This window comes from Salvelinus fontinalis, chromosome 13, assembly GCF_029448725.1.
Source record: "Salvelinus fontinalis isolate EN_2023a chromosome 13, ASM2944872v1, whole genome shotgun sequence".
NCBI lineage: Eukaryota > Metazoa > Chordata > Actinopteri > Salmoniformes > Salmonidae > Salvelinus > Salvelinus fontinalis.
In genome coordinates, this window is record NC_074677.1 from 29,491,106 (window position 1) to 29,769,302 (window position 278,197).

Genomic DNA, 278,197 nt, shown 5'->3' on the forward strand with positions numbered 1-278,197 from the left:
TGAAATATAAAGAAAAGAAACAGAGAAAGAAACAGAAAACGTGTTGAAAAAGGCTTACGGCATAGAAAATTGGATGACGCACATCCCAGACCTCAAATTGAGGAAGATGTAAGAACCCAATGCAGATGGAAGAGAAAATAATGGCAGCTGTCATTGGTCAAAAGTTAATTGCTATGTTGATTCATTTTGTCGAATATTTCATAAATAAAATAATATGAGCAGAAAAAAACACAAAATATTTATAAAAGTACAAAATGTAGATTAAAGGTGTATGTGGTTACTGGATAATGCAATGCAAGTTAACTTGCAGACATACTGAATATATTTGAAATACTGTGGCTAAATTCTTAACTGAGCTATAACAACAACGAACTTCTTGATGGATGAAAAATACATGGACGAAAAGGCGGTCCCATGTAGACAAAATCTCACTCCCCCTTCTCCCTATTCCCTGTAGAGACATACACGGACCAATCAAGTATTGCCATTGTTTGGTCTACCATATGATTGACAGGTTTGTGGTTGCTCAAACAAAATAAACAAACCAATGACAGATAACAAAAACTCACAGAAACTCCCCTTTATCACACCCTGTGATGACGTGTCAAGAAAGTGCCGGAAGCGTTCAGTTGTGCCAAAATGGCTTATCAGACTGTTCAGCAGGAATATTTACAGATTCCTTTTGTGACTCGGGCATACACAACTGCCTGTGTCCTTACTACCGCTGCTGTGGTAAGATATTTTAATTTAATCTGAAACATGTTCTTGTCGGCAATGTAGATGGGGTAAGGGCTTGGCCGTGGATGTCAGTCTGCTAAGGTTAGCTAGTAGCTAACGCCGTCTCGTTGGCAAAACACTAGGAACCAAACGGGGAGGGACCTACCTGGATTTGTCCAATAGAAACTCTAGTTTTCGTTGCGAAACGAAACGTTTGGCACCTGCTTGGACTAATGATTACATCCCAACAGTGTACGTCAATTAGCTACTGTAGACAGCTGTGTTAGTGTCGCCAAATAAACGTTATTGTTTGGACTGTAGTTGGGCTGTCACCGACCTTGATAGAATTGATCAAATCTGCAAGGCTCAGTAACTAGCGCAGGTCTCCAACCGTTTTCTAGCATGAATTCTACTTTAAAAAATGAAACACGTCGTGAGCTACTCATTTTATTTTCTATCTTTCAAATAGGCATATTGTTCTCTTCTCTCCCCTGCAACTCTTCATGTATTTAGTGTACAAGAGAAAGGAGTGCACTGTTTGTCAATATACATGGTAAAATAATGGTTAATGAAACAACTATAATGGGGGCCCTATAAAATCTACTTGTTTTCCCTCATTCTGTTTTATATTTTCTCATTGTTTTCTCAGTTTTATTTTCACTGTTTTTAGATTTTTGGGGGGGGGGGTTTTACCCTCAAAATTAGAATTGTTCATAGTGAAACAATGACATTTGATTGTTTTTTGGGGGGGTCTGGAAGAAAATTAGATTTCTTTTCATTTGAGTGTAGTTACTCTTTAATTGCACATCTTGTGTGCTTTCAAATGTGCCAGTCTAGTGATGGTACTGTAATGCTTCTGCTCATTTCATGGCAAAGTTCGCAAATTATATATATATTACTCATCATAGACTAGGTAAGCCTTCTTTTGCATTTAACATTCAATTGAGAAGGTTTTTGGGAAAGTATTTCTGTCAACCCACCAGACTGTTATGCCGACCCGACAACTTGCTTCTAGTGATGAACATTCCGTCTTTTCTGTGAGGCGGATCATTTGGTTCTGTTCACATAAAGGAAACCTTCATTTGGCTCCCAAACGGCTTAGTTCAGTAAAGCTTAGAAGTTGTTATTTTTATTTAACCGGTACTTAACTAGGAAAGTCAGTTAAGAACAAATTCTTATTTACAATGACAGCCTGCCCCGGCCAATCCCGGACGACGCCTGGCCAATTGTGCGCCACCCCATGGGACTCCCAGTCACAGCCAGATGTGATACAGCCTGAATTCGAACCAGGGACTGTAGTGATGCCTCTTGCACTGAGATGCAGTGCCTTAGACCACTGCACCACTCGGGAGCCCGATTGACCTAAAACCATGAAAAAAAGAAATAGTACATTTCTAATTGAAAGCCTACAGTTGCCTACCATTATGTCAGATTGTGAAATGTGAGTAAAAATACATTAGATGATCTGTAACAAAAAAAAGGACACAATTTAACACACTGAAGAAGTGACTGGACCACTACAGTGCATTCGGGAAGTATTAAGAACCTTAACTTTTTCCACATTTTGTTCACGTTACAGCCTTATTCTAAAATGGGTTAAATGTTTTATTATCAGTCTACACACAGTACCCCATAATGACATAGCAAAAACAGGTAAGCGTATTAAAAATAAACAGAAATTGCATTTACATGGCCTCCCGAGTGGCACGGTGGTCTAAAGCACTGCATCGCAGTGCTAGCTGTGCCACTAGAGATTCTGGGTTCGAGTCCAGGCTCGGTCGCAGCCGATCACGACCGGAAGACCAATGGGGCAGCGCACAATTGGCCCAGCGTTGTCCGGGTTAGGGGAGGGTTTGGCCGGCAGGGATGTCCTTGTCCCATCGCGCACTAGCGACTCCTGTGGCGGGCCGGGTGCAGTGGACGCTGACATGGTCGCCAGGTGTACAGTGTTTCCTCCAACACATTGGTGCGGCTGGCTTCTGGGTTAGGTGGGCATTGTGTCAAGAAGCAGTGCGACTTGTCTGGGTTGTGTTTCGGAGGATGCATGGCTCTCGTGCATCCTCCGTACGGGAGTTGCAGTGATGGGACAAGACTAACTACCAATTGGATACCACGAAATTGGGGAGAAAATGGGTAAAAAAAAAATATATATAAATATATATATATATATTTTACAGCCTTGAGTCTTCTGGGGTATGACGTTACAAGCTTGGCACACCTGTATTTGGGGAGTTTCCCCCACTCTTCTCTGCAGATCCTCTTATGGTTGGATGGGAAGCGTCGCTGCACAGCTATTTTCAGGTCTCTCCAGAGATGTTCGATCGGGTTCAAGTCCGAGCTCTGGCTAGGCCAGTCAAGAATATTCAGAGTCTGGTCCTGAAGCCACTCCTGCGTTGTCTTGGCTGTGTGCTTATGGTCGTTGTCCTGTTGGAAGATGAACCTTCGCTCCAGTCTGAGGACCTGAGCGCTCTGGAGCAGGTTTTCATCAAGGATCTCTCTGTACTTTACTCCGTTCATCTTTTCCTTGATCCTGACTAGTCTCCCAGTTCCTGCCACTGAAAAATATCCCCACAGCATGATGCTGCCACCACCATGGTAGGGATAGTGCCAGGTTTCCTCCAGACGTGACACTTGGTATTCAGGCCAGAGAGTTCAATCTTGGTTTCATCAGATAAATCTTTTTCTCCTGGTCAGAGTCCTTTTAGGTGCGTTTTGGCAAGCTCCAAGCGGGCTGTCATGTGCCTTTTACTGAGGAGTGGCTCCCGTCGGGCCACTCTACCATAAAGGCCTGATTTGGTGGAGTGCTGCAGAGATGATTGTCCTTCTGGAAGGTTCTCTGATCTCCACAGAGGAACTCTGGAGCTCTGTCAGTGACGATTGGGTTCTTGGTCACCTCCCTGACTAGGGCCCTCCTCCCCCGATTGCTCAGTTTGGCCGGGCGGCCAACTCTAGGACGAGTCTTGGTGTTTCCAAACTTCTTCCATTTCAGAATGATGGAGACCACTGTTCTTGGGGACCTTCAATGCTGCAGACATTTTTTGGTCCCCTTTCCCAGATCTGTGCCTCGACACAATCCTGTCTCTGAGCTCTACGTGCAATTCCTTCAACCTCATGGCTTGGTTTTTGCTCTGAGATGCACTGTCAACTGTGGGACCTTTTTGTATAGACAGGTGAGTGCCTTTCCAAATCATGTCCAATCAATTGAATTTACCACAGGTGAACTCCAATCAAGTTGTAAAAACCTCTCAAGGATGGTCAATGGAAATGGGATGCACCTGAGCTCAATTTCGATTTGTCATTATGCTGTATTGTGTGTAGATTGAGGATTTTTTATTTATTTCATCCATTTTAGAATAAGGTTGTAACATGACTGTGGGGAAGGGGTCTGAATATTTCTGAATGCACTGAAGGTCCATTATCTTTTCTACATACTTTATAGCTGGTTTAAGTTAACACTGAAAGTGCTTTTCCATCCCCAAAATGCATTAACATAATTGTAAAAAAAAAGATACATTGTTCTTTTACATTTTTTGGCCCGCCTAAGGATTTCAGTGGCAGAAAAATCCCTGTTATTGCCTACCTTTTACCTAACTACCATTTTGTACGCCAGATATGTGTTAATTGTGCGTTACATGAAAGGTCTATACAAGGTCCCAAAAAATCTTTAAAAGTTTTGCCTGATTCAGTTTTTGCTTTCAATCACTTTTTTAATAGAAAAACTAAATTGGATATTCTAAGTCCACAACACTGCTTAAACCATGTCGGGAGGCCACTTTTGAAATTTGGGGGGGGGTGTAATTACCCTTTCAACTGAGCTGCACTGGGGTCGAAGCACCGTCATGGTTAGATTAAGACACTGCTGAGCCGGCGCAAGATATGGGTTTGAGAATGTTTCATTGAACAACAATTAAGCTGATTGGCTTACACTGCCATTTCAAAATGGCTGCGGTGTCTACTGCTAGCTAGCATGAGGATGAAAAGGGCATTTTTCCAGAAAAACTAGCTTTATTTCAATCTTCTCAATGTATCAGTTTGGATTAAGGTCAAATTTGGAGTACAGAGGCATATCCCATTGCTACGTTGAGGTACGTTTTCCGCCTCCTCCGTGGCGTCTTAATTTAACCACGATGGCGTTCTGACCCCAGTGCAGCTCAGTATAAACAAACGTAACACAAGAGTTGAAATCTGCTGGCTATTGTAAGTGCGAAGTTTGCAAAATAAATGGCTACTGGATTGATGCAAATCATCATATCATTCTACCAGGTAGGCATAGGCAACTTTGTAGTTAAGATTTAATTGAAGGTTTTTGGGAAAGCCTTTCCATCTCTACCAGAAGGTTATCATAAGCATCATCGCTAACGGCTACACGAAGTGTAGACCTACAGTACGCGCGCACCACAAACATAGACAAGGGCATTCCTGTGCCGAAAATACGAATCACTGATGCATATCAAATCAAGTTTTATTTGTCACATGAGCAGAATTCAACATGAGTATACCTTACCACAAGCCCTTAAACAATTATGCCATTTTGTTCTTGAATTATGATTAATTTGGGCAAGTTAATGCATTTTCTAATAAGTTCAATACGTGTAATTGATTTCCTACTAAATTCAATAGCAATTTTTTTATATATATATTGTTGAATTACGTGTTAATGTTTGGATTCCGTGATTCTGTCCGCGTTCTCTGCAACAGATTCTATAGGGCCCTACTATACAAAACGCCACCATCGATTTTTCTACTACCTTGTTCTTGGAAATTGACTTTATTTGTTCACGATTCGTCGAAAAAAGTGTCTTAGAAATGTCAGTGTGACAGCGCTAGCTGCGCCACCAGAGACTCTGGGTTCGCGCTCTGTCGCAGCCGGCCGAGACCGGGAAGTCCGTGGGGGCGACGCACAATTGGCCTAGCGTCGTCTGGGTTAGGGAGGGTTTGGCCGGTAGTGATATCCTTGTCTCATCGCGCAACAGCGACTCCTGTGGCGGGCCGGGCGCAGTGCGTGCTAACCAAGGGAGCCGGGTGCACAGTGTTTCCTCCGACACATTGGTGCGGCTGACTTCCAGGTTGGAGGCGCGCTGTGTTAAGAAGCAGTGCGGCTTGTTTGGGTTGTGTTTCGGAGGACGCATGGCTTTTGACCTTCGTCTCTCCCGAGCCCGTACGGGAGTTGTAGCGATGAGACAAGATAGTAATTACTAGTAATTGGATACCACGGAAAAGGGGGTAAAAAGAAGAAAAAAATAAAGAAATGTCAGTGTGCAGGTGGGTCTACAAAAATCTGAAAACTCAGAGATATTAAATCCATGTTTTGAGAGATGCCTCTTGAATCTGTGTAGATCTTTGTTTTGGTCGCACTGTGTTGCATGCTGTCATCTACTTGCAGCTAAAATGACGAGGGAACTCCTCACTCTGTGAAACTTGGATTGATTATCTTTTGAGTTTTTGTAGAGCCACTTAGAACTTGACAGACTTTTCTAAGATACTTTCTTAGTTCTAGATTCAGTAAAACATTTCTCGGCGACAACGGGTTAGTAGAAAAATCTATGGCAGTTTTTGTATAGGGCTTTCCTGTAACGCCAAGTGCTGAAACATGATTATCACATCAGGCGTACAAACTGGTAGCTACTTTTGACCTTAGTTAACCTCAGCATGCTAACCATAAAGTTGCAGTTTATCAAATCAAGTTTATTTTATATAGCCCTTTGTACATCAGCTAATATCTCGAAGTGCTGTGCAGAAACCCAGCCTAAAACCCCAAACAGCAAGCAATGCAGGTGTAGAAGCACGGTGGCTAGGAAAAACTCCCTAGAAAGGCCAAAACCTAGGAAGAAACCTAGAGGAACCAGGCTATGAGGGGTGGCCAGTCCTCTTCTGGCTGTGCCGGGTGGAGATTATAACAGAACATGGCCAAGATGTTCAAATGTTCATAAATGACCAGCATGGTCAAATAATAATCAGGAGTAAATGTCAGTTGGCTTTTTATAGCCGATCATTTAGAGTATCTCTGGAGTACCGCTCCTGCGGTCTCTAGAGAGTTGAAAACAGCAGGTCTGGGACAGGTAGCACGTCCGGTGGACAGGTCAGGGTTCCATAGCCGCAGGCAGAAATGTTGAAACTGGAATAGCAGCAAGGCCAGGTGGACTGGGGACAGCAAGGAGTCATCATGCCCGGTAGTCCTGACGCATGGTCCTAGGGCTCAGGTCCTCCGAGAAAGAAGGAGAGAATTAGAGAGAGCATACTTAAATTCACACAGGACACCAGATAAGACAGAAGTACTCCAGATATAACCAACTGACCCTATCCCCCCGACACATAAACTACTGCAGCATAAATACTGGAGGCTGAGACAGGAGGGGTCAGGAGACACTGTGGCCCCATCCGATAATACCCCCGGACAGGGCCAAACAGGAAGGATATAACCCCACCCACTTTGCCAAAGCACAGCCCCCGCACCACTAGAGGGATACCTTCAACCACCAACTTACAATCCTGAGACAAGGCCGAGTATAGCCCACAAAGATCTCCACCACAGCACAAACCAAGGGGGGGCGCCAACCCAGACAGGAAGATCACGTCAGTAACTCAACCCACTCAAGTGACGCACCCCTCCTAGGGATGGCATGGAAGAGCACCAGTAAGCCAGTGACTCAGCCCCTTTAATAGAGTTAGTCAGAGAATCCCAGTGGAGAGAGGGGAACCGGCCAGGCAGAGACAGCAACTTTATTAACTGCTATTAAATGGAATGTCAAGAATTCCAAGATTGGTGGTTCATGGTTGACTTTACTTAGAATTTTCAGACGAGGTGTATAATCAGACCAGGTGAACTACTGATTGAATTATGTTTTCTTTGCACCCACCCTCAGCAATTAGAACTCATCACACCTTTCCAACTATACTTCAATCCTGATTTGATACTAAGGAATTTTCAGGTGAGTACATGCAATCATCTGCCGTTTAGCTACTGTATCAGGTATGAAAAACAATTCGGAGTTTTTAATCTTAGGCCTTTTGTGTAAATGTAGCAGGTTTTTAAAAAACTGTGAGATGCAAGGTTGACTGATTTCTCTGTTCTGTCTTGTAGGTATGGAGACTCATAACCAACTTTTTATTTTTCGGGCCAGTTGGCTTCAACTTCCTTTTCAATATGATTTTTTTGTATCCTTTTTCCGCTGCACATGTCTTGCTCTGAGGTTACTTGTGAAATTGATGTTTGCATATTTTTTTTCTTCCCCTTTGATTGGAAGCACTATGCTACTCATAAAATGCTTGTCTTGAACAAGACTAGCCATATTTCATTCATTTGTAATCATGATGCATCTGTCTAATTATAGGCTAAGTGTTTGCTTTGCACTTGCCAGATTTCCTTAACCGTTGGCTTCCAGGTACCGATACTGTCGTATGCTGGAGGAGGGCTCTTTTAGGGGCCGCACCGCTGACTTTGTCTTTATGTTCCTCTTTGGTGGCCTTTTGATGACTGTATCCTTGTTCTACTGTTACTGTCATGGTCTTCGTTGATACTGCAGGAGTCAAGACATGTTTAATACCACATAGACTTTATATATTTGTCACATTCTTAGCAAGCTTCTGATTGAGCTCTTATTAGGGCCTACTGTTGTACAATGCTGTATGTGTGTACATTAAATACACTGCTCAAAAAAATAAAGGGAACACTTAAACAACACAATGTAACTCCAAGTCAATCACACTTCTGTGAAATCAAACTGTCCACTTAGGAAGCAACACTGATTGACAATAAATTTCACATGCTGTTGTGCAAATGGAATAGACAAAAGGTGGAAATTATAGGCAATTAGCCAGACACCCCCAATAAAGGAGTGATTCTGCAGGTGGTGACCACAGACCACTTCTCAGTTCCTATGCTTCCTGGCTGATGTTTTGGTCACTTTTGAATGCTGGCGGTGCTCTCACTCTACTGGTAGCACGAGACGGAGTCTACAACCCACACAAGTGGCTCAGGTAGTGCAGCTCATCCAGGATGGCACATCAATGCGAGCTGTGGCAAGAAGGTTTGCTGTGTCTGTCAGCGTAGTGTCCAGAGCGTGGTCTGTGGTCACCACCTGCAGAATCACTCCTTTATTGGGGGTGTCTGGCTAGTTGCATATAATTTCCACCTTTTGTCTATTCCATTTGCACAACAGCATGTGAAATTTATTGTCAATCAGTGTTGCTTCCTAAGGGGACAGTTTGATTTCACAGAAGTGTGATTGACTTGGAGTTACATTGTGTTGTTTAAGTGTTCCCTTTATTTTTTTGAGCAGTGTATATATATAGGCCTATGTTATCTACATGTGCGCTTATGAGAAGCTCTTGAGAAACAGTCACACACCTTGCCCCCTGATTTCCTTTCAGCTGTGTTTAGGCTAGTTGTCATATTTATCATTAACTGGTATGCTACAGTTAATAGCAGCATAACCTAAGTAAAGAGGAAATCAACAAAAATAATTCTGACTGTTTTTATGGACTGCAAAACACCCACTGTATGCCAATTCAATCCACCAATAACTTTTTTTTTCTCAGTAAGCACATAGATATTTGGCACCTTTGTGAGTCTGGTATTCTTGGGCCAAGCCTTCACCATCATGCTGGTGTACGTGTGGAGCAGGCGCAACCCCAACGTTCGCATGAACTTCTTTGGTCTGCTGAACTTTCAGGCGCCCTTTCTCCCGTGGGTGCTCATGGGATTCTCTCTGCTGCTGGGGAACTCCATCATTGTGGATTTACTAGGTACCAGTCACCCTAACCACCATGAATCATTTCTGTAATGCATCAACATTATTAATGGCTTTAAGATCCAAAAGGGCATTGCCTTATTGAGGAGTGGGACCGGTACGATACCAGTATTGCGATACACGTAAGTATCGTGGCAAGGAAAAAGAACACGAAGTGGTTTTAACTCCTTCAGGAAAACAGCCCTAATGTTGTCATCCAGAGTCACATTTATTTATTTCCCAAGCTATAGCACACAATATCTTACATACAGCAGTTTTTTTTAAAGCACCAAAGAGTTTGATTTGCTTTATGTTTTCATTTTTGCCATGAAAAGAATATCGCGATCCTGATGTCGTCACATCCCTAGTGAATTAACTGGTCAATGTACTCCCTTCATAAGGTATCGCTGTGGGTCATGTCTACTTCTTTCTGGAGGATGTATTCCCAAACCAGCCAGGTGGTGGCAGATGGCTCAAGACTCCTTTTTTTCTGTAAGTTTGGCCATTTATAAGTTTGATATGGTTCTAGTCCAGGAATGAATGTATTATTGTCTTAGGATTGAAACTGCAGTGTTTAGGCCATGAGTCTGCTGAGAGATGGTAATGTTGCTGGAGAGACAGGGGGCATGTTAAGTAAGTAAGCAATAGTTATTCTTATATGGATATTGCCAACATTAACAATGTTATAATAACCAACGTTTTGGCATGGTCTTCTCAAGGTAAGCTGTCCTTGGAAAAGGCCATAAAAAAATGGTTTGTTGATTGGTATGATGATTCTAGAAAAGGAAAGGCACATCAATAGCTAAAAGTAGAAATATACCATTCATTTATCAGATCAGCAATAGCGATGGGGGAAAAAATTGATAGGTACATGTCGCAATATTATTTTGGATGATATTATATTGATACTTTCACTCCAAGTATTGATTTGTAATAAAAATTATTTTTAAATAGTGAGCCAACATGTTTTCAACCCTTTTATTTCCATGACTGATCAAAACTAATTTCTCATGCTCTCTGCAGCAGACATGGTGAGCAAATGTTTGGAATATCAAAACACAACAAAATCACAGTACAGAATCGTGATACAAATCGTATCGGCACCTAAGTATCGTGATAATATCGTATCGTGAGGTCCCTGGCAATTCCCAGCCCTAATGAGCAACATACAGTGCATTTGGAAAGTATTCAGACCCCTTGACTTTTTACACATTTTGTTAGGTTACAGCCTTATTCTAAAATGTATTAAATTGTTTTACTTCCTCATCAATCTACACACAATACCCTATAATGACAAAGCAAAAACAGGTTTTTAGAAACTGAAATATATCACATTTACGTAAGTATTCAGACCCTTTACGCAGTACCTTGTTGAAGCGTCTTTGACAGTGATTACAGCTTTGAGTCTCTTTGGGTATGACACTACAAGCTTGCCACACCTGTATTTGGGGAGTTTCTCCCATTCTTCTCTGCAGATCCTCTCAAGCTCTGTCAGGTTGGATGTGGAGCGACGCTGCACAGCTATTTTCGGGTCTCTCCAGAGATGTTCGATCGGGCTCTGGCTGGGCCACTTAAGGACATTCAGAGACTTGTCCCGAAGCCACTCCTGCGTTGTCCTGTTGAAAGGTGAACCTTCATCCCATTCTGAGAACCTGCCCCAGAGTGCTCAGGACTTCAAGGCTTTCTCTGTACTTTGCTCTGTTCTATTCCTCAAGCCTGACTGCTTTACCGTAGGGATGGTGCCAGGTTTCCTCCAGACGTGACGCTTGGCTTTCAGGCCAAAGAGTGAAATCTTGGTTTCATCAGACTAGAGAATCTTGTTTCTCATGGTCTGGGAGTCCTTTGGGTGTCTTTTGTTAAACTCCAAATGGGATGTCTAATGCCTTTTACTGGGGAGTGGCTTCAGTCAGGCCACTCTACCATAAAGGCCTGATTGGTGGAGTGCTGCAGAGATGATTGTCCTTCTGGGAGGTTCTCTGATCTCTACAGAGGAACTTTGGAGCTCTGTCAGAGTGACCATTGGGTTCGTGGTCACCTCCCTGACCAAGGCCCTTCTCCACCGATTGCTCAGTTTGGCCAGGCGGCCAACTCTAGGACGAGTCTTGGTGGTTCCAAACTTCTTCCATTTCAGAATGATGGAGACCACTGTTCTTGGGGACCTTCAATGCTGCAGACATTTTTTTGGTCCCCTTTCCCAGATCTGTGCCTCGACACAATCCTGTCTCTGAGCTCTACGGGCAATTCCTTCGACCTCATGGCTTGGTTTTTGCTTTGAGATGCATTGTCAACTGTAGGACATTTTTATATTGACAGGTGAGTGCCTTTCTAAATCATGTCCAATCAATTGAATTTACCACAGGTGGACTCCAATCAAGTTGTAGAAACATCTCAAGGATGATCATTGGAAACGGGATGGACCTCGGCTCAATTTCGAGTCTCATAGCAAAGGGTCTGAATACTTATGCGACTTGTTAAACAACATTTTACTCTTGTTTAGGCTTGCCATACATAAGGGTTGAATACTTATTGAATCAAGACATTTCAGCTTTTTATTTTGGATAAATTAGCAAACATGTCTAAACTTCATAATTATGTGGTATTTTGTGTAAAATTATGTATTTATCAATTTTAGAATACGAAATGTGGAAAAAGTCAAGAGGTCTGAATTCTTTCAGAATGCAAAGTATTCAGACCCCTTGATTTTTTCCCCACATTGTCACAGACTGAATATAAAATGGATGAAATTGAGATTTTGTGGCATTATGTTTTTAGAAATGTTTACAAATTAATTAAAAATGAAAAGCTGAAATGTCTTGACTCAATGTATTCAACCCTTTTGTTATGGCAAGACAAAATAAGTTCAGGAGTGAAAATGTGCTTAAGTTGCATGGACTCACCGTGTGCAATAATGGTGTTTAACATGATTTGTAAATGAGTACCCCATCTCTGTACCCCACACATCAAATAAAATGTTATTTGTCACATGTTCCGAATACAACAGGTAGACCTTACTGTGAAATACTTACAAGCCCTTAACCAACAATGCCGTTCAAGAAAGAGTTAAGAAAAGATTTCCTAAATAAATAAAGTAACACAATAACGAGGCTATATACAGGGGGTACTGGTACCGAATCAATGTGAGGGGGTACAGGTTAGTCAAGTTATTTTGTACATATAGGTAGGGGTAAAGTGACTATGCATAGATAATAACCAGTGACTAGCAGCTGTGTAAAAACAAAGGGAGGGAGGGCATGTCAATGTAAATAGTCCGGGTGGCCATTTGATTAATTGTTCAGCAGTCTTATGGCTTGGGGGTAGAAGCTGTTGAGGAGCCTTTTGGTCCTAGACTTAACGCTCTGGTACCGCTTGCCGTGCGATAGCATAGAGAACAGCCTATGACTTGGGTAACTGTAGTCTTTGACAATTTTGGGGGGCCTTCTTCTGACACCACCTGCTATAGAGGTCTTGGATAGTAGGATTATTGGCCCCAGTGATGTACTGGGCCATACGCACTACCCTCTGTAGCGCCTTACGGTCAGATGCCGAGCAGTTGCCATACCAAGCGGTGCTGCAACCGGTCAGGATGCTCTTGATGGTGCAGCTAGGTGTAGAACCTTTTGACGATCTGGGGACCCATGCCAAATCTCCTGAGGGTGGAAAAGGTGTTGTCGTGCCCTCTTCACGACTGTCTTGGTGTCTTTGGACCATGATAGTTTGATGTGGACACCAAGGAACTTAACTCTCGACCTGCTCCACTACAGCCCCGACGATGTTAATGGGGGCCTGTTTGGCCCACCTTTTCCTGTAGTCCACGATCAGCTCCCTTTGTCTTCCTCACATTGAGGGAGAGGTTGTTGTCCTGGCACCACACTGCCGGGTCTCTGACGACCTCCCTGTAGGCTGTCTCATTATTGTTGGTGATCAGGCCTACCACTGTTGTCGTCAGCAAACTTAATGATGGTGTTGGAGTCGTGCTTGGCCACGCAGTCGTGGGTGAACAAGGAGTACAGGAGGGGACTAAGCACACACCCCTGAGGGGGCCCCAGTGTTGAGGATCAGCGTAGCAGATGTTGTTGCCTACCCTTACCACCTGGGGGCGGCCCGTCCGGAGTCCAGGATCCAGTTGCAGAGGGAGGTGTTTAGTCCCAGGATCCTTAGCTTAGTAATGAGCTTTGAGGGTACTATGTTGTTCAACGCTGAGCTGTAGTCAATGAATAGCATTCTCACATATGTTTTCCTTTTGTCCAGGTGTGAAAGGGCAGTGTGGAGTGCAATGGAGATTGTATGATCTGTTAGGGCGGTATGCGAATTGGAGTGGGTCTAGGGTTTCCGGAATAATGGTGTTGATGTGAGCCATGACCAGCCTCTCAAAGCACTTCATGGCTATTGACATGAGTGCTATGGGTCGGTAGTCATTTAGACAGGTGACCTTAGTGTTCTTGGGCACAGGGACTATGGTGGTCTGCTTGAAACATGTTGGTATTACTGACTTGGACAGGGAGAGGTTGAAAATGTCAGTGAAGACACTTGCCTGTTGGTCCACGCATGCTTTGAGTACACGTCCTGGTACTCCGTCTCGCCCCACGGCTTTGTGAATGTTGACCTGTTTAAAGGTCTTTCTCACATCGGCTTCCGAGAGCGTGATCACACAGTCGTCCGGAACGGCTGGTGCTCTCATGCGTGCTTCGGTGTTGCTTGCCGGGACGCGAGCTTAAAAGGCATGTAGTCAATTAATAGCATTCTCACATAGGTGTTCCTTTTGTCTAGGTGGTAAAGGGCAGTGTGGAGTGTTGACCTGTTTAAAGGTCTAACTCACGTCGGCTACGGAGAGCGTGATCACGCAAACCAACTCTCTTTCCACCCATATATTTCTTCCAGGGTCGTTGCTCCATCACCTCGGCGGTTTTACACCTAGGCCTATATCATTAGTATCAAGAATTGAAAAAGTAGCATAAATAGCTTGTATAGAAATATATAATATACCTTTCTCTCGCTTGTACATTTTAATCACTTTATCCCATTGTCAACCAGCCCGCCACACACTAGAGACAACCGTGACAATACCTAATCCATCCATTTTCCGGTGTGTATCGGAAGAATAATCATCCTTTTACATTTTTATATTCAGATATATTTTTTAAATGTAAAAGGTTAATAACACCAATTATTTTAGGATCATATAGGCCTGTTCCAATAGAGAACCTAGGCAGGTATTTAATTATATAATTGTTTGTCCTAGCCCCACAATAAATCTATTTGTTAAGTTTTATCTTAAAAGGTAATCGTTCCGATTCACATCGGCGAACAAGGGCCGCACTCTTAACAGCTTTTAAGTCATTACCCGACCTCTACAATTAGGCTATATCATATTAAACTAAAAAAACAACCTTGGTATTTATAATGTAATTTATAATTTTTTCTTCAAATTAAATAAAGAAAAAATCATAAAGAAAAAAGGTCAGCCTTACCTATCTTCGCCTTCCCCTAAATCAAAACCTGATATTACGTCCATATAGTCCAAAGTTCCATATTGTCTAAAAAGCATAAGTTCATCATACCCATTCTGCATTACCATAAGTCTAACCTTATTTTAAGTCCAAACGGCATGAATATAAAATTAAAAAGTTGTTAATGCAACAAAAAAAAACAAGTACAAAACAATTTTTTTCGTCAAAAACAAATGAATCCATATTTGTAGTGCGGCGCAAATATATATATATTGGGACTACTTCAACAGGAGATAGCTATCACTCACAGCCACGTTGTAATCTTCCAGTCCTTGAACATTTTGTTGTTTACCTAACATTTATCCACCACTAGACGAACGTTCTGTTTCTCTGCTCGGAGCCTTTTGAAAGTGGGGTACAGGGCACGTCGTCTTCACTTTCATGAGGAAATTGTTCATTTAATAGAGAATGGGGTGTTCAATTCCCTATCCTGTTGTAACAAGGCAATTTTCATTTTGTAGTGGGTTAGCATAACTACGATCGGACGGGGCCATCCCTCTGCTCTGCCACCGAAACGGTGAGCTCTTTGAAAATCAATTGTTTCCACCTGTTCGTCTGACACCTTGAGATTACGTTTCATGAACACCTTGACTTTTTCCCTCTGACAGATAATTTTCGTTTTTGTTCTCCTTTATTCCCATTTATAACAATTATTTTTAATAATAATGCACTTTAGATATAGTAATTCGGCTGTCATTGTTTTATCATCATACCGTAGCCTCTCTGAAGTGTCTTTAAGGGAGTCCACGGTAGTTTTCAATATCTTATTTTCCGCTCGTATTTCTCCCATAATTTTATTATTGTAATCCATTCCTGTTTTTGAAGCCTCAACCTCCCCCAGTAGCCCAGGCAATAGATCCAGTTTAACTGCTCGCTCATGCTTGTAAGCAATGCTCTATCTTCTGGAGACAGAGTTATAAAAACGTCCCCCTCCAATGTTAAAATTAAGAATTTTAGACGGCGGCTTCCCTCCGGTTTCGCTCGCAGAACTCGAGGAAAGGTCTTCCCTTGTTCGCTTCGATGTATCCGTTTCTTTTTCGAGCAAATCAAAATTCTGATCAATAAATGGTTCCAGATTCTCTATTATCCAGAATGTTTGTTTCGTAGTTATCAGCTAATCCTCATTTTTTTGTGTGATTAATTCATGGAACAAGCTGTGCTTGCTTACCACGCTGCCACGTCATCAACACCTGTTTTAGTACTTAAGCTCCCCCTCCTACCCGATAGTCTCCAGATTTCCATCTAACTAAAGGCAATTTTAAAGTATAGTTTCACCAGATCATCTAACTTGGCATTTCAACGGTGGCGCGCACAACAACAGGGAGACGTGCACTTAAATCCCATACATTAATCTGGAAATATAACCAACTTTATTCTCAATGTATTTTGTTTATTCTCAACATATTGCAACTTTATTCACGAAATGTTATTTACTTTTCTCGAAATATTGGCACTTATTTTTTGCATGATAGTACTTTAAAAAATATGTATTATTAAAAGTATCTTAAGCATATTGTACCTCGTTTTTGTTTGTGTATATATATAACCTGTCTGTTATTTTGTCTCTATCACAGTAAAATGCTTTTTGACACTCCAGAAGAAGATGCCAACTACAACCCCCTTCCCGAGGAGCGTCCAGGGGCGTTCGCCTGGGGAGAGGGACAGCGCCTCGGGGGTTAATCTAGCCCCCCACCACAGGATCACTTTATAATGGACATTCCCTCAGCGAGACAGAGGGACAATTATTATTTTCTTGACTTATTTCTCTAGTTCTGGATGGAGAACGCCAATATCCAACCAGAGCTTTTCTGGGGTTGGTGTGTGGCTTACATCTCCCTGAAACTATTCTATAAGCCAGACTGTCACTTTAAGACCACATGAGGACATAACAACAGCAAGGGACTTTTGATGGGGAACCTTTGGCTGTGTTGATGTTTGGCTTTATCTCTGGGGGAATATTGTCTATGGGAAACGGAGGCCAAAATTGAATGAATTCAGATCTTGAGGGTTTTTTCCATTTTACTTTTTAAAATATATATATATAATTAACGTGTGGCGAATGTAGATATTGCTGGATATATTTTCTTTGTCAGTTTTTTGTAAGGCGTTCCATATTTGATTTATTTCATTAATGTGATTTCAGTCCCAAAAGAGTGCTTGGATGCACTAGGCATCAACAATGTGAACTCTTGCATAACTTACATATTGAATAAAAGCACACATTTTGTTTATTGCAACTGTAGAAACAATTATTACTGTAACTGCAAACAAATCAAACTGCATATGTTATTTACCCTCCTCTGGTAGAAGGCAGTGTATGGAAGGTTTCAGAACTTTAGTTCAAAGGGGCAATTGGTACACCCATTTTTGGACTATATACTAATTGATTCTTAAAGAATATAATTTGTAAATCCCTCATGAGTGTAGTTCAACTGTCAGAACCCAAAATATAGATTGTGTATATTTATACTCTGGTCAATATTCATATTGAAACTACACAGCTTCTCCTTTTTTCTATACCTTCTAACTACAGGACAATAAGAGTTTCAATTACAAAGTATACCCTGAAACACAACTAAATTGTGTTGAATTCTTAGTTAAATGAAAGTACACATTGTAACAAGATATCTTCTCGGTAAATACCAGGCAGCTATACCAGTTGGCAGAGGACTGAAGTAAAGCATTACCAAATAAATTAGTAAACATTAAAGCTGTATCAGCTGAAGATGAGGATAGTCATAGTTGTACCAATATCTAATTTGGTCTAGCTGGAGTATACCTTATGTGCCACCACAGTGTCTTTAAAATAGGCTCTGTTGCCTCTGGCCTTATCCCACATCATCATAGTCCTCCTCACTCTGACAGTCTGCTCCAATGTCATCGTAATCCTCTGAGATGCTGTCACTTGCATGGCACACGTCCTGACACACCACTGTCTCTGTGTGATGGTATGGCAGAGGGGCCTCGTTATCTACTTTCACAATGTAGGGTAGCTCTGCAAGGTTCTCACAGTTTTCGATCTCTGGAAAGCAAAGACACATTATTGACAGTTGAAGCTGCCCAAAAGGTGTTTTCTTACTGTGTGCTTAAAGGTTCCTATTGTGAATGTTATACAAAACAGCTTTATCCTTGTGTAATATTACTCCGTTGTGTGCTCATGATTGCATTTTAAGGCTCATCCCATGAAACCTGATGCTTACTGGGGTAGGACGTGAGAAACTGTGTCATGGGTGGTAAAGGAGTCAAATCATCCTTCAGATCTTTGGGATGATATTTGCTGCTCCTGGATAAGGGAGAAACCCAAGAAATTAGGTGTCCACCTTGGAAAATACTTTTGACAAGCCCCCTCTCCCATCCCCGGACTACTGAAAATCCCTAAAACAAATGGCCCTATATTGTTGATTCAAAGGTTTGAGGGGAATAGAGGACCACAATGGTGGTTTTGTGTTAATGAATGATGAGTCAACAAAATCACTATAAATATCCATTTAAATGTTAAGTTACATCAACTGAATAGTGCAAGACACTTACTGGGCATAAGACTCAGGGATTGTGTGACTTGGCCAATTTGTATTGTATTGTTCAGCAGCTGTAAAAAAAATATGATAGTTGAGACAATGTGCACAGACTTTGAAACAGATAGTTCATATCAACAGTGTCTAGTATAGTCTCTGTTGCCTCTGGCCTTATCCCACATCATCATAGTCCTCCTCACTCTGACAGTCTGCTCCGATGTCATCATAGTCCTCTGAAATGCTGTCCTGACACACCTCTGTCTCTGTGTGATGGTATGGCGGAGGAGGGGCCTCGTTATCTACTTTCACATTGTAGGGTAGCTCTGCAAGGTTCTCATAGCTTTCGATCTCTGGAAAGCAGACACACACATTGACCGTTGAAGCTGACATTGAACAGGTGCCCAAAAGGTGTTTTCTTACTGTGGGCTTAAAGGTTCCTATTGTGAATGTTATAACACAACAGCTTTATCCTTGTGTAACATTACTCCCATTGCGTGCTTATGATTGCATTTAAATGCTCATCCCATGAAACCTGATGCTTACCGGGGTAGGATGTGAGAAACTGTGTCCTGGGTGGTAAAGGAGGCAAATCCTCCTCCAGATCTTTGGGGTGATATTTGCTGCTCCTGAATAAGGGAGAAACCAATGGGAGAAACCTGAGAAATTAGGTGTCCACCTTGGAAAATGCTTTTGACAAGCCCCCTCTCCCATCCCCGGACTACTGAAAATCCCTAAAACAAATGGCCCTATATTGATTTAAAGGTTTGAGGGGAATTGAGGACCAAAAGTGTGGTTTTAATTGTGTTAATGAACAACAAAACCAATCTCTATATAATGTCAATAAAAATGTAGGTTACATATACATCAGCTGAAAACAGAATAGTGCAAGAGACTTACTGGGCATAAGACTCAGGGATTGTGTGACTTGGCCTATTTGTATTGTATTGTTCAGCAGCTGTAAAAAAAAATATGATAGTTGTTGAGACAATGCACAGACTTTTAAATAGACTGTTCAAATAAGTAGTGATGAAAATGGACCTGAAATTCTAACAATAGTGCTTTTAGTGATGTACACTGAACAAAAATATAAACGCAACATGCAACAATTTCAAGATTTTAATGAGTTACAGTTCAATCAGTCGATTGCAATAAATTGATTAGGCCCTAATCTATGGATTTCACATGACGGGGAATACTGGTATGCATATGTTGGTCACAGATACCTTAAAGAAAAGGTAGCGGCATGGATCAGAAAATCAGTCCGTATCTGGTGTGACCATCATTTGCCTCAAGCAGCATGACACATCTCCTTCACATAGAGTTGATCAGGCTGTTGATTGTGGCCTGTGGAATGTTGTCCCACTCCTCTTCAATGGATGTGGGAAGTTGCTGGATATTGGCATGAACTGGAACACGCAGTTGTGTGCGTCGATCCAGAGCATCCCAAACAATGAGTGACATGTCTAGTGAGTATGCAGGCCATAGAAGAACTTGGACATTTTCAGCTTCCAGGAATTGTGTACAGATCCTTGCTACATGGGGCTGTGCATTATCATGCTGAAACATGAGTTGATGGCGGTGGATGAATGGCATGACACTGGGTCTTATCGCGATATCTCTGTGCATTCAAATTACCATCGATAAAATGCAGTTGTGTTCGTTGTCCGTAGCTTATGCCTGCCCAAACCATAACCCCACTGCCACCATGCTGCAATTTGTTCACATAGTTGACATCAGCAAACTCCTCACCCACATGATGCCAGACACGCTGTCTGCCATCAGCCTGGTACAGCTGAAACAGGGATTCATCCGTGAAGAGCACACCTCTCCAGCGGGCCAGTGGCCATCGAAGGTGAGCATTTGCCCACTGTAGTTGGTTACGACACCGAACTGCAGTCAGGTCAAGACCCTGAAGAGGATGACAAGCGCGCAGATGAGCTTCCCTGAGAGGGTTTCTGACAGTCTGACAGTCAGAAATTCTTCATTTGTTCAAACCCACAATTTCATCAGCTGTCCGGGTGGCTGGTCTCAGACGATCACGCAGGTGAAGAAGCCAGGTGTGGAGGTCCTGGGCTGGTGTGGTTACACGTGGTCTGCGGTTGTGAGGCCATTTGGACGTCATGCCAAATTTTCTAAAATTACTTTGGAGGAGGCTTATTGTAGTGAAATTAACATTAAATTATTGGTAACAGCTCTAGTGGACATTCCTGTAGTCAGCATGCCAATTGCACTCTCCCTCAACTTGAGACATCTGTGGTGGCATTGTGTTGTGTGACAAAACTGCACATTTTAAAGTAGCCTTTTATTGTCCACAGCACAAGTTGCACCTGTGTAATGATCATGCTGTTTAATCAGCTTATTGATATGCCATACCTGTCAGGTGGATGGATTATCTTGGCAAAGGAGAAATGCTCACTTACAGGGATGTAAACAAATGTGTACACAAAATTTGAGAGAAATAAACTTTTTGTTTGTATGGAACATTTCTGGGATCTTTTATTTCAGCTCATGGAAGATGGGACCACTTTACATGTTGCAACACTTTACATGTTGCATTTATATTTTTGTTCAGTGTAATGGCATCATTGAAAAAACCTACCTTTCTTGGAGATACACTTGTTGATAAAGACAAAGATGAGGCCTATTACCAAGGATACAAAAATCATTCCAAGAACCACCCACAGCAAGAACTCTCGTAAAAGTGCCATTGGGGATCTAGTCCACTGCAAACAAAAGTGCCAAAATATACATGTAAGTAACTGATTATGAACTTGAGATGAATTTGAGGACCTCATGAATTCCACAGAAATGGCTATTTGAAATATTTTGCAAGGAAAGTAAATGAGTTGTGGGCACACATCAACATTGTTCTGCATTTCAACTTTTCAATTCAGTGCTTCAGTGCTTTATTGGAAACATGAGGACTTTGAACATTTAAGTTTTGTTCTGAATCTCCATGGCATGTCACTTCCCCTTTTCTGACCTGACCAGGTCATGTGGTTATTTTAGACTGCACTGTATATGAGCAGACAATTGTACTACATCAAAGGTGTAAGGCAAAAAGTGATTAGATTTTTACATAATATGTTGTTGTGACATCTCTGATTCTTCAGCTTTTTTGACTGTCAAGCTCAATCCTGAGCACCCTTACATATACACTACCGTTCAAAAGTTTGGAAATGTTCTTGTTTTTGAAAGAAAAGCTATTTTTTTTGTCTATTACAATAACATCAAATTGATCAGAAATACAGTGTAGACATTGTTAATGTTGTAAATGACTATTGTAACTGAAAACGGCAAATTTTTTATGGAATATCTACATAGGCGTACAGAGGCCCATTATCAGCAACCATCACTCCTGTGTTCCAATGGCACGTTGTTAGCTAATCCAAGTTTGTCATTTTAAAAGGCTAATTGATCATTACAAAACCCTTTTGCGTCGTGCCTAAGAACAGTCCTTAGTCGTGGTATATTGGCCATATACACAATCCTCGGGCCTTATTGCTTAATTATATAATTGACAAATAATTTACATATAATACAAATTTACATTATAATGAATGTTAAGTTTTAAAATGTCTCATTAACCATGTTTACAAAGAAGCATTTTCTTGTTCTTATGACAATAGAATACACTCAAAATGATAGCATATGCCTTACCTTACAAGGAAAGCCGAACAGCTGAAAACTAGGGTTGTGTGAGTCAATGATATTCTCACTTCTAAGCTGTGTACAGAAGATAGGGAAACTCTTATGGTGGCATGATGCATTTCTGAGATCTGCAGCCAACTCATTTCCTCTCAATCATATTTAAGGAACTCCCAGCTACTTCCCCCAACCCATCACTCCGCTCTACTGGTTCAGATACTTTTATAGACCCTGTTGAGCTGTTGAGACCATGCAGTGTGTGAGGATGGGTGAGGCAGTGAGGGAGAAGGAGGGGGGGTGAGTGTGTGTGTGTGTGTATGTGGCTGTTAATATTATCTAATTTGTTAGCTAGTTGGTATGGATAGTTCAACAAGTAGTTTGAGTCAAAGTAATATTGTCTTGGGTGAAAGCACCACATACTGAATGGCATCACGACATCTAGGATGTGATCTCTCGACTGATGGTGCGTTCAAAACAACTCAGAACTCAGAAACTCAGACATTTCCGACTTGGACTCGTTGTAGAAATGTCGCATTGACGTCAATTTGGCAACTCGTAAATACGACCTTCCTACTGGGATACGTATATGTGAACAACCCCCCAATCTGTAATTATGACTAGGAAAATTGGGAATGATCTCTTGACCCCGATCTTTCCCACATGTTGAACTTTGACACCATGCACCACTGAAAATGGCAACAAACACAGTGGTCAATGATGAGAATGTTTTTTGCGTTCCTTCCAAGCTCTGAGCACGTGAATGCCCAAATCGTTCCTCTGAAGTAAGCAAGTCGTTCCTCCGATCACTCCGACACGATTTGAATGCGGAAAAAGATGAGCTTCGCGTTTCCACACTTGGAAATGATCAGAAGCAGCCAATAGGAAGCTCTACGCCAGGGGTGTCAAACACATTCGGTATTCAATGTATGGTTTATTTTATAAAATATAAGTTTCGTAAGTATTAGGTTGTTAAGAGTGTACTGATACGAGTAGGACACGTGACATCCTAGCAAAATTGAGAAAGTCATAAACCCCGCCTATTTCTACATTGTATCTTCTTAAAATGTGATTTTAAACCTAACCACACGGTTAACCTTATGCCTAACCCTAATCTTGAATTAAAACAAAAAGCACATTTTTGTTTTCAGATATTTTTACCATATAGCCAAATGTTCATTTTGTGGCTGTGGTAACTAGTGGAAACCATTGTGTGTGTCGTTCACACGCGTATCTGCCCTCATGATCCCACATGATCTTGCCTCCTACCGACTGCCTTCCATTTTTTAATAATGCAATTTCGTTGTTAGAGCGGCCACTAGAGTATCTAGTCAATATAATGGATAATCTGGGATGTAGCCATTTGTGACTGTGGTAACTAGTGGAAACCCCCGATATTTATGTGGTAGTGTTCACACCTGCGCAGTGAGCTGCTTCCCCCAATGACGTTGTCTTTCATGTAGCAAGCGCTTCAAGCAGGCTGTTTTCTTGGACACGCCTAGCTAGCTAGCTTTCCTCCAACACCGCGCCGGTTATTGCAATTCCATCCCCTGGAAACCATGGCCGACCAGGCCTCGGGATCCGCCCGGCAGCCCCAGCATGACGGTAAAGATTTGTTATTTTTTGATAGTCTTTATGTGTTATAGTCTCGAGCTAATCCAGATAATTAAACGGCCTGTGAATCATCGGGCTCAGCAAGCACCATCACCCGGCGTGTCACTCCCTCTCCCTGGACATTATTTCAATGTTCTCAATGCTGGATATATTCAAACATAGCGAGCTACACAGGCCCAAAACTAGATTTCCATACGTTGTTGGAAAATAAGTGCACCCATCATGGCGCTAGCTAGCTAGTCGAACGGTGTTGATGTTAACTAACTAGCTAGTTAGCTACCACTATACCTGTCATTGTTGTTTTGAAGCCCTTGACAGTAGGCGAGACCATCGACACAGTGGAAACTGGAAAGGGATAATACTGGCAGTCACATTTGTACAAGTATCAAACGTTTTCGAAAACGGTGTTTATTGAAACATTCATATTCTAACATTTAGCTAACGTTAGTTTTCCATCCCCATGTTTGCTAAATGTAGTTAGCTGCATAGCTTTTGTCTACTCTAACTAACAGGGGACTATCCCATTCATAGATGCTAACTGCTTTAGCTTCTATTGCCCGGGGGAGTTTTCATTAGAGCCCGACGCTTGCTCTAAACGTTATTAACGCACATCGCTTGCGGTAAGTTTTTGGAAATGCAGTGAGAAATAATTTTCAAAAAACAAAATGTTAAATTACTACACACCTTTTTGTTAGGGTTAGTGTTCCTATGTCAACAATGGACTAACGAAACAAATAGCAAAATATCGTTTTCGGGTGGAATTTTTCTTTAACAACGTTTGATTATGGAAGAAACTGGGGAGGAAGTGTGCACACACACAACTTGTTGATTTGTGCAAAACGGCTACAGTAAGTGTTTTTAATTTTTTCAATTTTAAATATTTCTCGCTGATATGAAAGATAAGGGGCATATGTTTAAAAAACAGTTTGAGGATTGACTTTTCTACATGTTAAAAGACCTTGTCTGAATTTGTAGTTAATATGGAGGCAAATGCGGGCCAATGTACACGGAGAAGGGTATTCGAGAGCTAGCAGGGGACATGGACCAATTTTGACTTTCAGACTCTAGCTAGTTTGCTAGTAGTAGCCACACAGATACATTGTTGGCCAAAATGTCTTGATAAATTCAGCCTATGACTGAATTCAATTTACAGGATTCTTGCCGATTTTGTCAAACTATCTACACCAGATCTTTCAATGGAGATAATGAGTTGTGTCAATGGTTGTTCTGTTACTGATGTCATCCCACTCTGAAATATGTCATGCTCTGCAATATGCACAAGCTGACATTTTCACACCTCTGTTCATTTTAATGGCCTCTGACTTGTATGCCATTTCTAGGAGTTGTCCAAAGTAGAGGTGCTCCATATCTGTCCTCAGTTTTGCACAATGTTTTTGGTTCAGTGTGTTTTTATAGCGACTTTGAGATTCTACTTCTAATGAAAAGTGCTATATAAAATACTATTATTATTATTAATGAGGCTACATTCACCAGGTGCTAAATGAGTGCAATAACAAACTTAATTGACTAAAGTAGAGGTCGAACGATTAATTGGAATGACCGATTTAATTAGGGCCAATTTCAAGTTTTCATAACAATCGGTCATTTTGGATGCCAATTTTGCAGATTTTTATTATTATTATATATTTTTTTCCACCTTTATTTAACTAGGCAAGTCAGTTAAGAACACATGGTGGGTTAACTGCCTTGTTCAGAGGCAGATTTTTACATTGTCAGCTCAGGGATTCAATCTTGCAACCTTAAGGTTAACTAGTCCAACGCTCTAACCACCTGCCTCACGAGGAGCCCGCCTTTTACGCGAATGCCGTAGGAAGCCAACGTAAGTTGCTAGCTAGCATAAAACTTATCTTATAAAAAAATAATCAATCATAGTCACTAGTTATAACTACACATGGTTGATGATATTACTAGTTTATCTAGCGCACTCGCGAAAAAGGACTCGTTGCTCCAACGTGTACCTAACCATAAACATCAATGCCTTTCTTAAAATCAATACACAGAAGTATATATTTTTAAACCTGCATATTTAGCTAAATGAAATCCAGGTTAGCAGGCAATGTTAACCAGGTGAAATTGTGTCACTTCTCTTGCGTTCATTGCACGCAGAGTCAGGGTATATTCAACAGTTTGGGCCGCCTGGCTCATTGCGAACTAATTTGCCAGAATTTTACGTAATTATGACATAACATTGAAGGTTGTGCAATGTAACAGGAATATTTAGACTTATGGATGCCACCCGTTAGATAAAATATGGAACGGTTCCGTATTTCACTGAAAGAATAAACGTTTTGTTTTCGAGTTTCCGGATTCGACCATATTAATGACCTAATGCTCGTATTTCTGTGTGTTATTATGTTATAATTAAGTCTAGGATTTGATAGAGCAGTCTGACTGAGCGATGGTAGGCACCAGCAGGCTCGTAAGCATTCATTCAAACAGCACTTTAGTGCGTTTTGCCAGCAGCTCTTCGCAATGCTTCAAGCATTGCGCTGTTTATGACTTCAAGCCTATCAACTCCCGAGATTAGGCTGGTGTAACCGATGTGAAATGGCTAGCTAGTTAGCGGGGTGCGCGCTAATAGCGTTTAAAACGTCACTCGCTCTGAGACAAGGAGTAGTTATTCCCCTTGCCCTGCATGGGTAACGTTGCTTCGAGGGTGGCTGTTGTCGATGTGTTCCTGGTTCGAGCCCAGGTAGCGGAGAGGAGAGGGATGGAAGCTATACTGTTACACTGGCAATACTAAAGTGCATATAAGAACATCCAATAATCAAAGGTATATGAAATACAAATCGTATAGAGAGAAATAGTCCTATAATTCCTATAATAACTACAACCTAAAACTTCTTACCTGGGAATATTGAAGACTCGTTTTAAAAGGAACCACCAGCTTTGATATGTTCTGAGCAAGGAACTTAAACATTAGCTTTCTTACATGGCACATATTGCACTTTTACTTTCTTCTCCAACACTTTGTTTTTGCATTATTTAAACCAAATTGAACATGTTTCATTATTTATTTGAGGCTAAATTGATTTTATTGATGTATTATATTAAGTTAAAATAAGTGTTCATTCAGTATTGTTGTAATTGTCATCATTACAAATAAAATAAAAAAATCTGCCGATTAATCGATATCGTCTTTTTTTGGTCCTCCAAAAATCGGTACCGGCGTTGAAATATCATAATCGGTCGACCTCTAGACTAAAGACAGGCTTTGCAAAAGGCAACACTGATCTGACGATTTTACCGCTTAGTATGGCAAATGCACCTCCCTCGACCGCAAAGCGCTACAGAGGGTTGTGCGGACGGCCCAGTACATCACTGGGGGGGCGCTCCCTGCCATCCAGGACCTCTATATCAGGCGGTGTCAGGAAGGCCTGAAATATTGCCAAAGACTTTAGCCAACCATGCCATAGACTGTTCTCTCTGCTACTGTCCGGCAAACGGTACTGGAGCATCGGCTTTCGAACCAACAGGCTCCGAGACGGCTTCTACCCCAAGCCATAAGACTACTAAATAGTTAATTAAATGGTTACCTGGACAATCTGCATTGACCTTATCTAGTACTGATTCTATGCACACTCACAAGACTATATTCTGTTTATACACATTTACATACACTACTGTACAGACACACACATTCATACACGCATGCAGACACATTCATACTCATCCTATGCTGCCACTCTATTCTTTATTTTACTCTTACTATTATCTATCCTGATGCCTAGTCACTTGACCCTGACATTATGTACATAGCTACCTCAAATACCCCAGCACAGTGTTATGGTACTGGTACTCCCTGCATATAGCTTAATTCTTGTATATTTTATTCCTCTTGTGTTTCTATTTGTCTTTTAACTCTGCACCATTGGGAAGGCCTCATAACAAGCATTTCAATGTAAAGTCTACACCCATTGTTTTCGGCGCATGTGACAAATACATTTTTATTTGAATGGGAAAAGTTGTACAGTATGTAGCCTAAAGATAGTGGAGAGAGTATCCCAGAGTAGGCCAAAAACCCCAAATCAAAGACTGGAACTGGCAACTAGTGTACTTTTTGAGCTGGAGATTGACTCTAAAAAGTAAATTATATTACTGTGCTATTTATATAACCATTATGTTGGACACAAGGGATATCAGGCAACTTATGCTGTTTTATATGTAATGAAGTTGAATATTTTACCAACTTGGAAACCCCCTGGAGTTTGTTGATGATCAGGCCTATGTCAACGTCTTTGTTTAGTTCATTTGGGCATGTCTTTCTGGTCAAACGTCTTGCTTACACAATCACTATGCTAATACAGTCTTTAAATACTAATTTGATTCTAGCCCTAGAATGCTGCTTGGTATTTTGAACGGCATAGGTATTGTCCTTTTGGATTGGCTACAATTAGCGAGATTGATTTGTTTCCGAGCTGGTCATGGGTGCACCTCAGCCATGCTCAAGGTCCTAAACAATATCATAATTGCCATCAACAAAAGACTATACTGTGCAGCCGTATTCATCGACCTGGCCAAGGCTTTCAGCTCTGTCAATCACCGCATTCTTATCGGCAGAATCAAAAGCCTTGGTTTCTCAAATGACTGCCTCACCTGGTTCACCAACTACTAGTTCAATGTGTCAAATCGGAGGGCCTGTTGTCCGTACCTCTGGCAGTCTCTATGGGGGTGCCACAGGGTTCAATTCTCGGGCCGACTTTTTTCTCTGTGTACATCAATGATGCCGCTCTTGCGGCTGGTGATTCTCTGATCCACCTTTACGCAGACGACACCATTCTGTATACTTCTGGCCCTTCTGACTATCCTACTGATCCTTGACTTCGGCGATGTCATTTACAAAATAACCTCCAACACTCTACTCAGACTGCATCCAATTTGCTATCACAGTGCCATCCGTTTTGTCACCAAAGCCCCATATACTACCCACCACTGCGACCTGTATGCTCTCGTTGGCTGGCCCTCGCTTCATATTTGTCACCAAACTCACTGGCTCCAGGTCATCTATAAGTCTTTGCTAGGTAAAGCCCCGCCTTACGTCAGCTCACTGGTCAGCATAGCAGCACCCACCCGTAGCACACGCTCCAGCAGGTACAGTTGAAGTCGGAAGTTTACATACACTTATGTTGGAGTCATTAAAACTCATTTTTAAACCACTCCACAAATATATTGTTAACAAACTATAGTTTTGGCAAGTCTGTTAGGACACCTACTGTGTTCATGACACAAGTAATGTTTCCTACAATTGTTTACAGACAGATTATTTCACTTATAATTCACTGTATCACAGTTCTAGTGGGTCAGAAGTTTATATACAGTAAGTTGACTGTGCCTTTTTAAACCGCTTGAAAAATTCCAGAAAATTATTTTATGGCTTTAGAAGCTTCTGTTTAGCTAATTGACATCATTTGAGTCAATTGGAGGTGTAAATCCTTTGGAGCAATTTCCAAACACCTGAAGGTACCATGTTCATCTGTACAAACAATTGTACGCAAGTATATACACCATGGGACCACACAGCCGTCATACCGCTCAGGAAGGAGACGCGTTCTGTCTCCTAGAGATGAATGTACTTTGGTGTGAAAAGTGCAAATCAATCCCAGAACAACAGCCAAGGACATTGTGAAGATGCTGGAGGAAACAGGTACAAAAGTATATATAGCCACAGTGAAACGAGTCATATATCGACATAACCTGAAAGGCCGCTCAGCAAGGAAGAAGCCACTGCTCCAAAACCGCCATAAAAAAGCCAGACTACGGTTTTCAACTGCACATGGGGACAAAGATTGTACTTTTTGGAGAAATGTCCTCTTGTCTGATGAAACAAAAATAGAACTGTTTGGCCATAATGAGCACCGTTATGTTTGGAGAAAAAGGGATGTTGCAAGCCAAAGAACACCATCCCAACCGTGAAGCACGGGGGTGGAAGCATCATGTTGTGGGGTGTGCTTTGCTGCAGGATGGACTGGTGTACTTCACAAAATAGATGGCATCATGAGACAGGAAAACTATGTGGATATATTGAAGCAACATCTCAAGACATCAGTCAGGAAGTTAAAGCTTGGTCGCAAATGGGTCATCCAAATGGACAATGACCCCAAGCATACTTCCAAAGTTGTGGCAAAATGGCTGAAGGACAACAAAGTCAAGGTATTGGAGTGGCCATCACAAAGCCCTGACCTCAATCCTATAGAACATTTGTGGGCAGAACTGAAAAAGCGTGTGCGAGCAAGGAGGCCTACAAACCTTACTCAGTTACACCAGCTCTGTCAGGAGGAATGGGCCAAAATTCACTCAACTTATTGTGGGAACATGTGGAAGGCTACCAAAATACGTTTGACCCAAGTTAAACAATTTAAAGGAAGTGCTACCAAATACTAATTAAGTGTATGTAAACTTCTGACCCACTCGGAATGTGATGAAAGAAATAAGAGTGATTTATTTCAGCTCTACTATTATTCTGACATTTCACATTCTTAAAATAAAGTGGTGATCCTAACTGACCTAAGACAGGGAAATTTTACTAGGATTAAATGTCAGGAATTGTGAAATTGAGTTTAAATGTATTTGGCTAAGGTGTATGTAAACTTCCGACTTCAACTGTACATTTCACTGGTCACCCCTAAAGATAATTCCTCCTTTGGCTGCCTTTCCTTCCAGTTCTCTGCTACAAATGACTGGAACGAATTGCAAAAATAACTGAAGCTAGAGACACATATCTCCCTCACTAACTTTAAGCATCAGCTATCAGAGCAACTTACAGATCATTGAATCTGTACATAGCCCATCTGTAAATAGCCCACCCAACTACCTCATTCCCATATTGTTATTTATTTTATTTATATATATATTTTTGCTTCTTTGCACCCCAGTATCTCTACTTGTGCAATCATCTTCTGCACATCTATCACTCCAGTGTTTATTTGCAAAATTGTAAATATTTCGCCACTACGGCCTATTTATACTCTTACTTCATTTGCACACACTGTATATAGACTTTTCTATTGTGTTATTGACTGTACGTTTGTTTATTCCATGTGTAACTCTGTTTGTCACACTGCTTTGCTTTATCTTGGCCAGGTCGCAGTTGTAAATGAGAACTTGTTCTCAACTGGCCTACCTGGTTAAATAAAAATCTGTCCACCAGTTAGACTTCCATTTATTGTATTATAAACAACACCAACAGGGATTGTTGAAGTGAAGACCAAGTGACCCTCCCACTCAGTCCTGCCTTGGCAATACCAAAAATGTAGTTATGGATTGCCCCTCGCAAAAGCTCTTACGAAGGCCTTGAGGCCGATACGCAAAGCTTATTAAAGAGCAGTGATACTATCAATAACAGTGCAGGTTTCTTCTTTTTTTTCTCATCTTATTCAACTGTTACCATGCACCTGCAACAAAGATAGCTCAGATGTGCGAGTGTCTTTTAAATGTTCCCTTTAAATAAATTTAAATCACTGCTTTCAGGCTGGTTGTATTGCAGTGTGAAGACAAATACCTATTATACTTTTTTTCTGGAAGTTTCTTTAGTGTTCTTGTTTTGTCCTTTCCCTTAGCGTTGCTCCAGCAGCAAGTGGCAGCCCTGGAGCAGGAGAGAGCTGAGTTTGTCAAGCGCAAACAGCAACTGGAGTCTGAGTTCAACCAGAAACGGGCCAAGTTCAAAGAGCTCTACCTGTCCAAAGAAGGTGACTGTTCAATCTGCTGTCTGCATTATGCCATGTTGCTAATGGTAAACTTGTGTAGTTAGCTTCATGAATATGGACCCTGGTCTCCTGGAACATATCCAACCTTATCATGGGTTACCTCCTATATTTTCCTCACCGTTCCTCTCTTTCCTCCCAGAGGAACTGAAGTGCCAGGCAGCGTCTCTGGAGGGGGCCCAGTCGGAGCTGAGTCGTGTACAGGCCCAGCTGGAACAGGCCCAAGCTGACATGGAGAACATCAAGGCGGTGGCCACTGTGTCAGAGAGCACCAAGCAGGAGGCCATTGACCAGGTCAAGGGACAGTGGCAGGAGGAGGTGGCCTCCCTACAGGCCATCATGAAAGGTACTGTAGCTAGGCTAATTCTATATATTGCTGCCTCCTGGCCCTAATTTTGCCATTCAGTATCTAGTTGGTGACTCTGTTGGAAGGATTCCAGTAGCTGTAAATAACCCATGTAACATTTCCTCTAGACTAGGCCTGCATGAATGGCAGTCATTTTGATCCCATGTCATTGCCATGCTTCTGTTACAGCCTGGATGATGTAGCATCTTAGCTTGACACGCAGAAATGAACATAGAATAAAAAATTATGTCAGCAGTTTATTTGATCCCTGGGGATCAATTTGTTAAATTGAGTTGAGTAGGTATACAGTAATGAGACTGATTTGAAAATCTACTGCTACTCTTTACACTGAGGATCAGTTATGAGCACATTGACTGGTACTTTGTTGTGTTATCTCCCCTCCCCCCTCAGACACAGTGCGTGAGTATGAGGTGCAGTTTCACCAGCGCCTTGAGCAGGAGCGTGCCCAATGGAACCAGTACAGGGAGGTGGTGGAGAGGGAGATGGGCGAGCTGAGACACCGCCTCTCTGAGGGCGGCCAGGAGGAGGAGAACCTGGAGAACGACATGAAGAAGGTTGGCTGGTTTCACACCGGGGGGGGGGGAGATCATCAAAGTACATTAATCCTTTCATCAGTGTTGGGGTCAACTCCATTGCAATTCAATCAATTTAATAAAAACAAAAAATCTCCATAGAGAAGCCTTGAAGAGAATTGGAATGTGACTCGATTTGAATGTGTTTTCCCCCAGGCCCAGGAAGATGCAGAGAAGCTACGGTCAGTGGTAATGCCTATGGAGCAGGAGATAGCAGCTCTGAAAGTCAAACTGACTGTGGCAGAGGACAGGGTGAAGGAGCTGGAGGCCTCGAAGGTTAGTCAAAAGAGTCTGGAAAGGAAAACAAAGACTTTTACAACACAGACAAGATCTCCATGCTTATTTTATTAACAAAACAATCTTATCCATCCAAGATGTCAATTGCAGTATGGGTTATATCTAGACTGGGGTAGGCTAGATTCAACCGCGGGTCGATTTGACGGAGTGGATGATCAGGGGGCCGGAACCTAATTATAATTTGTACACTGCAAATCGACCACAACTAAGCCTAAAAAGAGATTTGTATTTTAAAATGACAATTTCATACTTAGAATTACAATGAGACACGATCACATGTGTCTCTTGGGAACAGATTTCCTAAATTAAACACATTTTTTGCTGAATTCCTGGTGAATTATTATTTAAAAAATTTGCCCAAAACTATTTTTAAAAACATAAATCCCTTGCGGGCCGGTTTTGCTGACCCCTAATCTAGACCATTTGCAGAGGAACATGAATTTAGGATCATTATTTATGACATTTACAGACAAATAATCTAGGCAAAACTGTCTGAAGTGATACAGTGGAAGAAATACTTCCTAAAAATGTCTTTCAGTTTAACTACACTGCTCAGAAAAATAAAGGGAACACTTAAACAACACAATGTAACTCCAAGTCAATCACACTTCTGTGAAATCAAACTGTCCACTTAGGAAGCAACACTGACAATAAATTTCACATGCTGTTGTGCAAATGGAATAGACAAAAGGTGGAAATTATAGGCAATTAGCAAGACACCCCCAATAAAGGAGTGGTTCTGCAGGTGGTGACCACTTCTCAGTTCCTATGCTTCCTGGCTGATGTTTTGGTCACTTTTGAATGCTGGCGGTGCTTTCACTCTAGTGGTAGCATGAGACGGAGTCTACAACCCACACAAGTGGCTCAGGTAGTGCAGTTCATCCAGGATGGCACATCAATGCGAGCTGTGGCAAAAAGGTTTGCTGTGTCTGTCAGCGTAGTGTCCAGAGCATGGAGGCACTACCAGGAGAAAGGCCAGTACATCAGGAGACGTGGAGGAGGCCGTAGGAGGGCAACAACCCAGCAGCAGGACCGCTACCTCCGCCTTTGTGCAAGGAGGAGCAGGTGGAGCACTGCCAGAGCCCTGCAAAATGACCTCCAGCAGGCCACAAATGTGCATGTGTCTGCTCAAACGGTCAGAAACAGACTCCATGAGGGTGGTATGAGGGCCCGACGTCCACAGGTGGGGGTTGTGCTTACAGCCCAACACCGTGCAGGACGTTTGGCATTTGCCAGGGAACACCAAGATTGGCAAATTCGCCACTGGCGCCCTGTGCTCTTCAGATGAAAGCAGGTTCACACTGAGCACATGTGACAGACGTGACAGAGTCTGGAGACGCCGTGAAGAAACGTTCTGCTGCCTGCAACATCCTCCAGCATGACCGGTTTGGCGGTGGGTCAGTCATGGTGTGGGGTGGCATTTCTTTGGGGGGCCGCACAGCCCTCCGTGTGCTCGCCAGAGGTAACCTGACTGCCATTAGGTACCGAGATGAGATCCTCAGACCCCTTGTGAGACCATATGCTGGCGCGGTTGGCCCTGGGTTCCTCCTAATGCAAGACAATGCTAGACCTCATGTGGCTGGAGTGTGTCAGCAGTTCCTGCAAGAGGAAGGCATTGATGCTATGGACTGGCCCATCCGTTCCCCAGACCTGAATCGAATTGAGCACATCTAGGACATCATGTCTCGCTCCATCCACCAACGCCACGTTGCACCACAGACTGTCCAGGAGTTGGCGGATGCTTTAGTCCAGGTCTGGGAGGAGATCCCTCAGGAGACCATCTGCCACCTCATCAGGAGCATGCCCAGGCGTTGTAGGGAGGTCATACAGGCACGTGGAGGCCACACACACTACTGAGCCTCATTTTGACTTGTTTTAAGGACATTACATCAAAGTTGGATCAGCCTGTAGTGTGGTTTTCCACTTTAATTTTGAGTGTGACTCCAAATCCAGACCTCCATGGGTTGATACATTTGATTTGCATTGATCATTTGTGTAATTTTGTTGTCAGCACATTCAACTATGTAAAGAAAAAAGTATTTAATAAGAATATTTCATTCATTCAGATCTAGGATGTGTTATTTTAGTGTTCCCTTTATTTTTTTGAGCAGTGTATGTCATTTGAGTTACTGATAAATTACTTGTTTTCATTCTGAAGGTAAAGGAGCTCAATCATGTCCTGGAAGCAGAGAAATCCTGCCGCACAGACCTGGAGATGTACGTGGCGGTGCTCAACACTCAGAAGTCAGTCCTTCAGGAGGATGCAGAGAAACTACGAAAAGAGCTCCACGAAGGTGACACACTCGTAAAGCTTTCTTTTTAAGCAAGCTGTTAGCTGTTGATGCTATTCTTTAATAACACAGACCTAAAAGCAAATCAGGGGGAGGAAAATAGGTTTATTCAAATAGGACGAATCATGTTTGGAAGTTGATGGTCATTCTCCCCTGTCCTCAGTGAATCTCTCCAGTGATTCTCCCCACAGAACAAAGGGACAGCATGTAGTTTTATAACCCAGCCCTAGCCTGTGGTTGACCAATTAGAATTCCTTGCAATAAAACTGGGCCAATGGCCAAATAACAAGTATCCTATTTCAGGCTCACTGTATAGACAAATTCCTCCCCTTAATCCCCTATTACAGAAAAAACACTTTCCATTAATCGTTAGTACTCTATTGACTCTTAGTCTTCTGTTTCTCGTACTCTATTGACCTCTTGTCCTCTGTCTCTGCGTTGTGTATTTATCTTTCAAATATTCTTATACTGTCAAACATAAGGATAAGAGATGTAAGACATTTCAATACAGAAGTACAGCACAGTATTGTCCCCTTTTTTTTTTTTTCTTCTCTCTCTCTATATATTCATCTATTCATCTCTCTCTATCTGTCATGTTTCTTCTTCCATGGTCAGTGTGTCACCTCTTGGAGCTGGAGCGGCAGCAGCACAACCAGCTGAAGCACACTTGGCAGCGGGCCAACGACCAGTTCCTGGAGTCCCAGAGGCTGCTGATGAGGGACATGCAGAGGATCGAGAACGTGCTCTCCTCTGAGCAGCTCCGGCAGGTGGAGGAGATCAAGAAGAGGGACCAGGTACGCACACCTGGAGTCAGAAGGGTTGTGGGGGGGTTAGTGGCCTGGTGTGTGTCTTGCCGTGCAAGATTGAATCAGACAATATATGAGGAATAGAGTAAATACTTACAGTGTAATGACAGACAATTTGACGTGATATTGTGTGTGCATGTGCTCTTATGGGAATGCCAGTCAGTTAAAAAGGCTAGAATACCCTGTCAAAGTGTAGTCCATTTATTGACATTGTGTTTGTTTCCCCAAGGAGGAGGATGAGAAGGAAAGGATCAGCCAGGCCAAGGAGCAGAACGAGGAAGACAGGACAGAAACCGAACCTTTAGAAGACTCATTCCTTGGGCTCAGTATTGAAGAGGTATGGATATGATGTCACCAACACCTTACAGAGAGCACATGCCTCAGACACACGCGATCTTCTCTCTTTAAAACATCTCTTCAGTTCATATTGAATATGAAATAGCCATAAAATCTGGACATTGTAACTCCACATCTTTACAATGACTTTGGGTCTCGTTGAATGTATAAGGTAACCTCTCCACCTAATCCGCTGTGACAAGCATGGTCAATTGTGGTCTGAAATGCCATCTCCTTAAATGTCTTGGAGAATTTCTTTATTGACCCTAACATAAGTATTCCAGAAATTGGTCTAAAGCATGTGATTTTGTTCAAAGCACTATTCTCTGACAATGTACCTCTCATTTCCAGTTTTGACATCGTACTCACAACCAAAGCACATCCCCACCCATTTTCTTTCTTTCGTTCTCTGTCATTCTGAGTGTTTGAGGCTGTTTATACAGCCACCCAAAGAACCCAAATCTGATTTTCTTTCTATATCAATTTTTATTTTCTGACTCGCACTGTTTTACATGTGACCCATATTAGATTTGCACATTCACACAGATGCAATGCTTATTTCCTGTCACTGGTTGTCATGGTAACGCGTGGAAAAAATATATCAGACAGGTCGCATATGGAGGATTGGGTTTGTATCAGGATTCAGATCCACATGTGGAGGTGGTATAAATGGGAAGTCAAAAGATTAAATTCCATGTGGTTTTTTTGCTCTTTACACATTAATTGGCAAAAGATCTGAATGGGCTGACTGTGAACGCAGCCTGAAGTGCTACTCATCTACTTCTGATCATTACAACCATTCCCTCCCTCCCTCTTCTCTACTCCAGCCCCATAGTGCCCACGGCTCCATGCACTCCTTAGACTCTGACCTGGTGGCAGGGGGCCCTATGGACCTCTTCAAAGACGGCCTTCGGAGGGTCCAGTCCACAGACAGCCTGGGTTCCTCTCCTAGTCTCCAGGGCCTGGGGGGCTACAACCATAAGGCCAAGTCGGCCAGCCACCTAGACGAGTCCGACTTCGGACCCCTGGTGGGGGCGGACTGCGGGGCCCCCGAGGGCCTGGCGGGCTTTGGGGACACGCTATCGGTCAGCTCCATCCAGCTGACGGCCGGCCACTTCCTGCTCACCAAGGTCTTAAATCAACCTTTTTATTAGACTTTCATGTATTGTGTCTGTAAAACGATCGATCTTTTTAAATGCAGTTTTAAATAATGATTTGTTATGATCCAGGACCAGGAGAAGGCTATAAAGGCCATGACGCCGGAGCAGGAGGAGACGGCCTCGCTGATGTCCAGCATCTCCCACGCCCACGACACCACCTTCCTGACCCCGTCAGGCTACCGCCTGGTCAGTGACCAGGAGTGGAACCTGCTGCAGCAAGAGGTCAGACAGTTTCATACAGTGTTTTGGTTCATTTAAATTGTTTGATGTTTTTGTTGGGCTTTGTTTTTCAGTAAACTATTGTCCGCTATACGTTGTTTACATGGTGACCGTTGTTGGCTTGTAATCCCTTAACTACTTTGGTTCAAAAGCACCAATAAGTATAATTTAGTACCAAGTACTGTATTTGTTACTATTAGGAAAATACAATGTAGCCTAGGTGTTGAAATGGTACAGTAGAATAAAGTAAACATTCTTTACACTGCTAATTTAGAGTTTAGTTTAGTCTGCACACACAGACAGCCTGGGGTTTCTATATAAATATTTTGTATTTACCATGTGGTATTCCTCCTAACTTCATTCTTGTCTGTCTGTCACTAGGTGAAGAACGCAGGAAGGAAGTTGGGACGGCGGTGTGACATGTGCTCTAACTACGAAAAACAGCTGCAGGTCATCCAGGGCCAGGAGGCAGAGACACGCGATCAGGTAACGCCCTGTCTCTCATTCCCTGTGACACTCTATTACAGTTTACTTTTCTGTGATGTATACACCTATGTCAAGGATACTTAAAGGGAAAGTTCCTCCCAAGATCAAAGTCATCTTTAGTGATATTTAGTCTTTCTGTATTCCATGTCATATGTGTGGCTCCCACTAAGCTACATGCATTAGAAATCTGACCACAAGAATCCTAAATTAATGGGGGGAAAGAAAAAGTGCAAGTTAGCTGGTGCCAATCTTTCTCAATCATTTGTCTCTGTATCTGGTCTCTCAGGTAAAGAAGCTCCAGGTAATGCTGCGGCAGGCCAACGACCACTTGGAGAGAACCATGAGTGAAAAACAGGAATTGGAGGACTCTGTGAAACAGGGCAACGAGGAAACCACTGCAAAGGTCTGTCCTCCTTACACACATTAACACACTTCAGAGTCCAAAAACTGTCAAAGATAGTAAAGCGTCAGGTATTCTTTATGCTTAGCTCTTTTGTTGTTTGAGGAGTTATTTTTAATCTTCAAAAAATGTTTTGAGAATGACACATATTAATTTCCACAAAGTTTGCTGCTTCAGTGTCTTTAGATATTTTTGTCAGATGTTACTATGGAATACTGAAGTATAATTACAATCATTTCATAAGTGTCAAAGGCTTTTATTGACAATTACATGAAGTTGATGCAAAGAGTCAATATTTCCAGTGTTGACCCTTCCTTTTCAAGACCTCTGCAATCCGCCCTGGCATGCTGTCAATTACCTTCTGGGTCACATCCTGACTGATGGCAGCCCTTTCCTGCATAATCAATGCTTGGAGTTTGTCAGAATTTGTGGGTTTTTGTTTGTCCACCTGCCTCTTGAGGATTGGGATTAAGGTCTGGGGAGTTTCCTGGCCATGGACCCAAAATATTGATGTTTTGTTCCCCGAGCCACTTAGTTATCACTTTTGCCTTATGACAAGGTGCTCCATCATGCTGGAAAAGGCAGTGTTCGTCACCAAACTGTTCCTGGATGGTTGGGAGAAGTTGCTCTCGGGGGATGTGTTGGTACCATTCTTTTTTCATGGCTGTGTTCTTAGGCAAAATTGTGAGTGAGCCCACTCCCTTGGCTGAGAAGCAACCCCACACATGAGGTTCTCAGGATGCTTTACTGTTGGCATGATGCAGGACTGATGGTAACGCTCACCTTGTCTTCTCCGGACAAGCTTTTTTTCCGGATGCCCCAAACAATCAAAGGGGATTCATCAGAGAAAATGACTTTACCCCTGTACCTTTTGCAGAATATCAGTCTGTCCCTGATGTTTTTCCTGGAGAGAAGTGGCTTCTTTGCTGCCCTTGACACCAGGCCATCCTCCAAAAGTCTTCGCTTCACTGTGCGTGTAGATGCACTCACACCTGCCTGGTGCCATTCCTGAGCAAGCTCTGTACTGGTGGTGCCCCGATCCCGCAGCTGAATCAACTTAAGGAGACGGTCCTGGCGCTTGCTAGACTTTCTTGGGCGCCCTGAAGCCTTCACAACAATTAAACCGCTCTCCTTGAAGTTCTTGATGATCCGATAAATGGTTGATTTAGGTGCAGTCTTACTGGCAGCAATATCCTTGCCTGTGAAGCCCTTTTTGTGCAAAGCAATGTTGACGGCACATGTTTCCTTGCAGGTAACCATGGTTGACAGAGGAAGAACAATGATTCCAAGCACCACCCTCCTTTTGAAGCTTCCAGTCTGTTATTTGAACTCAATCAGCATGACAGAGTGATCTCCCGCCTTGTCCTCGTCAACACTCACACCTGTGTTAACGAGAGAATCACTGACATGATGTCAGCTGGTCCTTTTGTGGCAGGGCTGAAATGCAGTGGAAATGTTTTTTGGGGGGATTCAGTTCATTTGCATGGCAAAGAGGGACTTGGCAATTAATTGCAATTTATCTGATCACTCTTCATAACATTCTGGAGTATATGCAAATTGCCATCATACAAACTGAGGCAGCAGACTTTGAAAATGAATATTTGTGTCATTCTCAAAACTTTTGGCCACGACTGTACAATGCTTACGGTTGGAATGTGGATAAATCAGGATACGTCATTATTTTTCTGTAGATTGTATGTTCAGTTATCCTCTGGAGTATGTGTATTTCTTGCTTTGTCCCAGGTCGCTGCTCTCATGCAGAGAGTCCAGGAGTCCGAGTCACTGCTTAAAACACTACAAGAGGCCTTCAGTCAGGCCAAGCGGAACACACAGGAACAGATGGTGAGCAGCACTTCTCTGCTACAGCCTCTCAATACAGCCTCTGTTTGGGCCTCCGGTGTCTCAATAGTGTCCGTCTGTGCCAGAAGGCCTGTGTAAATAAAGTTAGCAGCAAAAGCATTTGAACATTCCATCGCTGCGTGTGCCTTTTTTGATTTAGTGATTCAACCAGCTTCTTGCTGTAATTAAGAAGGATGTTTATCTTGCTGAAGAGAGAGCTAGTGGAAATGTTATGGAATGTTCTGCCTGATAGTAGACGCTTGACCTCTAATCACACTTGTAGTCTCTGTGTCCTTCAGTCTGTGTCCGGCAGTTCCATTTTACAGTACATTGAATCACCAGGAGGAAACAGGATGGTGCCACATGATTTGACTGAGTGCTGTTTTTGCCATAATCAGGCTGTGCTGATGCAGTCCAGGGAGCAGGTTGCGGAGGAACTGAGCAGACTGCAGAGGGACAACGACAGCCTAGCAGGCAAACACAGACTCCACTTATCTCTCCAGCAGCAGGAGGACTTCAAACTACCCACCGTGGTGCAAGTACGAGACAATCATTCACAGCCACCATTTTGAGAATTGCTCTCAGGCGCATCTCAATAGTCTAAAGGAGAGCCCCCTTTTTTTCACACTAATTCATAGATTTACAGAAGAATGTCTCTTGACATCTGAATAATAAACAAGAGTTCATTGCAAGGACCATCCAGGCTCTTCATTTTTTCCCCCGTGCTTACATGGCATTGACAAAGATGAAAACATCAGTCATATTCCACATTTAAATGCAAGGGGGATAAGGTGATATGTATTTTATTCCTAGATTTAGTCAAGTCATGTTCTACGACTTTGTACCAAATGATAGTGTTTTGTCATGTTAATGTTGTAAAAACAGAACACCTGGAATTGTAAAGATCTAGTAATGTTAGCAGACCTGCACAGAATCTGTCGTTCAGAACTGAAACCATCACCTTGACTGACCAGGTACTATTTCACTGACTGGTTAATGAACTGGCAGGGAGAAAATACTAGGGCCCTTCAGGGTGTTAAAGATTCTATAGTGTACTTGTTGACTGCTTTAACATGAACAAGTCTTTAGAGTGAATCCAAAACTTGATGAAAATGCAGTATCTAAACTCTCGTAACCACCATAATGGTTATTGGCGTCTTTTCCTTCCATATAAACTCATATCTCAGTATTCATTTTTTTTTTTTTTAATTTAAATGAGGGATTGAAATAGGAATACATTGGAGTAAATGAAGAAAACAGAAATCTTGGAAGAACTGATAGTAACAGTATGAAAGGGATGGAACAACTGGGTCTGAAATGTATGAGTAAGTCACCATACACATCTCCACGTGCATGGTCCCCAGAAGCAGACGGCCGTCTGGTTCACACCATCGAGCTATTTACATGTCCATCAGGTACTTCTTTCACCATTCATATACCCATTGTGACTCACTTAAATTGGTATGTGCAACTATTTTTGCTCCCCTCTAGGAACTACAAGCCCTGGTGCTGCAGTTGCGGGAGGACATAGTTGTGGTGCGCACGGCTGCAGACCACCTGGAAGAGAAGCTGAAGGCGGAGATCCTGTTCCTGAAGGAGCAGCTCCAGGCAGAGCAGTGCCTCAAAGAGAACCTGGAGGACACACTACAGCTGGAGATAGATGGCTGCAAGGAGGAGATAGGTGAGGCTCACCTTCCCATTCCTTAGGCTTGACACATAAGGATAGATGAGAACCATAGATGTATATTTGACATACAGCTCTGGGAAAGATTAAGAGACCACTGCAAAATTATTTGTTTTTCTGTTTTTACTATTTGTAGGTATGTGTTTGGGGAAAATTTTAAATTATAGTTTTATTCTATAAACTACTGACAACATTTCTCCCAAATTCAAAATAAAAATATTGTCATTTAGAGCATTTATTTTCAGAAAATGACAACTGGTCAAAATAACGAAGATGCAGTGTTGTCAGACCTTGAATAATGCAAAGAAAATAAAGTTCATATGCATTTTTAAACAACAATACTAATGTTTTAACCTGTAGTTCAGAAATCAATATGTGGCAAAAATCTGGGTTATTCCAATCACAGTTTTCATGCGTCTTGGCACGATCTCCACGTCTTTCACATTGATGTTGGATGACTTTATGCCAACCCTGGCACAAAAAAATCATGCAGCTCGGCTTTGTTTGATGGCTCGTGACCATCCATCGTCCTCATGATCACATTCCAGAGGTTTTCAATGGGGTTCAGGTCTAGAGATTGGGCTGGCCATGACAGGGACTTGATCTGGTGGTCCTCCATCCACACCTTGATTGACCTGGCTGTGTGGCATGGAGCATTGTCCTGCTGGAAAAACCAATCCTCAGAGTTGGGGAACATTGTCAGAGCAGAAGGAAGCAGGTTTTCTTTCAGGACAACCTTGTACGTGGCTTGATTCATGTGTCCTTCACAAAGACAAATCTGCCTGATTCCAGCACCCCCAGGCTTACAGTAGTTTCAGCGCTACAAATTACAGTAGAGTTAAGGGATTAAACATGTGCTGAGCAAGTGTTCAGATTCACGGTCACATACTGAAACCCATCAGCGCAACTGAACTCGGCTTCTACACCATGAAATTGCCTGTCTTTTCCTTTGAATTTCATCAAAGCCTCGTTCTCTGAAGATTTTTCCCCTCTCCTTTGTACTCAAGACATTTTTCTCCTTTCCTTTTTTCTCGGTTGGTGACTGTTGTTCAGACATTTTGGAAGGTACGAAACACACTGTCTGACGAACCTTCTTTAGGCTGTTTGTGTGTTAATGCTGTACATGTTGGATTAATGACTGTATGACACTGAAACTCACTCACTGCAGTAATGTTTTTGAAAATGTGGCATGCCAGATTGGTATGGGAATTAGAGGATTATGGACATGACATAGCACCTGTTATATGCTAGCATAGTCCAGTCATAGCTATTCACTTCAATCTTCTAAGTTAGCATGGTTATGACTAACCATGTAATACCATTAATATGGCATAACATCATAGCTTTCTTTTTTGTTTATTTTGTCTTCAGAAATGTTAATCAAACACACTGCTTAAAGTGCGGAAAAGTTGTTGAATTCTGGCCCAAGTTATGAACACTTGATTGCTCTGTGTGTCAGTCTAATAGCATGGAGTATTTTGTTTGCATGCTTAGTAACACACACACTACACACACCACTCTCCTTGGCAGAGGAGATTCGCTCCCTTTAAGACTAGCCACACAGCGCTGATGCATTATTCATGAATTGACAACTAATTTTCCCAGACCTGCATTAGAATTCTAGAACGCATGTCTGGGGTTGATGTTCTGATTACCATCATAATGATACTTTATGTATCTGTTTTTTCTTTTCCCCAGCGTCATTATCCAGTCTGAAAACTGAGCTGCAGCGAGTGAAAGCCGAGAAAGAACAGGTACATGAACTGTAGGGGGACTGCATGAGTCACGCCTCTGAATGTGAAGTCAGATTGTCTTGAGTGGCTACCTTCAATAATGTAATCCCAGCTAAGGCCTAAACCACTGGCTTGTTAGATTAGTAGTTGCCGTTTGAAATGTATGGAACAATATGTACAAATGTAGGTGTGAATGATTTATTTACCATTACCAATGTGTTATGTGAAAGCCGTTGTAAATTAATGAGGTTATCAGTTTTCACCAACCATTGTTCCGGAGACCTACAGGGGGTGCAGGCTTTTGCTCAAGCCTCGCACGTACATACCTGAATTAACCAAGGTCTTGATGTTTAGTTGATTACTTGAATTGGGTGTTTGAGTACTGAGCTGGAACAAAGGCCTGTGCACCGAACTCTCTACCAGAACCAGGGTTGGAGACCATTGGCTTAACCTAATTGTTTTGCTCTGCATCGTAGTCTGTCTAGCCTAGCTGACGCACAGATCACGTGAAACAGCGAGAGGAGCTGTGTCCCACTGGTCTGGACAGGAGGCTGTTATAATTCCATATTCCGCTCTTATCAAGAGCTGACACATTGATAGTTTTTTCCCCCCATGGGGGATTAAGACCTCTCGTTTGGATTTGAAAATCAAACAGTTGTAATGGAAGGAGGTGACACTCCGTGTGTGGGTGTTTGAGTGAGAAAGACACAGAGAACCTACCAGTAAGGCACAGCCCCCTTCATTATCAACACATCGTCCCAACAACATCAAACAGCCTCCCCAGACTGTGAAATAATGACTTTGAGTTTGGTAGTAGACTGTTTGTGCCAGTAGTTGATAACAACTGTGATGTGCTCATTTCCCAGCTGGAGAGCAGCCTGGCAGAAAAGAGGAAGACATTAGCGAGTGTCCAGGGTCTGAAGAGCAGTCTGGAGGAGCAGCTCAGAGAGCTCACCACAACCAAGGTCAGAGGTCATTCACTGCTCAGACATACCAGACAGCCTGTATCACAGGAGGTTGGTGGCATTTTAATTGGGGAGGACGGGCTTGTGGTAATGGCTGGCGCGGAATAGGTGGAATGGTGTCAAATACACAAACACGTTTCCGTGTGTTTGATGCCATTCCATTGGCTCTGTTCCAGCAATTATGAGTCATCCTCCCCACAGCAGACTCCACTGGCCTGTATGTTAAAACTGGCCACTGCTGCTGTTCCTTTCTCAACTATCTGTGATGAGTCTCAGCATCGAGTGGTAGTGATACTCAGTGTGCTGTGTATGTGTGTGTGGTGACAGACGGCCCTGGAGGCTCAGGCGTTGGATGAGAAGGACAAAGCCCTACGGTTGCAGACGGAGCTGGATGTTAGTGAGCAGGTGCAGAGGGACTTTGTCAAGCTCTCCCAGACACTCCAGGTATGGACAGTACTGCTGCTGGGTTACCATGGTCACTAGGCTCTCTGAGATCACAAACAGTGGTTACTCTTCAGTTGGTGGTGTTTAACATTCATAGATATATTCCGGTCAATAGGGCAGAAAATGCGCCTCCAAAATATGTGTCCTAGGTTATGTACGACCGTGCCGCTTTGTCTATTGGTAGGCAATGCATGCCTTCCCCTAAAATTGGAGGAACACTTACTTGCTTGTAAAATGCATAATAGTATTCAATCAACATTTGTGATGTAGATCTTAGCCATACCTTTCTCTTTGACAAATGGATCTGTACCTTGTCTGACACACAGAATGAATTCACTCTATTTCTATTTCTATAGTCTGACCTTACACTTGATAGGTGGGTCCGCATGATAGTGGTGTTACTATGGCAACATGACTCCAACTCTTATAGTACACCTATTACCATGGCAACCATGAAGACACCTTGGTTGTCGAAACGTTGGATATTACATTTTTGCATCTGAGCTCCTAGAGTTTGCGGCTCTCCTTTTATTTTCAACCATATACAGCACCTCATCAGTGCTCATTACACTATTTTACTTATTTTACTGTATCTCTGATGTGCGTCATCTACATGGCTGTATGTGTATATCTAGATCTAGTAAATTCAATATAAATAATTCACTCTTCCCCCTCAGGTCCAGTTGGAGCAGATCAGACAGGCTGACTCTTTAGACCGTATCCGAGCCATCCTCAATGACACCAACTTGACTGACATCAGCCAGCTCCCAGAGACATGATACCCTTGGCTGAAACTCCATTCTCCCTCCTGCCCCTCATTTCCCTCTATCTCACTGGCCTAATGACATTCTCCCACCTTTCCAGGCCACTCCCCCACTTCTACCACCCAATGGAAGGATTCTGGAGGGATAAGAGGGGTGTGGGTGTTTTTAAATGAAGTCTAAATCCAAGATGGAGGACAAAAATCTAGGATTTGAAGCACACAAGGCAGGAGTGAAGGTGAACACTACTACTAAGAGGTTGTAAATAACTTAATGACTGTTTCCTGCAGTGGCAATTCTTGTCTTTCCTGTGGTTCTACTGTAGACATTGGACTGGCCATATTAGCCCAACCAAAGGAGGAGTTTGTAGTCTTCTAAGGCACTTTCATCTCCAACTTCTCTTTCAGGTAAAGGGAACAAATGGATCCATACAATTTCTGCAAGTGGTTAATAAAATGTTCTCGCTCCCACTTAGTTTCTTCATCTTGCCCCCTTATGTTTACTGTTAATCTCCTTTTCTCGCTCCATGCAAGGGTTTTTCTGTATTTTTACTATTTTTCTACACTGTAGAATAATAGTGAAGACCTCAATTTTCCAATTGACTGACCTTCATGTCTTAAAGTAATGATGGACTGTCTTTTCTTATTTGAGCTGTTCTTGCCATAGGGCTATCTTGTGTATACCACCCCTACCTTGTCACAACACAACTGATTGGCTCAAACACATTAAGGAAAGAATGAAATTCCACAAATTAACTTTTAACAAGGGAAAGGGGGATACCTAGTCAGTTGTACAACTGAAGGCACACCTGTTAATTGAAAGGCATTCCAGGTGACTATCTCAATGAAATGGATAATCCATAGAACTAACTAATTGACTAATTCTTCTTAAGGGTGGATTTTTCATGGTCTGGGATCACCGTTGACAATATTCCTTTGATTACATTTTCAGTGTGTCATGCCTGAATGTTAATGGTAACTCATTGATGAAAAGTTTCTCTGGTTTTTATCCCTCTTTTGCTGAGAAAATGCACTCTTGTCTCTACCTTTTCTATGTATTTCATATTTCACTCAGTTTTGTTTGTCTGCACCACAAATACTCTTTTGAAATGAAGGGGCTTTGACCAGGATATGTCATTTGAAAAGTCTGTCCACATTGAACACTACCTGATTCATCAACACTGTCCCTAGTGTCATGGAGTTTCTGGCACAACTTCTTGAGCACATTCTGAAGTTGCTTAAAGGCCCAGTGCTCTCAAATGTGATTTCTACCCTGTTTTTATGTCATATTGTACAACAGCTGATGAAACTAACACTGTTAAAAGTGTTATTTCCTGATAGTTGCTGGTTGAAAATACAATCTACACAGGACCTTCTAATCAGCAGGTTTGCATGGGCGGGGGTTTTGGCTTTCTGTAGTGACATCAGCATGTGTTAAATTGGTAAATAGACCAATAAGAAAGAGTTGCAAACCTCTGTCAATTACAGCTGGTATTCAGTTTTCCACTGCCAGACAGTCCTAACAAAATTCTTGCTTGAGTGTTTTTCCTAAAAAGTAATTTTTACCAATTTTAATGGAAATCTATTATAGTAAGGTACCTTATTGTTACCCAGAAATGATTTGATATTAATATAAAAATGGTTAATTTGAGCCTTTTTAAGTCTAGGTGTCATGTCTCATTGGAAATGATGAATAGTGTGAAATCTGACTCATGGTCAGGTTTTACTAGGTTTCCATGGAACTGGTTGACTACTCTTCCTGTTAAATTAGATCCGGTCATATTTTTCTGTGTTGGTTTCATGTCCCTTTTTCTTGGACAGAACTGTCAAATCATCCTGACAGATAATCACTGAACCCTAAGTGGGCACTAGGAGATGGAATTATTGAATCAGAATGAATATGGTTTTGGCTATGATCATTACTAATAGCAAGAGCTGTACAAAAGAGGTCTCTAGCATCAGAAAAGTTCACCAATATAACGCACATTTTCGATCTGGTTTGTCACTCAAGCAATCCCATCAGGCAGTTCACATGAAAGAGAATGGTTGGCTTTGGGGAGAAACTTTCCACATTAGAATTATCTACTTAATACAGACTTTTAGAAACACGTAATGCACCGTGAAGTATTTGCATTTTAATTTCTCTAAAGGAATGAACCTCTAGGCAAGGATTTTAAATGGTGATAGTGATGGACTTAACAGTTTGTGGATTTAATTGTGTGTGGTGGGTAAAATGCGTTTTCATTCATTGGCTGAGGTGACCGCGGTGCTTACAGCACTTAGGGTTGCTCTATGGAAAATGTTTAGACATGACCGCATGATTTATTGCTTTAAACTGTTGTAAAACAATCATCCTTATAGGAAAATGTTTCCTTAACACTGAACATAATACGACAATGTGATTTTTAAGGATTCATTGAATCTTTGACTTGCATGTACTACATCTGTATCAATTGGATACATCTGTAAATGTCTTGAGTTTATCAGAATCTTGCTATGTTTTGAGAGGGTATGAGTAAGGAAGCCAGATGAACTTGCGCTGAAAGAAATGAATGTTTATGGCTTGTAAAATGATTGATTCTGTGTAATATTGTGAATTCCCTTCAGACCTGGGTTCAAATACATGTGTATATTTTAAGTATCAAAGCTCTATCATTATAGTGATAATCACGAGTCACTACGACATGTTCACAGTAACCCATTCATTTCGAAGGAGTTGAATATCTGTCTATTTCAAATTGAATTCGTAACAGTCAGCATTAACAAGGCTTTTTGGTTCTATCATTTCTATAGGATAACTTGTCTACCCTTCCCTTGAATAGTACTGCTGTGTGTAATTGTCTTAAGGTCCTCAAACAACCCCTTTATTTGGGCTTTGCATAAACACATTTCTTGCGTTCCTACAGTTACTGAAATTCCAATGAAAAATGACAGTGGCTTTCATTTAAGACGTTTTAATTTAGGATTTCACTGTGGCGTAATGTTTCCTGCAGAACAGTCATTCTGATAATGGTGGGAGGAATCTTTGCAAAAAAGTTATTTTTGCATGCTTTGACTTCTGCTAGGGCCTCTTGCAAATGTATATACAGTACTGTGTACATTTCTGTATATATCTAATAAACCAAATTGTACTTTATGGAATGTGTGACTGTACCTCAAACACAATGGACCATTGGAGGGCAATCCTGTAAAAGGCTCTTAGTAGAACCCATAAAAAAACACTGGACAGCACAGCACAGTTCCAGGTACTTAGTGACTAAAATGCGAAATGCATCTTGTTCAGAAAGCTCTTCCAACCGAGGATTGAAGATGTTTGCTATGGAAAACTATTACTTGCAATAAATGAATTTACATTTTTATAAACATTTCCCAACTTTTATTGCCCAGGTACCTGACAGTCAAGATTTAATTTAGTTATTTCTCAGATGGGATTAAATATTTTCAGCATGCTTTCTGGTTTTTGTTTAAGTCGACACCGAAGCACTTTTTCCAACCTGAAAATTAAAAAAACAGCCCCAATGACTAATTTCCCTGATTTTGGCAATGAAGCCATTTACCTACTTCCCCAGTCTGAACAGGAACAGCTGGCATGCTAACCTCCTGTCGATGTCATTGCGCTAACGTTAATTAGCATTGGCTCGTGAAACTACCTCAAACTTTCTTCATACTGGACGCAGAGACAATGGTATCCACGATGGTATTGTTGCAAAAAATACCCCAAAATATTTAAATATTTTAATTGTGTAGCCCCAGTTTTAAAAGATCATGAGTAGAGTTTTCTACAGTTGATATAAACTCAATGCATCAAAGAATGTGTGGAGATTAAAAACTGCTGTCACACTTGAACCATGAGACCAACTCCCATCCAAGGTGACAGCCCTGTAAATCACAGACGGGAGCAAGTCATGCAATATGAGAAACTGAGGTAAGTGCCTATTGGTGAAGCTGAAGAAAAGATCTCTACCCAGACCAGTATGTGGGGCTAACTGTTCATGCGGAGTTAAAATAAACACATTTGAAAAATAGGTAGTACTGTACATGCATTACTTTTATTTTCCAGATACCATTAATGTATATTTGTCTGTATAAAACATTATGAAGACTCATGTATACAACATTTTCCCATTTCAATGACTGGTTCCAAAAATCTAACATGGCTGACGATGCCTTATGAGTCAATGAGTTGACATGTCATGAGACAGACTATTTTATCAAGCGTTGACTAAGTATTCACAATAGCGCTTCATTATTATTTTGGTTGTTTGGAAAGCAGTGGGATAGCTGTATATGAAGGATGGCTCCTTTTAACGGTCTCATAAACTGAAATGGTTCTTGATGTCCTTGATCTGTTTCATAATTTCTCCTATGTGCTCTCCCCTGGAAGAGAGAGGGAAACCACACTGCTAGATCATATTAAACAAGACTGAGGACCAACATTAAACAGTAGGGACAACGTAAAAAATCTGGGACCATCTCCAAACAAAACGGGTCAATGGGTATCATACAGCCAGCAGGCTGGCATAACACCCAGGGAAGAGCTGCTCATACTCACTGTTCTTTTATAACCTCCTGGACACACTTCCTCTGGTGCGCGTTGAGGGCGACAGTAGCCCTGGCTGGAGACACCCCTTTGTCAATCTGTTTCTTCTGGTACTTGTAATAAATACCATTTAAAATAACACAAGCATATTGCTATTACATTGTTATAACTAACTTCTTTCTAAGCAGGGTTTCTCACACACCCAGAGACAGATGGCTGACACAGAACATTCCTAAACACTGATAAGAAAAGGGTGCAGACACACACACATACTCAAGGACGGAGGGCTGACTACGCACACACAAAATCTCCTGCTTAGCTGAACATTTGATAACAAAGAACTTTTGCTATAAGACTCAGAAGGATGACGCCCAGCTCATCAGGACCAATCTGAGAAGACAACAACCTGTCCAGAACCAACCAAAAAACCAGAACTTCCAGACTCAACCTACTTTCTGTGTTGTATAAAATGTCTATGCATTCTGTTATCTGGGCTTTTTCTGGAGGTTCTCTATGAGCCGAAGGAACGAGACCGTATACGCTTGTACCAGATATCTTTACTCATAATTAAACTGTCGCTTGTCATACAATTTATCACCTTGTCTGAATCGATCCTTGACCGGCTCGCCCTTCTCCATATCCAATTATCAACATACTCCATCATATTTACCTGGGAGAAGATAAGACACTGGCCCAGTTATTACTATGAACCAGTACGAGGTTCCATGAGGATGACGGCGACCCCAAGAGGGCAGCTCACCTGTTTGATGCCGTTGCCCAGGTGACGCAGCTGGTCGTTGATAGTCTGGAGCTCTTTCTTCATGTCTTTCTCACTGTCAGACAGAACAGGCAGCTGACTGTGCAGACTGCCCAGAACCTGCTTCACCCTAGAATAGTTGATGTAATAGAAGCTCTGAAGCAGATAGCTTTTTTGAGAGAGAGTTAATCAGTTCTTATGTTGATTGAGTGTCTGACTGTTTTGAAGACTTTAAAAACAAAATGTTTAAACAAATGTAGACTTCTGAAACAAGCCATGAAGATTAGATTTGAAAGAGGAGCGTAGAGTGACGGGTGTAGCTAGCTACCTGTTCATGGTGGCCTCCTGGCGATACTTGACATCCTCGTACTTATCAGCCAGACGCTCTGCAGACTCTCGCAGGCTTTTCCTATTGATAGAAAAATAAATACAAGATGACGAATAGCTCCAAAGTATATGAAATGCATGGTAAAGCTCATGAAGCCTCAGTACTTCCATCACTGTAATTCAAAGAGTTCTTTTTGGCCTCTAATTGCATTATCAACCCCAGACTGCCAGTCAAACCAAATCAGTCACATCACATTCAATTACATATGAATGTGACCTCATTGAATAATCATATTATATGTACACTGGGAGCAAACAGGATAATAAATACACATGAGCACATTTCTACCACTGCTGATAACTGATGCACTGTAAGACGCATTGTCTGAAGCCTTTCCCACATCTGCAGCTACCGCTACCTATTCTTCATGCAATACATGTCCCTGTCTTTCACTTTACCTCATTCTGTAAATAGAAAAGGCATAGCATAAGTGAAATGCATTACTATTACAATGTTTTATTATTATTTTAAGTGCTTTCATTGTTATAGCACAATTCTGAGTTGCTGTAAGCCTTGGGAGTGCATAGCTATGGGCATCAAGCACTAAGTTTATTGGGAAACTCTATTTACCTTTCCTCTCTGCACAGGGCCAGGTCCTCAAGCTGTTTGTTATTCTGTCCTGTCAGCAGTTTCACCCTGAATAACAAAAACCAATCAACAACATGCTTCCTGACATGGCTGTGTCCGATTACCCATACTTGAGTTCTAAATAGTATGCTTTTTGGGTATGCCTGAAATGTTTTATAGTATGTGAAATTTTGAACGTTTTGTATGCTTTAAATGTCAGGATGTCATACTCAGCATACTTTTCATCAAGTAGAATTCGCTGAACACATTGAGGAAGAGAATAGTCTTTTCACATTCACGTGTGTTTGATACAGCTGATAATTAGAATAGGGGAAGCGCTCTACAAAAATGTACGATAGGCGGGGAACAAACACGATTGAGATTTAGATGACGCCTTCTCAGTATGGATGAGTAGTATGTTGATATGTGTTGCTTACTGCATACGTTTTTACACAAAGTACGTTATAAATAGTATGTAATAATATTAGTACACAGTATTGAGTTTTTGTAAAAAGTAAGCAAGAAAGATTTTGTACACGGCCTGTGTGTGAGTGAGTGTATGTATCAGAACTACAACTACAAGTGATCATGTGTGTTGTTGATTAAATATGTGTGTATTTATCTGTTAATGAGTGACATTTACCTTCTATGCATCTCCTCGCGGGCCTTATCCTGTTTGAGGATGTACTCCTCTCTGAACACCTGGGTGGCTCTGCTCAGCAGCTGGAGACACTCTGGAGGAGGGGGCGATGTGCCCTAAAAGCACAGGACAACACGACTGAGTCCACACAATAAACCAAGCATAATAGTGGTCTTTTTGTTTATAGCGGAAGCTGGGCATTCGGTAAAATTTGATTTAACCGTTATAAGGCAGTTCATTGAGAATAAATTGTCTTTCCAAAAACAGCCACAAGGGAGGATACTACATGTCAAAATGTCTCAGCATGATGCCAAAGCAGGGTTGCTATGGAGTCAAAATAAGCATCTGTACAAATCCAAGATCATCATACAGGGGTGTTTTCAATGTACTGTGGTGAGTGTGTTACCTCAGCATGAGAGGATTGGTGGAGCTTCGGGCCAGGATGTTTCGAATGTGCTGCTCAAAGTAGTCGTTGTGCAATCCATGCAGAGGAGAGCTAGCTGAGCCTACCCCTGGGTAGGAACACAGCAGGGGAGGAGAGGGAGGCCGGATGGAACTGCTAGGACACACATAGACATGCACCATCAGCCTGTGACACATCCTATCTATATATTTTTTTTATGTTTTTGACTGATAATGCTCCCTATATAGGGTTCCACATTTTGGGGAATATTCAGAGGTGGAAACTTTTTGTGGGAATTAACGGGAATATATGCAAATTAATATTAATACCATTTAAACATAGATGTTTTTTGCATTGGATATATTTACCATATCATATGGACAGAAACCAACCTTTTACCTTATCATAAGTAGACATAATTTCAAATTATTAAATCCTTCCAATAGAAAAACAGAAGAAGATTTAGTTATGAATTGAACTTTAATTAAATGAGTTGACTCTTCACATGGGATGATTTCATTGAACAAAAGGGAATATTGAATAATCCATCGCATCTCCCAAAAACATTTTTAACATACATCTGTAAAATTATAGTCTAGAAACAAAAGCTTTGGTTATCTTCCTCTCAGGCTTCAATGTCTTCTCCCTGGACATCCTCAATGTCCACCTCTTGAACATCAGACTCTGAGGCCTCATCTTCACTGTCACTTTCCAACCCTGTTGTGTATAGATAAATAGTTAAGTAGTTAGATTAAACAACTCTTTTGTAAGATAAATGTTTTTAAATGAAACATGTATGGAAACAGGTGAATTAACACTCCTCAGTTAGCAGGCTCAAGCAAGCTAAAACCACACGGTAGCAAAAACTAACTAGCAGAAATTGTTGAGTAGAAATGATTTAAACACACTTTGCTGTAGGTTACTATTCACTAGTTAATAAAAAAAACGTATGTCATATAAAATATACTCACCCCACCCAGTATTGTAATCAAAACTTCCCAGAAAGCATGTAATCCTTGGTTCAGACAGTGTAGTAGTGTGGGCTCAATAGCATCTCATTAGTGTGCAAGATCTTGAGAATCAGCTGTACATGTGATGGAAGAGTGCACTGCACATGTGATGGAAGAATGCACTGTACATGCAGAGGGTTGCAATTCCATTGAATTGGGGATAGTTTAACCAAAATATGCCACAAGACCTAGAATTGCCTTATGTGTATCCCACAAAAAAAGGTTAACTGTTATAAGCTAACTTTTTTGATGGATTTAAGCAAAAATTCCAGGCTTAACTTCCCATGGAAAACTTCCAGAATTTTGCGGAAAGTTCCCGACCCTTTGCAACCCTACCCCTATATAATGAAATAAAAAAGAATAGGCCATTATCATTCCAGAATTGACTATCAAAAATGTAATTGACCAAAACACCATACTGAACCGTACAGGAGAGTCAGCAGTAGACACTCGTAGGTGCTGGTAATGCAGATCATGGTGGCACCCAAAGACAGGTCAGACACAATTCAGAAGCCCAGTACTGGAGCTGACAAACTGTGGCCAAAGAGTGAGAGAGAGATGTTTTTTACATTTTATTTTTAAATACACGAGCAAACAACATTTACTGCCACGTTGACAATCTATGACAACAGTCCCAAGTTGGTACTTATGACTAAGGGGTGCCAAGCAGAATCTCAATCTATTCAATGACGTCATATTAATATCTGGTGCCTTGATAGTTGTAGTGCTACCTGCTACTAAGAGGCCTGGTACAGAGGATGTGCTCTACGATGCAGCGGTGTTCAGCAGCCAGCTCCTGAAGACTATCCTTGTCCTCCTCATCTGTGGAGAGAGCATTATGGCACATCAGGCAAATTAATGCACTAACATGCACTAACCACCTCCGATTTATGTGGTAAACAACGCAATTGAATTGACACCCCATCTGGACATGAAGGCCTCACTTGACTGGAGGAACTTGTGCAGTTTGTTGAACCAAGTGAGGCCTACATTGTGCACTCCTGCCTCATGCGTGCAGTGGTATCTGTGCTGGCACAGTGGGTCTGCAATAGGGCATGAAGCAAGTTTCAATGAAACATAAAGAATACCACAGAAGAAAAAAAATCACATTCAAAGTACATTTGACAAACATGATGATGGGGTGTGGACTTTGAGACATCGGGACCTGGTGAGAAGCATCAATGGATCCCATTTTAGCATTCAACTATATCAACCAATCAGCATGACTCACTCACCTCTGTGCAGTCTGATTGGGCAGGTGAAGTCAGACTCCACAGGAGGCTCCTCCTCCCCAGCGGCCAGTTTGAGGGTGAGCTCCAGCTCCACACACTCAAACACATAGAGAGAGGGCACCACCTCCGAGCCCCGCATCCACCTCTCCACTGCCTGTCAATCACACACAGAGAAGAAAATTCCTCCATGGACATAGCGTGAGGTGAAATGTTCAGAATTTTACAGATATATGTAACGAATAGAGCCAACACGATTCCCTGTTCTACTGGATAGACAATCATCTGTTTATCACAGAACATTTCTATCTAAATATTCTGTAACGTTGCAGTCTAGTACAGTACTTACTCCTGTTTCCTCCACTGCTTCCAGCACCACGCAGTGATACAGTGTGCCCGTTTCTGTGGCGATGACCAGGATGTTGGGCACGCAGGACAGACAGAGCACGGCACAGGCGTCGTAACCATAGTTATCCTCTGCCGCGGGGTACATGGGTAAGGGCCCACTGGGCTTACTGAGGCTACCCGAACTGAAAGACAGAAAAATAGGGTCTAGGAATGAGATTCAAATGAGATTCCTATTATGGATGATATTTATTACATTTTCCTCAAACAGTAGCATAATATACTGAACAAAAATATAAACGCAACATATAAAATCTCCCATCCGCACAAAAGGCGTATTTCTCTCAAATGTGCACAAATTTGTTTACATCCCTGTTAATGAGCATTTCTCCTTTATAATCGCTCCACCTGACAGGTGTGGCATATCAAGAAACTGATTAAACAGCATGATCATTACACAGTTGCACCTTGTGCTGGGGACAATAAAAAGCCACTAAAATGTGCAGTTTTGTCACAACACAATGCCACAGCTGTCTCAAGTTGAGGGAGTGTGCAATTGGCATGCTCACTGCAGGAATGTCCACCAGAGCTGTTGCCAGATAATTTAATGTGAATTTCTCTATCATAAGCCGCCTCCAGCTTCGTTTTAGAGAATTTAGCAGTACGTCCAAACGGCCTCACAACCGCAGACCACGTGTAACCACGCCAGCCCAGGACCTCCACATCCGGCTTCTTCACCTGCCGGATCGTCTGGGAACAGCTGATGAAACTGAGGAGTATTTATGTCTGTAATAAAGCTCTTTTGTGAGGAAAAACTAATTCTGATTGGCTGAGCCTGGCTCCCAAGTGGGTGGGCCTATGCCCTCCCAGGCCCAACCATGGCTGCGCCCCTGCCCAGTCATGTTGAAATCCATAGAATAGGGCCTAATTCATTTATTTAAATTGAATGATTTCCATATATGAACTGTAATTCAGTAAAATCGTTGAAATTGTTGCATGTTGAGTTTATATTTTTGTTCAGTATATATTTATAAGGTCGACATAATAAGCCCCACCGTGTTTTATTCATTGGAATTCAATCAGACCAAGCCAGAGAACACAACTAACTGGAAGCCGACTCTGGCTTTCCCAGCCTCATACAAATCTTGGTCAACCGAGTCATCTGTTCTTTCAACCAATTGATTGTTCGAAATTTTTAAACGTGCATATCTCCATACATACAGTGCATTCGGAAAGTATTCAGACCCCTTGACTTTTTCCACATTTTGTTACTTTACAGCCTTACTCTAAAACCGATTAAACATGATACATTTTTATCAATTTATACCCAATAACGACAAAGTGAAAACAGGTTTAGAAATTTTTGCAAACGTATATATATATATATAAAAAACTGAAATAGCTTATTTACATAAGCATTCAGACCCTTTGCTATGAGACTCGAAATTGAGCTCAGGTGCATCCTGTTTCTATTGATCATCCTTGATGTTTCTACAACTTGATTGGAGTCCACCTGTGGTCAATTCAATTGAATGGACATGATTTGGCATGTCCAGGCACACACCTGTCTAAATAAGGTCCCACAGAACAAAAACCAAGCCATAATGTCAAAGGAATTGTCCGTAGAGCTCCAAGACAGGATTGTGTTGAGGCACAGATCTGGGGAAGGGTACCAAAAAATGTCCGCATCATTGAAGGTCCCCAAGAACACAGCCTCCATCATTTTTAAATGGAAGAAGTTTGGAACCACCAAGACTCTTCCTAGAGCTTGGGGGAAAAAGGGCCTTGGGGGGAGCAGGGCTTAGGTCAGGGAGGTGACCAAGAACACAATGGTCACTGACAGAGCTCCAGAGTTCCTCTGTGGAGATGGGAGAACCATCCAGAAGGACAACCTTCTCTGTAGCACTCCACCAATTAGGCCTTTATGGTAGAGTGACCAGACGGAAGCCACTCCCCAGTAAAAGGCACATGACAGCCCGCTTGGAGTTTGCCAAAAGGCACCTAAAGGACTCTAAGACCATGATAACAAGACTCTCTGGTCTGATGAAACCAAGATTGAACTCTTTGGCCTGAATGCCAAGCGTCACATCTGGAGGAAACCTGGCACCATCCCTACAGTGAAGCACTGTGGTGGCAGCATCATGCTGTGGGGATGTTTTTCCAAACGGCAGGGACTGGGAGACTAGTCAGGATTGAAGAAAAGAACGGTGCAAAGTACAGAGAGATCCTTGATGAAAACCTGCTCCAGAGTGCTCAGGACCTCAGACTGAGGTGAACGTTCACCTTCCAACAGGACAACAACCCTAAGCACACAGCCAAGACAAAGCAGTAGTGACTTCGGGACAAGTCTCTGAATGTCCTTGAGTGGCCCAGCCAGAGCCTGGTCTTGAACCCTATCGAAGACCTGCAAATAGATGTGCAGCAACGCTCCCCATCCAACCTGACAGAGCTTGAGAGGATCTGCAGAGAAGAATGGGAGAAACTCCCCAAATATAGGTGTTCCACGCTTGTAGCGTGATACCCAAGACTCGAGACTGTAATCACTGCCAAAGGGGCTTCAACAAAGTACTGAGTAAAAGGTCTGAATACTTATGTAAATGTGATAGTTTATTTTATAAAAATGTCACAAAATTCTTAACCAGTTTTTGCTTTGCATTGTGCAGATTGATGAGGGTAAAAAAGTAAATAATAATAATTGTATCCATTTTAGAATAAGGCTTTAACGTAACAAAATGTGGAAATAGTCAAGGGATCTGAGTACTTTCCGAATGCACTGTATGTGTTTTAATAAAATCAACTATATGCACTGAGATCGTTTGATGCTTTAAGAGCACTGTTTCATTAAATAATTAAGAGACAATAACTCAAGATGGAGCCAAAGATCAAGACAACCAGAAGGAAAAAAAACCTGTTCCCGACTCCCCTCCTCCCGCTGCTACTGGCCTCGCAGATTCTGTCATTATGCTCCTGAAGTTGCCGGTAATAGGCTACAAAGGGGGTCAGAAACTTTTTTCATGTGGAGGGCCAATTTACAATTCATCTTACCATTTCTACCGAATGTCTTCGTATCTCAAAATCAATGTCATGTGGTTAATATAAATTATATCTAAATGATACAAATCTAAAAGTTTTAAATTAATCTAATGCAGGAGCGCCTGCCTCTGCCAAATGGACACATTGTCCATACACCGTTGCTGCTTTTTGACTGTAAAGCCAGTTTAACACTAGTGTACACACCCTTATGTTAAATTTGAGAATGTGTTTCCATAGCTAGGGCTAAAAGTGAGAACTTGTGAAGAGCAGAATCAACAACCTCTGTGTAATCAAAACGGATGGTCTGTGAGAAGGTGTTAAAATTCACAGTTAGCCATTGTTATGTAAACAGTGGATAAAAAGTACCAGTGGCCTTTCTTTGGCCCCAAGTGAGAGCAGGTCCGTCGAAGCCATGGCCCAGTGAGACACGGGTACCGACAGACCCATGTAGATGGAAACCGAAAAGTCTGAGCCTTTAGGGTAAAACACTGGGGTAAATCCTGTATGGAAATGCACGACGTGAGCTATTGGCAGGAAAATAACTTATCACAAAATGCAGAATAGGGCTAACTTCCATTGCTAACCAGGTAAAAATAGTCTACATAAAGCCAACAAACAAAAACATTGCAGGTAGAAAATGTCCTGATAAAAAATAAATATCCTATAAAACACATTGTCTATGCATGGCAGTTTGTTCATGTTCTTTCAATCACATTCTTCTCTCTACTTCGCCTGTCTGCAACTACTGTATATCAACTATATCCAGCCTGAAGCTTGTGCTAGCAAACTTGCAACATTGTCTCAACTATTCTGGTCTCGCAGAGTTTCCCAGCTCAGGACAGACACACCTGTATGTGCGCACAGTATAAGAATAAATCAGGTATTTTATGACGTTTGCACTGGATCAGAGCATGACATTTTTCTGTTTCACACCGAGGCTAGGTGGTTATCGAAAGGGAGAGAGCTGGAAAGATTTTTCAAATACACAAAAAGTCATTCTCAATGGATGTAAAAACAGACTTTGTTTACATGCCGTTAGAGGTGAAGAAAACATTTATTTGAGAAGCTCCACAGCTCATTAGTGGTGGTGAGATAAGACAATCAGATATATTATCAGCCATCCCCAAATGTGCACATTTATACATTTGCGCACAGGCCAGTTAGCCTAGACCTACTTCTATACGTAATCACCAGTAGTCCATTTTCATTAATCCCCAGAATTTATCATCTACAATGTTTGTTTGGATTCTGTTAATGCATTCAATATATTATTAATGTAGTCGTTTAATGTTCTCATTGTCGGAGTGGAAACATTTGCAGATCTCATAACCTATGCTACACTTGCGAGAAACAAGTTTTGGTTTATTTCATTCCATTTACGGGTTTTATCAATTTATTCATTGTCTTTTGTTTGAAGCGCTCCTGTCAATGTTGAGTAAGGACGTGTTTATCCTTAGTAAGGATGTGCTTTACCCTTACTCAACACTGACAGGATCGTGCCAAACAAAATAACGAATAAATTGACAAAACTCGTGAACGGAATTAAATAAACCAAAACTTGTTTCTCACAAGTGTAGCATAGGTTGTGCACTCTGCAAATGTGAGAACAGTAAACGACTGTAATAATAACATATTGAATGCATTAACAAAATCCAAACAAACACTGTAGATTAGAAATTATGGGGATTAAAGGAAAATGTACTAATGGTGATATATGTAATGGGGAATTGCTAGACTAACAATCAAAGGTCAAACAATTCACACAATGAAGTTATGAAACACTGAATGCGCACGAATTGGCGGGAGAAAGCTCATTCTGGAAAGAGGCTTGGCAGCCTTCAAGTTCGGAACTCAGGTAATTGTGCATCAAGACACTGCCTCTAAACCCCTTACCTGTGTGCGAGGCTAGTGTAGCTGAGATAGGTCTCTCCATTCTCATAGAGTATGTAGAGAGGGTACACCAGCACACCCTCCTTAGACCGCTGGCCTGTGAGCTGTCGAGGGGTACGTGCCACTGGTCCAAAGTAGAACGCAACAGCAATCTCCCCCAGAGAGGCTGCATAGGAGCGCCTGAGAAAGAGAATTGAGCGACAGATCTCATTAGTAAGCCAGATAGCAGGGTGTAGGTCAATTATATTTTGATTTGGTCAATTCAGAGGATGAAATAACTCACCCTCGAGTGTGTACACTGCTGTCCTCCTCTGATTGTGACACTGATAGCGCTCTAGCTGGAGTCTGAGGCTCTTTCAACCCATAGAACCTATACACACCAATACAATGTCAATGCAGTGCAGTTGTACGGCCAATACAGTGTAAAACTACTAATAGCCACATAAATCACTCGTAGGAGCTGGTGGTGCAGATCACAGTGGGGCACAATAGCTAACAAACCCATTGATTGATGAGACAAAAATATATTAGTGCTTTATAAACGGCGTTGTGCATGTTCACCTGATGGTGTTGTCAGAGGTCAGCAGCACTAGGTGGGGCTCCTCCGTCTCACTGGGGAACCAGGCAGCCTGCCGCAGGGTCACTGAGGCTGAACTAGTAAAGAATCGCTCAGCTACAGGAATAGTCCTGGTAGAGGGTAAACCACGTTTCACTGAGCAGAGAATCCTTTATTAATCTACCCCATGGAATAGAGTCAACACAGGATTTAGAGTGGTGTAAGAATGTTATTTGATATGAACCAAAATATGGGATTTTCTTTGAACTCAAGACAATAAGTGTGGAATGGGGATACTTCCTTACAGTAGGCTATATGGGCCACTTAGTTGCAGCCCATGACACGATTCTGTTCTAGTTTATTTTTCTCTATGATACAGGTGCTTCCTAACTGTTCAAGTAGGGACCCTGCAGAGTGTTCTTCAGATCCCTAAAGGGTCCAAGATATATATAAAAAAAAATGCTTTGTTGGAAATCTGAGTCAAGATAGTTATTTATGATAGAAATGGGAATTGGGATAACGTTTCATACTCACTTGCGGTTAACTTCGCTCCGTCCTCCTTCAAACTCAGACCTCTTGCCCCACCGCTGTGGTAATTCTAGAACGGTTGCACCCCGTTGTCCAATGAGTGCGACATGGCACTGTGTTGGGCTCAGCAACACCTGGCATACTTCGGACCGTGGTGGTTTGATGCACAACAGAGTCTGAGAAAAAAAAATATAAAAAAAATACACTGACTACAAAACATGACAGACTGACCAGGTGAAAGCTATGATCCCTTATTGATGTCACCTGTTAAATCCACTTCAAATCAGTGTAGATGAAGGAGAGGGGACAGGTTAAACATAGGTTTTTAAAGTCTTGAGACATGGATTGTGTATGTGTGCCATTCAGAGTGTGAATGGGCAAGACAAAATATTTAAGTGCCTTTGAACAAGGTATGGTAGTAGGTGCCAGGCGCACCAGTTTGAGTGTGTCAAGAACTGCAACACTGCTGGGTTTTTCCTGCTCAACAGTTTATCAAGAATGGTCCACCACCCAAAGGACATCCAGCCAACTTCACAACTGTGGGAAGCACTGGAGTCAACATGGGCCAGCATCTCTGAGGAAAGCTTTCGACACCTTGTAGAGTCCATGCCCCGACGAATTGAAGCTGTTCTGAGGGCAAAAAGGGGTGCAATTCAATATTGGGAAGGTGTTCCTAATGTTTTGTACACTCAGTGTAGATGCTAACATTGATTAGAAGTTGATTAAGTCAGTGGCCTTGTCCAGAAACAATCCTTAGTAGAGGTCGACCGATTATGATTTTTCAACGGCGATACCGATTATTGGAGGACCAAAAAAGACGATACCGAATAATCGGACGATTTTACATTTTTATTTGTAATAATGACAATTACAACAATACTGAATGAACACTTATTTTAACTTAATATAATACATCAATAAAATCAATTTAGCCTCAAATAATACCGAAACATGTTCAATTTGGTTTAAATAATGCAAAAACAAAGTGTTGGAGAGAAAGTAAAAGTGCAATATGTGCAATGTACGAAAGCTAACGTTTAAGTTCCTTGCTCAGAACATGAGAACATACAGTGGGGCAAAAAAGTATTTAGTCAGCCACCAATTGTGCAAGTTCTCCCACTTAAAAAGATGAGAGAGGCCTGTAATTGTCATCATAGGTACACTTCAACTATGACAGACAAAATGAGAAAAAAAAATCCTGAAAATCACATTGTAGGATTTTTAATTAATTAATTAGCAAATTATGGTGGAAAATAAGTATTTGGTCACCTACAAACAGGGTAGCCTAGTGGTTAGAGCGTTGGACTAGTAACCGAAAGGTTGCAAGTTCAAATCCCCGAGCTGACAAGGTACAAATCTGTCGTTCTGCCCCTGAACAGGCAGTTAACCCACTGTTTCTAGGCCGTCATTGAAAATAAGAATTTGTTCTTAACTGACTTGCCTAGTTAAATAAAGGTAAAATAAATAAATAAAAAACAAACAAGCAAGATTTCTGGCTCACACAGACCTGTAACTTCTTCTTTAAGAGGCTCCTCTGTCCTCCACTTGTTACCTGTATTAATGTTTGAACTTGTTTGAACTTGTTATCAGTATAAAAGACACCCGTCCACAACCTCAAACAGTCACACTCCAAGCTCCACTATGGCCAAGACCAAAGAGCTGTTAAAGGACACCAGAAACAAAATTGTAGACCTACACAAGGCTGGGAAGACTGAATCTGCAATAGGTAAGCAGCTTGGTTTGAAGAAATCAACTGTGGGAGCAATTATTAGGAAATGGAAGACATATAAGACCACTGATAATCTTTGGTCACCTATTGAATTCCCCTGAGCTGACAAGGTAAAAATCTGTCGTTCTGCCATTAAGCGAGGCAGTTAACCCACCGTTCCTAGGCCGTCATTGAAAATAAGAATGTGTTCTTAACTGACTTGCCTAGTTAAATAAAGATTAAATAAAGGTGTAAAAAAAATTTAAAAAATACTTGAAATCGGCCCTAATGAATCGGCCATTTCGATTAATCGGTCGACCTCTAATCCCTAGCCCCTTAGAGATTTGAGAAGATTTCATTAGGTTTAGGCAATATAATAGCTCCACCTTGGCCGAGCTAGGTGGAATATTTGCCATATTGCCTACACCTATCCAATCCTCTCAGATCTCCACAAGTGCTAAGGTGTAGTATATAGAGGTAATGTGTTGTTTCTGGACAAGGCTCGAACCAGTATCTGGGCAGAGGAGGAGATGATAAATATGTCTCCTCTCTAGCCCAGTTAGCTACCATTCATTTACCCATTAGACAGCTCTGCAAGTGTTATGTCAAAATACTGTATGTTCATTAATCCCCAAATATGGAGTTTACTGCTGTCACACCCGGTATGTACTTCCAAAAAAGGTACACCTTTATTTTATAAGAGCAACCGAAAAAATGAATCATTCATTACTGTCGCACACAGGTCAGCTGATCCAGCAAAGGTTGCAGTATCCTGAAAGCTTATTATTATTTCTTTATTTAACTAGGCAAATCAGTTAAGAACAAATTCTTAATTACAATGACAGTTAACCAGGGAACAGTGGGTTGAACTGCCTTGTTCAGGGGCAGAACGACCTTGTGAGCTCGGGGATTCGATCCAGCAACCTTTCGGTTACTGGCCCAACACTCTAACCGCTAGGCTACCTGCCGCCCCATTTTATCACCTACAACAGTGTATGAATGTCATATCAACCTGTTGTTTCATATGCGCTACACGGAATGCAATAATATTTAAATTAAGTACACAATATAGGGTATGTTTTTAGTGATCTTCCCGAAGAGGTGGACTTACATTATACAGATACAGTTTTATTTAGACCTTTTTTGGAAGTTCACACCGGGCGTGATGGCAGTAAATGACGATAGTTGCTAAATCTTGGCCTCCACTCCAAAAAATATTATTCAGGGTAAACTTAAACGACTAAAACCAGATAGAAAAAAATTTATTTAGAAAATATAATGGAGCTATACATTTTTTAAAATAAGATCATCTTTGAGAACTAACAACCACCAGAATGAAAACTACAGTCCAAAAATGTCTAGGCATGGGGACCCCATTGATTTTGCTATGTTTGAGTCACTCAGATAGCATAAGAACATGCATAAGCCATGGCAAAATGTGTAGAATTGCAGGAAAATAGCTTTAAAGTCACTGTCCAATGTTCCAGATTCCTATGAAATATGACCTATAATTACTTATGAAAGTTTCCCAACCAATTTTTTTTATTAAGTATGTTAAAACTTCTCTGATCTACGGATCCCGGATACGGGTTTGAATTCGACAACATACGGTGATCGCCACAAATAGTCATATTAAACATTCCTGAAAATACAAGTGTCTCACATGCTTCAAAAGCCTAGAATCTTGCTAATCCAACTGCGTTGTCAGATTTAAAAAAGGATTTACTGCGAAAGAATACGATGCGATTATCTGAGCACAGAGCCCCATACCAAACTACTTTTTCAACCAGTACAGGCGTAACAAAATCACAGATAGCAGTGAAATAAATCGTTTACCTTTGAATATCTTGCTCTGTTTGCAATCCCAAGGCTCATTGTTACACAATGAATGGTCTTTTGTTTGGTTAAATCCATTTTTATAGCCTAACACGAAACATTTTGTGAACGCTTATCTCGTTGAATTTCATGTCATTCAATTTTCGACTAAACATTCGATGGAAATACACAGACTAAACCTGACTTTATCCAGTCACGTTTGGTTTCCTTGCAACACGTTTGGTTTCCTTGTAACACAACCAAATTTGATGGGTCATTTCGCGGGACGTATTGACCCGAAAAAAACGATTGGAAGACAACAAGTAACGACCTCATTGTGCACCAATTATATGACTGCTGTTTCGTTGATTTACTGTATTTTAACCCAATGACCACCGATCGTCTTGAAATCTAGCTGGGTAGATAGCCAATGAGCAGAGGTAAACGGCAATATCTAATGTTTGTGTTTTGGAAGACCAACCCATGTAGTACACTCCGGCGTAAAGATCGTCATTCGCCATTGAAGTTCCATACTGGAAGTAGCCAAACTTGATCGTGAAAGTGAAACATATGCTTTTGGAAGACGACTCAGTTAGTGACCATGACTCAAATGGAAGCATATTTTTTGAACGGAGAGGACATTGTTTTGGACTGGTAAGTTCTTCTCATGCTAATGCCGTTGTTTGAAATTAATAATATAAAATATTATTTCTGATTGTTTTTACATTTTATTTGCAATATATAAAAATGTAATGAAATGTGTAAAGTACACATTGGCTATACTTCCTCCAGCGGCATGCTTCCTCAGTCTACATATTATGGATTAGAGGGAGCATGGTCGAGATGCGTGTGTCTGCCGCCAACGTGTCCATCCCCCTCTGAAGCTGGTTCATCCAGCTGGACCCCTGCTGTCTCTGGCTCCACACCTCCCAGGCCATCTAGAGGTAAACTGTTCATATTTACTCTTGAGGGCTATATAAATTGATTTGATAGAGGACGGAGGGTCTTCCAAATATCGAAGGGGGGGGGGGGGGGGGGGGGGGGTGTTAGAATACCATTTTGGTATTTTGTATATAGTTATTTGTTTCAAAATGTATACCTTCACCAATTTGGCCACTTGGGTACATTTGGACTACTTGTGTGGGACACCTGGGTGACTTCATGATAAATGTCATGTAGCACACTCATTTTGGAAGTTATCATTCTGAAACTTTGCACAAGTACTGTTGCCTTATGTTTTTCACTGAAATTGTCCCCATATTCATATCTAAATGTTTGTTTTATCTTGTTCATTTTAAAGATGATGATACAACAATTAAAAAGAAAAAACGTATGATTTTTTCATTGTATTATCTAAACCAAATCTATTGTGTTATATTCTCCTACATTCAATTCACATTTACACAAACTTCAGAGTGTTTTCTTTCAAATGGTACCAAGAATATGCATATCCTTGCTTCTGGGCCTGAGCTACAGGCAGTTACATTTTGGTATGTCTTCAGGTGGAAATTGAAAGGGGGGGGGTAGATCTAAAAGGTTAACGTCTTTAAAGGTTGGTTGTTAATCTAGCTAGCTACTTTCTGACAAGTTTTTTTTAAACGAATTATATTAGATAGAATAGTCTCTGCAGTGTAATTACAGTCAGTTGCCACTCCCATTAATTCCTGGCACAATATGCAATCACTTTCACGTTGGCCTTGCCTGAACCCAATGTTTCCTAGAATTTTTTTCCAGCAGCGCTGGCTAAATTAGCAGAATGCGTTTAGAATTGCAATTCTACATATTTTGTCATGGAGATTAGATTTTCTTTTTTTTAAGTAACTGTCCAGTGAAAATCTAACTTTTGAAAGTTCATATTCTGTTAACTCCTACCCAAATAATGTTGTTGACTCGTCCTGTATTCGTATTTGTGGCCAAAGCATAAATAGGGAAAAACGACTTAAACTCCACCTCAAACTATAAAATGCTTGCCATTTATTCATAGAGTATGATGCCTTACTCCTGATGAGGATGAGCTAGCCAATCAGCGGTCTAAAAGAGGATGAACTGGCTAATCAGTGGTCTACTCATATTCATATTTTTTCAGCCACACCGTTCGGTTGTTGGGGTACGCCCACTTCATTCCAACACAGAAAGCTGCTTTAACTAGTCATTTAACGTTACTCACCTGGTATTTCACACTCAAAGCTGTCCTCTGAATTGAGCTCCCTCAGGTTTGTCGTGTAAAAAACACTGTCTGCGTCATCCCACAAGAATATGTCACCATTGAGACAAAATGTAAGACTTTTTGCAGTTCTTCTGAAATTCGCTTTGGGTTCCAAATCGAGTTCCTCTCGTAATTTATAAAAAATATCATGACTTGGTAGCTCGCTTCGCCATCGCTCTCCAGCAAACGCCGCCATTTTTCCTGTCTGAAAATTACGATTTTAGAATCCTGCCAATGAAAACGAGCTTCAGGATTCATTCAACTCAATAATCCAATCAGATCCAAAGGCAAGCTGAATATGTAAAAAAAGGGTATTTGAGTTTTTAACAACCACTGACATTGAAACGAAAGTTACCTCAAGAGTTGATACATAGTAACAGCATAGTTGCTACAAAATGATGCTATGTAACAACATTTTGGGGTATTTAGGAAATACAGGACTTCAGTAGGCAATAGTAAAATACTGCCAAACAAAATTGTGGTAGAGGTTTATTACTGTTTATAATCTTTGCTTATAAACGACCATGCCTACCTGTGGTTGTCAGTGGCATTACATATTAGCTGCAAACGTGGTAAGTATGTGTCCCTGCATCTTGTATTGTCTCCGCCAACAGAAACGTTCCGTTCTCGCTACGCGGTCTGCTTCAACACTACACGCGCGTGCGGCTGTGCTATTCACTGCGAACGACATGGAACCACATGGGTTTACAAACGAAGTCGTCTGAACTGCTTGTGAATGAATACAATGTCCCATTTTAAGGACACGAACTCTATCCCAGACGGGTACAGGGCTCTGAACACCAGTGAATTGCAGGAGCTTTTACAAGATGAAGAAAAAATGGACCAGATCGTCCGACTCAATGAGAAGGTATTTGGTTTTACAATGTGATAACTATCGAATAAAACCACAGTTTTGCCAAATGTATCTCTCAGTTACATGTGGTTTATATTACATTTTCCAGACTATTAGGCTACATTCAAACTCAAATAGGTCTCAACATTATGTTCTCTGCTGATTTCTATAGAGCGCGAAATAATTGCTTTGATGCCTCATCGTATGGCACATCATGTAGGCTATAGGCAATGCATGAGCTGCTTTATTATCCTCCTATGACACTATATTATTGTGCGTGGCTTCCAATGGGAAAAGCCTTTAATGTTTCCCCCCACGTTATCCTTCAATCTGATAGAGTTTACGTGAATGTAAATAGTATGTACAATTGACATTGTTCACATTCCATAACGTTTTTTACAGAATGTTTTTCCATAACAATCGACCTGAACAGGGAATTCCTGCTTGCCATACAGGACATGTTCAGTGAGCAGCAGGATCAACCTATTCAAAATGCTATAAAGGCACTAAAATGTTCCCTTGAAAACATATAATCGGTCTCTCTGTTCTGCACACATGCACATTTAAATGCAAATGCACCTCATTCTGTCTTCCTGTCTTATTCCTCACTAGAACATATATTCCTAAATGTAATGTTAAATTACTAGGGCAGTTTGTTCTTGTTCTATTTGTCTTGCACAGTTCAAAAAATTGTGATTCATGGTACATAGCCCTCTGCTTGAACTCATCAGGTGTGGCATTCATTCTTGGACAGAGAGAAAATCGTTATTCATTTGGGACTGGATGCGCATGTGTCCAATTCAGATCAAGACATGACATTTGAAACCTGCCTCACTGCTGCAGCGAATGAATTAGAGAGATGTTTCCAAAGGGGTTGCATCTCACTGAGAGAGGCCATGGAATGCTCCCAAGGGACTGGATCAGCATTACTTAGCTAGAGGCATGTTAGGGATTTCAGTAATGGTTGTAGTAGCAGATGCATTCGACTTGACCAAGACATTTGATTGAACATACATTTATAAAGTGTTACATGCCAGTAATAAGCTAGGCAATATGATACTGTAGGTTAGTTGAGACATTCACCCACAATTCTCATTTACAGTTTGTGTAACTAAACATCAGTAGGGTGTCTGGGTATGCCCCCCTCCCATTGTTTTTCCTGCAGTTGTCATTGTTAGTTTAATAAAGCCCACATATGCATGGTTGGCTGACATGTGAGCATGTGGTAGTGGTAGTTGAACTTATTGTAGGGGCTGGCTCCACAACCACGATCCACTGGTGAGCAGCGCTGACAATTCATTAACACTTTGGGGTCTCCAAGTGCAACCGCTCTGAAAGGGTCATTAATGGCACAATAATGGCACAACAATGGAAGCTTGTGTATATAGCCCACCTCTCACTAGCTACTGGCTAGCTCCCTCTAGAGAATGTTCTCAGCCTCCTGACTGGCATAATTGCTATCCTCTACTGGCTCCATGGGATTTGACATGGGTAGTAAGCACTAACTGGGAAAATTAAATTACAGTCATCTGGACACTGTATCTGCTCCAGTTGAAGACACTCAGTCCCTGAGCACCTCAGCTTACCACAAATGGCAGTGAAGGAGCAGAGCAACACTCAAGCCCTTTTCCCCCAAGACAAATCTAGCTGGTAAATTCTTGCAGATTGTACAGACTTGATGGAAAATGAGCCAGTATCCTCACGCTGGCATATTAATTCATAACACATTCATCATGTTTGTATAATATATTTCCCAATATCAAATGTCAAACAATTATATTTTATACTAGGTTCTAGAGGTCGACGAATTAATCGGAATGGCCGATTAATTAGGGCCGATTTCAAGTTTTCATAACAATCGGTAATCGGTATTTTTGGATGCCGATTATTTAAAAAAACATTTTTACACCTTTATTTAACTAGGCAAGTCAGTTAAGAACACATTCTTATTTATTCTCATTCGTTTACTAGTCCAACGCTCTAACCACCTGCCTTACATTGCACTCCACGAGGAGCCTGTGTGGCAGGCTGACTACCTGTTACGCGAGGGCAGCAAGAAGCCAAGGTAAGTTGCTAGCTAGCATTAAACTTATCTTATAAAAAACAATCAATCTTAACTAGTGATTATGTTAACTACACATGGTTGATGATATTACTAGTTTATCTAGCGTGTCCTGCGTTGCATATAATCGGTGCGCCTACTTCGACAAACGGTGATGATTTAACAAGCGCATTTGCAAAAAAAGCACTGTCGTTGCACAAATGTACCTAACTATAAACATCAATGCCTTTCTTTAAAATCAATACACAAGTATATATTTTTAAACCTGCATATTTAGTTAATATTGCCTGCTAACAGGAATTTATTAGACTTAGGGATGCCATCCGTTAGATAAAATACGGAACGGTTCCGTATTTCACTGCAAGAATAAACGTTTTGTTTTCGAAATGATAGTTTACGGATTCGACCATTTTAATGACCAAAGGCTCGTATTTCTGTGTGTTATTATATTATAATTAAGTCTATGATTTGAGCAGTCTGACTGAGCGATGGTAGGCAGCAGCAGGCTCGTAAGCATTCATTCAAACAGCACTTATGTGCGTTTGCCAGCAGCTATTGCGCTGTTTATGACTTCAAGCCTATCAACTCTCGAGATTAGACTGGTGTAACCGATGTGAAATGGCTAGCTAGTTAGCGGGGTGCGCGCTAATAGCGTTTCAAACGTCACTAGCTCTGAGACTTGGAGTAGTTGTTCCCCTTGCTCTGCATGGGTAACGCTGCTTCGAGGGTGGCTGTTGTCGATGTGTTCCTGGTTCGAGCCCAGGTAGGGGCGAGGAGAGGGAAGGAAGCTATACTGTTACACTGGCAATACTAAGGTGCCTATAAGAACATCCAATAGTCAAAGGTTAATGAAATACAAATGGTATAGAGAGAAATAGTCCTATAATTCCTATAATAACTACAACCTAAAACTTCTTACCTGGGAATATTGAAGACTCATGTTAAAAGGAACCACCAGCTTTCATATGTTCTCATGTTCTGAGCAAAGAACTTAAACGTTAGCTTTCTTACATGGCACATATTGCACTTTTACTTTCTTCTCCAACACTTTATTTTTGCATTATTTAAACCAAATTGAACATGTTTCATTATTTATTTGAGGCTAAATGGATTTTATTGATGTATTATATTAAGTTAAAATAAGTGTTCATTCAGTATTGTTGTAATTGTCATTATTACAAATAACAACTAAAAAAACGGCCGATTAATCGGTATCGGCTTTTTTGGTCCTCCAATAATTGGTATCGGTATCGGCGTTGAAAAATCATAATCGGACAACCTCTACTAGGTTCACATACATTTTTATTGTATATCCAGTTTTTGTGTCTTCACAGAAACTGCCACATCAGTACATTTTCAGCTCGAGAAGTTCACACAACATTGTACTTTTTTCCAAATCTGAAGTGCCCTTCAAGTGTTTTTGTCAGTGCCGGTAAACACTGTCTGGTGGTTTGCTTTACAACCAGTGCATCATCACAAGCACAGTCCCAGGGGCTCCTGGACCTCCCGCTTGCTAAACAGGGGTAGGAGCAGCCACAGTAGGAAATGGAAGGTCTGATGCTATTCCTGTTTAGGGAAAAACGCTGGTGATTATGAATAGCCATGGATGACAGGGATTTGGAGTGAAATAAGCGGTACAGTGTCCTTGTAGTCGCAGGAAATTCAAGGGAGAACAGTGGAGCTGCAGTGTCTTTGTGTACACAGTGCTTATTTTGACTCTGGGCCAAATGCTCCGGATTCCACAGAACATGGGGCTCTGATTGCCTTGCAAATGATCATTATACAAACCACAAGTGTGAGAGAAATGAACAGTAAGACACTTGTGAAGGGACTGAAGTAGCCCAGTGTTGAGGGAGACTATTGAAAAACACTTGGAGCTAAATTACATTTTAGCAAAATCACAGGAACTGTTAGACACTGCTAGAATCTTTAGAGCACTTTCAAATGGGCTGCAAAGATTTGTGGTTTCTCTAAATTGCATGCGGGCCACAGTGTGGCGTCATAGAAGTAGTTTAATACCCTGTAGACTTTGCCATCTTGCCTGCTGTGACGTGACAATGCAGATATTTCAAGCTGTTTCGATGACAATAATTAAGTATGCACAAAGAGGTGTGACAAGCCTAAGAGACAGGATATTGGCCCAGATACAAAAACTAGAGGGGCTCAGTTTAGAAAGTTCAAATCCATTTGGGAATGGAAAATATACTCCATAAACCTACAATGAATAACTAGACTAAATGTTAACATTCAGATTATTTTACTACATGCAATGAGTGTTTTAAATATTTAATTCTCAATTAAAATGAATACAGAAGTGGAATGCAAGAAGCAAATACCCCACATTTGGAGGATTCGTAACACAGAAAGGAAATCCAACCTCAAAGCAAACACACACAAGTCAAAATGTGTTTTAAAATCTTTTTCATGCTTATATATTTTAATTTGAACACATTTTAAAGTTACAATATTCTTAAAAGCAATCAACAAGTAATCCAGAAAAATGTAGCCTGTTGGGCATATTCTTGTTCAGATTAAGTCGTCAATGAAAAGGTATTGAAATCATTTATCACCCCACTAGATAATCTCCATAAAGTAAATCTTGACCTGACAAAGAAAAGTTGGTCAAGAAACAGTTCCAGGGAAAAGTGTTTGCCCAATATCTTGGGTAACATCTGTGGAATAAGTCACACATTTTCCTGATGACTTTCATGTCAACATGTCAGTGTCCACCGTCATTGGTTGCTTTGAAAAGTGTCACCTGACCAGCAGTAAAACGGCAGATGAGATGTTTCTCGGGGTTGAATTCTAACCTCTCAGCATCAGATGGTCAAGGTAATCCCAGGGAGCTGTCTAAAACGAGATTACATATGCAGCCGTGATGTCCAGAGCCATGATCCAATTGAAGCCACAGTCTTTTATTCCCTGTGGCTTCCTAGTGGGCAAAAACTGGTTGAATCAACGTTGTTTCCACGTCTTTTCAATGTGATGACATTAAATCAACGTGGAAAACTGATTGGATTTGCAAAACGTCATCAACATAAGGGCATTGTGTTTTGTTCACCCAACTTTAAACCTAAATTTAATAACATGGTGAATTTGTTTGTTGATTTGACATTGAATTCACATTAGTGACAACTCAACCAAATGTAAATCAAAACTAGACGTTTAACTGACATCTATGCCCAGTTGGTTGTGACTGAGATCAGTGGAAATCATATTTCAAGCCATCACTACTTCATTAGATTATGCATTTATCATGTTGTACAGTACATCCTCCACAGCGTATTTTTTGTCATTGTAACACACAGACATACTTCTCATTTGTGTATACAGTCAGTCAGTTAGTGGTCTGAAACATCTGCATGTCCTTACATACCCAATCCTCCTGATGATGCTGAGGGAGAAGGCTGGGCCCTAAGCAGTTCTGAGAAGGCCCCTTCATTCATTTGAGAATGGGAGCCCTTGATAAAAAAAGTCCCTAAGACTTTTTGTTCTTCTCCCCTATTTGATTAATCATTTTAAAGAACACAGATTAAAGCCTTGCTTATACATTGCACACTCCCCTTTCCTTTCAGCCTATCATAGCTAAATGAAATACTTTTTTCAAAGTGATTCTTCAACTTCGAAGTCTGAGACGATTAGGGGTTTAAGTATCGAAGGGGAAATAAATGTATTTTGGACCCGCAAAGCTTCTTTGATTATTACAGTGCAAGGTTAGTAAAAAGCCTGATATGTCCAGCCAGACACTTTCCACTGAACTGGATTCCCGGGAGCGATGACATAGTTTTGTAGTTGGCCAAAGTTAGAAACAGCCTTCTTCATGCTGACTGCCGAGTGAAGCTTTTAATTAGCAATTGATTATCACCCTGAGCCAGAAGTCTTGGACTCAACCCTCTTCTCAGATAAAGTGGGCAATTTGAAATGTTCTCTCATTCCCTGTACATAGAACTGGCTCCAATTAAAGAAGTCTTATCTAGCATCTTGCTCTGCGGTTTCAGCTTGCAGGAATGGAAATATTTAATCCGAAGAAGACTATATTCCCCTCCATTTTGGGAGGTGTGAGGCATACAATGCGCCTCAGCTTGGAGACCACTATGCTTGGATCAGTGGTTTCTGACTTTCTCTGGCTGGGGGGTGGCATTCGCTTTGGTTTCCTGTTGCAAGAAACTCATGTGGTTTCAGTCGAGAAGTGAGGGTTATACGTAAACTCTGAAGTCGAAAGAAACCGCTGTTGAGGAGCCATTGACTGAGCATTTCAAAACTGCTGCAAGAAAACTCAGTGCTACCCAGCTGCATCAATGACAAAGATTACTATCAGTGATTGTGACTCAGTAACTTGGGAAACATACCAATACAAGCTGTAGATAATAATCCTCCCACTTAATTCCCTTTGGCCACTCTGCAACAGTACACCCTCTCAGTCTCATTAATTTTACCTCACTTAACCCCACTTTCTGATGTCACTGAGAAGTTCTTCCTCCTTGGCTCTTTTTCAGTCTAAAGCACTTTCAACTGACCCACTTTGTTGTGTGTTTGTTCATGATGCAATGAACATAAATTCTCACATTCCTGTAAGCAAATTAATTTCAAGTGGAGGCATGCCCCATGAGGACAGCCAAACAGTTTTTGGTCATGAGCAGAGTATTAATATTAAGTGAGGCAAAAATCTCATTATCATTTAACAAAATAAACCATTTATCCTCGGTATGCTTTGGTGAGCTCAGCCAGAGTTAACAATATCCCTGAGGTTTTAAACAGTGCAATTGGCAGCTAAATAATTCATAATTTTACTTCAGGCAGAATAGCGAATCTCAATAAAAGCCTCCACACTCTTTTGACTTCAGACAATTTGAGTTAACAGTGGGGTTTGTGGTTTGCCATCCTGTCTGTGCTATGCAAATTTCGTTTTAGGAACAAGATGGACGGAGCTACAGATGACAAGCCACAGAATCCCTTCATCGTGCAACTGTGTTTTTCTCATTGGGTCTAAAGCGATGCATAGCAAAAATGCCACTGGACGCACCATTAGTCCTGACCACTGAACCGCTGGCATACTTTGCAATACATTTTCAAATTGTCCTTTAGTTTGGGGATTATTCCCATATATTGACACTTACTTAAATGCAAAATACATTTTTGTTTAATTGAAACCTTTCACCTCGATCAAACCGACAGCGCCATTGTGTACACCAGAAGTACATACATTTCCAATGGAATGTTGCATTTGCCTTGCACCATTGCATTGCAGGCAAACACAACCACTATTTATCCAACATATGCATCAAATTGTGTGCGTAGACTTGACAGAAATAGTAGCAAAAGGTAAATGTTGAACTTTTGTTGCACATACATTACTAGTCAAATGTTTGGACACACCAACTCATTCCAGGGTTTTTCTTTGTTTTTACTATTTTCTACATTGTAGAATAATAATGAAGACATCAAAACAATGAAATAACACATATGGAATCATGTAGTAACCAAAAAAGTGTTAAACAAATCTAAATGTATTTTATATTTTATATTCTTCAAAGTAGCCACCCTTTGCCTTGATGACAGCTTTGCACATTGTTGGCATTCTCTCAACCAGATTCCTGGAATGTATTTCAATTAACAGTTGTGCCTTGTTAAAAGTTAATTAATGCGTTTGAGACAATCAATTGTGTTGTGACAAGGTAGGGTGGGTGTACAGAAGATAGCCCTATTTGGTAAAATACCAAATCCATATTATGGCAAGAACAACTCAAGTAAGCAAAGAGTGTCAGATGTGTGCGTACTGGTAGCGAAGTCAGGTGCAGGAGAGCAGAGATTTGTGAACAGGCGGACACTTTATTTAGGCAAAAGTGCAAAACGCGCAAAACAGTCACAAGAATTATGTTTAACAATAAACATCTTCGTGAAAAAAGAACACGGAAAAAACAAGCCAGTCTGGCGCGTCAACAATACACACGTAACACAAACAATCTTACACAAAGACATGATGGGGAACAGAGGAATAAATACATGTAGATTGATTGGGGAATGAAAAGCAGGTGTGCAGGGAACAAGACAAAAAAACAAATGGATACATGAAAAATGGAGTGGCGATGGCTAGAAAGCCGGTGACGTCGACCGCCGAACGCTGCCCGAACAAGGAGAGGAGCCGACTTCGGCCGGAAGTCGTGACAAAGAGAAATGACAGTCTATCATTATTTTAAGACAGTCTATCATTATTTTAAGACATTTCAATATGGAAAATTTGTGAACATTTATTCAAGTGCAGTCGCAAAAACCATCAAGCGCTATGATGAAACTGGCTCTCATGAGGACCACCACAGGAAAGGAAGACCCAGAGTTACCTCTGCTGCAGAGGATAAGTTCATTAGAGTTAACTGCACCTCAGATTGCAGCCCAAATAAATGCTTCACAGAGTTCAAGTCACAGACACATCTCAACATCAACTGTTCAGAGGAGACAGCGGGAATCAGGCCTTCATGGTCGAATTGCTGCAAAGAAACCACTACTAAAGGACACCAATAATAAGAAAATACTTGCTTGAGCCACAAGCAATGGACATTAGACCGGTGGAAATCTGTCCTTTGGTCTGATGAGTCCAAATTTGAGTTTTTTGGTTCCAACCGGCTTGTCTTTGTGAGACAGAGTAGAGGAACGGATGATCTCTGCATGTGTGGTTCCCACCGTGAAGCATGGAGGAGGAGATTGGGATGGTGCTTTGCTGGTGGCACTGTCTATGATGTATTTAGAATTCAAGGTACACTTAACCAGCATGGCTACCACAGCATTCTGCAGCAATACGCCATACCATCTGGTTTGCACTTAGTGTAATTATCATTGGTTTTTCAACAGGACAATGACACCTCCAGGCTGTGTAAGGGCTATTTCGCCAAGAAGGAGAGTGATGGAGTGCAGCATCAGATGACCTGAACTCCACAATCACCCGACCTCAACCTAAATGAGATGGTTTGGGATGAGTTGGACTGCAGAGTGAAGGAAAAGCAGCCAACAAGTGCTCAGCATATGTGGGAACTCCTTCAAGACTGTTGGAAAAGCATGAAATACATTCCAGGTGACTACCTCATGAAGCTGGTTGAGAGAATGCCAAGAGTGTGCAAAGCTGTCATCAAGGCAAAGGGTGGCTACTTTGAAGAATCTCAAATATAGAATATATTTTAATTTGTTTAACACTTTTTTGATTACTACATGATGCCATATGTGTTATTTCATAGTTTTGATGTCATCACTACTATTCTACAGTGTAGAAAATAGTGAAAATTAAGAAAAACCCTTGAATGAATAGGTGTGTCAAAACTTTTGACTGGTACAATATATCCACAAAAATGTTGGATTAGATCATGGGAAAGTTTGACTGAAGAATTTATTACGCAGTATTGATGCAATGATGCTGTCGGTCTGATCGAGGCGTTAGTCTGTGGAACTGTCACTATTAATGACTCTACATGTATACATTTTCTTGCCTGTGGTATGAAGATTCTTGAAAGTGTAAGCAATAGCCTGACTTTAGTCTTGAGTTTGGTTTTTGAACAACTTTAAAGGGCTGATATGTGAAGTAAGCAAAATGTTACTTCGCTAGTGCCAAGTCATCAACTGAATCCTCCCAGTGTGTATGCCAAGGCCACAAGCGTATCATGCGGTCCATGTGTAACATGAGCGAGGCTCTTGACCAGGAATTCAAAGTCCGCTATTTGCCAGAGGTGGAAAGTCACATTGGTTTGGGAATGTGGCCTATAAGTTATTTTTTTAACATCAATTTTTATTGATCTTGTTTAACACATCTTGACTTAACCTTCACATGAAATTAAGTATCAAGTATCAAGCCCTCAGTTTTATTAACCCTGACTGGGAAAGTCCTTTGATATATTCAATATTTAGTATAGACCTACTGGTTGAAGTTCACACCTTGGAACAGGTTTTTGTTCTTAAGTAACTCACCATCAAACATTCATGTATATACAGTACACCCTTGTTCCTTCCTGTGTTTCTGGCCCTCAATGACCCTGCTGTTTCTCACAGTTTCGTACTTTCCACATTGACTAACCCCTTTGCTGTTGCTTTCTCTGCTCAAACCCTGTGAGAAAACATTTTCCAGCTCAATACATTTCAAACTCAGTGTGTAGAGCATTTCCTGCAGAGTGAGGTTAACCTTGAAGATCTATTGTTGCTTGACACATTTTTTATTTAACTATGAATTCTGTGAAGGCTCAGTTGAGCAGATTTGTAAACATCAGTATTTAAATAGCTAAATAAATATGTACATTTCCAACTGTTATGCCAACTTTAAACTCCTATTTATCAAGATGCTATAAGGTGGTTGATACACGTACACCTGTATTACTGGAATACTATTTTAAACATGGCACCCTACCATCACAGTCTGCTATTGATTCAGTTAATCCATTTACCTTTTCTTTGTGTGTGCTGAGCTGTACATTCTCAGGGTTCTGACTCCATGCCTGTCTCCAGTTTCAGGAGCTGCAGGTGGACAGAGAGATTCTGCTGACCTCCAACCGGAGCTTGGCCGAGGAGAGCCTTGCCAGGCGACCCCGCCTCAACAACGGCAAACTCCAGCTGGCTGAGAAATATAGGGATCTGACCAATCTGGCAACCGCCTGCCGGGAAAAACAGAGCCGGCTCGGTGAGTCTACATGTGACCAAGAGAGGCAGAGGAGAAAGGAAGATTGTCTCTGTTTCTGGGTGTACATGGAATATTGCTTTCAGCCATGAGTCAGGATTAAGAATATAAAAATACATCTGGATAAGAATTTATGGAAATATAATGTCTGTGTGCGGAGTGATCATAGACCAGGGAACGAGAGTTTGATGAGCTGTTGTAGCTGACTATTTTTGAGGTAAGCCGCAAATTCTACAATGGTTTATTAATAACATCTAAACAACCCCAGGGTGTGTGCCTTTGTGTCTGTGGAAACACATCACAGAGAAACAGTGTTCCATAACAACGCCCTAATGTCGGCTGTTTAATTTATGAGGCCCGCGCTGATCAGCGTCGCAACCTCTTGTGTGGATTGTTATTACATTTGACAGGTTGGTGGGTGAAATCTGCTGGCATTGTTGGGATCCAAACTCTGGACCTGGTCCATGCCCCTCCCCTCCAGTCCCGCTCATGGGTGTGAGGGGCGGAGGTGGGGTCTTGCAGAACTATTGTGTCCCCATGGGTGAGCTCAGGCAAAGGGGTTCCCACCTGGCTGTTCTACCCCTCTTTCAACACTAGCCAAGAGTAACCACTGGAGCATGTATGAAATATGACTCCTGCTCCACATGAGCCTGTTTCATTTCCCAAACAGTTAACAGGGGCGCTCCTCTGCTAAGGGAGCTGTTTTTTAAAATGTTTATTCTATTTGGCCAAAAGGACTGAATATTGTGTTTCTCCTGGTTTCCTTCTTGGCAGTGTAAGAAGCTGACTGTTTTCTCACGGTCAGACTTCTTTGATTCTTTGACTCGCTGAATCAAAGAATATGTTATTTAAACAGACAAACAAATAAACAGAATACAAAATAACATGTGTTTTCTTGTGGTACTGTTCATGCAAAATGCTGAGCTACCCACAAGGCCAAAGTAAACTAGGCAGAAACCTCAGTACCCAAAGGAGCGCCATCACTCTAACCTCCTCGGGCTGAGTAATTGCATGGTTTAGTCCGCGGTGGCCCTCATTGCCTTACCTCGTGTTTTCTAAGAGACAAAGTGGCCCCTTTTTGGGGCAGTCCTTCCGAGACTTGAGAGAGAACTTCAGTCTCGCTGTCTTATCGTAGCCCTTTACACTCAGTTGAAAATGGCAGATTTGGGCACTAATAAGTGCTTAAATTGAAACATAGTGGCTGCACAGTAACATGCAATACATGATGCCAGAGATCTGGCTCTGCACTTCACAGCACTGTATGGGTTTTGACTGACAGAACTGCGCCCGACAAGAAGTTGGCCCCATCCCTCCCAGTAATTGGAGAACTTTAGAAATGTTTTGGGTTGGCTGAGTGAGGGAAAAGCTGTAAATTAAGATTACTCTATGTATTTGGAAAGACAAGACATTCAGGATTATAAAAAATACCGCTTGGATGTCATAAAAGGAAGCCAAACACCCGTGAGTCCAAATGTACACTTCACATTTCCAAATCAGAAAACTCATGTCATATACAGTGTCAAAGTTTATGATCACCATGTTTGATGTACAGCTACAAGATGACATAGCGTCATACCCTGGGTTGTTCTGAACAGAATGAGCCTATGTTTGTTTATTGTGAAGAAAATTTGCCGCGTCACACTTCACCTGAATGCATTTATGACCTATGTTCCCTCAAAAAATGTATCACTGAGCAAATTTCAGGTCTGCTGAGCGCAAACATGAACGTTGTGAAAACTTCCGGGACACGTTTACTGTGGACACAGGCTGTACCCGCTTTAAGTAACAGTTTTAAGTAGGCTACTATGGCTATTTGATCATAATGTAGGACTATCAGTGTGGGCCACAATCAAAAACAATGGAGAAAATGCATCCCATATCATTTTAACATGGAAATAGCCGTTCACTCTTCAGCCTACAGTAGCAGCCAATGTGTGTTCAATGTAGCTCTACATTCTATGAGACCTTTGGAAAAAAACATGCAGCGCTTGACATTAACTTGTTTATAACCACTTGTCCTTCAGACAAGGAGGTAACTGAAAATGTTGTGTTGTTTGATGCAAGAAACCACTTTGCAAAATAAAATGCATCATTATTTCCATGCCGTTATTACAGAGAATAAGGGAAATCATGCTACCCTCTGCCAATTGGCTACTTAGCTTATTCAAGCTTATTCAAGTCTCAAAATACAACACTGCACCTTTAAGACAAAGAAGCTCTTTACCTGACTTGCTTTTGAAAGATGAAATGCACACGTTTTGTAGGAAGCAATCACTCACCCATTGCTGACTACAACTTATCTGTAACTGGATTAATAACTCAGTAACTAGCAAAGGATATGAACAAATGCACAACTGTGCATACTTCACTACATGTAGCTCTGGCTTTGATCTCAAAACAAGCACATCTACCCAGGACCGCTCATGCTGTAAAGACAGTCCAGCTCAAGGTGAATGGCACAGATCCATATATGGCAATCGTCTATTTGTATATAGGCCTGCTGCAGCTCTGATTGGTTATGGCGTACCGGTCTGTGTAGAGTATGGGCCTGAGTCGTGCCTGTCAATGCAATAGAATCCTACTCGGATGCATTCTCCCTACAACAAAATCTCTTGCATAGTTAGTTTTGTATACTAAGTTTTGCATTGTTCATTTTGTTTCGGTATGTTGCATTGAAAGCGACTAATATTGTGTTAATTTGATCACAATTCCCACAGTAAAGGGAAAAGTTGATAGTGTTAACTAACGGGGAAAACTCTAGAAAGTTGAGTGAAGTTCAATCTCGTGTTTCTCTGTGCGGGCTTATATTTATTCTGCATAGTAGTCCCGGGGAGCTGCGTGCCCGTGCACAGTTTAGAGGGAACATTTCTCATGTCTCCTTTCAATGCACACCAAAATTACGATCTGTTTCTCTGATTTGCCTTGTGAAACCTAACACTGTAAGATCATATTTTATAACATAGCTAGTTATGTTGGCAATAGAACAAGCTTTCAAATCATGCCTACCTGTCCCAGATTGCCATTTATAATGGACTGTTTTCGGGATTGTGTAAACAACAGTAAATGTGTGAGGGTGGGTTGTGTTCTAAATGAAACGACTACAAGTGTGCTTGCTCTAGTTCCTCAACGGCACGGCTAGGAGAGCAAAATAAATATATATTCTTTGAGTCATAAAAGTGCATTGACATTGCTTAGGAACTGTGCACATTTGGAGACACCAGTTAGTCCTTTCACTCAAACCCTTGTAATGTTTTAGTTATATGTTGCACCTATATAGACCAATTCCCACGAGTGTAAAGGGTTAAACTGTAATCTTTGTTTGAACTCCACTCGGCTCTTCAACAACCCGGGCTCAGCGCATTGCGAATGAATTATTTAGATTATGGAAATTTAGGGGGGCACAAAACAAAGTCTAGATTAGCTATAAATCTCCCAGGTGCACCAAGTCATGCAGTAGATATGAGGACAAGCATAGGAATGAGATTGCAACACCTCCTAATCCTACTTCCATTCAATCCCACTCCCAACCTGCATTTCCCTACGGCCTCAGCCAGTGTTCTAGCATTCAAATCAAATAAGGAGATATTAATTATTTGTTGACTTTAACACCCCCCCAACTGTTGTACAGTCCAAGTGGTGCTGCAAATCTACACTACAGGTCAGTTTTAGAATACCTACTCATTCAAGGGTTTTTCTTTATTTTTACTATTTTCTACATTGTAGAATAATAGTGAAGACATCAAAACTATGAAATGAGTTATTTTATGTCAAATTCTTATTTACAATGACAGCCTACCAGAGTGGGTGGGTTAACTGCCTTGTTCAGGGGCAGAATGACAGATTTTAACTTGTCAGCTCAGGGATTTGATCCAGCAACCTTTCGGTTACTGGCCCGATGCTCTAACCACTAGGCTACCTGCCACCCCTGAAATAACACATATAGAATCATGTAGTCACCAAAAAAGTGATAAACAATTCAAAATATATTTTATATTTGAGATTCTTTGAATAGCCACCCTTTGCCTTGATGACAGCTTTGCACACTATTGGCATTCTCTCAACCAGCTTCATGAGGTAGTCACCTGGAATGCATTTCAATTAACAGGTGTGCCTTGTGAAAAGTTAATTTGTGGAATTTATTTTCTTCGTTCTTGCGTTTGAGCCAATCAGTTGTGTTGTGACGGGGGGGGGATCTGGAGATGTGTTCTTTGGTCTGCAGTCCAAATTGGAGATTTTAGGTTCCCACCGCTGTTTCTTTGTGAGACGCGGTGTGGGTGAACGGATGATTTCTGCATGTGTATTTCCCACCGTAAAGCATGTAGGAGGAAGTGTTATGGTGTGGGGGTGCTTTGCTAGTGATTTATTTAGAATTCAAGGTACACTTAACCAGCATGGCTATCACAGCATTCTGCAGCGTTACGCCATCCCATCTGGTTAGGGCTTAGTGGGACTAGGATTTGTTTTTCAACAGCACAATGACCCAACACACCGCCAGGCGTGTAAGAGCTATTTTACCAAGAAGGAGAGTGATGGAGTGCTGCATCAGATGACCTGGCCTACACAGTCCCCCGACCTCAACCAAATTGAGATGGTTTGGGATGAGTCAGACCGCAGAGTGAAGGAAAAGCAGCCAACAAGTGCTCAGCATATGTGGGAACTCCCTTGAAGACTGTTGGAAAAGCATTACAGGTGAAGCTGGTTGAGAGAATGCCAAGAGTGTGCAAAGCTGTCATCAAGGCAAAGGGTGGCTATTTGAAGAATCTCAAATATAAAATATATTTTGATTTGTTTAACACTTTCTTTGGTTACTACATGATTCCATGTGTCATTTCATAGTTTTGACATCTTCACTATTAGTCTACAATGTAGAAAATAGTAAAAAAAAAAAAACCTTTAACCGGTAGTGTATACGAAAGGCTTTTGTCTGCTGCTCTCCCACTAGCTGGTAGTTCAAAGACAATGGCACATGACTGTGTAGATAGTTGCTTCGAAAAGCCTCTTAAGGCAGACGGCTCACCCCTCAGGCTGGGTTTTTGCTGCTGTAACTGTGTGCAAACTCACCAGCTAATGGTCATGGGAAAGATTGGGCGCATAAATGCCAGCAGGAAACTGAGCAGTTGTCAGGGGATTTGGGGGTGGAAAGGGGCCTTGTCTTTGCTTAGCAGAGGCATGATGTTGACAGGACGACAGTAGAGCTGCACCAGTGGGGTATGTTAGAGCTCTTAAATGCTTTAGCAGAGCAGCAGCCGCTCGGTAGAGGAAGCCGTAAAACTCCTCTTCTTGATCCTCATGGGTGAAACTCAGAAATATGTTACTTTTTCCTCAATTGGGGATAAAGCAGGTGCTGCTCAGATCCACAGATGTTTAAATCAGCTAAATTGTTGAACACCTATTTTGATGTTTAGACGGATTTATCCATATTATTTACAGAGGAAATCTCAAAAGCATTCGATTTAAATTAACCCTCATGTACAACAGGCATGTTTTGAAGCCAATCGTTCCTCCCCTTTTATCCCCTTCTACAGCCTTAGCAGCTGTCCAATGATGGAAGGAGGGTGGAATGTTCACCTTCTTGTCACCACACACACACATACTGTCCCGACACTCCAGCTGCACCAAAAAAGCAGGATGGTTGGGAGTCCGTCCTTCCTCCACAAAACATCTGATTCTCATTTGGCCAGAGAAGAGGGGAAAAGGTGAAAAAAAGGAACAATTCCTTTTTTGAAATCGCAGAAGAGTTACACTGTGTTCTGGCTCAACGTATTGTGTGTATTGCGTAATGCAGCTTGCTTAGAGATGGAAGACATCAAGTGCGGAATGTGGTCAAGGTTGCTGTGGTCACAGGTGGACCTGCAGCCTTTGTCTGTTTGTCTGTCACTTGTCACATCAACTTGCCACCACCAGCTCACGTTCTATTCTTTTCAGCTTGTTCCCACTATTGATAATTAGTAGTGTAATAACCTTGTTAAAACCAGGTATAGAGTTTATTTGTTATAATTAATTGGTATTAGATTTAAAAGGTGATCGAATTGCTCCTGAATTGTAATGTTGTTAATGCATTTATTTTGAATAAATATTTATTTAATGTACAAGTGAATAGGTTGGTTTACTTTTAAGTTAAAATGTTGACCAATAAGGTAGCTTGTTAAGCTGTGGCCAATGGGAGAGTTGACCTCGTTAACAGGAGGCCTGGGGGAAAGAGACATTTTCAGTGTTGGTGAAGAAAAACTATAAAAGATGTTGATAAAAGTATAACAAAACCCATATCTACTGAGTTTTGAAGGGAAATACTGATTTGATTTTATAATATAGTTATTATTTTGTTAAGAAAGACTTAGTAGAGACTGAAGCTACCGACGTACCGTCTCATCGTGGAGGTATTTGACAGCTCGAGGTTAGCCTAGCATCGTGTGAGACTTGGAGAGAATTGCTTGTGGAAGATTAACGAGTTCATGTTTCTATGGGATATCTGTTGCTGCTAAGGAGTACTGTCTGCATTGATAGCTGTGCTTGCTGTGGATCTTGTGACACCTGCACGGAACTGCTATAAGCTACTTCACTGAGGAAATGTCTACGAGTAGTGAGTAGCCACAACGGTGGGGTGCTTCGGGACTTTGTGTGTAGTATTTTTGTTTTAGCTCCAATGCGCTCCAACAGGTCTAACCAAGCTTGCAAGTCATTTGGACATGGGTTGTGCCTGACTCATTGGGGTTCATTATTTTTATTTCTTTTGATGTGGCACATTGAAAATGTGGTAATATACATCTTGAACCTTATCTCTGTTGCATTGGTGGAGTCATTTACTGTTTCAGTGTCATTTAATGCATGGGAAAGCATATCCTTATATAATAACAAAAATCTATAATCAGTCTATCTGAAGTTAATACCCTAGCGCACACCTGTCACCATCGTTACTCGCACCTGCGCAACATCAGACTCACCTAGACTCCATCACCTCCCTGATTACCGTCCTTATATATATGGCACTCCCTTTGGTTCCGTCCCCAGGCGTTATTGTTTCTGTTCCAGTGTCATGTCTGTGTGCTGTTAGTGGTTCTTGTTTTGTATTATATTCTGTTTGTTTTATTAAAACACTCACTTCCTGAACTTGCTTCCCAACTGTCATCGCTCATCGTTACAACCCTAGCGAGTTTACAATAGGGATTCTTATTGGAGATGTCCTTCTCACCTAATGTCCCATGCTGTTCAGATATTCTAAGTAAGGTAATGTTGTGAGAGTCAAATTCGAGCCTGGTGAGAGGGTTACAGTAGTATTGACTTCCAAGTTTAGATATATTTCTCCCCCTCGTTTCAAATTACTGTCAGCACTGAGGCTTAGGCTTATTTGTGGGATTCAAAATACCCAGAAGGTGAATTCAGAGCTGTTTCCCTTTGAGTTGTGAATTTTGTTTGCGCAAGTTTGGGCTCTAACTTCTGACAGAAAGTAGGCAACAAATCTGATCTATGTATTTAGAGTTTCTTATTTTTCTCTATAGACGGCATGTGTTTCCGACGTCACCTCCTCTCTTCAGAACACACAGAAAGAAACCTGTGGTCGATGCTTCCGCCCACATTGAATGTACACAGAATGGGACTGCTGCAGAAAAGTATGCCCCCCTGCTCTACAACGTGGGCTCTTCCCACCCACAGATATCTTTCAGTGTGACTTGAGATACATCTGGAACTATTACAATAAATTACAATAAATCAGGTCATTATACATGCAAACGTGAAAAGAAGCACCAAGACAAACAAAGCCCACTTCTCTGAGTGACCATGAAGCGCAAGGCTTTTATTGGCCGCTTACACTCCCACGGCTTCAGACTGATTGGAAGCCAGCCACTTTAGTGCTAGGGTGTGAGATTGCACTGTGACTGGTGGGAGTCAGTAATTAAGTCAGTTTCATTTTGGTATGTGTGTTGGTGGGGGTAGTTATCAAAGTTGGATTAAGGCTACTGAACTCCCCTTACACAGACCTTCCCACATGGGGGGAGAATGGGGCCCTTTGCAGGCTTTTGTACTCAATCCCCCTGGGAATCAAACCACAACTGCCAGATAGACAAAGACAGCCCTCACGTATGTGTAACAAATGATACATAAAGTAGTTATGTAACAAATGGAAAACAGTTTTTCTCAACATTGCACATTCCAATGGGAATTGTGTACCCATAGTTTCACACAGCATTGTACGAGAGAGAGAGTAATCTCTGCAGCATGAGGAGACCTTCAGTGGCCTGAAGTCTTTTTTTTGCCCGCACCCATATTTAACTATATTCTTCCCATGACCTTGACCTTTTTGAGATCTGTTAAATCTGACGTGAGGGGGGAGGGAATTAAACATGTTAGCATTTGCCTAATTAAACATGTTAGCATTGGCCTATGTAAGGAGCTTTCCTTCCATTACCTCACACAGTGTAGGCCTGCTGTATACTGCCAAGTTGTCATAAAGAGATTGTGAAATAATTAGCTCGATGTCTAATATTTTGGGGAGCTGTAAGGAGAAAATAAAAATGCCCAACAAATGTGATATAGTGGTGAGCTGTGAAAGCACACATTGTAGGAAGATATCTAGAGACAAAATCCTTCACCTTTCAACTAGCCTGAAGGTGTAATCAATCTTGCTGGATTTGTGTTTTGAATTCTTCTCATGTTATTCTCATGTTAGCTGCTGAAGGCACTAGAAGATGCAAACGGTGTTGCTATTGTCAGACTGTAGTAAAGTAAAGATGAAGCCACTCGGCTCCAATCTGGAGTGCTAGCACTGCTCTAACCTCCTCTGCACGCACACAGTCTTCTTGGATCTGAGGAGAGCTGAGAAACCATTCTGTACAAATCTCATTACACAAGATGCTGGGGCCTCATTTATAACCGTTTCGTAAGTTTCACACTAAATATCTGCGTGCGCCATTTCTGAAAAGAATACTGACATCTAAAAATATTGAGATTTATAAACTTGGCGCATGCCATACATAGGGTATGCATGTTTTCCGTTCTAAATCAGACCTGTTGTAAAACTGCTGTGCGTGTGTGTAACATGGTGGGTTATGTGTCCACTTGACACTTCAGAAATATGTATCTGAAATACTATATTCTATTATCATATTAACATGTGTACGAGTTCACTATGTACATGTCCAGATTTATTTACAGTGCCGTCAGAAACTATTCACAACCCTTGACTTTATTCACATTATGTTGTGTTACAACCTGAATTTTAAATGTATTAAATTGAGATCGGTGACGTTTAAAATGAGGGAGGACAATTTTTATTTTATAAGCATGGCCTTATTTCTATTACAGCATATTGGATGACTGCATTCATATTCCATTAACCCAGCTCCATGTAACACCCAGATCCATGTAACATTAGGCTACTAGATGATATTCAAATTTTCCGTATACCCATCATGAGGTTGCTAAAACCTAGCTTATGAATTAAAGTTCACAACGTAGGTGCACAGGTCGAGATAAACATTTGAGTAATCAAGGTGACAAACTGTGACACATTCAATACCGCCATGCAGACTCTTTCCTGCATTTAGCTGATCTAGGGTGTACTGTAATACTTAGTCCAACAGTTGCAAACAAGAGTTTCGATTGGACAAATTCATGTATGTTTATCCTCATTTTGTTTGCTTCCGTTTAACTTTTTTCAACAGAATCGGCGGAATGAATACACCCCTTGTCACACCCTGACCGTAGAGAGCTTTTTATGTCTCTATTTTGGTTTGGTCATGGTGTGATTTGGGTGGGCATTCTATGTTAATTTTCTATGTTTTGTATTTCTTTGTTGTTTGGCCTGGTGTGGTTCTCAATCAGAGGCAGCTGTCTATCGTTGTCTCTGATTGAGAACCATACTTAGGTAGCTTTTTCCCACATGGTTTTTGTGGGTAGTTGTTTTCTGTTTTATGTCTGCACCAGACAGAACTGTTTTCGTGTTGTTCTATTTTTGGTTATTTTGTCTCAGTGTTCAGTTTTAATAAAGAAAGCATGAACACTTACCACGCTGCTCTTTGGTCCACTCCTTCTTCAGACGACGGCCGTTACAGAACTACCCACCAGAAACGGACCAAGCAGCGTGGTAACGAGGAGCAGAGGGTTCAAGACTCCTGGACTTGGGAGGAGATATTGGATGGACAGGGACCCTGGAGACAGGCTGGGGAATATCGCCGCCCGAAAAAGAGCTGGAGGCAGCTAAAGCGGAGAGGCGGCGATATGAGGCAAGGCAGCGCAGCAGGCATGAGAGGCAGCGGGGGGGGGGGCAAACGGGGGGATTGGTGGAGTCAGGCGATAGACCTGAGCCAACTCCCCGTGCTTACCGGAAGCAGCGTGGTACTGGTCAGACTCTGTGTTATGCGGTGAAGTGCACGGTGTCTCCAGTGAGCGCTCATAACCCGGAGCGCTATATACCAGCCCTCCGCAAGTGCCATGCTCCAGTGCTCCCCCACAGTCCGGTTCATCCGGTGCCTCCTCTACGCACCAGGCCTCCTGTAGGTACCAGGCTGTCTCTGCGTCTCCTCCCTCCAGAGTCGCCCTCAAGTCAGGAGCTTTCAGCGACGCCCTCCAGTCCAGAGCCTCCAGTGTTGCCCTCCAGTCAGGAGCTTCCAGCGACGCCCTCCAGTCCGGACCCTCCAGAGGCGCCCTTCAGTCCGGAGCTCCCAACGAGGGTCCCCAGTCCGGGGCCCGCTACGAGGGTCCCCAGTCCGGGGTCGGCGGCGAGGGTTCCCGCACCAGAGCCGCCACCGCGGAGAAATGCCCACCCAGACCCTCCCCTATAGGTTTAGGTTTTGCGGCCGGAGTCCGCACCTTTGGAGGGGGGGGTGGTACTGTCACGCCCTGACCGTTACACCCCTGATCACATGCAAACACAGTTCACTTTGATAACAGCCACATACAAACAGCATGATCATTTTGCTCGTTATATAATTCCTTCTCGCATCTATGAGCTCTCCTACTCTCAGCTGTCGTGCCCAACACAACAGCTGTCTGTGATCAGACGAAAAAACATTTCCAAGCCAAACCTTCATATCATTACCGCTAACCGCTACACACAGTCTACATTGATGTCACCATTTTAGCAAACGTCATAATCAACATAGCTACTAGAACTAACACGTCAGTAAACCCGCTACAATAACGCAATACAGTGTACAGTCAGCAATCAGTTTAGCAGTTACCCGGTGTCAATACATTAATAAAACCAAAAGTTTACCTTTCCTTGGAAGAGTTCTAGTGTTGGAGGGCCATAACGACCTAGCAAACATAGCATCACTCTCTGTTTGAGCTGGGTTTTTGAGTAGGCTGAACTAGCTAGCTGCATAGCTAAGTGAAAGTTAAAAAAATAACTAAATATAGCTAGCTCTCCCACTCTTGCTTCTCCTTCATTTTTAAATTAATACATTTGTTCAAACTGTTCAACTATTGTATTTCTCTCACTTTGAGTCAACTACTCCCCATATATTATGCACTGCATAAATGTACGAGATTAAATGTAAATGTACTTCAGTACTAGATTCATTCTCTGATTCTTTGATTGGGTGGACAACATTTCAGTTCATGCTGCAAGAACTCTGATAGGTTCGAGGACATCCTCCGGAAGTTGTCATAATTACTGTGTAAGTCTAAGGAAGGGGGTGAGAACCATGAGCCTCCTAGGTTTTGTATTGAAGTCAGTGTACCCAGAGGGGGACGGAAACTAGCTGTCCTCTGGCTACACCATGCTGCTACCCTACAGAGTGCTGTTGAGGCTACTGGAGACCTTAATTGCAAAACAGTGTGTTTTAATAAATTATTTGGTGACGTGAATATATTTAGTATAGTTTTATTTATAATGGATAACTTTTGAAATGTTTCACTTTAAAAAAAAAAATGAAATTCACTGAGGAGGATGGTCCTCCCCTTCCTCCTCTGAGGAGCTGTCAGAGTGTGCGCAACTGGTCAAAGGAAGTCAGGTGCAGGAGAGCAGAGATTAGTGAACAGGCACACTTTAATCAGGCAGAGGAAAACAGCCGGACGCAACTGCGTCAACACTTTGGCCCAAGGAACAAGCGATAGCGCACAAAATCACACAACATGGTACAAAATAACAAAACCACGGGTTAACAATACCCGGCGCAAAACCAGCCTGTAGCGTCACACACGTAACGAACGAACAAAACCACACACAGACATGGGGGGAACAGAGGATAATATACATGTAGAGTAATGAGGGGATGTAAACCAGGTGTGCGGGAAAACAAGACAAAACAAATGGAAAATGAAAGGTGGAGCGGCGCTGGCTAGAAGACCGGTGACGTCGACTGCCGAAAGCCACCCGAACAAGGAGAGGGACCGACTTCGGCGGGAGTAGTGACAGGAGCCTCCACTGATTTAGATTTTTTTTGTCACTGGCCTACACATAATACCCCATCATTTGTACAAATTAATTCGAAATGAAAAGCTGGAATGTCTTGAGTCAATAAGTATTCAACCCCTTTGCTATGGTAAGCCTAAACACGTTCAGGAGTAAAACATTTGCTTAACAATTCACATAATAAGTTGCATGGACTATGTGTTTAATAATAGTTTTTAACATGCTTTTTTCGAATGACTACCTCATCTCTGTACCCCACACATACAATTATCTGTAAGGTCCCTCAGTCGAGCAGTGAATTTCAAACACAGATTCAACCACAAAGACCAGGGAGGTTTTCCAATCCCTCGCAAAGAAGGGCACCTATTAGTCGATGGGTAAAATAAAAAAAAGCAGACATTGAATATCCCTTTGAGCATGGTGAAGTTATAAATTACACTTTGGATGGTGTATCAATACACCCAGTCACTGCAAAGATACAGGCGTCCTTCCTAACTCAGTTGCCGGAGAGGAAGGAAACCGCTCAGCGATTTTACCATGAGGCCAATGGTGACTAAAACAGATACAGAGTTTAATGGCTGGAAAACCTGGTTCAGTTTGCTTTCCACTGGGAGATAAATTCACCTTTCAGCGGGACAATAACCCAAAACACAAGGCCAAATCTACACTGGAGTTGGTTACCAACTGAGTGGCTGAGTTAAAGTTTTGACTTAAATCTGATTGAAAATCTATGGCAAGACCTGAAAATGGTTGTCTAGCAATGATCAACAAGCGATTTGACAGAGCTTGAAAAATTATAAAATGGGCAAATGTTGCGCAATCCAGGTGTGGAAAGCTCTTAGAGAGTTACCCAGAAAGACTTACAGCTGTAATCGCTGCCAACGGTGATTCTAACATGTATTCACCCAGGGGGTTAATCTAATCAAGATATAATAAATAACAAAAAAATGTAAATAAATGTTAGAATTTTTCTTCCACTTTGATGTTACTGAGTATTTTGTGTACATCGTTGAAGGGAAAAAAAGACAATTTAATACATTTTAATCCCACTTTGTAACACAATCAAATTTGTCCAGGTTTACTGTATATGTGTACAGTGCCTGTTAGATATTGGAGGCATCCTGGGATGTGCTTTACTATTGTATTGCTGTAAGAGCGAGTTAGCTTGCATGCTCTAATTGTAATGGCCGCAATAACTCCCTGCTAATTCACAATGATTTTCACACTACATTTTACATATAGTCATTTAACAGACACTCTTATCCAGAGCGACTTACAGGTGCAATTAGTTAAGTGCCTTGCTCAAGGGCACATTTTTCATCTACTCTGCTCTGGGATTTGAACCAACAAACTTTCGATTTTTGTCCCAACACCCTTAACCTCTAGGCTACCTGCCAAATCAAGAATCTACAGCCATCAACATACTGTTCTCCTGCACATCTAATGTGCTTCTTGTGTCCATCGTCAGAGTAAACACCAATCAACTGGGATCGCTGGCTGGACAATCCTTTCTTTAAAAATATAACGCAAGAGTTACACTGGTGCCGAGACCAGTCTTCTTGTCTTTGTTGGACATCTGTTACATGTGAACAAGCATTAAAACTTTGCCTGGAAAACACCCTCCATTCACCTTTTATGGTGACAATAACACCCTCTATTTGCTGTATAATTTGGCACTATTGGAATTAGACCACTGCAGTTTGTAAAAGAAAGTGCAATGGCATATTTGATCACATTTCTGCAGAGGTTTGGGCGAACATTTAGATATTTTACTGTGAACTTTTCAAACTAAACATGCATGCTGCCTATAGCGAGTGCCTGTACATGCACTCTGAAAGATTGGTTGCATATTGGAAAATGTGCATGTGTCAGCATATGGTCTCACAAGGGGTCTGAGGATCTCATCTCCGTACCTAATGGCAGTCAGGCTACCTCTGGCGAGCACATGGAGGGCTGTGCGGCCCCACAAAGAAATGCCACCCCACACCATGACTGACTCACCGCCAAACCGGTCATGCTGGAGGATGTTGCAGGCAGCAGAACGTTCTCCACAGCGTCTCCAGACTCTGTCACATGTGCTCAGTGTGAACCTGCTTTCATCTGTGAAGAGCACACGGCGCCAGTGGCGAATTTGCCAATCTTGGTGTTCTCTGGCAAATGCCAAACATCCTGCACGGTGTTGGGCTGTAAGCACAACCCCCACCTGTGGACGTCGGGCCCTCATACCACCCTCATGGAGTCTGTTTCTGACCGTTTGAGCAGACACATGCACATTTGTGGCCTGCTGGAGATTCTGCCTGCCTGGAGGTTCTGCCTGCGGCTATGGAACCCTGACCTGTTCACCGGACGTGCTACCTGTCCCAGACCTGCTGTTTTCAACTCTCTAGAGACAGCAGGAGCAATGTTACATAGATGGAAAAAAGCTGTCCTTGAAACAGTCTTGTTATGTTTGTGAAAAGAGAGATCAGGGTCCAGAGTGACGCCGAGGTCCTTCGCAGTTTTATTTGAGACGACTGTACAACTATCAAGATTAATTGTCAGATTCAACAGAAGATCTCTTTATTTCTTGGGACCTAGAACAAGCATCTCTGTTTTGTCCGAGTTTTGAGAGGAATGGAAGATTCGATATAGGCCGATAGTTTTTTATATTTTCTGGGTCAAGGTTAGGCTTTTTCAAGAGAGGCTTTATTACTGCCACTTTTAGTGAGTTTGGTACACATCCGGTGGATAGAGAGCCGTTTATTATGTTCAACATAGGAGGGCCAAGCACATGAAGCATCTCTTTCAGTAGTTTAGTTTGAATAGGGTCCAGTATGCAGCTTGAAGGTTTAGAGGCTGTCACGTTCTGACCTTAGTTCCTTTTTTATGTCTTTATTTTAGTTTGGTCAGGGCGTGAGTTGTGGTGGGCATTCTATGTTGTTATTGTATGTTTTGTTCTGTGTGTTATATTTCTATGTGTTTGGCCTAGTATGGTTCTCAGTCAGAGGCAGGTGTCGATCGTTGTCTCTGATTGAGAATCATACTTAGGTAGCCTGTTTTCCCACTATGGGTTGTGGGTAGTTATTTTCTGTGTCTGTGTTTCACCATACAGAACTGTTTCGGTTGTTTGTTTGTTTGTGCTTTTGTTATTTTGTTCAGTGTTCAGTTGATTTATTAAAAATCTAATTATGGACACTTACCACGCTGCACATTGGTCCGATATTTCCTACTCCTCCTCAGACGAAGAGGAGAATCGTTACAGAGGCCATGATTATTTTCATCATTGTGTCAATAGATATAATACTAAAACACTTGAGTGTCTCTCTTGATCCTAGGTCCTGGCAGAGTTGTGCAGACTCAGGACAACTGAGCTTTGGAGGAATACGCAGATTTAAAGAGGAGTCCGTAATTTGCTTTCTAATGATCATGATCTTTTCCTCAAAGAAGTTCATGAATTTATTACTGATGAAGTGAAAGCCATCCTCTCTTAGGGAATGCTGCTTTTTAGTTAGCTTTGCGACAGTATCAAAAAGACATTTCGGATAAACAGCTTGAAAAAGTGCAGAAAATGATGTCATGGCTTTAGAAGCTTCTGATAGGCTAATTGACAGAATTTGAGTCAATTGGAGGTGTACCTGTGGATGTATTTCAAGGCCTACCTTCAAACTCAGTGCCTCTTTGCTTGACATCATGGGAAAATCAAAAGAAATCAGCCAAGACCTCCACAAGTCTGGTTCATCCTTGGGAGCATTTTCCAAACACCTGAAGGTACCACGTTCATCTGTACAAACAATAGTACACAAGTATAAACACCATGGGACCACGCAGCCGTCACACCGCTCAGGAAGGAGACCTGTTCTGTCCCCTAGAGATGAACGTACTTTGGTGCGAAAAGTGCAAATCAATTCCAGAACAACAGCAAAGGACCTTGTGAAGATGCTGGAGGAAACAAGCACAAAAGTATCTATATCCACAGTAAAACAAGTCCCATATCAACATAACCTGAAAGGCCACTCAGCAAGGAAGAAGCCTCTGCTCCAAAACTGCCATAAAAAAAACAGACTATCATCCCAACCGTGAAGCATGGGGGTGGCAGCATCATGTTGTGGGGGTGCTTTGCTGCAGGAGAGTCTGGTGCACTTTACAAAATAGATGGCATCATGAGGTAGGACAATTATGTTGATGTATTGAAGCAACATCTCAAGACATCAGTCAGGAAGTTAAAGTTTGGTCGCAAATGGTTCTTCCAAATGGACAATGACCCCAAGCATACTTCCAAAGTTGTGGCAAAATGGCTGAAGGACAACAAAGTCAAGGTATTGGAGTGGCCATCACAAAGCCCTAACCTCAATCCTATAGAAAATCTGTGAACAGAACTGAAAAAGCGTGTGCGAGCAAGGAGGCCTACAAACCTGACTCAGTTACACCAGCTCTGTCAGGAGGAATGGGCCAAAATTGGCCCAACTTATTGTGGGAAGCTTGTGGAAGGCTTCCCGAAACGTTTGACACAAGTTAAACAATTTAAAGGCAATGCTATCAAAAAGTAATTGAGTGTATGTAAACTTCTGACCCACTAGGAATGTGATGAAAGAAATAAAAGCTGAAATAAATCATTCTCTCTATTACTATTCTGACATTTTACATTCTTGAAATAAAGTGGTGATCCTAACTGACCTAAGACAGGGAATTTTTACTGGGATTAAATGTCAGGAATTGTGAAAAACGTGTATTTGGAGTTCACGTGTATTTGGCTAAGGTGTATGTAAACGTCTGACTACAACTGTACGTACTGTTTATAAATGAGGCCCCAGGTATGCATTTTATCCGCCTCATCTACATCCTAAAAGATTTCTGGGAACTCTACCAAACTTGTCAGAGGGAGGCATAGCAGATGTCAGCACAGTGCCTTTATGTTATAAAAAGCTTGAAACATTGTAAAGAGACAGGGTGACACATTCAGGAAACATCACTGTGTGTCTCTTTTGTGTGAAGCCCATCAAGCTCATTTTATCATCCCCATTCAAGAGGAGCAGCAGCAGACCACAGTATTTACAGTATCTCCACATACCAAAGAGAACACCCACCGTTATGTCAGGAAGAGTGTGTGCGGGAGAGGGCTTTCATTTCGCTGAATAAAATGGTCTAGGAGATTGCGTGCTTTGTCTTTTTCATCCTGACCTAATTTGAGAGAGAAGACATGTTGTGCTATGTAGGCATCTAAACCGGGCCAGGGTCCTGCAGAGTTATAATTTACTGCTGACCCACTGGCTAATTTGGAGGGCTCTAATACACCAAACCCTGCGACACCCCACCTGTGATATTATGACCTATTTGAGTAGCATCAGTATACAACAGTATCAGCTTCCACGTTAGACGTCTTATGAATTCCCATATTAATTTGACAGGACGGTACCATTGGAAAAGGACATTCCTGTGGACACATGTCCTTTTATTTTTATTTAACCTTTATTTACCTAGGCAAGTGTCACGTCCTGACCATAGAGAGTCCTTATTTTCTATGGTGGAGTAGGTCAGGGCGTGACTGGAGGGTTAGTCTAGTTTATATTTTCTATGTGGGGTTCTAGTTCTGTGCCAGCTCCACGCACCAGGCCTCCAGTGCGCCTCCCCAGTCCGGTACATCCTGTGCCTGCTCCCCGCACTCGCCCTGAAGTGCGTGTCACCAGTCTGGCTTCACCTGTGCCGGCTCCACGCACTAGGCCTCCAGTGCGTCTTCCCAGTCAGGTGCGTCCTGTGCCTGCTCCTCGCACTCGCCCTGAGGTGTGTGTCACCAGTCCGGTGCCACCTGTGCCGGCCCCACGCATCAGGCCTCCAGTGCGTCTCCCCAGTCCAGAGCTTCCGGCGACAGTTTCCAGTCCAGAGCTTCCAGACGACGGTTCCCAGTCCAGAGCTTCCGGCGACGATCCCCAGTCCAGAGCTTCCGGTGACGGTTCCCAGTCCAGAGCTTCCGGTGACGGTTCCCAGTCCAGAGCTTCCGGTGATGAGTCCCAGTCCAGAGCTTCCGGCGACGGTTCACAGTCCAGAGCTTCTGGCGACGTTTCACAGTCCGGAACCTCCAACGACGGTCCACAGTCCGGAACCTCCTGAGACGGTCCACGGTCCGGAATCTCCTGCGACGGTCCACTGCCCGGAACCTCCTGCGACGGTCCACGGTCTAGAACCTCCAGCTCCAGGGCAGGAGCCTTCCTCTGCGCCGATGTCCAGTCCGAGCACGGCGTCCAGTCCAGCTACAATGCAGGAACCTTCCTCTGCGCCGATGTCTAGTCTAAACACGGCGTCCAGTCCAGCTCCATGGCAGGAGTCTTCCTCTGCACCGATGTCCAGGCCAGGGCCGGTGTCCAGTCCCGCTCCATGGCAGGAGCCTTCCTCGGCATCTAGGTCCAGTCCAGGCACATTGTTCAGCCTGGGTCCATGGCTGGATCCGCAGGATGAGCGGGTTCTTCGGCCCGCACCAGAGCCACCACCAAAGATAGTTGATCCGCGGGATGAGCGGGTTCTTCGTTCCGCACCAGAGCCGCCTCCGATGCTAGCGGATCCACGGGATGAGAGGGTTCTTCGTCCTGCACCAGAGCCGCCACCGACACTAGACACCCCCCCAACCCTCCCTTTTAGTTTCAGGTTTTGCGGCCGGAGTCCACACCTTTGGGGGGGGATACTGTCACGTCCTGACCATAGAGTCCTTATTTTCTATGGTAGATTAGGTCAGGGCGTGACTGTGGGGTTAGTCTAGTTTATATTTTCTATGTGGGGTTCTAGTTTTGTTTTCTATGTTGGTGTTTTCTATGTTGGTGCACTGGAGGCCTGGTGCGTGGAGCTGGCACAGGACGTACTGGGCTGTGAAGGCGCACTGGAGACCTGGTGCGTATAGCCGGCATCAATTGTACCGGAACTTTAACACACTTTGCACAGTGACTACGAGGAGTTGGCACAGGACGTACTGGGCTGTGAAGGCGTACTGGAGAGGCCTTTCTAGGGAGTTTTTCCTAGCCACCGTGCTTCTACACCTGCATCGCTTGCTGTTTGGGGTTTTAGGCTGGGTTTCTGTACAGCACTTCGAGATATTAGCTGATGTACGAAGGGCTATATAAATACATTTGATTTGATTTGGTATGATTCCCAATTAGAGGCAGCTAGCTATCGTTGTCTCTAATTGGGGATCATATTTAAGTAGCATTTTTCCACCTGTGTTTGGTGGGATATTGTTTATGGTTAGTTATATGTCAGCACTCCATTGTCATCACGTTTCGTTCTTGCTTTATTGTTTTGTGCGTTTCACTAAATAAAGATGTGGAACCCAGATCACGCTGCACGTTGGTCCGAATATGCTTCAAACGATCGTGACAGCAAGTCAGTTAAGAACACATTCATATTTACAATGACGGCCTACCCCGGCCAAACCAGGACGACGCTGGGCCAATTGTGCGCCGCACTATGGGACTCCCAATTACAGCCAAATGTGATACAGCCTGGTCCTTGCATTAGTGTCTATATGCAGTGCTGCAGGTATACCAGTCAACAGAAATGCTATCTAATAGCCATTGACAAGAGACAATGTCAGCTGCAGTTCAATCATAAAATCGGTCTTCTTTCTGTTGGCTTGCTTGGAGAACAGACCTTTTCAAATGTGCAAAATCCTAAATCCTCTGCTGTGGGTGTCAGCACGCCAACCGCCACTCCCAGAGGTTGGGGGTGGTGTTGCTCCCCCCCCACACCATTTCCCCCAGAGGTGGACCCGCTACCGCTAGTGCTATTGTGTTAGCCAGTTATCCTTCAGGCCTGCTGAATTATTTCTGCCCTCAATGTAGGTCACATGCAGCTGCTCCTGTAGTGTTTTAATGTCTCCTCCCATTACACCCCAACATCTGTAGCACAGGGTCATGCACGTGACACGCCTCGCCCCACCATTTCCCACATGCATGGTTCTCACGCATTTAAAGATACATGTTCACACAGCTCTTGCCAGAAGAGGCCTTAATGTTGGTTTGGATTATTCATGTTCAGGCAATGGAGACATGAACGGAGGCGTAGGTGCAGAGTTGTCATGGGCTTGTTATTGGAATGTTTACTATGGTTTGTTGTTTTTGTGTGAACACTGCCTGTGGTGCTCTGTATAAATCATTAGCATGCTAAAATCCATTATCACAGGTTAACTGAAGTGACATGTTAAAGGGAACATCTTGTGGAGACATGTTCAACTAAAACTATGCTGAAAACACCACTAATTGGCTGGACAAACAAGGAGATCTGTGTACAATTAGCTATTATGCATTTTCTGAATAACAGTAGGCCTGTTTGCCACAGCTGTTGGGCTGGTCTTTGCATATTCTGCATTTTTAGCTCCATCTGTCTAGATACAAGGGTGGGGGCTTCTCTCTGTGGTGCAGAAAGATAGTGTCATCACCGTGACCTTTCTTAGCTCCACGGTTACGCTGGCCAACTTGCCTGGGCCACTTACTACCCTGCGGCCGTAAACAAATGAGGGCACGTTAATATGATGACACGTTTCCATAGTAACAGCAAAGCTACACGTCAAGGGACAAGCCCCCATTTTTCATCAGCTGGGTTGAGCTAATAGATTGTGTTTGCCTTATTCCCCTGCCCTGGGGCCTACCGATGACACTGCAAACATTATTCAATGGAAGTGGAGCCTTGCTGTGTGAGGATGCCTCTTTCTCGTGTTGACAGGCTGAGAGAGAAGAGATAGAGGCTTTTCTTAATTTGAGCAAACCTCAATGTTTTTAAATGTTTACTCACAGGTAACATTTACAGTCCCCAGCCCCTCACACACCCCTAAAGGGGACTACAGACAATACGCAAACAGGGCCAACGGGACGTAGCGCAGTGTTGCAATGTCGTTTTGCGCCACAGGAGGCAGTTCCTTGTAATACCTGGAAATTGAGACCCGACGTATCATTCCTTGCGAATACTGAGGGGCAGTATTAAGTTGGTTTTGCAATGTAAGTCCCCGCCCCTGTGTCATATATTTTCCGGTATCCCTTCTGGTGTAAACACAGAACAGATGGTCTGCTACTTTGCTTCTACTACTTGCAAGCTTCCTTTTTTATTTGAGATTTGCTAAGTGCAATTTTGTCTATGTCCAGTTTGGAGGAGCGTCTGTGCGAGCCGATGAGACAATAGGAGAACCTTTACAACCCTTCGATGCGGTTATATTCGGACAAGCCAGCAAAAGTCAACAGCTGGAGGGAGATATCACGAAATTTGAACACCGATACTGATATCAAAGTAACATGTAGAAAGATTCGGAACCGGTATGTTCACAATCTGAAAAGTGAATTTGGCAAGAGGAGTGGGGCTGCTGGTGGTGTATGTCCCACCGATTCTCAGACAACTAGATTGGCTTTGTGTTCACATGAAACATCAACAGACAGACACCGATATGCCAGATACAGTATGTAGTCGTTATGCAACCGAGTCCTTTTGTACATTATGTGTGTGGGTGTTTGTGATCTTATGTTTAGCAGACCTAGTTAGAACATATGACATCAGCTCTTTTCTGGATGGGGGAAACTGTGAGTGGGAAATATTCAGTGCTTGTGTTATAATAATGATGGCAAGTTCAAACATCAGAAAACAGACGGTGTGTTGTGTGTGTTAATTAGATTGAGACGTTTATGAAATCCATTTTAACTCCATGGAGCCCATGGAGATATTTTAAGATTGCTTGCATTGTATTCTAATGTATTCGCCATGTGCTTGTACTTGTTGGATGTGGGTGATGTTTTGGACAGTCCAGAGATGGAGATGAGGGCCCATCTACAGGTGGTTCATCGCCCCTTGATTCATCATCTCCCCAGCCTGGTTCATCACCTGTCCGGCACCTCTCTCCAACACCTAGGCCCTTCTCACAAACACCCAACCCACTGTCCAGGCGCACCTGTGCCCTCTGCCATGCAACTCCATCAACCTCCACCCCATCTCCCTGATCCATCTCTCCGAGAAAGACAGCTGAGGATCCTTTGGACACTGACATTATGCAGTGGGTGGATGACTTAAATAAACTGCACCAGGAGTTACAGAAACAGCAACAGAGTCCAGCAAAGGCCGTCTACGATGTCATGGTACAATGGATGATGTCTATTCCTGATCAATGTCTCCTGTTTGTCTCACCGCAAAAACTGTTGTGTGCTTTTTTTCTTTCTCATTCATACATACATTAGGGTGGTGGGTAATTTACTGGGGATTTGTGTGCAGTACAGTAAAGTTGTACTGCTTTGTAAATGATATCAAATCCAAATAAATTTTTATTGGTCACATACACATGGTTAGCAGATGTTAATGCGAGTTTAGCGAAATGCTTGTGCTTCTAGTTCCAACCGTGCAGTAAAATCTAACAAGTAATCTAACAATTTCACAACAACTACCTTATACACACCAGTGTAAAGGAATTAATAAGAATATGTCCATATAAATATATGGATGAGCGATGGCCGAACAGCATAGGCAATAGTAGATGCAGTAGATGGTATAGAGTACAGTAGATACAGTTGAAGTTGGAAGTTTACATACACCTTACACGGAACCCAAACCGGCTGTGCGCGTGCGCCATCGTGCGCTATCGTGCATACATTTATTTGTCCCCCTACACCAAACGCGATCACTACATGTAGGTTAAAATATCAAAACCAATTACATTCATTTGGGGCCAGGTCGAAAAGCATTAAACATGTATGGCTAGTTAGCTTGCACTTGCTAGATAAATTGTCCTATTTAGCTAGCTTGCTGTTGCTAGCTAATTTGTCCTGGGATATAAACATTGAGTTGTTATTTTACCTGAAATGCACAAGGTCTTCTATCCCGACAATTAATCCACACATAAAACGGCCAACCGAATCGTTTCTAGTCATCTCTCCTCCTTCCAGGCTTTTTCATCTTTAAACTTATAATGGTGATTGGCATCTACACTTTTACCACGACAACCGGCATAAAACATTTCGTCTTTCAATCACCAGGGTACCTGATTCTATAAACCAATGAGGAGATGGGAGAGGCAGGACTTTAAGAAATAGGAATGACTTCAATTTTAGCCCTTGCAACGCAGACGCTCGTTGATGAGCACGAGCAGTGTGGGTGCAATAATTGAAAAACATAGATTTCTAAATTTATTTTGCGATGCTCGCGCTAGCAATGTGTCCGGTCTGGTCAGCCTGTTAGCCAAATACATTTAAACTCAGTTTTTCACAATTCCTGACATTTAATCCTAGTAAAAATACCCTGTCTTAGGTCAGTTAGTATCAACACTTTATTTTAAGAATGTGAAATGTCAGAAAAATAGTAGAGAGAATGATATTTCAGCTTTTATTTATTTCAACACATTCCCAGTGGGTCAGAAGTTTACATACACTCAATTAGTATATGGTAGCATTGCCTTTAAATTGTTTAACTTGGGTCAAACGTTTCGGGTAGCCTTTCACAAGCTTCCCACAATAAGTTGGGCGAATTTTGGCCCATTCATCCTGACAGAGCTGGTGTAACTGAGTCAGGTTTGTAGGCATCCTTGTAGGCCTCCTTGCTCGCACACATTTTTTCAGTTCTGCCCACAAATTTTCTATGGGATTGAGGTCAGGGCTTTGTGATGGCCACCATAATACCTTGACTTTGCTGTCCTTAAGCCATTTTGCCACAACTTTGGAAGTATGCTTGGGGTCAGTGTCCATTTGGAAGACCCATTTACGACCAAGCTTTAACTTCCTGACTGATGTCTTGAGATGTTGCTTCAATATATCCACATACTTTTCCTACCTCATGATGCCATCTATTTTGTGAAGTGCACCATACCCTCCTGCAGCAAAGCACCCTCACAACATGATGCTGCCACCCCGGTGCTTCACGGTTGGGATGGTGTTCTTTGGCTTGCAAACCTCCCCCTTTTTCCTCCAAACTTAACAATGGTCATTATGGCCAAACTGTTCTATTTTTGTTTCATCAGACCAGAGGACATTTCTCCAGAAAGTATGATCTTTGTACCCATGTGCAGTTGCAAACCGTAGTCGGGCTTTTCTTTATGGCGGTTTTGGAGCTGTGGCTTCTTCTTTGCTGAGCGGCCTTTCAGGTTATGTCGATATAGGACTCATTTTACTATGGATATAGATAGTTTTGTACCTGTTTCCTCCAGCATCTTCACAAGGTCCTTTGCTGTTGTTCTTGGATTGATTTGCACTTTTCGCACCAAAGTACGTTCATCTCTAGGAGACAGAACGCGTCTCCTTCCTGACCGGTATGACGGCTGCGTGGTCCAATGGTGTTTATACTTGCGTACTATTGTTTGTACAGATGAACGTGGTACCTTCAGGCATTTGGAAAATGCTCCCAAGGATTAACCATACTTGTGAACCATACTTGGCTGATTTCTTTTGAATTTCCCATGATGTCAAGCAAAGAGGCACTGAGTTTGAAGGTATGCCTTGAAATACATCCACATGTACACCTCCAATTGACTCAAATTATGTCAATTAGCCTATCAGAAGCTTCTAAACCCATGACATCATTTTTCTGGAAGTTTCCAAGCTGTTTACAGGCACAGTCAACTTAGTGTATGTAAATGTCTGACCCACTGGAATTGTGATACAGTGAATTATAAGTGAAATAATCTGTCTGTAAACAATTGTTGGAAAAATGACTTGTGTCATGCACAAAGTAGATGTCCTAACCGACTTGCCAAAACTATAGTTTGTTAACAAGACATTTGTGGAGTGGTTGAAAAACAAGTTTTACTGACTCCAACCTAAGTGTATGTAAACTTCCAACTTCAACTGTATGCTTTGGACATAGGCCCCCATCCTCTTATTGAGATACCAGATCACTTTCATGTGAGACATATCATTGCAACGTATATATTGGTACTATTGTCACATCATATGTGTATAGTTGCATGTATTTAGCGTATCTTAACTGGATATGGCCGATACCTTGCATCGCAGACTGCCATCAGGACCATTGAGAAAAAGCCCTTGTTGTAGTAATTGCTGCCCGAGTTTGCCAGGTCTTGGATCCGAACATGTTTTCCGTCGACAGCTCCTGCACAATACGGATAATTCCAACGATCCCCAAAATCTCTGCAGATTTCTGCCCATTGTGCTATGGAGGGATAAACAAAAAAAATCCTCTTTCAAGACATGCCAGATAGCCTGGCACACTTCCGTGACGATGGCACAAACTGTTGAGATTCCTAGCTTATAAATTATAACTTGCAGTGATACTTGTCCGTGTGCTGCCACTCGCCAAAAACCAAAGGGTCACACAGCCTTTGTGCAGCAATTACGGGCAAGCTGTGAGTTCTCTCGTACGAGATGTAAGGGGAAAGCCGCCAAAGTCGTCAAATCTGGCAACCGACATATGAAAGTATTGAACATGTCTTTCCTTGTCAATGCTTCGCATAGGTTGTACAAGAGACGTGTATTCTCCATTTTCTCAGTTTTTTCTTTCTTCTTCTTCTCCTGAGTAGTAATAGCAGTTCAATCTCTTGCTGTTCAAGCTCTAGCAAAAGCAATTCAAAAAGAGACATGTTTGCTTCTGTGGCTAAAAAGTTGTATCGTAAAGCATTGAACACCAGACTAGCCTGACATGTAGCTAGCATTTGTAAACAGGCATATAACACCGGATCCGGAAGTTCAAACGTTGTTGCTAGCTAGATTGAAAAAGAGTTCCTCGGCTCCTCTTGCTTGGTAGCTTCTCTGGTTCTCTAAGCCCCTAGTGGATATACACTACACAAGGCGGACTTCCTCTCTGGGGAACAACTCCACTCACGAACATGCATGCATGTACTGTAGATCTACGCACGTTAATCGTGTAGACCCCTTAATGGACGGATCAAAATGTACAGAATGGATACCTGGAAGAAAATGGGGAAGGATCATACTTTTTCAATTTCAGTCCAGGGGATGGGCATGTAATTTGTAATTGATGAAATTTAAATATTTCTCAGGGGTTTTAGAATTAGTTGCTAGTTGCTAAGCTATATATCGATGTGTGCCCATCACACTGATTGAAGTGGATTTAACAAGTAAGTTTTTCACACTCAGTGTATAATGTGATCTATAACATTGCTTTGGTTTGCGAAACAAGCTGTAAAATATGTGATTCCGATGCATATTGGGATATCGTTGTTTCGTATCTTAGACATTCAGAGGCTGACTTTGCTTGGGAAAAAATAAAATTATGTCACTAGCAATTGATTAAGCTATTCACTTCAGCCACCCCTCAGAGCCTGGTTCCTCTCTAGGTTTCTTCCTAGGTTCCTGCCTTTCTAGGGAGTTTTTCCTAGCCACCGTGCTTCTACATCTGCATTGCTTGCGGTTTGGGGTTTCTGTATAAGCATTTTATGACATCTGCTGATGTAAAAAGGGCTTTATAAATAAATGTGATTGATTGATTGACTCTCTGTAAAATAGAAGAGGTTTAAACCCAGATAGCTTTTAGGGAATCACTTGTGACCTTCTCTCATTGGGTTAAGGTAGGCCTAACTTGGGGCCTCCCGGGTGGCGCAGTGGTCTAGAGCACTGTATCGCAGTGCTAGCTGCGCCACCAGAGTCTCTGGGTTCGCGCCCAGGCTCTGTCGCAAACGGCCGCGACCGGGAGGTCCGTGGGGCGACGCACAATTGGCTTAGCGTCATCCGGGTTAGGGAGGGTTTGGCCGGTAGGGATATCCTTGTCTCATCACGCTCCAGCGACTCCTGTGGCGGGCCGGGCGCAGTGCGCGCTAACCGAGGGGGGCGGGTGCACGGTGTTTCCTCCGACACATTGGTGCAGCTGGCTTCCGGGTTGGAAGCGCGCTGTGTTAAGAAGCAGTGCGGCTTGGTTGGGTTGTGCTTCGGGGGACGCATGGCTTTCGACCTTCGTCTCACCAGAGCCCGTACGGGAGTTGTAGCGATGAGACAAGATAGTAATTACTAGCGATTGGATACCACGAAAATTGGGGAGAAAAGGGGATAAAATTTATTTAAAAAAAAAAAGAAAAAAAAGGTAGGCCTAACTTTTCAAAGTACCATTCCCAGATTCCTAATGATGTCTCAGATTTAATCAATCGACAGCCCATGCATCCCATGAGAAACCGGGGAGCCACAATGGAGCAGGAGTCATGTGACAGCTCTCAGTTGTCTCTCTCCAGAATGAAAGGACTCCCCCAACCCCCATAGCCTAGCCTATACTGTATGTCCACATCACATTTCATTAATAACGCTCTGTATTCCACACAGCCTGCTCAAGGATCTTTACCATGAGCCACAACCTTCTGGCCTGCAGCCCTGTGTATCATAATTCCTGCGGTGCCATGTAATGCTTACAGTACGAAGAACCGTTTCTAAATCTGCATATTTAAGGCTCTGGTCTGTCCAACAAGTGAGGGTAAACGGTAGACATGTTCTCTGCAATCCATTTTGTTGAAATTATTATTTTGGGGTATAGAGGAGGGTCACTTGTTTTATTTCCAAGCATTCAGAGAGGGTTTAGGTCAAATATATTTTGCTGGAGGCAGGGCCATCCATTTTCATTTCAGAGGTCCGATTTTGAAATAATGTTCATTCCCTGAAAGGTTATTTGTTTTTAAATGATTTAATCTCACCTGGTTTCTCAGTGACTAAACCACCCTCAGTCTTGAGCTAGTCATAAGTCACTCTTTTGGTAGGCTCTTTTTCTCAACTGTTCCCTCTGTCACTGTCATTCCCTGTGAATAAATGATGTTTCTTTGTCCTTGCAGAGGCCGACATACAGAAGCACAGCCTCCAGACAGCACAGAATCTTCTCCAGGAAGATGTGGCGCGTGCTGAGGAACAGTCTGAGGTAAATCCAAAGCCTGAATTCTAATGTTTAGTATTAGCATAAACAACTGAGTGTGTTCTTTGCATTGTCAGCACTAGTGTAGTATAATTGAAAAGCCTCCATGCCAGTCAACAGCCAGGCCACTTTTGTTCATTCTGCACTCCGGTAAAGATGGACAGATTACTGCTTGTTCTAGGAATAGTCCATGAAACTCATGCACACTTGAGTATTCAAGAATGCAGGAGTTATGATCCACACTGTACTGGTTGCCTTTTTCAAGTGAGATTTTAAAAAAAATAAAAAAATAAAAAATAAAAAATGTTTTCTGTGCACTATACTACATCTATCTGGTCACGATTTCAATAGAAATGTCTACAGTTTGAAAGAGAGCATTTGCCTAGACCTTTTGATTCCAAAAGAACAGGGTCTTTCAAATGTTAATTTGCGCATTAAACACACAATGTTATTGACAACCAGACAGTTAACAGAAATCCATACATGGGGATGATCCGCTCCATTTCCAAAAATGTCCACCTAGACTGAGCAATAGTGTAATCACTGTTCAAATCAATCGACAGCCCATGCATCCCAAGAGAAACCGGGTAGCCACAATGGAGCAGGAGTCATGTGACAGCCCTCAGTTGTCTCTCTCCAGAATGAAAGGACTCCCCCAACCCCCATAGCCTAGCCTATACTGTATGTCCAGATCACATTTCATTAATAACGCTCTGTATTCCACATAGACTGCTCAAGGGTCTTTACCATGAGCCATAGCACAGAACCCCCCCTAACGCTTCATCTTAGTACGTGTGATATTCCACAAATACCTGTGCGTGAAGGAAGACAGGGAATATTGATAATGTTTACAGTGCTGGGAAATGTAACACTCAAACACTGACATGGTTGGGTGGATTTACAGATATAGGCCTACCTTTGATGAATTATAGCATGTGCCTACATTTACATAAATGTGTATATTCAGCTACTTTTTAATGTGTACTGCAGGTTAACCGTCACGGTTTACTGAAAGATGTAAATACCTCAGTAACCTAAAGCTTCAATTTGATATATCTACACTCAACAAAAATATAAATGCAATATGTAAAGTGTTGGTCCCATGTTTCACAAGATAAAATAAAAGATCCCAGAAATATTCTCTAAAAGCTTATTTCTCTGATCAAGTCTATGTGAAGGAGATGTGTCGCGCTGCATGAGGCAAATGGTGGTCACACCAGATACTGACTGGTTTTCTGATCCACGCTCCTACCTTTAAAAAAAAAGGTAGCTGTGACCAATAGATGCATATCTGTATTCCCATTCATGTGAAATCCATAGATTAGGGACTAATGAATGGGTGGACCTGGCTCTCAAGTGGGGGGGCTATGCCCACCCATGGCTGCGACCCTGCCCAGTCCATAGATGAATGAATTGATTTCAATTGACTGATTTCCTTATATGACTGTAACTCAGTAAAGTATTTTAAATTGTTGCATTTATATTTTTGTTCAGTGTACTTTCAGCTCGATACACTACCCAGCAAACATGCCCACATTGGCACAAAGTGGGCCCAATGCGGTCTGAAATGTATAGGCTCCCTACATTGGGCTGATGCAACTTTGCTTATCGGCTCCACATTGGCTCCAATGCGCGTGCATTGCAATGATGTCCAAGGGGGAAAACGATGGCAATGTCCGAATACCCATATTTGCATCCTAAATAGGAAGCAGTTTAAGTATGCGGAAAAATAAAGTTTAATAGTATGTGACATTTCGAAAATCTAGTATACTTTAAAATGCACGGATGTCATAATACTTTTGGCTTTGACTGTTACACACGCCTCTATAAAGAGGGAACGCAACTCCCTGCTGCAACTCAAGTCTCCGTGAAGCGAAAGAGGTATGAACTGTAGGTGCAAGAAAGGACGACAAAGGCAGAATTTACCATTACTAGGATTTATTTCCTACACGGTAATATGGGGAAAAGGGGCTGGACGGAACCAAAGGAAAGAAAATAAATATCAAAGCTCCCCCTCTCCTATCTAACCTGCCTACCCACTTAACTTACCTAATTTAGCACCACCTGGTGCCCTAACCAAAATACAGGGGGTGGTCCGCCCAGGTCTTACCTAGTGTGCCTAGACATTGAATATACTACGGGTATATGTATGCCCTCGGGCCTCTTGCCTAAGCACTCCCTAAGTGCCTTCCCTTCCCCCCTGTGAACAAATGAAACAGAATAATGATTAACAATTTCACAAACACCTTACAACAAAACTGAGTAAACTAACTCAGGCCACTAAAGAAGCTTTGACAAAGCAACAAACACAGAACTCTTTCTAATGATTTCTCCAAAACATTCAATCTCCCTCTAATCTTTTCTCCAAAATATTCAATCTTCCTCTAATCTCTCCAAAACATTCAATCTCCCTCTAATCTCTCCAAAACATTCAATCTCTCTCTAATCTCTAATCATTTATTTTCTTCTGAACAGAACACTGGCTTTTATATCTTCAGGTGGCAATGGTGATTAGAGTCAGCTGCTTCTTGACGAGGGGGCGGGGTCAGCTACAATCATCAATTAGCCTGGGGTCGACCAATCAGCTGGTTGGGGAGGCTTCCAGGAAGCCATCTCCTGAAACACACACTCAAATACAACACAGAAACTGGGGAACGTAACATTGACAACAGCTGATCAATTAGATATGGGGATGCGCTACCGAAATTAACGAATAGCGGGAAACAACGCCATCGCGCATGACGTATTTTCAGTATGCGAAAATAAAAATGTTGCATATTATGTGAATTTTCTAAAAACGAGTACGCTTCAATGCCAGGATGTTATGATAATTTCGGCTCTTCATCTGGCATATCCGCATTGGAAGAGGTGGGCTGCGAGTAATAGTCCTTAGTTCTCTTCAAGTAGCCAAACAATACAACTAGTCTACTTAAATGGAGCCGAATAGCGATGTTTCTGCGGTGGTGTTCAATAGTAGGCCAAGTAGTTTTTGTTCTCCTTCAAATTAACAAGATAATTGCATCGTATGCTTTTTGTTTTCTCATTGAAAAGTGTTTCTTGTTAGCTTGGCCTTTGTCAGAGCTTTAAAACTAAATAATAAACCATATTTTGATTAATGAATGTGTTGGTAGCGGGGACTCTGGGTGTGGCTGCGTTATTGATGTTAATCAGACCTTTTGATTTTGATATTGTTTGTTTTAGTTTTGTAGGCTAGGCTACCTATTTAATTATTTAAGTATGGATCAAGCTTCAGCAGTCAGTCTGATCTCGTTCCCAATTATCAGTGCTTTACATGCTGACCAGCCCGGACACGTCGGGTGCGCTAGCGTTGCAAAATAAATTTAGAAATCCATGTTATTCAATTCATGTTATTCAACGAGCGTCTGCGATGCCAAGGGCTAAAATAGAACTCCTTTCTATTTCTGATGCAGATCGAGCTGAAAGTCCTGCCTCATCCATCTCCTCATTGGTTTATAGAAGCAGGTACCCACGTGCCATCTCCTCAATGGTTATACCCACGTGGGTGATTGAAAGGCGTACTGTTTTGCTGGTGGTCGTGGTAATACTATGAAAGTTTAGATGCGATCACCATATAAGTTCAAAGATGAAAAAGCCTGGATGGAGGAGAGATGACTAGAAACGATTCAGTTGGCCGTTTTATGTGTGGATTAATTGTCGGAGTAGAGGACCTTGTGCATTTCAGGTAAAATAACTCAATGTTTCTATCCCAGGACAAATTAGCTAGCAACAGCAAGCTAGTTAAATAGGACAAATTAGCTAGCAAATGTTAGCTAACTAGCTAAATTGCCATACATTTTTAATGTTTTTAGACCTGTCCCCGAATTAATGTAATTGGTTCAGAGTTTGTTTTGATATTTTAACCTGCGTGTCGTGATCGCGTTTGGTGTAGGGGGACAAAATAAATGTATGCACGATAGCGCACGTGCGCAGCCGGTTTGGGTTCCGTGTTAGTTTTATGTTGCTGTCCGGCGTTTCTGAAATTGCGATGCAGCAGACGGTCTACGTTTTTCTGTGCAATAGCCTTTCGATTTTAACATTAAAAGGTTTTATGTGTACTAGGATATTTGATTTAATTTATATACAGTTACAGTCAAAAGTTTGGACACACCTACTCATTCCAGGGGTTTTCTTTATTTTTACTATTGAGATAAAGCCAAGAGTGTGCAAAGCTGTCATCAAGACAAAGGGTGGCTACTTTGAAGAATCTAAAATAAAAAATATATTTTTATGATGATTCCATGTGTTATTTCATAGTTTTGATGTCCACTAGAATATAGTAAAAATAAAGAAAAACCTTGGAATGAGTTGGTGTCCAAACGTTTGACTGGTACTGTATGTTACAGGACTATGGTTTCACTAATAAATATTGAAATTGAGCCAAATTATCTGTCTCTGTCTTCAGTCCATTTTAAATAGGATAGATGGGCTACGGTATATGTTGAATGTGATAGTCTGCCTATAACTTGCCTGAGTAGGGCCTATAACTACATTCCTATTCTATTCAGAGTTTAGATAAATTAATTGAATTGGAAATGAGCCATTATCAGGCTGGTTAATGCTATGCACGTCTGGAATTTTGAAAAATCCACCCGCACTCTGCCACACACCTACTCAGCCAGTCAGGAGCCGCTACTGCGTTGGTTGCAGCCATGGCATACTGCATACTTTTTACTAAATGGTACGTGCTAAATAGTATGCGACAATGAGTACATATTATGCAGTTTAAGTATGTAGTATGCTAGTATGGGTATTCGGATATAGCCTATGTTGTTTTCAGTAACTTATTTGTTCTTGTAATATCGCAAACAGATGTGGCTAGCCCATCTTAATGTTTCCAGCTTTAAGGTATTTAGCAAAGACAACCAAGTTGTTGCTTTCATTCATACATTTTATTAGAGAAACTGTTAAGTCTAATATGTCACATGTACTTAAAGCTGGAATCCTTAAATGGTGAAACTGCCACATCCATTTGCGATATCACAACAACAAAGAAAGTTACTGCAAACAACACTTTTTTTTCACCTCGGAAATCATTGCACATGTGCCAGAAGAGCATACTGCATTTTTTTTACCATGCTGCACGACGCTCCTCAGCTTGACAAAAACAAACAATCACGGAGGTGGGGCGGCCAGTGGCACAAATTCCCCCTACTGCGGATTCCATCTTTGTCTTTATAGAGACTTCAATGTTGACAGTGTACAAGATCAAATATTTTTGGCATCACACAACAGAACACTCTCAGTAATGGTTGCACAAAAAGAACTGTGTGCAAACCACATCCCAAAATATTCTAATGAGCCTCTGCCTCTATATTATGAAGTAGCTAGGCTTGGTGTGGGCTAGCCTGTGCACACCTTGCCAACCGCACAGGGCCAATGGAAATGAAGTCACGGGGTCAAGTTTGCTGGGCACATACCGGTATGTTTTTACCCTTGTGTGAAAGGTTATTTTTTACCAAACAATTTGTGCAACCTCGACACATTTAATCCGCCCTCGTACTGTCCTAGGTGATAAAACATTTTTATTTGGCGAGGAACACATGGCGCAACACATTTATTGAGCTTGATCCATTAGCAAGTGGTCCTTGTAATCCTTCATTTCACAAACCCTTTAAGTAGGTGACCGAATGCATAACTGTGAACAGACTACCGTCCTATACAGCACATTCCCATCAAGAGAAAGGCTTACTTCCAGAGACTACCCCCCACACACAATCCTTCCAACAGTTTTGATTTATCCATGCAAGGCTGTCCAGCTCACAGACTTAAATAAACTGTGCTTCCTCCACCTCATACAACCCCGATTGATGGCTCCATGACTCAAAGTTGTTAGGGCAGCAGTCAGCCTGATTGATTGGGTGACCCTCATCATAATAGGACTGTGTTGAGTGATGGCTCTTAGCCAGCACTGAAAAAACATGGGTCTCTCAAAAATAGACGACCCTCAGCCCATTTGTTTATGAGATGGATTTCTCTAACGTATAGCATTAAGGGTGGGTCCTTTTGCGTGTTCCAGCCTTCTAACACCATTTGGTTTTATGTATCGCCGCACTATCTTTAGCGGCTCCCTGTTGAAGACGCCAGATTTCAGCCCCAGAGGCTGAAGGTAATATCATAGTGTTGATTATGTCAAGCCCTCTACAGCTGGCAACTGTGAAGAAAGAAACAGTGTCCAGGGCAATTATGGTGGTACTGTGGGGACCATTTGCACTGATCCGATATGGAAGAGACACAGTAATGACCCAAGCCTTTTTTTGTGTGCGTAGCCAGTAGCTGCCTGTTAATTGAGGAATTTCCATTGGCTGTGCTCAGACAGAGGTTAGAGTGTTTGGGGAGGTGGGCTGTGCGTGCATACTAGACTGTCATTAATTATTCACTCCCCCCATACTGGGCTAGACGGGTCTTCCACCTGCTCCCCATCACTGGGGGCACAGTTGCCAGTCAGACTGATTACAATCATTCTAGGACTGTTCCAGTGGAAGTGTGGTGAACACTGTATTAATGGAAAAACATAAGTTAATGTGAAATCTACATTTACATGTGAGGCTGTGTTTGAACTGTTCCCAGGGGTTGGGAATCCTTTTGTTTGAATTCCTGTCTTCTGATACCTGTTTATTTGTGGGCCTCTGATTTGCAGGACCTCCTGGAGAAGTTTATGGAGGGGACCGTGCCCCTGGAGGGGTTTCTGGACTCGTTCCAAAGCTCCAGGAAGAGCTACCACATCCGCCGTGCTCAGGCCGAGAAAATCCAGGAGTTCAACCGAGCCAAACGGAATTCCAGCAAACCCAAAAAGCCAGAGGAGCGAGAGGACAAGATTCGGGACGAGAACCCGGAACCCCAGCGGACCAACGGCTTCATGGCCCAGGGCCCGCCCCGGGTCTTCCAGCTCCGCTACGGCCTCACCCCCGCCATCCTGCTTCCCCACTTCCCCCTGCCACCATCCTCCACCACCTCGCCATCTGCCCCGACCCACACTAGTCTACCTCCGCTGGACTCCCAGCCGGGCCAGACCCAAATCCTGAGCCCCAGTACCCCGCTCTCTGGACATGGGCATCCTGTGAACCTACGGGTCATTGGACAGTTACCCGGAGGCTGGTCAACCAGACCGATGCGGTTACAGCAGCTCTATAGACCCGCCCCTCACCAGCCTGAGCCTCCATACCGATAACAGAGGCATGGGCCCTAGAGGTCTCTAGACATGGAACCAAACAGTGGCTACCAGACTCATGCACGCAAAGATGGCTTTTGAAGCGTTTGTGGAATTGATCTGAAACATATGTTCGCCATCCATGACACAAAACGTAAACATACCTAAAATGGGATATAACCAGAAGCCATAAAGCACAGAATAAGTTTAGTTGAAAGCAAGGGAGTAAATGAAGGAGAAACAGGGCATGGTTTTCATTTTTATTTGAATGTTACACTTCCAGGGCGTCACCGGGTTGTAAAGCACAGCTATGATAAGGAAATGTCACAGATGGACTAGTGTCTCCAGCTTGTCATAAAGGACCCCATTGTCCATCCATCCGACTGAGAATTGCAAGGTTTCTATGAAATGGCCTGGTGTCGTTTTGCTGATGATCAATAAAGTCCAAATCATGGTTTTTATTATTAACCTAAATCCTTGTTGTTACTTGTTTCATAGTTAGATCCAAGCAAAACAGTCATATTTATGCAGCTTTGGAACCATTTCCAAGCCATCTTTCTGAAATTGCAACACAAAGATGAACCAAGAACACGATATGTGGCAGTGTTTATGCAGCTTCCCTTTTCAAATGCACATTTAGGGCAGATGGTCTTCAAAAAATGGTGTTGTCACATGGATTGTTACAGTCATTGTTATCTTTGGACCGGCTCCCAAATAGGGCTACATTTTCTAAAAGGTCACCAAGATTCTCAGCCGAAGTTGATTACCGTCACAAATAAACCTTGAAGAGCGCCAAACTCTGTGTTATTTCACAAACAGTGTTGAAGCGTTCACATCGGCAAATTATTTACTTATGGAAATCCTATTTGAAATGACCAGCAACAAAGGCTGTTTATTTATTCTGATAGATGAGAAACTGCCTTTACATTTTAGTCATTTAGCAGATGTTTTATACAGAGCGACTTACAGTAGTGTGTACATACATTGTTTTTGTACTTTTGCATACTGGTTCCCCATGGGAATCGAACCCACAACCCTGGTGTTGTAAGCACCATGCTCTACCAACTGAGCCACACAGGACCTTTCAGGACTTCAGCTTTTTTCTCTCCTCCCAACTGAGTAGGAGAGCATGTACATTTTATCTCAGTGAGAAAGCCAACCTTCTGCAGGCTGATCTTAGACAGCACATACTGTTATGATTTAATATGAAACAATTAATTTCCTCAAATTTCCTTACTACCAGTCCAGCATATAAATGCACTTTGGGGAAAATAGGATAATTAAGCAATAAGGCCAGATGGGGTGTGGTGTATGGCCAATATACCACGGCTAAGGGCTGTTCCTATTCACGACACAACGCTGAGTGCCTGGATACAGCCATTAGCCTGGGTATATTGGCCATATACCACACCCCATCGGGCCTTATTGCTTAAGGCTCCAAAGTGAGGGTGAACTTTATAGCTCAGATCTTGTGCCCTCTCATAGGAGAAGCCTGCCAGGGCAAGCCAGAGCGAACAACCAAGACTTCACTGTGGTCACAAACAAGTCTTCCCCTATGTCCTCAATATGTTATTATGGCAATAAGATTGTACGGAGCTTATAAGTGACTTAAGGGCCAAGAATTAGAGGACTTTATTTAGCCCACATTAATTGTTGACCAGGCCTTTCAGCTCATGTTGGAGTACTGAAGTTACTCGTGTTTTAACATTTGTGACAGTGTGGATTTTAATTCTAACCCAGATATTAGGCCTAATGATAATAAACAGAAGCTATCACAAAAGTCTTTATGAAAGGGAATGGTGTACATATCAATGTGAGGTTTCCATTCTGTTTCAGGATCACAACTAAAGCTTTTAGCATTTTGTCCAGTATAGTATCTTTCTCTTCCCTCCTCAAGGTAACTGAATACTCCTGCATCTTTCCTGAAAATGGATGGGAATGTGAATTACAGTACATCAAATTGAATGTGGTGGTTATTCACTAGCCAAAAACAATACTATTGAGATGAAAAGCCCACAGCTTTTCATATCAGTGGATTGTGGTTGCAAGCGCTTCTACAAAATGCCCAGTGTATGTCAAAATGTATCAGTGTGTATTCCATTGAAAATGAGCACTATATAACACTCAAGTCAAGTCAATTTCTCCTTTCTGCCTGTTGTGTATTTAACTGCAATGTCTCAGTATGAATGCGTGTGGCGTATGAAAATATGAGTGGGGCAGGCCACTCCGTAAATGTCTACTTGTATGGATGTCTGGACACTGAACTGCCAGTGACCTGATTGCGTGAGGAGAAAAAAACAGAGTCGGCGCTGTGTGTGGTGAAGCAAACTAAATGAGAGACAACAATGATTCGTTACAATACTTACATCACTTACTATGAATTCATTGATCTCATTATTTAAGCTTGGCCTACATCATTCAACATTATCAAATCTTATGCTAAAGCCTACAGTATATCGTAAATTAAAGACGTTGGCCTTACTTGTATTCCCTGCAGGCGACACGCAGAAAGCCTGGCCATCTCTCGGTTGACACACCCCCCCCATGGGTCATCTGGAGTCTCATCAGCCTCATGTGCTCTCTCTAACAGGCCCCAGGGGCAACACAGTGGCTGGACAGAGGGGGCAAGGCTTGACAATGGGTAGTAGAACCACAGGCCTTGTCAAATAAAGGAATGTTTCCTGCGCTCTTTAGCAACATTTTATGTCAACAACAGCTGTTGTCACTGGTGGTTTATCTGACAAAATTGCCCTCTGTCATCAGCTAATTTCTAACCTTTAGCTCTATGTCTTTGGGCAAGGAGTTTTATTTTAAAAGTACCCATGCTCGGGGCCTCCCGAGTGGCATAGCGGTCTAAGGCATTGCATTGCAGTGCTAGGGATGTCACTACAGATCCGTGTTCAATCCCAGGATGGGTCACGACCGGGAGAATCGGCGCTCAATTGGGCCAGCGTTGTCCGGGTTAGGGGAGGGTTTGGCCGGCTAGGATGTCCTTGTACCATCGCGCTCTAACGACTCCTTGTGGCGGCTGGGCGCATGCACGCTGACATCGGTCGACAGCTGTACGGTGTTTCCTCTAACACAATGGTGTGGCTGGCTTCTGCGTTAAGCGAGCAGTGTGTCAAGAAGCACTGCGGCATGGCGGGGCCATTTTTCTGAGGACGCAACATTCGCCTCTCCCAAGTCTGACATTAAAAAAAAGAAGTACCCATGCTCACTTTCTCCCAGTGTTTTTTGTCCCTGCCAATTTAATCTAAACTCAGCAAAAAAAGAAATGTCCTCTCACTGTCAACTGTGTTTATTTTCAGCAAACGTAACGTGTAAATATTTGAATGAACATAACAGGATTCAACAACTGAGACATAAACTGAACAAGTTCCACAGACATGTGATTAACAGAAATTGAATAATGTAACAGTCAGTAACAGTCAGTATCTGGTGTGGCCACCAAAGTAACAGTCAGTATCTGGTGTGGCCACCAGCTGCATTAAGTAATGCAGTGCATCTCCTCCTCATGGACTGCACCAGATTTGCCAGTTCTTGCCGTGAGATGTTACGCCACTCTTCCACCAAGGCAACTGTAAGTTCCCTGACATTTCTGGGGGGAATGGCCCTAGCCCTCACCCTCCGATCCAACAGGTCCCAGACGTGCTCAATGGGATTGAGATCCGGGCTCTTCGCTGGCCATGGCAGAACACTGACATTCCGGTCTTGTAGGAAATAACGCACAGAACGAGCAGTATGGCTGGTGGCATTGTCATGCTGGAGGGTCATGTCAGGATGAGCCTGCAGGAAGGGTACCACTTGAGGGAGGAGGATGTCTTCCCTGTAAAGCACAGCGTTGAGATTGCCTGCAATGACAACAAGCTCAGTCTGATGAGGCTGTGACACACCGCTCCAGACCATGACGTACCCTCCACCTCCAAATCGATCCCGCTCCAGAGTACAGGCCTCGGTGTAACGCTCAGTCCTTCGATGATAAACGAGAATCTGACCATCTCCCCTGGTGAGACAAAACCGCGACTCGTCAGTGAAGAGCACTTTTTGCCAGTACTGTCTGGTCCAGCGACTGTGGGTTTGTGCCCATAGGCAACGTTGTTGCTGGTGATGTCTGGTGAGGACCTGCCTTACAACAGGCCTACAAGCCCTCAGTCCAGCCTCTCTCAGCCTATTGTGGACAGTCTGAGCACTGATGGAGGGATTGAGCCTTCCTGGTGTAACTCGGGCAGTTGTTGTTGCCATCCTGTACCTGTCCCGCAGGTTTTTTCCCCCATTTTACCCCCACATTTATTTAACCAGGTAGGCCAGTTGAGTACAAGTTCTCATTGACAACTGCGACCTGGCCAAGATAAAGCAAAGCAGTGCGACAATAAACAACAACACAGAGTTACAAGTGGGATAAACAAGCGTACAGTCAATAACACAACAGAAAAATCTATATACAATGTGTGCAAATGGAGTAAGGAGGTAAGGCAATAAATAGGCCATAGTGCGAAGTAATTACAATTCAGCAAATTAACACTGGAGTGATAGATGTGCAGATGATGATGGGCAAGTAGAAATACTGGTGTGCAAAAGAGCAACAACAACAAAAAGTAAATAAAAACAATATGGGGATAAGGTAGGTAGTTGGATGGGTTATTTACAGATGGGCTGTGTACAGCTGCAGCGATCGGTAAGCTGCTCAGATAGCTGATGCTTAAAGTTAGTGAGGGAGATATAAGTCTCCAACTTCAGTGATTTTTGCAATTCGTTCCAGTCATTGGCAGCAGAGAATTGGACGGAAAGGCGGCCAAAGGAGGTGTTGGCTTTGGGGATGACCAGTGAGATATACCTGCTGGAGTGTGTGCTACGGGTGGGTGTTGTTATAGTGACCAGTGAGCTGAGATGAGGCAGAGCTTTACCTAGCAAAGACTTATAGATGACCTGGTGCCAGTGGGTCTGACGACGAATATGTAGTGAGGGCCAGCTGATGAGAGCATACAGGTCGCAGTGGTGGGTGGTATATGGGGCTTTGGTGACAAAACGGATGGCAGTGTGATAAACTGCATCCAATTTGCTGAGTAGAGTGTTGGAGGCTATTCTGTAAATGACATCGCTGAAGTCGAGGATCGGTAGGATAGTCAGTTTTACGAGGGTATGTTTAGCAGTGTGAGTGAAGGAGGCTTTGTTGCGAAATAGGAAGCCGATTCTATATTTAATTTTGGATTGGAGATGCTTAATATGAGACTGGAAGGAGAGTTTACAGTCTAGCCACCTAGGTATTTGTAGTTGTCTACATATTCTAAGTCAGAACAGTCCAGAGTAGTGATGCTAGTCGGGCAGGCGGGTGCTGGCAGCGATCGGTTGAAGAGCATGCATTTAGTTTTACTAGCGTTTAAGAGCAGTTGGAGGCCACGGAAGGATTGTTGTATTGCATTGAAGCTCGTTTGGAGGTTTGTTAACACAGTGTCCAAAGAAGGGCCAGATGTATACAGAATGGTGTCGTCTGCGTAGAGGTGGATCAAGGAATCACCCGCAGCAAGAGCGACATCATTGATATATACAGAGCAAAGAGTCTGCCCGAGAATTGAACCCTGTGGTACATCCCATAGAGACTGCCAGAGGTCCGGACAACAGGCACTCTAATTTGGCACACTGAACTGTCTGAGAAGTAGTTGGTGAACCAGGCGAGGCTGTCATTTGAGAAACCAAGGCTATTGAGTCTGCCGATAAGAATACTGTGATTGACAGAGTCGAAAGCCTTGGCTAGGTCAATGAAGACGGCTGCACAGTACTGTCTTTATCGATGGCGGTTATGATATCGTTTAGTACCTTGAGCGTGGCTGAGGTGCACCCATGACCAGCTCGGAAACCGGATTGCACAGCGGAGAAGGTGGGATTCAAAATGGTCAGTGATCATTTTGTTAACTTGGCTTTTGAAGACTTTATAAAGGCAAGTCAGGATGGATATACAGTTGAAGTCAGAGGTTTACAGACACAGGCTGGAGTCAGTAAAACTCGTTTTTCAACCACTCCACACATTTCTTATTTACAAACTATAGTTTTGGCAAGTCGGTTAGGACATCTACTTTGTGCATGACACAAGTCATCCCCCCCCAAAAAAAATTCAAAAAAAAAAATCCCCAAAGAATTGTTCACAGACAGATTATTTAATTTATAATCACTGTATCATAATTCCAGTGGATCAAAAGTTTACATACACTAAGTTGACTGTGCCTTTAATCAGCTTGTAAAATTCCCCCAAAATTATGTCATGGCTTTAGAAGCTTCTGATAGGCTAATTGACAGAATTTAAGTCAATTGGAGGTGTACCTGTGGATGTATTTCAAGGCCTACCTTCAAACTCGGTCTCTCTTTGCTTGACATCATGGGAAAATCAAACGAAATCAGCCAAGACCTCAGAAAAATAAAAATTGTAGACCTTCACAAGTCTGGCTAATCCTTGGGAGCATTTTCCAAATTGAAGGTACCACATTCATCTGTACAAACAATAGTACGCAAGTATAAACACCATGGGACCAAGCAGCCGCCATACCGCTCAGGAAGGAGACGTGTTCTGTCTCCTAGAGATGAAAATACTTTGGTGCCAAAAGTCCAAATCAATCCCAGAACAACAGCAAAGGACCTTGTGAAGATGCTGGAGGAAACAAGCACAAAAGTATCTATATCCACAGTAAATTATTCCTATATCGACATAACCTGAAAGGCCACTCAGCAAGGAAATAGCCACTGCTCCAAAACCGTCATAAAAAAGCCAGACAACGGTTTGCAACTGCACATGGGGACAAAGATCGTACTTTTTGGAGAAATGTCTTCTGGTCTGATGAAACAAAAATAGAACTGTTTGGCCATGTTTGGAGGAAAAAGTGGGACGCTTGCAAGCCGAAGAACACCATCCCAACCGTGAAGCACGGGGGTGGCAGCATCATGTTGTGGGGGTGCTTTGCTGCACGAGGGACTGGTGAACTTCACAAAATAGATGGCATCATGAGACAGGAAAATTACGTGGATATATTGAAGCAACATCTCAAGACATCAGTGTGGAAGTTAAAGCTTGGTCGCAAATGGGTCTTCCAAATGGATAATGACCCCAAGCATACTTCCAAAGCAAAATGGCTTAAGGACAACAAAGTCAAGGTATTAGAGAGGCCATCACAAAGCCCTGACCTCAATCCTATAGAAAATTTGTGTGCAGAACTGAAAAAGCATGTGCGAGCAAGGAGGCCTACAAACCTGACTCAGTTACACCAGCTTTGTCAGGAGGAATGGGCCAAAATTCACCCAACTTATTGTGGGAAGCTTGTGGAAGGCTACCCGAAACATTTGACCCAAGTTAAACAATTTAAAGGCAATGCTACCAAATACTAATTGAGTGTATGTAAATCATGACCCACTGGGAATGTGATGAAAGAAATAAAAGCTGAAATAAATCATTAGCTCTGCTATTATTCTGACATTTCACATTCTTAAAATAAAGTGGTGATCCTAACTGACCTAAAACAGGGAATTTTTACTAGGATTAAATGTCAGGAATTGTGAAAAACTGAGTTTAAATATATTTGCTAAGGCGTATGTAAACTTCCGACTTCAACTGTAGGTCTGTAACAGTTTGGGTAGACCCCCTTTGAAGAGGGGGATGACCGCAGCAGCATTCCCATCTTTAGGAATCTCGGACAATACGAAAGAAAGGTTGTACAGACTAGTAATAGGGGTTGCAACAATGGCGGCAGATCATTTTAGAAAGAGAGGGTCCAGATTGTGTAGCCCAGCTGATTTGTACGGGTCCAGTTTTTTTTAGCTCTTTCAGAACATCTGCTATCTGGATTTGGGTGAAGGAGAAGCTGGGGAGGCTGGGCAAGTAGCTGCGGGGGGTGCAGAGCTGTTGGCCGGGGTTGGGGTAGCCAGGAGGAAAGCATGGCCAGCCGTAGAGAAATTGAAATTCTCGATTATCGTGGATTTATCGGTGGTGACACAGTTTCCTAGCCTCAGTGCAGTGGGCAGCTGGGAGGAGGTGCTCTTATTCTCCATGGACTTTACAGTGTCCCAAAACGTTTTGGAATTAGTGCTACAGGATGCCAATTTCTGTTTGAAAAAAGCTAGCCTTAGCTTTCCTAACTGACTGTGTGTATTGGTTCCTGACTTCCCTGAAAAGTTGTATATCGCGGAGACTATTCGATGCTAGGGCTGTACACCACAGAATGTTTTTGTGCTGGTCGAGGGCAGTCAGGTCTGGAGTGAACCAAAGGCTATATCTGTTCTTAGTTCTACATTTTTTTGAATAGGGCATGCTTATTTAAGATGGTGAGGAAATTACTTTTAAAGAACAACCAGGCATCCTCTACTGACGGGATGAGGTCAATATCCTTCCAGGATACCTAGGCCAGGTCGATTAGAAAGGCCTGCTCACAGAAGTGTTTTAGGGAGCGTTTGACAGTGATGAGGGGTGGTCGTTTGACCGCGGACCCATAACGGATGCAGGCAATGAGGCAGTGATTGCTGAGATCCTGATTGAAAACAGCAGAGGTGTATTTGGAGGGCAAGTTGGTCAGAATAATATCTATGAGGGTGCCCATGTTTACGGATTTAGGGTTGTACCTGGTGGGTTCCTTGATAATTTGTGTGAGATTGAGGGTATCTAGCTTAAATTGTAGGACGGCCGGGGTGTTAAGCATATCCCCTTTTAGGTCACATAACAGAATGAACTCTGAAGATAGATGGGGGGAAATCAATTCACATATGGTGTCCAGGGCACAGCTGGGAGCTGAGGGGGGTCTATAACAGGCAGCAACAGTGAGAGACTTATTTCTGGAGAGATTCATTTTTTAAATTAGAAGCTCGAACTGTTTGGGCATAGACCTGGAAAGTATGACAGAACTTTGCAGGCTAACTCCTCCCCTTTGGCAGTTCTATCTTGACAGAAAATGTTGTAGTTGGGGATGGAAATCTCAGAATCTTTGGTGGCCTTCCTAAGCCAGGATTCAGACACGGCAAGGACATCAGGGTTGGCGGAGTGCGCTAAAGCAGTGAGTAAAACAAACTTAGGCAGGAGGCTTCTGATGTTAAATTGCATGAAACCAAGGCTTTTATGGTTACAGAAGTCAACAAATGAGAGTGCCTGGGGACACACAAGGCCTGAGTTAGCCATTACATCACCCGAGGAACAGAGGAGGCTATTAAAACTGGTTGTCTAGTGCGATATGGACAGAGAATAAAAGGAGCAGATTTCTGGGCGTGGTAGGATAGATTCAGGGCATGATGTACAGACAGGGGTATGGTAGGGTGCGGGTACAGTGGAGGTAAATCTAGGCATTGAGTGACAATAAGAGAGGTTGCATCTCTGGAGGCACTAGTTATGCTAAATGAGGTCACCGCATGTGTGGGAGATGGGACAAAAGAGGTATCTGAGGCACGTTGAGTCGGACTAGGGGCTCCGCAGTAAAATGAAACAATGATAACTACCGTAAACAGCAGTATACAAGGCAAATTGACATTAGAGATATAAAGCGAGGCATAAAGCAATCACAGGTGTTGATTGGGAGAGATAGCTAAGACAACGGGTAAGACAACAACAGCTAATCAGCTAAGACAACAACAGGTAAAATGGCATTGAATGGGCAGAGAGGGTCAGTTAACTACACACAGGGCCTGAGTTTGAGGCTGGGGCCGACAGATATATAAAATAAACAAAATGGAGTAACGAACAGTCCAGCAGGCATCAGCTATGTAGCCAAGTGATCATAGTGATGTTCAGATGTACCGATGTGTGCAGGTGTTGTTACACGTGGTCTGCCACTGCGAGGACGATCAGTTGTCCGTCCTGTCTCCCTGTAGTCTCCCTGTAGCGCAGTCTTAGGCGTCTCACAGTACAGACATGGCAATTTATTGCACTGGCCACATCTGCAGTCCGCATGCCTCCTTGCAGCATGCCTAAGGCACGTTCACGCAGATGAGCAGGGACCCTGGGCATCTTTCTTTTGGTGTTTTTCAGAGTCAGTAGAAAGGCCTTTGTGTCCTAAGTTTTCATAACTGTGACCTTAATTGCCTACCGTCTATATGCTGTTAGTGTCTTAACGACCGTTCCACAGGTGCATGTTCATTAATTGTTTATGGTTCATTGAACAAGCATGCGAAACAGTGTTCAAACCCTTTACAATGAATATCTGTGAAGTTATTTGGATTTTTACAGACAGGGTCCTGAAAAAGGGACATTTCTTTTTTTGCTACATTTATTAGGAAGAAACACTCTTTTTGAATTCATGAAAGCAGCATTGATAATGTTAGAAATATGGACTGATCAGGAACAGCAAATACTTCAGGTTTGAGATATTCACTTACATTAGAGCACACTGAATGCAGCATTTTGCTCTAGTCTTAACCTACCACACCCTAACATTGATGTGATCTTATAAAACGTGGCCATGTGTGGAATAATTACCATTTTCCCCATAGTAACCCAGTCAATGCAAATTAAATGTTTTGGCACAGTGATTAGGTGGGCCTTCAATTTCCTTGAAGCTTAACTCCAACTCCAATCCTTTGCATACACACCATAAAAATCATCAGCTATATTTCATAGTTGAATGATAAATTTGATCTATGAAAGCAGATTTGCCTTTTTCCTATGTACAGTATAGAGATTTAAGTCAGGTGAATGTTTGATGTTTAATTAAGGCAGAAATATTTCATATTTATTTTCCCTTCAACTTTTCACAGTATGGGATCAGGTGAAAACAATGTGTGCGCGTGCGATTGTTTGTGTTGCTTATTAGCCCTATCAAATGCCCCTGTAGGGGTTGTTCGGGGAGGGGGGTTCAGTCAAGTGAAGGCCCAACGAAAGACAGGGTCAGTTGAAAGGCAACACAGGGAGAAGCTGTGATGTTCTGTCCAGACAGTTATCCGCCTTTGATCTTTTAGCAGGGTCTATCTGGTGAGTGGTTTGGGTTAGAACTGAATTTGAGGAGAGGAAGGGGCAGGGCCGATCAATGTCAAATTCACGAGAGCCGTATCAAATTAACATAAGCCCCTATGCCCCAAAGACAGGGGGCTGTAGCACAGCATATAGTCCATCTCACTCAGTCTCCCTTTCCCTGGCTGATGTTCTCTTGCTTGCTAATCCCCAATTTGGTGCCCATCTGCATGTTTTAAACATCCCATCGTGAGTGTGCTACATGTTACGTAACTGGCACATCCCTGCTGACATTAAGATGCTGTGGGCGTAATAGGGAAAATGAAATAATTTTGACTAGAGCCCACACAACGCCTCCAGAGAATGCCACGCAGAGCGAGTGGCATAAACAAGTCCTGTACCCTAGAGAGAAACTCTATGGGAGGTTGGGGGGACTGAGGGGTAACCGAGCAAGGGGTGAGTACAGTGTCCACTTTAGTCAGGGAGCTGTTGTGAGAGCTGCCACAGCCTATTAAGGTATGGGCTGACATTAATTGAGGGAGTCTTCGAGTGCATTCACAAACCAGCTCAGACAGAGTTTACTGGGAGAAACCATCCCTGTTGCTTCCGGACCTCCCTCAACCTGTTAAGCATATGTGCATGCACAAACGCAGGAATGAACAAACACACACACACACACACACACACACACACACACACACACACACACACACACACACACACACACACACACACACACACACACACACACACACACACACACACACACACACACACACACACACAGTAAGTATGTATGGTGTATGTGTGCCTATTGGGAGTTAAATTTAGTTTATATCTGCCTGGTTGCCTCGACATAAACATTCTCCCTACGGTTGATGTGTAAAGGGGGGAAATATCCCTATTGCTTTCTGTTTAGGATTTAACCAGTCTAATTAATTCAGATGCAATGAGTTGATGCATTTTGAGTGTGTATCATATTTGCCTTGCGTAATTGCCGCTCTCGGAGGGACTGAAAGTAAGCCTAATTGAAACTCTGTAACACTGTGGCTTTGACCATTCAGAGTATTTTGCATAAGAGTTGTTATATGTTTATTGTCATAACAGAGACCATCGATTGTGTGTTGGCTTTGGTATCAATAGGTGAGGTTAGGGTGCTCTGTACTGAGCAACATGCATGATGTTGATGTTCAAAGTCTGACTAGGAAGCCAACACTAAATATAACAAAATATTGCTATTATGGAAAGGAATGGAGTTATTTTTTTAAGGCTAACCTTACGCTCACTCCTCTCCTGGGTGATGCTAATGCATCATCTTATGCCAACATGCCCAACAAGCATTAGTTGTTGAGCAATGACCAATAAAGAAATCATGCGTCAAGTAGGGGAGTTGGTTACATTGTCACAATAAATGGGATGTCATTTTTAATGTGCAAGGGCTGTGGAATATGTTTTTCAAGGCAGGATCAAGCCAAGTCTCCCAAGCTTTTGCCTTTAAAGGGGCAAAACCGCTGTTGAAACAATAACAAAGCGTTGCCCCCACCACTGTTTCGGTAAAAAGCTGAGGGATGGGGCTGGAGTAATGCAACCACTCAAATTCATAGACAGAGCTATGGATGTAAGTACTGACCATTATATCAAAATTATAGTTTTAAGCTTGTTTTGAGTCTATACAGAATCTGTTTACATTTATTTTGTTCACAAACATTGGAGTAAAACAAGCTTAGGCTATATTTTGGGTTCTGATTGGGTATGACTGTTGAACTAAAGCTCATGAGGCATTTATAAGTTAAAATTGATATGAAATAAATTGCCATCCTTGCACCTTTCTTAAATAATTCCCAATTTCTTCTAAAAATGATTTGAAATAATAATGAATAAAACATTTGGTCACCACACCTTGTTATTGGAGTTTCTACATTGCAGAACCAATTGTATTTTTGTAAACTTAAGTTGTAATGGAGACAAATGGCATGGACAAAATTATAATTATTGGCACCCCGGAGCTAGTACTTGGTTACACAGCCTTTTCCCATGACAACTGCAAACAAACACTTATTGTAGCCATATATGAGCTTGCTACACCTTTGTGATTTGGCCCACTTTTTTTTTTTACCAGCAAACTGTTCTAATTCTTCAATGTTTGAGGGGTGCCCTCCATCAACTTCTGTTTTATGATCTCACCGTAGATAATCTGCTGACTTAGTACCAGAGAGAGCAAAGCAACCCCACAGCATTATCAAAACTCCCCATGTTTGATTGTTTGAGAATTTCAATAAATGTTTCACAAAAATATATTTATTTCTGTAATGTTGAAAATTCAATTACGAGAAAATTCAATAATCAATGAGAAATTATTTTAGAATAAATCGAAAAATGTTTATTTTTTAAGTGCACAGATGCCAATATATATGGCCGCAATTAGATATTCTTAAAAAATCAATGGGTACATATCATTAATTTATGTCCACAAATGGTAGTAGAAACTGAAGATTGGCCGATTAAACCAGGGCAGGGTTCCCCAACTGGCGGCCCACGTGCCTAATTTGGTCCGTGGGTAATTTTACTTGGTCCCCAAGTTTTCTGAGCCAACATTTATTTTTAATTGCATTTTTGTAAATTGTTGGACATAAAATACTCTAAAAACACCAGCAAATCAGCTCCAAGTGATTTTAACTTTGGAAATCTGTTCCAAAGTATCCCCATGCATAATCCTCCCCCATTTCTCCTTCTCCCAAATCCAGTCAGCTGATGTTCTGAAAGAGCTGCAAAATCTGGACCCCTACAAATCCGCCGGGCTAGACAATCTGGACCCTTTCTTTCTAAAATGATCTGCCGAAATTGTTGCAACCCCTATTACTAGCCTGTTCAACCTCTCTTTGGTGTCGTCTGATATTCCCAAAGATTGGAAAGCAGCTGCAGTCATCCCCTTCTTCAGGGGGGGGGCACTCTTGACCCTAACTGCTACAGACCTATATCTATACTACCCTGCCTTTCTAAGGTCTTCGAAAGCCAAGTCAACAAACAGATTACCGACCATTTCGAATCCCACCGCACCTTCTCCGCTATGCAATCTGGTTTCAGAGCTGGTCATGGGGGCACCTCAGCCTCTCCTTCCAGTTCTCTGCTGCCAATGACTGGAACGAACTACAAAAATCTCTGAAACTGGAAACACATATCTCCCTCACTAGCTTTAAGCACCAGCTGTCAGAGCAGCTCACAGATTACTGCACCTGTACATAGCCCATCTATAATTTAGCACAAACAACTACCTCTTCCCCTACTGTATTTATTTATTTTGCTCCTTTGCACCCCATTATTTATATTTCTACTTTACACATTCTTCCTCTGCAAATCTACCATTCCAGTGTTTTACTTGCTATATTGTATTTACTTCGCCACCATGGCCTTTTTTTGCCTTTACCTCCCTTATCACACCTCATTTGCTCACATTGTATATAGACTTATTTTTCTACTGTAATATTGACTGTATGTTTGTTTTACTCCATGTGTAACTCTGTGTTGTTGTACGTGTCGAACTGCTTTGCTTTATCTTGGCCAGGTCGCAATTGTAAATGAGAACTTGTTCTCAACTTGCCTACCTGGTTAAATAAAGGTTAAATAAAATAAAAATATGTGATTGTACACATAATATAAGCAAGGTTTGAAATGACTATGTTTTAATCAAACGTTATATCTGTTTGGGCTTCATGCGGTTAATTTTCAGTCTACAAATTATTTTTAATTATGTTCCGGCCCCCTGACCATCCGCTCAATATTTTTTTTAAATAAAAAATGTATTTGATGATCCCTGAACTAGGGGGAGGAGTGCCACCTATTGGCCTATCAAGACTTCTGCATTACAACTTTGTCAAGGAGGTGCTACTTTAGAATAACACTCTGCAAGGTAAATCAACTACCTTCATTTGAAAGAACATCGTTCATTGTGTTTTTCTACGAGTGCCTGCCTAATATACCAACAGTAAAATAATAACCAATTTAGCACAATACTTATTTATAATTTCCAGGAATGCACCCACCAGTACGCTAGGCGGAGCTAAACCTTGTTCTTACAAATCAATGTAGAAGAAGACAAACATCATATTCGAAAGATGCAGGTGATCAAGGAAAAAGATGGGAGACCAGGGAAACCGCCAGGAAAGGAATCGCAACCTTTAATTATAGCCAAAACTCCAGCAGAGGAGCAACGCCTGAAGTTGGAGAGATTGATGAGAAACCCTGTAAGTGGCTGGGGAGGTTCGGGCCTTTGAGGATATCTTCAAATGGCACATGTTTATCTCCAAAGCTAGCCAGGCTAACTAACGACGTTAGTACCAGCGAATGTGTGCTTAACGTTACGGTAGACAGTGTGTGACTATATCTACTATTTAGTTAATTTATAGTAAAAATCTATGAATACTCACATATGTTTGCAGGATAAACCTGCTCCTATCCCAGACCGACCGAAAGAATGGAACCCCCGGGCTCCTCCGGAGTTTGTGCGGGATGTGATGGGTAAGCCTGCAATTTGGCAGATGAATTTGTGAAATCTCAGGTAGCGACAGACGTGCGATTCCTTTTCTTTGCAGTCCAAGAGTAGAGCGAGCCCTTGCAAGAGAGGCGTATGGACGCATTTTTCAAAAACACTAAAGCCTAAGCAATATGTTTTAAACCCACTGATGAGATATTTAATTAATCTTCTCCAGGCTCCAGTGCAGGAGCTGGCAGTGGAGAATTCCATGTGTACAGACACCTTCGCAGACGAGAGTATCAGAGACAGGACTTCCTGGACAAGATGACTGAGAAGGTGGGCATTTTTTATTACGGGCTCCCGAAGGACACCCGACTACATCGTTTCTCATGGGACCCAATTTCATTCAAGCGGTGGGGGTAACCAATAAGATTTTAATAATAAAATGTTCTTGCAGCAAAAGATGGATTTGGACTATGTTGACAAGGTGTCAGATAACCAACAGGCAGCTGATGAAAGAACAGCCAAACGCAGGAAGAAAAGGTTGGTGCAGTAATCATGGATCCGCTAAAAAAATTAAATGTATAGAGCATACATGGCCTTTATTCTTTGAGTCTCTGCTTTAAACTGTATACTTGCTGATGGTTTATGTTACACATATGTATGTGTATTTCAGGGAAAAGCTGAAGCAGAAGAAGCTTATGGCAAAAAAAGCCAAGCAGGATGCCAACAAAGGTGAAGGTAAATGGAAAAAATGACATTTAAGTGATGGATTTTATTGAAACATGTTCCCTTCAGACGCTTGGAAGTGTGAAGAAGAGCAAGTCCACTACTCGTGTTGCTATGGCCACCCTTACAAAAAAAGATAACAGTTTTGAAAATACAGTAAAAGTTCAGTAACTGCAGTTGGCTGTGGTATTTTGGACGCAGTAATTGCAGAATTACACTGCAAAATTACGGTAGTAAAAAAACTTATTTTGGATGCAGTATTTGCAGCATACTGCACTGCAGTTATAATACACTCTGACTGCAAGATTTTTTTGTAAGTGCAGTGCAAGAGCCAAATTGTACTTGCATATTGTGCTACAGAACAGGGCTAGGTTTCCCAATAGCATGCAACGTAAGCCTATGAGTGTTTTAAGGATGCATTGTTTTCGTAACAGGCAAAGATGTAACATGCGTTTCCCAAAACACATTTTCATTTTAGTAATTTAGCAGAAGCTCTTATCCAGAGTGACTTACAGGAGCAATTCGGGTTAAGCGCCTTGCTCAAGGGCACATTGACAGATTTGTCAGCTCGTGTATTAGAACCAGCAACCGTTTGGTTACTGGCCCAATGCTCTTAACTGCTAGGCTAGCACCTAGAGAAAGCTCACTAAAGCCTTGTTCACACTGGCAGTTTGAAGTGACTCAAATTCTATTTTTGCATATTTAAATCTGATCTTTTTTCCTATAGTCTGAATAGCCAAAGAGCACTTGGAATCAGATATTTCCAGCCAAATTTCAAACAACTCATGTAAATAAATCTGATTCCTGGCCATGCAACTCTTCGGGAACAGTCAACTAGGTTGTTAAAACTTTACAAATGAGTGAATTCTCGTCAGTTATCGCCACAGCTGTGTACATTCCCCCTCAAGCAGACACCAAGACGGCCCTCAAGGAACTTCACTGGACTCGATGTAAACTGGAAACCATATATCCTGAGGCTGCATTCATTGTAGCTGGGGATTTTAACAAAGCAAATTTGAGGACAAGGCTACCTAAATTCTATCAGCATATTAATTGCACTACGCTTGGGTGTAATACACTCGATCATTGCTACTCTTAACTTCCGCGATGCATACAAAGCCCTCCACTGCCCTCCCTTTGGCAAATCCGGCCACGACTCCATCTTGCTCCTACCGTCTTATAGGCAGAAACTCAAATAGGTACCAGTGACTAGAACCATTCAACGCTGGTCTGACCAATCAGAATCCACACTTCAAGATTGTTTTGATCACGTGGACCGCGATATGTTCCGGTCAGCCTCAGATAACATCGATCTATACGCTGACTCGGTGAGTACGTTTATAAAGAAGTGCATTGGAGATGTTGTACCCACTGGGACTATTAAAACCTACCCTAACCAGAAACAAAACTGAAAGTGCGAACCACCGCATTTAACCATGGAAAGAGGTCTGGGAATATGGCTGAATATAAAAAGTGTAGTTATTCCGTCCGCAAGGCAATCAAATAAGTGAAATGTCTGTACATAGACAAAGTGAAGTCGCAATTCAACGGCTCGGACACGAGAAGTATGTGGCAGGGTTTACAGGAAATCAGACTACAAAAAGAAAACCAGCCACGTCACGGACACCGACGTCACGCTTCCAGACAAACTAACCACCGTCTTTGCCCGCTTTGAGGATAATGAATGCGCAGACCACCGTTGCGTCCCACTAACAAGGACATAAGTAAAATATTTAAACGTGTTAACCCTCGCAAGGCTGCCAGCCCAGACGGCATTCCTAGCCGCGTCCTCAGAGCATGCGCAGACCTGCTGGCTGGTGTGTTTACGGACATATTCAATCGCTCCCTGTCCCAGTCTGCTGTCCTCACATGCTTCAAGAGGGCCACCATTGTTCCTGTACCCAAGTAGGCAAAGATAACTGAACTAAATGACTATCGCCCCGTAGCACTCACTTCTGTCATCATGGAAGTGCTTTGAGAGACTTCAAGGATCATATCACCTCCACCTTACCAGCCACCCTAGACCCACTTCAGTTTGCATACCACCCCAGCAGGTCCACAGACGACGCAATCGCCATCATTCTGCACCCTGCCCTATCTCATATGGACAAGTGGAATACCTATGTAAGAATGCTGTTCATTGACTACAGCTCAACATTCAACACCATAGTACCCTCCAAGCTCATCATCAAGCTGAAGGCCCTGTGTCTCAACCCCTCCCTGTGCAATTAGGTCCTGGACTTTCTGACCGGCTGCCCCCAGGTGGTGAAGGTAGGAAACAACATCTCCACTTTGCTGACCCTCAACACACGACTACGTGGCCATGCACACCTCCAACTCAATCATCAAGTTTGCAGACGACACAACAGTAGTAGGCTTGATCCGTGGCCTCCAACTGCTCTTAAATGCAAGTAAAACTAAATGCATGCTCTTCAACCGATCGCTGCCCGCCCGTCCAGCATCACTACTCTGGACGGTTCTGACTTAGAATATGTGGACAACTACAAATACCTAGGTGTCTGGTGAGACTGTAAACTCTCCTTCCAGACTCATTAAGCATCTCCAATCCAAAGTTAAATCTAGAATCGGCTTCCTATTTCGCAACAAAGCATCCTTCACTCATGCTGCCAAACATACCCTCGTAAAACTGACCATCCTACCGATCTTTCACTTTGGCGATGTCATTTACAAAATAGCCTCCAACACTCTACTCAACAAATTGGATGCGGTCTATCACAGTGCCATCTGTTTTGTCACCAAAGCCCCATACACTACCCACCACTGCGATCTGTATGCTCTCTCGTTGGCAGGCCCTCGTTTCATACTCGTCGCCTAACCCGCTGGCTCCAAGTCATCTACAAGTCTTTGCTGGTAAAGTCCCGCCTTATCTCAGCTCACTGGTCACCATAGCAGCACCCACCCGTAGCACACGCTCCAGCAGGTATATCTCACTGGTCACCCCCAAAGCCAATTCCTCCTTTGGCCGCCTTTCCTTCCAGTTCTCTGTTGCCAATGACTGGAATGAACTGCAAAAATCGCTGGAGACTCAGATCTCCCCCACTAGCTTTAAGCACCAGCTGTCAGAGCAGCTCACAGATCACTGCACCTGTACATAGCCCATCTGTAAATAGCCCATCCAAGTACCTCATCCCCGTACTGTATTTATTTATTTTTTTTGCTCCTTGGCCAGTATCTCTACTTGCACATCTACCATTTCAGTGTTTTAATTGCTATATTGTATTTACTTTGCAACCTTGGCCTATTTATTTCCTTACCTCCCTTATCTTACCTCATTTGCACACACTGTATATATACTTTTTCCCCCTACTGTATTATTCACTGTATGTTTGTTTATTCCATGTGTAACTCTGTGTTGTATGTGTCGGACTGCTTTGCTTTAACTTGGCCAGGTCGCAGTTGTAAATGAGAACTTGTTCTCAACTAGCCTACCTGGTTAAATAAAGGTGAAATAAAACAATTACCAACAATGACGAGACAGCTTACAGGGAGGAGGTGACGACACTGTGTGGTGTCAGGAAAACAACCTCTCACTGAATGTCGTCAAAACAAAGGAGATAATCGTGGACTTCGGGAACCAGCAGAGGGAGCACCCTCCTATCCACATTGACGGGACAGTAGTGGAGAAGTTGGAAAGCTTCAAGTCCCTCGGCGTACACATCATGGACAAACTGAAATGACCCACCCACACAGACAGCGTGGTGAAGAAGGCTTAACAGCACCTTTTCAACCTCAGGAGGCTAAAGAAATGTGGCTTATCACCCAAAACCCTAACAAACTTTTAGATGCACAATCGAGAGCATCCTGTCGGGCTGTATCACAGCTTGGTACGGCAACTGCACTGCCCTCAACCGCAAGGCTCTCCAGAGGGTAGTGAGGTCTGCACAACGTATCACTGGGGGAAACTACCTGCCCTCCATGACCCCTACAGCACCCATTGTCACAGGAAGGCGAAAAAGTTCACCAAGGCCAACAACTGCTCGAGCCACTGCCTGTTCACACTGCTACCATCCAGAAAGCGAGGTCAGTACAGGTGCATCAAAGCTTGGACTGAGAAGCTGTTTCAGTCTCTATCTCAAGGCCATCAAACTGCTAAACAGCAATCACTAACTCAGATGCTGCTGCCTACATTGAGACCCAATCACTGGACACTTTTTAATGAATGGGTCACTAGTCACGTTAAACAATGCCACTTGAATAATGTTTACATATCTTTCTTTACTCGTGTCATATTTTATACCATCTATTGCACCTTGCCTATGCCGCCCGATCGTCACTCATCCATATACTTACATGTACATATTCTCATCCACCCCTTTAGATTTGTGTGTATAAGGTAGTTGTTTGGGAATTGTTAGATTACTTGTTAGATATTACTGCACTGTTGGAACTAGAAGCACAAGTATTTTGCTACACTCGCATTAACATCTGCTAACCATGTGTATGTGACCAATAAAATTTGATTTGATGTGCTAGCAAGCTAACCAGCTAGCTAGCTAGTTGACTGTTGTGGTAAGCCAAAAAGGACTTGATTCAAAACATCTTATTCTTTGAGGCTCTAAAAGTGTTCTTACACTATGATTTCGAACGTTCAAAGCAACTGGGATACTTCCAATGGCAGGCAATGACATCTTAGCTTACCACACAACTTCTGAGTGAGAGGACACATCACCACCAATTACCCTATGCCACTGCATACATACCTGTCATTACCATGACAACTAGCGTAGCAATGTCAGCAAATGACTACAGTCTGAACACACAAATCCAATGTCTTTTCTGTTTGGACAGTCAGTATTCCAAAAGGGATTTGAAAAACAACTGATTTGAGCATTAAGGCCTGCAGTGTGAACAAGGTTTAAGTGTGTTGTTGTATACTGAGTAAACAAAACATTAGGAACACCGTCCTAATATTGAGTTGCACTGCATCCCCTTTTGCCCTTAAAACTGTTGAGTGTGATAAACCCAGCAGCGTTGCAGTTCTTGACACACTCAAACTGGTGTGACGTGCACCTACCATGCCCCGTTCAAAGGCACTTAAATCTATTGTCTTGCCTGTTCACCCTCTGAATGGCACCCATACCAAATCCATGTCTCAATTGTCTACACTTACACAATCCATGTCTCAAGGCTCAAAAATCCTTCTTTAACCTGTCTCCTCCCCTTCATGTACCCTTATTTGAAGTGAATTTAACAGGTGTAATCAATAAGGGATCATAGCGTTCACCTGGTCAGTCTGTCATGGAAATAAGTGTTCCTAATTTTTTGTGCGCTCGGTGTATGTTGATACGGATAGGATCGAAAGAAGGCGACACTGCCTTCGGATCAGCTTTCTCTATTCACATTCTTACCTTCACGTGAGAATGATTACACAATGCTGACAAATATTGGAAAAATAACTAAATAAATTATTTCAATATGATTGAAATATGTAGCCTATAAAAGCTATATTGTAACATTAATGCAGTCATTGGTTTTCATTAGATCTTTATTTCTCTTTTTTTTTCTTGATTCGCTTGTTTATAACATTGCAATCTTCATATTTCTATTAAACAATGACGTTATCGACGGTCACAAAGAGACAGATATACATTTTGATCTGTGTTTGGCTGAGCTCTTGTGTGTAAAGCATAGAAAGTGAACTCCTCTTTGTATCTCTATCTGCCATTATGGTATCTGTGACAGCATGGATAGCACCATTGAGGCCATCTCAATTTTAAAGCAGTACATTTTCTTCTGTTGTATTTATTATAGAACCCCATTTTTTTCTGGTGTCCAGCAACATAAGACAGTTACATACAGTTTAAAATACTACATTACATTTCATCATTTCCACCACCACATATTTACAATACAACATCCATGTGCACATGTTTGTGTCTTATGTGTGTATTTTCACAGTCCCCACTGTTCCATAAGATGTATTATCTGTTTTTAAATCTGATTCTACTGCTTGCATCAGTTACCTGATGTGGAATAGAGTTCCATGTTGCAATGGCCCTATGTAGTACTGTGCGCCTCCCATAGTCTGTTCTTGACTTGGGGGACTGTAAAGAGATCTCTGGTGGCATGCCTTGTGGGGTATGCATGAATATCTGAGCTGTGTGCCAGTTGTTCAGACTGCTCGGTGCATTCAACATGTCAACACCTCTCACAAATACAAGTAGTGATGAAGTCAATCTCTCCTCCACTTTGAGCCAGGGGAGATTGACATGCATATTATTAATGTTAGCTCTCTATGTATATCCAAGGGCCAGCTGTGCTGCCCTGTTCTGGGCAAATTGCAATTTCCCTAAGTCCCTCTTTGTGCCACCTGACCACACGACTGAACAGTAGTCCAGGTGCAACACAACTAGGGCCTTTAGGACCTGTCTTGTTGAGAGTGCTGTTAAGAATGCAGAGCAATGCTTTATTATGGACAGACTTCTCCCCATCGTAGCTACTGTTGTATCAATATGTTTTGACCATGACAGTTTACAAGCCAGGGTTACTCCAAGCAGTTTAATCACGTCAACTTGCTCAATTTCACATGATTCATTACAAGATTTAGTTGAGGTTTAGGTTTTAGTGAATGATTTGTCCCAAATACCATGCTTTTAGTTTTTGAAATATTCATGACCAACTTCTTCCTTGCCACCATTCTGAAACTAACTGCAGCTCTTTGTTAAGTGTTGCTGTCATTTCAGTTGCTGTGGTAGCTGATGTGTATAGTCATCCGCATGCATAGACACACTGGCTTTACTCAAAGCCAGTGGTATGTCGTTAGTAAAGATTGAAAAAGTAAGGGACCTAGACAGCTTCCCAGGGGAATTCCTGATTCTACCTGGATTATGTTGGAGAGGCTTCCATTAAAGAACACCCTCTGTGTTCTGTTAGACAGGTAACTCTTTATCCATAATATAGCAAGGGGTGTAAAGCCATAACACAAGTTTTTCCATCAGCAGACTATGATCGATAATGTCAAAAGCCTCACTGAAGTCTAACAAAACAGCTCCCACATATTTTTATAAATTTCTCTCAGCCAATCATCAGTCAGTTGTGTAAGTGCTGTGCTTGTTGAATGTCTGTCAATTTGTTTACAGTAAAATATCATTGTATCTGGTCAAACACATTTTTTCCCAAAAGTTTACTACGAGTTGGTAACAGGCTGATTGGTTGGCTATTTAAGCCAGTAAACGGGGCTTTACTATTCTTGGGTAGCGGAATGGCTTTAGCTTCCCTTCAGGCCCGAGGGCACACACGTTCTAGTAGGCTTAAATTGAAGATGTGACATATCGTCCGCTATTATCCTCGGTCATTTTCCATCCAAGTTGTCAGACCCCGGTGGCTTGTCATTGTTGATAGACAACAATCATTTTTTTCACTTCCACACTCACTTTACGGAATTCAAAATAACAATGCTTTTCTTTCATAATTCTATTAGTTATACTTGGATGTGTAGTGTCCACTTTTTTTTTCTTTTTTTTTTAAATTGAACCTTTATTTAACTAGGCAAGACAAATGCTTATTTACAATGACGGCCTACCGGGGAACAGCGGGTTAACTGCCTTGCTCAGGGGCAGAATGACAGATTTTTACCTTGTCCGCTCTGGGATTCAATCCATCAACCTTTCGGTTACTGGCCCAACTCTAACCATTAGTCTACCTGCCGCCCCAAAATAGCTCACATCTACCACTTCTTAGACTTGCTTTCAATTAGTGACAGATCTATAACACATTTCTATGTGAATTTGGTCAGGTAGCCCAAAAAGTGACGTATTGCAGCTTTAAGTACAGCCAAAAGTAAAGCCTAAAGCCAGGCAGAGATCAGGTAGGAACCCCTGACCAGTGACAGGTTTGAGCTGACAGACCACAGACAGCGGGGTGTTAGTATATGTGTAACAGGATCCACCACCAGGGTTAGCCTACCGCTGACAAGTAGATCAGTCAGGTGTTAAGTAGAAAAGGAAAAGAAATGGAGAGAATTCAAGCTCAGGGAAATCTGAAATACCTCAGGGACGGGATAGATTCTCTTTCTCCTGCTAGAAGTGGTTAATGGTAACGGTTATACCTATTTGAACAAACGTTAAAAAGGGATGGCTTAATGTCATTTAATCCATGATATTGAGACAAAGCCGTACAGGCTTTGCCGAAGGACTATCTACACTTTTCATCGTACACAAAACCAAGGAGAAAAAGACAAACGTGTTGACTGTTTCTGGATATACATGAAAAACAAACATAGTAGGGAGTTAACATTAAAGTGATAATAAGGTATTTATTAATTAAACAGTAGCCCCAGTAGCAAATGTTAAAGGTGAAAGACCCTATGAACATGGGTCGTATTAATTAGGCACCAACCGGGAGAAAAACTAACTAAAACATGGAGGGACTGGGCCTCCTGGGTGGCGTAGCGGTCTAAGGTGCTGCATCGCAGTGCTGAAGGCGTCACTACAGACCTGGGTTCGATCCCAGGCTACCTCGCAGCCGGCCGCGACCGAGAGACCCATGAGGCAGCGCACAATTGGCCCAACATTGTCCGGGTTAGGAGAGGGTTTGGCCGGCCGGGTTGTCCTTGTCCGATCGCGCTCTAGCAACCCTGGCGGGCCGGGCGCATGCACGCTGACTTTGGTCGCCAGTTGTACGGTGTTTCCGCCGACGCATTGGTGAGGCTGGCTTCCGGGTTAAGCGAGCAGTGTGGCTTGGCAGGGTTGTGTTTTGGACCAATGCATGGCTCTCAACCTTCGCCTCTTCCGAGCCCGTACGGGAGTTGCAGCGATAGGACAAGACTAACTACCAATTAGATACCACAAAAAAGGGGTCTAAAATTGTCCAATAACAAACACCCACTATTCATTTTTGGTTGCAGAGCATTTTACTATGGTGTGCTCTATTGAATAGAACCCTGTAGTTGCTGGCATGTGATGCCTAAGTTGCTAATCTTACCAATGGAAAAAATCATTTAAAGTAGTTGGCAATATCAGTGGGTTTTGTGATGAACGAGCCAGCTAATTCAATGAATGATGGAGCTGTGTTTGCCTTTTTTTGCCCAAAATGTAATTTTAAGGTGCTCCAAGGCTTTTTACTATCATTTGTCATGTATCTTTATTTCATAGTGTAGATTTATTTTTATTCAGTTTAATCACATTATTTATCAAATTGCAGTACATTTGCCAATCAGTTGTGCAGACACTTATTTGCTATTTCTTTTTCCTCATCCCGCTCAGCCAAACAATTTTTCAATTCAAATGTGGATTTAAGTTTTTACAGTATTTTTCTTAATGGATGCATGCTTATTAGTAACTGGGATAAGCAATTTCGTAAATGTGTCAAGTGCAGTGTCTGGTTGCCGACCTGCCTATGCCTGACTGTGCCTCTCGCTTTTGCTCGTGCAAGATGCAAGAGTTTCTGTTATCTGAAGTAGCCTACGGCCACTATTCGGTCTCCTCCGTTGCAAAAATGCTGACTCTAAGGAGTCGTTTCCCAGTGAAATCTAAGCTTTACACCCAGAAATGGGAGTCGACACCGGGAGTCAAAGGGCAAGGAGTCGAGGAATCAATTATTTTGGAGTCGACTCTCCACTAGCAGGTAGTGGTGAATGACTCCGGCTCCTGCTCTGACTCAAATTTGACAAAACGGACCAAAATTAGCACAAGTGCTACAGTTGCAATGTCAGATGTGCACACACAATAATTAACTGGGTGATTGATTATGAATGCATATGGAGCCGTCTGACAATGTATACTAACCTAAATATTCAAGGCTAATTGGTAGACTACGTCAGCCTAGCTGCCTAGGCAAGTTGTATTTCTTTTTGGAGTCTACTCTCCCACTCTCCCGCACATACTTATTCGCTAGCCTAGCATGGCTCTCAACTTGGTTTTTATAACGTCATTGATGACTATAGCTTATAAATGTCCACACTCACCAAGATGATATTTGGTAGCTCATTTCAGCATAGTGGTAATTTTTAAGGGTGTATTTTACCATCTTTACAAACCAGAAAACGTGCAGAGTTATGCTCACTGTAGTACAGATAATGGAGGCATTTTGGAGGTGAGTGTGTGCGTTGGGAGGAAATGGAGACAGTTTGATATAAATGCATTCAGGTAGCAAAACAATTATCAATTTACACTACTGAAATTGGGATAGTATATCTACTACTTGAATCAAGTTGATAATACATTCATTTTAGCAAATATATTTTTATGACGGTTATTTTTTTCATTCAAGTCGGTTACACGATTATACAATTAGCGTGCTTGCCCTAGTGCCGATCATTGCCTGATCGCTCCCAACCCATAGAAATCTCCACCATCTTGACTACTTTTAAATGGTGGAAGCCTTCAATGACAATCTCTATGCTAAAAGGAGTTACATCCATCTAGAGCCCGCTTTATACCTCATGTTGTCAAGTGACTTGGGAATGCAAAATATAATCTAACGGCACACTTGGCTGTTCTACGAGCGGTCTGATGCATTCGTTAGATTACAAGCGCAATGTTATTAACGATGGTTTTGGGAAACAGATCAGAGATGTTAACGTTTCTAAACCCGGTCCAGTACAGTTTCTTAGTGGAAAATGGTAATGGTAAAAAGTTATGGCAGAAGAGACTGATTTTGACTATTTTTGGTGTCCCCTCTCTTTAGATTCTGAGAAGTCCTCCTCCAGCAGTGAAGAGGACGACCAGGAGAGGGAGGCTGAGGATGATGCAGAGGCGCCCAGTTTCGTCATGGGGAAGAGATGAGTGCATGGCTCCGGGTCATGAGACATGCTCCAAGACGAAATTGAACGGTGGGACAACATCTAATACCAGTTCAGAAGTCAACACAGCCTAGCTTTGATCAATGTCATGGATTCGAGACATTATCTGAGAGCGAACCAAGGGAGATAAGCCTCTGTTAGGTAACTGCTATTCTTCCCAACTTGTGGTTGTAGTTAGATTCTTTGAATTGAGGTTGACAAAGCTGGGTTGTATTCATTAGGCACCAAATGGTCTGTAACGGGGAGGGACTACCTGAACTTGAAATAAGACGTCCTCATTTTTGTTTTTCGTTGCATAAACCTTTTGCTACAGTGTCCCCTGATGAATATGATTATCAAGGTGTTAATTTCATGCATGTCTCTACTTTGAAACAGTTTCTTGTTGTGTGGTAGCGTCATTTCTCAATTTTTTATTTTATACTATGCTTGTGTATATATTTTTCATGAAGATCTGGGAAGAATTGGGCCTATATTTGCTGTATTTTACCCCTATAGAATCTTCTGGAATGTATTACTAAATGATAACCCAACTTCACTAGATATACAATTACTTTAGGTAGCACTTTCAAGCTATTTCCACAATGCTGAGCAGGACGTAATACTCATTCATAGGGGTCACTCCACTCATTCCACCCTCCATGTGAAATTAATTTGGGGAAGGATAATATAATTGGTCTAGTATTTGTAACAAGAGTAGTCTAGTACTAGTATTTGTAGTCTTTAATGGAATGAGTTTTGAACTAGTTTGCTGGTATGGCATACCTTCTGACCTTGACTTGCAAATCGGCTATTGGCGGTTCCATTGTACAACAAGATTGGTGTAATGCTTTATTTTCCTTTCTCAAATATGTGTATTGTTGGTTGCTAAGGACTATCAACCACAGTTACTCAGTTTTCATACCTGCCAGACCGGTTCGGTGGCTATTGTCAAGGGTTCTCCAGTGACCTATCACTACAGTTTTACATAGATGAGGAATCAGGTTTTGTCCTATTTTGAAAAACACATCCTAAACCGTTTAATCTCTGTATCAAGTCCTACAGTAAGTGTTTGTTTGACCTGCATAGGATAAGTTACTTTTTTCCCCTACTGAACTTATGTGAAGGTTGTGAGCATACTTTTGTATATATAGTGTATGTGGACACCCCCTTCAAATGAGTGGATTTGGCTATTTCAGCCACACCTGTGCCTGACAGGTGTATAAAATCAAGCACACAGCCATGCAATTTCTATAGACAAACATTGGCAGTAGAATGGCTTTATTGAAGAGGTTAGTGACTTTCAACGTGGCACAGTCATATGGTGCCATCTTTCTAACAAGTCAGTTTGTTAAATTACTGTCCTGCTAGAGCTGCCCCGGTCAACTGTAAGTGCTGTTATTGTGAAGTGGAAACATCTAGCCACAACGGCCCAGCCGCGAAGTGGTAGGCCACATAAGCTCACAGAACGGGACCGCTGAAGCGTGTAGCGCGTAAAAATCGTCTGTCCTCGGTTGCAACACTCCTTACCTCTGGAAGCAACGTCGGCACAAACACTGTTTGTCAGGAGCTTAATGAAATGGATTTCCATGGCCGAGCAGCCGCACACAAGCCTAAGGTACCATGCGCAGTGCCAAGCGTTGACTGGAGTGGTGTCAAGCTTGCCGCCATTGGACTCTAGAGCAGTGGAAACGCGTTCTCTGGAGTGATGAACCACGCTTCACCATCTGGCAGTCCGATGGACGAATCTGGGTTTGGCGGATGCTAGGAGAACGCTACCTGCCCCAATGCATAGTGCCAACTGTATAGTTTGGTGGAAGAGGTATAATGGTCTGGGGCTGATTTTCATTGTTTGGGCTAGGCTCCTTAGTCCTGTTGAAAAACAAATTATAGTCCCATTAAGCACAAACCAGATGGGAGGGTGTATCGCTGCAGAATGCTGTGGTAGCCATGCTGGTTACGTGTGCCTTGAATTCTAAATAAATCAGACACCAGCAAAGCATCATCACACCACCTCCTCCATGCTTCACGGTGGGAACCACACGTGGAGATAATCCGTTCACCTACTCTGCGTCTCACAAAGACATGACGGTTCGAACCAAAAATCTAAAATTTGGACTCAGACCAAAGGACAGATTTCCACCGGTCTAATGTCAATTGCTTGTGTTTCTTGGCCCAAGCAAGTCTCTTCTTCTTATTGGTGTCCTTATTTTGTGGTTTCTTTGCGGCAATTCAACCATGAAGGCCTGATTCACACAGTCTCCTCTGAACAGTTGATGTTGAGATGTGTCTGTGACAAACTCTGAAGCATTTATTTGGGCTGCAATTTCTGAGGTTGGTAACTTTAATGAACTTATCCTCTGCAGCAGAGGTAACTCTGGGTCTTCCTTTTCTGTGGCAGTCCTCATGAGATCCAGTTTAATCAGCGCTTGGTTTTTGCGACTGCACTTGAAGAAACTTTCAAAGTTTTTAATGTTCCACATTGACTGACCTTCATGTCTTAAAGTAATGATGGACTGTCGTTTCTCTTTGCTTATTTGAGCTGTTCTTGCCATAATATGGCCTTAGTCATTTACCGAATAGGGCTATCTTCTGTATACTACCCCTACCATGTCACAACACAACTGATTGACTCAAACACAGTAAGGAGGAAGGAAATTCTACAAATTAACTTTTAACAAGGCACACCTGTTAATTGAAAGGCATTCCAGGTGGCTACCTCACGGAGCTGGTTGAGAGAATGCCAAGAGTGTGCAAAGCTGCCATAAAGGCAAAGGGTGGCTACTTTGAAGAATCAAAAATATATTGTGATTTGTTTAACACTTTTTTGGTTACTACATCATTCCATGTGTGTTATGTCTTCACTGTTATTCTACAATGTAAAAAATAAAAACCCTTGAATGAGTAGATGTGTCAACTTCTGACTGGTACTGTGTGTGTGTGTGTGTGTGTGTGTGTGTGTGTGTGTGTGTATATATATATTATTTTAAAAAAAATACACATTTAACCCCTTGGGGGTTGGCACAAAACTACACTGTACTCGGAAAATATTCAGACCCCTTGACTTTTCCACTTTGTTACTTTACAGACCTTTTTCTAAAATTGATTAAATAACAAATCCTCATCAATCTACACACAATACTCTAATGGAACAGGTTTTAAATATGTTAGCAAATTGATTAAAAAAATAGTATTCAGACCCTTTTGCTAATCGAAATTGAGCTCCGGTGCATCCAGTTTCCATTGATCATCCTTGAGCTTTTTCTACAACTTGATTGGAGTCCACCTGTGGTAAATTTAATTGATTGGACATGATTTGGAAAGGCTAACACTTGTCTATATAAGTTCCTACAGTTGACTGTGCATTTCAGAGCAAAAACCAAGCCACGAGGTTGAAGGAATTGTTCGTAGAGCTCCGAGGTGGGATTGTCAAGGCACAGATCTGGGGAAGTGTACCAAAAAAATTCTGCCGCATTGAAGGTCCCCAAGAACACAGTGGCCTCCATCATTCTTAAATGGAAGAAGTTTGGAACCACAAAGACTCATCCTAGAGCTGGCCGCCTGGCCATACTGAGCAATCGGAGGAGAAGGACCTTGGTCAGGCAGGTGACCAAGAACCTGATGGTCAGTCTGATAGAGCTCCAGAGTAACTCTGTGGAGATGGGAAAACCTTCCAGAAGGACAACCATCTCTGCAGCACTCCACCAGTCAGGTTTTTATGGTCGAGGGGACAGACGGAAGCCATTCCTCAGTAAAAGGCATATGACAGCCCGCTTGGAGTTTGCCAAAAGGCAGTTAAAGGACTCTCAGTGCAGGAGAAACAAGATTCTCTGGTCTGATGAAACAAAGATTGAACTCTTTGGCCTGAATGCCAAGCGTCACATCTGGAGGAAACCTGGCACCATCCCTACGGTGAAGCATGATGGTGCCAGACGTTTTTCAACGGCAGCGACTGGGACTGACTAGTCAGTCAGGATCGTGGACAAGAATGGAGAAAAGTACAGAGATCCTTGATGAAAACCTGCTCCAGAGCGCTCAGGACCTCAGACTGGGGCGAAGGTTCACCTTCCAACAGGACAACGACCCTAACACAGCCAAGACAACGCAGGAGTGGCTTCGGGACAAGTCTCTGAATGTCTTTGAGCGGCCCAGCCAGAGTCCAGACTTGAACCCGATCTAACATTTCTGGAGAGACCTGAAAATAGCTGTGCAGCGACGCTACCCATCCAACCTGACAGAGCTTGAGAGGATCTGCAGAGAATAATGGGAGAAACTCCTCAAATACAGGTATGCCAAGCTTGTAGCGTCATACCCAAGAAGACTCGAGGCTGTAATCGCTGCAAAGGTGCTTCAGTTAAGTACTGAATAAATGGTCTGAATACTTATGTAAATGTAATATTTCAGTTCTTTATTTTTAATAAATCTGCTAGATTGAGGGGGGTGGAAATGTCATCAATTTTAGAATAAGGCTGTAACGTAACAAAATGTGGAAAAAGTCAAGGGGTCTGAATACTTTCCGAATGCACTGTACCTCCATACTGCCATTCATTTTTTTTAAACTGGTACCAGTTATCTTCAGACGAGTCCCATGACACTTGTGGGGTCGTAGAGCAAAACGGAGAACACCATCGTGTTCGTGAGGGTCTAACATATTAGTTTGGTAGTCCAAACCATACCGATTTTTTTTTTTCTCGGAATGTCTCATGGTCTGACAAACACCGCTGTAGTTCAGCAACCTTCCACACCAGATGCAGAGGCAGCCATAGGCGGATGCAGTGGATTGAGACGTTTATCTCTAGTTTAAACTGACAGGTTTAACCCCCTAAATACAGGTTGGGAAACCCACGCACACTTTGTTCATCCGACGGACGAATATGGAAAATTTTTCTACGTCACCTACAATTTTAGAGGAGAATCAATTACTACCTACTACGCACAGACGTCAATTCAACGTCTATTCCACATTCATTTCATTGAAATGACGTGGAAACAACGTTGATTCAACCAGTGTGTGGTCAGTTGGTAGGTATAGTGTTCAGATCCAATTGGCATGACTGAACATGAATAGTGTGACCTCTCATACAGTATGTTGCGCAATAACATGACCTCCCTCACTGGTTTAGCCAGTATTAAGAAATAGGGCCATTATTTAATAAGTGCAACTTGATCAAGATGACATGTGTCTCTCTATTTAAAAATATATTGCTGCGAAGTTGGATAGAAAGTCCATAACAGTGGGCCTTGCTTTTTATACAACCTTCTAGTTTCACTCGACACACCCTAAAGGTGAGTGGAATGTTTCAGGGAAAAGCAGTATCTGTAAAACAAAGATGAAACATTTCAGATAAGAACCTTTTTTTTCTATGTCATTATAATGATCAAATTAGTATTTTCTATGTATTTATCTTTGTCCTTTCACAGTTTTATCAGTCAACAACACTCCTGCAATAACACCTTCCAGCTTTGCTGGGAAACTAACCTCTAATTCAGTGATACTGATGCCTCCAAGGTGTTACTTCGACAGTCTGAAAAATGTGTCCTGCTCTTCTGCTACCTGTGAAATATGGCTGGTACCGGCAATAGATACAGGTACTGGAATTCTCATTTTTCAAAGGAAATATAAAACCATATGGCACACAGGAAGAGCAATTGAACATTCCTTACATCTTTGATTTATAAATAAAAAGACATGCAATGTTAACATTTTAGAAAGTTTGGGTGCACCGAAGTTACTACAGTATGAAGTACTTCACATACAGAAATAACAAATAAAAAGAAAGCACAGAATTTAATTTTTGTTATTTCTTATTCTACATCCTTGTTACTGTTCAACAGGAGGCAGCACTTTTGATGCCGACAACACGAATTCCAACATTGACAGCCTCTCCTGATCTGACCACCTTCTCTTCCAACGCCTCGAATAACTATTTCCTGACCCCCCCCCGATGTAACAGTATACTTCAGGGCTGGCTCTGATGGGAACTGTTCCACCTTTAACTGTAATGGAGTATTGCCTGTTGATTCCATTGCCAGATCAGAACCCCTCCTTCACCCCAATGCATTCATTGACTTTGGATCTAAGTTGAAGTACCATTTTGTGGATTCAATGCAACCAACCTTAATTATGACCTTCAAGAATATGATAATATATCTGTATCTATCTTCTCCTTTTTCAGATTTAAGTATGTTCTTATCAACCCAGCGAACTAGACAGTTGTTGCAGTTGTCTCGGGTCCAACAATATCACTCTTTACTCTTGTAAGTGCTTCCCATATATTTTCTGAATCTATACAGTCAATCGGAAATGTCCATGTACCTCTGCTTAACTTAAAAACAATATCATTGTCTATTCCTCCAGTGAAAAACCCTGACAGCATTAATGATGTTCTTGCGGGAAGGTCTGCGGCCATGACTGTCATAACATCTGTTCTGTGTGCCTTCTTGGCCTTGCTGCTGCTTATCATGATTATCTACACCCTGTGAGTTATATAACCTACCACCTTTCCCAGTTGAATTTCATAGACATCGGGACAGTTGTTGGGGAGTTCTATGTTCTGCCACATTATGCTCATAACAACAGGTCCAGCAGTTGTGCTTTTTGGTTCATAATGGTTTAAAATAGGGATGGAGATGGTCCAGCTGCTGACGTGTGTATATAAACTCAGCAAAAAAAGAAACATCCTCTCACTGTCAACTGCGTTTATTTTCAGAAAACTTAACATGTGTAAATATTTGTATGAACATAACAAGATTCAACAACTGAGCCATAAACGGAACAAGTTCCACAGACATGTGACTAACAGAAATTGAATAATGTGTCCTTGAACAAAGGGGGTGTCAAAATCAAAAGTAACAGTCAGTATCTGGTGTGGCCACCAGCTGCATTAAGTACTGCAGTGCATCTCCTCCTCATGGACTGCACCAGATTTGCCAGTTTTTGCTGTGAGATGTTACCCCACTCTTCCACCAAGGCACCTGCAAGTTCCCGGACATTTCTGGGGGGAATGGCCCTAGCCCTCACCCTCCGATCCAACAGGTCCCAGACGTGCTCAATGGGATTGAGATCCGGGCTCGTCGCTGGCCATGGCAGAACACTGACATTCCTGTCATACAGGAAATCACGCACAGAACGAGCAGTATGGCTGGTGGCATTGTCATGCTGGATGGTCATATCAGGATGAGCCTGCAGGAAGGGTACCACATGAGGGATGAGGATGTCTTCCCTGTAACGCACAGCGTTGAGATTGCCTGCAATGACCACAAGCTCAGTCCAATGATGCTGTGACACACCACTCCAGACCATGACGTACCCTCCACCTCCAAATCGATCCCACTCCAGAGTACAGGCCTCGGTGTAACGCTCAGTCCTTCGACGATAAACGCGAATTCGACCATCACCCCTGGTGAGACAAAATCGCACTTCGCCAGTAAAGAGCACTTTTTGCCAGTCCTGTCAGCGACGGTGGGTTTGTGCCCATAGGCAACGTTGTTGCTGGTGATGTCTGGTGAAAACCTGCCTTACAACAGGCCTACAAGCCCTCAGTCCACCCTCTCTCAGCCTATTGTGGACAGTCTGAGCACTGATGGAGAGATTGTGCGTTCCTAGTGTAACTCGGGCAATTGTTGCCATCCTGTACCTGTCCCGCAGGTGTGATGTTCAGATGTACTGATCCTGTGCAGGTGTTGTTACACGTGGTCTGCCACTGTGAGGATGATCAGTTGTCCATCCTGTCTCCCTGTAGCTCTGTTTCAGGTGTCTCACAGTACAGACATTGCAATTTATTACACTGGCCACGTCTGCAGTCCTCATGCCTGCTTGCAGCATGCCTAAGGTACGTTCACGCAGATGAGCAGGGACCCTGGGCATCTTTCTTTTGGTGTTTTTCAGAGTCAGTAGAAAGGCTTTTGTGTCCTAAGTTTTCATAACAGTGACCTTAATTGTCTACCGCCTGTAAACTGTTAGTGTCTTAACGACCGTTACACATGTGCATGTTCATTGATTATGGGTCATTGAACAAGCATGGGAAACAGTGTTTAAACCCTTTACAATGAAGATCTGGGAAGTTATTTGGATTTTTACGAATTATCTTTGAAAGACGGTCCTGAAAAAGGGAAGTATCTTTTTTTGCTTAGTTTATCTGGATTTGACTGTCCATTTCCATAATCTGCTATGTAGCATGTATCTAATATGCTACCTGACATTAATTGATTTCTCCAACCTTCTATATCCTCTGCAGTTGCTGTCGGAATGAGAAACAGACCATCCAAGTTCCAGGATCATTGCGCATGTATGCCGCTCGCAACTTGAAGGATCCGCCCTCCTATGTAAACCCTGCTTATGAGGATGAGCCAAAGAGAACAAGAGCTACACTGAGCTACACTGACACAAGAGCTACACTGAGCTACACTGAGCTACAAGAGCTACACTGACTATGATTTGCCAAAACCAGCCACAGAATTGTAGTGAGGGTTTGAAAGAGGAAAATGTTGCATTTAGTGGTCCATTCATGATCAATATGTTTATGATATTACGGCTGGGGGAGAATGCAAATTAATAACTAGTTTGATGGCTATTTAGAAGTCTACTTTTGTTATTTCATTAAAAATAACTTGAGTTGAGCCATGTTTAAAATACAATGCTAAAAGTGACATATTATAGGCTACATGTATTTGGAGGCAATGATTGTTTGCACCAAGTGAATCAAGCTTATTTAACCTTTATATTAGTTGTATTTTTTTATTTTTACAATAATTAAAATAGAAAGAGAAGTACATAATAATAACAACCCTTTCTCTCATGTCCCCTATATGGCGTCATCATTACTATGTAATGTATATGTAACGATTGTCGTACTCCTCCTCGGACGAGGAGAGGAGAGAGGGATCGGAAGACCAATGTGCAGCGAGGTATGTAGACATAATGAATTTATTAAACACGACGAACACTGACACGAACTATACTTGAAATATTTACAAAATAAACAAACAACGTAGACTGACCTGAACATGCAACCTACATATAACGAAGCCCGCAATGAACAGGGAAAAAACGAACGAGACGAGACAGTACCGTGTGGTGCAATAAACACAGACACAGCGACAATCACCCACAAACAAACAGTGAGAACAACCTACCTTAATATGACTCTCAATCAGAGGAAACGCCAAACACCTGCCTCTAATTGAGAGCCATACCAGGCAACCCCTAAACCCAACATAGAAACACAACACATAGAAATGCCCACCCAGCTCACATCCTGACTAACAAAACAAAGGATTAACACAATAACTAGGGTCAGAACGTGACAGTGTAAACACACCTGGTGTGTTCAGATTTGCAGCATTAATGTACAGTAAGCCCCCTAGCCTTTCTGGTGCCGTAAGCAAAATGTTGTTCCCCATAGGAGAACCCTTTGAAAAACTATTTTTGGTTTCAGGTAGAACCCCTTTGGGTTCCATGTAAAACCCTTTCCACAGAGGGTTCTACATGGAACCCAAAAGGGTTATCCCTGGAACCAAAAAGCGTTCTCCTATGGAGACAGCTGAAGAACCCTTTTTTCTAAGAGTATACAAGTTTAGATAGCTGGCTAGACTAACCTACCAACTGAAAAAATGTTAGCTGATATGGGCTACTTGAGTGACTGTCAGTGACTGACATAACAAGAGGGAAACTGCTGATGCACTAGAGGTCTTCTCTGGTCCAAAAAGTTTGTCCCAAATGGACCCAAGGACAATCAGACCCGCACCCTTACTGACTCGATCAATAAAAAAAGGAGGGGACTCAGACCCAAATGGAACAATCAGACCCAAACCCAAATGGACCCTAGGACAACCAGTCCTAGATCCCGTACCCTAACAAGTCTGGCTCTAGACCAGACCCGATTGGACCAAAGTGACAAAATTATGTTTATCAGACAAATTTGAACTTTCAGCACTTTGTGACATCGGCTGATGTAAAAAGGGCTTGATAAATACATTTGATTGGTTGATTGATTGCTTTTCTGGTTAACAATAGATCTTTAAATGTTGGCTAGGCCTTCTATAACTCAATAAATTCACCTTATTAGCATAAAATAAATATGCTATAAGCTATGTAGAGCCATGGTCGGGTCCACTCGGGTCTATCAACTGTAGTTACATAGACCCAAGACCCGATGACAATCAAACAGGACCTGATTCAGACAGCGGGACAAGTTAGAATTCTGGACCTGGACCCGCTGGGGTCTCAGGCATTCTGGTTCAGGTAGACCTTTATGATGCAGAAACACATTTTTAAACATCACCTTGTGTATTCTACTATTTTAACTCTCAACACTAAGTTTTGTATATATTTCTGGTGGCGGGACCCAAATTGGCCGCTTATATCGCTTATGCATAGGTCTGGCCCTGAGTACAAGTATGTACCGTAGCCTATGTAAACTGGCATTTATTTATTTTTGTAGGAATTTATTAATCTTATATTAACATTGGAGGCTTACGATTTTGTGGTTATAATTTAGCAAGTGTAATTATACTTTTAAAGTTTTGTCCTTGACAAACGTTTGATAGCGTTTCTCCGGGAACTGTGAACTCCCACAGACTACTAACGTAACACCTACAGTTTTAGTTCACCTGCACACACCACAGAGAAGGCACGGTAATTTACTGGAAAATATATTTTGTCGCGCGAAATACTAATAGTAGAAACATCGGGGGCACATTTTTGACAGTATCAACCCCAAAATATCTGCGATGTCTTGGACGTACATGTTATCATATACATCTTTCTTCAGTGCATTTTTGTTCGGAGTCCGACCGCAAAGTAAGTGTTACAGCCAAGCCTATATGTTTCGGGGGAGGTAGTGATGTGAGCACAGGGTTTTATTGATAACTTGGACAATGTTTGTTAATCTTTTAATATGCCACAATTTTTTGAATAGACCTAATACTTTATTTTATTCTAACCACCCTTCACGTACATACAGGCTATCATGTTGAAAGAATGCTCTTAATTTAGTTTGTATTATATTTAAGTTATTGTACATAGGCTATCACGAATAAAGATCAAAGTGTTACAAGACCCAAATCAATGTTTGATGATCGTAAACAGAATACTTAACAATACTTTATAGCTTTATGTAGCCATACTGGTTAACATGTTTTATTAACAGATTGAATGATTCGATTAGGTCTTATCAATATCAATTGATAAGCTAAAATTGATAAATGCTGTTGATGTAGAATAGGTCATAGAATCGTTTTTAGGGCTGTTTTACTCCATAAATTATGCTTTTGGACAACATTAAAAGTGGCGCGAACAGGTGAAGGATGGTTACTTGAATATAAGTGTTTGTTTTTAGTTGGATGTGAAATGTGTCCTTATTCTAAACATGCCCTTGTAACCATTCAATATTTTTCGAACGGAAAAATTCCTCGTGGATGATAAATAATAGGATAGACTGGTTTTTCAGGAAAATGGACATGGTGCTTTCTCCTGCTCAGGGTGCTTACCCCCGCATGTTTTACTGTTCAACCTTAAGAGATGTTTGCAGTGCAAATATTGTCTGTATACACCATGGCCTAGCTCCTCATTGAGCCACTACATACGTGTGGGATTTTCACTATCCAAAACAAGAAATTAGATTTGTATGCACTTTTACTGCAGCATCAGAGATCAGTACAGCTAGTTATGATATTAATAGTTACTGTAGTGAATACAATTATCCATATGAAAGTAATGACAATCTGAGAAAGCATAATTAGACCTTTCTACAGTAATTATCATTTGAGCATGTATTGTCCTCCCATTGTCTGAGACTAGGGACAGATTCAATAATTTTGTAACATGACAAGACTGGGAGGAAGAACAAGGGTCAAGTTTCTTATGCTCTCCCACAGATAGCATCCAAACCCTGGTAGATTGGTAGTGAGTGGTGTACATCTGTATAAATGTCTTGCATCAGGATCAGACAGCAAAATCAAGAGTATGTTTCTCAGAATGTAGAATCTAGTCCACTAGCTAGATAATGAGCAAGTAAACACCCCTTCCTCTTTTAAGGGCTGTTTATCATCTTCCATGGGAGGTTATTAGGGAAAGAGGCCATTAGATAAACTACTCACAAACTGATATCTTCTCCGGAAAGGTTTCTGATCTTACTTCTAAGACAGCAGTGTGGCCCAGCTTTGAGAAAAAGAGTTTGATACAGAGCCATACTGTGAGGTTTCTTGTGGCTCTGGTTTAAAATGTACAGCATAAAAAGTAGTAAATAGTTTTTCTGTTCTGTTTGTGTAGTTGTGTCTCTGGATCATATTCCTGAGATTCTCCCCTATGAGGCGAGTGGCAGGGTAACCAGCACTACCATTGTGCTGGGCCAGCCTCTGTGCTACTTCAACACACTGACCCAGCTCAAATGCAGTCAAAGCACCTGTCAAGTATGGGCTGCCATCGCCTCTGGACCAGGTAGGTCTCAACTGGATGTGGCAAAGTATTTAAAGACATCGAGGGACGTATCGTAACTTTGATACAATTATTAATAATGATTCATACATCAGATTACAATTCCAGTGCAGCTAAATCAAAATCAAATCAGATACTAGATAGATGTACGATTGTCCAGCCCATTGCTCATTTTGTCTTTTCTCGTGGCCCTGTTGCACATCAGGCATCAACAACTTTGACATTGACAAGCTGGTAGCAGTACAGATCGTCAGTGCCTCTCCATACCCTATTGCCTTCAGCAGCCAGACTGATAGAATGTACTTTGTAACCAAATTGGGTCGCCCTAAGGACTTCCCCTGTGGCCAGTTGCCTGGCATCAAGTACTTCAGAGTAGGTGCGGAGGGCAACTGCACCAACACCAACTGCAATGGGATCCTACCTCCGGGTTCCACTGTCAGGTATCATAATACCATAGCAATATACATCAAGGATGCTTTTGTCATTGTCAGTCTTGAAAGCAACTGACTTTTAACAGCTAGGAATGTCTAAATCCCAACTAATTGAAAAGTATAATTGATGGATTTGTTGTGGTCTTTTTAAGGTCAGTGCGGGTCACGTGTAAATGTGTATTTTCTTATTTTTCAGGGTGAAGTACATCCTCATTGATCCAGTGTCCAGAGGAGTGGTCTCAGAGTCTAAATGGTCATATCCCATTTCTCTAACATCAAGTAAGATAAAGCCACTAAAATAAACTATGAACATTATTATTACACAGATATAGCCTATAATCGGCACAAGATGTTTAACGGTCGTTCCACTCGGGGGAGCTAATAGCCCTGGCCTGAATTGAAAATGTTTTATTGTGTTCCCTCTTAAAGGCCAATTTTACTCAGAGGTTTAAAAAAAGAATAATTTCCGTCTGTGCAGCGAGGTCCTGGTCCTCCATAGATGAGTGGATAGGGAAGCACTCTGGGGGAATGGTGGTCATCACAGTCATCTCTTCCTGTCTGCTGGCTGTCCTGCTACTGCTGCTGGGAGCTGTGCTGCTACTGGACGGGTGAGGCACACACGTATTTTACATTTTAGTCATTTAGCAGACGCTCTTATCGAGAGCGACTTAAAATTCATGCCATACAATACAATACCATATCCAGAGTTTACCCTGAGATGTTTTTCAGCAGCGGGGGCAAAGCTAGTCGGGGGATATTTGTTTTTGTAGAATGACTGTGAGAAGGTCACTTATGGTGACTTTTTGCAAAGGACATTCTATTCCAAAATGCATGAAAAGGTAATTATGTTGACACCATCTGAAATATAATTTACCCTTTAAAAGCATTATAACCTGTAGCCCAAGTGATGCAGCATATATGTTTTAAATAATTAGGCTGCAGCATAGGGTTGCACATCTGCATTTACCTAATTGAAAACCCCCAAAGGACTCTGAATGCATCAAAAGCTTTTAAAATGTCTTTAATCGACACTGCTCACTCTGTTTGCTACAAATATACGTTGTAACTTCGTCACTCTGAACTTAAAAGCGTGTCTCGGCAGGTGTGTGTGTGTGTGTGTGTGTGTGTGTGCATACAAAAATACATACATACATACATACATACAGTTGAAGTTGGAAGTTTACATACACTTGGGTTGGAGTCATTAACTTGTTTTTCAACCACTCCACAAATTTCTTGTTAACAAACTATAGTTTTAGGGGCCTCCCGGGTGGCGCAGTGGTCTAGGGCACTGCATCGCAGTGCTAGCTGCGCCACCAGAGTCTCTGGGTTCGCGCCCAGGCTCTGTCGCAGCCGGCCGCGACCGGGAGGTCCGTGGGGCGACGCACAATTGGACTGGCGTCGTCCGGGTTAGGGAGGGTTTGGCCGGTAGGGATATCCTTGTCTCATCGCGCTCCAGCGACTCCTGTGGCGGGCCGGGCGCAGTGCGCGCTAACCAAGGGGGCCAGGTGCACAGTGTTTCCTCCGACACATGGGTGCGGCTGGCTTCCGGGTTGGCTGTGTTAAGAAGCAGTGTGGCTTGGTTGGGTTGTGCTTCGGAGGACGCGTGGCTTTCGACCTTCGTCTCTCCCGAGCCCGTACAGGAGTTGTAGCGATGAGACAATTACTAGCGATTGGATACGACGAAAATTGGGGAGAAAAGGGGATATATATATAGTTTTGGCAAGTCGGTTAGGACATCTACTTTGTGCATGACACAAGTAATTCTTCCAACAATTGTTTACAGACAGATTATTTCACTTATAATTCACTGTATCACAATTCCAGTGGGTCAGAGGTTTACATACACTAAGTTGACTGTGCTTTTTAACAGCTTGGAAAATTCCAGAAAATGATGTCATGGCTTTAGAAGCTTCTAATAGGCTAATTGACATAATTTGAATCAATAGGAGGTGTACCTGTGGATGTATTTCAAGGCCTACCTTCAAACTCAGTGCCTCTTTGCTTGACATCATGGGAAAATCAAAAGAAATCAGCCAAGACCTCCACAAGACTGGTTCATCCTTGGATGCAATTTCCAAACACCTGAAGGTACCACGTTCATCTGTACAAACAATAGTACGCAAGTATAAACACCATGGGACCACGCAGCCGTCATACCACTCAGGAAGGAGATGCGTTCTGTCTCCTAGAGATGAAAGTACTTTGGTGCGAAAAGTGCAAATAAATCCCAGAACAACAGCAAAGGACCTTGTGAAGATGCTGGAGGAAACAGGTACAAAAGTATCTATATCCACAGTAAATGAGTCCTATATCTACATAACCTGAAAGGCCACTCAGCAAGGAAGAACCCACTGCTCCAAAACTGCCATAAAAAAGCCAGACTATGGTTTGCAACTGCACATGGGGACAAAGATGGTGCTTTTGGAAAAATGTCCTCTGGTCTGATGAAACAAAAATAGAACTCTTTGGCCATAATGACCATCGTTATGTTTGGAGGAAAACGGGGGAGGCTTGCAAGCCAAAGAACACCATCCCAACCGTGAAGCACCGGGGTGGCAGCATCATGTTGTGGGGGTGCTTTGCTGCATGAAGGACTGGTGCACTTCACAAAATAGATGGCTTCATGAGGTAGGAAAATTATGTGGATATATTGAAGCAACATCTCAAGACATCAGTCAGGAAGTTAAAGCCTGGTCGCAAATGGGTCTTCCAAATGGGCAATGACCCCAAGCATACTTCCAAAGTTGTGGCAAAATGGCTTAAGGACAACAGTCAAGGTATTGGAGTGGCCATCACAAGGCCCTGACCTCAATTCCATAGAAAATTTGTGGGCAGAACTGAAAAAGCGTGTGCAAGCAAGGAGGCCTACAAACCTAACTCAGTTACACCAGCTCTGTCAGGAGGAATGGGCCGAAATTCACCCAACTTATTGTGGGAAGCTTGTGGAAGGCTACCCGAAAAGTTTGACCCAAGTTAAACAATTTAAAGGCAATGCTACCAAATACTAATTGAGTGTATGTAAACTTCTGACCCACTGGGAATGTGATGAAAGAAATAAAAGCTGAAATGAATCATTCTCTCTACTATTATTCTGACATTTCGCATTCTTAAAATAAAGTGGTGATCCTAACTGACCTAAAACACAGAATTTTTACTAGGATTAAATGTCAGGAATTGTGAAAAACTGAGTTGAAATATATTTGGCTAAGGTGTATGTAAACTTCTGACTTCAACTGTACATACACACATACATACAGTACCAGTCAAAAGTTTCCACACACCTGCTCATTCAAGGGTTTTTCTTTACTTTGACTATTTTCTACATTGTAGAATAAAAGTGAAGACATCAAAACTATGAAATAACACATGGAATCATGTAGTAAGCAAAAAAGTGTTAAACAAATCAAAATACATTTTAGAGTCTTCAAAGTCTTCACCCTTTGCCTTGATGACAGCTTTGCACACTATTGTTATTCTATCAACCAGCTTCATGAGGAATGCTTTTCTGACAATCTTGAAGGAGTTCCCACATATGCTGAGAAATTGTTGGCTGCTTTTCCTTCACTCTGTGGTCCAAGTCATCCCAAACCATCTCAATTGGGTTCAGGTCAGGTGATTGTGGAAGACATCATCTGATGCTGCACTCCATCACTCTCTTTCTCGGTCACAGAGCCCTTACACAGCCTCGAGGTGTGTTTTGGGTCATTGTCCTGTTGAAAAACAAATGATAGTCCCACTAAGCGCAAACTAGATGGGATGGCATATCGCTGCAGAATGCTGTGGTAGCCATGCTGGTTAAGTGTGCCTTGAATTCTAAATAAATCACTGACAGTGTCACCAGCAAAGCACCATCACACCTCCTCCTTCATGCTTCACATGTGGAGGTCATCCGTTCACCTATTCTGCGTCTCACAAAGACACGGCGGTTGGAACCAAAAATCTCAAATTTGGACTCATCAGACCGAAGGACAGATTTCCACTGGTCTAATGTCCATTGCTCGTGTCTCTTGGCACAAGCAAGTCTCTTCTTATTATTGGTGTCCTTTAGAAGGTCTGATTCAATCAGTCTCCTCTGAACAGTTGATGTTGAGATGTGTCTCTTACTTGAACTCTGTGAAGCATTTATTTGGGCTGTAATTTCTGAGGCGGGTAACTCTAATGAACTTATCCTCTGCAGCAGAGGTAACTCTGTGTCTTCCTTTCCTGTGGCGGTCCTCATGAGAGCCAGTTTCATCATTGCGCTTGATGGTTTTTGCGACTGCACTTGAAGAAACTTTCAAAGTTCTTGAAATGTTCCGCATTGACTTACCTTCATGTCTTAAAGTAATGATGGACTGTCGTTTCTCTGTGCTTATTTTAGCTGTTCTTGCCATAATATGGACTTGGTCTTTTACCAAATAGGGCTATCTTCTGTATACTACCCCTACCTTGTCACAGCACAACTGATTGGCTCAAACGCAGTAAGGAGGAAAGAAATTCCACAAATTAACGTTTAACAAGGCACACCTGTTAATTGAAATGCATTTCAGTTGACTACCTCATGAAGCTGGTTGAGCTGGTGCAAAGCTTTCATCAAGGCAAAGGGTGGTAACTTTGAAGAATCTTATATATATAAAATATATTTGATTTGTTTAACACTTTTTTGGTTACTACATGATTCCATATGTTATATTTCATAGTTTTTATGTCTTCACTATTATTATACAATGTAAAAAATAAAGAAAAACCCTGTAATGAGTAGGTGTGCCAAACTTTTGAATGGTAATGTATATATTTAAAATGTTTCACATTTATTCGATTTTGGGGAGGGGCGTCAACATGCTAAATTAATATTGGGGATACACTGCTATACCATAGTAGCACATATCCTTGGAAATAGAATCTTCACCCTACCTTGCTCAACACAAAAATGACTTCAAGGCACTGGCAGCATTGGGGTTAGAAATGACAAAAATGTTCTACTGACCTGATAATGTGGTTGCATATAAACATGTGAGCCTTACAAGAAACGTTGTGTTTCCTGCCTTTCCCTTAACACAGTTTGGGATCATTCCGTGGAGGCCATGACATCACCACTGGACCTGGGATACTGGGACAATACTCATACTAACTTCCTCCACTCTCAGACCAGTACAGCACTCCTCAAGACATTTCTGTGACCATTGATGTGGACACTTCACTGTGCATCTAGCAGAGACCTAGGATGGAAATATGCATATGGTTAAACCTTATGTTAATGTTCTGATGTCATTTCTACATGAACATTGCCTTGCAAAAGTATTCAGACCCCTTGGATTCCTTCACATAACTTTTGTGTTACAAAGTGGGAGTAAAATAGATGTAATTGTCATTTTTTGTCAACAATCTACACAAAATACTCTAAAGTCCAAGTTGAAGAAAAATGCAAGCATTTTTTAATCAAATATAGATAGACGTTGCATCAGTATTCACCTCCCTGAGTCCATACACATTAGAAACACCTTTGACAGTGATAACAGCTGTGAGTCTTCTTGGGTAAGTCTCTAAGAGCTTTGCACACCTGGAATGTGCAATATTTGCATATTATTATTTTCAAAATTGTTCAAGCTCTTTCAGAATAATGGTTAAACAGCAATTTTCTTTCCATAGTATTTCAAGCAGATTTAAGTCAAAACTGTAACTTGGCCACTTAGGAACATTCACTGACTTCTTAGTAAGCAACTCCAGTGTAGATTTGGCTTTGTGTTGTAGTTTATTGTCCTGCTGAAAGGTGAAATCCTCTCACAGTGTCTGGTGTAAAGCAAACTGAAGTAGGTTTTGCTCTAGGATTTTACCTGTGCTTAGCTCCATCCCGTTTCATTTTATCCTGAGAAACTCCCCAATATTTGCCGATGCAACCACCACCATGCTTGAAAATAAGGAGGCTGTTACTCAGTGATGTGTTGCATTTAGACCAGAAAGTGTATTCCTTTACCAGGGTATTTTTTTTTCAAAATTACTTTAATGCTTTGTTGTATACAATATGCATGTTTTGGAATTTTTTGTATATTTGTGTTCTTTTCACGCTGTCATTTACATCATTATTGTGGAGTCACTACAATGTTGTTGATCCATCCTCAGTTCTCTCCCATCAGAGCCATTGAACTCTGTGGCTGTTTTAAAATCACCAATGGCCTCATTGTAACATCCCTGAGCAATTTCATTCCTGTCCTACAGTTCAGTTCAGAAGGACTGTATCTTAGAGGTGTCTGGGTGGTTTAATATATAATGCACATAATTAATAACTAGACCATGCTTAAAGAGATATTCAATGACTGATTAGTCATTGTTACCCATCTACCACTGCTCTTTTCACTGCTCTTTTGTATGAGGCTTTCGAAAAGCTCTCTGGTCTTTAATAGTTTAATCTGTGCTCAATCTGTAGTTTAGTCTGTGCTTGAAATTCAATACTTGACCGAGGGACCTTACAGATGTTCTATGTATGGGGGACAGAGGAAGGGTTAGTCATTTAAAAATCATGTCAACCCCATATTATTTCACACAGTGAGTCCAGGTAACTTTTTATGTCATTTGTTATGCCAAATATTACTCCTGATCTAATTTAGGCTTGTCTAAACAAAGGGTTGAATACTAATGCGAAAACTATATTTTTGTTATTTAATTAAAACAAATAATAATCTTCCACTTTGACATTAAGGAATATTTTGTGTATATTATTGACCGAAAATGACGATTCATTTTAATCCCACTTTGTAACACTATAAAATGTGAAGAGATCCATGGGGTTTGAATACTTTTGCAAAGTACTTTTGTAATGCAAACTGCTACAATACTTAATCGAATGTCTATGGGAACCATAATTAATCAAGCCTTTCTCTCTCCCTATCTATCTGACATCACAATCTTAAACCTTTCTTGGACTGCAACAGATTATTTAAAAGATGTTTGTATATGTCTAAATGTTTGAATCTATTTGTAGTACATATCTATTTTTGTTATATATATACTGAACAAAAATATAAATGCAATATGCAACAATTTCACTGAGTTAGTTCATTTAAGGAAATCAGTAAACTGAAAAATTCATTAGGCCCTCATTTATGAATTTCACATGACTAGGCAGGGGTGCAGGGAAAAGGCCCCACCCCCTTAGGAGCCAGGCACTGCCAATCAGAGTGAGTTTTTCCCTACAAAGGGCTTCATTACAGACATAAATAAATACATTAAATTCTCTGGCAACAGTTCTGGTGGACATTTCTGCAGTCAGAATGGCAATTGCATGCTCTCTCAACTTGAGACATCTGTGGCATTGTGTTGTGTGACACAACTGCATATTTTAGAGTTACGTTTTATTGTCCCCAGCACAAGATGCACCTGTGTAATGATCATGCTATTTAATCAGCTTTTTGACATGTGTCGTGGTAATTTCCTGTATTACTAAATGAGGAGAGTTTACAAACCACACACAAGTCAGAGTTATATTTTAAAGTCCATCTTTAATTATATGATCTTCACCATAACCCTTTGACTCTCAGATCAATTCATTGTCTATAAATGAATTCTCTGAGAGTCCTTACAAAAGAATACTTAGTATCTTTTATAGCCAAGATACACCCCTCTCAACTCACATGATGAACCACAGATCTTAGGAACTTCACAAAGGGCCTTTTACTTGAGAGAGGAGTATCCCATAGCCAGATAGCAGTAGCTATAAATTATCGTTCAGTTTGGTCTCTTAGACGAGGTTCTACTTCTCGTTCTTGGTACTTCATAGTACCAAAACATTACCTCATCCAATGGCATATATCAATTGTCAATTCTAGATACTCCCATCTCAAATACACCCCTTCCTGGACAAGCTCACGGAGGGGAGTGAGCCTCTAGGTCATATACTAGGTCAAGAGAAGGGCAACATCAGAGGGGACATACAATAGTTACAGACACATTCACATATGAAGACAATGTTCAAACCTGACTTCTCCCTTTCTGATATTCTGCATATTACCAGACATGTAAAAGACAAGCCTGACCTTTCCCCTCTCTGGGTCCCAAGTGACTTTTCCCTAGAGAAGAAAGGAAAATGCAACTGCCAACAGTATAGTCCAAAAGAAGACATTCTAATGACAAGTATAAAATAAATAAAACATCTTATTTATCTATGTTACCTAACTAATTCTGATTCAGCTACGACACATGCCACAACTGGCAGGTGGATGAATTATCTTGGCAAAAGAAAAATGCTCACTAACATGGATGTAAACACATTTGTGCACAAAGTTTGAGAGAAATTACCTTTTTGTGAATATGGAACATTTCTGGGGACTTTTATTTCAGTTCATGAAACATGGGACCAACACTTTACATGTTGCGTTTATATTTTTGTTCAGTGTTTTTGGAAAAATATTTATCGTGAATGTTTTAATATATTGTTGGCTTTTGTACTTTCATATGATATGATGTTGAATGATTAAGTGGTGAATAGCCTGCTATGAATTTACCACCAATGTCATATCTGTCTAAACTGCCTCCCGAGTGGCGCAGCGGTCTAAGGCACTGCATCGCAGTGCTAGAGGCATCACTACAGATCCAGGCGGCGACTGGGAGACCCATGAGGCAGCGCACAATTGGCCACAATTGGCCCAGCGTCGTCCGAGTTAGGGGAGGGTTTGGCCGACCCGGATGTCCTTGTCCCATCGTGCTCTAGTGACTCCTGTGGCGGGCTGTGCGCATGCACACTGACACGGTAAGCAGTTGGACAGTGTTTCCTCCGACACATTGGGGCGACTGGCTTCCGGGTTAAGTGAGCAGTGTGTCAAGAAGCAGTGCGGCTTGGCAGGGTCGTGCTTCGGGAGGACGCATGGCTCTCGACCTTCGCCTTTCCCGAGTCCATACGGGAGTTGCAGCGATGGGACAAGACTGTATCTACCAATTTTGGGGTAAAAAGTAAAATAAATTAAATAATAATATCGGTCTGATCTAAGGGTAAGCTTTTCACCCACAGTAAGCACATGGATTTTATATTATCTAATCTACCTATAAAACAGATGGGTTCCAGCAGAGCTATAATGCCTAGTGAAAGTCTACACGGTGCTTGCACAGTTGTCACATTTCACGGCCTTAAAAAAAATGAATTAATTAAAAATAAAATTGATTGTCAATGTCTTCACAAACCAGAGTTATGCTGTGGTCATAACAAGTGGGAGACTTGTTATAAACTGGGAGCAATGTCAGTGTGCATTCACGTGCTTTGAACTTGCTGAGCAAGCTTACTGGCTGAAGGCAAACAAGCTGGGTCAAGCATAAACTAAAAGTAAAACTATCATGCCCGTATCAAATTATTGTGTTCAAAAACCATATGAATTGATAGATGCAATAACAAAACATGAATTTTAAAAATCTAACTGTTATCAAGGTAATTTCCTTAGTAGGCGAAGTCAGAGTTCATCATGTGGGAGCTCAGAAATGATAGACTAGTTTCCCACTAGTAATTACGAGTTGGAGGGGTGTTCATTGACTCTACGTTATGAACGCAGCATAAATATCCTCTGGAACCCTCTTCCCAAAAGGTCCGAAGCTTCTGTGCATGTGTGAGATTCTCTACTTTATGCACAGATTTGAATAAGATTCTACCTACTTTGCATAACTGTTGGGTCAACATACAGTATATCATCAATCTTTTATTGTTATGTACTTTACCCCCTTTTTTCTCCCCAATTTCGTGATATCCAATTGCCTCAAGCACTGCGCCTCTCGGGTGGCATATCCATTGTTTTTGTTTTTGTCTCAAGCTCAGTGGTTGGGAGTCATTGATGTACCGAAATATTCTAAACTTCTTTCTGATTTTCAAAGAGATTTAAATCAGGACTGAGTCTGCACCACTCAGGAACACTCAACAGCACTTGGAAAACCATTCTGGTGTGTCTTTGGCATTAAAATGTGTATTGTCCCGCTGAAAAATAAAACTCCATCCAAGGGTATATTCAGAAGTCTGGGGCAGGTTTTCCTCTAACTTTTTACTTGGGTTTTGCTTCTTTCATATTTATTTTGATCCTAACAAACTCCCTTGTCCCTGATGGTGACAAGCATACCAATAACATGATGCTGCTACCACAATAATTGAAAATACAGGGTATCAACAACATTACATTCACTCCACATTACTGGCGTGTATGAAAATATGTGAAAAGATGGAAGTTTGTGTTAAAAAAAAATCCGCTCCAAATAATCTATTATGTTTGCAACAAGGCTGTTAAGTAATACTAAAAGACAACATGGAGGAAGTGAACATTTAGGTCTAAATTAAAAACTTAAAATGTGATGGGTTAAATCCAATACAACACAGAGTGAAACCTGTATTTTCAAGTATTGTGGTGGCAGCATCATGTTATGGGTATGCTTGCCACCGGCAGGGACTGGGGAGTTTTCTGAATATCTAACCCTGTGATAGAGCGGGACAATTACACACATTTTTTTGCCAAAAACAGACCAGAATGGCTTTCCAAGTTGTGTTGCTTAGTGCTCCAGTCTCAGTCCTGACTTAAATTTGCTTGAAAATCACAGACAATGTTTGGATATTGCTGTCCATCAATGATTCCTAACCAAATTTAGCCTACTGAGCTTGAGCAATGTTGACAAAACCAATCGATATACAGTATTTTTTACCCTAAAAGTTGTGCAAAGTTGTTAGAATCTTATTCAAAATGATTCACAGCTGTAATTACATTCACAGCTGTAATGGCTGCCTGAGGTGCTTCCACCATCACAAAGTATTAATTATTGGGTGTGAGAACATACACAATCAAGACATCATAGTTAAAAAATAATAATAATAATAATTGGAAAAAGCTCTATAATTTTATTTCACTTTGAAAATGTCAAGTAGGCTGTGTAGATCGGTAGCAAAAGCTTTACCCGTTTTAGATTTAAATACCGTTTTAGATTTAAATTAAGGCAGCAAAATGTGACTGCAAAGGATGTAGACTTTCACTAGCGACTGTATATTTTGTTACACTCCAGCACGATAGGCTTTCCAAGTTGTGTTGCTTAGTGCTCCAGTCTCAGTCCTGACTTAAATTTGCTTGAAAATCACAGACAATGTTTGGATATTGCTGTCCATCAATGATTCCTAACCAAATTTAGCCTACTGAGCTTGAGCAATGTTGACAAAACCAATCGATATACAGTATTTTTTACCCTAAAAGTTGTGCAAAGTTGTTAGAATCTTATTCAAAATGATTCACAGCTGTAATGACATTCACAGCTGTAATGGCTGCCTGAGGTGCTTCCACCATCACAAAGTATTAATTATTGGGTGTGAGAACATACACAATCAAGACATCATAGTTAAAAAAAAATAATAATAATAATTGGAAAATGCTCTATAATTTTATTTCACTTTGAAAATGTCAAGTAGGCTGTGTAGATCGGTAGCAAAAGCTTTACCCGTTTTAGATTTAAATACCGTTTTAGATTTAAATTAAGGCAGCAAAATGTGACTGCAAAGGATGTAGACTTTCACTAGCGACTGTATATTTTGTTACACTCCAGCACGATAGGCGGTGATAGAGGTACCTGTCGCGTTGAACTCAAGGGAAAAACTGAGAAAGAGGAAACAAAGGAAGTACACACGAGGAATCCTCAACGTTACCTCCTCGCGTGCTCTCTCATTCAGTGATGCCAATTTAGCAATTTTGTTGCTAGATTTAGAAACTTTTCAGACTACCCTGGCAACTTTTTTTCAAACAGCACCTAGCAACAAATTTCGCTACTTTTAAAAATATATTTGGAACTTTTAGCAACTTTTGAAAAGTGACTCAAACGCTAAAATGCATTTTCCCTCTAAATGACACAAAAAGATTTTTCTCTGTCACACACTCAGTCACAACAAATGTGCCTAGCTGCAAAAGTGCATTGTGAGTGATGTCATCAGCGGGCGCTCAGCTCGTGCACAAGCAGCAGCAGGCCAGCAGCAATTTCAGCAAATTGCAAATCATTGTTGGCTGACTGCAGCAGCAGTAGTATGCGTTCGACAAGACAAACCCAATGAATATAGTTGGTCACAAATGTTTGATCTTGAACAGAACTTACAACATCAATCAACATGTCTCAATCAAAATTGTACAGACAGAAGTACAGAAAAGAGTGTCAGTCTCTACCTGAATTTAAAGGGTGGCTGAAGCCAGTAATTGGGGATGCTTGTTGGGCATACTGCAAATCAGATATGCTTGCAAAAATGTATGACATAAAAATAACATTGTTTTTACAGCAAAGCATATAAATAAATTACAACCCCACAACGCATTCTACATGACCACAGTTGGTTAAGAAAGTGGATAACTGCAAAAGAGCAGAAGCTACTATGCCAATGGCCATTGTGGGGCATTGTTCGCTGCTAGCATGCGACCATTTAGGTATGGCTTGCAAAGCTGCCTTTTCAGATTCTGTGACAGCAACAAACTTCCAAATGCACTGCACCAAGTGCACAGAAATGATTAGGGGAGTACTGGCTCCTTATTTTCTCAAAAGAGTAACATCAGATGTGGGGAATGAGAAGTTCAGTCTCCTTTTGGATGAGTCCACTGATGTCAGTGTCTCGAAATACCTGGGTGTGGTGATTCGGTATTTCAGTGCTAAAAAAGGAACCGTTGTGTCCACATTTCTTGGGCTGGTTGAATTGGAGGGGGGCGATGCCAGATCAATAGCAAAGGCAGTAGTTGAGTTTCTTGAGAACCGTAACCTTAAAAAAGAGAATCTTCAGGGTATTGGCACTGATAATGTGTCTGTGATGACTGAGGTGCACAGCGGGGTGCACAAAAAGGAAGAATGTGCATTGCCCAATTTGGTACTCATCCGCTGTGTGTGCCATTCTTTACAATTGGCTGTCAGTTCAGCATCCAAAGAAACCATCCCTAGGAGTGTTGAGTACTTAATCAAGGAAACCTACAACTGGTTTTCGATTTCCCCAAAACGGTGCGAGGCGTACAAAGCAGTGTATGCCACCATTAATTGTGGCCAGAAACCCCGGCAGATCACCAAAGTGTGTGCCACACGTTGGCTATTGATTGAGCTTGCGGTAACTCATATATTGAGCCAGTGGGAAGAACTGAAACTCCACTTTGAATTGACCAAGGCCAGTGAGCGTTGCTACATGGCGGATGTGCTCCACTCAATGTACATGGACAAGACCAACTATGTCTACCTGACATTTTTTAAATTAATCCTGTCCGATGTACAAGTTGCAGTGAAGTTATTTGAGGGAGAGCAAACAGATCCTGTCAAGCTTTTGGACAATCTGGTACACCTCTTAACATCAATTTGCAGCAGAGTAGTCAACCCTATGGCAAAAATTGATGTCCTGAAGGATGCCATTGATGGACATCTCAGTCCATCACCATACCTTGGGTACCTTTTCGAGAGCACACTGTACCAACTCAGTCTTGCGCCAGAGAACAAAAAGGTCATTCGGAGACAGGTTATCAACTACATTGTTGCTTTAAGCAAGGAGCTGCAAGCAAGGCTCCCAGACAACCTTGAAGCCTTGCGAAACATGGCCTTGTTCAGTGTTAAGGAAACGCTAAAGCACAATAAAGACACCACTGAAATTATTAAAGTAGCTGACCTAATGGGGTACCAGCACCAAACAATTTATAAAATTGTTTCCCAATGGAGAAACATCCATCTGTTTAGGTGGGACTCAACTGAAAATACAGTTGAGTTTTGGAGTGAAGTCAATGACTACACAGACTCTTCCGGGTCAAATCCATTTGAAGAATTGTGCAAAGCTACACTCGCTGCCCTCTCCTTGCCACACTCAAATGCGGAGGTGAACGGCTGCTCAGACAAATAAGTGTGGTCAAGTCAAAGTTAAGAAATAGAATGTCACTGCACACTCTCAACTCCATACTCCTGATGCAGTATGGACTGAAGCTGGCTGGGGATACCTGTTACCAGCATAAACTACCAAGTGAAGTTCTGCAACAGTTTGGCACCACAGCAGCATACAGCTTTAAGGCCACTCCATCCTCTACTGCTGGTTCCAGCTCCGTGACAATGCAGTTGGACAGTGAAGATGAAGAGTATTTCCTTGCCAATCTATGATTTATCATATTTACAGTACGTATGCAAGGTGTGGACTTTCTGGAACTGGCGGAGACACACAGCTGATGGTGGCAGTGCACTGCAGTGTGAGCGAGAACAGTGGCAATATCTGCAGGAAACCATTGAGCAGCTAGCCAGCCAAGCAGCACAGCAACATGGAGAGAGCTGGAGAGAGATGCCTAGCGCACACATCATTATTTGAGTTAAGTTGCTTGTTCAATAAGATAGCATACATACCTTGTACCTATAATTGTTGATCAGTTAGGTATCATGTTAACTAACTACCAATACACTGCTTAAAATTATATTTGTTCAGAATGTGTAGGTTTACTAGTTAAAAAGAAAATAGATCAAATGTAATTGTTCAATAATGTGTAATTGTTCAATAATTCAATGTGTTGTGTTTAAAAATAAAAATATGTGATCATATAAAATGTGTTGTGTTTATATTACTTTTACAAATAAAAATATATGATAATAAACAAACAAATCTAAACTAACAAATGTCAAATCATATTTTTCGCCAAGATGGCCAGTCAATTTGAGTATTTCTTTTTTATTTATTTATTTTATTTTATTATTATTATATATTTTTTTGTATTTGTATTTTTGTATTTTTTATTTTATCAACAACAAATCAATACATAAAGTACATGAGGGAACAGAAGTATATATAGATTATATACAATGGACAATCGAGCTAGGGTGTACAATATCACATTACAATTACACAAGGACCTTAAGAGACATACATACACTTACAATTCTAACAGCTTTTTTGTTTGTAGAGTATTTAACTGTCTTAAAATACAGTTCAATTTCTTTTTGTAGGGTAAGAAAATGTGTTTTTTTGTTTGTAAATTTACATTTGTGTATATGAAATTTGGCCAAAAGAATAATGAAATGAATTACTAAAAAATGTTTAAGCTTATTTCTATCGTATGTAAAGAATCCAAACAGTACATTTAGGGGCGGCAGGGTAGCCTAGTGGTTAGAGCGTTGGACTAGTAACCGAAAGGTTGCAAGTTCAAATCCCCGAGCTGACAAGGTACAAATCTGTCGTTCTGCCCCAGAACAGGCAGTTAACCCACTGTTCCTAGGCCGTCATTGAAAATAAGAATTTGTTCTTAACTGACTTGCCTAGTTAAATAAAGGTAAAATAAAAATAAATAAAAAAATCTCTCCACAATAGTGTAAAATCTTCATAAATGTGTTCAATTATAAACCTACTGATGTCTTGCCACAGTTTTCTTACATGCATACAATGCCAAAAAAGATGCAACACTGTTTCTGGGTTGTCATTACAAAAGGAGCAATTTGAGTTGATGTTTTCCTTAAATTTCTTCATATGGTGGTTGGCAGGATAATATTTATGAATAATTTTAAAGGAAACTTCCTTAATTTTGTTAACAAGTAGGTATGTGTGTGGCAACATCCAAACTTTTTTCCAACAGATATTATCAATAAATCCATTCCAATAAGGCATGACATAAGGTGTCCTGTACAATATATTTCCACAGCTGGTAAAGAAATTATTATAAGCCAGCTGGCTGATGATACTATACTTTTTTTGAAAGACGCTAACCAAATTCCCATATCGATCAATGTGATACAATCCTTTTCCAAAGCGTCTGGTTTATATCTTAACATTAATAACCTGCTGACCTGCTGTTTTCAACTCTCTAGAGACCGCAGGAGCGGTAGAGATACTCTCAATGATCGGCTATGAAAAGCCAACTGACATTTACTCCTGAGGTGCTGACTTGCTGCACCCTCGACAACTACTGTGATTATTATTATTTGACCATGCTGGTCATTTATGAACATTTGAACATCTTGGCCATGTTCTGTTATAATCTCCACCCGGCACAGCCAGAAGAGGACTGGCCACCCCTCATAGCCTGGTTCCTCTCTAGGTTTCTTCCTAGGTTTTGGCCTTTCTAGGGAGTTTTTCCTAGCCACCGTGCTTCTACACCTGCATTGCTTGCTGTTTGGGGTTTTAGGCTGGGTTTCTGTACAGCACTTTGAGATATCAGCTGATGTACGAAGGGCTATATAAATACATTTGATTTGATTTGATTTGAATAAATGTGAACTCATAGCTGTCAAAGATTGTGTGACACCTTCATATCATGGTATTCCAGTAAAAGAAGAACTTGCATATTTAGGCATAACCATTACAAAGGATCAGAAGTCTAGAGGCTTACTACATTTGAACCCTCTTATTAAAAAAACCCAGAAGAAGCTAAATCAATGGTTACAGAGGGACTTATCTTTAAAAGGTAGAGTCCTAATAACCAAGGCTGAAGGTATATCTAGACTAACATATGGCGCTCAATCTTTATATCTTGACAGTAAAATAAGCAAAGAGGTAGACCAGATGCTTTTCAACTTTCTTTGGAGAAACCGTACCCATTACATTAGGAAAACTGTTGTAATGAACACTTATGAGAATTGTGGACTGAATTTTCTGGACTTTACTACTTTAAATAATACTTTTAAGATCAATTGGATAAAACAATTCCTAAGAAGACCCACTTCTATCTGGAATTTTATTCCTCATCATGTCTTCTCTACTTTTGGTGGCCTTAACTTCATGTTGTTTTGCAATTATAATATTGACAAAGTTCCAGTGAAACTTTCTGCTTTTCATCGGCAGGTTTTCTTATCATGGTCCTTAATTTATAAACACAATTTTTCTCCACACAGATATTATATATGGAATAATCGGGATATATTGTATAAAAATACTTCTTTGTTTTTAGAATATTGCTTCCGAAATAATATCCTATTGGTGAGCCAACTGGTAAATGCAGAGGGTCTTTTACTCAGTTATAAGGAATTCTTATCACTTTACAAGGTCCCTGTAACACCTAAAGATTTTGCAATTGTTTTAGATACCATTCCCTCAGGTGTTGCTATGTTATTCAGGAACGTGTCAAGACCTGACCCTCAGAACCTACCTTCTATTGACCCTGTTGACTCGTCAGTAGGAAAGATTTGTTTCTCTTTTGGGGCTCATTCAACAACAGAGCGATATTATTATTTAAAGAATTTGCAAGAAGTTGGGTGATTAATAAAAACAGGTACGGAGAGATAGGACAACCTTGCCTAATTCCTCTCTTTAACTCAAATCTAGGTGAGGTGCCATATTTCAATTTGATAGAGCTGTTACTATTTGCATAGAGAGTCTTAATAGCCTTACAGAAAAAATCCCCAAAGCCAAGTCTCTCAAGGGAGTGGAAGAGAAACTGATGCTCTACTGTGTCAAATGCTTTATAAAAATCTAAAAATAATATGAAGCTATCCTCAGTTATTAGGTCTGAGTAGTCAAATATGTCTAATACTAGTCTGACATTGTTAGAAATATGTCTGTTCCTCATGAAGCCAGACTGTGTTTCATCAATGATTGCATCCAGGAATTCTTTAATTATTTTTGCAAGTAGTAAGGCTAATATCTTATAGTCATTATTAAGAACGTCCAAGGTGGCTTAGCAGTTCAGACGTCTTTTTCTGTTCCGTATTGTCGTGTCCTGTATATATATATATTTACACCTTTCTTCGCATATCTTTTATTTATTTTATTATCCAAGAACTCAACTACAAAAGCTTTCCTGCAAAAGCTTTCCTGCAACCCGCTTCACCAATTACAAAAAGTATTATTTACCTCAATCTGAAAATCCATCGTGGAAGCTAGCCAGGGGCTAATTCAGAAGCTAGCCTGAAAGCTAACCAGAAGCTACTCCGATAGCTAGCCAGAAGCTAATCTGTAGCTGCCCCGAAATTATCCGGTTTGCTGGCTAGCGTTGGTGTTTCAGCTGCCCACGTTTAGTGGTCATCAGCTATTCCTTTAGCTCGATAATCTACCGGCACTTTTGTGCAACGCGACTCGGACCGGAGCATTCCGGGACTCTTTTTCTCTCAGTTTCCCCGGATTCCAGCCGCAGGCTCTGGACACTTGCACCTTGATTTCGCAGCTAGCTAGCTGCAAACCGTGTGACTATTGGCTTACGTCGACCCCGGAGCAAACTCAAATCATTCTGGAGCTAGCCAGCTGAGGAGTTCCATCACCATCCGGACCCGTTTCTTTTGTTGCTGCTGCAGATACGGAACCCCACCGGGCCTTCACGACTGACTGCCGCGACTGACTGCCGACGTTATCTGCCCGAGGGATTTATCCAACTGGCACCTCCGTCCCGACGTTACCTGAACGCTCATCTGAGGCCCGCTAATCGTTAGCTGTCTTATCGGCTGCTATTTGAACAAGTATATCGGACAACTATTGTTATTATTATTTTATTTTTTTTTATTTTTTTTTCCTTGGGTCACTATATCTATTTTGCCAATTTGGATTGATTCCCTCTACCACACGGAACCCCACTACACGGAACCCCACTAACCTACCGACGGAAACGCACGAGGTATCTACAAACAGACCTCCATCCTATGCTGCTACCGTTAGCCATATACCCGGCCAGCTGTCTGGATCGCCACGACCCCAACCAACCTCTACTCACTGGACCCTTATTGATCACTCGATTAGCATGCCTCTCCTTAATGTAAATATGCCTTGTCCATTGCTGTTCTGGTTAGTGTTTATTGGCTTATTTCACTGTAGAGATTCTAGCCCTGCTCTCTATACCATATCCAACCTCTCAGTTCCACCACCCACATATGCGATGACATCACCTGGTTTCAATGATGTTTCTAGAGACAATATCTCTCTCATCATCACTCAATACCTAGGTTTACCTCCACTGTATTCACATCCTACCATACCTTTGTCTGTACATTATTCCTTTAAACTATTTTATCGCCCCCAGAAACCTCCTTTTACTCTCTGCTCTAGTAGCTCTAGGCGACCAATTCTCATAGCTTTTAGCCGTACCCTTATCCTACTCCTCCTCTGTTCCTCTGGTGATGTAGAGGTGAATCCAGGCCCTGCAGTACCTGGCTCCACTCCTATTCCCCAGGCGCTCTCTTTTGATGACTTCTGTAACCGTAATAGCCTTGGCTTCATGCATGTTAACATTAGAAGCCTCCTCCCTAAGTTTGTTTTGTTCACTGCTTTAGCACACTCTGCCAACCCGGATGTTTTAGCCGTGTCTGAATCCTGGCTTAGAAAGACCACCAAAAATTCAGACATTTTCATCCCCAATTACAAGATTTTCAGACAAGATAGAACGGCCAAAGGGGGCGGTGTTGCAATCTACTGCAAAGACTGCCTGCAGAGTTCTGTTATACTATCCAGGTCTGTTCCCAAACAATTTGAACTTCTACTTTTAAAGATCCACCTCTCTAAAAACAAGTCTCTCACCGTTGCCGCCTGCTATAGACCACCCTCTGCCCCCAGCTGTGCTCTGGACACTATATGTGAACTGATTGCCCCCCATCTATCTTCAGAGCTCGTGCTGCTAGGCGACCTAAATTTGAACATGCTCAACACCCCAGCCACCCTACAATCTAAGCTTGATGCCCTCAATCTCACACAAATTATCAATGAACCTACCAGGTACCACCCCAATTCCGTAAACACGGGTACCCTCATAGATATCATCCTAACAAACTTGCCCTCCAAATACACCTCTGCTGTTTTCAACCAAGATCTCAGCGATCACTGCCTCATTGCCTGCATCCGTAATGGGTCAGCGGTCAAACGACCTCCACTCATCACTGTCAAACGCTCCCTGAAACACTTCAGCGAGCAGGCCTTTCTAATCGACCTGGCCGGGGTATCCTGGAAGGATATTGATCTCATCCCGTCAGTAGAGGATGCCTGGTCATTTTTTAAAAATGCCTTCCTCACCATCTTGAATAAGCATGCCCCATTCAAGAAATTTAGAACCAGGAACAGATATAGCCCTTGGTTCTCTCCTGACCTGACTGCCCTTAACCAACAGAAAAACATCCTATGGCGTTCTGCATTAGCATCGAACAGCCCCCGTGATATGCAACTTTTCAGGGAAGCCAGAAACCAATATACACAGGCAGTTAGAACAGCCAAGGCTAGCTTTTTCAAGCAGAAATTTGCTTCCTGCAACACAAATTCAAAAAAGTTCTGGGACACCGTAAAGTCCATGGAGAATAAGAACACCTCCTCCCAGCTTCCAACCGCTCTGAAGATAGGAAACACTGTCACCACCGACAAATCCACTATAATTGAGAATTTCAATAAGCATTTTTCTACGGCTGGCCATGCTTTCCACCTGGCTACCCCTACCCCGGACAACAGCACTGCCATCCCCTCTGCTACTCGCCCAAGCCTTCCCCATTTCTCTTTCTCCCAAATACAGTCAGCTGATGTTCTAAATGAGCTGCAAAATCTGGACCCTTACAAATCAGCCGGGCTAGATAATCTGGACCCTTTCTTTCTAAAACTATCTGCTGAAATTGTTGCCACCCCTATTACTAGCCTCTTCAACCTCTCTTTCGTGTCGTCTGAGATCCCCAAAGATTGGAAAGCAGCTGCGGTTATCCCCCTCTTCAAAGGGGGGGACACCCTTGACCCTAACTGCTACAGACCTATATCTATCCTACCCTGCCTTTCTAAGGTCTTCGAAAGCCAAGTCAACAAACAGATTACCGACCATTTCGAATCCCACCACACCTTCTCCGCTATGCAATCTGGTTTCAGAGCTGGTCATGGGTGCACCTCAGCCACGCTCAAGGTCATAAACGATATCGTAACCGCCATCGATAGGAAACAATACTGTGCAGCCGTATTCATTGACCTGGCCAAGGCCTTTGACTCTGTCAATCACCACATCCTCATTGGCAGACTCGACAGCCTTGGTTTCTCTAATGATTGCCTCGCCTGGTTCACCAACTACTTCTCTGATCGAGTTCAGTGTGTCAAATCGGAGGGTCTGTTGTCCGGGCCTCTGGCAGTCTCTATGGGGGTGCCACAGGGTTCAATTCTTGGACCGACTCTCTTCTCTGTTTACATCAATGATGTCGCTCTTGCTGCTGGTGATTCTCTGATCCACCTCTACGCAGACGACACTATTCTGTATACTTCTGGCCCTTCTTTTGACACTGTGTTAACAACCCTCCAGGCGAGCTTCAATGCCATACAACTCTCCTTCCGTGGCCTCCAACTGCTCTTAAATACAAGTAAAAGCAAATGCATGCTCTACAACCGATCGCTGCCTGCTCCTGCCCGCCTGTCCAACATCACTACTTTGGACGGCTATGACTTAGAATATGTGGACAACTACAAATACCTAGGTGTCTGGTTAGACTGTAAACTCTCCTTACAGACTCACATCAAACATCTCCAATCCAAAGTCAAATCTAGAATTGGCTTCCTATTCCGCAACAAAGCATCCTTTACTCATGCTGCCAAACATACCCTTGTAAAACTGACCATCCTACCAATCCTCGACTTCGGTGATGTCATTTACAAAATAGCCTCCAAAACCCTACTCAATAAATTGGATGCAGTCTATCACAGTGCCATCCGTTTTGTCACCAAAGCCCCATATACTACCCACCACTGCGACCTGTACACTCTCGTTGGCTGGCCCTCGCTTCATACTCGTCGCCAAACCCACTGGTTCCAGGTCATCTACAAGACCCTGCTAGGTAAAGTCCCCCCTTATCTCAGCTCGCTGGTCACCATAGCAGCACCTACCTGTAGCACGCGCTCCAGCAGGTATATCTCTCTAGTCACCCCCAAAACCAATTCTTCCTTTGGACGCCTCTCCTTCCAGTTCTCTGCTGCCAAAGACTGGAACGAACTACAAAAATCTCTGAAACTGGAAACACCTATCTCCCTCACTAGCTTTAAGCACCAGCTGTCAGAGCAGCTCATAGATTACTGCACCTGTACATAACCCATCTACAATTTAGCCCAAACAACTACCTCTTTACCTACTGTATTTATTTATTAATTTATTTTGCTCCTTTGCACCCCATTATTTCTGTCTCTACTTTGCACTTTCTTCCACTGCAAACCAACCATTCCAGTGTTTTTTTAGTTTCTATTTGACTTGCTGTGTTGTACTCACTTCGCCTCCATGGCCTTTTATATTTTTATTTATTTATACATATATTTGTTTGCCTTCACCTCCCTTATCTCACCTCACTTGCTCACATTGTATATAGACTTATTTTTTTTTCACTGTATTATTGACTATATGTTTGTTTTACTCCATGTGTAACTATGTGTTGTTGTATGTGTCCAACTGCTTTGCTTTATCTTGGCCAGGTCGCAATTGTAAATGAGAACGTGTTCTCAATTTGCCTACCTGGTTAAATAAAGGTTAAATAAATAAATAAATAAAAAAGAAGACAAATTGGACGCCAGTTATCGATGAGCAGCACTTCTTTTTTAGGCTTAGTTATCAGTGTTATTAACCCCTGACTCATTGTAGGAGGGAGAACATTGTTTTTAATACTCTCTAAAAAGACTTCAAATAGGAAAGAAGCTATTTGTTCACAAAATCATTTGTAAAATTCTGATGTAATTCCATCAACACCTGGTGATTTATTGTTCTTTAGATGTTTGATAGACTCTATAATCTCTTCAACTTTGATGGGTTCATCACACTGTTTAGATTCTATATCACTGATAGAAAGTCAATTTGAGTACCTGAAACCCCACCTCTTCAAGGAATACCTAGGATAAAGCAATCCTTCTGCCCCCCCCCCCCCCCCCCCCCTTAAAAGATCTAGATGCACTATTGTAAAGTGGCTGTTCCACTGGATGTCATAAGGTGAATGCACCAATTTGTAAGTCGCTCTGGATAAGAGCGTCTGCTAAATGACTTAAATGTAATGTAAATGAGTAACGTTATTGTGTATTCTACGTATTGACGCAGTTTTACGTTATTACGCAATGACGTCATCGCGCAATGACATCACAACGTCATTTAGCAACAAATCGACCTGCCTCTAGCAACTTCCCCTGAAAAATTGTTGGCAACACCGCTCTCCTCGCCTCTTTCTCAAAACCCATTGGATGAGAAAAACAGCTGGTCCAGACCTTCTGACCTTCTCCTCCAATGGGTTTTGAGAAGGAGGAGAGAGGACGCGAGGAGAAACAATTGAGATTCTCCCACAGTTTGGTATGAGGAGGAAATCTTTGGGCGCATTTTTTTTTGGTCAGCACGGTCATCTAGCTAGCTACAGTCATACAATAAACGATGGCAACGTTTTTCGGAGAGGTTTTATCTGTTTACTCGCGTGCAGTCGAAGAAGACGACGATGATCTGGATGATGAAAACGAAGATGAGCAAATTCACAGAGAGATAGAAGAAAAGAGGTAGCTAACAGCCAGCTAGCTAACGACTAACTGCACGCGATTGAGCTTTCAGTTTCACTTGGTAACTAGTTAGCGAAGGCTATGAAATGGTTCGCGTTTGTAGCTTAGTTTAGAGCAGATGGTTCTATTGAAATATCCATCACTTGTCAATAATATAACATGTCCTCTGTTCTCAACTGTACACAGTTCCTTTTATTATTTAAATAAGTTAGGACACGGTGACTGAGTGTAAAGATGTGCATGATTTTGACTGACTGGTGTTCGTTCTGGTTTAACAGGGAGGTCCATATTGCGTGGTGCCCTGAAGTCGCACAATCACTTGAGGACTCTGGCAGCAACAAATTGCAATGCTCAGACCTCATCATTGCCGTGGGCACTAATGCTGCAGGTAAGCTCCCGAGTGGCGCAGCGGACAAAAGCACTGCATCTCAGTGCTAGATACGTCACTACAAACCATGGTTCGATTCCAAGCTGTATCACAACTGGTTGTGATTGGGAGACCCGTAGGGCGGCGCACAATTTTCCCAGCGTCGTCCGGGGTAGGCCGTCATTGTAAATAAGAATTTGTTCTTAACTGACTTGCCTAGTTAAATAAAAGCTCACCTGTGATGACTGGGGTGTATTCATTAGTCGGATTCCGTTGTAAAACGTTTTACAACAGTTTACTCAATGCTCTTCAATGTGAAAAGCTGTTGAGTCCTGTTTTGTTCTTAAACGGAAGTTGTAGTTCAGTCACGTCTCTTAAAAAAATAGTGACTGGCGGAAGGAACCCTATGGACTTCACTCCACTTTGTAGTATGGAAGATTCTGTAATTTATAGATGTGCAGCTTGTGCCAAGCCATCTGCAGACTTGGGATAAACATGGCAACGCATGAAAACCATACTTTTAAAATTAACTACAACTTCCGTTTAAGAACGAAATACAACCAAACAGCTTTTCTCAAGTTTTGCAACAGAATCCAACTAATGAATACACTCCTGGTCTAACTCGTTCTCTCAAGGAATGAACATTCTCTCCTATTGTTTTCAGGATTTCTGTCTGCATATGTGTTGAACACTGAAAGCTGGGATGCAGTGGGCCATGTGTCACTATGGAATGAGAGGAGTAGGGGCTCCAGTAGACAGAGCATTGCCCTACTGCCTGGAGAGCCAGCCTGTCTCTTCTACCGACACAGGGACAACCCAGCAGTGAGTGGCTGATCAAACACAATGCACACCAACAACTGTACACAGGATACCCTTAAAGGTCTAAGCCTTGTCCAAACCACAATGGCCCATAGTTCAGAAGCTTGTGTTTGGACACTAGTCTGTTGCAGCATTAATCCATCTGCTGAGTGCCAAGCAGAGAGGCATATGGTCCCGTTCGTTGGTATGACTCAACCAGGGATCGATCTTCCAATTTCAAGACGGACACTCTAACCACAAGTCCACTGAGTTGGTATACAAATTAAACTGAGACGTAGTGATGTGACGTTGCCACGAGCAGTAGGATGAACCGCAAATATTGCAGACAAATAAAGACACGTGCGCTTCACACTGCTACAATATTATAGCTGTGGGATAAAAACAGAAGTTAAGCCTTGCGCTTCACCACCTTCATTGTTTCTGAATTGCTGACTCTACCTTTTAAAGGTGTGTTCCAACAATATTTTCATTGCTACTGTAGTCAGTGACTCAGCGATTATAGCAGATTCTGTAAAGCAGTGCTCACCAACCTTTCATGGGCTGAGATCACTTTGTCAAAATGCAGGCCGTGATCAATTTTTTTCATGACTTCACCCTAAGCCTATGCAACATTAACCTATCAAAATCAGTTCTGTAGCAGTCAGGTTTGTGCGTAGGCTATAAGCTCAATACATTCTCACTGCATATAGACTATTCTTGAATTGCCCAGCCAATGTCGTGCTTCTCAGACCATTTTTAAAAATTATATTTCAAAACGTGATGTATATGATCCCACTGGTATTAGATCATTTGTAGCATTACTAATTGAAATCGTTTATTTTACTGGACTGATGGTGTCTGCATCTGATGGTCAGTCTCAGCAGAGGGTGGGTTTCGTGAGAGGCTACCTCTGATGGTTTTCTGACTCATGCACCAATTCATGTTACTCGTATGATCAGAGAAGGTGAAATAGGCTACTCCTCTATATTAGAAAGGCAAGCCGCTAATAGCGACGCAAGTCTATCGATAAACTTTGTAGTCCGAGTGGATCAAATAAAATGTTATTTGTCACATGCGCCGAATGCAACAGGTGTAGACCTTACAGTGAAATGCATACTTACAAGCCCTTAACCAGCAATGCAGTTTTAAGAAAAAATACCTCTGTAGTGGCTTGCGGTTGGAGGCTGAGCAGTTGCCATACCAGGCAGTGATGCAACCAGTCAGGATGCTCTTGATGGTGCAGCTGTAGAACCTTTTGAGGACCCATGCCAAATCTTTTCAGTCTCTTGGGGGGAGGGGGTTGTCGTGCCCTTTTGACGACTGTCTTGGTGTGCTTGGACCATGTTAGTTTGTTGGTGATGTGGACACCAAGGAACTTGAAGTTCTCAACCTGCTCCACTACAGCCCCGTCGATGAAAATGGTGGAGTGCTAGGCCCACTTTTTCCTGTAGTCCACCATCTCCTTTGTCTTGATCACGTTGAGGGAGAGGTTGTTGTCCTTGCATCACATGGCCAGGTCTCTGACCTCCTCCCTATAGGTTTTCTCGTTGTTGTCGGTGATCAGCAAACTTAATAATGGTGTTGGAGTCGTGCTTGGCCATGCAGTCATGAGTGAACAGGGAGTATAGGAGGGGTCTGAGCATGCACCCATGAGTGGCACCCATGTTGAAGATCAGCATGGTGGCTGTGTTGTTACCTACCCTTACCACCTGGTGCGGCCCGTCAGGAAGTCCAGGATCCAGTTGTAGTGGGGGGTGTTTAGTCCCAGGGTGCTTAGCTTAGTGATGAGCTTTGAGGGCACTATGGTGTTGAATACTGAGCTGTAGTCAATGAACAGCATTCTCACATAGGTGTTCCTTTTGTCCAGGTGTGAATGGGCAGTGTGGAGTGCAATGGAGATTGTATCATCTGTGGATCTGTTGGGGCGGTATGCAAATTTGAGTGGATCTAGGGTTTCTGGCATAATGGTGATGATGTGAACCATGACCAGCCTTTCAAAGCACTTCATGGCTACAGACGTGAGTGCTACGGGTCAGTAGTCATTTAGGCAGGTTACCTTAGTGTTCTTGGACACAGGGACTATGGCGGTCAGCTTAAAACATGTTGGTATTACAGACTCAGACAGGGAGAGGTTGAAAATGTCAGTGAAGACACTTGCAAGCTGGTCAGCGCATGCTATGAGTAAGCATGATCAGACAGTCGTCCGGAACAGCTCATGCTCTCATGCATGCTTCAGTGTTACTTGCCTCAAAGCGAGCATAGAACCATATTAGCTCGTCTGGTATGCTCATGTCACTGGGCAGTTCTCGGCTGTGCTTCCCTTTGTAGTTTGTAATAGTTTGCAAGCCCTGCCACATCCGACGAGTGTCGGAGCCGGTTTAGTACGATTCGATCTTAGTCTTGTATTGACACTTTTCCTGTTTGATGGTTCGTTGGAGGGCATAGCGGGATTTCTTATAAGCTTCTGGGTTAGAGTCCCGCTCCTTGAAAGTGGCAGCTCTACCCTTTAGCTCAGTGTGAATGTTGCCTGTAATCTATGGCTTCTGGTCGAGGTATATACGTACAGTCACTGTGGGAACGACGTCGTCAATGGCCTTATTGATGAAGCCAGTGACTGATTTGTTGTACTCCTCAATGCCATCGGAAGAATCCCGGTACATTTTCCAGTCTGTGCTAGCAAAACAGTCCTGTAGCTTAGCATATGCTTCATCTGACCACTTTCTTATTGACCGAGTCACTGGTGCTTCACTGGGAGGTTTCTTTTATGGCTTATAAATGTGACAGTGCTGATTTTAAAATCTTAAATATGAACTCACACATAAGAACAGCAGCTCTTTGCTGTTTTCTTTGACAGGTTCTAGTCATGATTGATCACGTTTTGAAATCTCACACCGAGTCACCTATCAGCTTCGCTGTGGGCTCGTGGAAGCTCCAGACACGGTGATCTGAGCTATCTGATTGGCCAGCGGTAGACCTATGGGTGCACTTAATTTGCTCCCCGGGCGAGTAGAGTTTATACCTTCAGACACATGAAATGGTTCAAAATGGGAACATTACGATACCCGGTGTGAAGGGCAGTTGAATCAAGTGCACCTACCACAAACAGTGCAAAACGAATTAAAAAAATAGTAACTCAAGGCTTTATCGTTGGGCTTTTTTTTAAATGCCAGCTATACAGTGTTAACTCTGAAACACTGGTGCTACTGGCTTCCGGGTTACGCGAGCAGTGTCAAGCAGTGCAGGTTGTGTTTCGGAGGACGCATGGCTCTCAACCTTTGCCCCCCCTGAGTCTGTACGGGAGTTGTAGCTATTGGACAAGACTGTAATTACCAATTGGATATCCTAAAAGTGGGGAGAAAAAGGGGTAAAAAGTGTTTTAAAAACAAGGAAAGCCTTGGAGGAAGGGAAAAACTAGGAAAGCCTTGCGATTGACTGGTTGGTGACGACTGCTTTAAAGTATATACTTGTGTTGCTTTTGTAGGTCCTGGTCTGCCAAAGCACTTGTTACATTGCGGAGGACCAACTGTTTCAATGGACAGAAAAGGTAATGCTCTTGTGATTTTATACATGCCTTATAGAGGGTCAGGTTGATGCCCACTGCTTGATATGACTATAAGTAGATGTGACTGTAAAAGCACTGGTCAACAATGACTACGGCCTCTTAACTTTCTCCCTCCTTCCCTCTGGTTCTAGGTGTTTGGCTGCCTCCAGAAGAGAGGGCTCAGTGTGATGGTGCTGTCGGACAGCCCTGTGGCTGAGTACAAAACGCCAGACTACCTCTACGGTAGCGCTGTCCCTTTCCTACGCTCCCTCAAGAGCAGTGCCTCCGAGAGCCAGGCCCTCTGCCCTGCACTAGAGCAGCCAAACATCCTCACTGGACTGCCAGCTGCAGGTACCACCATACTGATGTCTTTGATTCCCTGGGTTGAAGTCTTCCATATAATTCCACAGAATTAAATAATGTACTATTTTCAATTCATTAAATTGATTGACTTTGAAATGGAATTTGCCCCCAACCATGTTCAGGCATGTATTATTTGCGTAAAAGCACTTGCATTAACGAAACATGATTTAATTTGTCAAAGATTCTTGCCATATCATGCATATTTGCCAACTTGCTGAATTTGTCATTCTTTCTCCGTAGGACCTTTCTATGGATTACATTCTGGAAATTTTCAAAACATTATGATTATTTTTGGTTAATTTCTGGTTCCTTTTCACACAGAATGACCCAAATACTAAAACGGATCTCTATTCTTTCCTCAGTACTGAGCCACTGCCAAGTTCATCAGATTCCAGCTGTTCTGTACCAATGCTACACTGATGTCATCAGCCCAGACTCTATCACCATGGAAACCTACAAACCTGCCCTGTTGTGTCTAAGCAAGTTGGTCAAGGTGAGCGAATACATTGTAGAGCAGGGAGAATAACTTTTTTGCGCCCCCATCGTGACAGCAAAGAGTTTAAAAAATGTGCGTTTTAAATTTGATTTCATTAAATTCTTCCCATTTTTGCCGTGGGGTGGAGAGAAGACTTTGCAGTTTTATAACTCATTTCCTGCAGTTCTAGACATTTTGCCATAGGATAGAGGCAAATGTTAGCAGTTTTCATTATAACTGATGAACAATGTGGCCTATCCCAGTCAGTAATTCGACCATGCTTACTACAAGTCTAGCGGCCAGCTATCAAAACTAACTTACCAATCAAACAAATGTAGCTTACAACCACATTTTGAAATGGCAGCTTTTGTATTCTAACTCAACGTTAAGTTGCAACCCCGACTAAGTCATCCCAGTATCAGTATCAATGTCCTAATGGTAGCTATTCATCACTGTTCAGGGTTCTCAAAAGCTTTGTCTTCTTTTGCTGATCTCTCTCTCCCTCTCCCTCTCCCCACATTTTACCTCCAGTTGGAGCCTTGTCTGAGCGCTGACGTCCTCCGAAAGTTTGCCATAATCACTGAGGCTCAGAGTAATCTGTATACTTAAATGTGGAAGATGTATTTGTACTGAATAGGCTCTGTATTTGTCTTTTACCTAATGAACAGGTTCACTTTATTTTAACCAAATCTGTATTTTGGATGTATATGGCATTTTATAGAAGTGTCCAGACACTTTTTTGCAATTTCACTTGGTTTTGAGAAACTTACCCCACCAGCCATAGACTTCTTCATGCTCGTTCTGCAGTTGCAGGGGCACAGATAGAACATGAACAAAAGCTCCAAAAACACCCAAATATGTCCTTTTAAAAACAGCATTGCTCTCAGTATAACGATGCAGGTCTTTAGATGTCATTCCAAACTTTTCATTCTAATTTGTTGGACTCGAGCGATACGTCTCCGTGTAGGCCTTCTCTTGGCATTGCTCAAGACCTACATTGCTATACTGAGAGCGTTACCGTTTCTAAAATAATGTGTTTGGGTGTTTTTGGAGTGTTTGTTCCTGTTTTATCTGTGACCCTGCAACTGCAGAACAAGCATGATGAAGTTTATCGCCAGTGGGGTAAGTGTCAAAACCAAGTGAAAACTATAATAAAAAGTTTGGACACTTCCATAACATCCCATTTACAAAAAAATGTAACCTTTCATTTAAACTATAACATAATATGTAAGTAATGTTTTAATTTGGAAGAAGTGAAGGGCACCTTCATTGAAAATAAAAAGGCGCAACACTCTCAGCATTTAAAAACTCATTGTTTTATTTAAGCAAAGTTAAAAAGCTTGATGTTTCTGCCATCAACCTAGTTCTGATGAAGGCCATTAATGGCCGAAACATCAAGCATTTTAACTTATGATGTTAAGTCTCCTATATGGGGCACTTTGCGCGGTTCTGGAGCGATTCCGACTGACAGTTTGGTGTACGAGGCGCTGTTTGAATGTCATAGGGACCTGTGCCTCATAGTGCCAGACAGCCCCATCTGTCTGCTCCCACTCGCTCAGTGGACCCGACATTTGCAAAGGGAGCGACGTGTCACATTTTCTGCCCTATCCAGACAAACAATCGATTTGCTGAGTGACGGATACATATATAAGAGGAGACAGCGAATCCAACAGCTGTGGTTTCATCTCTGTGATATTCTCAGCCGAATTTAGAGCTCTTAACATGAAAGAATACTAATTAAGTTCTTAAAAATGAAACAAGACCTACATTGGTATACTGAGAGCGTTACCGTTTCTAAAATTGGTAGGTCTTGAGACCACTTCTTCTTGGTCACAGATTGATGAAATCACTTTGTGCTTAAAGGTGAAGTAACGGGTCTGCACACATTTTAATTGTCTCTGTGCTGCTCAGTGGACATTTAGGAGAAAGTTCTGTCAGTTATATGAAATGGTGCCAATATTGATTGTACTGTAACGAAGTATGATCATATTTATTTTAGTTACTATAAAATTGCACCTTTCTTATAAGTCATTTCTAATTTGATTGTTACTATATTTACAAAGCATCAGTCATTTCAAGCCCTATTGCTCCACTTTTGTTGAATAGAAAGAAAAAAATCCAGATTTTTTTTCTTATTTTCACGTTTTTACTATGTACTTGAGCTTGTGTCCTCAAAAGTGAGTACACCTCAGCAATTTCGACAACAATTTTTTTTTCAGAAAGGTGAGTTCCAGACATTTCTAAAACTATGCAACATTACCTGTTGTTTATGGCCGTCATTCAATTTTTTTGGGGGGGGTATGTCTATTTAGGCTGAAATCTACAGTTTGCCCTATCATTCAAGAGGTAATTAAAAACAACTTTCAAGTAATGTTACATTTAAAATGTAAATAAACACCCTGAAATTCTGTATTTATTTTCATTCATCTTAACACTTTGAAAATTAACTGGTATTATAACTTATTAAACGTTTCTAAATAAATACCATCCCCAAATCTTTGTCTCAAATATGCCTTAAAAGGTCAGACTGTACACTGACTATACAAAACATTAAGAACACTTGCTCTTTCCACGAGACTGACCAGGTGAGCGCTATGATCCCTTATTGATGTCACTTTGTAAATTCACATAAATCAGTGTAGATGAAAGTGAGAAGAGGATCAAGAAGGATTTTTAAACCTTGAGACAATTGAAACATTGATTGTGTATATGTGCCATTCAGAGGGTGAATGGGCAAGACAAAAATATTTAAGTGCCTTTGAATGGGGTATGGTAGTAGGTGCCAGGCACACCGGTTTGTGTCAAGAACTGCACCGCTGCTTGGTTTTTCATGCTCAACAGTTTCCCATGTCTATCAAGAATGGTCCACCACCCAAATGACATCCAGTCAACTTGACACAACTGTGGGAAGCATTGGAATCAGCATGGGCCAGCATATCTGTGGAATGCTTTCAATACCTTTGAGTCCATGCCCTGGCGAATTTAGGCTGTTCTGAGTGTGAAAGGGGTTGCAACTCCATATTAGGAAGGTGCGCCTAATGTTTGGTACTGTATACTCCGTGTGTATGGCCCTGCCCGGTCCCAGTCAGCCGAGCGCCATACAGTCCCCATAACAAGGTCTGTTTCCCAAATGGCACCCTGTTCGCTGCATAGTGCAGAACCCTATGGGCCCTGGTCAAAAGTAGTGCACTATAAAGGAAATGGGGTGCCATTGGGACTCCTCCCCGGTTACACTTGAGCCACTCACACATCTAATCCATAAGTGGAATGACTGGTGATGAGAGGCTACGTTTTTGCTGTAATATTTTAGTTTTCTGGCTTCTTTCCTTCCTGTATGTCGCTACCATATGTTCCCCAGACGTAGCCTTGGCAGTGTGCTTATTTACCTTCAACAACAGTCCATTCTCCTGGGAGGGTCTCTCCCTTATGCTCCGTCTTTGTATTTTTCTAACCTATTTCTCTTTCTATCCCTCTTTCCCTTAAACCAACGAATTGTGGAAATCTACGTAGCAAATTTGGCACTGTTTTCCCCCTCCACACAGTCGTGAGAGAGTAACAATCATTAAGTCTATGCTCAATGGTCAATCTTCTGTGTATGTTTATGAACAACATTTTCTGAATGAAGCACATTGATGGTAAAGTGTTCTGGAACTTTGTCATGGAAATCATATGGTTCACATACACTATAAAGTGCATTCGGAAAGTATTCAGACCCCTTGACTTTTTCCACATTTTGTTACGTCACAGCCTTATTTTAAATGAATTACATACATTCTTTCCCTCATCAATCTATGCACAATACCCCATAATGACAAAGCAAAAACAGGAACAGGTTTGTGGAAATTTTTGCTGATTTATTACAAATAAAAACAGATACCTTTTATTTACAAAAGTATTCAGACCATTTGCTATGAGACTTGAAATTGAGCTCAGGTGCATCCTGTTTCCATTGATCATCCTTGATCTTTCTACTACTTGATTGGAGTCCACCTGTGGTAAATTCAATTGATTGGACATGATTTGGAAAGGCACACGCCTATCTATATAGGGTCCCACAGTTGACAGTCCATGTCAGAGCAAAAACCAAGCCATGAGGTTGAAGGAATTGTCCGTAGATCTCTGAGACAGGATTGTGTCGAGGCACAGATCTGGGGAAGGGTACCGAAAAATGACTGCTGCATTGAAGGTCCCCAGGACCTCCATCATTCTTAAATGGAATAAGTTTGGAGGTACAAAGACTCTTGCTAGAGCTGGCCGTCTGTCTAAACTGCAATCGGGGGAGAAGTGCCTTGGTCAGGGAGGTGACCAAGAACTCGATGTTCAGTCTGACAGAGCTCCAGAGTAACTCTGTGGAGATGGGAGAACCTTCCAGAAGGACAACCATTTCTGCAGCACTCCACCAATCAGGCCTTTATGGTAGAGTGGCCAGATGGAAGCCAATCCTCAGTAAAAGGCACAGAACGGCCTGCTTGGAGTTTGCCAAAAGGCACCTAAAGGACTTTGACCATGAGAAACAAGATTCTGTGGTTTGATGAAACCAGGATTGAACTCTTTGCCCTGAAATCCGAGCTTCCAGTCTGGAGGAAACCTGGCACCGTCCCTACGGTGAAGCATGGTGGGGGCAGCATCATGCAGTGGGGATGTTTTTCAGGGACTGGGAGACTAGTCAGGATTGAGGGAAAGATGAACGGAGTAAAGTATAGAGATCCCTTGATGAAAACCTGCTCAGGACCTCAGTGGGGTGGAGGTTCACCTTCCAACAGGACAACGACCCTAAGCACACAGCCAAGACAACACAAGAGTAGCTTTTGGGACCAGTCTATGAATGTCCTTGTGGCCTAGCCAGAGCCCAGACTTGAACCTGATCTAACATCTCTGGAGAGACCTGAAAATAGATTGGATGCTCCCCATCCAATCTGACAGAGCTTGAGAGGGTCTGCAGAGAAGAATGGGAGAAACTCCCCAAATACATGTGTACCAAGCTTGTAGCGTCATACCCAAGAAGACTCGAGGCTGTAATCGCTGCCAAAGGTGCTTCAACAAAGTACTGAGTTAATGGGTCTGAATACTTGTGTAAATGGGATATTTCAGTTTTACATTTTTTATACATTTCCAAATAAATAAACTGTTTTTGGCTTTGTCATTATGGGGTATTTGTGTAGTTTTAGGGAAAAAAACGATTTAATCAATTTTAGAATAAGGCTGTAACATAAAATGTGGAAATAGTCAAGGGATCTGAATACTTTCCGAATGCACTGTATATACAAAAGTATTTGGACACCCCTTCAAATGAGTGGATTTGGCTATTTCAGGCACACCCGTTGCTGACAGGTGTATAAAACCGAGCAAACCGCCATGCAATCTCTATTGACCAACATTGGCAGTAGAATGGCCTTACTGACTTTTAACTTGGCACCGTCATAGGACGCCACCTTTCCAACAAGTCAGTTCGTCAAATTTCTGCCTTGCTAGAGCTACCCCGGTCAACTACTGTTATTGTGAAGTGGAAACGTCTTGGTGCAATAATGGCTCAGCCGTGAAGTGATTGGCCACATGCTTACAGCACAGGACCGCCTAGTGCTGAAGCGCGGATAGGGCTGCCGTGCTTCAAGCTCTTAGGAAACTTTGCAGTATTTTATTTGTGTTATTTCTTACATTAATAGCCCAGGAAACGTTTTGTGTTATTACATACAGCCGGGAAGAACTTTTGCATATCAGAGCGGTGGTAACTCACCATCATTACGACCAGGAATACGACTTTCCCGAACCGGATCCTTTGTTCGTACCCCCCAGTGCAATTGAACTGATCCCAGAGGCTGTTCCAAAACTCGGAGTGGATTTTTAGTCTGACTCAGGAGGCGTGCACACCACGCTGATGTTCAGTTTCTGGATAATAAAGTTGACAAGCTCAGGGCAAGGATTTCCTTCCATCTTCCATATGGCTCTCTCGGGATATACTGTCTGAGTCCGTTCAGCCATTTGGATTCTCAGTTCATCGCGCAGACAGGAATAAATATCTCTCCTGGAAGAACAAGGGCGGGGGTGTATGTTTTCATGATTAACTACTCATGGTGTGATTGTGATAACATACAGGAACTCCAGTCCTTCTGTTCAGCAGACTTGGAATACTTCACAATCAAATGCCGACTGTATTACCTCCCAAGAGAATTCTCTTCGGTTAAAGTCACAGCCGTGTATATTCCCCCTCGAGCCAATACCACGACGGCCCTCTAACTTCACTGGACTTTATGCAAACTGGAAAACGCATATCCTGAGGCCGCATTCATTCTAGTTGGGAATTTTAACAATGCAAATTTGAGGAAAATGTTCTATCAACACATTAACTGTAGTACTCACACTTCTAAAACACTCGACCACTGCTACTCCAACTTCCGGGATGCCTACAAGGCCTTCCCCTGCCCTCTCTTCGGCATATTTGATCACGACTCAATTTTGCTCCTCCCTTCCTATAGGCAGAAACTCAAACAGGAAGTACCTGTGCTAAGGACTATTCAACACTGGTCTGACCAATTTGATATCCATGCTTCAAGATTGTTTTGATCACGTGGACTGGGATATGTTCTGGGTAGCCTCTGAGAACAACAGACGAATACACTGATACGGTGACGGATGTTTATCAGGAAGTGTATAGAAGATGTTGTACCCACTGTGACTATTAAAACCTACCCTAACCATAAACCGTGGATAGATGGCAGCATTTGCGCAAAACTGAAAGCGTGAATCATCGCATTTAACCATGGCAAGGTGACTGGAAATATGGCCAAATACAAACAGTGTAGTTATTCCTTCCGTAAGGCAATCAAACAGGAAAACCGTCAGTATAGAGACAAAGTGGAGTTGCAATTCAACGGCTCGGACACGAGGCGTATGTAGCAGGGTCTACAGACAATGACGGACTATAAAGGGAAAACCAGCCACGTGGCGGACACTGATGTCTTGCTTCCGGACAAGCTAAACACCTTCGCCCGCTTTGAGAATAAAATAGTGCCACGGACGCGGCCTGCTACCAAGGACTGTGGGCTCTCCTCCGTGGCTGACGTAAGTATGACATTTAAGCGTGTTAACCCTTGCAAGGCTGCCGGTCCAGATGGCATCCCAAGCTGCGTCCTCAGAGCATGCGCAGGCCAGCTGGCTGGAGTGTTTACGGACATATTTAATCTCTCCCTATCCCAGTCTGTTGTCCCCACATGCTTCAATATGTCCACCATTGTTTCTGTACCCAAGAAAGCAAAGGTAATTAAAGTGAATTACTATTTCCCTGTAGCACTCACTTTTGTCATCATGAAGTGCTTTGAGAGACTAGTGATATGATCCTTGACCTCTACCTTACCTGACACCCTAGAACCACTTCAATTTGCTTACCGCCCCAATTGATCCACAGACGATGCAATCGTCATCGCACCACACACTGCCTTATCCCATCTGGACAAGAGGAATACCTATGTAAAAATGCTGTTAATTGACTATAGCTCAGCATTCAACACCATAGTACCCTTCAAGCTCATCATTAAGCTTGAGGCCCTGGGTCTGAACCACGTTCTGTGCAACTGGGTCCTGGACTTCCTGAAGTGCCACTTCCAGGTGGTGAAGGTAGGAAACAACACTTCCACTTTGCTGATCCTCAACACTGTGGCCCCACAAGGATGCATGCTCAGCCCCCTCCTGTACTCCCTGTTCACCCATGACTGCATGGCCACGCACGCCTCCAAATCAATCATCAAGTTTGCAGACGACACAACAGTAGTAGGCCTGACTTCCAACAATGATGAGACTGCCTACAAAGAGGAGGTGATGGCCCTGGGAGTGTGGTGCCAACCTCTCACCCATCGTCATCAAAACAGATGAGCTGATCGTGGACTTCCGGAAACAGCAGAGGGAGCACCCCCCCCTATCCACATCAACAGGACCGCAGTGGAGAAGGTGGAAAGCTTCATGTTCCTCGGTGTACCCATCATAGCGTCTCTTCATTTGGCTTGGCACCTAAAATCCTCACAAACTTTTACAGATGCAAAATTGAGAGCATCCTAATGGGCTGTATCACCGCCTGGTATGGCAACTGCACCGCCTGCAACCACAGGGATCTCCAGAGGGTGGCGCGGTCTACTCAACGCATCATCGGGGGCAAACTACCTGCCCCCCAGGACACCTACAGCACCTGATGCCACAGGAAGGCCAAAAAGATAATCAAGGACAACAACCACCCGAGCCACTGCCTATTTACCCTGCTATCATCCAGAAGGAGTGGTCCGTACAGGTGCATCAAAGCTGGGACCGAGAGATAGAAGCTGTTTTTCAATCTCAAGGCCATCAGACTGTTTAAATAGCCATCACTAGCACATAAGAGGCAGCTGCCCTATACACTACCGGTCAAAAGTTTTAGAACACCTACTCATTCAAGGGTTTTTCTTTATTTTACTATTTTCTACATTGTAGAATAATACTGAAGACATCAAAACTATGAAATAACACATGGAATCATGTAGTAACCAAAAGTGTTAAACAAATTCAGATTCTTCAAATAGCCACCCTTCACCTTGATGACAGCTTTTCACACTCTTGGCATTCTCTCAACCAGCTTCACCTGGAATGCTTTTCCAACAGTCTTGAAGGAGTTCCCACATATGCTGAGTGCTTGTTGGCTGCTATTCCTTCACTCTGCGGTCTGACACATCCCCAAACAATCTCAATTTTGTTGAGGTCGGGGGATTGTGTAACTCGGGTCATTTGACGCAGCACTCCATCACTCTCCTTCTTGGTAAAATAGCCCGTACACAGCCTGGAGGTGTGATGGGTCATTGTCCTGTTGAAAAACAAATTATAGTCCCACTGAGCCCAAACCAGATGGGATGATGTATCGCTGCAGAATGCTGTGGTAGCCATGTTGGTTAAGTGTGCCATGAATTCTAAATAAATCACAGGCAGTGTCACCAGCAAAGCCACCCCACACCATAACACCACCTTCTCCATGATTTATAGTGGGAAATACACATTAGGAGATCTTTTCACACCCCCCGTGTCTCACAAAGACACGGCGGTTGGATCCAAAAATCTCAAATTTGGACTCCAGACCAAAGGACAAATTTCCACCGGTCTAATGTCCATTGCTCGTGTTTCTTGTCACAAACAAGTTTTTTCTTATTGGTGTCCTTTAGTAGTGGTTTCTTTGCAGCAATTCGACCATGAAGGCCTGATTCGTAGTATCCTCTGAACAGTGGATGTTGAGATGTCTGTTACTTGAACTCTGTGAAGCATTTATTTGGGCTGCAATTTCTGAGGTGCTGTTAACTCTAATGAATGTATCCTCTGCCACAGAGAACTCTGGGTCTTCCGTTCCTGTTCTGGTCCTCATGAGAGCCAGTTTCATCATAGCGCTTGATTGGTTTTGCGACTGTACTTGAAGAAACTTTCAAAGTTCTTGAAATGTTCCGTATTGACTTACCCTCATGTCTTAAAGCAATGGACTGTCGTTTCTCTTTGCTTATTTGAGCCGCTCTTCTGTATACCCCCCACCTTGTCACAACTCAACTGATTGGCTCAAACACATTAAGAATAAAATAAATTCCACAAATTAACTTTTAAGAAGGTACACCTGTTAATTGAACAGCATTCCAGGTGACTACCTCATGAAGCTGGTTGAGAGAATACCAAGAGAGCGCAAAGCTGTCAACAAGGCAAAGGGTGGCTGTTTGAAGAATCTCAAATATAAAATATATTTTGATTTGTTTAGCACTTTTTTTTGGTTACGGCGTGATTCAATATGTGTTATTTCATAGTTTTGATGTACTAATATTCTACAATGTTGAAAATGGTAAAAAAAATAAAAATAAGAAAAACCCTTGAATGTGTAGGTGTTCTAAAACTTTTTACCGGTAGTGTACATAGACTTGAAATCACTGGCTGCTTTAATAATGTTTACATATTTTGCATTACTCATCTCATATCTATATAATTTATTCTATCCTATTCTACTATATTCTGTCCTAATCTACTGTATCCTATTCTACTGTATATGTCTATGCCTCTCTGACATTGCTCGTCCCCTAATATTTATATATTCTTATTTCCATTCCGTTACTTTAGATTTGTGTATTGTTATTTATTACGACACTGTTGGAGCTAGAAACACAAGCATTTCGCTACACCTGCAATAACATATGCTAAGCACATGTATGTGACAAATATGTATTTGGATTTGATAAATCGTCTGTCCTCGTTTGCAACACTCACTACCGAGGTCCAAACTGCCTCTGGAAGCAACGTCAGCACAATAACTATTCGTTCGGTGATTTCTGAAATGGGTTTCCATGGCTGAGCAGCTGCACACAAGCCTAAGATCATGCGCAATGCCAAGCGTCGGCAGGAGTGGTGTAAAGCTTGCCGCCATTGGACTCTGGAGCAGTGGAAACGTTTTCTCTGGACTGATGGATCACACTTCATCATCTGGCAGTCCGACAGATGAATTTGGGTTTGACGGATGCCAGGAGAACGCTACCTGCCCCAATGCATAGTGCCAACAGTAAAGTTTGGGGCTGTTTTTTCATGGTTCAGACTAGGCCCCTTAGTTCCTGTGAAGGGAATTCTTAACTCTACAGCATACAATGACATTCTAGACGATTCTGTGCAAGTTTGGGAAAGGCCCCCGTGCACAAATCGAGGTCCAGACAGAAATGGCTTGTCAAGATCTGTGTGGAAGAACTTCACTGGCCTACACGGAGCCCGACCTCAACCCCTTTGAACACCTTTGGGATGAATTGGAACGCCGACTACGAGCCAGGCCTAATCGCCCAACATCAGTGCCCGACCTCACTAATGCTCTTGTGGCTGAATGGAAGCAAGTAATGTTCCAACATCTAGTGGAAAGCCTTCCCAGAAGAGTGGAGGCTGTTATAGCAGCAAAGGGGGGACCAACTTCATATTAATGCCCATGATTTTGGAATGAGTTGTTCGACGAGCAGGTGTCCACATACTTTTGGTTATGTAGTTTATATAAACCATTAGTAAGTAGTCTTTTGTTTAACTGATAAATTAACCTGAGCGGGGTGTGTTTTTTTTTTTTCTTTGATTGTGCATTTTTCTCTGGATTTGCCATTTTTATTTTCAAATTTGCAATATTATATTTGTCCACAAGATGGAGCAGGTCACCATACTTGTATTTACCTTCAATAAGCAAAGTCAGCCCTCTGTGTGACTAGACTGCAACACCTTTGTCACACCCTCAATGTATTCGTTTTTTTCTTTTTTCATTCATTCTTCATAGTTTGGCACTGGTGGTTTGCACTAATAAGGGAAAAGTGATAGAGGACTGTTATTGTTTAGTCTGAAAAATTGACATTTGTACTGCAATGAAACATCAATGATACAAGACCTTTAGAGGACTTACATCAATAGTTCTAAGCAGCTCTAATTTGAATGCAATTAATCTTTTTTATAATACATACGAGTAAGGCATCTTACATTGCATCTTGGTGAACAAACCTTGCACAAAGATTATGACCAGTCAGGTTATCCGGAATTGAATGAATCTTTTAATCTTGAGGTCTACAGAATTCTGATAAATGTTTTGCATACATCCTGTGATGTGAAAAGGAGAAAAATGACAGTCCCAATGAATATGATTACATGCCAGATAGCTTAATATGGGCATGCAATTAATTTGGTTTACATGGAGATTTGTTGAAGTGTGATGGTCCGTAGAGTTAGCGAAATCAAGATTTTGCTGCAATGAGTAAAGATTTTCCTTACACGTCTTCAGTGATCACTTCACATTGAGAAGTTAACAGTTTTTGCTTTAGCCTGGTTCTGGTGCTCATCTGTGGTTTTCAAAGAACTCTTTGTACTCACACTCCCTCCATCCTTCCACAGCCAGAGTGTTGGGGTGCTAATGATCGCTCCCTCCCCCTGACATACTGTATGTGATCATTACTCATCATTGAGCCAACATGGTGGCTTGTTGCCCAGTTGCCAGCCTGTGCCTTTTGGATGGGTGATGTGTTAGTGCTCAAGACTATCTCCACTGACATTCTGCTATTGCCTTTATGAGCTACTCTTGTCCCTGAGGGGGTTTTGTATAGCATGGAACACAGCGTCCTAGTGTTATGCGCAGGCACTTTAGTTACGTTTTTTGCTGTTGTATTTATTATGGATCCCCATTAGCTGCTGACAAGGCAAAATTAAGGCAGTTATACGATTTAAAAAACATTACAATACATTCATTACAGAATTCACAACACACTAAGTGTGTGCCCTCAGGCCCATACTCCACTACCATATATGTACAACGCAAAAACCATATGTTATGTGTGTGTATGCATGTGTCTGTGCCTATGTTTGTGTTACTTCACAGTCCCGCTGTTCCATAAGGTGTATTTTTACCTGCTTTTTGAATCTGATTCCACTGCTTGCATCAGTTACCTGATGTGGAATAGAATTCTATGTAGTCATGGCTCTATGTAGTACTTTGCACCTCCCATAGTCTGTTCTGGACTTGGGGACTGTGAAGAGACCTCTGGTGGCATGTCTTGTGGGGTATGCATGGATGTCCGAGCTGTGTGCTAGTATTTTAAACAGACAGCTCGGTACCTTCAGCTTATCAACACCTCTTACAAAAACAAGGAATGAGGAAGTCAATCTCTTTTCCACTTTGAGCCATGAGAGATTGACATGCATGTCATTAATGTTAGTTCTCTGTGTACTTTTAAGGGCCAGCCTTGCTGCCCTGTTCTGAACCCAAGGTAGAAGCCACCGGAGAGGGAGACAGAACAGAGGAAGAAGACGCAGGAACCTCCGGAGCCGATCTTGAATGGGAAGCTCCCAAGGAAGAAGGCGCTGGAACTTCTGGATCTAGGGCGGCAAAGCTGTTTCTGGTCTGTATCAGGTCCGGGCTCAACATCTCCAAGGAGACCCTGGTTGCAAAAAAGCACATAAAGAATGAGCATGAGAAACAAGATTCTCTGGTCTGATACCTCTTTGGCCTGAATGCCATGCGTCTCGTCTGGAGGAAACCTGGCACCATCCCTACGGTGAAGCATTGTGGTGGCAGCATCAAGCTGTGGTTATGTTTTTCAGTGGCAGGGACATGAAGACTAGTCAGGATTGAGGAAAAGATGTACAGAGATCCTTAATGAACCTGCTCCAGAGCACTCAGACTAGGGCAAATGTTGGCCTTCCAACAGGACAACGCAGGAGTGGCTTTGGGACAAGTCTCAACGTCCTTGACTGACCCAGCAAAGCCCAGACTTTAACCTGAACGAACATCTCTGGAGTGACCTGAAAATAGCTGTGCATCAATGCTCCCCATCCAACCTGACAGAGCTTGAGAGGATCTGCAGAGAAGAATGGGAGAAGCACTCCAAATATAGGTGTGCCAAGCTTGTAGCGTCACACTTAAGAAGACTTGTCTGTAATCGCTGCCAAAGGTGCTTTAACAAATCACTGAGTAAAGGGTTTGAACTCTTACGTAAATGTGAGATTTCAGTTTTTTTTTTTAAATACATTTGCAAAAATGTCAGTTTTTTTTTGTTGTCATTATGGGGTATTGTGTTTAGATTGAGGGGGGGGGGATATTTTATCAATTTTAGAATAAGGCTGTAACATATATATATATATATATATATATATATATATATATATATATATATATATATATATTTTTTAAGTCTGAGTACTTTCCGAATGCACTGTATGTCATGTTTCTTTCTTACTGAGTTGTCTATAGATGTTTATGGTGTTGAGTACTGCAGAAAATATGGAGAGATTGGGGTTTACACAAGAAACCACATTACATCACTGATGACCCTGTCAGTATAATTTGGAATTCCCGAGATGACATCTTTAAAACGTATATTCAGTAATGAACAATGATTGAAAATTATACTACGAATGTAGTCTATTCTGCTGTTAAACATCACTTTCCAGTTACATACAGTGCCGTCAGAAAGTATTCACATCCCTTGACTTTTTCCAAATTTTGTTGTGTTACAGCCTGAATTTAAAATTTAATAAATATAGATTTTTCTTTCACTGGCCTACGCACAGTACCCCATAATGTCAAATTGGAATTATGTTTTTTGAAAGATTTACAAATTAATTCAAAATGAAAAGTTGAAATGTTTTGAGTTAATAAGTATTCAACCTTTTTTGTTATGGCAAGCCTAAAGTACAGAAGTAAAAATGTGCTTAACAAGTTACATGGACTCATTCTGTGCGCAATAATATTTTTTATTTTTATTTTTTATGACTACCTCATCTCTGTTCCGCACACATACAATGATCTGTAAGGTCCCTCAGTCGAGCAGTGAATTTCAAACACAGATTCAACCACAAAGCCAGGGAGGTTTTCCAATGCCTCGCGAAGAAGGGCACCTATTGGTTGGTGAAAAAAACAACACACCCAGTCACTACAAAGATACAGGCTTCCTTCCTAACTCAGTTGCTGGAGAGGAAGGAAACCGCTCGGGGATGTCACCATGGGACCAATAGTGACTTTTAAAACAGTTTAATGGCTGTGATAGGGGAAAACTGAGGATGGATCAGTAACTTTGTAGTTACTCCACAATACTAACCTAATTGACAGTGAAAAGAAGCCTGTACAGAATAAAAATATTTTAAGATGCATCCTGTTTGCAATAAGGCACAAGTTAAACTGAAAAAAAATTGGCAAAGTAATTAACTTTTTGTCCTGAATACAAAGTGCTATGTTTGGGGCAAATCCAAAACAACATATTACTGAGTACCACTCTCCATATTTTCAAGCAGAGTGGTGGCTTCATCATGTAATGGGTATGGTTGTAATCATTAAGGACTTGGGAGTTTTTTAGGATAAAGGTAAATGGAATGGAGGCAAAATCTTAGAGGAAAACCTGGTTCAATATGCTTTCCACCAGACACAGGGAGATTAATTGACCTTTCAGCAGGACAATAACCTAAAACAGTGAATGTTCCTGAGTGGCCTAGTCAGAGTTTTGAATCTGCTTGAAAATCTGTCAAGACTTAAATGTTTTTCTATTTATGATCAACAACCAACTTGACAGAGTTTGAGTTATTTTGAAAAGAATAATGGGCAAATATTGTACAATCCCAGTATGGAAAGCTCTTCGAGACTTACCCAGAAAGACTCACAGCTGTATTTGCTGCCAAAGGCCATTCTAACTTGTATTGACTCAGGGATGTGAACTCTTATCTAAATGAGATATCTCTGTTTTCAATACATTTGCAAAAATTTCTGAAAACATGTTTTCATTTTGTTGTTATGGGATATTGTGTGTAGTGAATGAGTAATGAATTCAGGCTGTAACAACAAAATGTGTAATAAGTTAAGGGGTATAAATACTTTCTGGCACTGTAGTTGCCTAAAGTACTCTATGTCCATAGATTAGACTGTAATGATTAAATGATTCGAGGTATTATCAAAGTTTCCAAAGCATCACAATTCTTGGGAAGAGCGGAAGGTTTGGAATGTTAGATGGGGCACTGATTCTGATGTCACTTACACTGCAGTGTTAATCATGAATAGAAGTATGAAATTGCAGCTAATTGTCAGACTACTATCCTACCTACCATTAGGGAGCAGGGAGTTGCACTGAGTCATCGGTCGTGTTTGTGTGAGAGAGCGATACAGAGTGTGAATGTGCTGATAGGATGCATCATGCCACCCTGTTGGTTGCTTCACAAGGGCACTGGATACAATACGGGCTGAAGTCTGCGGGCATTTCCCTTGACAGATTCAAAGGTATTTCCTGACGTGTCACTACTAAGTGGGAAGAAAAATGTAAAAGTATGTTAAAGAAACAATTTTGGGCATTTCTTCTTTCATTGGCATGTCAAATGATTATTATTATTTTTTTTGTAATGTGTTAATCATAACAATCTATCCTTTCATTCATATTGTCCACCCTAAAATCAATACATTCAGTTTGTTTCATGCTACACACTTCATTGAGTAAAAACTTAATGATAATGTTGAGATGGAGCAGGAGTTTTTACAACTAAGCATCCATCTGAATGAAGCCCTGCATATTCTGCTGAAGATGTAACTGAGCTGGACCCTTGCTAGCTTGTTGCTATAGGGAAGCTTGGTGTGATTATCATAGCCCACACTAACAGAGAGTCAACTCAAATGCCTGCGTTAACTAAAGCGTCCACCATGTTCCCTCTGTAAGTACAGGGGAAATCCCTGGTGTAATGCAATACATCCCGTTATGCATGCACGCACGCACACACACACACACACATCAGCCTCCTGCCTCTTACCAGCCAGCCTTACATGGTAATCACTTTGTGTCTGTACTGGTGCTATTTTTTAAATAAAGGAGGAATTACAGATTTGATACAAACAGGCTGTCTTGAGTTCACGTGTGAACTGTGATGATTCGATGACATTCATTACACTGTTCTGATTAAGTGAATGATATTTACAATTTCTATGTTACTTGTTTTTAATGTCTGTACTGATCTCGTTATGCCAGTCCCCAGCATAATCTGTTGTTAAAAGGTTATCTGATTTGACCCCTAAGAGTTTCATATGCCTTTCCTTTCAAGGTTAGGATGTGATGACGTAGACCGCTTTAAAAAGCGTTCAATAAAAGCCTGATTTTGTTTGAGGACAGTTGATGTTCCAGGTGAGCATCTGTTTTACTGTTCCTCTGGGTCGTATACAAGCTGATAGACTATCAATGTTTGATGTCATAAAACTATAAAGGTGTGGCAGTGTCTATGTTGACACAAGTACAGACTACACTGAGTCACTCACACATTAACAGACCCCCCCACCCTACAGGTCAAACATTAGCTGTTGTGTCCTTGCTGAATGAGACTGTGATGACTTGGTTCCTTTCATATCTATATTGCTATATGACGTCAAAATATGCGCCTCCTTTTGTGCTGCGGTTTCACTTTGAATCATTGATGGTATGCTGCCGCCATGCGTCATATAAGCTTCCCTGTAAACCACAATGTACAAAACGTTCAGTTCAATGTGCACACTCAGCACAGCTTCCAACACAAAGAGAGAAGTAGAGAGAATGTGTACTTTTTTTCTTGGAGGGCACACATGAATCAGAGCTTTGAGATTTGGCTTGAGCTGTGTTCAAGGGAATCTTGTCTAGGTATTTCTCCAAATGTTTCATTTAATCTGAAATGTGCACATCTCTACTTCCGGGTGAGTCAACTGGCCCCAGCAGCACAATGTTCATCAAGCAAATGTTTGTTATATCCTGCTCTGTATATTACAGAAAACTCATAAGAACACAGTTATTTCTTAATGGGACAAGGGCTTACCGGTTGTAATGCAATAATGGGGTGGCTTAATCCATCATACAGTAGCTATTTCATACAGTAGCCATCTTTATGGTGAGGTTGTTGATGTTGCGAATGGTGATGTTGATAATGTTGCGAATAAGTGGGAGTCGTTGAAATTTGGCAATGCCAACAAGTGCAAGTGAGAACATTTTGAAATGGTGAAGCAATCAGAAGATGACACGTGCACTACCCGGGTGTTTCATGCTGATAGTGGTACATTATGTGTGCGATGCTCTGTATCATCACTGTTACTGTGTCTCACTACATGGGAACCACAGCAAACTTTTGAAAAGATGCGTAATTCTTAAACATGACACATTTTTCACCTTGTTGTTTTTGCTGTGTTTTACAGATGGATACTATGAAATGCTCAAGCTGTCAAAATGACTTGATGTAATAAATTAAATATGGAGTCGACAAATCTGTTCAAATTTTGCTTATCACTTGTTTTCTTTGTGGGAGTCTGTTCTTTAAAGGAGCAATCTGTGATGGCTAGATATATTTTTTTGACTTTTAAATGAATTATGTAATGTATACCCATTAATTCTTGAAGAATTTAACTTAGAAATGCCTCATGAGCTTAGCTCAACTGTCGTACCCCATCAGAACCCAAAATATAATTGTCAGTGCAGTTGAAAGTATGGATTATATCCCTCTCGCTCTGCGCAGGTCGAGTAATAATAACAACAAAGTCACGCCAGTGATGTGACAGCGTGGTAGGACGTGCCCCGCGGTTCATGTAAAACCATGCACGGTCTCTTATTTCTTCTCGCAAAGTTAGCTTAGCTGATTGCTCTGCGTCTCCCGTTTTTCTGATTGGTCTTCCCAGGTACCGGTTGGGTAATCTAAAGCTATTGTGTGTACTGTCAGTCTGTAACCAACAGCCTGTGACCTGTGGGTTGGAGTGTGAAATTCGCCCCCCAAGGCTGTGACAGCTCTCTCCTACCTATCCCTTTTATATCGGACGATATCGGGCTTCCTTGTCTTGTGCTGACTTGAATCAAATCAAATGTTATTTGTCACATGCGCCGAATATAGCAGGTGTAGTAGACCTTACAGTGAAATGCTTACTTACAAGACCTTAACCAACAATGCAATTTTAAGAAAATAGAGTTAAGAAAATATTGACTAAATAAAAAAACTAATAACACAATACAATAACAATGAGGCTATAGACAGGGGGTGTCGGTACCGAGTCAATGTGCGGGGGTACAGGTTAGCCGAGGTAATTTGTACATGTAGGTAGGGGTAAAGTGACTATGCATAGATAATAAACAGCGAGTAGCAGCAGTGTAAAAACAAAGGGGGGGATGTAAATGCCAATAGTCCGGGTGACTATTTGATTAATTATGGCTTGGGGTTAGAAGCAGTTAAGGAGCCTTTTGGACCTAGAATTGACGCTCCGGTACTGCTTTCTGTGTGGTTGCAGAGAGAACAGTCTATGACTTGGGTGACTGGAGTCTTTGTCAATTTGGGCCTTTGTCTGACACCGCCTAGTATATAGGTCCAGGATTAGTCCACCAGGTAGTGTGTGTGTGTTGGCCACCATACTCTGGTGCTAACAATGTCAAGATATCCTCCACTGCCATGCTCGTTATCGAGGCCACCGGGCACTAGTCATCCGTCGACCATTTAAAACTCGAACAGGTCACTTTCCCTAGATAACTGTGTCTCAGCACTCACGCCGTCTAGGAAGATTGTTAGCCTAGCCAGCTATACCACGTGAGATTCGGACTGCCTCACCCAGGCATCCCTCTCCCTTGGTATTACTAGAACGCTACAAGCTAGCTAGCTTACCAACTCAACCTAGCTGCCACTGTGTGGCGGCAGCTTGGCGTACCAAACAACGGCCATTCGTGTGCGTTTCGCATAAATAAGCATACATTTAAACATGGTATCGCTTCTTCATCAGCCCTGCAGTAATAGCTAGGCACATCCGGAAATTATTATGTAGTTGCTGTACAACTTATATAATTACTCGTGTATAAACATAAATAAATAAAATAATTAAAAATACTACAGAGGAATCGAGGATCATTAGCTTCTTTAAAATAAATAGCTGTGGATTGTTTCAAATCACAAGCTCGTAGACCTATTTGGGAAGCGTGTGTGGCAGTAGGCCTAGCTGATTATTGAGTTGCGGCTGTCAGTGAAAAGTGTCTAAAATATGTGGGAATATAATGTATCTTGAGTATAATTTAAAATGTTGAGACAAGAAGAAGGGGAGGGTGTGTGGTGAAGATATAGGCCAGTCTCTGTCCAGAATGGCTCAGCTGTCTCCCACCAATTCTTGTACATTCATTGTTTCATTGTGTGAACTGTTTGCCCTTAGATGTTTTGATATTATCAATTGCCCATTATGTATGTCACCAGTAATAACTGTACCATTAATCCCTGTCATTTGGTTACATATATTTCTGTTAATATGGCCAATGCATGTATTATTTACAGTCATTTACCGTTCTCATTCTCGAAGTGGAAACGTTGTTTGCAGAGTTCACAACCTGCTACACTTGTAAGAAACAAGTTTTGGTTTATTTCATAACCATCATTTATGAGATTTTGTAAATGTTTTCGTTGTCTTTTGTTTGGAGTGAGCAATGAGCATGTGTCTGTTTTTTCTGTCCTGATAATGCTGAGGGTGCGTGCGCACCTGAGCATCCATAGAAGTATCTGATGTAGTAATCATAATATCGTAGCCATATCTAGGAAAACCGAAGTTCCAAAGGTTGGGCCAAATATAGTGTATGAGGTTTTGTAGTGATTTCTATGTTGAAGTTATGAAGAATATTTGCTGGTCTGTTGTATGTAATGAACAGCAACCAGACGCTGCACTTGACACATTTATGAAATTGCTTTTTCCAGTTACTAATAAGCATGCACCCATTAAGGAAATGACTGTAAAAACTGTTAAATCCCTGTGGATTGATGAGGAATTGAAATATTGTATGGTTGAGAGGGATGAGGCAAAAGAAATGGCAACTAAGTTTGCTGCACAGCTGATCGTCAAACGTACTGTAAATTGAGAAATCATGTGACTAAACTAAACAAAAAGAAGAAGAAACTGTACTATGAAACAAAGATGAAATATATGAAGAACGATAGTACAAAGCTTTGGAAAGTCAGTTGTACAACTGAATGCCTTCAACTGAAATGCGGCTTCCACATTTAACCCAACCCCTCTGAATTAGAGAGGTGCAGGGGGCTGCCTTAAATCGACATCCATGTCTTCGGCACCCAGGGAACAGTGGGTTAACTGCCTTGCTCAGGGGCAGAACGAGCACCTTAAATGAAATTTAGGGCAAAAATGTTAACTCATTGAATCGGATGGCTCATTCATCAAAACCCACTGATATTCCCAACTACTTTAATGCTTTTAAATGCTTTTCATTGACAAGATAAGCAAATTTAGGCATGACATGCCAACATGAAAGACAAGCGTTGTAGTTTTGAATTCCGTGAAGTGAGTGTGGAACGAATCATTGTTGTCTATCAACAATGACAAGCCACCTGGGTCTGAAAACTTGGATGGAAAATTACTGAGGATGATTGTGGACTAATATTACTGCCTCTCCTATTTACCATCTATTCAATCTAAACCTACAGGAAAGTGTGTGCCCTCAGGCCTGGAGGGAAGCAAAAATAATTACGCTACCCAAGAATGCCAAAGCACCCTTTACTGGCTCAAAGAGTTGACCAATCAACCTGCTACCAACTGTTACTAAACTTTTGGAAAAAATTGTTTGACAAGATACAATACTATTTCATAGTAAACAAATAACAACTGACTTTCGGCATGCTTATAGTGAAGGACGCTCAACATGTACAGCACTTACACAAATGACTGATTGGCTGAAATAAATGTATAATAAGAAGCGTGTGGGAGCTGTTTTGTTAGACTTCAATGCAGCTTTTGATATTATTGCTCATAGTCTACTGCTGTCAAAATGTATGTGTTATGCTAATGTATATCGTGTATTGAGAGTTACCTGTCTAACAGAATACAGATATAATCTGTATAATAATGTAGAATCTGTCTCCGCACCACGTGCTCTCACCACTGGTGTCCCCCAGGGCTCTGTTCTAGGCCCTCTCCTATTCTCGCTATACACCAAGTCACTTGGCTCTGTCATATCCTCACATGGTCTCTCCTATCATTGCTATGCAGACGACACACAATTAATCTTCTCCTTTCCCCCCTCTGATAACCAGGTGGTGAATCGCATCTCTGCATGTCTGGCAGACATATCAGTGTGGATGACGGATCACCACCTCAAGCTGAACCTCGGCAAGACGGAGCTGCTCTTCCTCCCGGGGAAGGACTGCCCGTTCCATGATCTCGCCATCACGGTTGACAACTCCATTGTGTCCTCCTCCCAGAGTGCTAAGAACCTTGGCGTGATCCTGGACAACACCCTGTCGTTCTCAACTAACATCAAGGCGGTGACCCGTTCCTGTAGGTTCATGCTCTACAACATTCGCAGAGTACGACCCTGCCTCACGCAGGAAGCGGCGCAGGTCCTAATCCAGGCACTTGTCATCTCCCGTCTGGATTACTGCAACTCGCTGTTGGCTGGGCTCCCTGCCTGTGCCATTAAACCCCTACAACTCATCCAGAACGCTGCAGCCCGTCTGGTGTTCAACTTTCCCAAGTTCTCTCACGTCACCCCGCTCCTCCGCTCTCTCTACTGGCTTCCAGTTGAAGCTCGCATCCGCTACAAGACCATGGTGCTTGCCTACGGAGCTGTGAGGGGAACGGCACCTCCGTACCTTCAGGCTCTGATCAGGCCCTACACCCAAACAAGGGCACTGCGTTCATCCACCTCTGGCCTGCTCGCCTCCCTACCTCTGAGGAAGTACAGTTCCCGCTCAGCCCAGTCAAAACTGTTCGCTGCTCTGGCACCCCAATGGTGGAACAAACTCCCTCACGACGCCAGGTCAGCGGAGTCAATCACCACCTTCCGGAGACACCTGAAACCCCACCTCTTTAAGGAATACCTAGGATAGGATAAAGTAATCCTTCTACCCCCCCCCCCCCCCCCTTAAAAGAGTTAGATGCACTATTGTAAAGTGGTTGTTCCACTGGATATCATAAGGTGAATGCACCAATTTGTAAGTCGCTCTGGATAAGAACGTCTGCTAAATGACTTAAATGTAAATGTAAATATAATATAATCCAGGTAGAGTCAGGCATTCCCCAGGGCAGTTGTCTAGGCCCCTCGCTTTTTTCAATCTTTATTAATGCCACAGGCACAGAGTAAAGCCTGTGTGTCAATACATGTCGATGACTCAACATTATACACGTCAGCTACCACAGCAAGTGAAATCACTGCAACACTTAACAAAGAGCTGCAGTCAGTTTTAGAATGGGTGGCAAGTAAAAAGCTAATACTAAACATTTAAAAGACTGAAAGCACTGCATTTGGGACAAACCATTCACTAAACCCTAAACCCCAACTAAATCTTATAGAGAATAATGTGGGAATTGAAAATGTTGAGGAGACTAAACTGCTTGGCGTAACCCTGGATTGTAAACTGTCATGGTCAAAACATATTGATGCAACAGTAGCTAAGATGTTTTGCTATCAACAAAACAAGTCCTATAGGCAATAGTTTTGTCGCAACTGGACTAATGCACAGGCAAATTACAGTTTGCCCAGAACAGAGCAGCATGTGAATGACTTGATGTCAATCTCTCCTGGCTCAAATTAGAGAAGAGATTGACTGCATCAATACTGGTCTTTGTGAGAGGTATTGACATGTTGAAAGCACTGAGATGTCTGTTCAAACAACTAGCACACAGCTCAGACACCCATGTATACCCCACAAGACATTACGCCAGGGGTGTCTTCACAGTCCCCAAGTCCAGGACTCCGGGAAATACACAGTGCTACACAGAGCCGTGACTACATGGAACTCTATTCCACATCAAGTAACTCATGCAGAAAAGCAGTAACATCTGATTTTTTAAAAAAATGATTCAACTACACCTTATGAAACAACGCGGACTGTGAGGAGACACACACAGGCACAGACGCCCTCTACACACACGTACACTGTGGTATTGTTGTATGGTGATACTGTACATATTTTGCTGTGGATAAGTAGTGGTGTAGTAATGTTATTTGATGTACTGTTTCATTTGTCATTTTTATTTTTGTCATGTGTCTTAATGTGTTTGGACCCCAGGAAGAGTAGCAGCAGCTAATGGGTATCTCTAATCAAATACAAAATACCTGGCTTGCTGCACAGAAATGTAGGAAAGCATTTTTTTAACATCCATTGCGAATAATAATATACTATATTTTCTCACAGTAAGCTATTTGAAAAATCTTTACAACAATCGCCTACTCGACAATCACCAATCCTTTGTTTGAAAGAGCAATAGAAGTTATAGACCTACTGCTGTATTGGCCTATAGGCTATGAGTTCCATGCGCTAATATATTAAGCCACCAGTTGATAATTTAGCCACCAATTGATCATGCCCTCAATCTCACATAAATGATCAAGGAACCTACCAGGTACAACCCCAAATCCGTAACATGGGCACCCTCATAGATATCATCCTGACCAACATGCCCTCTAAATACACCTCTGCTGTTTTTAACCAGGATCTCAGCGATCAATGCCTCATTGCCTGCGTACGTTATTGGTCCGCGGTCAAATGACCCCCCCCTCATCACTGTCAAATGCTCCCTAAAACACTTCTGCGAGCAGGCCTTTCTAATCGACCTGGCCCGGGTACCCTGGAAGGATATTGACCTCATAGTAGAGGATAGAGGATGCCTGGTTGTTCTTTAAAAGTGCTTTCCTTACCATCTTAAATAAGCATGCCTCTTTCAAAAAATGTAGAACTAAGAACAGATATATCCCTTGGTTCACTCCAGACTGGACTGCCCTTGACCAGCACAACAACACCCTGTGGCGTACTGCATTAGCATCAAATAGTACCCGCGATATGCAACTTTTCAGAGAAGTCAGGAACCAATACACACAGTCAGTTGGGAAAGCAAAAGCTAGCTTTTTCAAACAGAAATTTGCATCCTGCAGCACTAATTCCAAAAAGTTCTGGGACACTGTAAAGTCCATGGAGAATAAGAGTACCTCCTCCCAGCTGCCCACTGCACTGAGACTAGGAAACACTGTCACCACTGATAAATCCACAATCATCTAAAATTTCAATAAGCATTTCTCTACGGCCGGCAATGCTTTCCACCTGACTACCCCAACCCCGGCCAACAGCTGTGCACCCCCGCCGCAACTGGCCCAACCCCCCCCCCCCCCCCCCCCCCCCACCACTCTCCTTCACCCAAATCCAGACAGCTGGATCTCTACAAATCAACTGAGCTAGACAATCTGGACCTTCTCTTCCTAAAATTATCCGCCGCCATTGTTGCAACCCCTATTACTAGTCTATTCAACTTCTCTTTCATATCGTCTGAGATTCCTAAAGATTGGAAAGCAGCCGCGGTCCCAACCCTCTTCAAACGGGGAGACACTCTAGACCCAAACTGTTACAGACCTGTATACATCCTGCCCTGCCTTTCTAAAGTCTTCGAAAGCCAAGTGAACAAACAGATCACCGACCATTTTGAATCTCACTGTACCTTCTCTGCTATGTAATCTTGTTTCCGAGGTGGTCACAGGTGCACCTCAGCCACGCTCAAGGTCCTAAACAATATCATAACCACAGCCGATAAAAGACAATTCTGTGCAGCCGTATTCATCGACCTGGCCAAGGCTTTCGACTCTGTCAATCACCGTATTCTTATCGGCAGACTCAACAGCCTTGGTTTCTCTAATGACTGCCTTGCCTGGTTCAATAAGTACTTCTCAGAACGAGTTCAGTGTGTCAAATCGGAGGGCCTGTTGTCCGGACCCTTGGCAGTCTCTATGGGGTGCTACAGGGTTCAATTCTCGGGTCGACTCTTTTCTCGGTACGTATATATCAATGATGTCGCTCTTGCTGCGGGTGATTCTTTGATCCATCTCTACGCAGACGACACCATTCTGTATACAAATCAAATTTATTTATATAGCCCTTCTTACATCAGCTGATATCTCAAAGTGCTGTACAGAAACCCAGCCTAAAACCCCAAACAGCAAGCAATGCAGGTGTAGAAGCACGGTGGCTAGGAAAAACTCCCTAGAAAGGCCAAAACCTAGGAAGAAACCTAGAGAGGATCCAGGCTATGAGGATCCAGGCTATGGACTGGGGACAGCAAGGAGTCATCATGCCCGGTAGTCCTGACGTATGGTCCTAGGGCTCAGGTCCTCCGAGAGAGAGAAAGAAAGAGAGAAGGAGAGAATTAGAGAGAGACAAGATTTTCAAAATGTTCATAAATGACAAGCATGGTCAAATAATAATCAGGAATAAATGTCAGTTGGCTTTTCATAGCCGATCATTAAGAGTTGAAAGCAGCAGGTCTGGGACAGGTAGGGGTTCCATAACCAAAGGGCGGAACAGTTGAAACTGGAACAGCAGCAAGGCCAGGTGGACTGGGGACAGCAAGGAGTCATCATGCTCGGTAGTCCTGACGTATGGTCCTAGGGCTCAGGTTCTCCGAGAGAGAGAAAGAAAGAGAGAAGGAGAGAATTAGAGAGAGCATACTTAAATTCACACAGGACACTGGATAAGACAGGAGAAGTACTCCAGATATAACCAACTGACCCTAGCCCCCCGACACATAAACTACTGCAGCATAAATACTGGAGGCTGAGACAGGAGGGGTCAGGAGACACTGTGGCCCCATCCGATGATACCCCCGGACAGGGCCAAACAGGAAGGATATAACCCCACCCACTTTGCCAAAGCACAGCCCCCGTACCACTAGAGGGATATCTTCAACCACCAACTTACAATCCTGAAACAAGGCCGAGTATAGCCCACAAAGATCTCCACCACGGCACAAACCAAGGGGGGGCGCCAACCCAGACAGGAAGATCACGTCAGTAACTCAACCCACTCAAGTGACGCACCCCTCCTAGGGACGGCATGAATAATAATCCCCAGTTTACAATTGGCTCATTCATCCCCCTCCTCTCCCCTGTAACTATTCCCCAGGTCGTTGCTGCAAATGAGAACGTGTTCTCAGTCAACTTACCTGGTAAAATAACGGTAAAATAAAAATAAAAAAAATGAAAGAGCACCAGTAAGCCAGTGACTCAGCCCCTGTAATAGGGTTAGAGGCAGAGAATCACAGTGGAGAGAGGGGAACCCGCCAGGCAGAGACAGCAAGGGCGGTTCGTTGCTCCAGAGCCTTTCCGTTCACCTTCACACTCCTGGGCCAGACTACACTCAATCATATGACCTACTGAAGAGATAAGTCTTCAGTAAAGACTTAAAGGTTGAGACCAAGTCTGCGTATCTCACATGGGTAGGCAGACCGTTCCATAAAAATGGAGATCTATAGGAGAAAGCCCTGCCTCCAGCTGGGAGAAAGCCCTGCCTCATGTCCGTGTCCAGCTCCCACACTTCCGGTGCCACCAGGCAGGAGGCCGGGAGTATGGGGGTGGGATCCATGGACAGCTCCTCTGTGTCATAGGCAGCCGGGACAGTGCGTCTGCCTTCACGTTCTGGGAACCTGGTCTGTACAAAAGGGTGAAAACAAAACGGGTGAAAAACATGGCCCACCTTGCCTGGCGAGGGTTCAGTCTCCTCGCTGCCCGGATGTACTCCAGATTGCGGTGGTCAGTCCAAATGAGAAAAGGGTGTTTAGCCCCCTCAAGCCAATGTCTCCACGCCAGCAGAGCCTTGACGACAGCCAACAGCTCCCGGTCCCCCACGTCATAGTTTCGCTCCGCCGGACTGAGCTTCCTCGAGAAGAAGGCACAGGGGCGGAGCTTCAGTGGCATACCCGAGCGTTGAGAGAGCACGGCTCCTCCTATCCCAGTCTCGGACGCGTCCACCTCCACTATGAACGCCAAAGAGGGATCCGGATGGGCCGGCACGGGAGCCGAGGAAAACAGAGCCCTCAGGTGACCAAAAGCCCTGTCCGCCTCAGCCGACCACTGCAAACGTACCGGTCCCCCCTTCAGCAGTGAGGTAATGGGTGCCGCTTCCTGACCTAAACCCCAGATAAACCTCCGGTAGTAATTGGCAAACCCTAGAAACCGCTGCACCTCCTTTACCGTGGTGGGAGTCGGCCAATTACGCACGGCTGAAATGCAGTCACTCTACATCTCCACCTCCGAGGTGGAAATGTGGTACCCTAGGAAGGAGACGGACTGTTGGAAGAACAATCATTTCTCAGCCTTGACATACAGGTCATGCTCCAACAGTTAACCAAGCACCCTGCGCACCAGGGACACATGCTCGGCGCGTGTAGCGGAGTATATCAGAATGTCATCAATATACACAACTACACCCTTTCCGTACAGGTCCCTGAAAATCTCGTCTACAAAGGCTTGGAAGACTGATGGAGCATTCAACAACCCGTACGGCATGACGAGGTTCTCATAATGCTCTGAGGTCGTACTGAACGCCGTTTTCCACTCGTCTCCCTCCCGGATACGCACCAGGTTGTAAGCGCTCCTGAGATCTAGTTTGGTGAAGAGGCGCGCCCCGTGCATTGACTCAATCGCAGTGGCGATAAGAGGTAGCGGGTAACTGTACCTGTACCTGATTTAGGCCTCGGTAGTCAATACACGGGCACAGACCTTCCTCCTTCTTCTTCACAAAAAAGAAACTCGAGGAGGCGGGTGAAGTGGAGGACCGAATGTACCCCTGACGCAGGGATTCGGAGACATATGTTTCCATAGCCGCCGTCTCCGCCTGTGAAAGGGGATACACGTGACTCCTGGGAAGTGCGGCGTCTACCAGGAGATTTATTGCACACGTCGATGGGTAGATAATTGAGTCGCATTCTTTTTGGAGAAGGCGAGAGCCAAATCGGCATATTTCGGGGAGAATGCGCACGGTGGAGACCTGGTCAGGACATTCCACCGTAGTAGCACCAACGGAAACCCCTAAACACCTCCCTGAGCACTCTCGCGACCACCCCGCGAGAGCCCTCTGTTGCCATGAAATGGTGGAGTCATGAAGAGCTAACCAGGGAAGGCCTAGTACCACGGGAAACGCATGAGAGTCAATGAGGAAGAGACTGATTCTCTCCTCGTGACCCCCCTGCGTCACTATGCCCAGGGGAATGGTAGCCTCCCTAATCAACCCGGACCCTAATGGTCGACTGTCCAGAGCGCGAACTGGGACAGGCCTAACCACTGGAACAATAGGGATCCCTAACCTATGGGCGAATGCTCTGTCGATAAAATTTCCAGCTGCACCTGAATCGATGAGAGCCTTACGCTGGGAATGCTGGGAAAACTCAGGAAAGTAAACATGCACAAACAGGTGTACAACAGAGGGCTCTGGATGAGCGTTGTGCAGGCTCACCTGCACAACGCTCAGTGCCCTGCCTGCTGCCTCGACCCCAAGAGGAACCAACCCGGCACCGACCAGCAGTGTGACCTCTGCGGCCACAGATGGTACACGTGAAAGCCCCTCCTCCGGCCTCCCTGAGCGCAGCACCTTCCAGCTCTATAGTACCGGAGCGGTGGTGCTGGGAGGGGGAATCGACAGAACCCTCTCTGGACGTCCGCGGGTGACCAGCAGGTTATCCAACCGAATGGACAGGTCCACCAGCTGGTCGAAGGTGAGGGTGGTATCCCTGCAGGCCAACTCCCGACAAACATCCTGCAGCGGTAGTGGTCGATAAGGGGCCTGTCGTTCCATCCCGCTCCTGCGGCCAGGGTCCGAAAATCCAGGGCGAACTCCTGGGCGCTCCTCGTCCCTTGCCTCAGGTGGAAGAGACGTTCACTCGCCGCTCTACCCTCGGGCGGGTGGTCGAAGACTGCCTGGAAGCGGCGGGTGAACTCCTCGAAGTCGTCCAACGCCGCATCTCCTTCTCCCCACACGGCGTTAGCCCACTCCAGAGCTCTCCCCGAGAGGCACGAGACGAGGGCGGACACTCTCTCCCTTCCCGAGGGAGCCGGGTAAACGGTGCCCAGGTATAAGTCCAGCTGTAGCAGGAAACCCTGTAGCAGGAAACCCATCATACTCCCTGGGAAGGGCGAGACGCATCCCACTGGGACCGGGTACAGGAGGGACGAGTAGTGGTAACCCCTGTTGTGCTGGTGGAGGCGCTAGAGGGACTCTCTGTCTCTCCCAGCGGTCCATGGTCTGAACGACGCGGTCCATCGCGACGCCGAGATGTTGTAGCATCGCCGCGTGTTCTCTGACGCGCTCCTCGACTCCTATAACCGGGCTACCTGCTCCTGCTGACTCCATGGTCAGGTGTGGAATTCTGTTAGGTATGCGTAACTGGCTGTAAGGGAGTCAGGCGCAGGAGAGTAGAAGTTGGGTAACCAAAGGAGCCTTTTATTTCGGCGAACAAAAACACACAGCACTAAGAACACCAAACACAATATGGGTTGACATAACCCAGCGCAAACCAGTCTAGCGTGCACATACACGAAACAACAAACAATTCCACACACAGACATGGGGGGGGGGGCGACAGAGGGTTATATACACGTCTAATACTGAGGGAATTGAAACCAGGTGTGTAGGAAAAACTAGACAAGACAAATGAAAAAATTAAAGGTGGATCGGCGATGGCTAGAAAGCCGGTGACGTCGACCGCCGAACGCCGCCCAGACAAGGAGAGGAACCGACTTCAGCGGAAGTCGTGACACTGCAACCGTGGAGGAAGAGAACCTACCTGACTAAAAGTGTCCCTACTGTCTGTCAAGGCGGGAAGTAGTGACAAACAATGTTTCACTAACAGGCTGAAGAGCAGCGTGACAATACAGGACTGTATGTGGAGAGTGGTGCCCCAGCTGGAGGAATGAGCACCTCACCGTGCTAGAACTTCAGACAGTTTACCTAGCCCTGAAACACTTTCTGCCTGTTCTGAAACAAACATGTCCTGATACAATCATACAATACATTGACAGTATTCTACATCAACCACCAAGGGGGAATGAGGTCTTTACGGTCCCTACAGGTGGCCCAATTACTTCTGACATGGGCCCTACCACATCTGGCCTCTCTAAGAGCCATTCATCGCTCAGGCAAGGTGAACGAGGTAGCATATTTCTTGATATGGCAGCGGTTTGGAACAGCACATGTGGACCTGTTTCCCTCAGAGCAAACATCCCACTGCTCCCTCTGGTTCTCTCTGGCAGAGACAAACAGCACACTGGGCATGGATGCCTTAGCCCACACATGGCCAGGGGGCCTACTTTATGCTTACCCCCCAACCACCCTGATCTTAGCAATGCTGCACAGTGTCGCTCAGGCTCAGCACAGGCTACTGCTTGTAGCCCCCAGATGGCCAGCGAGACCCTGGTTTCCAATCCTCCTCAGTCTTCTGGAGGGAGAACCATGGCAGCTCCCTCACATATAGAACCTGTTCTCACAGTTGGACGGCAGGATATGGCATCCGAGTCCAGACCAACTACGGCTATGGGTGTGGCCTCTGAAGACCCAGACCCTTTACCGGTCGGATGCGATGCGATCATGCTATTATCGAGACGTTACTGAACGCCAGACCCCATCAACCAGGATGATGTATGCTGGTCACTGGAAAGTGTTTACTGAATGGTGCTTTACCAGGGCAGAAGACCCTTTGTCTTTCTCCATGCCTGTCATACTGAGGTTCCTTCAGTCACTATTAGACAGGTGTATGCCTCAGCCATATCGGCAAACCATTTCCACATCGATTGTAAATCGTCAGGGGCCCACTACCTTGTCGGCCAATTCTTACAAGGTGTCCAGCGGCTGCATCCCCCCAGGGCCGCCCGCACGACATCCTGGAATCTGCCACTAGTGTTGGCGGCTTTGACCAAACCTTCATACAAGCATACGGAAGAGCCAGACATAAAATGGGTGTCTTTGAAAACAGCTTTCCTCTTAGCTCTTTCGTCAGCGAAATGTGTAAGTGATCTCCACACACTGTCTATGAGTCCTGTCTGCCTACAAGACTCATAGACAGACGACCTAGGTGTGACCTTATGACCCACTCCAGCTTTTTTGCCTAAGGTTTTATCACCCCTTCACATCAACCAAGCCATCAAGCTGGCAACCTACTGCTCCCTCTTTTCCAGAATGCGGAGGAGTGAGAAAATCTCCTCAGTCCGTTCCCTCAAATGCTATGGGTTGTGGATGACATTGCTCAGGCCTACAAGGGTGTAGGTCTGCCTGTTCCAGAGGGTGTGATGTCACTCTACCAGAAGTGTCGCCACATCCCTTTAATTAATATATTTACACAGATCATTAAGCTCTTTTCATCGTCTGAAAAGCACATGTCTGCTCTCGTATCCTCATCATGAGTCCATGATTCAGCTTGCCTGAATTTTACCCCTCCTGTTAACCAGAGGTTAATGTAGAAACAAACATTCCACAGTGTCTACAGTCACTACAGATGCCTTTAATTAGAGAAAAGGCAAGTTGGTGAAATGTTGGAGTTTACATGTTATGGAATAAACCTGAACCCTCTCTGTTTGAGCCCCCTGAATACATTGTGTTTGAGAGCCTGCAGTGTGATTGGAGTGTTGATGCAGACTCCGCCTCCAGCCTTAGGGTGGAGGGCTCACTTACCGTAAGTGGAAGTGGGTGGAACACTTCCCACTTCCAGGGACAGACCTACCTTGACACAGAGAAGCCTTTGCACTTCTGTTTTGCCTTGGCCTCTACTGTCAAAGACAGCTGGCAACCTGCCACTTTAAACAAACAGCCAAGCCTAATCTGCTCTGATCAGATATGGGGCGATAAACTTCCCACAAGTTAGCACTGGCGGCGGCGTCAGTGTGGGGGCAGCATGTATAGTTTGCCCAAGGTTCCAAATACCTAAGAAATGTAGGGCCTCTCTCCTTTCACTTTGACTAAGGCATAGATTCAATCAGATCAAGTGCTAACCGCCGACAGCCGACACCTGCATAGCTGATGTTTTTCAACTGTGGGAGGTGTAACTGCGTTGGAGCTGTCAAATAGTTGAGCAGCTGCTCTTGATCATTGCCACGAAGCCACACCGGTCTCAGTCAAGTTAGAAGTATAGAACAAGAAAATGTAGGCTATTTATGCAATATAGCCCGAGGTGGTGTGGTATATGTCCAATATACCACGGCTAAGGGCTGTTCTTAAGCACGACGCAACACGGAGTGCCTGGACACTCCCCTTAGCTGTGGTATACTGGCCATATATCACAACCCCCGAGGTGCCTTATTGCTATTATAAACGGTTTACCAACGTAATTAGAGCAGAAAAAATAGCTGTTTTCCCTGTTTTGTCATACCCGTGGAATACGGTCTGATATACCACGGCTGTCAGCCAATCAGCATCAGCCCTCAAACCACCAATCAGCATTCAGGCCTCAAACCACCCAGTTTATAAATAGAAATAATGACACTAAAATAAAAAACTAAATAATGAGCATTTATATCAGCCTAATAGAGTTGAAGATTACATCTCACATTCCAGTGTTCAAACTTCTAAAAAGGCTGCATGGGATTTCTCTTTTACGCGACTCCATATAGCCAATGGCAGTGTCTGCTTTAAGTGTAATGCCAGGAGCAGCTTGTGGATTTGACAGCTCTAATACGGTTCCACCACCTCCACCCCCAAACCAACCCCTCGCCTCTGTCCCCTTCCCTCTATCTACCACCTCCCTCTCCTCTGTCCCCTTCCCTCTATCTACCACCTTGCACTTTCTTCTGTCCCCTTCCCTCTACTACCTCCCACCTCCCTCATTCCTCTGTCCCCTTCCCTCTACCACCTCCCACTCTCCTCTGTCCCCTTCACTCTACCACCTCCCTCACTCCTCTGTCCCCTTCCTTCTACCATCTCCCACTCTCCTCTGTCCCCATCCCTCTATCATCTCCCACTCTCCTCTGTCCCCATCCCTCTATCATCTCCCACTCTCCTCTGTCCCCTTCACTCTACCACCTCCCTCTCCTCTGTCCCCTTCCCTCTATCTACCACCTTGCACTTTCTTCTGTCCCCTTCCCTCTACTACCTCCCACCTCCCTCATTCCTCTGTCCCCTTCCCTCTACCACCTCCCACTCTCCTCTGTCCCCTTCACTCTACCACCTCCCTCACTCCTCTGTCCCCTTCCCTCTATCATCTCCCACTCTCCTCTGTCCCCATCCCTCTATCATCTCCCACTCTCCTCTGTCCCCATCCCTCTATCATCTCCCACTCTCCTCTGTCCCCTTCACTCTACCACCTCCCTCACTCCTCTGTCCCCTTCCTTCTACCATCTCCCACTATCCTCTGTTCCCTTCCCTCTACCACCTCCCACTCTCCTCTGTCCTCTTCCTTCCCTCTACCACATCCCTCACTCCTCTGTCCCCTTCCCTCTACTACCTCCCACCTCCCTCATTCCTCTGTCCCCTTCCCTCTACCACCTCCCACTCTCCTCTGTCCCCTTCACTCTACCACCTCCCTCACTCCTCTGTCCCCTTCCTTCTACCATCTCCCACTCTCCTCTGTCCCCATCCCTCTATCATCTCCCACTCTCCTCTGTCCCCATCCCTCTATCATCTCCCACTCTCCCCTGTCCCCTTCACTCTACCACCTCCCTCACTCCTCTGTCCCCTTCCTTCTACCATCTCCCACTCTCCACTGTCCCCATCCCTCTATCATCTCCCACTCTCCTCTGTCCCCATCCCTCTATCATCTCCCACTCTCCTCTGTCCCCATCCCTCTATCATCTCCCACTCTCCTCTGTCCCCTTCACTCTACCACCTCCCTCACTCCTCTGTCCCCTTCCTTCTACCATCTCCCACTATCCTCTGTTCCCTTCCCTCTACCACCTCCCACTCTCCTCTGTCCTCTTCCTTCCCTCTACCACATCCCTCACTCCTCTGTCCCCTTCCCTCTACCACATCCCACTCTCCTCTGTCCCCTTCCTTCTACCACCTCCCACTCTCCTCTGTCCCCATCCCTCTATCATCTCCCACTCTCCTCTGTCCCCTTCACTCTACCACCTCCCTCACTCCTCTGTCCCATTCCTTCTACCATCTCCCACTATCCTTTGTTCCCTTCCCTCTACCACCTCCCACTCTCCTCTGTCCTCTTCCTCCCCTCTACCACCTCCCTCTCTCCTCTGTCTCCTTCCCTTGACCACCTCCCACTCTCCTCTGTCCCCTTCCATCTACCACCTCCCTCTCCTCTGTCCCCTTCCCTCTACAACCTCCCTTGCTCCTCTGTCCCTTCCCTCTACCACCTTCCACTCTCCTCTGTCCCCCTCCCTCTACTACCACCAATCAAATGTATTTATAAAGCCCTTTTTACGTCAGCCGATATCACAAAGTGCTATACAGAAACCCAGCCTAAAACCCCAAACAGCAAGCAATGCAGGTGTAGAAGCACGGTGGCTAGGAAAAAATCCCTAGAAAGGCAGGAACCTAGGAAGAAACCTAGAGAGGGACCAGGCTCTGAGGGGCGGCCAGTAGTCTTCTGGCTGTGCCGGGTTGAGATTATAACAGTACATGGCTAAGATGTTCAAACGTTCATAGATGACCAGCATGGTCAAATAATAATAATAATCACAGTGGTTGTAGTGGGTGCAACAGGTCAGCACCTCAGGAGTAAATGTCAATTGGCTTTTCATAGCCGAGCATTCAGAGTTAGAGACAGCAGGTGCAGTAGAGAAAGAGAGTCAAAAACAGTAGGCCTGAGACAAGGTAGCTCGTCCGGCGAACAGGTCAGGGTTCCATAGCTGCAGGCAGAACAGTTGAAACTGGAGCAGCAGCACGACCAGGTGGATTGGGGACAGCAAGGAGTCATCAGGCCAGGAAGTCTTAGAGGGGAGAGAGGTCCTCCAGGAGGGGAGGGAGAGAGAGAATTAGAGGGAGCATACTTAAATTCACACAGGACACTGGATAAGACAGGATAAATACTCCAGATATAACAGACTGACCCTAGCCCCCCGACACATAAACTATTGCAGAAAAAATACTGGAGGCTGAGACAGTAGGGGTCGGGAGACACTGTGGCCCTGTCCAATGATACCCCCGGACAGGGCCAACCAGGCAGGATATCACCCCACCCACTTTGCCAAAGCACAGCCCCCACACCACTAGAGGGATATCTTCAAACCACCAACTTACTACCCTGAGACAAGGCAGAGTATAGCTCACGAAGATCTCCCCTACGGCATGAACCCGAGGGGGGTGCTAGCCAGTACTCGTGCTGCAGCATTCTGTATCTTTTGCAGTTGACCAATGGCTTTCTTGGGTAGGCCAGACAGGAGCGCATTAGGCAAGCCTGATTGTAATAAAAGCATGGATGAGTCTCTCTGTATCAGCCTGAGAGAGAAACGGCCGCACCTTGGCAATGTTCCTTGGGTGGTATAAAGCTATTTTGGTCACATTCCTCGTGTGTGATGCCAAATTGAGTTCATAATCTAAAATAACACCTAGGTTTTTTACCTGGTGTTTTATCTTTATTGCCCGTGAATTAATATGTGCGGCCAGATTCTCTCCCTGTGCTTTGGCTCCAACCAGTACCTCGGTCTTGTCTTATTTAGCTGGAGGAAGTTGTGAGCAATCCAAGTATTTAAATCACTAATACAGTCTAATAATTTATCAGTGGAGCTGAAATCCTCTGGTGACACAAAGGAAAAGGTGTGTATCGTCTGCGCAGCAGTGGAAATTAATGCTGTGCTTTCTGATAACGCTGCCAAGGGGTAACATGCTGTATATAAACTGGACAGTACCGGACCCAAAATCAAACCTTGTGGAACGCAACATGTGATATGTATTTATCATTTAGTTTGAAGTGTGCTGTGTGCTGCCATATCAACTCCTTTACAATGCCTTCATTGTAAGAGTGACATGAGGCTGGCCGTGACAGCTACAATGACTACCCGTCATTCTCTAATGACCACATAAATCTGTATTGACACATGAAACTGACAGCATGGTATGTTTGACAGGCACTGTGTAAACGTGCCATCACCTAATGCTCTACTATCATACTATTCAACTAATGAGAGAGATATGATGATGGGTATGGTGACTGATGAGTCTATGAAAGGTACAGTATGTTTCCCACGGTAGCCTAAAGCCAATTTCCTCTTGTTTGTAAGGGGATGGTTACCATAGAAGCCAGACGTCACAGCCCAGTCTGATGATAGGGAAAGGTTATTGGTTTCTGACAACCTGACTACTCATAGTGTTTTGGTTGGAGCTACTGTGTAGGCTACTAAGTAGTGTCACAATGATTTTAAGCACAGACAAAAAGGAACACCAAATCGATATGTAGATAAAATGTTACATTCATATGGAAATTGCAGGGGTTTTGTCACGCCCTGACCTTAGAGAACATTTTTATGTCTGTTTTTGGTTTGGTCAGGGTGTGATTTGGGTGGGCATTCTATGTCCTTTATTTCTATGATTTGTGTTTCTTTGTTTTGGCCGGGTATGGTTGCACAGATGCGGCTCCATCTATCACAGGACGGCTTGCCGGCCTCTGCACTCTAGTTATGAATGTGTCTCCCTCTGCCAAATGAACGCATTGTATGAACGCACTGAGCTATAATGGATACCATTTGTTTCCATTTGTTTTGTACACTGCTGTTACTCGCTGTTTATTATCTATGCATAGTCACTTCACCCCTACCTACATGTACAAATTACCTCGACTAACCTGTACCTCTGCACACTGACTCGGTACCGGTTCCCCCTGTATATAGCCTCGTTATTGTTATGCTATTGTGTTACTTTTTATAATTTTTTACTTTAGTTTATTTGGTAAATATTTTTATAACTCTTCTTGAACTGCACTGTTGGTTAAGGGCTTGTAAGTACGCATTTCACAGTAAGGTCTACACTTGCTGTATTCGGCGCATGTGACAAATAAAGTTTGATTTGATTTGATACACCGAGAACAACTGGTAGCAAAAGAGCTGAGCGCAGAACTCTGAGATGTGCAGCAGGTAACTTCGACATGCATCAAGCACACCCATCTAATTAGTGGTTGTGAGATAAAATAAATGATGTCAGATGATGGTGAGTTGAGAATACAATCAGAAATTATGTTCGAATGTTTTGCAATTGACTGCCATAGCCCCAATGAAAAAATTTAACATTGGCTGTTAATTACACAATTTTTTTGTACATGGTTGGGTCTGCACAAATGTTCAGATATCAAAATGGGGTCGTGGGCCGAAAAAGTTTAGGAAACCCTGACGTATGTGTATATGTTTCTCTGTGTTTTTTAGTACCAAAGTGTACATTGGAGTGGGACAGAGTATTTTGTCTGTATGTAAATCTTTGAATGTTTGAGGTGGGGAGATTGTATCTGAGTGTACATGAGTGAACAAGCGCAAGAGGGTGGTGTGTGGCTGGGGATCTGCTCCAACCTCTATTGGCTGGAGGCCAGCAGCACATTGCCTTATTCTCATTTTGGGTGTGACGTCCATGACAGTGCCAGGGGCAGTTTCTCAGGAAACGACTTGCAGATGGAACTGGCTAGCTGGGCCTCCCATAACCCTGTTCCTGGAACTGAACAGCCGCCGGGTGCCCTGAAAACAACACAGCACACAGTTTAGTTCAGTACACAGCACTGTTTGATCAGAGGGAGTTTTTATTGTGTGTGTGAGCATTTTTTTGTCTAACTAGCATATTATGTTGTAGCATGTCTGCCATGCCATAACATGTTTTGCATGAGAATTGTAACTGTGCGTAATAAAGGTGATGAAGTGTCCTACTGTAGTGTACAGTAACGCACCTTTCATTTCATTGGTATGCGTGTATTGTATTATCTGTCTGTCATCTCTCCCTGAGGAAAAAACAGTCCGTGAGTAAACGTCTGACAATTCCATATGCTCATTGTAGGTAGGCTTATTCATTGTGTCAATGTTTCCTAAGAATCTGTTATCAAAGATAGTAGAGGGTAATAAAGGGATATTTAAGATTGTGCTATCTGGTGTGTTGTAAAGCCTATTGTCACAGGCCCTGAATAATCAGTTGTGCTGCCCATTGATGGTAACAGTCCAGATATGAAAAGGAGTTTCCAGAAAAAAGCTATTACAGTGTACGCAGTGCAATCCTCCGGTTGCTTGTTTGAATTTGCCATGTGGTAGAAACAGGCAGGCTGGTTCCATTCATCTTTGTAGAGCAACTGAGACATGAGATAGAAACTCAAAAACACCCCTTTTAAAAAGCATATTGTCCGAGCATTTGTAAAATGTTAACTAACACTGTTATATAATAACAGCAATCGGGGGAGAAGGGAAAAGGGAGAAGGGACTTGGTCAGGGAGGTGACCAAGAACCCGATGGTACCTCTGACAGAGCTCTAGAGTTCCTCTATGGAGATTTGAGAACCTTCTAGAAGGACAACCATCTCTGCAGCATTCCACGAATCAGGCCTTTATGGTAGAGTGGCCAGACGGAAGCCAATCCTCAGTAAAAGGCACATGACAGCCCACTTGGAGTTTGCCAAAAGGCACCTAAAGACTCTCAGACCATGAGAAACAAGATTCTAAGGTCTGATGAAACCAAGATTGAACTCTTTGGCCTGAATGCCAAGCGTCACGTCACGTTAAGCATGGTGGGGGCAGCATCATGCTGTGGGGATGTTTTTCAGAGGCAGGGACTGGGAGACTAGTCAGGATTTAGGAAAAGATGAACAGAGCAAAGTACAGAGAGATCCTTCATGAAAACGTGCTCCAAAGCGCTCAGGACCTCAGACTGGGGCAAAGGTTCGCCTTCCAACAGGACAACGACCCTAATCACACAGCCAAGACAACGCAGGAGTGGCTTCTGGACAAGTCTCTGAATGTCCTTGAGTGGCCTCTTCAAAGCCCGGACTTGAACCCGATCAAACATCTTTGGAGAGACCTGAAAATAGCTGTGCAGCGACACTCCCCAACCAACCTGACAGAGCTTGAGAGGATCTGCAGAGAATAATGGGAGAAACTCCCCAAATACAGGTGTGCCAAGCTTGTAGCGTCATACCCAAGAAGACTCGAGGCTGTAATCGCTGCCAAAGGTGCTTTAACTAAGTACTGAATAAATGGTCTGAATACTTATGTAAATGTGATATTTCAGTTACTTATTTTTAACAAATCTGCAAAAATGTCTTAACCTGTTTTTGCTTTGTCATTGTGGGGTATGGTGTGTAGATTGAGGAGGGAAAAAACTATTTAATCCATTTTAGAAGAAGGCTGTAACGTAACAAAATGTAGAAAAAGTCAAGGGGTCTGAATACTTTCCCGAATGCACTGTATATCTATACGTTATTTACTTGATGACATACTCAGAGCCGCAGGCATCAGCCAATTTCAATTGACAGTTCACTATCTGAACATGAGCATGAATCACATTACAGAGGGTGAAGCAGCAGTTGCTTCAGTAATAATTGCTTGTAGATGACAGACCTGTACTCTTTCAAACCATATATGCTACTACTTCCTTCCAGAGTATGTGAGCGGAGCTGGAGCGGAGCTAGGAGTGGACCATGTCCGATTTCACTGGAGCTCAGAGCGAGTTTCCCAAATGCTGGAATGTGAGCCTTCTTGCTCGATCCAATTTCGCTCCAGTAGCGCTCCAAGTAGTGCTCATTTCACGAGCTCATGGCATGCCCGGCCCAGCATGCAATTTAAGTTTACTTGTGTGCTGCTATAGGCTCCCGAGGAAGGCCCCTAAGATCCTAAGAAGGCCCCAATTCTTAGGGCCTTCCTCTGACACCGCCTTGTATAGAGGTCCTGGATGGCAGGAAGCTTGGCCCCATTGATGTACTGGGCAGTACGATGGGCCGTACCCTCTGTAGCACATTGCGGTCAGATGCCGAGCAGTTGCCATACCAGGCGGTGATGCAACCAGTCAGGATGCTCTTGATGGTGCAGCTGTAGAACTTTTGAGGATCTGAGGACCAATGCCAAATCTTTTCAGTCTCCTGAGGGGAATAGGCATTGTTGTGTCCTCTTCACGACTGTCTTGGTGTGTTTGGACCATGATAGTTTGTTGGTGATGTGGACACCAAGGAACTTGAAGCTCTCGACCTGCTCCACTACAGCCCTGTCAATGTGAATGGGCGCGTTCTTGGCCCTCCTTTTCGTGTAGGCCACGATCACCTTTGTCTTGAGGGAGGGGTTGTTGTCTCTGACCTCCTCCCTATAGGCTGTCTCATCGTTGTCGGTAATCAGGCCTACCACCGTTGTTGTCGGGGAGCAGTGAGGAGACGTTTTTACCAGAGCTGTTGGAAAGGACATGGAGTGCCGGCGTGAGCAGAATTTTCAAAACACTCAACTCCACTCACATACTCTGCTTCCTCCGCTCATTCCTAAGAAACCATGTTCTGTACACTTCAGTGTTGCCCTTCACTGTAGAACACCATGTTCCACAAAAGATGAGTGTGTATTATATGTTATGTCAGGCACACAATGCAGAGAGACAGTCGTGTTGGTCTTTGACTGCAGGATCAACACAATAGCTGCAGCATGTTAGGTTAAGGTTGTGTGTGAGTGCTGGCACTGTAGCAGCACTTGAGTTGAGTCTGTCATATGGAGGTTACTGCTTCCAGTAAACACTATGTTCATTTTTCATTTCCTTAGCAGTATTATTTCACTATCTTTTACCAATATTATTTGTAAGACTATAAGATGTGGGAGGGTTTGTGGAAATGATCAGAAATATAGTATTGTAATTCTTATGGCATGTATTTTGTTAACTCAACATAAAAATCCTAAGAAGTATGATCATTCAAGCAAATGTACATTTAGTTAATGACCTTAAACACGGAACTTAAAACGGCTGCGCGCGTGCGCCATCGTGCATAAATTAAATTTGTCCCCCCACACCAAACGCGATCACGACACGCAGGTTAAAATATCAAAACAAACTCTGAACCAATTATATTAATTTGGGGACAGGTCAAAAAGCATTAAACATTTATGGCAATTTAGCTAGTTAGCTTGCACTTGCTAGCTAATTTGTCCTATTTAGCTAGCTTGCTGTTGCTAGCTAATTTGTCCTGGGATATAAACATTGAGTTGTTATTTTACCTGAAATGCACAAGGTCCTCTACTCCACCAATTAATCCCCACATAAAACGGTCAACAGAATCATTTCTAGTCATCTCTCTTCCTTCCAGGCTTTTTCTTCTCCTGACTTTATATTGTGATTGGCAACTTTCATAAATTAGGTGCATTACCGCACGGACCTCGTTTGTCTTTCAGTCACCCACGTGGGTATAACCAATGAAGAGATGGGAGAGGCAGGACTTGCAGCGCGATCTGCGTCAGAAATAGAACGGATTTCTATTTTAGCCCTTGGCAACACAGACGCTCGTTGGCGCGCGCAAGCAGTGTGGGTGCAATAATTGAATAACATAGATTTCTACATTTATTTTGCTCGCTCGCATACGCCAGCGGTGTAGTCAGCCTGTAAAGGTCCATTGCAGCCGTTTATATCTCAATAAAACATTTCTGGGTAACAATTTAGTACCTTATTGTGATTGTTTTCAATTAAAATGGTAAAAAATAAACAAAATAGCTTCTTAACAAAAAGCTTTTTTCTCAAGCAAGAATTTTGCTATGACTATCTACAACTGTCTGATGTCACCAGGCAGGCCAAAACTCCATCCCACCAAAACAGGCTGAAATATCAGCCGATCTTTTCAAACAGCTCTTACATTAAAAGAGCATTATTATAATTTCACAATTTCACAGTATTATTCCAACCTCAGAGTGTGGACATATATATAAAACACAGAAAAATCACGGTTTTGGCTGCACTCGGCCTTTAAATGTAACTTTTTTTCTGAGTTTGTTATGTATGAGTAGTGTTTTAAGGCAGTTGTTTGTGTGCCCAAAACAGAGTAGTGTACAGTCAATTTGGAGCTGGATCAACTATGAACAGTATTAGGCAGTGGCATACTGTACAGTGTTCATTCTTGTTTGCATTGACAGACATGCCTATTGTGTTGCGATCACACCAACTTGTGGTTTGTGTTGCGTAATAGAGGTTATTATACAGATAGAACTCATTGTTCTTATAGCATTGACAGTAAACCCTGCTCATATATGTGTAATCACGCACGCAGGCACAGACACACACACTTTATTGCGGAGACAGATGTTGACAGTTAGTCTTTGAGTCATGTAGGTGAATACCCTGGACTACGACAGGGCCCAGTGTAGGCCATGTTGACACAGCTGTAGGAGGCTCGCTGGGCTGTGTGTGTAGTGTGTTGTGTACAGATCCGGGAGCCGGGGAGCTGTCTGGACATATCAGATATGTGAGAGATCTCTCTCCACATGCTCTCAAAAGGAAAGAGGCAGCACGTCTCATGTAGCTAGAGCTTCACGTGACTATTTCATTTCGATTAATGATCATGGGATTATTATGTTCCAGCCATTATTATGAGCCGTTCTCCCCTCGACAGCCTCAACTACTTAGTAAATAGAACGCCGAAAGTGCAATGTACGTACCAAAAAGGCATCGTTTGCTAAGATCGCCGTATTGTACATTGCTCTCTATACATGATCCAAATTCTAGCTCCAAGACGGCGGCAATTTGAAAAACTCAAAAAGTAGATTGTGCTGATTTACTGGCACATTGGTGATTTACTGGCAGACTGAACATGTCGCACACCATAGTTTAAGAACTCTGTGGGTAGTACTTAAAACAATGACGTCATATCTGAATCCCTCCATCGTTATTCACCTTCCCTTTGGAATGTATCCTTTTTACGTGGGTGTTTTTGCCTGGGTCAATAGATTACAGTGCATCAACGCATAGGGCTGTGATGATTAAGGAATTTTGGAATACGGTAATTGGCCAGCCAAATGACCACGTTCACCGTACTAATAACTGTTCAAATTAGGGTTTTTTTGTGCACATTTTCTCCTCCACTCCTGCAGCTATTGAAGCCATATAAATAGTTAGCTGCTGCTGCATTGTGGGGTGGTTGCTTAGGCAACTAAAGATTCCTTTGCTTGTTTCAGGAATTATTGTTACGGAATTATCCATGTAGGACCAGAAACGGACTCAAATTCACAAATGCCGTCCCGTCTTCAGTCAACAGTTCCACACAGATGTTTTTTCTTCTATAATTTTAAAACGGTTATGGCGGTTATTTATGATGGTCTTCATCCATAACCGTTGGTTGCACGGTTATACGGTCATTGCGCCTGTCACGTTCCTGACCTATTTATGTTAGTTGTTATGTGTGTTAGTTGGTCAGGACGTGAGGTTGGGTGGGCATTCTATGTTTTCTGTTTCTGTGTTGGTTTTGGGTTGCCTGGTATGGCTCTTAATTAGAGGCAGGTGTTTGGCGTTCCTCTAATTAAGAGTCATATTTAGGTAGGCGTTGTCACAGTGTTCGTTGTGGGTGATTGTCTTCCGTGTTTGTGTTATGTTTGCACCATACGGAACTGTATACGGTTTGTTCGGTTTATGTAGTCTGTTTTCCTATTCGTGCGTTTCTTCGTGTCTATGTAAGTTCTCATGTTTAGGTCAGTCTACGTCGTTTCTTGTTTTGTAAATTTGAAAGTGTTTTGTGTTTCGTGTTGCCATCGTCGTATTCATAATAAAGATGGCTTATTTCCCTGAAGCTGCATTTTGGTCCGTCAATCCTCCACACGATCGTGACAGAATCACCCACCACGCTAAGACCAAGCGGCAAGGGAAAGCTCTACAGAGCAACAAGGACTTCTGGACTTGGGAGGAAATATTGGATGGAAAGGGACCAGGAGAATATCAACCAGGAGAATATCGCCGTCCTAAAGCTGAGCTGGAGGCAGCGAAGGCAGAGAGGCGGAGGTTTGAGGAGGCAGCAAGGAGACGTGGCTGGAAGCCCGAAAACCCATGGGAACAGCTGGAGGCACTGAGGAGAGCAGAGGCTACCGGAGAGAGGAACCGGAGCTATGAGGGAACGCGTCTGGCACGGAAGCCCAAAAAGCCCGTAAGTAATTCCCAAAAATTTCTTGGGGGGGGGCTAGGAGGTAGTGGGCCAAGGGCAGGTAGGAGACCTGCGCCCACTTCCCAGGCTTACCGTGGAGAGCGGGAGTACGGGCAGGCGCCGTGTTACGCAGTAGAGCGCACGGTGTCTCCTGTACGAGTGCATAGCCCAGTGCGGGTTATTCCACCTCCCCGCACTGGTAGGGCTAGATTGGGTATTGAGCCAGGTGTCATGAGGCCGGCTCAACGCGTCTGGTCTCCAGTGCGTCTCCTCGGGCCGGCATACATGGCACCTGCCTTACGCATGGTTTCCCCGGTTCGCCTACATAGTCCGGTGCGGGTTATTCCACCTCCCAGCACTGGTCGGGCAACCGGGAGTATTCAACCAGGTAAGGTTGGGCAGGCTCAATGCTCAAGAGTGCCAGTACGCCTCCACGGTCCGGTATTTCCGGCGCCACCTCCCCGCCCCAGCCTAGTACCTACAGTGTCTACACTACGCACTAGGCTACCAGTGCGTATCCTGAGCCCTGTTCCTCCTCCACGCACTCTCCCTGTAGTGCGTGTATCTAGCCCGGTGCCTCCAGTTCTGGCACCACGCACTAAGCCACCTGTGCGTCTCCAGAGCCCTGAACACACTGTATATTCTCCCCCTACTAATCCTGATGTGCTTGTCCTCAGCCCGGTGTCACCAGTGCCGGTACCTCGCATTAGGTATAGAGTGGGCTTTGAGAATACAGTGTGCCCTGTCCCTGCTCCCCGCACTAGTAGGAAGGTGCTTATCCTTAGCCCGGTGCCTCCAGTTCCGGCACCACGCACCAGGTCTACAGTGCGCCGTATTCGGCCAGAGCCATCCGTCTCCCCAGCGCCATCTGAGCCATCCGTCTCCCCAGCGCCATCTGAGCCATCCGTCTCCCCAGCGCCATCTGAGCCATCCGTCTCCCCAGCGCCATCTGAGCCATCCGTCTCCCCAGCGCCATCTGAGCCATCCGTCTCCCCAGCGCCATCTGAGCCATCCGTCTCCCCAGCGCCGTCTGAGCCATCCGTCTGCCATGAGCCTGCAAAGCCGCCCGTCTGCCATGAGCCTGCAAAGCCGCCTGTCTGCCATGAGCCTACAGAGCCGTCCGCCAGACAGGAGCCGCTAGAGCCGTCCGCCAGACAGGAGCCGCTAGAGCCGCCCACCAGACAGGATCTGCCAGAGCCGCCAACCAGACAGGATCTGCCAGAGCCGCCAACCAGACAGGATCTGCCAGAGCCGCCAACCAGACAGGATCTGCCAGAGCCGCCAACCAGACAGGATCTGCCAGAGCCGCCAACCAGACAGGATCTGCCAGAGCCGCCAACCAGACAGGATCTGCCAGAGCCGCCAACCAGACAGGATCTGCCAGAGCCGCCAACCAGACAGGATCTGCCAGAGCCGTCAGCCCGCCATGAGCGTCGAGAGCCGTCAGCCCGCCATGAGCGTCGAGAGCCGTCAGCCCGCAATGAGCGTCGAGAGCCGTCAGCCCGCCATGAGCGTCGAGAGCCGTCAGCCCGCCATGAGCGTCGAGAGCCGTCAGCCCGCCATGAGCGTCGAGAGCCGTCAGCCCGCCATGAGCGTCGAGAGCCGTCAGCCCGCCATGAGCGTCGAGAGCCGTCAGCCCGCCATGAGCGTCGAGAGCCGTCAGCCCGCCATGAGCGTCGAGAGCCGTCAGCCTGCCATGAGCGTCCAGATTCGTCAGTCAGCCATGAGCTGCCCTTCAGCCTTAAACGGCTAGATACCCAGAACTGCCCATCAGTCCAGAGCTGTCTCTCTGTCCGGAGCTGCCTTTCAGTCCGGAGTTGCCCCTCTATCATTATCTCCCTCTCTATCTTGATCTACCTCTATATTCTTATCTATCCCTCTGTCTTGATCTATCTCTCTGTCCCGGTGCTGTCCCTATCAGTGATGTTATTAAGAGGACTTTGTGGGGGTAAAAGGAGGGTGGACATTCTTAGAGGGAGGAAGCTAGGATGGATTATGGTGGGGTGGGGACCTCGCCCGGAGCCTGAGCCACCACCGTGGTTAGATGCCCACCCAGACCCTCCCCTAGACTTTGTGCTGGTGCGCCCGGAGTTCGCACCTTATGGGGGGGGTAATGTCACGTTCCTGACCTATTTATGTTAGTTGTTATGTGTGTTAGTTGGTCAGGACGTGAGGTTGGGTGGGCATTCTATGTTTTCTGTTTCTGTGTTGGTTTTGGGTTGCCTGGTATGGCTCTTAATTAGAGGCAGGTGTTTGGCGTTCCTCTAATTAAGAGTCATATTTAGGTAGGCGTTGTCACAGTGTTCGTTGTGGGTGATTGTCTTCCGTGTTTGTGTTATGTTTGCACCATACGGAACTGTATACGGTTTGTTCGGTTTATGTAGTCTGTTTTCCTATTCGTGCGTTTCTTCGTGTCTATGTAAGTTCTCATGTTTAGGTCAGTCTACGTCGTTTCTTGTTTTGTAAATTTGAAAGTGTTTTGTGTTTCGTGTTGCCATCGTCGTATTCATAATAAAGATGGCTTATTTCCCTGAAGCTGCATTTTGGTCTGATGATCCTTCTCTCCTCTCCTCGTCCGAGGATGAGGAGAGCGACAGCCGTTACAGCGCCAGCCCTAAAACTACACATATGAATCATTTAGCTATAAATGACTGATAATGATATACAAAAGACAACATGATTATAGTGCATAAATACAATAAAGTGCGTAATTCCCCAGCCTTGAACATTGCGAGCGTCACAACGAAAAGTCTAACCTTCCTAAGCTTATCCATGGGCTTACATACAGTAGGTGTTTGATCATTGTTGGGCTCCTGAGTGGCGCAGTGTTCTAAGGCACTGCATCTCAGTGCTAGAGGCGGCACTACAGACACCCTGGTTTGAATCCATGCTGTATCACAACCGGACGTGATTCGGAGTCCCATAGGGTGGCGCACAATTGACCCAGCGTCATCTGGTTTTGGCCGGTGTTGTCCGTCATTGTAAATAAGAATTTGTTCTTAACTGACTTTCCTAGTTAAATAAAGGTTAAATAAATAAAAAAATATCTATATTTAAAAAAATCCTGCACACATACACTATGAGGCAATGCATTTCATAAGACTATGCACTGGTGAGAAATTCATACCATACATTGCTTGGCATTTTTGTAAATGGCAAAGGTGCTTGAGATGGAAGTAGCATCCGCTAAGATAAAATGTTCAATGGGCTAGTGTGCATTGAGACTAGCTGTGGATTGACAATAGACTTAACACAGAGAAACAAAGAAAAAAAAACAGTACTTTGGCATTTAAAAAAAAATCCCTTCTTAATTCTTGGCGTGACAGATTTTTATCCTATGGGCTTAAGAAACTCCCACACATTTTGGTACTCAAAAGAAAAAGTGATCTTTAAAAACCATGGCTCTTTAATTAGCTACCCTGTCACGATCGTCGTAGGAGTGAAACCAAGGCGCAGCGTAGTATGCGTACATTCTCTTTTAATGAATGAACACTTAACAAAAACATCAAAATCAACGGACGAAACGTGAAGCTATACACATAGTGCAGACAGGCAACTAAACATAGACAAGATCCCACAAACACAAAGGGGAAATGTGACAACGATAAACAGCTGCCTCTGATTGGGAACCATAACAGGCCAACATAGACATACAAATACACCTAGATAACCCACCCAAGTCACCATCACGCCCCAACCAACACAGAGAAAAAACAGCTTACCAAAGGTGCGGACGAGGGTGCGGACTTGCTGGAGGCTCCGGACCCGGGGCCTCGTCGCTGGAGACTCCGGACCCGGGGACCGTCGCTGGAGGCTCCGGACTCGGGGACCGTCGCTGGAGGCTCCGGACCCGGGGACCGTCGCTGGAGGCTCCGGACCCGGGGACCGTCGCTGGAGGCTCCGGACCCGGGGACCGTCACTGAAGGGTCCGAACCGGGGACCGTCTCAGCAGGTTCCGGACCGGGGACCGACTCAGGAGGGCCCGGACCGTGGACCGTCGTTGGAGGTTCCGGACCGTGGCCCGTCGTTGGAGGTTCCGTACTGTGGCCCGTCGTTGGAGGTTCCGTACTGTGGCCCGTCATTGGAGGTTCCGGACTGTGGCCCGTCGTAGGAGGTTCCGGGCTGGGAACTGTCGCCGGAAGCTCTGGACTGTGGATGCGCACTGGTGACCTGATGCGTGGGACCGGTACAGGTGGCACCGGGCTGATGACACGCACCTCAGGGCGAGTGCGGAGAGGAGACACAGGACGTACTAGACTGTGGAGGCGCACTGGAGGTCTAGAGCGCAGAGCTGGCACAACCCTTCGTGACTGGATGCTCACTCCAGCCCGGCAAGTGCGGGACGCTAGCACAGGACGCACTGGGCTGTGAAGGCGCACTGGAGACCTGATGCGTGGGACCGGTACAAGTGGCACCGGGCTGATGACACGCACCTCAGGAGCGCTCTCAATGCCAGCACCTCTCTCCGGAATCTTGCGTCGAACTCCTCACTCGACTCCCTGACTGGCTCTGGTTCACTCCTCGGCTCTGCCGACTGCTCCATGTGCCCCCCCCCCCCAAATGTTTTTCTTGGGGTTGCCTCTCGTGCTTGCTCCGTTGAGCTATCTCCTCGTATCGTCGCCGTTCCGCTTTCGCTGCCTCTATCTCCTCCTTAGGACGGCGATACTCCCCGGCCTGCGTCCAGGGTCCTTTTCCATCCAGGATCTCCTCCCAAGTCCACTCCTCCTGTACACACTGCTTGGTCCATTTTTGGTGGGATCTTCTGTCACGATCGTCGTAGGAGTGAGACCAAGGCACAGCGTAGTATGCGTACATTCTCTTTTAATGAATGAACACTTAACAAAAACAACAAAATCAACGGTCGAAACGTGAAGCTATACAAATAGTGCAGATAGGCAACTAAACATAGACAAGATCCCACAGACACAAACGGGAAATGGCTGCCTAAATATGATCCCCAATCAGAGACAACGATAAACAGCTGCCTCTGATTGGTAACCATATCAGGCCACCATAGACATACAAATACACCTAGATAACCCACCCAAGTCACCATCACGCCCCAACCAACACAGAGAAAAAACAGCTTACTATGTTCAGGGCGTGACATACCCCTCTTTATATTAAGCTACCAAATGTCAATAAAAGAAACATAAAATAAAGCTTTTATTAAAATGTCAAAGCCATTTTCCATTTAAAAACCACTGAAATGCTGACAAAGTAATTTAAGTAAAGTCATTACGATGAATACACAGGTTTTTGGCATGCCGATGACATGCACATCTTTAGTTACAGCAAACAGCACAGCATGTCACGCTGCCAATTATATATTCAGAGCTTGGATGTTGTAGCAAGACCAACACTCTATTATAAAATAATGTACAATAACCCTGTTGCTTCACATGTCAGTTCAAAATGTTCTATATTATTAAGATTTCAACAACAGAATTCTTAAGATGATTTAACTTTTCATTGTTTTATACAATATCAATTAATAGAAGATTACTAAAATGATTAAGAGAACAGCATAAACACAAATGACTAGCAAGGAATAAGATCGTACCCATGCCAAAAGTATGCCATTTTTGTGTGTCTGTCATCTGTACAACAACTTGAAAAAGGCTGCTTTATCTTCTTCAGAAAATACACAGTGAATATTCATCGTATTTATAACAAGTACAGTAGTACCGATGTAATATATACACAGGGACGTTGGTACAGAATATAAAAACATACAACAAAATGGAACTATAGTTTAGAATAAACCATGTACATCCACATGTCGCTTTGGTCACATAAAAATAAATAAACAATCAATTCACAAATTTATCCCTGATAAACCTGCTACAAAAATAAATTATGATAGCTGCTACACCGTTACATTCAACCTTTAAAGCCATATTCACATGTGAATTGTGTATAACTCGCCAAACATGACAAAATATTCATATTTATAGAACACCAATTAAATAATTTCCTTTTTGATAGAGGAGAAATGCAATAGCCACAATGACTGGTATTCCAGTTGCGCTGCAAGCTGGTCAGCAGGACAATGCATTAGTAAGCACAACAGTAAAGGCAATCTTAGCTATTCCATAAAATCATGAATACATTCTCCATCAAAACTCCTATTTAAGGCGCTGGAGCCGCCACCTCAAAAGCATTCTTGTTTGGTAACCTCAAGATCATTCACAATAAGTCTAAATGTCCACTGTTCAGACTCTGTAAACACCATACTTGCTGAGTATAAAGCAAGAATGAAAAAATCAGCAAAGTTACATTGATCACCATTGTCATCTGTGCAATTAACAGCTCTCCACTTTGCAGATGGATACAGAGCTGATCCATTACAACTTGCACAATAACACTTTCACCCAGAGGGAATGCTTGATTTAAATACTGGCACCCCTCTCAATCAAAGCTTGCACAACGATGCACATTGATGGCACAAGAGCCGAGACATGAGCTGCCTCTCCAAATTAGAGATGCTCACTGTCTGCCCACCAGTGTAGCCACTATCAGTGGACATCAATCAGTGCCACCTGTTCAATGACCAGAAATTACTTTCAGATGGCCTGTACCATTAGCAACTTTTGCTAAGTTGGGGTAGTGAAGCCCCACTGGCTACATCTCCAACCCCTTCCCTTTCGATAAAACACCAGTTGGTTCAATCCTCAGTGTCAGGCTGGACCCCTAGCATGATGTGGAGCTCTTCGGCCGAGTAGCCCAGAAGATTCTGCAGGTCGCAGACGAAGCGGTACACGTATCGCTTGCCCGAGGTCTTGTGGATGATGTTCTTGTCGTAGTAGTATCGCAGGCCACGGCTCAGCTTCTCGTAGTTCATCTTGGGCTTGTTCTTCCTGCGGCCCCAGCGTCTAGCCACCTGGAGGAGGAAGGAGAGAATGATAAACACCAATGGAAAGCAGAGTCTTACACTACATCTTGATGTCTTCTGATGGCTCTTGTGTTGAAGACATTTTAGTCCTGTAAACTAGCGGTGTTGCCAATCTCGTCATACTCGTTATTGTAATTGTATCCATTTTTATCACACTTAATACTTGTAATCGGAAGGCCCGGAAGTGTGGTTTAAATGCAGGTAAAGCCTATACCACAAGTGTGGGGATATTTATTTAAGCTACTCAGTAAATACACAGACAAAAACAAACATATGTCCTCAGCAAAGTCGACAGAAATATAACTAGATTGATAGCTAGAACAACAATCACTCGCAATTCTGATTCCCACACAGTATTTGTAGAAGTGGTGTAATTTGCCCTGAGATGAGTGCCCTGAGAGAGACGGAGCCCCGCGTATGTCTGTCTGGGGAAATAAGAGCAGAGGGAGAACAGCTTTTTCTAATTCTAATTGCAGCAGGCTCAAACGATACCCCGCTCGTTTCTTACAGATGGAAGAACTAGCCAATAGTTATTTAGAGCATAAAGGGCTTCACACTGTTTGAGGGACAGAGAGATGCGTGCTGGCAGCTGACAATTACTATTTTAATTACAAAAAATACTTGTCATAATCGCATTCCGAAAATTCTCCACATCCGTTGCGATACTCTTTTTGTCAGAGTACTCGGTACACCCCTAATGTAAACCCTTGTGGCTATCTCCCCCACAACCTGATATACACATACTGTTTGAGGCCAATTGACACTCACCTCATCTGGGTCAGTGAGTTTGAACTCCCAGCCGTCTCCCGTCCAGCTGATGATGGCCTGACAACTCTTATCAGTCAGGAGCTCCAGCAGGAACTGCCACAGCTGGATAGGACCGCTTCCTGTTGAGAGGAAAAAAGAGGCATAGGAGTCAGACGGCGATCAAAAGGCATAATTTGTGTATACACAACTGTAGTGTACTGTTTTGAACTGGAGTTGAAACTGGGGTTGACAGAGAGATAGATAGTATTTCATACAAGATGAGCTGGGTTTGACTGTGTCAGCGGGTTCATAAACTCACCAGTGAAGCCAGCCAGCACGGCAGCAGGTATGACAGGCTTTCCCAGTTCCACAGGCTCGTTCCTCTCCTGGAGGTAGTCCTTGAAGGATAGGCCCTGATTCCCCAGGCTCAGGGTGCTGCTGTTGCACTCGTCCTCAAAGCTGTCGTGGGACGGCACCCTCTGGTTGTCCGCCAGGGAAGACTGGCTACCCCAGGATTGCAGCATGGACTCTGGCCCCTCAAAGCTGTCCATGCTCTCCAATGAACACAAACTCTGGTCCTGGGACGAGACTGTGGATAAACAAAGCACAGAGATGGTTAGTTCAACTGAAACACGTTAAGGAACTATCACTGAATTCAAATATCTGTTGGGAATCACTTACATGTGATCCCTTGGAAAATGAACACTAATGAATTAACATTGATTAATAGCTTCTAGACAACAGTGAGTTGGCCTACTCACAGGCTTTGCAGAGTTGTCCTGCGTCTGGGTTGCTCCTGATGTAGCTGACGTTGACCGTGCTCAGTTGGGGCTTAGAGAACATGGAGAACTCCTGATCTCGGGTCAGCAGGGTAGTCTTGTCCGCAGTCTCAAACAGTTCTTTCAGCAGACTACCGCTGTTGTCAGGCACCTGCAGGGCACACTGGGTTTCCTCCAGACTGAAGCCTGTAGAAAGAGAACATATGCCCACTTAGCTCATCTCATCACACCCACCCCTCAGACACCTCTTTGGACAGCTTAAAGGCACAGTGCGGTCAAAAGCGTGATTTTTCTATGTTTTATATATATTTCCACACTGAGGTTGGAATAGTGATACCACTAGACAGTAAATTAGTTAATAGGCCAATAAAAAAAGTTTCTAACCTCTCTCTCTTTCCCCTCCCAACTCAGACCACTGCCAGACAGTTTATTTTTGACAATTTTAATTGAAAACAATCACAGTAAAGTACTTAATTGTTAGCCAGAAATGATTTGATATTGAGATTTTTTTAAATGTCTGAATTGGGCCATTAAGGCTTCTGTTCAAATGAAGCTGAAGCCAAACTGTTTTGTCTATCTGATGTTTACCTGGATTTGAACCCACTGGAGCTCTGTTTGTTTTTCTAATGGACACTCACCAACAGAGCTCATCCAGTTGGTTACTGAGGGCACAACACTGCTGAGGCTTTTGGATTCTTCTCTCTCTTGACATTCTGGAAGAAAACGGAAGATAAAGTCAGGAACTGTCAGAAATACTGTTATTTGATTTTAGCGTGTATCATTTAGCCAAAGGGTACAGTAATTCTACAGAATAAAGAAACCCTTTCCACCCGAATACAAAACAAACTGATGACTCCACCTATTCTTTCTCCCATCTTCCTTCCACACAAACACCATCTGACTAAAAAGTTCCACTGTTACCTTTCATCATCTGGTCCAGGTGCTCCCACAGGATGTCGCCCACAAAGTCTGGGGCCAGGTCCAGGAAGCTCTCCTTGCCAAGGTCACACAGCTCCTGGCCGTTCATGTCAAACTTAAAGAAGTGGACGTTGGCCAGGCTGAACTCACTGGCTGCCCAATGGAGCCACTGCATCACGTGCTGCTTGGTCCACTTATGGGGGTCTGTGAAAGCGAGAAAGAAAAAAGATATGGCTTAATATACAGTCATTTTAAATTACTAAAAAGTTCATGCACAATTCCATGGAAACCTCACCAAAATACACCAGCCTTTGTCTTGATTTGACTTAATTAGGCTTACTTTTAATGATTAAGGGACAGGCAAAATGTTTTACCAAATCTCAATTTTTGATGTAAATGGCATGTTATTGAAGAGTCCAGAGTTTTCAAGAGAACTTGAAGAGTTTTTTTGATTTCACTTGGTTTTGAGAAACTTACCCCACCAGCAATAGACTTCATTATTGCTTGTTCTGCAGTATGGATAAACATGAACAAATAAGTAATTTTCGAAACGGGCGATACTTTTCTGTGTGTGAGCATTTATGTATTTTTTGGTTCCCATTGTGGTGACACGAGAAATGAGAAAGCATGTGCATGCTCGCACACGGAAAAGTATCGCCCGAGTCCAATTAAATGGGATATAAAGTTGCGGATAAAGTTCAGAATTACACAATTTCATGTGTACAACATCTAAAGACCTGCATCACTATGCTGAGAGCGTTGCCATTTCTAAAAGGACATATTTGGGTGTTTTTGGAGCCTTGGTTCATGTTTATCTGTGGCCCCCATCCTGCAGAACGAGCAATGAGGAAGTCTATTGCTGGTGGGGAGCTCTCTTTCTCCAAACCAAGTGAAATCGCAAAAAAAGTGTCTGGACACTTCTATAATATGCTATTTACATAAAAAATAGAGATTTGGTTAAAAAAGGTGAACCTGTCCTTTAAAGAGGGGGGGGGGGGTGACTTAAACACTCAACAAGTGGGAAAATGTCATACAAACATGGTGTTAACGAGTAAGAATCAGGAGCTAATATATTGTGGAGGCTGGACTGAGTGCAAAGCTTTCGAAATGAGCCCAAAATGACTGACCTCCAATCCAGTTCAAAATTAGCTAGGAAATGAGCAAATTGTCATCCTTGTAGAAAACATTTCAATAGAAATGAAGAAAAAGGGAGGACAATGAGATTGAGCAGGTGTAGAAAGTGACTCACTGTTGGAGATGCCACAGCAGCGTTGGACCTTGGAGAAGCCACTGAAGCTGTCCTTCAAGGCCTGACTCATCACTGCCTTACTGCACGGGGTCAAAAGTGGAACAGAGCAAGGGCCCATGTCTGGAGAGTTTACAAAAACAAATGTTTGATTAATCTATTAATCAACCTTTCTAGACCTTTCTTATGTAATAACATTGCTTTAACAGTGTCATAATTGTTTTAAAACCCAAATCAGTCAAAAACGCGCTTTTCCTTTGTGCCTGCGTGCATGATTACACATATATGAGCAGGGTTTACTGTCAATGCTATGAGAACAATGAGTTCTATCTGTATAATAACCTCTATTGCGCAACACAAACCACAAGTTGGTGTGATCGCAACACAATAGGCAGGTCTGTCAATGCAAACAAGAATGAACACTGTACAGTATGCCACTGCCTAATACTGTTCATAGTTGATCCAGCTCCAAATTGACTGTACACTACTCTGTTTTGTGCACACTAACAACTGCCTTAAAACACTACTCATACATATACAAACTCAAAAATAAAGTTACATTTAAAGGCCCAGTGCAGCCAAAACTGTGATTTCCCTGTGTTTTATATACATTTACACACTATGAGGTTAGAATAATACTGTGAAATTTTGAAAATGATGACGATGCACTTTTAGTGCAAGAGCTGTTTGAAAAGAGCGCCTAAAATGTTAGTCTGTTTAGGTAGGATGGAGTTTTGGCATGCCTGGTGACATCACCAGGTGTTTAGTTAGTTAATAGACCAATAAGAAAGAGGTCCAAACCTCTCTGCCAATAAAAGCTAGTTTTCAGTTTTCCCCTCCCTACTCAGACCACTCCCAGCTTAATTCTTGCTTGAGAAATTGCTGTTTGCAAAGAAGCTATTTTTATTTAATTTGAATTCAAAACAATCACAGTAAGGTACCTAATTGTTACCCAGTAATGATTTAATATTGAGATTGAAAAAACCCCCAGCTGCATTGGGCCTTATAAAAAAATCTAAATAGGGTTCAGACAGTTTAAATGGGCTAGCTACCATGGAACCGGATGAGAGATTGATTAACAAAGTTGGGGTTATGGATAATTGTTGACCACAAATAAACACCTGTTTTTCTGTTAATCATTAATTAAAACAGTTTGTATGCAAGCAATCAGTTGAACTACATTGTTAACTTTGTCACCTCATGTCTCGCAAATAATCTTCCTAATAGGGTTTGGTCTAACTTTGGCCTGGGGTGATTAGTTGGTATTGGTGTTATGAAAGTGTTTTGGTGTAAAGTAGAGGACTAGAGTGATGTGGCACTCGTTGGTAGGTTGTGGTGGTGGCGTACCATGTGAGACAAGGTTGAGGCCAGAGGGCACCTCCTGAAAAGACTGCTCATCATCTGAGGGGAGGAAGTATCCCGAGAACAGAGACATGGGATCTTCAAAAAGGTCAAACGCTGCCTGCCGCTGTGGAGGACAAACACATAAGAAACAACATACTGTTAGTTTAATTTAAAAGACACAAAACATGTATTTTGCCTGATGATTTGAGAAAGCCCCATTCTACTGTATGTCTACATAATTGGATATATTAGGTGAGCCAAGTATAGCCCTGAACAGATGACCAACACCTGATCACTCACAGATACTGTGAGTGAAATACCTTATTCACTTCTTTAGACGGAGTCACATAAAGTGAGATAAAAGACAAAAGATAACAGAGCAGGCAAAAGCAATGACAGAAAAAACTCTGTATGTGGGCACTCCCTTTCAGTAGAGCCAATCTGTCATCATTAGTCAAACACATCAGGCCTTTCTCATTCTCCCAGCTAAGCCTGGCCCTGAACCGCTGGGAGAGGATGACCATACATAGTCTTCCTGTTCCGTAGCAGAACTAGAAACTCCCTTGGAGCAGCTGGCAGCAGTTCAGCTATGAGGGTTTATAACACAGCGTAGGCTGCTGCTTTTTGAGAAAAAAAACTCTACCCCCTCCTCCCTCTATCCTTCTCTCTCCCTTTTCACTCTCTCTCGTTCCCCCTCTTCAAATGAGGTTAGACAAACCAGGCTCTTCTTCACAATTCTATTAGCTAAAAACAAGCCCTTTTTAAGATGAGCTCTGTTTGAATCGGCACTGTACCCATCTCAGCATTAGCCCTTTACAGATGCTGATGAGACTTCTTATGACGTTATACAACCAAGCCGCACATGAAACCTTAACAAATCATTAGGACATCGATAGTAAAGATGTACGCTAAAGTGCCATTTGTGCGCCTGTCTAATACTGTAAGGCACAATGATTTTTTATTCAAATAACTCCCCACAAAACACCATCCTTTTTATCTATAAACTGTTTAATGATTTGTCTATTTATTTGGCCTTAGAAAAGGTAGGCTGGCACAAACAGGGCCCTCAATGTCTCGAGAGCATTTTTCCTGCTAGTTACCAAGGGGACTAATTGAGTTAATGGCAGTAGAGAAGGTGGAAAGACTTCGAGCCTCTCCTCCATCAGCTCCCCAATTATCTTCACATTTAATATGCCTGGCTTTGTCCTCTTTCCTTTCCTTTATTATTTTATGGTTAAAGTTATGGGGCGAAGAATAGCAGACTCAAGTATGCTGCAACACACAGGATTTAACAATAAATCTCTGCTGATATTTGATATTTGGAATCCGTGCTTTCTTAACTCCTCAATAGCCTTGAGTGAATGTTGCTCCAATTCCAGTACTGGAGAGCTATTGGGTGTGCAGGATTTTGATCCAGCCTTGCAGTATCCGTTGTGATACAGTAGTCCTATATCTACTATACACAACTCCATCTCCAGCACTACGATGTATGCGATTTTCCTACTTATCTACTGTATTAGTGGCACAGCCTTGTGAAGTCTCACCTTGAGGCTGGAGCGATAGCCAGTGGACAAGGGGGCCACTTGGTCCATGCTGAGGTCACACATCAGTAATCTTCAGGTAAATTACAGAGAGAAACTTTATGAGCAACACTAATACACATCAGTAATGACATCACACTGAATGGACATTTGTATGATACTGTATCTGTCTCTGAGGGTTGTAATACGTTTCTCTACAATGACAATGAATTCACATGCAACCTATAGATCAACTGTTCTCCTAAATAGCAACAACAAAATGTGCAATGTATAAATATGAGTATATTACAATGTCTTATTTTATACTGAGCACATAATGGCTTAATAGAGCCTAAATTGTGTTAGGCTATTACATTATATAAATAAAGCCTGCACATTGAATTCAATATCCTAATGCATTGGCACACTTTCCAAAGCAACCTGAACACTATTGAATAAATAGGCTATTGATTTGGCTAGTTTGGGGAACTACTTACACATGTTAAAAATATTTATGTTTTACATTAGGCCAACAATTTCACACACACTATCACTATGACATCACGAATGGCTGAGACAGAAAAATAGCATAATTCTCTGATTGGTCACAAGTTTAATCGGTCCCCGAAATGATTCAAGGCCTCTCATGGTAGGGGAGGGTGGTCCTTCATATTAGATTAGCGGCCACACATTCAATAGTGATTCCATTGACATAGCCATGTTGAATAATTCGTAAAGATATATTTAATATCAGTGATAAATTAATCATTACCCCAATTTAAATAATATTTCGCATAGCCCACAAGGCATGGAATGGGATTTACCTTTGGTTATTATTCCACCAGAAACAATTATCGCAAATGTCATGTAGAACAGAAACATACTATTCAGGAAAGCAGTACAGAGTCAAATGCCACATTGTCTGAGAATAGATCAAAGAACAAGAGAAGAGACACAAATCAGGGACCTACCTGTTGAATTGATCGGCTGTTCTTCAAAACAGCAACAGTGTAACGTTAAATTGTATTCCTTTTCGATATTGAATAATTATCCTATTCAGTGTTGTATGTGCGCAAGCCTATTCTGTATTTTAGTATTTGTACCTCCCAGATACACTGACCAGTATAAAATCAAAACAATGCACAGCCTTGTTTCTTCGTGTGTGCTTGACGAGTGTATCTAGGCAATGAGGAAGTGCAGCTTTTTCTTTTCTGTTTTCATTGAGCGCTGTGTAGCTCAGTGGGAGGAGCGTGTAGTAAGCAATGGGAAATGATCATAGTGAAACATATTCAACGCGCTTTACCGCATGTAAACAGTGTTGCAGTTCTGTCATAATAAAACATTTATTAACGCTGAAAACGTGCAGAAGCCAAGCAACTCTGACGCACTTATCCAGAAATATTGTCAGGGATGAATGCTGATCGAAATCACACTCAGCTCAGTAATTCATAATAGCCTATTGTGGAATGGCCCTGTCAATCTTATACTTTGAGGGTTCAAAGGCAGTGCGACTTGAGAATAAATAAAAAATATGAGAAAAGTTTCCTCAAGGATATTAACCAACAGTAATATTTTTGTTCACTGATATGTTTCAGCCCAGATCCAAAACATTGGCCAAAGAAAGATCAGGAAGTTATAGAACAAGAACATTAAGAATGGCCTGATTATTTTGTGTTGGTCTATTTACTAATCTTTATGTCACAGCATTTCCCATCATGTCTGCATGAGTGGATACCTCCATCCCTAAATGATACAGTGTAAATGACATTGACTGTTGACACATCCTCCCAGACACACAACTGTGGGGGACAATGCCTGGAAAAAAGAGAGATGTACAGTGTGTGATGAAGTGTCACTCTTTATTCTCACCTCGACCACGAGAAAGACGGTAGGTATAGACCACCTACTACAAGTGAATCAGTGAATAGGGTGTATCCGTATTGTAAAAAGTGCCCTCCCCACTACTTTCAGTCAAATGTAGTTGAGAACTCTTCCAGAGGTGTGTAATTTGGTAAACCTCATTGTGATTGGTGGGGCTTTGCTCTTTTGTTCTCTATTGCTCCTCAAGCAAAGGGGAGACCGATGACATCAGAAATTCTCATCAGACCTGGGGCCTGTTGCACAAAACTAGGATAAGGGATTAAGCCAGGATATCTTGGTGATCCTGGCTCAATTGATCCGTAATCCGGTTGCACTAAAGATGGATAGGGGGCAGGAGGATATGTTATGGTATAAATTACCATGGAGATTTATTCTGTGGAGCTAGCCTGCTCCAGACCAGGCTAAATTCCAGGATCTATTTAATCTCATCCCTAATGTCAGTCAGCAGTCACCACAAATGGAAACCAAGTTATTTCACTGCTCACTATACATTGTTATCACATATAACTAGACCCACTGTCATTATTTAAACGTTTGTGATCATTAATTTCAATGATTTTGGATAAAAAATAATTTTTAGATGATGTTGCTATCATTAGATAATTTACAGTTTCCCATAGACTATAAGGCTATATATAAAATGATAGAATATTAGGGCCACAGAGGGGAAAAAAACACAAGTAATAATATTGTAACCAGTTGTTTTAAAGGAGGACAGTTGTTAAAATGACAGATGTGGGGCATTTCGTGAAATTGTACTACAGTATGGTTTCATAAACAAAGACATGCTGATGTGCCAGAATATTAAGTATCACATTGTCATAAGTATCAAAACTGTAAAAACAATATGTAGCTTTTCTGCAGAAAGAACCAGCCTCAAATTTATGACTTTATCCTTTTTCTTCAGTGTGGCCCTAGTACTCTGTCATATAAACAAATACACATTCCATATGAATATAAAAACACAATGTGTAACATTATGTTCCTTTATTGAATAAGGACAAAACAAAGCAGGTAAACCATCAGCTCCTTTCGAAACTGAAGTCACAGTGACTCTACAAGATGGAAAGCACAGAATCCAAGCATATTATACAAAATGATACATACACATTCAAAGGTCTGTATATAACACACCCTGCATGTCTGCACACTAAAATAAATGCAGGACAAATCCATACACATCAACTGAACAGACAAATGAATGGATGCAGTAGCCTCCCTGCAGCCTTGTATTACACACAGTATACCGCACAAACATCATAAGAGGCCAAATTCGTAAAAAAACGAACCCAAAAAAAAACAAATTCCTCTGCCACCGCAGAACATATTTAACCAAAATTGAAAGCACACATACTAACTAAAATAATTCAACACATATTGGTCCCTCAGCAGCCGACCACTGTCGTCATCAGGGAAGATTGCCGGATTGTCCCAGTCCATGGCTGGTGGCACTCTGGGGGCCCTCTCCTTCCTCAGGCAGGCCACATTGTGGAGGACAGCACAAGCCACAGTAATATCACATGCCCTAACAGGGCTGACCCTTAATTTGTGAAGGCAGTGAAAGCGTGCCTTCAGGAGGCCAAAGGTCATTTCAACTCTGGCCCTGGTCCTGGCATGGGCATGGTTGTAGGCCTGCTGTGCTTCCTGGGGGTCTGTGAAAGGTGTCAGGAGAAAAGGCTGGCAGCCATACCCCCTGTCTCCCAGCAACACACCAGAGCATTCACCTGTAAACACAAAATCTCATCATTACTACCTCATAAACACAGTGATATTCTTGACACAGCCATGATGGTTATAAATAGGGGTTGTGTGGCTTACCTTGTGATAGGCACTGATAGATTTCAGAGGCCCGAAAGATTCTGGAGTCATGGACTGAGCCAGGCCATTTTGCCACAACATTGCTGATCACACAGTCAGCATTGCACACCATCTGAAATCATAAGATGAGGAATATTACACCAATCAATGCACATCACTGGCAATGCAGAGTGTTCGTCAATGGACAATATCAAAAAGTTATGTTCACCTGAACATTAATGCTGTGAAAGGATTTCCTATTCACAAAATCGGCCTCATGGGCACCTGAGGGGGCTTTTATCCTTATGTGTGTGCAGTCCACTGCACCAATGACATTGGGGAAACCTGTCACACAAAGTAATGAGTATCCTACTATGTGTTAACAGTTGTCCTGTAATTTGTAGATCCTCTTACCTGCAATCCTATAGAACTCCTCTTTGATGTCACAGAGTCTTCTGTGGCCAGGGAAGGAGATGAAGACATCTGCTAATGCTTTGATAGCCAGACACACTCCTTATTGTGCGGCAAATTGTGGCCTTGTTCAGCATCCCCCACTGAGTACAGGAAGGCTCCACTAGCAAAAAAGCACAAGGCCACACAAACCATTTGCTCCACACTCAGTGCATGGCTCCGTGCAGTGCGGTGCTTAATCCTGGGACCCAGTAGTCTGCATAGATACCTGATGCCATCTGCAGAAAACCTGTATCTTTCATATAGATGGTCATCAGGGAAGGCCAGTGGGTCCAACCGGTCCCTGAAGACCCTTTCTCGCCTGAAGGCTCTCCTCAGCACAAGTGCTTCTTCATCCACCACATCTCGCACGAATGGGCATGCCATTGTCAGAGCAGAAAGGAACACACAATTTTGGGCCTTCATATAGGCTAGTGGCCACACCTGGTGCTGGGGGGGGTGGGCAAAAGAGGGCGATGCCTTATAACGATGACTTGGTTGTACTGATTGCTGGGAAAATAAAAAAAAACTTAGAAAGATGCCACCGTCCTGTGTGCTCACAATAAGAGCTCATATGTCATGGCTCACTTGACTTTACGAGAATATACCTAATTTTTATTTTGAGCTGTGTCATCTTCTTGGAGCTGGGGGAGGAAAGAAAAATAATGATTAATACATTTGTGTTACAGTTAGCATACAGTGTACATTGAAGGCATCTCACCTCCCTCTCAAGTTTTTTTATTTCAAGGTCCAGTTTCCTAATTGTCCTCTTTTTTATTTCGGACTCCAGTGCAAGATTTTCCATCTTTTTCTTCTTGTACTGAATGTCTATGTCTGCCAGTTCTATTTGGCGCCGGAGGTGGTTGCCATACAACTTTCTGATAGCTTGTGAGCTCTGTGAACACAATACAATTAGCGCAGCTGGAATTTGGCAGGATGTGGTGTCCTTTTATTAATACGCACTATGTTGCCAGGCTGGTTTTCCCACTTTATAGCATCTGGGTCCTGTAAAAGAAATTAGATTTTTTGATTTTGATGAGGACTCCTCACCATTGTAGAGTAAATAGTACTTTCACAGTCTTAACATGATACCTCATGCCTTCTGGAATCCAGAGAGATGGTCTCCTCCTCATCATCGTCGTCTCCATCATGTGCTGTTGCTGCTGCACTGGGGCCTTCACCCTATCACATTTAAATCGGATTCATATTGAAGCTAGTAGACAAGACATGCCAGGCCTACAGTATGCCTTTGATGGAGTACTCACTGGATCAGCATCGTCTGGTGCTTGTGCTGGTGGCTCTAACAGGAACACAGTGCTGCCAGACACTGCAAGGCAATAGGTAAACCAAAGTCAGACAGTCCAAATTGATTCAATATGAATGTGGTTGTATCCCATGTAGAGATGGAAGGACATACCTTGAATGAAGCGGGTGGCATCTTGGGAGGAACCTATGCTCGTCTCTTTCCCCCCAGGGATCCCCTCTAAGACGGGCCTGCCTTTATTTAGCTCCAAGGCCATGTCCTCTGCTGGGGTAAGGTCAGCCTTTGGTGACCCACCACCCATGCCTTGTCTGTGGGTATTCTTTTTCACTGCTAAAACAGTACAGACAATGTGTGAGCAGGCCCCTTCTGGGTACAATATATGCTTGTGCTTTGTTAAATATTAGTCAGGGACCATACCATTCTGCAGAATGTTCTTGTATTTGATTTTGACCTGCTGCCATGTCCGTTTTGGCCCGTTCATGTTTAATCTACACACACACACACACACACACACACATTTAATGGAGTCACATTGCAAAAAATTACTTGGTATTTTTGTCTTGTTTTCAGTAAAAATATCAAAAAATGTATCATAGCTTTATACAGTGTGATGGAGTTACTTTACACAATTTCACTCATATCTGCAGTGCATTTCAATTAAATTTAACCGTTTCATAATTACAGTACAACTGCATTTTTGGAGATGTGAATTAAATATTTGAATTGTAATTGTGATGTTTCAACGGAGCGGTGACTGTGTAATTGTGCACTACTTACGCATTCAGGCGGTCTGCAATACTTTGCCACGCTTTTTCTCTTTGCTTTATCACTGTGGCGGTGTTGCCTTTCTTCTTAATTATATCTTTTACCTCCTCGTATGCCTCCATGAGGATTTGTGCTTCCGACGGGGAAAAGTACGCGGCTCTAGTTGCCATGGTAAATCAGTTAATCTGTGATATGTGGCGGGGTCTATTTGAGTGAGCCGTGAGCGCGCACCTATCCAGGATTGGTTTCACCTGGTTTAATGAATCCGTGTCTGCTCATCCTGGCTTGGTCTTTGTGCAACCAATTAAGCCTGGACGCACATGTTTTGGCTTCATTGAGCTCAGCTGAGTCATTTATCCCGGATGTCTTAATTCTACTTTTGTGCAACAGGCCCCAACTCTTTGAATGCCCTTCACCTTGAAGTTTTTTGATGAAAACATGTTTTTTTACCCTTTAGTGTGTGTAATTTACTGTATTTATACTTGGGATATCGCTTTTCAACAATAAAAGTTACAAAATCGCTGGAGGACTTCTTTAAATGAAACCCTTTGGAGAGAAGTTTTAGATTAGTAAAGTTTCAATTTCCAAGCTTGGTTGAGAAGGTTGTGTTTTGATTTGTAACAATGAACCTCAAAATTTGCTGTAATTATTTTGAATCGTGTAGTATTTGTACATGTCAGTCTGTTGGACACATGCAGTATCTAGCATGGTTCTACAGGCCATGGACCATTTTCATCAACATAAAGTATATCAGTGCCACGATCGTCTTCGGGTGAAAGAGAGGACCAAGGTGCAGCGTGATATAAATACATCTTCTTTTTATTTGAAGATGAAACGAACACTAATACAAACTAGACAAAACAACAAACGATCGTGAAGCTACAAAACGAAAGTGCAGCCACAAGCAACTAACGTCACGACATAGACAATTACCCACAACCTACCTAATGAATATGGCTGCCTAAATATGGCTCCCAATCAGAGACAACGATAGACAGCTGTCTCTAATTGAGAACCAATCTAGGCAACCATAGACTTACATGAACACCTACAATGAACACAACCCCATGAACTCTACAAACACCCCCTAGACAATACAAACACCCTAGACGAGACAAAAACACACAAACATCTCCCATGTCACACCCTGACCTAACTAAAATAATAAAGAAAACAAAGATAACTAAGGCCAGGGCGTGACAATCAGGTGTTTAGTCAGTTCTATCTCTATGTGTGGAATGCGTTGACACATTTCAATCCATTTGGAGGATGGGGTACATCTTTGGAATTTTACCCCAAAGTTTCAGGTAGTAGAATAGTAGAGGGCCAGACTTTGGTAGCCTTTATTGGACACAACAGAGGGCTTAAATAAAGTGTTGCCACTTGTGTCTTAGTGAAAATGAGGTATTTCTTATTATTATGAGGTCTGTAAGCCTACAGTGACCACCTTTAAAAATCACACTTACATAAAAACCAGGAGAGAATGAAAGGAAACCATTTCAGAATGCTGGCACATAGACTTGAAATTTATTGCTGATCTACAAAAGATGTGGAGTGCAGTACTAACCCTTAGAATGGCTACCTTGATATCACATTTACATCATTTAGCAGACACTCTTATCCAGAGCAATTAGGGAAAGGGGATACCAGTTGCACAACTGAATGTATTTATCCAAAATGTGTCTACCGCATTCAACCCAACCCATCTGACTCAGAAAGATGCATTGGGGCTGCCTTAATCAACATCCACAGCGCAGTTGTTGGGGGTTAACTGCCGTGTTCAAGGGCAGAACGACAGACCTTTCACCTAGTCAGTTTGGGATTCAAACCAGCGACCTTTCGGTTACTGGTCCAATATTCTTAACCGCTAGACTACCTGCCACTGCTTATATTATAGACATAAAACCTCACTGAAGGACTCCATGCTCCGTTTCCCCTTTTTTCTTGTATTGAAATCAACCTGTTAATTCATACATACTGTATGATGAAGATGATGATCCCAATGACTATTGCTTAATTTCAATGGACAGCAGCCCTGTATTGAAACGGCCATGAGAGGTCAGATGACAATGAGAAATTATGTGAAGCACTCATTTTTATGTAACATCGTTCAACCAATGAAAATATCAATCTGCCCTATTGAAAACATTGTTGGGTCGCAGGGCAACTTGCCCGGGTCTGCAAAACGTGATATAGCTTTTCATTGCACTCATTGCATCTACTGTTGCTAAGCAACTCCCAACTCCTCTGTCTGTTTCAGTGCTAAATGTGAAAAGAGAGGGAGAGAGATGAAAGAGAGAGCGATGAGGGAGATAGAGATAAGGGGGAAAGAGATGAAGGAGAGAACGATATGGAGGAGAGAGAGAGGAGGGAAATGAGATGGAGAAAGAACTAGGGATGGGTGTGTGCTGACTGCTGACAGGACATAGACCTGCTTTGAAAATAGTATGTTTAAGGATGTTGATACCTGGCTGCCAATTAATCTACTGCAGATCTGGAGCCTATCACTGATTGATATAAAGAGCAGCATGTAGAAACAGTTATCTTGGAACCGTGAATCAAATTCTCTTGTGAACGCTGGCCTCCGCCCTGGTCAGTTATGGATGTTGGGAAAGACTACAAAAACAGTGGCAATGAAAGGTTTCTCATACACACGACTAACCATCACGACCAATCACTCATCTTCATTGATTGGTACACAATGTCTAACAAGAGGGCAATATATTTAATGGCACCTACATAGAAGACCTCTCAAACTACTCCCCATAAGACATTCTATGTGTTTGCCAGATAAGCTTATCCTACTAAAATCATGACACGTTCTAACATGACCAACACATCACACCCTGAGTGATGCTACTTTCTTTTCAGTGTTTTTCTTTTTCACGGCTTTGTTTTGGCCTCACCATTTTCTTTTGCATGACTCATCAAGTTCTCTTGTTTTCTTTTCTTGGGGTATTCGCAAAGGCCTGAACGATTGAGCGTCCAAGTTCAACAGAAATAAAAGCTGAGTACAGTGCACACACAGCAGTGAAATGTGCTCAGGCATCTGGATGGACAGATCCCTGCCCCACCGTCAGGCCCCCCTGGAGTGAACCCATCATGCGAAAGTCCTCCATAAAATCATCTCCCAGAGTCGATCTGCTGCTTCGCTCAGAACACTGCCAAATAGGAGTTTGCATATTTGTATTTTCACTGGAGTCTTTTTCAGTCTTTTTCAGAGTGCATGATGGATTTCCCATAGAGACCGGCACATGTTGAAGCTGATACTCATTGTATAGTAACGTTTCCCCTTTTTTTGAAGATTTACTGAGGCGTTTCACACTTAAGAGGCAGTCACTGTTACCATATCGACTCCTGGAAGGATTGGTGCCACTGTGTACCATTAAAACCATTGTGTATTACATGTGGTCATGACTTAGCTACTGTATGTTGGAATCAAATGTTCCTCTCCTTATTAAATATCTACACTGACGAGCACTAGCCTAGTTCTCTTTAAGATTCACTGATCCACAGAAACACAGAGACTCACCTAAGCCCAAAACTCAATCAGTGGAATGAATGTAAGCCTAATGGGCATTGTAAAGGGTAGAGTACCAAATACATTTGAATCTTGACACTAAATCTACCTGGTCATCTGTCCATATAAAACTTTTGTTATTACTGACATCATCAGCCTGTGATAGATTGACCCATTTCTACATCTCCATTCAATTGACAGTTCTGTGAAAAGTACATGCAGCCATTTGTTTTGATTGGCTGGAGTTTATTTGCTTGGCTATACCTCCCTCTGCTGGCGAAATCAAATAAAAATAGACTTCGCAAATGTATACCAAAAAAAAATTGAAATGAGCTGAGGTTTTCAGTCCAATTACTCTGCTTAATTTTATGGCCGAAATGTACACACCGGTTCACACATTTATTCATACTTATTTATGCAATAATTTGATTATAATTTGCTAAAATCATAATACTGAACTAGTCAAAAAAATAAAAATACCACATTATGCTACAGATGGCCTTTTCTAGGGGCTTGTATGATTTGACACACTGGAGTATACATTAAACATTTACAATAAATGTATCCAGGGATAACCGTATGAGTACACAATATATCCATACAGCATAAAAAGTTATTTTTAAAAAGGCTATTGACAATGGGCACACAATTCAGCCTCTAACTAATACTTTGAGATATTCCAAAACATGATCTGTGCACAACAGCTTATTCAGAGAGCCAGCCTCCCCCACCCAGTTTTGTGTGTAAAAAAACAAGAAGCAAAGTGAAAAAATGATGTGACCATTTTTCATGTATAATTAGGCAGTGAAATGCGATCCCTTTCTGCAGAGAGAGAGAGGCAACCCCGAGCTCCGAGCTGGAGTCAATGGCTTCCAGATTTCAATCCCAACCTCCACTGTCTAGACTCAACGTTGCTCTTTTTCTCTCCCCTCCCTCCCTCCCTCCCTCCCTCCCTCCCTCCCTCCCTCCCTCCCTCCCTCCCTCCCTCCCTCCCTCCCTGTTGAAAACAGATTCTACACAGAACAAACTCTACACGAAACACCAAGAAGCCGGGAGGTTCGGTTTTCTGCCCCCCACTCCTTCTCTCGCCCTCTCCCTCTCCCTATTTGGGGGGAGAGAGGGATGTGAAACACATTGTGGCAGGCCAGATGTGGCAGTGTTGTCGCTCTCTCCTCACACGCCACACGTGTCATCTAGGAGCGGCGAGAGTGGCGTGTCTTGGGTGCCATGGCGGGGTCACACAGACCCCCTTTTACACGGGACAGTCTAGCCCAGGTCCCTATCACTCAACACTAACCACTGGACCATTAGGCTCTACAACCTCAAAGTATCTACAGATGACATAGCTACTGAAAAATGACAGAAAGTGCAATAATGTCAGCAACATTCATGCTTGGTTTATTTGAACCTTTCCTGATGACAAGACAATGGTTAATATTCCATTGAGCATAGATGTTTAATGTGGGGATGAAGCAGATTTGGTGATGAATGACAACAGATCAGCTGTTTTTTTTCTCATTCAACAGATCATTTGATTGTCTTCATTCAACCCAAAAGAGCTCAGTTCAAGGGTCCTGCTGGTTTATCCAATAAGGCATTGTACATGGGTTGTCATTGCCAATCAACACTGTTAGCTCTCTGAGCTAAAGCCTATAAGTTGCAGGCAAGATTACACATCACGGTAGGCTAGCTCTGTGAACTAACTTTTCTACACAGGTACAGCAAAACTATCTCAGACAGCAAAGTGCCATTGAGCCATCTGGGTACTTTTTCAGATAGCCAGTGTTCATTTTGCCATCTGGTACTTGTCAATTCTGCAAGACTGTGCTCTGTGTGCCTCAAGCTATCTACGGGAGGATTTTAATTCCCTAAATATTTCAATGTTGTTTGTTTAGAGGGAAGAATTGTATTCTATGTCTGCATTCTTTGTGTACTGTACATAAGGATTGATGTTTGTTTCCATGATTTGACTAAAGTGGAACGTCCTCTGCTTGGCTGTCACAAGAAAGTAAATCCTGGCTCAGTCTGCCAATATTCTGTTTACTGACTTACTGGGACAATAGATACTTGAAGGAAGGGCACATAAGTATATCAAGCACACCTTACCTGGATACATTGCAGGCCTGGGGCAAATTTATGTAAAATGCTTTTAAATATGTCAGATGCACTTGATTTAGCTTTCTCAGCACAATGGAACCAATAGAATAGTCCCAAAAGTATTAACTCCGCCTTTGACCATCTTGTCTGCCGGTCAAGCTAAAACACATGCACCACAAGTAATTGAAAGTAATGTATTTAAGAAATGTGCAGTCATGCCCTAATATCAGATTACAATATACACTGAGTGTACAAAACATGCTCTTTCCATTATATTTTGTAGACTGACCAAGTGAATCCAGGTGAAAGCTATGATCCCTTATTGATGTCACCTCTCCACTTCAATCAGTGTAGATGATGGGGAAAAAAATAAGGATTTTTAAGCCTTGAGAAAATTGAGACATGGATTGTGAATGTGTGCCATTTAGAGGGTGAATGGGCAAGACAAAATATTTAAGTGCCTTTGAACGAGGTATTGTAGTAGGTGCCAGCCACACTGGTTTGAGTGTGCCAAGAACTGCAATGATGCTGGGTTTTTCACACTCAACAGTTTCCCATGTGTATCAAGAATGGTCCACTACCCAATGGTGGACATCCAGCCAACTTGACACAACTGTGGGAAGTATTGGAGTCAACATTGGCAAGCATCCCTGTGGAACGCTTTCGATACCTTGTAGAGTCCATGCCCCGACAAATGGAGGCTGTTCTGAGGGCAAAGGGGGTGCAACTCAATATTAGCAATATGTTCCTAATGTTTTGTACACTAAGTGTACTACATGATTCAATATTGAACTATCCATCTACTGGTACATTATTGGTGGGTGGATCTTTTCGGAGTAAAAGTGCTCTTTAGATGACCATTAGAGTCCTCTGGTGCCTCCCATTTTGATAATGCAAATGATTATAGAGCATCTAAGAAAATATAGACAATTGCCATAAGTTTTTTTTGCACAAGCAACAAGTATAGGGATCAGAATGATTGAGGGTGTTCAAACAGAGGTGGGGTGAGGGGAAGAGGGGCAGGACGGGGCCCTTAGTGCCCATTGCGTCTCCCCTGACCCAGACCTGGGGGTCCATGTGTGTGTGTGTGTGTGCGTGTGTGTGTGTGCGTGTGTGTGTGTGTGTGTTTCTTTCATATTCTACCTTTTTTCCCTCTTCATTTTCTGGCAGACTGAAGGAATGTCTGGGTGCTGAGGGGATTGAGCCTTCACTCGTGGTGCACCATTCTGAAATGAGAGAGGGAAAAAAGAGGGAAAGAGGGAAAGTTAGAGACTAAACCACAGAAATGTAAACATGTCTGGAGCTAAAATAACTTAGCTTTCATTGAAAACACCACTCCGTCACAAGCAGACTTCTGTGTGCTAGACCCTGTCCAAAACTGTCACCAAAGGGCAGTTTGTTCTGCAGAATGGTATTGTTTTGCAAATAAAAACACAAAGTATTTTCCCTTTGAAACCTTAAACCTTGAAAACAGCGCGCTGAAGTGGATATTACAAAAATAATAATTATTATAGTGTGTTCTTGCATAATGTAAGATTTGTGATTATTACCATTATTACCATGTTTTTCAATGTTTGACAAATCATTATTTGTAGGCCTATCAATAATTGTGGTTATTTCAATGACAAAAGCTATGCATGTCAGTATGCAAAAAAAGTGCATTCAAATGTTAACACGTTTTTTATATGTAAGTCACTGACATTTACATAATTATTACAAATCATTTTGTGGTCATGTCTTATCATTGGGCCTTTGAATATATCTTGGTTATTACTGCTGATTATCATTTATACCACATCTCTGCTCTAATAGACACTATTGTTTTAATAAAGGAGACCTCTTTCACCAGGAACCTGATGCTTGACCTCACTTCGTGAGGGGGATTCTTTAAGCCTGGAGAGTTAGCAATTTGACACAATTACTTTATCATTAAAGTCAATTAGCTCTGTCCAGAAACTGGTCAAGCACAAAGCAATCTTTGTCTCCCACTCCACCAAATAACATTGGTGGTCTAGGCAAAAGGGCTGGCATTCTTAGATGTTCTGAAAGTTTTCACTGTATGAGTACACCTTGCTATCCACACCTTATACCTACCTGACAATACAGTACATTCAACTTTCACCCCTTGAATCAAAATCGTTTTTACTTTTTGATTTGAATAGTATAGTAGTCACATTACTACTACTTCACATGTATTTTACTCCTCAGTTACGACTCTAGCTGCCGACCAACTCTCTCACTCCCCCATCTATCCATTCTCTCTCTGTCTCTTTCTCTCGCTCTCGCTCTCGCTCTCTCGTGCGCAGTTGTGTTTTGTGTGTGACTTGCCTCCATTCTCCAATACTTAGTAGTAGATGCAGTTTGGTCGCATTGAAGAGCAGTTCATTGAAACATCGTGGCAGCTTTAGTTTTTCTCGCCGACAACGATTCGAAGTTTCACGACCAAACCGTAAGTCCAAGCGTTATTATGAAAGCTTTTACAAAAAAAGTTGATGTTTTAGGACATGTTGCTTTGCGCTGTAGCTGAGCTGGAAGCTAGCTGTTTAATATCAATGATTCAATTATAATGTTTGCTATCACAATTTTTTTATTAAAAAGTTTTTGTTAACTTGAGGAAGGGGTTGCATTGAGCATTCTCAATGATGATGCATGATGCTCTGAAGTGATGGTCCGTGAGTGACAGTTGACAGGTAGGAGGATATTTTGGTCACTCCCTGATGAGAAGGCTACATTTATGGCAGACCTTTTAATCAAACCATTACAAAACACAGGGCAAATAGAAATGATAGAAATGGGTGATGCAATACTGACAAAAGTTGTTGTGTTGTGGTTGTGGTAATTGTGAGCTAATAGTGTATAATTTGATCAACAATATGAATGATTGTTCACCACTTACTGTTTTATCCCACAACTGTCCTGTTTGTTGTTTTGCCTTCTCACCTCTGTGTTTACATGTGTAGGCCCTATCTATCTTTTTTACTTCTATTTTGTATCATTTTCTACTATTGTTTTCTGCTGACTTTATAAGTGTGCTGTGGCCTACTATACAGAAACTATTGTCATTTTGCTGACACTTTTCTCCAAAGCGACTTAAACCACTGTCGCTATTGACATTGATTCAGTATATCACTGCACACTCTTGGCCAGGTCATTATTGTAAAAGACAATGTGTTCTCAATAATCTACCAGGATAAATTAATAATAATATTTTTCTTTAGTTAGTCTGGGACTCTTAAATATTAGTCTCATGCTCTCTGTTAATTTATCTATATTTCTCCTGGATTGAAGGAAAGGGCCGTGCATAATCTTGGAATGGGCTTGATCCAACCATGCTCCACCCATAGACACTACACATTAAGACAATTAAATCTTAAATTAATTTACCTGTTCAATAATGAGTTCAGTTAATCAGCTACTTTTATAATGAACACAATATAGTATTGACATACCTTCTGTAACTAAGCTTTCAGTGCCGAATCACAAATAATTAAATCAATTTAGAATTAAATCTACACAGTGATTTAAATATGTTATCAACCATCTATAAACCATTTATAACAATAGTGTATATATTTATAGCTTTATCAACCACTTATAAACTAGTATAAGCTATGTAGGTTATTACCGCAATATCATTCCTTTAAATTTCTTTCATTAAACACTTTTTTTGCAAGGCTCTTAAAGGACAACTGAACACAAAAGGGTCGTTCCACCAATTTGGTCCCTGTTGAGAAGTTTAACTTGGTCTAAACAAACTTCTGATTTTGCCTAGTGTAACAGGGAGTGGCAATTGAATGCTTAAAAAAATAAATAATACAATTGTGAAAATATTTTTTTCCTATCTATGGGTAACAGGGTTGATGTGTTATGCTCGACCCACTCAGTTTTCCACCACAAAACCCCAGAAAATGGCCAAAAAGAGTAGAACTAGCTCACCTGCTTTTACTCTATGATTTGACTACTAGATGTTCAATGTTCTTTTGCAAAACATATTTAAAAAGGAATCGTTTCACCGTATTAAAATGAGAGTTCAGGTCACATAAGAGGGTTGACCTTAAAATGAGGGACAAATGTAAATAAATTAATAAATTAAATAAGTAATAATCTTCTGAAATTACTTTGTCAAAGCAACAAACTAACTAGGGCTTTACAATGATTGTGATTTTGGGGTTAAGTGGCTTAACATTTGTGGGTTAAGTGAATCTTCCAGGAAATCACAGAGGGTGCACAGAGGGACATGTCAAAATGCTGAATTTTGGCCCTTAAGCAAGTCTTTATTCATATAAAAAAAATCTGATTTATTGAATTATCCATGTGGTCTATAGTAAAATGCACTTAATTTAATATAACAGGCTTTTCAAATTCAATATTGGTACACAATTTCCACAATATCAAAGGGGACGCAAAAGCACTCTTTTCATGGAACGACCCAAAAAGCAACTTCTCTGGTTGAAAACATTGATATTAGTCGGGGCTTGAATTACAATCATGCTCACTTGCCCAATAACACGGCATTGTACAGCTGCAAGGATTGCGCTCTATCCAATCATATCAGCGAACCTCCAGACAGTGAGACTGACCTGCCCAATACGCAGCACCTCTGACTCTGACTTGTTTACATAAGACAACATATCGCCAGGGAGCCCATAGACTTTTGAGTGCACTAAGCAAGATTTGGTTGGGAGGCTCCCCCACCTCGCGGGCAAAACATTTTAGTGTTCCACCTCTTGGCAGTGCATAATTTGTTTTGCAATGTTAAAGATAATTTCCTGCAATTCTACACATTTTTCCATGAGGAGGATAAATATTTTTCAGTTTTAAAGCTAATTTCCTGCAGTTCTACACATTTTGCCATGGGGCAGTGAGAAACTTTTCCAGTTTTAAAACAAATTTCCTGCAATTCTACACATTTTACCATGACTTATGCCATGTTCATATGCTATCTGAGTGAGTGACTAACAAAATCAATGTAGGCCCCCTGGTGGTCAATGCTAGACTACCTTACCTAGCTATCTAAAAGAATTGCACCTTGGCTATTCTACTTTTCTAACTCTCAACAGTAAGTTGAGACCCCGACTGAGTTCCTTTTTTTGGTCAGGCCCTCTAGCGGCCGAGGGGCCGTATAGGCAGAGGGGGCACTGGCGGCGGCAATGTTATGTTGAAAGAACAAGGGGTGGACAAGAATTCAGCATTTTATGCAGAATAATTCCACCCCAGACATTTTATTCACACCAGCCCACTGTGCGCTCCGCCAACTCACCCCCCAAATCAGGAGTAATCATGGACGGACCCAAATAATAAGTAATCATCTTATAAAGGATTTCATAGTCTTTATTAAGTATGATAAGTATAATAAATGGACTGCTGAGGTATTCAAGAAATAAGTTGTTTCATCTAATAAGTCCAAGCAGGAATAAATTATTCAAGATATTTTGATGTGCAACCTAATCCAGGGATTGTCATGAATTTTGGGTTGACAATTAGACTATAGTTGCTATATTTTACTGTCAAAATAGAACTCCAAAATTTCCAGAATGTTTTGTTTTGTTCAATAGAGATGAATTACATACATCTTTATGCGCACTAACTAATATCATAGGCTAATTAATTTTGGTTTCAACAACTCAAAACATTTTAAATAGACCACTAACTCTAAATATAAAACCTACTGCTCGTAGCCAAGTATTTATCCAACAGTAAACGTAATGTCATAAAAACATTTTTTTCAGTTGTAGGCTACTACCCACGAGACGTATAGGCCTATACCCTCACAATGGCTGGTGTGCATTTCACGCACGTGCCGCTCCATATCTCAAAGCCATATCAAATTCCTTGGTTGTAAAATAGTTGCTATTGAACTGAATATTGAGAGTTAAGAAATACAAATTATACCCACAGAAAGCTGAGACCCTCCTCTCTTCGGCAGGGACAAGGGATGAAGCTTCCAAAGCTCATCACAGCAGCAGGCCCCAGCGAGGGCACAGGATCAGGGGCAGAGCAGACACTTTCATTACAGGAGGATATTGCACTTTACTGTTTGACCAAATCATGGTTTTATCTGCCCAAAACATTTGAAGTTTGGAGTGAGGTGACAATGTAGAATGTGCTCTTTTTACGTTATAGGCACACTTTCAGTTTTTTACGATCTATGATCTTGGCTGTCTAACTGATGACAGAGTCGGACAAGGTCTCTTTGCTGATGCCGCACTTGTGGCCTGCCTGCTCAATGTGCATGCTAGCTAGTAGTAGATAGCTTCATTGACAAACACAGAGATGGAACAGCTAGCTAGTGATTTTGGACACTGATAAACAGTGTGTAGCAGCTTGTGCTTCATTTACGATAGTTTGACAGCTTGCTGATGATTACGTTTTAGACATTCTCAGAAATCAGTCCTGAGCACAGCCAACAGCAGCTGACTTGATACTGTCTGCAGTGCACTGACTTTTTCATGCACATTTTTTACTTCAGAAAACTGCACCAAACACCTCAGCTAGATGTAAAATTGTGAGACTAAGACCTCCTCGGCAAAAACTGCTAAATTCATTACAGATTTCTTGATTTATCTTAGATTCATTTGGACTATTTTGAGGAAGTGGTAGTGGCTATGTTGTTGCTACCGTGACTCAAGAGGGACAAACAACAGTAACTGCCAGGATACATAAAGCAAACATAACACACCCACATTGAACCACACCCCCAAGACTCAAATACATTTTTTAATAAGAGCAGCAGAAAAACACATGCGGAATCAGCCGCTCTTTCAAGCCCATTTGACAACACACACACACACACACACACACACACACACACACACACACACACACACACACACACACACACACACACACACACACACACACACACACACACACACACACACACACACACACACACACACACACACACACACACACCTGACCATTATGCATAATTAAATAATTTACTGCCGTTTTGTAAGCTTATGTCTTGGTGATTTATGTGGTAAGGATCATTTTTGCAACATCTGGTTTGCTCCTCTATCGTATCAAAATTTAGATCACCATTCCAAAGGCAACATTTAACACTGGGTTGCCAGGTCTTTTCCAGCCCATTTGTCACATCTTCTGAATTCGATCTTGGCTGAACATTTACCCAGCATACTCTTTGTTTTTGTGTGAAAGAACTGATCCAATAATCCAACAAAGTGCCCAATTTGGGAAAATATTCAATGTCGTTTTTTCATTTACACCTAATTCCAAATACGTTACTTTTCTTACCTGCCACTAAAATAACTCATTGTGAGAGGTGCTGATATCTTTTAGCTGACAAAATGTTTCCTCCACTTCAAATGGAAAATCCGTTGAAGCAGAGCCATCAATCAGCATTCACAAAAGACACCATAATTTGAGGTTAATGTCATTTCGATGCATTTTTTGAAATTGTATAAGTGTTTATGTAAATCGTTACAGCCAGTCAATGGTTATTAGTGATTTAAGCTTCACACATAATACTACATATATGTGTAGCACCCAGGGGTGGAATTGGGTAAAAATCACTCCAAGAACTCACCACTGTCAGAGCACCTGGCAGACAGCTTAACCAATCTAACCCCTGTTATGCTCCAGCCGCCCCAACCTCGATATTGAGTAACATATAGTGAGTGGTTGGGCTGGTGATGGTGAGGAAGGTGTGATGCGAGTGTTGAGGAGTGTGGTGTGGATGTGGTGATATTTAGTCCTCGTTGCCTGTGGGGCTGCTTTGGCTCATATTGGCCCCCAACACACCTTCTATCATTTAGTCTAGCCTAGCTCTTTCCTCACCTCAGCCACAGGCCTGTCTGGTCAACCACAAGCTGTGGCACAGTAGGGGAAAGGAAGGGTGCAGAGGACATGAGAGTGGCCCAGGATGGTCCTCATACAGTAGAAATACAGTAATGATAGTGTGTATAAAAGGATTGAGTCTGTCTGGTTATGGGAATGCATTTACTGTCAGGGTTGTTGGTTCAATGTCACAGGGAGAGAGAGAGAGAAAGAGAGAAGCAGGAGAGAAAGAGAGACCCACTTTCTGTCATTGTACAGATGAGATGTTATCGTCCTCTATCACTGGTATAGATTGACAATTGGTTAATAGGATAGACAGGCCTTAGCAGCCAATGTTAAATTACGAAGACCAGAACAAATACTGTAATGTCCGTTTTCATTGGGCTAAAGAAGGAGCAAAACTTGTTTATGTTAAATGTTTCTTACTTGAATTGTAGCTTTTTTTGTCAGAATATAAATATGGAAACTGTATTTCTTACAATTATGGCTTGAAGTGTCCTCTTCTGCTGAAGTGATGTGGGCTGGGTCTTCGCCACGTCTCTGAGCTGAGCAGAGTAAAGGCAGTCTAAGGCCTTCTAGTCCTCACTGACACCACATCCTGTACTGTGTGTGTGTCTGTACTGTGTGTGTGTGTGTGTGTGTGTGTGTGTGTGTGTGTGTGTGTGTGTGTGTGTGTGTGTGTGTGTGTGTGTGTGTGTGTGTGTGTGTGTGTGTGTGTGTGTGTGTGTGTGTGTGTGTGTGTGTGTGTGTGCGCGTGTGTGTGTGCAAAAGAGAGTAAATTGAGGCAAGGTTATGTTACAGAAAAAGAGCCGTAGAATCTTCAGAGTCACAGCCATACAGTAGTACAATGTGAATATCTGTCTGTGTATCAGTGTAGCTGTTTGAATGTGAACATGCACGTATATTTATGTGTGAAATGAAGAGCAGCAGTGTCGCAGCCGGCCACTGTGACACATTGCAGGCAGCTACAGTATAAAAGCGGAGGAATGGCTCTGTAGACGGCCATAAAGGTCAGGCCTGGTTGAACCACTAGGAAGGAATGACTTGCCCCTGCACAGACACAGCACAGGCATGGTTGGCTAATTGAAAACGTGTGTGTGTGTGTGTGACGTGTGTGTGTATGATTGAGTGTGAGTGCAGATCCTGTATGTGCATAAGTGTGAGCGAAACATCGCACAAGTATGAGTCCGTCTGTGCTCATTGCGATATGTTCACCAGTTGTTTTGCAACACCAACGTCCCTTATCCTGTACCCAGTGGCGGTTCTAGACCATTTCAACTGGAGGGGCCAAGCTGGGGCCGTTTTCAAGCAAGCCGTTTTCTTCACTGCATTGCAGGCATTAGCAGGCAAAAGACCATGTTTATAATCATCATCGTTGCCACTGTCTAATAACGGTTGTAAAAAAAGAACGACAGCAAAAATTTGTTATGTAAAAATTATTTCATACTCCACATTTAGGGGGGCCACAAGGGGGTCCAAAATTGTTGTCACAGGGGCACTGGCCCCCCCTCCAGAACCACCACTGCCTGTACCCCTCTACCCCAGCTTCACCATCCACATGAACCAGGGCCAGCGCTTTTGTTTTTTGTTCAGCAAGCTGCAGTTTCTTCACCCAGAGTCGGCAAATGAAACCATCCCGCAAATCTTCCATTATAGGTAGTAAAACCTAATTTTAGATTTCCTGCTCAGCACATCATCGTGGCTAATTGCTAGCATACTTGCAAGAGGGGGCCCGAGCCATTACAAGGGCAGTGGCTGTGCCGAGGGTGTGACGTGCTCAGGGGCCAGGGTAAACCAGGGTAAAGAGGTGCTTTATGGGAGCCCCTCGCCCGTTAAAAACCTTTTATCACGTGGTAAACCTGCTGGACCACACGACTGTACACTAGAGCTTACCGGTCAACTTAGTAACCACAGGACTGATGGTCATCTTAATATGTATTTGTGTTTTTATTTATTATGCCAAGGCAGCAGCTACTCTTCCTGGGGTCCAGCAAAATAAAGGCAGTTACAATTTTTTTACAACAATACAATAAATTCACAACAGATTTCACAACCTATTAAGTGTGTGTCCTCAGGCCCCTACTCCACTACCACATATCTACAACACAAAATCCATGTGTACATGTGTGTATAGTGTGTATTGTATTGTGTGTTTGTATGCATGTGTCTGTGTTTATGTTTGTGTTGCTTCACAGTCCCTGCTGTTCCATATTTGTATCTGTTTTTTAAATCTAATTTTACTACTTGCATGAGTTACTTGATGTGGAATAGAGTTCCATGTAGTCATGGCTCTATGTAGTACTGTGCACCTCCCATAGTCTGTTCTGGACCTGGGGACAGTGACGAGACCTCTGGTGGCATGTCTTGTGGGGTATACAGGGGTGTCCTAGCTGTGTGCTAGGAGTCTAAACAGACAGCTCGGTGCATTCAACATGTCAATACCTCTCACAAATACAAGTAGGGATGAAGTCAATCTCTCTTCCACTTTGAGCCAGGAGAGATTGACGTGCATATTATTAATGTTAGCTCTCTGTGTACATCCAAGGGCCAGCTGTGCTTCCCTGTTCTGAGCCAATTGCAATTTTCCTAAGTCCCTCTTTGTGGCACCTGATTACACGACTGAACAGTAGTCCAGGTGCGACAAAACTAGGGCCTGTAGGACTTGCCTTGTTGATAAAAAGTCAGAGCATGGCTTTAAAATGGACAGACTTCTCCCTATCTTAGCAACTGTTGTATCAACATGTTTTGACCAGGACAGTTTACAATCCAGGGTTACTCCAAGCGGTATCTTCACCTCAACAGCTCAATTTCCACATTATTTATTACAATATTTAGTTGAGGTTTATGGTTTAGTGAATGATTTGTCCCAAATACAATGCTTTTAGTTTTTGAAATATTTCAGACTAACTTATTCCTTGCCACCCATTCTGAAACTTACTGCAGCTCTTTGTTAAGTGTTGCAGTCATTTCAGTCACTGTGGTAGCTGACGTGTATAGTGTTGAGTCATCCGCATACATAGACACATAGACGCTTTACTGGCACGTCGTTAGTAAAGATTGAAAAAATAAGGGGCCTAGACAGCTGCCCTGGGGAATTCCTGATTCTACCTGGATTTCCATTAAAGAACACCCTCTGTGTTCTGTTAGACAAGTAACTCTTTATCCACAATATAGCAGGGGGGTGTAAAAGCCATAACACGTGTTTTTCCAGCAACAGATCGATAATGTCAACAGCAGCACTGAAGTCTAACAAAACACTCCCCACAATCATTTTATCGTCAATTTCTCTGCCAATCATCAGTAATTTAAACAGCTACACCTCCACCTTTGGCATTTCGGTCATTTCTGTAGATCAAAGTGAGTTTCAGAGATTGTCAGAATATGAATGTCATCTGTTACTAGCAAATTATTGATTTCATGAACCTTGTTTCTTAAGCTACAAATGTTAACGTGGGCTATTTTTAACACTTTTCTGGGATGCTTGATTGTTTTTCTTGCTTTACCGGGAAGCTTAGCAGAGGTAGACTTGCTCGGGTTATTTATGCACACAGTGAACTTCCTGCTAGGGCACACCACCTCAGTTCTAACAGTATAACCTTGGTTTATTGGCATATGATTACTGCATACAATAGGTGTAGTATCAGCAGAGGCAGTAAGAGGGACATCAATTAGGTTACTTACATGGTGTCTTCCAACACCCCTGGGATAATGTACATTTGCTGAAGCTTTCAGACAACTCAGTGACACAATGGTAGCGATTAAATGAGCTGGGCTTGGGTCATTAATAAGTCATTGTCTCAACACAGCCTTACATGATTTGGGTGGATCCCATCCTCCTTATAATACAAGCTTTGTTTCCAGAAGGTATCAAAATTGTCAATAAATGTTACACCCACAGAGCTGCAATAGTCTCATAGCCAGTTATAGAGCGATAAAAGTCTGCTGAACCGTTCAATGCCACGAGGGCAGAGGGGGGCCAGATATTATGGGGCGTTTGTTGGTGTCAAGTAGTGACCCAATAATTTCTTTAAAATCAATCTTCAGATGTTCTGAGCTGCCGTTCATGTCATTCAACCCCACATGAACCATGACAGTATCAGCCCCCGGTGACTGACTCACAGCCCCGGAGAGCAACTTGGTGATATCCTGAAATTTTGCCCCAGGAAAACGCAAAGTGTTTGCCCCAGGTACAGATATATGCCTCACCATCGAACTCCTATCCCAATAGCTGGAATGATATGGCCTCTGCCGTGTCTCGAAGCTGGTTGCGAGACCAGAGCCACAGAACTCACCTGAGAAGAGGGCTGCTGAGATGCCGGCTGCGTGAAGGTCACAACAGCCAAAGGGACAGAGCTCTGATCCAGAGGGTACGGCACAGCGGAGGGGGGCCGCAGTGGTCCAGGCTGTGCCCATTCAGTTGATTGACTAGGACAGGGAGGGGTACAGTTGAAGTTGGAAGTTTATATACACTTTAACCAAATAAATTTAAACTCAGTTTTCCACAATTCCTGACATTTAATCCTAGTAAAACTCCCCTGTCTTAGGTCAGTTAGGATCACCACTTTATTTTATTAATGTGAAATGTCAGAATAATAGTAGAGAGAATGATTTATTTCAGCTTTTATTTCTTTCATCACATTCCCAGTGGGTCAGAAGTTTACATACACTCAATTAGGAGTTGATAGCATTGCCTTTAAATTGTTTAACTTGGGTCAAACGTTTCAGGTAGCTTTCCACAAGCTTCCCACAATAAGTTGGGTGAATTTTGGCGCATTCCTCCTGACAGAGCTGGTGTAACTGAGTCAGGATTGTAGGCCTCCTTGCTCGCACACACTTTTTCAGTTCTGCCCACAAATTCTCTATAGGATTGAGGTCAGGTCTTTGTGATGGCCACTCCAATACCTTGACTTTGTTGTCCTTAAGCCATTTTGCCACAACTTTGGAAGTATGCTTGGGGTCATTGTCCATTTGGAAGACCCATTTGCGACCAAGCTTTAACTTCCTGACTGATGTCTTGCGATGTTGCTTCAATACATCCACATCATTTTCCTACCTCATGATGCCATCTATTTTGTGAAGTGCACCAGTCCTTCCTGCAGCAAAGCACCCCCACAACATGATGCTGCCACCCCCATGCTTCACGGTTGGGATGGTGTTCTTCGGCTTGCAAGCCTCCCCCTTTTTCCTCCAAACATAACGATGGTCATTATGGCCAAACAGTTCTACTTTTGTTTCATCAGACCAGAGGACATTTCTCCAAAAAGTCCGATCTTTGTCCCCATGTGCAGTTGCAAACCGTAGTCTGGCTTTTTTATGACAGTTTTGGAGCAGTGGCTTCTTCCTTGCTGAGTGGCCTTTCAGATTATGTCAATATATGACTCGTTTTAATATGGATATAGATACTTTTGTACTTGTTTCCTCCAGCATCTTCGCAAGGTCCTTTGCTGTTGTTCTGGGATTGATTTGCACTTTTCGCACCAAAGTACGTTCATCTCTAGGAGACAGAATGCGTCTCCATCCTGAGTGGTATGACGTCTGCGTGGTCCCATGGTGTTTATACTTGCGTACTATTGTTTGTACAGATGAACATGGTACCTTCAGGTGTTTGGAAATTGCATCCAAGGATGAACCAGACTTGCGGAGGTCTACAATTATCTTTCTGAGGTCTTGGTGGATTTCTTTAGATTTTCCCATAATATCAAGCAAAGAGGCACTGAGTTTGAAGGTAGGCCTTGAAATACATCCACAGGTACACCTTCAATTGACTCAAATAATGTCAATTAGCCTATCAGAAGCTTCTAAAGCCATCACATCATTTTCTGAATTTTTCCAAGCTGTTTGAAGGCACAGTCAACTTAGTGTATGTTAACTTCTGACCCACTGGAATTGTGATACAGTGAGTGAATAATCTGTCTGTAAACAATTGTTGAAAAAATTATTTGTGTCAAGCACAAAATAGATGTCCTAACTAGAGGTCGACCGATTAGGATTTTTCAACGCTGATACCGATACCGATTATTGGAGGACCAAAAAAAAGCCGATACCGATAAATCGGCCGATTTTTTTTCACATTTTATTTGTAATAATGACAATTACAACAATATTGAATGTACACTTTTCTTTTACCTTAATAAAATACATCAATAAAATCAATTTAGCCTCAAATAAATAATGAAACATGTTCAATTTGGTTTAAATAATGCAAAAACAAAGTGTTGGAGAAGAAAGTAAAAGTGCAATTTGTGCCATGTAAAAAAGCTAATGTTTAAGTTCCTTGCTCAGAAGATGAGAATATATGAAAGCTGGTGGTTCCTTTTAACATGAGTCTTCAATATTCCCAGTTAAGAAGTTTTAGGTTGTAGTTATTATAGGAATTATAGGACTATTTCTCTCTATACCATTTATATTTCATATACCTTTGACTATTGGATGTTCTTATAGGCACTTTAGTATTGCCAGTGTAACAGTATAGCTTCCGTCCCTCTCCTCGCCCCTATCTGGGCTCGAACCAGGAACACATCGACAACAGCCACCCTCGAAGCATTGTTACCCATCGCTCCACTAAAGCCACGGCCCTCTGCAAGGGGAACAACTACTCCAAGTCTCAGAGCGAGTGACGTCACCAATTGAAACGCTATTAGCGCGCACCCCGCTAACTAGCTAGCCATTTCACATCGGTTACACCAGCCTAATCTCGGGAGTTGATAGGCTTGAAGTCATAAACAGCTCAATGCTTGAAGCACATCGAAGAGCTGCTGGCAAACGCACGAAAGTGCTGTTTGAATGAATGCTTACGAGCCTGCTGCTGCCTACCATCGCTCAGTCAGACTGCTCTATCAAATATCAAATCATAGACTTAATTATAACATAATAACACACAGAAATACGAGCCTTTGGTCATTGATATGGTTGAAGCTGGAAACTATCATTTCGAAAACAAAACGTATATTCTTTCAGTGAAATACGGAACCGTTCCGTATTTTATCTAACGGGTGGAATCCCTAAGTCTAAATATTGCTGTTACATTGTACAACCTTCAATGTTATGTCATAATTATGTACAATTCTGGCAAATTAATTACGGTCTTTGTTAGGAATAAATGGACTTCACACAGTTCGCAACTAGCCATGCGGCCCAAACTGCTGCATATACCCTGACTGCTTGCACGGAACGCAAGAAAAGTGACACAATTTCCCTAATTATAAGAAATTCATGTTAGCAGACAATATTAACTAAATATGCAGGTTTAAAAATATATACTTGTGTATTGATTTTAAAGAAAGGCATTGATGTTTATGGTTAGGTTTGGTGCAACGACATTGCTAAATCATCTAATTTGCAACGACAATGCCCTAATTAATCGGCCATTCCGATTAATCGGTCGACCTCTAGTCCTAACCGACTTGCCAAAACTATAGTTTGTTAACAAGAAATTTGTGGAGTGGTTGACATAACGAGTTTTAATGACTCCAACCTAAGTGTATGTAAACTTCCAACTTAAACTGTAGATGGAGGGACATCCATAGCCATGGAGGGAGCACCCAAGTAGATCATAGTCCAGTGGAAATTCATCATAGTCCAGGAATGTCCCATTATGAAACTTTTGGATGCCGATAGTCTCAAAGAATTCTTATTCGGTTCAAGACATTTGGTAAAATGTTTTATTTAATGAATAAGGAGCAAAACAAGGGAGTCACCTTAATGACAGCACTGACTGTCATTTTAATGAGCGGTTGATGTCAATAGTTTAGACCCCAAAACCAACCCATTGACTTATCCTGAATTAGTTGCCGTAAAGGTATTGTTACTTTGGCCCTGTTTTTCAGCAGTGGTATGGTGTAGATGGTGATTTGAGTTTGTGATTTGAAACACTTTGTTAGCATAATCATCACCCTTCTCATAGTGGAAGTATATATAGTCTCCACTAGACAAAGAAGTCAACTAAATCAATGTTGGGACCACAGACAAAATGATGAATGGCTTGCAATGATGTAGACTATTCAGCCTACTCAGGGCTATTCAGACAAGTTCATATACTGTACGGTATATCACAACATAGAGATTAAGTTGGTTTCCACTCATATGGAAAATACAATTTGGCAGGGAAGAGAATGTAGTACATGGAAATGTACAGAGCTGATTTACTGTAGAAGTGAAAGTTCAGTCAGATATGAGTATTCTACTTTGCTGGAATATACTGAGTGAGTGAGTGAGTGAGTGAGAGAGAGGAGGAGAGCTCACCCCACCTGCAAGTAATCACCTCCTTTCACAGCAGGGTCTCTCTCTCTCTCTTTCTCTCTCTCCCTCCTCTGTAGTGGACATGTTCTATTGGATCGGTAGGGAAGTACAAAGACATGCCGCCTGTCATCAAGCCGCCTGCTACTACCCGACAACCACGTTTCTTAAGGAGAATGATACCAGCTATATCAGATGATATCCCATATTATATTGTAGCATAACTAGAGTGGCGCTTTACCTGTACAATTTTTTGATTGTCCCATAGAAATAAATATACACATGCATAGCCCATACATGTGTTTATTAGTAATGAGGGGACAAATCGATACCGTTACATATCGGGAAAGTATTTTTGACGATATATCAATCGTGTCGTTTTGACAATATCACATTATTATTTTGGTTGTACCTGCACCAAAACTATAGTATTTTTCCATCATAACCTTTTTTTCAGCACTTTTATTTCCATGACTGATTAAAACTATTTTTTTCCTGGCTCTCTCTTGTCCCTCTGCAACAGACATACGGTGAGCAATATGTTTGGAATTGAGTGGCAATACATATAGAATTGGCACCTAAGTATCGTGATGATATTGTATCGTGAGGTCCCTGGTAATGCCAAGCCCTAGCGTTTATGTTCTCTACTTACTTCAATATTACTGAGTCATTGTATTGGGGTTATGTGTGTATATTTATTTGTCTTAATTTTACTATGCATAAGGCTCCTTGACTCTTGTATTCAAAACACAGATTTGATTTGACATGTGATGGCAAAAAGCATGTGGATTTGTGTGTGCACTTAATTTCATTCACATTGCATTAGTTTTCCCAAAGCCCATTTTTCAAAGTGAAGTGTCACAGTGTTCACGCTTTTCTTCATGTGACATATGATTCCCTCTTTAGTGGTATTAAGTAATTATGCTGTTTTCTTGTTTCTCCTTCTCAGCAGCATACTGACGCTGTTACATTTAAAATGAAAGAGGTTTGTGGTTAGTTGGGAAGGCTGAATAATTTGCCGCACTGATCTAGAAATATCCAAAGCATGCATAGGTGGACTCAAAGCAATGGTATTGTTACAGCTTTACATGAAGCATTGAATGCAGTTATTTTACCCCAGGCTTAAATTCCACCATCCCAGCTATACTCATAGAATTGATACAGATTCTCTGTACATGACCAGATTGTCTGTGTATTGGTTTAATTTCTGTGAAGCTATGCACACAGAGGCAGACAGCCAGCCTGACAGACAGACAGAGGATGACAGACAAACACACAGACACAAAGACAAAGAGCCAGCAAGCTAGCCAGATGGTTGGATGGATGCATGGATGGATTTATGGTGAGCTCTATTAGAAATGTATACGAAGTCAATCATTGAAAAGTTCTTTCAAGCAGTCGTCTTCCTATAGTTGAAAGAGAGAATTAGTTTGTTAAGTGAAACTTATCGTAGTGTTAGTGGTCCACAGGGAGTGAGAAGACTGGATTACCCGTCTGTTTTTAGCCTATATGTGGAGAGTACCACAGAGACCATGAGGGCCACAGGCATGTATGGGGTTAGAATGCCATGCTTTATGACTCCAGGCAGCCAGATGAGATGACGCTCACCATGCACTGTGAAAAGCTAAAAGAACCCAAAGTTATTGGTGCTCATTATACATTTGTTTAGATGTTGTGTTCACCAGATAGGCATGTGCTATTCTAAGCATAGAAGTGGAGACAGACCATCCTCGAGGAAAGTGAGATAGATGACATGGACATCTGCATCTTTTCGTGACATGAAAAAATCGATACAGTTACATATGGGGATATTGTTTTTTACGATATATCTTATCGTTTTGACAATATCGCATTATTATTTTTGCGGTAGTTGGCTGTACCTGCAATAAAACTTCAGTATTTTTCCTTCATAACTTGTTCTCCATCTTCTTTTCAAATAGGGAGCAAATTTTATTTCAGAACTTTTATTTCCATGACTGATCAAAACTTGTTTTCTCATGGCTCTCTCTTGTCCCTCTGCAGCAGACATATGGTGAGCAATATGTTTAGAACATTGAATTGCAATAAATCACAGTATTGAATCGCAATGTATATTGTATCGGTACCTAAGTATCATAATAATATCGTATTGTGAGGTCCCTGGCAATTCCCAGCCCTAGTATCTTTCCAAGGAATATTGTAGTAGTATTTTGTCAGCAAACATTTAGGATGGTGTCTTTTCCTAGACAGTGCTCATATAGTCCTTGTAAGTAAGTTATGTTGATGCCTTGCACTTATAGCTTTGCACCTTCATCATGTGGTAAAAACAACAGCACAACAGTGAGCAATGAGGCAAAACTTCTGACAGGCAAATCGCTAGACCAAAGTGTGTCTGTGTGTGTGTGTCTGCGTCTGTGTCTGTCTGTGTCTCTGTGTGTGCGAGCCAACCTTTCTCCACAACCATATGTGCCTAATTTGCTGAAAATATGCTAAGTAGTGTAATTCTTTAAGGACTATTAGAGCAAGGCTGATAAGACCACCCGCTCTACTGCTTTGGGTGGCTTTACCCTGCAGTGCTGGAGTATGCTGAAACAGTATTCCTTCAATAAGTATTGTTTTATTCCACTACTCAATGCAAAGACACAGTTCACCTCACAAAGACATAGTTCACAACATACTCTCCAATATCTAATTGTTTGAAATTCATTATTTAGTTTTGTTTAACTGTAAACCAACACAGTCAGTTAGCCATGCAGCACAGCCACACACTGAGGTGTTGTGGCCATTATAGAGAAGTATGATGAGATGAATATTAATTAGATACAGATGACTGAAAATGATTGAGATCACTGATCCAGACCCGTGCTTTTTTCCTTTCTTTCAGAGGAAGTATAAATGATTTAGGTTGTGCAAATTGCGTTTTATGTGAGTGTGGGTGGGTTCGTCACTAAATGCCTTTAAATGGGTTTTAAAATAGCCAAAGATAGGTTGCGTGGGAGTCTGGGAGAGGTGATCGGGCACATTCTGTTGTTTTCCAACTGATGTGACATTAAATGGTGGAGTTTGTGGTCTCTGTAACCTAATGATGGCACCACTGAGATGGATTGGGACAGATGATGTCAGTATGACCAGCTCTCCATGCCCTTAAGCTTTGGTTGTTAATATAACATGCTGATTCTGAGGTTGTATTTACAACACACAGTGTCATCAGCAGCACCACAGCTAATCAAAATATGGACCAATTACTTTATAAGGTACTCCATTTCAGGGAATTTGTGAATTTTTAATCCACATTGCTGATTTAGCAATCAAAGCTGTTGTCATACTCAATTGTGGACATTGATATGGATTTAGATAGCAGCGATAATATAATGGTTAAAGAGTCAGAACAGGCCGGCCTTTAATTTGTATTAAATTAAGGAAAATAGGCCATACTAACCAAGTTAATTTGTTGACCAAGAAGTCTCCTGTTTGCACATATAGTATCCGTATGGTATTGGGTGTACGCTTGTTACGTTTCTTACCACCATACCTTTTCAATTTAGTGCTTACTCAGAAATCCAAACCTGAGCCACTTTAAAATCCATTACTCGGCCGTGATGTCACTCGCCACTCTTTTCCTCGCCTGGGGCGTTTTTAATCTCTGGAAAGTTTTATTTTGGTCAAAGAAAACGGGATAATTATAAGTGCTCTGGCTGAAATGACATGCCACTGGCGGCAGTAGCAGCACAACACTACTTTCCCCCTGGGTCTGCCTGTCACTCACTAAACCTAGGGCCACATGTGCTGGGGGGGACGAAGGAGTGTGTGTGTGTGTGTCTCTCAGTTGGGGGTCCCCACTAGAAACATCACCAGAATGAGAGGGAGGGGTAAGGGGTTAGAGGCTCAGTCAATGAGAGGCACTATGTGTTTTAATCTTAGTTCCATGGTCTATTGAGACGTCCTAATCATGAGCAAAATACCTAGATGTCCAGATGAGAAACTGTGAAAGATTTGAGGAAAACAACACTTCCAGAGTCTATTGTAATGATGGCTGAATGGTCATTGCTAATATATCATTAAGCACGGTTCTGGGCGATACTAGTGACAGATAATGTTGGGTCGAATGTAACACTAGGTCTAAACAGTTTCTGCCCAGAAAACTTGCTATGAAAGAGATTATTGGCTGATACCAATATCATGTTTCTTATAGGCCAACACCAACTATATAATTGTGTAAGTGTGTGTGTATGTGTATGTGTATGTGTGTGCTACGTTTGCTGTGGTGGCTGTCCTCGTGGGTGTTCTGGAATGTGTTGGAGTGTTCTCTGTGTTCTCTGTGTGCCGTGGCTCCATGCTCAGTGTGTGCTGTTATGATAAGTGTGTGTGCTTTGGCATATATGTGTGTGATGATAAATCGGCACTCCGGTTGCCTTTAGTTCCCCACAGGGTATCAGAGTACTACAGACAGTAGGGCAACAGAGTGAGTGGGAGGCCACTACGGTCGGCCGAAATGGGTATGATGTCACCAGGCCTCTAGGCCATCGTCGTAGCAACACCTACCTTTAATCCAAGCTCCACTGATGCCTGTACCAGTGTGCCTCAGAAAAAGAAAAAGAAAAATGCACACACTCTTTGGGTAAGATGTTTTTTTAATATAAATAATAGCTTAGGGGCTGCTTAAACTGCCTGCCCCCCCATCCCCCCACCCACCCACACAAACACATACACTCACTCTTGGGGCGAGATGTTTTTTCTATAAATAATCTACATGTAGTGTAATTGTTGGAGGTCAGTGGCATTAGGGTAGCACAATATGCTGCGATTACGATTGGACTTGTGATATACACTGAGTGTATAAAACATTAGGAACACCTGCTCTTTCTATGAAATAGACTGACCAGGTGAATACAGAGGAAAGCTATGATCCCTTATTGATGTCACTTGTTAAATCTACTTCAATCAGAGACAGGTTAAAGAAGGATTTTTAAGCCTTGAGACAATTAAGATGTGTGCCATTAAAGGGTGAGGGGCAAGACAAAAGAGGGGCAAGACAAAAGATTTAAGTGTCTTTGAACACTGTCGTGACTTGATTTTAACATTCATTTGAAGACTTATTTATCTAATTAACTAACTATGTTTAATTGTTACCCAATTCAATTAATCATGTAACAATTAACTAATTAGGATCTGTGGCACCACGAGAACAGATCTTTAAATAGTTACCATCTCCCGAATTAAACTCTAAAAGGTCTTTACCTATCACAGTCAATTTATTAATCATAACCTCGTATCATATCACCATTCTGAACAGTTGTAACCTCCTTGCATCTGCAAAAACCCGAGCCTTACTTATGAGTCAGTACTACACAAATTGGTTTAATTATTTATTTACTAGCTAATTAAATGGGAACTCAGGATAAACATACACACTCTGCACTATTTATTGATTGGAGATGTAATACTCTAAAGACAGGTCTCTTGCAGAATGACAACAACATGGCTTCTTGTTAAAGAAGAGATGGAGAGGGAAGGAGAGAGGGACAGAGATGCTTAACATTGGTACATTCAGAAACTATTTTCACTTACAGTAACCATATACTTTGCACACGAACTGCCGCCCACTTTGAGTAAGAAATCATGAATGTATTTATGTGAAATGCCTGGGTTGAACAGGGCAGCCTTGGAAAGAGGGTTGGGCCTTTTCGCAGCACGCTTGTAAGGCTCTGATTGTCCGAAATGGTTCCAAAAAGTCTTCTACTGTTGTCCTTCTTTGTAGTTGGCTGGTATCCGGTGACTTGTCGTGTAGTCCTGAACAGAACTACAGAGTTGATTTTCCTTCCATTTGCTCTTGAAGATGCTTCCTTGAAGATAGGGGAACCAGTTCCAGTGGGGAACCAGCCGTATCGATGGTTCCCCTGTGGGGTGATGAAAGTAGCATAATACGGTGGTTTGAGCAGAATAACAGGATGGTTCTAAATTCACTTTTGAATATACTTTACTTAGGACAGCTAATCAGCCGTACCAGTGATTGTCCATGAGTTGAGTTTATCTTCTCCACCTCATGTTGAGATTCAAAGTTCAAACCATTATAACTTCTCATTTTTCTGGTCTAATGTGTTTTTTCTTAACCCATCCTTTATATCTTTTGCTTGAAAGGGTTGGTTCCGGCAGGCTGGCACACTCCCTGATCTCACTCCGGGGCTGTGACTACTTACTGTGCAAAGTTATGGAAAACAATGATCTCTTATAGCTTCTCACATCACATCCCTCTCTTAAAAAAACAATATACTCATTTTCCATATTACATGCACAACATATAGTATGGAAACTGCATATATGTAGTGGGTATACTTTCCAAGTTACATTATTTCCTTTATAACATTGTTAATGATATCACAAAATAACAAACAAAATTACATTAGTGTTCTATAGATCGCCTCTGACCATTCCCCACGTTCTACATTCAAAATATTATTTCAGTATTAGCTTTTAAAGTGTTAGAGTTTCAGCGGGAAAAAGGTCTGTTGAGACAAAGACATTCCATTGGTGAATTTGGAGAGGGAAAGCCTGGATCTTCTTCGTTGATTTACAACAGGACGTGAGTTGTTTATCCCCACTAGTTCTTGAGTTTGTCAAGTACTGCAACGCTGCAGGGTTTTTCACACTCAAAAGTTTCCTATGTGTATCAAGAATGGTCCACCACCCAAAGGACCTCCAGCCAGCTTGTGGGAAGCATTGGAGTCAACATGGGCCACCATCCCTGTGGAAAGCTTTAGACATCTTGTAGAGTCCATACCCCAATGAATTGAGGCTGTTCTGAGGGTAAAAGGGGGTGAAACTCAATATTAGGAAGGTGTTCCTAATGATTTTTACACTCGTTGTAGATCAAAAAACTTGGGTGAACTGTTGAAATCATTAAAATAGACTGATTTATAATAAGAAGCAAAGAACAAAGCAACATCGTTCTTGTTTGGAACAATCTGTTGACTGCATTTGACCTAACAGAACAGCATGCAAACATATAGTGAATCTAACAGCGTGGAGGAGGAACTGAACTGCTTGATTTACGGGGGCAGGGCTTGGTGTATGGGGTGAGCAGCCGCAAGAGGAGAGTGAGACGCCCTTACACATCCCAGATTTGCAGTCTGTTGTGTTGTTCTGGATGTCATTAACTTCTTATGGCTGCAGGGGCAGTATTGAGTAGCTTGGATGAAAGGTGCACAGAGGTGCCCAGAGTAAATGGCCTGCTCCTCAGTCATAGTTGCTAATATTTGCATATTATTATTAGTATTGGATTAAAAACACTCTGAAGTTTCTAAAACTGTTTGAATTATGTCTGTGAGTATAACAGAACTCATATGGCAGGCAAAAATATGGCAGTTTACAATTGGCTCATTCATCCCCCTCCTCTCCCCTGTAACTATTCCCCAGGTCGTTGCTGCAAATGAGAACGTGTTCTCAGTCAACTTACCTGGTAAAATAACGGTAAAATAAAATAAAATAAAATAATAAAAAAAACTGAGAAGTTCCACTTCCTGTTTGGATTTTTTCTGAGGTGGCAGATTTTCAACCAAGCTCTCATTGAAATTACAGCAAGATATTGATGAGTTTTCACTTCCTACGGCTTCCACTAGATGTCAAGAGTCAATAGAACTTTGTCTGATGACTCTAATGTGAAGGGGGGCCGAAGGAGACAGGAATTAGTCACCACTGCCACGAGCTGACCATGCTTTGACCACGCGCGTTCACGTGATAGGCAGCTCCGTTCCATCGCTCAACTGAAGTCAATCTAATTCTCCGGTTGGAATGTTATTCAAGATGTATGTTAACAACATTCTAAAGATTGATTTAGTACATCGTTTTGACATGTTTCTGCTGACTGTTGTGGAACTTTTGGACATTTCGTCACGTTATAGTGGACGCTCTTTGTGACTTTGGAATTGCTTACCAAACGCGCTAACCAAAGTATCTAATTGGACATAAATAACGGACATTATCGAACAAATCAAGCATTTATTGTGGACCTGGGATTCCTAGGACTGCATTCTGATGAAGTTCATCAAAGGTAAGGAAACATTTATCATGTATTTTCTGGTTTCTGTTGACTCCAACATGGCGGCTAATTTAGCTATTGTTCTGAGCGCCGTCTCAGATTATTGCATGATTTGCTTTTTCCGTAAAGTTCTTTTGAAATCTGACACATCAGGTGCATTAAGGAGGGGTATATCTATAATTCCATGTGTATAACTTGTATTGTCATCTACATTTATGATGAGTATTTCTGTTGAAACAATGTGGCTATGCAAAATCACTTGATGTTTTTGGAACTAGTGAATGTAACGCGCCAATGTAAACTCAGATTCTTTTATATAAATATGAACTTTATCAAACAAAACATGCATGTATTGTGTAACATGAAGTCCTATGAGTGTCATCTGATGAAGATCATCAAAGGTTAGTGATTAATTTTATCTCTATTTCTGCTTTTTGTGACTGCTATATTTCGCTGAAAAAAATGGCTGTGCTTATTGTGGTTTGGTGGTGACCTAACATAATCGTTTGTAGTGCTTTCGCTGAAAAGCATATTTGAAATCGGACACTTTTGTGGGATTAACAACAAGATTACCTTTAAAATGATATAAGACACATGTATGTTTGAGGAATTTTAATTATGAGATTTCTGTTGTTTGAATTTGGCGCCCTGCACTTTCACTGGCTGTTGTCATATCGATCCCGTTAGCGGGATGCAGCCATAAGAAGTTAATTTCAATGGGGTCTGTCCGCAACAGAGTGGCATCAGTGCCCCCTTTTGTCCGAGGCTCCATAGGAAATACATGGCGTATACTTTGAATTTTTTCAAACTCTGCTTGGTCTTCAGTCCGAAAATAGAAGAGTAAGTTACCAAACCATAGAATGAGGTACTATAAATTATTACTATTTTAATAATAATGTTGAATAATAGCAACAGTATCTTCAACCTAGCCTAGCTTTTAGCTAGCTAGTGCTAAGGTTAGCTGCTCTGTGTAAGCTAGCTTGACTTGCTAGAAAGTAAGAGAGATTAAAAGAAACAAGTTGAGGAAAAAGCAACTAAAAGAAAACATGTTTTATTATCACCTGAAACAGTATGTTTCTCCTGTCTTGTTGCAAATTTGCAATCTCACAAAATAAATGCGATCTCTGATGCGTTATAAACACGACCAGTAGCGGGGAAATACTGAGTGAAAAGGAAATCCGTCCAGTTGTGTACATGCAGAGAGAGATGATAAACCAAGTAAACTATAAAAATGGATGTTACACACGCCTCAGTGTCATTTCAAAATATTACATGCGATACAGTATGGATCTCTTGCCATATGGATATTCACATGTGAATATTGCAATTTTTATGTGAATTTGATTAATTATGTGTGAGCTGTTCAGGAGCTGCTTAGCCTGTCTACCTCCTTCTCCCACACACACACACACACATACACACACACACACACACACACACACACACACACACACACACACACACACACACACACACACACACACAGCCTATGATTAATAAGTAATTACAACCAGCTCAGCTCCTAGTGGCCACGGGGACGTTCGCTGTCTGTTCCCTGATGGCTCCCAGATGTGTCCTGTAGGACGGAGGAGAGGTGAGGAGAGCCCATAGAGAGTGGGAGACGTGCCTATCTCTCCAGCCCTACTGATTAACCCTAATGGACCACATATTATGACACAATAGACCTTTACAGGCCTGACATTCACAGCGACAGTCAGTCGTGACCGTACAAGCTGTTTATTTCTGGAACTGAGGGGATCGTCCCATCGCTCTAAATGGAGGTCTCTGTCGAGAGTCG

At 42.5% G+C, this 278,197-nt stretch overlaps 10 protein-coding genes, 1 non-coding gene and 1 pseudogene across 15 annotated transcripts; 7 read left to right on the top strand and 5 right to left on the bottom strand.

Moving 5' to 3' along the window:
• Positions 1-600: 600 nt before the first annotated feature.
• On the top strand, positions 601-17,190 carry LOC129868388 (derlin-2-like). Of its 3 annotated transcripts, XM_055942328.1 has the most exons (8): positions 742-3,887; positions 7,581-7,646; positions 7,799-7,872; positions 8,100-8,193; positions 9,267-9,462; positions 9,848-9,938; positions 15,415-15,470; positions 16,528-16,617. In XM_055942328.1, the coding sequence occupies exons 1-7, from the start codon at positions 3,708-3,710 to the stop codon at positions 15,425-15,427; spliced, it is 714 nt and encodes a 237-aa protein (XP_055798303.1). In that variant the 5' UTR covers positions 742-3,707; the 3' UTR covers positions 15,428-15,470; positions 16,528-16,617. The 3 variants fall into 3 exon arrangements, with proteins under 3 accessions (XP_055798302.1, XP_055798303.1, XP_055798301.1); XM_055942327.1 differs by lacking the exons at positions 742-3,887; positions 15,415-15,470 and adding an exon at positions 601-732 and having other exon boundaries at positions 16,528-17,190; XM_055942326.1 differs by lacking the exon at positions 15,415-15,470 and having other exon boundaries at positions 744-3,887; positions 16,528-17,190.
• On the bottom strand, positions 16,528-22,294 carry LOC129868389 (uncharacterized). 2 transcript variants are annotated; one of them, XM_055942329.1, is made up of 8 exons: positions 22,129-22,294; positions 21,068-21,191; positions 19,366-19,423; positions 19,012-19,124; positions 18,669-18,818; positions 18,485-18,542; positions 18,154-18,236; positions 16,528-17,975 (listed from the first exon to the last, which is right to left on the bottom strand). In XM_055942329.1, the coding sequence occupies exons 2-8, from the start codon at positions 21,174-21,176 to the stop codon at positions 17,782-17,784; spliced, it is 765 nt and encodes a 254-aa protein (XP_055798304.1). In that variant the 5' UTR covers positions 21,177-21,191; positions 22,129-22,294; the 3' UTR covers positions 16,528-17,781. The 2 variants fall into 2 exon arrangements, with proteins under 2 accessions (XP_055798304.1, XP_055798305.1); XM_055942330.1 differs by having other exon boundaries at positions 19,012-19,094; positions 22,129-22,290.
• A 1,257-nt stretch (positions 22,295-23,551) lies between these two features.
• On the top strand, positions 23,552-50,941 carry LOC129868390 (rab GTPase-binding effector protein 1-like). The gene is made up of 19 exons (XM_055942331.1): positions 23,552-23,718; positions 31,305-31,433; positions 31,591-31,794; positions 32,206-32,369; positions 32,544-32,663; positions 34,843-34,978; positions 35,591-35,769; positions 36,011-36,118; positions 36,945-37,247; positions 37,347-37,499; positions 37,878-37,982; positions 38,269-38,385; positions 40,126-40,224; positions 40,620-40,760; positions 41,713-41,902; positions 43,604-43,659; positions 44,505-44,603; positions 44,931-45,047; positions 45,725-50,941. Exons 1-19 carry the CDS (start codon positions 23,673-23,675, stop codon positions 45,824-45,826), a joined length of 2,568 nt encoding a protein of 855 aa, XP_055798306.1. The 5' UTR covers positions 23,552-23,672; the 3' UTR covers positions 45,827-50,941.
• LOC129868393 (nucleoporin 88-like) lies at positions 49,838-67,869 on the bottom strand (annotated as a pseudogene).
• Positions 67,870-67,994: 125 nt separating this feature from the next.
• On the top strand, positions 67,995-114,767 carry LOC129868392 (vacuolar protein sorting-associated protein 37D-like). The gene is made up of 4 exons (XM_055942333.1): positions 67,995-68,290; positions 78,819-78,990; positions 107,049-107,131; positions 113,784-114,767. The coding sequence occupies exons 1-4, from the start codon at positions 68,159-68,161 to the stop codon at positions 114,312-114,314; spliced, it is 918 nt and encodes a 305-aa protein (XP_055798308.1). The 5' UTR covers positions 67,995-68,158; the 3' UTR covers positions 114,315-114,767.
• A 535-nt stretch (positions 114,768-115,302) lies between these two features.
• On the bottom strand, positions 115,303-115,373 carry trnav-uac (transfer RNA valine (anticodon UAC)). Its single transcript has one exon. It is a non-coding gene; the product is annotated as a tRNA-Val (tRNA).
• A 13,898-nt stretch (positions 115,374-129,271) lies between these two features.
• Positions 129,272-144,045, top strand: LOC129868394 (PRKR-interacting protein 1 homolog). The gene is made up of 6 exons (XM_055942334.1): positions 129,272-129,443; positions 129,639-129,717; positions 129,909-130,009; positions 130,131-130,216; positions 130,350-130,414; positions 141,050-144,045. The coding sequence occupies exons 1-6, from the start codon at positions 129,315-129,317 to the stop codon at positions 141,145-141,147; spliced, it is 558 nt and encodes a 185-aa protein (XP_055798309.1). The 5' UTR covers positions 129,272-129,314; the 3' UTR covers positions 141,148-144,045.
• Positions 144,046-146,703: 2,658 nt separating this feature from the next.
• LOC129867820 (uroplakin-3b-like) lies at positions 146,704-149,784 on the top strand. The gene is given in 7 exon segments (XM_055941314.1): positions 146,704-146,710; positions 147,095-147,170; positions 147,314-147,360; positions 147,363-147,398; positions 147,499-147,619; positions 149,378-149,509; positions 149,541-149,784. Coding segments are annotated over 7 exon segments (483 nt in total). The 3' UTR covers positions 149,605-149,784.
• A 1,983-nt stretch (positions 149,785-151,767) lies between these two features.
• Positions 151,768-163,894, top strand: LOC129868395 (uroplakin-3b-like). Its single transcript, XM_055942335.1, has 6 exons — positions 151,768-151,941; positions 153,412-153,579; positions 153,782-154,016; positions 154,204-154,286; positions 154,486-154,615; positions 159,051-163,894. The coding sequence occupies exons 1-6, from the start codon at positions 151,872-151,874 to the stop codon at positions 159,118-159,120; spliced, it is 756 nt and encodes a 251-aa protein (XP_055798310.1). The 5' UTR covers positions 151,768-151,871; the 3' UTR covers positions 159,121-163,894.
• Positions 163,895-176,967: 13,073 nt separating this feature from the next.
• Positions 176,968-200,642, top strand: LOC129868396 (proteasome assembly chaperone 1-like). Of its 2 annotated transcripts, none has more exons than XM_055942337.1 (7): positions 176,968-177,351; positions 177,630-177,739; positions 178,383-178,540; positions 181,998-182,060; positions 182,210-182,408; positions 182,783-182,913; positions 195,616-200,642. In XM_055942337.1, exons 1-7 carry the CDS (start codon positions 177,233-177,235, stop codon positions 195,649-195,651), a joined length of 816 nt encoding a protein of 271 aa, XP_055798312.1. In that variant the 5' UTR covers positions 176,968-177,232; the 3' UTR covers positions 195,652-200,642. The 2 variants fall into 2 exon arrangements, with proteins under 2 accessions (XP_055798312.1, XP_055798311.1); XM_055942336.1 differs by lacking the exon at positions 195,616-200,642 and adding an exon at positions 183,427-185,303 and having other exon boundaries at positions 176,972-177,351.
• A 31,638-nt stretch (positions 200,643-232,280) lies between these two features.
• Positions 232,281-241,779, bottom strand: LOC129868397 (protein C-ets-2-like). Its single transcript, XM_055942338.1, has 10 exons — positions 241,548-241,779; positions 240,601-240,670; positions 239,060-239,180; positions 237,716-237,835; positions 236,470-236,670; positions 236,187-236,261; positions 235,531-235,734; positions 235,089-235,358; positions 234,791-234,909; positions 232,281-234,010 (listed from the first exon to the last, which is right to left on the bottom strand). The coding sequence occupies exons 2-10, from the start codon at positions 240,661-240,663 to the stop codon at positions 233,795-233,797; spliced, it is 1,389 nt and encodes a 462-aa protein (XP_055798313.1). The 5' UTR covers positions 240,664-240,670; positions 241,548-241,779; the 3' UTR covers positions 232,281-233,794.
• A 1,458-nt stretch (positions 241,780-243,237) lies between these two features.
• Positions 243,238-247,122, bottom strand: LOC129868399 (uncharacterized). The gene is made up of 10 exons (XM_055942339.1): positions 246,386-247,122; positions 246,122-246,298; positions 245,970-246,031; positions 245,797-245,886; positions 245,668-245,709; positions 245,426-245,599; positions 245,313-245,348; positions 244,669-245,214; positions 244,276-244,387; positions 243,238-244,181 (listed from the first exon to the last, which is right to left on the bottom strand). The coding sequence occupies exons 1-7, from the start codon at positions 246,447-246,449 to the stop codon at positions 245,313-245,315; spliced, it is 645 nt and encodes a 214-aa protein (XP_055798314.1). The 5' UTR covers positions 246,450-247,122; the 3' UTR covers positions 243,238-244,181; positions 244,276-244,387; positions 244,669-245,214.
• Positions 247,123-278,197: the final 31,075 nt, after the last annotated feature.

Excerpts from the sequence above, each read along its gene's own strand:
- LOC129868394 (XM_055942334.1), top strand. The coding sequence starts at position 129,315 with ATGCAGGTGATCAAGGAAAAAGATGGGAGACCAGGGAAACCGCCAGGA. Across the intron at positions 130,010-130,130 it reads TGGACAAGATGACTGAGAAG|CAAAAGATGGATTTGGACTA; the intron begins GTGGGCATTTTT and ends ATGTTCTTGCAG. Across the intron at positions 130,217-130,349 it reads GCCAAACGCAGGAAGAAAAG|GGAAAAGCTGAAGCAGAAGA; the intron begins GTTGGTGCAGTA and ends TGTGTATTTCAG.
- LOC129868397 (XM_055942338.1), bottom strand. The coding sequence starts at position 240,663 with ATGTGTGACCTCAGCATGGACCAAGTGGCCCCCTTGTCCACTGGCTAT. Across the intron at positions 239,181-240,600 it reads GCTATCGCTCCAGCCTCAAG|CGGCAGGCAGCGTTTGACCT; the intron begins GTGAGACTTCAC and ends TGTCCTCCACAG. Across the intron at positions 237,836-239,059 it reads CCTCAACCTTGTCTCACATG|ACATGGGCCCTTGCTCTGTT; the intron begins GTACGCCACCAC and ends TAAACTCTCCAG.
- LOC129868399 (XM_055942339.1), bottom strand. The coding sequence starts at position 246,449 with ATGAACGGGCCAAAACGGACATGGCAGCAGGTCAAAATCAAATACAAG. Across the intron at positions 246,032-246,121 it reads TGCCACCCGCTTCATTCAAG|TGTCTGGCAGCACTGTGTTC; the intron begins GTATGTCCTTCC and ends ATTGCCTTGCAG. Across the intron at positions 245,710-245,796 it reads TGGATTCCAGAAGGCATGAG|GACCCAGATGCTATAAAGTG; the intron begins GTATCATGTTAA and ends TTTCTTTTACAG.
- LOC129868388 (XM_055942326.1), top strand. The coding sequence starts at position 3,708 with ATGATGGAGACCACTGTTCTTGGGGACCTTCAATGCTGCAGACATTTT. Across the intron at positions 8,194-9,266 it reads TTGGTGGCCTTTTGATGACT|ATATTTGGCACCTTTGTGAG; the intron begins GTATCCTTGTTC and ends GTAAGCACATAG. Across the intron at positions 9,939-16,527 it reads CTCAAGACTCCTTTTTTTCT|TAAAATGCTTTTTGACACTC; the intron begins GTAAGTTTGGCC and ends TCTCTATCACAG.
- LOC129868392 (XM_055942333.1), top strand. The coding sequence starts at position 68,159 with ATGAATACAATGTCCCATTTTAAGGACACGAACTCTATCCCAGACGGG. Across the intron at positions 68,291-78,818 it reads TCGTCCGACTCAATGAGAAG|TTTCAGGAGCTGCAGGTGGA; the intron begins GTATTTGGTTTT and ends GCCTGTCTCCAG. Across the intron at positions 107,132-113,783 it reads GTGCTGAGGAACAGTCTGAG|GACCTCCTGGAGAAGTTTAT; the intron begins GTAAATCCAAAG and ends TCTGATTTGCAG.
- LOC129868396 (XM_055942336.1), top strand. The coding sequence starts at position 177,233 with ATGGCAACGTTTTTCGGAGAGGTTTTATCTGTTTACTCGCGTGCAGTC. Across the intron at positions 177,352-177,629 it reads AGAGAGATAGAAGAAAAGAG|GGAGGTCCATATTGCGTGGT; the intron begins GTAGCTAACAGC and ends CTGGTTTAACAG. Across the intron at positions 178,541-181,997 it reads GACACAGGGACAACCCAGCA|GTCCTGGTCTGCCAAAGCAC; the intron begins GTGAGTGGCTGA and ends TTGCTTTTGTAG.
- LOC129868390 (XM_055942331.1), top strand. The coding sequence starts at position 23,673 with ATGGCCGACCAGGCCTCGGGATCCGCCCGGCAGCCCCAGCATGACG. Across the intron at positions 23,719-31,304 it reads CCGGCAGCCCCAGCATGACG|CGTTGCTCCAGCAGCAAGTG; the intron begins GTAAAGATTTGT and ends CCTTTCCCTTAG. Across the intron at positions 31,434-31,590 it reads GCTCTACCTGTCCAAAGAAG|AGGAACTGAAGTGCCAGGCA; the intron begins GTGACTGTTCAA and ends CTTTCCTCCCAG.
- LOC129868389 (XM_055942329.1), bottom strand. The coding sequence starts at position 21,176 with ATGGCACTTTTACGAGAGTTCTTGCTGTGGGTGGTTCTTGGAATGATT. Across the intron at positions 19,424-21,067 it reads CAAGTGTATCTCCAAGAAAG|CTGCTGAACAATACAATACA; the intron begins GTAGGTTTTTTC and ends TTTTTTTTACAG. Across the intron at positions 17,976-18,153 it reads GTTTCTCACGTCCTACCCCA|AGATCGAAAACTGTGAGAAC; the intron begins GTAAGCATCAGG and ends TTTGCTTTCCAG.
- LOC129868395 (XM_055942335.1), top strand. The coding sequence starts at position 151,872 with ATGTCTTGGACGTACATGTTATCATATACATCTTTCTTCAGTGCATTT. Across the intron at positions 151,942-153,411 it reads GTTCGGAGTCCGACCGCAAA|TTGTGTCTCTGGATCATATT; the intron begins GTAAGTGTTACA and ends CTGTTTGTGTAG. Across the intron at positions 154,287-154,485 it reads TCCCATTTCTCTAACATCAA|CGAGGTCCTGGTCCTCCATA; the intron begins GTAAGATAAAGC and ends CCGTCTGTGCAG.